A 288,358-nucleotide genomic window follows, 5' to 3' on the forward strand; every position below is an offset into this window, starting at 1 on the left:
AGAGGCAAACAGGCAACAGCATGGGCACCTGAATATACAAGCCTATTTCCCTTGGCCTGAAACGAATCTGATATCCTTTACAAAACATAACAGAAACCTCACTAGGTCCATGGACAACTTGCAATAACTGTAGAATTTCCCCTGCATATTTAATGGGAGTTTATTTATTTATTTATATGTTTGTGCTGTCAAAAATTCCCTTCCTTTCCATGTAGCCCCATGAGCATGCAAAAAATGAAAGGAGGACAAAAATGCTCTGACCTTGGTAGGGAGTTAGAACCTCCATTGGTTGACCTAGGGTGAGCTTAGAGGCTTCCTCAATTAGAAGAACTATGGTAGCCACTGCTCTAAGGGAATAAAGTCACCCCAAAGACACCAAGTTTCTTTGAGAAACCTACAAATTCCAGCCATACTCAGGAAAGCATGCAGTTGTTTCTTTGAGGCAGGTTCAGGGAGTGATAAGATTGTCTGCTGGAGGTGGGACTTAGACAATGAGACTATCACCCCAGGAGGTCAGAAAATTAAAGAGTTTTTATGGCTGCAGCTAGAGTTGGTCTGCAGATCAAGATGTCATCTACATACTAGATAGTCAGTACCTGTCCAAATATGTAGGGATTGTCAATGAAGCCCTGAGCTACCTCCATGCTATGAAATGATTATCCATGTTAGTTGATTGGGGTTACGTTCTCCTGAATTTACCCCTTCAAAGGCAAAAACAAATTATGAGTCTTTATGTAATGACATGCAAAAGAAAGTAGTTTTAAGATCTATAATGGAAAACATTATGTTTGCTCTGATTATAGAAATTTGCTATAAAAGGAAAAAGCAGGGAAATCATGATTATAGCGTCAAAACAGGTTCTTCAGGCTGAGAGCACATACATCCATGAGAAGCTAAAGCACAACTCTGTAATGTTCTTCTCTTGGGGGGCTTCTGGGGACAACCTTAGTTTCACTTCAGTTCAATAATCCCAAATGCAGCCCAGAGCTAAATGTTCAAATCCTTTAATTCCTCCTTTAGTCTTGAATCTTTTCCTGGGGCTTTCTTAGAGGCCTACTCTTGCCACTAACCCTTTGTCTCTGCCAGCTTCAGCCTCTTGTCTTCCCAGTGTCTCCAGCCAGCACAAAGGTGGAAGTTGAAATGAATCATTATCTGCCTCCAAGAGAGGCTTGTGGGCTTCTGACTTGTGATTCTCCAAAAGTCCAAGAGTGGGCTTGTCCTTTAGTGGGTTTGTGAACTCCTCCTTATATATACTCTCTAAAGGTGTGAATGTGTGAATTAATGTGTGAACTCTTTTAAAGGTGTGAACTTCTTTAAAGGTGTGAACTAAGTACTAAGCATTAGCACTTTGTTTCACGTTCTGGCCCATAACACAGTTCTGTTTGACAAACAATCATGCAGTAACAATTCCACCTCATAGCCAGACTCAAGAATAATGAGATGGGAAACAAAGAAACAGAACTGGGAAACTGAGTCAGAAGGCTCTGACCCTGAGAGAGGCTTTTTTCCTTAAAGGGAAAAGCATAGTTTTTAGTTTATCCACTTATCAGCACAAGCCCCTTCTAAACAAACACCAATTGCACTAACAATCATCACAAATAGCAATATTAAACCCAATTGTTCAAGAAAGTTCCACAAATTAGAATATATAAAGTAATAAAAAAGAGTAAATGCGTTTCAGCTGGTGGCAAGAGGAGATCTCAACTTAACTAGGAATGAATGATGTTGCATAGAGAAGTTGAACTTTCAACAGTCTCTAGTATTGGAAGTCTTAAAGATCAAGCAACTTTTTGGAGCTAGTTCTTATATATACCTGATGCTTTAAGAGTTTCAGAATGCTATTCAAAAGTCCCTTCTTTCTCTTGAATCTCTCCTTGGAAATAATCTCTTTACTTGTGTATTTGAAGGCTCTCTAAAGTATGTATCACAAATTACTACTTAAAGAAAGCAATTTTCCTCACTTTTCTATATCTTATTCAGTACTCTGTCAATCAAGAGTCACCTCTCAGCCTAAGATGTTTATTGTTTGTTCTCAGAGGACTGATGACTTCAAGAGGCTAGTGTCTTGACTTGTAAGTGAATTGGATTTAACTGAAGAAGAGCTGTGCAAAGTCATCAGCCTCTCTCTTCCAGTCATTTAGAATTCAATGGCAAGACATAGAGCAGAAAGACTGGTAGTGGTCCAAAATGCTATCTCCTTCAAGCTAAAGTCTTTCCCAAGCCTCAGTATGAGGAAGAACTGAGACAAACAAAACAAAACAAAAACAAAAACACCTTTTCAAAAGAATCAGTCTGGAGGGGAGAATAATTACTTATTTTTACTAACCCTGAGCCATCAAAACCTAAATAATGAACCAGTGAGGGTTAGGCTAGGATCTATTATTGGCCAATCTGTGAGAGCCACAATAATTAGGATTTAAAGGATTACCTAAGAGCTCCATTTAAATCCCAATGAGCTTTATCAAAATTTGGTTTTACAGAACTATAATTTAAGAAATCATAAATGAAAACTGTATGAGATAAAAGGGTTAATTTTCCCAAGACTTTTTTTAAACAATGGCAGAATAAATAAGTAGGAAAGAAAAAAAATCTAGCCTGTAAACCCCAAGAGTAAGCATGAAATATAATCAAAATATATATTCTTTTGGATAGATACCCTTGTAAGGCTATGATTCCCCAGGTGGGAGAAGAGGGAGAAGAGTAAAAAAAGGAAGGAAGAAAGCTTTAACAAAATTTTACTGCTTTGACTGAATGGCGCCACACAAAATGGGCTTAGAGACAGGCTTTTGACATCAAGTAGCAGTTTAATTAATCACTTTCAGAGTGAGGAATATAGTTTGCAAATTGGAAGTGCTCCTAGGCAGAGGAGACACACACCCTCTCACTTGTTGAGGTAAAGACAGAGATTTTATACACAAATCATAAATAGGAAGGGAGAAGGAAAGTAGATTACAATACAATTATTTTCAGGTCCTGAATGGTTTCCTACAACAAGCCCACATGTGCAGGACAATATAGGTATGAACAATTCTGTGAATAGTTCTTAAGAGATTGTTTTAAATTTTGGGGGTCATTACTTTCTTGGGGGACAGGACCATAGTTCTGTGGCAAGAGTTCTCTTATCTTTGATTCACTTCATTTAACAGACAGAAGAGTACTGTCAAGAATTGATTGATCATTTCAACCTGGGCATTATAAGACCCTGACTTCCAAGTCAGAATTTGCTGGGAAAATGGCCTGAAAAATATAAATTATAAGTATAATCATTATACATATCATATTTTTAATTGTGAGAATAAGAATATATATATATATATATATATATATATATATATATATATATATTTTTTTTTTTTTTTTTTTTTTTTTTTCACAAATGAAATAGAAGCATTGCCAAACTGGAATTGCCCAGTTGACTCCTCAGTGGGGCAGCTCCTCTTCCTCACAGATTGTTATTTGTCCTTGGTTCTTGAAGAGGGCCGTCTTCAGAAGGATGATCTGTCTTGACTGGCAAGTGAATTGGTTTTCAGTGAACTTGAGTTATATAAAGCCATCAGCCTCACTCTCTACACTCATTTGGAATTTTTGATGTGAGTGTGTTGGCAGCACACAGTACAAAGCTGCCACTTTGAACAGTTGTTTCAGGCTCAAATCTGTGGGACACTCACCTTCACTTCTCCCCCATTTGTCCTAGGTCATAACCCCTCACCCCTAAAGTGGAATGAACTAGACTAAGTGACTTTTTTTTATCCTCCATTCTGACAATTTTATAGCTTCATTCCAAAGAAATTAAGATATTGGGCAGTGGTGATGGTATTAAGCAAAGCTTAGTCTTTAGAGGTAAAGTAATTTGTGCAGAATGGTTATGACCTTATTTAATACAGAGTGAACAAGTAGGCATTTATTGAAAGTCTGCAAGGGGCAATTTTATTGCCCCAAATAAAATGCCTCCACCCCCTACCTTCTTACTTGCCATTAGGACTGGAAGAACAGAGTCCGGAAAAACCTTGAAATATAATTGAGTCATAAAATTCCAGGTTCTTTATCTCAATCCTTGCTAGGATAATTCCCCCTCCTTTTGACTTTGTCTCTTGCCTCACTGTCTCCTGCCCTAGACCTTCTTATCTTGATCTGTCAGGATTTAATGATGATCCTTAATCCTGTCAGGATTAAGTGATAATCCTTTCCTAGAATTATGACTTGTTCTGTTTTCAAACCCTGTTTAGCTGAAACTCTATAAAAGTTTTCTGCCTTAGTTCCTCAGGGCTGAATGATTTTTGAACATAAGTTTCATTCAGTCAGCTAGCCTAAAACTCTCCACGTTAAAATTTTAAAAACCAATCTCTGTCTTGCCTCAGTTTCTCTGTAATTACAATACTTTCTATCCAGTGTTTAGAGTATATATTAAAAGACTTAAAGCTTGGGTATCTGGAAGTATGGTAGTATTCTCAACAGTAATAGGGATATAATTGGTGAGGTCCTGAGTAGTTACTGGGGTTAACCAAGAAAGCCTGAAATACTGATAAGATTACTCCCTGAGGAAAGATGGAAAAGGCACTGATGAGGACTAACACAACCTTATATCCTACCCTCTGTGGATGGAATAATTTATTATGTCCATTCAGAAAGCCAAGTTGTGATGTCAAATCCTCAAGGTTAAATTTCCCCTATAAATCTGTCCATGATGCACATCATCATTGCTAAATCCCTTTTGGGTTAGTCCACCAGGGAGTTCTGCTTCATGGTGTCTTTAATTTCTATCCTTTCCCCCATGCTTCATGATGTCTTTTTCCTTACTCTATCCCTCCCCTATGTCTAAGGGATCTTTTTCCTTCTAACTAACTCTGGATGCTAAACTCCTATATGGATTTAGCCTCTTTCTCCTGGTTAGTTGCGAGTTCTACTGGGGAATTTTTTTTTTTTTCCATCATTAATTGTTAAAACCACTTTTCTTGCTAACTATATGTCTTCCCAAATCTATTTATGTTTACCATTCCTGGTGTCTATTTTATTTTTTAATTTTGTTTGTAATCTTTTCTCTTAAAAATTTAGAAATGAGAAAGCCCTTATGAATTCTTCACATGTGAATTGCTACCAAACTCCAACATTTGGCATGCCTACATGAATACTATCATTTGGTGTCAATTACTAACCTCAATCTCATTTTAAGAGGGGAAGATTTCAGGAAAATGATGATGAGTTCAGTTTTGAACATTCTGATTTTAAGATGTTTATGAGACATCCGGCTTGAAATGTCCAATGACAGCTGGAGATGTTAAGACTGAAGGTCAGGAGAAACACTAGGATTGAAAAAGTCGATCTGAGAGTGATTTGCATGATAAATGATAAATGAAACCCCAAGGGTTGTTAATAAAATAAAATTAGATGGAGAAAAGAATAAAGTCCAGGACAAAGCTTTAGGAAACCTCCTACTATTAATGATGTGAAGAGGATGAATATTTACCAGAGAAAACAAGAGGGAGAGTCAGACAAACAAGGAAGAAAACAGGAGAGAGCAAAGTCATGAAAACATAGGGGAAAAATGAAAAGAAGTCAAGAAAGCTACTGGATGTAACAATTATAAAATCATTAGAAACTCTCGAGAACAATTTAGTTTGAATATTGAAATTAGAAGTCATGTTGAGAGACTTAAGAGAATCAGAGGAAAGGCACGTTTTATAAAAGGTTTTCTCAAGGAGCTGAGGTAATAAGTTGAAAGCAATTGAATATTAGTGAGAAAATAGGGTTGACATAGGGCAATCTGTTGTAGAGGTTATGGCAGAATGGGAGCATGAGTGTATGTAGAAGGGTTAATCTTGGCAAGGAGAAGGACTACCTCTTCAAGTGAAACACAGTTCATAAAGGAGTTGGTGATGGCAGAAGACATCTGGATGATATGAAATAAAATTGAAATTATGAAAGATTACAACTTCTGTTCTGGAAATGCCAAATTTGAGATGCCAATGTGTCATCTACTTTGAAATATTGAAAAGATAGTTAAAATTGTAGTTGGAGCTCAGGAGAGAGTCTGGGGCTATATAAGTAAGTCTTAGAGTGATCTGTGTAAAGAGGATAATCAAATCTGATTTGATCAGATCAGAGGATCTGATGAAGACAACAAAATGAAATATATAGAAAAAAAGGAAGGGTCCAGGAGAAAGCTTTTAAGTACATCCCAGCTGCAGAGCATCTATATGTGATATGAGCAAAGGAGACTGAAGACAAACAGTCACTCAGACAGGTGGGACAACAGAATAATATTAAGACTACCTAAAAATGAGAAAGTATTCAGGAAGACTGGGTCATAACGGCAAATACTACATGGTTTTAGAAGGATAAGAATTAAGAAAAGGCTATCAGATCTGGTAATTATGTCATTACTAATTTTGAAAAGAAAAGTTTCAATAGCATAATTAGATCAAAAGCCAGTCTGCAGAGTGGAGAAATAAATGAGAGGGAAATAGAAGTAACAAATATTGACATTTTCTGTAAGAGTTTGGTGGAGAAAGGAAAGTGAAATATAAGATAACACATTGTGAAGATGGGATGGTCTATTAAGATTTTTTGTTATTTAAAGGATAGGGGATACCTGAGCAGGTCTATAGGAATGAGAAGCAAAGTGCCTTCATAACTTACTCTTTTTGCTAGCAAGAATAGCCACAAAAATAAATACATTTTCTAATATGGAATTGATTTTAGTTTATCATTATTAGTGTTGTGTATCTAACAAAAAAACTTAAAAAGTAAACAAAAACAAAACCATCTTTCATATATTTTGTGTCAATTAAAATTCAATGTGTCCAGACTCAGGTATAGTAGAATTAGAATTATTTTTTCCCCTTTGTGAAGAAAATCCTAAAATAGATGAATATTAACATTTTTAACAATATCATGAAAATATGAGAATGCCATGTGAGCTTCTACATACAGAGCAAACTATTGCCTATACCATTTATGCAAAGGGTGCATGTAGGGGGCCAAAACTTTGGAGAAATAAATTTGAAATAAGGATACTTACAACAAGGAGTTAACTCAGTGGAATTGATGAGATGATGGTTCTTTAGTATACACATACTTGGTACTTAGCATGGTGATGTAATGGTTCTCTAGTTCACACATACATAATGTGCTATAATGATGAGAAGGACTGGAAATGAGACATTTCATTTTTGACCAGCCTCATGGTGGCTTCCCTGCCTTCATCACTTCTCCACTGAGACCAAGGACTTAGGCTGATCCCAGGGTCCTCTAGAAAGCTAGCCTGAACATCACAGGTGCTCATACGTACAAGTACCAAGTCCAGATAATAGGATAAAAATATATAAAGATTTAATGATTTATTTTATTAGTCTACAGGATGATGTTCAGTTTATTTTCATCTGTGTAGGGACCCAGTCTGCTCACCCACAGGATAGGAACCATTGGGTATCCCATCCTCTTGAGAGGCACAAAAATCTCTTCTTAAATCTTGAACTACCTTCATTTAACATAGGAGCTGGGTTAGTATACAAACTCCCTTCGCTCCCCAACCTCTGCCATATATCAACTACTTGGAATAGAACAGGAATGTAAAGTATTGGAATCAAAATAAAGAAGACTGAACCATTTTGCTGCTAGCTCAGGAAGAGTAGAATAAACTTCCTTCTGTTAACTCTTCCCCTTCCCAGAAGGAAGGAGTGAAAGAGAGCAGATTGTCCAGATAGTTGACAGAGGGCCAGGGATACTTCCCCATCAGAGATGGAAAAGGAGAAAAAGAATCAGAAATTAGATGTGAATAGGGACGAGATCTCAGAGATCTCATTAGTTCTCTCTGTGTGAGTCAATCCTTAGGTTCTGAACACCATTTTCCACAGCAGTTAACACATGAGAACTGGCCCACAGGGTGGGAGAAAAGTGCCAATAGTAAGAAAAGCCCTTCTAACATCCCAACCAGTCCTGTGCTTAGATAGCTTAGCTTGATGAATCCTCTTCTTTCTCATCATCCTTTCCCAAAATAAGGTTTAAAACATCATTCTTTTTATGTAATTGAGTCCCTATGGGAAAGCTTGCTACCTGGCCAGCCACGAGGCAAAGGTTATACTTTAATAATCAATATTTTCATTTAAATCTTTTCTCTCTTTCCAGTGGATAATTGTGGTTAAGTAACTTGCCCAGGAACATGCAGCTAATAAGTATCTGATGTCAATTTTGAACTCAGGTCCTGAGCTAAACTCTAGGGTCAATGTACCACCTAGCATTTCAGTGAAATATATACATATAAGAAAATTGGGGGCACTATATTATCTCCTTCAGAAAGGTTTGGAGAATCAAATAGAGATGAATTTCATACCAGAACACTAGCATTCCACTGAAAGGTTAGAAGCTGTTGATTTACATAAGTCTGGTTCGCAAGACAGTGGTAGCAATTTGAGATCCCTGTTATATATGTCATTGATAAGAATAATAGAAAATGTCTTAGTATGTTTTTATTACATTAGATTTGTTAAATCAGATGAATCAAGCATTTATTGAGGATGTATGTTACAGAGAGTATACTAGTTGAAATAAAGATTAAAAAAAAAAAAGTAAAACAACCTGCTATGCTAGCTGTGAGGTTTAATATCAAAGCCAATACTAGTAGTTCTTTCTCTTCAGAGGTTAAAAGGAGCACTTGTTGAATATATATTAGAGGTGATTCTTGTACAGTTATGATGAGAACCAGATATTATCTGAAGATTTTTCTAACTCTAGGATTTAGAGAGTCTGATAATTGATTTAGGCCATCAGTGGAAAAAGATATTAGGAATGTATTTTTAAGTTCTCTGTCAATATGTTTAAAATATTAATATGGAAAAAAATAGAAACTGAAGTCTTTAGAACACTTGGGATATTTACATATCAATAATAAATGCATGTACTAAATCAGATGTCATTAATGCATACTGGGAAAATTAATGTTATGATCCAATCCTGCTTTAGGCTATGTCATGAATCTGTCATGAGTACAGGAAAAGAAGACACTTGGTTATCCTGGAAGGTTCATTACCATAGCACACCTACCCTATCTAAAAATAGAAGAATTTTATCACCTGATAGACAAAAAGTCACACACAAAAAAAGAAACCCTGTACCAGTTTTATAATATGTATTAAAATTTTTAAAATCTGTACTGCTAGCATATTTTTTAAATATCCATTATACTATGAAAAACTTGTAAATTCTCTTATAATTAAAGCAAACATCTTTAGTTTATAATTTCTTAATATAACTTAATTTATAAATATATATATAATATATATTTATATATATTTAAAAGTTATCAATGACCTGATTTTGTCTAGCAGTCCCTTATAACTAGCTTGTAAATATTCTCCCAAGAATATTATTAAGTAGCTAGGGAATCAGAGTGTTCAGTTACAAGTAATTTAGTAAAGGGGAAAGAGCACTGCATTTAAAATAGAAGACCTTATTGCACTCTGGGGCTTTACTACCTTTGTGACTATGGATAATTCACAATTCAGATTTTTCTTGAAAGCAGACTTTTTTTTGCCTTTTTTTTTTTTTTTTTTTTTGGTATCCCCAGCATTTAGTTGGTATAACTAAAGTCATTTAGGGAAAACAAGTGATCAATACATTTTAGGGGTATTTACTTTTTCCCCCTCTCCATGAAGTACATCCAATTTCAGCACTGTGAAGAATTTAGTGAAGAAGGGATATGTTTTGAAGTGGCTATCTAGGAAAGAGTGGAAGATTCTGCTGAAGGGTAAATTTATTTTATTCCATATTAGTCTGGAGAAGTGAGCAGAAGCCTTAGATTAAATAAATTAACCATTTACCTTTACTCACAATCTTATAAGACCCACATATATTCGTTTTCAGGAAAAAAATTTAAACAGGAATTGAAATAAAATATTAGGAAAATATTCTAAAGGATCTATTATTGAGAGTCAGCATAGATAACTAACTCCTCCAGTATTTCAGATGACAAGCTTCTCTGTCTTAGTGGATAAACCATAGGTATTTGCCCAAGACACATAAATAATTAATAAACAATCTTTAATAGGTGCTAGGCTGGAATACAAATTAAAAAATAACTGGCAATGCCTTTCTGAAGTAATAGTTTAATGGCAGAGGTAGGGATACAATTGTTAACAGATAACTAAGTAAAACCTATATATAAAATAAATACACAGTGATATGAGGAGGAAAGGAAAAATTGGGGAAGTCAGGGAAGATAAAGTAAAAGAAATAATGCTTAAGTCTTGATCTGAAAGGAGGCAGGAGTTCCAAGAGGATGAGATGAGAAAGAAATTGTAGCTTTTGAGCTGAAAGAAACCCTAAAAGTCATTTAGTCCAGAGGTACAAAGAAAGTAAGTTATTTCCCCAAAACAAGTAAGCTAAAGGGTCAGAATTCAAACCTAGGCACTTTAATAATGTTTGTTCCTTTCCCCTTCCCCAGGTGAAAAGTAATGAAGGCTTAGACTAGGGGGATGAGTAGAAAGGAAAATATGTCAGAGATGCAAAAAAGGTAGAATCTACAAATTTACAACGTTTGATAAATGAAGGGTTATAAAGATGAATGTAAGTGAAGAGTCCATTTTAAATCTGAGTGAATGGAAGAATGGCTGTATGCTCAATAGGAATTGTGCAGGACGATTTAGAAATAAAGTAAGTTCTGTTTTGAGCATTTTGAGTTTGAAGTACCTATGACATCCAGATAGAGATGTATTTCAAAGACAGTGAAGGTCAGGAGCAACATGTGAGTTAAAAGTGCCTTTGGGATTTTTCTGGAAATAGATGATAGTGGAACCTGTAAGAACTAATAGAGATCTGAGAACTTACTCAAGGTCATGCTACTAATGTCATTGATGGGATTTAAATAGGACCTGGGATTTCACTAGTCTGGGGAACTCTATTAATTGGGAAGCACTTTTCAATTATCCCAATTTATAACTTTTCTGAAATTTAGTATTAGAAAACTGCTTGGCACACTGTGAGGATAAATACTTTGCTGGTGATCACATACAAAGGCTGATGTTCTACTTACCTAGTTATGTTGCCTTTGTATCAGTAATTGTGATAGATATGCTTCAAATATTACTATACATTTAAAACCATTTTAGATTAAAAGTTCTTAAAACCAATAATACTAAATTTAGAAAATAAAACTATGTGAAATATTTTATTTACATATTTTCCCTTTTAATATGTTCTTAGTATATGTTCTATAATACTGGGTCAACTAAATGAGATTTCCAGCTAATAATAGATTATGTTTATGTATTTTACTAGGCATAATTAAATATGTTTAATCTACGAGCTTCTCACTTGCTTTGTCTAGATTTTTAAGTCTATGTTTATAAGTCAATGAATATCTATTTCATGGAAAATAATAAGTCTCAGTAAGACTTTTGTGAGAAGAGGCTATACATGAAACAATTAATAATTAAGGAATGATGAAATTACAAGTATTTCAACTTAATCCTGGCTTTACTGTCTTTGATCACTTAAATCTCCTACCTCAATTGTAATATAATTCCCAAATTCAAAATACTATCTGTTGAGGTGTTATGACAATGCATTGAATATTGGTCGAGGCTAGGTGAACCACTATTTAAGCTTTATTATTTCAGGCAAGTACATTAACTTTTCTGAGTCTGTGTCTTCATCTTAAAAATGAAGTGTTTGGGCTAGATGACCTCTAAATTCTTATCCATGTCTACATCATTGATGCTGTGATGCTAACACCACAAAAGATAAAAGTGGCTTAAAATCCTATTTTCTGACTCCAATATTAGAATAGTCCACTAAATCACATTACTAATAATCCCAAGAATAGAGGATGAATGTAATCATGAATGAATGAAAATCACTTCTAAAGAGTTTCCTATATCCTATTTGTTGTGCATACAAATCAAAAAGCAAGAGAGTTCCTTCTGTCAAGGAAGGCAAAAAGAGACAGAATTAAGAGCATGAGTATGAATGGAGATAGGAGACATATACTTTAAAAATAATAAAATGCAAAATATTCTCAGAATAAAGCAAAATATGAGGTCCCTAATAAAGAATGAATCCTAAAAAGGTAAGGATACTCAAATGGATCTGTGACTTCATTGAGTTGAACGTTCCTTCATTAAGGCAAAATGCAGCTGAGTCCTATATGTCTCTCCTGGGATATTTGTGTCCACATCCTCCTCTAATTTTTCCACTCTTAGTGAGGGCCCACTCAATGAGCTGGAGGCACTACTTAATTCTAACATTGCTAAAATGCAAGCAGAACAATGAGGTCTTCTACCTGAGATTCTTTGCCCTTACTATGTGGCCAACTCCTTCCCTATCATCATATATTTTCCTGACTTTTAAAAATATTTTAAAATTATTGGCCTACCTGTACTCGATTTGAATACTAATGGACAAACCAGATTGCTCATCTAACCACAACACATTGTTTACATATTCAATCTCTCCAAAATGGATGATGTAGTCTAACCCTTTTGAATAGTTATGGATCCCTTCCAAAGGAAGAATTCTGGAGTGTAATAGAACCAGGACAATGTTATCATAAAACAGGAGATGGATCTTTGAATCTATAGTCCTTTTCAATGTGGCCTCTGTACTGGCTTTCCTGTACCACAGGAGCAAATACCTTTAACAAGAACATATCTTTGTATATCTCACCTGATGTTTATGATCTGAAAATTATTAAACCAAGTGATTTCTGATGTTTTTTTAATTTTTAAAGAATCTTGAATTATTTTGATGTGTAGACAGGAAAGGCAAATCTTAAGGCTATGCTTTGCTAGACTGCATTAAATGCTATTTTATATTTAACAAACATAAGCACAATGTAATCTTATATTCTGTTTTAGACAAACTAGACAACAAAATACTTTATGAATATCAAAAAGAGTTTATATATAATAAGCAGTCATATAGGTTATTAGATGGACAAAGTTCATTGTCAACTTTTTCCGTTACTCATGCCAGGACTTTGGCATTTTAACTTCTTTAGATACCTTTTGACCTTTGATCCCCAATACCTTTATAAATATGTTGTTGCCTCTAATATAGAAATTTTCTTTATATACTGATTCTAATCCATCTGCATTCTTGTTCTCTTTATGGCATTTTCTACCTTTACTATAAGCATATCTGAAACTGTGATGTTTAAGAATAAGCATGATAATTTTTCTGGTTTTGATTGTGAAAATAATTTATTACATAAATATTTGAAGATCTTATCCATTTTTCTTCTGCTTCTTGCCTTCCATTTTTATCCTTAACTTTCCTTCAGGACAAGTCAGCAAGTATTTACTGTCTTATTATATACATTACTTCATATTGGGGGAAGAAAACACTTAAAAGGAAGCTGAAAAGAGATGTGTGGTATCCACTTGAGGACATGGTAAATAAAAAAAAGTCCAAACAGTCAGGAGTGAGCCCAAGAAGAATGAAAAAATTATATCATCCTTAATATGACTTTGCTTAGATCTTTCCAAACTCCAAATGATAGCTTTCTTCAAATATCTGAAGGTCTGCCATTGTAATGTCTCAGTTTCCCTGAATTATTTTGCTATGCTCTGAATAAAATTATTATGGCCACCCTCACCCCCTTCCTTACTCCATTAAGCTCTGGCCATTCTCACATTCCAGTGAGTCATAAAACTCCAGGTGGTTTAAATCAAATGTCTGGGTATTGCTTACTATCTCTTGCCCTAGACTTGTTGTTTCCTGCCCCTGTCAGAACTAAATTATGATCTTCTTTTGGAATTATGGCTTGCCCACTCACTCAGTGTTCTGTCCACCCTTGCCTTGGTTTCCCTGATATCTAGAACCCTATAAAAGTCTCTGGAATTAATCACTCAAACCTGGATACTTTGAGACAAGTTCCATTTGGCTGGCTAGTGGTTGGACATTTTTGGACATGAGTCTTGTTTGGCCACTAGCCCAGATTCTCCACTAATAAAATATTAAAAACCTAATCTCTGTCTTGCCTCAATTTCTCCAGCATTACATTTTTGGAGGCCCCAACAAGATGAGATCTGAGAACAAGATTAGAGATTAGAGAACAGCAGGCCTCAGCAGGTGGCCTTGAGCCAGCTGGTCCTGGAGTCTTAGGTAAACTGTCATCTGTTTCTTCCAGAATTCCATAGAAAGAGCAGTTTCAGGCACAACAAGAACTCACTGCCGACATCTCTATTTCGGCTATAATAGAGAACCTGGTTTGAAACCCCTGTGAGGTAAGTTTTTTGTCTGGTCCGATTGTTAGCAAATCTGGGTCCCCAGAAAAAGTTGGGCTGATGAGCCATACAAGTCTGGGAAGTGCCAATGGGATACTATGTAGCACTATCTGGTCTGGGTGCCATTAAGCACAATTTGGTTCTAGGTATTTTTTACATCTGGGTACTCTCTGTGGAAGATCATCAGAAAGGAATTGGGAGGAAAGAGAGAAAGCATGTTGAAAAAGAGGTGAGGAGTTAAGTTGGAAAAACAAAGAGGCAAGTCTTTTAATGGAAGGAACTTGCCATTTGTTGGAGAAAGAAAACACACTGGATGACTAAATGCTGAGAAGGATTTGGCATCTTTAAAAAGCTAATTATAAATAGAAGTAGAGTGGGGGAAGGAGAAAAGGAAAGGGATCTTTTTGGCTCTAATGGTGAAAATTTAACTCACTTTCCTTCTCTTCTCCCTTCTCCCCCAATTGTGGCTGTTTTGGTTTTTTTTTAAGAAGTGAAGACAAATTCAGCTGGTTCTGTGCTGCAAAGAACATTTTATTGTGTAAAGGAACAGCCTACTTTTACAAGTTATTAGTGTTAATTCTTATAAGGTTCCTTTATGTGAAATTAGGATATTCTGTATCAGTTTTAATTGATTTTTATTGCATCATCTTAAAATTATTATTTTGTCCCTTTGAATATGTTTCTGTTATGGACAATAAGCAGTTTAAAATTTTTCTATGTATTAGGCATTCTAAAGCAAAATAATTTGTGTAATGTTGAATGCAAAAGAAAAAAAAATCTACTTTGATATGAAAGATTAAGCTGTGAACTCTCTGGGATTAATCTCTTATCGTTATCAATATAAGGTCATGATAAATACCTGTTTGGGATTTATCTGGAGCTTTGGTTAATGAGATTTGTTATTGGAGGTAAAATTTTTTGGGCCTGTAGTTAATGTTATTTGGGAGTTTTAAAGCTCTGCCATCTGAAAGTTACTGGGACAATTACCTGAAGTAAAACTGAATTAAGGGTACTTCATCCTGCCTCAAGTATGTGCTGAAGTTTTGGCTGATTATAGCCATGTCCTTGGTTTTTACTCCTATAACTGATTACTATAATTTAGCTTAGTCATCTATCAGTTACTAGATATTTGTGTCTGTAAGTAAGCAGGACTTTAAAGGTTTTTAAAATAATGAAAGGACAATTGACACATTTGTCTGTGAGATTTTACTGCTATTTTGTTTATTGGGCCTACAGCTGACACATCTTTACCATTTGTGAGGCAATAACATTTCCTTACATGGGAAGGTGCTGGCCAATCTCTCCACATTTTGTAGTAGTCCTTGTGAACCCATCTTTCTAGCTCAGATTATTCTATCCTTTATTTGTTAGATTTGTTTTCTCTTCTAGATTTTGGTCAAGTTACACTATACTGACCTGCTTCTGGGACCTGGATCATCCCTTTGGCTTCCAGCACACCATACTACACACATCCCTCCCTGGAATAGGATTCAACTCTGTGCCCATTCTTAGCAGAAAGCAGTTTTAGAAGATGAGACTGTAACCCCTTGCCTCTAATGGACTTTGAGTCCTATTGATTTGGGAGGAATTATAACTGGTTCTGACTATTATAATGTATTTAGGATTTTGGATGAAAAATGTTGGGTTAAAGTTTGGCTAACTCTTGTTGAAAAGGATGCTTGTAGTATGTATCTGCATTCTCTAATTGAACATAATGCTCCCTTCAAATATGCCATTGTTTGAGGGATGTCTAGATAAGTTCCTCAGTGGAAAACCCCTACTGTACTAGTATGTTATATATAGGAATTTTAATTCACTTTCAGGGCTTGTATGTGAAGTGACTTCTTGACAGTTGGAGCTCTAATTACTCCCCCTGGATGATTCCTTCGATAAAATATAAGAAAGGGATAAGAGATAAAGAACTAGAAAAACTGGTGTATTTTGCCAAAAAAGCATTTGAAAGAATGGGGAAAATGCTTTCATTATACAACTCACCTAGGGTCACTTTGCCCCAGGCATTACTACCCCTCCTAACCCACCAGTTCAAATTGGAAGCCCTCCCAGCAGTCCTTTTTTGTCTTTACACCTTGCTTGCTTTATTATTTAAACTCCAGATGGATTGTGATTGTGGTGCTGGCTCTGCTTTAACTTTGGACCCCTTATTCTGTTGGAATTGCCCTGGCAGACTCAGTTTCTGGGACCATTTTCTAATTGCCTGTACTTGGGAAAAACTAGAAATCATCCTTGGAAATCTCCAAGATACAGGCACCTATCTTGTGACTGACAGTCTCTCTGTTCTACTTCTCTAGTCCTGTAACCCCAATTCCTTAAATTCATATTTTAGCATTCTCAAAGTATGTTTCAGACTGGAAGATGAATGGATGTACATCAATTGGAGAATGGTTGGGTAAATTATGGTATATGAAGGTTATGAAATATTATTGCTCTGTAAGAAATGACCAGCAGGAGGAATACAGAGAGGCTTGGAGAGACTTACATCAACTGATGTTGAGTGAGATGAATAGAACCAGAAGATCTCTGTACACTTCAATGTTGTATGAAGATGTATTCTGATGGAAGTGGATATCTTCAACATAAAGAAGATCCAGCTCACTTCCAGTTGATCAATGATGGACAGAAATAACTACACCCAGAGAAGGAACACTGGGAAGTGAATGTAAATTGTTAGCACTACTGTCTATCTACCCAGGTTACTTATACCTTTGGAATCTAATACTTAATGTGCAACAAGAAAATGGTATTTACACACATATATTGTATCTAGGTTATATTGTAACATATGTAAAATGTATGGGGTTGCCTGTCATCAAGGGGAGGGAGTAGAGGGAGGGAGGGGATAATTTGGAAAAATGAATACAAGGGATAATATTATTTTAAAAATTACTCATGCATATATACTGTGGAAAAAATTATAAATAAAAATTTAAATTAAAAAAAAAAAAAAAGTATGTTTCAGGTTAGTATAGGGTCCCTGAAGGTTCATAGTTTGATGATGGTCCGACTAAAATGTGAATATTTCCACACTCTGCTCAGAAATCTGGATACTTTCTGTATCCTGGTAGCAGTGTTTCCCTAACCTGTCTGTTCTTCTGGGAAGGGACAAATAAAGCCATTTCAGGTCTCATCCTTCCCACCTAGAAGTCTCTGATAGCCTAACCCTGAAAGGGTTAGAATCGATTAGCACAACTGCCTTGAGCACCGCTTCTCCCTCTACAAGCAGATGATGAGTTAAGTGCACATATGACTGCAGATCTAATTCACTTTGAACTGTCCATTTCAAAATGGATTCTCTGGCTGAGATGGTGCTCCAGAACTACAAAGGATATGACATGCTATTCTTTCAATGGGGAGGCCTCTATATTGCCCTAAATAAGGAATGCTCTTAACAACTCGGGAGATATCAGGGAGAGACTTGCCCTCACCATAGGTCCTTGTACCTTTTCTAATTTTATTTTGACTTATCTGCTCCAGGTAGAGTGATCAAAATCATGGTGCTGAAACCTCCAAGATAATTCAATGATTTGAATATCCACTAGAGAAAGTGTGGAATGTAATGCCTCACTTTCCCTGAATTATTATGCTTCAGTTTCCCTGAATAAAATTATTATGGCCACACCTACACCCCTTCCTTACCCATTAAGCTCTGGCCACTCTCACATTCCAATGAGCCATAAAACTCCAGGTGACTTATCTCAAATGCTTGGGTATTGCACACTATCTCTTGCCCTAGACTGGCTGTCTCCTGTTCCCAACCTTCTTGACATTCAACCTATCAGAACTAAATATTCCTTTCCTAGAATTATGGTTTATCTACTCATCTAGTGTTCTGCTCCCCCTCCCCCCTGCCTTGGTTTCTCTGATGGCTGGAGCCTTATAAAAGTCTCTGGAATCCATTGCTCCATGCTGGATGCTTTGAGAAAATCCCATTCAGCTGGCTAGGAGTTGGACATCTTTTGGACATGAGTCCTGTTCGACTGCTAGCCCAAATTCTCTACTAATAAAATATTAAAAACCTAATCCTTGTCTTGCCTCAGTTTCTCTGGCACTACACCATGTGAAAAACAAGTGAGATTTAGAGGATAGAAATAAAAAAATTACAAGGAGAAATATTTTAATTTAATAAAGATTATTATCATTAAGACTACATAAAGAAGAGAAATTAGGCATTGTAGAGAAAGGAGGTTTATAATAGTCTTAACATTAGTGACTATATCTTTAAAGTGGCCTCCATTTTGTTATAAAATGAAAAGTTTGTTACTTTTCTTTGTATATATATTTGCTCCATCTTGGTCTATTCTGCAGAGTTTACCAGAGTAAAAAACAAAGTTGTCCTGGTCCATGCCTTCAAGGCCAACTATAGATTAGAAAGCATTTGTTTAGTTGGAAAACAAACTGTCCTGTCCCAATTTCAGGGTCAAATGTAGACAGATTAGACTGAATTCTGAGGTGAACAAGATAGAGTCAGAAGTTTAGGCATTCTTAAATCAGTTTGTGTAGGTAAAATTCAAGTACCTACCCAGTACTAATCACTATGTTAATTACTGGCAATACAAATAAAAAGCCAGTCCCTTCCCTCAAGGGGTTTATAATCTTAATAGGAGAAGACATCAAAGAAAAAAGAAGCTGGAAAAAACTAGAGGAAGAGAAGGTATACCAAACAGGGACATGATGAAGAACTTCTGAAAAGTACAAAACCAGAATCTGAGTCTGAGTGTGGGTGTGTGTATGTGTGTGTGTATGAGTGTATGTAGCTGATGGGAAATGGGGAGAAACCATATTTGGATAAGAGCCTATGATCTTGCTCTTCTATTAAAGGTCCACTCAGAAGAGCAGGGAGCTCTCACAAGATATGAGTACAATGGAGATTAAATGCTACAGGATAATGAAATTTCCCAATGATGAAATTCCTGGTGTGGATGATGCAAAGATTCTAATTCAAATTGACTGGTCAAAGGCATGATACAAAACAGAAAGTTTATTTATTTCAATTCTCTCCAGAAGTGGGGCAGTCCCTTCACCAAGAAAGTCTAGAGCAGGGAAAGCCAATTTTACAGTAGTAAGAAACATAGTTACATAGTCAAGATTTTACAGAAACTATTCACCTACCCATCTCCTTTTAATCCTTTTAAAATCATTTGTAAATTCAACCTTTATTCCTTATTAGTCTTTGGAATACAGGTGAGCTTTCTGTGGTACCAGGCTCTTGGTTAAGCATTAAGTGTTAAGAAAAAGGGGTCTGTTTTGCTTCAAAGGTTAATAATCAATTAAGTCAGAGGGTTTAAAGGTTGGTCTATTTTATTTCAGGTAAGTAATCAATGAACAGATAGAGATAACCAATTTGGAGACTTCTGGGATAGCTCCAAGCCATTAAACAATTGGTCAGGTTTTTTTTTTTTGTTTTTTTTTTTTTTTAGGCAGTTAACTAGGGTCAAAAGGGATTACTTTAGATATTTAATGATGGAAGAGTAAATCTTTGCTCTTCTCCCTGAGCCTTAATAATTAAACAGATCTTTGATGCCAAGTCTTGAATTACCTAAGGTTATTATTCTGAGAAGTCCTCAGTTTCCTATTTCACTCACTGGGAAGAAAGATATGATGGAGAAGATTAGAGAGGTATCTCTGAACAATGTGAACTTCCAATTTAAAATTAGTAATCACTCTCTCTTGTTAACTCTGCTAGCTCAAAGTCTTGATAAAACCAATTACCAGCTCATCATTAGGGAACAACATGGCTCTGTGGGTTTAGAAAAACACATTTTGACAAAACCTTTCCATTGGTAGGGGCTAGAATTCTTTTTAATGATGTGGCTTAGCTGACACTCTGATAATGCACTTAAGAAAAAAAAAAAAAAAAAAAAAACTGAAGCCACCACTGCTTAATTAAAGAAAATTAAAGAAAAAAAAAAAAAAGGGAAGCTCTCTGGCACACACAAGCTTTCAAAAATCTACTTGACCTAGGATTCTGGTTATCTGTTTTAGATATCTGTCTGTTAAGTATCAGTGTGTGTTTGTGGATAAAGTTCTATATTATCTTTATCTGTTTATATATAACTAAACTGCATCAATGAAAATGGTAAGCAGTTTTAAATTACTATCAGAATCATCAGATTTTTAAAAATAAGTTTCATTGATAAATTTATTTACTTAATTTTATTAAATTTATATATACATCTATGAAGGTTATAGAATATTATTGCTCTGTAAGAAATGACCAGCAGGAGGAATACAGAGAGGCTTGGAGAGACTTACATCAACTGATGTTGAGTGAGATGAATAGAACCAGAAGATCTCTGTACACTTCAATGTTTTATGAAGATGTATTCTGATGGAAATGGATATCTTCAACATAAAGAAGATCCAACTCACTTCCAGTTGATCAATGATGGACAGAAATAACTACACCCAGAGAAGGAACACTGGGAAGCGAATGTAAATTGTAAGCACTACTGTCTATCTACCCAGGTTATTTATACTTTCGGAATCTAATACTTAATGTGCAACAAGAAAATAGTATTTACACACATATATTGTATCTAGGTTATAATGTAACACATGTAAAATGTATGGGATTGCCTGTCATTGGGGGGAGAGAGTAGAGGGAAGGGGGGGATAATTTGGAAAAATGAATACAAGGGATAATATTATTTAAAAAAATTACTCATGCATATATACTGTGGGAAAAAAATTCTAAATAAAATAAAAAAAAAAAAATTATACATACATCCCAGAACTAAACCACCCTTTGTAAACAATAACAACAAAGAGCTATGAAAAAAATAACTGATAATTAATGGTCTCATCACACACTACATGCAATATTCTAGTCCATCCTCCATTCAACTGCCAAAGTGATTTTCCTAAAGCCCTGGTCTGGTGGATCACTTTCATATTCAGTAAACTGTAATGGTTCCTTATTATTCCTAGGATTGAATATAAAATTCTCTCTTTGATGTTTAAATCCTTCATAACCAATCTTGATATGGGTTAAAGATTCCTTTCTAATTCACAGCCCTCATGAATCCTAATGGGAGATATCCAGGCTTTCCCAAGCCCCACTGGATCTGAGCTAACTTGGGCTGTCCCAATTCCCACTCTAATGATCTGCTCAGGTTTCCCCAACTCCTACAAACAGCTTCCTCCCTACCTAAAAACTCATTGAATTCTATTCTAATTCTAACCCTGGCTGAAGCTCAAGCTAGAAGCCAACATGGGACTCCACCCACGCTCAAGATTACCAAAAGCCCCCATTATAAAAAGGGGAACCCTGGAGCCCACTCTTTGCAGGAGCCTCAAACATGGCATCCTTATGCTGGCCATGTTTGGTTCCTGTCTTCCCGGCAGCAGCCTGACCCTGGTGTCTTTCTACCTTTATCCTTACTTCCAAACCCCAAATAAACCTCTTTTATTAATCTAGGTTTTCGGGTCTATAAATTCCTTTACAAGACAGGATGTAAGTGATGAGCAAATTTCTAAGGCTGCAATAAAAGCTTGGGGTTCACTCCCCGGACAGAAAGATCAAGGGGAGGCTTTCACTAAAATAGAGCAAGGTCCCAATGATCCTTTTGCGGATTTTGTGGGACATCTGCAAACTGCAAACTGCTGTCAAAAGAACTATTGGAGAGAATGCAGCTACAGAAATAATGACCAGACATTTGGCTATGGAAAATGCCAATGAGGTTTGCAAGAGAATTATATGGGCACTAGACAAAGATGCTTCTTTAGAGGAGATCATAAGATGCTGTGCTACAGAGGGTACAAATACTTATTACACTCAGACTATGATGAACATGGAAAGGCAGGCTCCCTCCTGGCAAGGGACTTCTAGAGAAACTCATCTATGTTTTCAATGTGGAAAAGTTGGACATCTAAGAACCCAATGTAGATATGGAGATAGAATGAGAGGACAGGCTGAGAGAAGACCTAAAACCCCATGTCCAAAATGCCACAAGGGTTTCCACTGGGTCTCAGAATGGAGATTGACCCAGAGAAATGAGAGGCAGGGCTCAGCTCCAAGATATCAATCAAAAGACAGGTGGGGCATGATGGCAGCTAAGGTTACACCCAAAGAGCTTTTAGAAGGTCAGGACTCTGAGGTGATCAATCAGCAGAAAAGCAATCATATGGTAGAAAGGGTTTAGCTGATCAGTCAGCTGAAAAGCAATCAGATAGCAGAAATGGATAGAAATTGGGGAGAATACAGATGTTTTGAACCAACAGGACAGTGTCCAGTGCAAACAGCTCCAATGTAATTGCCAGATGATGAGAAGAGATTTAGAAAATGGTAAATAGAAGGAAATTAGATAGGTTAACTGCCTGGGATAGAGGGTTTGCTTGTATTTTTTTTTTTAATTTATATTTTATTTTATAATTATAACATTTTTTTTGACAGTACATATGCATGGGTAATTTTTTACAACATTATCCCTTGCACTTCTATTCAGATTTTTTCCCTTCCTCCCCCAACCCCCTCCCCCAGATGGCAAGCAGTCTTATATATGTTAAATATATTACAGTATATTTTAGATACAATATATGTGTGTAGAACCGAATTTTTTGTTGCACAGGAAGAATTGGATTCAGAAGGTAAAAATAACAGTTTACATTCATTTCCCAGTGTTCCTTTTCTGGATGTAGCTGGTTCTGTTCATCATTAATCAATTGGAATTGGATTAGCTCTTCTCTGTATTGAAGAAATCCACTTCCATCAGCATACATCCTCGTACAGTATCATTGTTGAAGTGTATAATGATCTTCTGGTTCTGCTCGTTTCACTCAGCATCAGTTGATGTAAGTCTCTCCAAGCCTCTCTGTATTTCTCCTGTTGGTCATTTCTTATAAAACAATAATATTCCATAACATTCATATACCATAGTTTACCCAACCATTCTCCAATTGATGGACATCCATTCATCTTCCAGCTTCTAGCCACTATGAAAAGGGCTGCCACAAACATTTTGGCACATACAGGTCCCTTTCCCTTCTTTAGTAGTTCCTTGGGGTATAAGCCCAGTAGTAGTATGGCTGGGTCAAAGGGTATGCACATTTTGATAACTTTTTGGGCATAATTCCAGATTGCTCTCCAGAATGGTTGGATTCTTTCACAACTCCACCAACAATGCATCAGTGTCCCAGTTTTCCCACAGCCCCTCCAACATTCATCGTTATTTGTTCCTGTCAGCTTAGCCAATCTGACAGGTGTGTAATGATACCTCAGAGTTGTCTTAATTTGCATTTCTCTGATCAATAGTGATTTGGAACACTCTTTCATATGAGTGGAAATAGTTTTAATTTCATCATCTGAAAATTGTCTGTTCATATCCTTTGACCATTTATCAATTGGAGAATGGCTTGATTTCTTATAAATTAAAGTCAATTCTCTGTATATTTTGGAGATGAGGCCTTTATCAGAACCTTTAACTGTAAAAATTTTTTCCCAATTTGTTACTTCCCTTCTAATCTTGTTTGCATTAGTTTTGTTTGTGCAGAAACTTTTTAATTTGGTGTAATCAAAATGTTCTATTTTGTGTTCAATAATGGTCTCTAGTTCTCCCTTGGACACAAACTCCTTCCTCCTCCACAAGTCTGAGAGGTAAACCATCCCATGTTCCTCCAATTTATTTATGATTTCGTTCTTTATGCCTAAATCTTGGACCCATTTTGATCTAATCTTAGTATGTGGTGTTAAATGTGGGTCCATGCCTATTTCTGCCATACTAATTTCCAGTTTTCCCAGCAGTTTTTGTCAAATAATGAATTCTTATCCCAAAATTTGGGATCTTTGGGTTTGTCAAAGATTAGATTGCTATTTTTATTCACTATCTTGCCCTGTGAACCTAACCTATGCCACTGATCAACTAGTCTATTTCTTAGCCAATACCAAATGGTTTTGGTGACTGTTGCTTTATAATATAGCTTTAAATCAGGTACACTTAGACCACCTTCCTCTGACTTTTTTTTCATTAGTTCCCTTGCAATTCTCGACCTTTTATTCTTCCATATGAATTTTGTTGTTATTTTTTCTAGGTCATTAAAATAGTTTCTTGGGAGTCTGATTGGTATAGCACTAAATAAATAGATTAGTTTGGGGAGTATTGTCATCTTTATTATATTCGCTCGGCCTATCCAAGAACACTGAATGTCTTTCCAATTATTTAAATCTGATTTTATTTTTGTGGCAAGTGTTTTGTAATTTTGCTCATATAATTCCTGACTCTCCTTTGGTAGATATATTCCCAAATATTTGATACTATCGACTGTTATTTTGAATGGAATTTCTCTTTGTATCTCTTGCTGTTGGATTGTGTTGGTAATGTATAAGAATCCTGAGGATTTATGTGGATTTATTTTGTATCCTGCGACTTTGCTAAAATTCTGAATTATTTCTAATATCTTTTTAGCAGAGTCTTTGGGGTTCTCTAAGTATACCATCATGTCATCTGCGAAAAGTGACAATTTGATTTCTTCATTTCCTACTCTAATTCCTTGAATCTCTTTCTCGGCTCTTATTGCCAAGGCTAGAGTCTCTAGTACTATATTGAATAGTAATGGTGATAGTGGGCAACCTTGTTTCACTCCTGATCTTACAGGGAAAGGTTCTAGTTTATTACCATTACATATGATGTTTACTGAAGGTTTTAAATATATGCACCTTATTATTTTAAGGAATAGTCCATTTATTCCTATACTCTCAAGCGTTTTTAGTAGGAATGGATGTTGGATTTTATCAAATGCCTTTTCTGCATCTATTGAGATGATCATATGGTTTTTATTAATTTGATTATTAATATGGTCAATTATACTAATAGTTTTCCTAATATTAAACCAGCCCTGCATTCCTGGTATAAATCCCACTTGGTCATAGTGTATTATCCTGGGGATGATTTTCTGAAGTCTATTTGCTAATATCTTATTTAAGATTTTAGCATCAATATTCATTAAGGAAATTGGTCTATAGTTTTCTTTCTCAGTTTTCGATCTACCTGGTTTAGGTATCAGTACCATGTCTGTGTCATAGAAGGAATTTGGTAGGACTCCTTCAATCCCTATTTTTTCAAATAGTTTACATAGCATTGGAGTTAGTTGTTCTTTAAATGTTTGGTAGAATTCACCTGTAAATCCATCTGGTCCTGGGGACTTTTTCTTAGGAAGTTGGTTAATAGCTTGGTCTATTTCTTTTTCTGAGATAGGACTATTTAGACTACTTACTTCTTCCTCTGTTAATCTGGGCAAGCTATATTTTTGAAGGTATTCTTCCATTTCATTTAAGTTATCGAATTTATCGGCATAAAATTGAGCAAAGTAGCTCCTAACTATTGTTCTAATTTCCTCTTCATTAGTGGTGAGTTCACCCTTTTCATTTTCAAGACTATCAATTTGCTTTTTCTCTTTCCTTTTTTTAATCAGGTTTACTAAGGGTTTGTCTATTTTGTTGGTTTTTTCATAAAACCAACTCTTAGTTTTATTAATTAATTCAATAGTTTTTTTACTTTCAATTTTATTAATCTCACCTTTTATTTTTTGAATTTCAAGTTTTGTGTTTGTCTGGGGGTTTTTAATTTGTTCCTTTTCTAGCAATTTTAGTTGTAAGCCCAATTCGTTGGCCCTCTCTTTCTCTATTTTATGCAAGTAGGCCTGTAGAGATACAAAACTTCCCCTTATTACTGCTTTGGCTGTATCCCACACATTTTGGTATGATGTCTCATTATTATCATTTTCTTGGGTGAAGTTATTAATTATGTCTATGATTTGCTGTTTTACCCAATCATTCTTTAGTATAAGATTATTTAGTTTCCAATTATTTTTTGATCTATTTTCCCCTGGCTTTTTATTAAATGTTATTTTGATTGCATTATGGTCTGAAAAGGATGCATTTACTATTTCTGCCTTACTGCATTTGATTTTGAGGTTTTTATGCCCTAGTATATGATCAATTTTTGTATAGGTTCCATGAACTGCTGAGAAGAAAGTATATTCCTTTCTGTCTCCATTTAGCTTTCGCCAAAGATCTATCATATCAAACTTTTCTAGTATTCTATTTACCTCTTTGACTTCTTTCTTATTTATTTTGTGGTTTGATTTATCTAATTCTGAGAGTGCAAGGTTGAGATCTCCCGCTATTATAGTTTTGCTATCTATTTCCTCTTGCAGCTCTCTTAATTTCTCTTTTAAGAATTTAGATGCTGCACCACTTGGTGCATACATGTTTAATATTGATACTGCTTCACTATTGATGCTGCCCTTTAGCAGGATATAATGCCTTTCCTTATCTCTTTTAATTAGATCAATTTTTGTTTTTGCTTGATCTGAGATGAGGATGGCTACTCCTGCTTTTTTGGTTTTGCCTGAAGCATAGTAGATTCTGCTCCACCCTTTTACTTTTAGTTTGAATGTCTCACCCTGTTTCAGGTGTGTTTCCTGTAAACAACATATAGTAGGATTCTGACTTTTAATCCAGTCTGCTAACTGCTTCCTCTTTATGAGGCAGTTTGCCCCATTCACATTTATGGTTAGAAGGACTAATTCTATATTGCTTGCCATCCTATTAACCCCTGCTTATGCTTTTCCCCTTTCTTTCCCTTTTACCCTCCTACCCAGTATTAAACTGGTGAACACCACTTGCTTTTCACAGCCCTCCCTTTTTAGGATCCTTCCCCCACCTTAAAGATCCTCCCCTTATTTTACCCCTTTTCCTCGAAATTACTGTATTCCCTTCCCCTTAGCTTACTCCTTCCCTTTCACTTTTCAATGAAGTGGAAGAAGTTTCACCATAAATCGAATATGTCTATTGATACACGCTATGTTCATCTCCCTCCTTTCTTTTTCTCAGATATAATAGGTTACCTTTGCCTCTTCATGAGATGTAGTACCACCACTTTACACTTTTTTATGATATAATCTCCTTTCCACCTCTAGTTTCTAAGACAAATTGTACATATGTTCTTTACATATTTTTTGACAGAAGTATAGTTCTCAAGATTTCTTTTTACCTTTTTAGAAATCTCTTGAGTTCTGTATTTGAAGATCAAACCTTTTATGTAGGTCTGGTTTTTTCATCAAAAATAGATGGAATTCATTTATTTCGTTAAATGTCCATCTTCTTCCCTGGAAAACGATGCTCATTCTTGCTAGGTAAGTTATTCTTGGCTGCATACCAAGTTCCTTAGCCTTTCGGAATATCATGTTCCAGGCCCTGCGTTCTTTTAATGTGGATGCTGCTAGATCCTGGGTTATCCTTATTGTGGATCCTCCATATCTGAATTGTTTTTTTCTAGCAGCTTCCAATATCTTTTCCTTTGTCTGATGGTTCTTGAACTTGGCCACTATATTTCTTGGTGTTTTGATTTTAGGGTCCCTTTCAGTAGGTGATCAATGAATTTTTTCAATGTCTATTTTTACCCTCTGTTTCCAGAATGTCTGGGCAGTTCTCTTTGATAATTTCCTCGAAAATGGTGTCCAAGCTCTTTTTTTCCTCCCATTTTTCAGGGAGTCCGATTATTCTCAAATTGTCTCTCCTGGATCTGTTTTCCAGGTCTGTTGTCTTTCTGGTAAGGTACTTGACAGTCTTTTCAATTGTTTCATTTCTCTGGTTTTGCTTGACTCCCTCTTGGTTTCTCCTTGAGTCATTCATTTCTACTTGTTCCAGTCTAATTTTCAATGATGTATTTTCTTCACTCACTTTTTTTATATCTCTTTGTAATTGTCCAATTGAGTTTTTATCTTCTATGGAATTTTTTTCCATTTTATCCATTTTATTTTTTAGAGAACTGATTTCTTTTTCCAGCTCACTAATCCTGTTTTCCTTGGAGTTGTTTACCTTTTCCAGCTCACTAATCCTGTTTTCCTTGGAGTTGTTTACCTTTTCCAGCTCACTAATCTTGTTTCTCAATGATTTGATTTCTTTATCTACTCTGTCTTTGAATGCATGGGATGACTTCTCCAGGCTCTCTTGCCAAGCTTCCCTTTCCTTTTCCCATTTCTCTTCCAGCTCTCTTGTGAGAGCCTTTTTGATTTCCTCTATGAGGTTCTTTTGTATTGAGGAGCAGCTTATATCCCTCCCAGGGGATTCATCTGGGGACAGTCTGTTCCCAGTCTCCTCAGCATTTGAAGTCTGCTCCCTCTCCACACAGAAGCTGTCAATGGTTAGAGCCCTTTTGAATTTTTTGTTCATTTTGTCAGAGTAGGAATCAAAGAAAACAAACTTACAAGAGAAACAATTGGTCTGTTTTGCGGGGGATGGGGCTGGATGGTATTAATGGGCTTCCTCTACAGACTGGGGATAGGGCAGCAGAGAGCCACTAACAGAACAGCAATGACTGTACTGAGTCTGCACTCTGAGGCTCCGAGAAGGCACTGAGTCAGTCCAGGTGGGGGTTGGGGGTGGTCGGGCTCTGAGAGACGCTGGCTTTCTGCGGTTTTAATCTTCACCTCTGGTGTTTACACCCTCTCCGCTGCTCCTGGCTTGCTGCCAAGACGGAGCATCCACACTGGGGCAAAATCCCTTTCACAGAAACGGCAGAGATCACACCCCTCCCCCTCTGGTCTGAGCTGTGTGAGCTGCCTGTCTCGCTCTGGCTTGCCTGCCCTCAGTCTGCACCCAGTCTGATTGACCCTCCCCCGAGCAAACACAGACCTTTTCTGGCGACTTTCAAGGATGTCTTCTCTTGGTGATATTTTGTGGATTTCTTTCTGGGTCAAGCATTAAGTCAGAGGCTTGTCATGAAGTAAGTTCTGAGAGAAAACGAGGAGCTCAAGCAGCTGTCTGCCTCCACGCCGCCATCTTGGCCGGAAGTCCGGGTTTGCTTGTATTTTTACAAACAGAGAAGGAAACAGATGGAGAAGGAAACAGATGGGTGGCAACAAACACCTGGAAAGAGACAGAAAAAGAGAAAAACCTCAAAACAAAGGAGAAGATCTAAGAAACATCTGACACTGAAAGAGCATGGCTGATAAGGAGACTGTTAAAGATTCCCTAACACAGATGAGACTATTGTAGGACTTTAAAAACTTGCAGGAATTATTGGATTTCTGGCACATGAACTAATGGACAATGGACTTATGGATATGTATAAATTATCAATTTATGATTATTTGTTATTTGTTACATCACTTCTAGCATGTATTATGTTATTATGTGTTTATGTAATTTATATAATTATGTGTAATATCTCCTAAATTGATGGATTTATGTTTCAAGGTCATGACCATCCTATGTTCTAAATCAAAAGAAAGGGGGAAATGTTAGGTTCTTACTAGGTGCTAAGTTGGCACTTAACAATTCTCTATCTCAGAATTCATACCTTTAAAAGCAGCAAGTTCATTGGTTGTAAGTAAAGCCCCTGGGAGTACCCATAAGCCCATTCTCTGGGAGGATAAAAAGAGGCAACATTGAGTCTGGAGCAGCAGTCAGGATTGGGGAAGGACAAAACTTCCCAAGAGAACTTCAGGAAAGCTGGAGGAGATTCAGAGCCAGGATTCAGGAAGAAGAGGATTCGAGATTCTACCTTCACTCTGGCTGGAGGCTCCAGAAGCCTCCCAAGAAACCTGCTCACAGAGAAAAATATTTTTCCGAAAAGAAACCGTCTCCCAGAGAACGATTACAATTGAGAGACAATCAGGACATTATATTTTGGCGCCCAACGTGGGGCAACAAGGACTTTTGCTTATCCTGACTCTGGCTGATTCTGAGTCCTTCAGAGGAGCTAGTTCGGACTTGACAATGAATCATCATCATTTTTATACATCACTAAAAAAATCCAACAGCAAGAGATACAAAGAGAAATTACATTTAAAATAATTGTCAATAGTATAAAATATTTGGGAATCTATCTGCCATGAGAAAGTCGGGAACTATATGAGCAAAACTACAAAACACTTTCCACACAAATATAGTCAGATCTAACCAATTAGAAAAATATTATGTGCTCTTGGATAGGTTGAGCAAATATAATTAAGATGACAATACTACCTAAACTAATCTATTTATTTAATGCTATACCAAATAGACTCCCAAGAAACTATTTTACTGACCTAGAAAAAAATAACAATAGAATTCATCTGGAAGAACAAAAGGTCAAGAATTTCAAGGGAAAAAATGAAAAAAAAAATCAAATGAAGATGGCCTAGCTGTACCTGACTTAAAACTCTATTATAAAGCAGTAGTCACCAAAACCATTTGATACTTGTTAAGAAATAGGCTAGTTGATCAGTGGAATAGATTAGGTTCACAGGACAAAAAAGTCAATAACTATAGCAAACTTACTTAAAAAATTACTTTGGTATAAAGCATCTAATATTTCTGAGTTCTATTCATTCCTCACTAGAATATATAGATGAACTTAAAAAAAAAAATTTCTTAAAATTTTTCTTGAGCACAAGTTCTTAAATTCTGTTTTATGGATTCCATTGGAAGTGTATATATTACTGCCTACATCCAAAATAAATTATAAATAATGTTTCCCCTAAACAATTAGCAATACAAAAATAGGAAATTGAACTTTTATTATGCTCTGAGGACAAGTTTTACTGAATACTTTCCAATCAGTCAATAAGCCCTGAGTATCACTTTTAGCAATCATACTTAATGTGAATACACAGGCATCATGGATACATCAGAGAGCAGAAAAAAGAATTTTAAGGGTTTACAAATCAGGAAACAGGTCACTGAAGTGGGGAGGATAAGGATATCTGTATCCAAAATACAAGTTGTAAAAAAATGGCCCTATAGTTTATGTCTCAAGCTTGATTTCTGCACACTTTAGCAACATAAGTGTCTCCACTCTTCAAGCAAGCAATATGAAGAAGTTCAAAATAAGGCAATGATTTTCTTAACACGGTGGGGAATATAAAACCTGAGCCAAAATTCTCATAGTTCGCTTGAAAGCCCATTTGGTTATAGATCATATCCATGTATTTCAAATAATGTTCTTTAAATCCTATCATTTTTTTCTTCAGATATCTTTAAATAAGTTTTATGGCATATATTTCCACATATAAATACAAGTATTAGGAAGTATTTAACACAATAAGGCAAAATCAGTACAATTTCAACTATTAGTACCATAAAAAACAGGGGTTTTGTATTTGACTTGATCTAGACTGCTCCTAGCAACTAATTTCAAATGTCCCGCTGAGATAGTCCATGATATTTAATTGCCTCCAGATTTTTCCCTAACTCCCCAGTGTAATTCAGGTGCTAATATTAACAGTTTAGTCAAACACATGTAGGTAACATTCAGTTAATGTTTATTTAAATATCAAGTTACAAATTCTGACATCTTGGATGTAACTGTCTATTTCATTGTCATCTGCTTCCTGGAAACATTTTTCATTGGAAATTCTGTATCAAAGGAGTTTGTCCTTGATTATTATATGTAATTTGAGTTTGGTTCATTCAACTCAGAAACATATTTCACTGAATCAGCATCTCATTGTCTTTCAGTGAAATATCGACTAAAAATGGGCTTTGTTTCTAGGGCAGATTTGCAGACACATTTCTTCCAGTATATCTATTATAGCTACTTTAATACTGCTTACACCTGCTGGTCATTTAACAGTTCCTTTTAAAACATGATTGCTTCGGCCTTCCAATAATTAGTTCATGTGGTAAAAGCCATTAAGTTTTATGAAATTAATCTTATGAATGTCAGATTGTAGGCAGTACACCAAATTAGGCTATTAGTAACATAGCTGAACATTTGGAGAATTTCAGTTTTCAGATACTATTTGTTCTTAAAATATATTTAACTGATGTTATGCCACCATTCTCTTTTATTATCCTGACTCAGTTTCCCTAATTATCTTAACTCAGTTTCTCTAAATTATCTTGCCTCGGTTTCCCTGAATTGTTCTGCCTCAGTTCCTAATTGTTCTGGTCAATCCTGCAACACCACCCCTCCCTCTTAATCATCAGAACATTTTATAAGGATAAAAGACCTCTATCTTAGACATCATGACCCCAGCTCTTCCCTACTTATCAGAATGCCTCTCCCAATCCCAGAATGTCCTGTGCCTCCCCACACCCTGTCAGAGTCCCAATCCCCACTGCCTCTGCCCTTGCCTCTGTCTAGCCCTTGTATTTGAGTCACGTATATATATGTCATTGAGAACTCACTCCTGGACCAAACCATAGATCCATTGGTCCTAGTAAATCTCTCCTTTTCAAATAAAATATTAAAAACTCTCTAATCTCTATCTTGCCTCAGTTTCTCTGGCATTACACTGAACTGGGCATATTACATAGATAATGCTGTCTTTATAATTGAGAAACAATCCTTAAAGACCTGACTCTATAAAAATAAGTCTCTCTCTCTCTTTTTCTCTTGAAATCATTAGAGACCTCTAACAGAAAAATAATTCATGATTTTAAAGTTTCTTTACAACCAAAGTATTTCTATATATGAAAGCCTCAATTTCTCTTAATATCTTATTTGGAAATACGAAAATGTTCATACAATTGTTAAGACAAATACAAAATGTATGTGTATATATATATATATATATATATATATATATATATATATATATATATATATATATATATATACAAATATGTATATTTTTAGGCATAAATCACCATTTTTGCATAGATTGACATCTGTGGCTATTCAAATGCACTTTAAGTTAAGGATAAAATTTTAAAAATACATCTTTTAGTATCATCATCTTTACTTGGCTTTATTCATATTTTTTCATGAAAGTAATAGCAAAAAGTATACCCACAACTAAATCATGTCCTGTAAGTAGAAACCTTTGTCCAATGGAAAATATTTGAAAGTCAATCACATATATGCCAGTTCTTAAGAAGCAAACTTATCTTGTTGCTTCAAAATGAAGTTTGCTAATTCATTAAAAATGAAAATTTTTAGATTTTATTCACATCTTTCATTTGAGATTCATATCATTCAGAAAAAAAATGTGACATTTTACAGGCTTAATTTTAATGAAACTATTAATGAACAAGAAGATGCCACGTCTGGAACAGATTTGTCTTAGTTGCTTAGGGCAGGAGTTGGAAACAAGTAATGATCATAAATTCAGAACAGTAAAAGCAAAACAAGAAGGTCCTTATTTCATGCCATTATGGTAGTTCAGATACTTAAAAATTGTAACAACAAAGCTATTATAAACTATTTTCAGTTCTCTTGCCATGGTTAAGAGAAATATGCTATGAAAAAAGAAAGGATGCAATTGTAACAATTTCAGAATTACTTCTTAAGATCTAAGCCTAAAGCCACAGACTGACCTAATATAATTACATCAGGAAAACATTCCCCTCATTCTGTTTGATTTCAAGTAAAATCATAGGTACCTTTTGGATTTGATAATATGCAACAATGTTCAACATTATCCACTGGGTATCACAGTCAGGCTCAATCAACCAGGTAGAATATATTCCTATTCATAAAAGAAATAGCACTGGGAACACTGAGTTATGAAGTTTCTTCTATTCATTTCATAAGAATATCTTTTTATTCCTTTTTTATTATTAAGGCTTTTTATTTTCAAAATATACACATAAATAATTTTCAACATTCACCATTGCAAAATGTTGTGTTCTAATCCCCCACCCCCTGCCCTAGATGGCAAGTAATCCAATATATTGGATCCAATATATTCAGGCTTGAAGTCTGAAATATGTACAATATTTCTATACATATTTCCACAATTATCATGCTGTACAAGAAAAATCAGATCAAAAAGGATAAGAAAAGAGAAAGAAAACAAAATGCAAGCAAACAACAACCAAAAAGTGAAAATACTATGTTGTGATCCACACTCAATCCTTTCTTTGGGTGTAGATGGCTCTCTTCATCACAAGACCTTGGACTGATCTGGATTACCTCACTGTTGAAAAGAGCCATATCCATCGGAATTGATCATAGCATAATCTTGCTGCTGCTGTGTACAATAGTCTCCTACTTCTACTCACTTCACTTCACTTAGCATCAGTTCATGTAAGTCTCTCTCTCCAAGCTTCTCTGAAATCATCCTGCTGGTCATTTCTTATAGAATTATAATATTCTATAACATTCATATACCACAACTTAGTTAGCCATTCTCCAATTGATGGGCATACACTCAGTTTTTAGTTCCTTGCTACAAAAATTTTTGCATATGTAGGTTCTTTTTCTTTCTTTCTTTCTTTCTTTTTTTAAATCTCTCTTTGGCATACATACAGGTCTAGTAGAAACATTGCTGGGTCAAAGGGTATGAACAGTTTGATGGTCCTTTGAGAATAGTTCTAAATTGCTCTCCAGAATGATTAGATCAGTTCACAACTCCACCAATAAGGTATTAGTGTCCCAGTTTTCCCACATGTCCTCCAACATTCATAATTAATTTTTTTTTCTGTCATTTTAGCCAATTTGAGAGGTGTGGAGTGTCTAATTTTGCATTTCTTTGATCAGTAGTGATTTATAGAATTTTTTTCCATGTAACTAGAAATGGTTTTAATTTATTTGTTCATCTGAAAATTGTATGTTCATATCGTTGACCATTTACTAATTGGAAAATGGATTGAATTCTTCTAAGTTTGAGAAATGAGGCCCATAAGAATATCTTTTCAACCATCCCTAGTGATATTTTTCCCAGAAGGCATTCTCTTTGAGTAACACTTGGCATTCCTCTTGAATGGTAGCAATAATCAAAAAGTTATAGCAGAATTCAAACTGAAATCAAGTCAAATTACAGTTCCATCTCATACAATACATTTTATTATTTCCAATTCAGAGCTTGGTACAATTATTTATCAAGTTTAAATCATGGTTAGCAATTAAGAAAAACATTTACCTTCCGTATTTATTTAAATATAAACAAGGTTTGTTTTTTTTTTCCCCAAAAAAGCTTCCATTTATAATTTTTACTTAATATTTCTAGTTATAATGTATGTTTATTTAAAAATCATTGGAAATTAAGAAATAACCATCCTTTGGAGTATCATGTATACACTGACAGTCCACTTATAATTCAGAAAAACACTAGCTTCTAACTGTAAGCCTGGATATCTTGGCATTCTGCATATTAACTTTTAGTGTATAAAATAAATATCCTGAGATTTAGTAAACTTTGGTGGAGTTAAAGATATAATTTCAATACATAGTATTCCAGGTATAGTTTCATAAATTTTGTGATTTGTATAATGATTTGTCTGACTACTGATTACAAAATTTATTTATTTGTAAGTTATCCCCAGCTTTTGTGTAAGAGGAAAGGATCTCTCTTCTACAGTAAATCAATTTACTATTCTAAAATACATAATCTTTCACTCTTATTTCTCAGAACCAATGGAATTTTATGATCTTGCCAAGTCTGAAGTTCCAGAAAACCCTTCAAGTCCACATAGAAACTTCACAGAAAATGAGAATTTGCTAAATCTTTTGAATTTTTAACAAAAGTTATCATCATTTGCATTCACTTTAAAGCAAAGTAAACCCAAATAAATACTTAATGCATTTTAAAACATATAATAACAAAGTCCCTAGTGATGTGATGACTTAAATTCATAATTTTACAACATTCATTTCAAAAGAGTTATCTTCTAATGCTACAAGTATGTCATCTTCTAGGTATCATTTTTCAAATTAACAACATCTTTTATACCATATTTCCCCCCAAATCACCATGTAAGAAATTAGACGCATTTATACAATATAGTGGACTAAAAGTCATACACTACAATTATTGCCAATCTAATACAACTAATCCAATAGATGCCCTTTTGAAGTATCTTGCATAGAAAAATCAGTTTATTCTTCTGTCAATTCAGATATTCTATACTAGTTGCATTAATAAATAGAGTAATTCTGATTCAAGTACACATATAGTTCTAATGGCCAAAAGCATTGTAATAATTTTTCCAATTAATTTATCAAAACCCAGCATAAAATTTCTTTTTTGTTCTTTTTAATATAGCTTTTTATTTACAAGATATATGCATGAGTAATTTTTTCAGCATTGATGATTGCCAAACCTTTTGTTCCATTTTTTCTCCTCCTTCTCCACTCCCACTCCCCCAGATGGCAGGTAGACCAATACATGTTAAATATGTTAAAGTATATGTTAAATACAATATATATATATACATATCTATACAGTTATTTTGCTGCACAAGAAGAATCAGACTTTGAAATAATGTACAATTAACCTGTGAAGGAAATAAAAAATGCAAGCAGACAAAAACAGAGGGATTGGAAATGCTATGTAGTGGTTCACACTCATTTCCCAGAGTTTTTTTGATGGGTATAGCTGGTTCTATTCATTATTGAACAAATGTAACTGATTTGGTTTATCTTATTGTTGAAGAGAGCCAAGTCCATCAGAATTGACATATAGTATTGTTGTTGAAGTATATAATGATAAAATTTCTTTTTGTTTTTTAAAAAAGTAAGGTATTATGTTAGCCATATTGATATGAATTATCATATCATATTTGACAGAAAGAATATATTTATAATTCTTATTTTGTAGGTTATAAATATTTTACCTTAATGCCAAATTTTAAGTGTGTTTTCCATCAAAATCTACTTTAATTTTAAATGGTTAAATATCACATTGATATTAATAGAAAAACATATCTCATTTTAAATAAAACTGTATTATAATTTTGTTCAGGATAAAATCAAATTAAATCTGGTTTTACAGCTATAAATGGTATCACATAGAATGTCTAGTTTCCCAAAGGCCATTCAGTGTCAGGAGTTTAAATTTTGGATTCCACTACCTTCAATAAGTCTACTGGTAAAGATTAATATGGCAATATTGTATTTTCAATTCTTCCAAAATATAGGAATAGCAAAAATGACCTTTTTACATGATAATGAAATCATGTATGTATATGCCTATTGTAATCATTATTAGACTATACCATTCAGCCAGTCTTTCAAGGAGAGAATTATAATATGTTATGTTCAATTCCATGCTAAAAATTTACTTGATCAGTGTTACTTATGTGTTTACCTGATTCTGACACAGTTATATTAAAAAATTAGTGATTTCATTTTGCCTTTATACATCATTTTGTGAAGCTAAGTTTTAGATACTTATAAATCATCTGGTTTTGGATAAGTCACAAGATTTTTCCCCCTTCCAAAAGTCATTCAATTTAAGGAATGTCACAAACTACTCTGTCTTCCAATCTCTGTACCAATAAGAAATGTTACCTCAATTTCTGATTCTGTTTTTTTTTTTTATTCTCTCAAATTGCATATTAACTGTGTAGAAACAGAGGTTTTTGGGTCCTTGGATACTGAGAGCCTTGATCTCTATTTGTTTCAGAAACTGCATGTATTGCTAGATAAATTGTTGACTGGATATAACTATTGTTTCTTTATTTTGTTGTAACAAAACAGAAGGAAAGAATTATATCCAAATAGGTACCTACCATGGATCAGACAAATCAGAAAAAGACAATAAGAAATAATGTTATCATTTTGAATTAGAAAGATGATCAGGTTTTATTAATAAGCATCAACATGTCTTAGAAATACCAGAGTACAGGAAAAGTATCAGAACTATTAACTTGCATGTCCCTTACATGCCAGAGGAAGAAAAAGGAGTGAACCTGGAAATCAATGTGGCTTAACAAGACAGTATTGATAGTATGAATTTACTTGACTTGAAATGCATAGTGATAGGAGTGTTATATGAACAGTTCAGATCTATCTCAGGAGGAGAATAAAAGAATAAGGAATAAGAAACATGGTTTCATCTAGACGCTAAAGGATGACTATGATTGGCAGAACACTAGAGAAAATTATCATTGTTACAGAATAGGACATTCATATAGCTCAGATGCATCAGAGGAAGATGCTAAACCTGTTAGAGATCTGGTTTAGAGAAGACAATATTTCTGAACTGAATTTCATATGATTTAGATATACCAGAGAAAGACACTAAGAAATATAGCACATCATGGTTCAATATGATAAAGAGAACTGGTAAGAAAATTATCACAGTAAGTGACAATTTCTTTGGAAATGGTTGTTAACATAGGCCAAACATTAATGAAGAGAGAGACAAATGATGGTGGTGAGAGTCAGAAAAAAATTCAATAAGAAATGGGATCAATAGGATTCAGAACTAAGAAACTTCCATATAAGACTACTGCTACTTCAGAAGTAGAGGTACACATAGCTTAGGTACATCAGAGAAAGATATTAAGATAAATGGTTTCATTTTGGCTAAAAAAAATAAGAAAAACAGTAGTAATAAATATCAACATGACTAACAGTGCTAGAGAAAGTGCTTATTACTTATGAACTGGATGTTCTCATGGCTCAGTCATGTCTGAGCAAGAGGTAAAAGAGTCTAGTTTCATTAAAATTATTCCAACATGTCAAATTGATAATTATTTCCAAAAGCATGTTAGCATGACTGAGACATTATTAAGAGGACATAAATAGTGGGAGCTAAGAAAAATAATTAGTATTAGAAATGAGTATTAACTGAATTGAGACTTAACAGTGTTTCAAAGGAGAGGATATCCCTGGATCAAGTATTTGAGAGGAAGACAGAAAATAACGAAATATTAAATCTTCATGGATCAAATAGAAATTATAGTATTAGATGTACATGTTAACATGAATCATAGTTACCATTCAAGACTCTTAATTTTATCAGACCTGGTAGTCTGCATGGCTCAGAAAACAAACAAGAGTGAATCTGAAAGTCAATAGTTTGACTACAAAGAAAGGGCTGAAAATGTGCCCACTTGGCTTTAATAAATATGTGAAAAAATGTAGAGTGAGAGGACTGATCAATAATCTGATTCAGAACAGAAGGAAAACAGAGGATAACTCAATTTGCAAAGGATGACCAAATGGTTCAATAAGGCTTAGTGATACTAGAGAAAATGATGACTACTGCATCTTCAGAGGAAGAGATTAAGAAATATGTTCTTTCTGGATCAAAGCAATAAAGATAATAATTAGTTTCAATATGACTTAATGATAAGAAGATCATCAGAGTAAATGATACTATTTCTGAATTGGATGTTTACATGGCTCAGACATATCAAATAAGAGACCATCATAGTCATCAAATTAATTCAGACAAATCACAGTAAATAACTACTCTTGAAATACTTGACATCAGTCTCAGACAAAAAAATGGGGAGACAAATGGTTGAGAATTAAAAAATATATTTCTGATATGGGACTGAAAATTGATAGAGTGTTTATAATTATTAGTGAGCTGCTTGAGTCTTAAGATTTTTACCACTCTATTTCACTGTTTGATAAATCGATTTTGTATTAGTTAGCCCGTTTAAGCTCCTGCAGCTTTAGTTGCCTACTCCACCCTTGTAGCTTGCCACCCACATCCTGCAAGCTACCTGATAATATTGGCAACAAAGGAAAACAAATGTAGGTTCCTCGCTCTCCTTTTCTCAATGTTTTTCAACCACAAAGATTTTAAACCCATTCTTAAGTGTTATTATTCAATCATTTTCCAGTCATATCCAACTTTTTGTGACCCCATTTAGGGTTTTCATAGCAAATATAATTTCACTATTTCCTTCTGTAGCCAATTTGACTTATTACACAGTAAGTTTCTGAGACCAGATCTGAATTCACAAAGATGAGCCTTCCTGATTTCACAAACAGCACTCTATCCACCATGCCACCTAGTTGTCCCCAAGTAACCCAATGTTGTAACCCAATCCTCCTATCCCCCTCCCCTACCTCAGAAATACCAACCATGGGACTTTTCAAAGGATAAAAGCCAACCTAGTGATAGGATGTTTGCCCAGCATAGAACTTTCCAGAAGATGCTAATCATAGAATGGCCCACCTGATGAGGAATGACTATAGAAGAGTAATCAATTAGAAATGAGATAATCCAAAGAGTAACTGTGTAAATGCCATAAAAAGAGCTGCTCTGTCTCTCAGTTTTGCCATTGACTAATGGGGAACCTTGCATCCTATTTATTGGTAATTGCTAATAAATTGATCAAGTTTGGAATTCTTTGCCTCATTTTTTTTATTACAACAATGAGAAAAGGTGTCAATGGGATTTTTATGTGAATTCCATATTAGGTATCCTGGCATTGAATTACATGATAATTTGTTGTTTTATCATGGCAAGAAATTAAGAAAATTTTATTTTGATCTAGAAGGATAAATAGGATTGGTTATCAGTATCAACCAATCCTTTATTATTAATTAATAATTATGTGATCAGTATCAACATAATTAAAATATAGCAGAGTACCAAAGAAATTGAATAGTGCTTCTGATGTTGATATGACACAGACATTTCAGAAGAGGAGAGACTAAGAAATGTGGTTCCATTCTGGCTTGAAATGATAAAGAAGATTGATTAACAGCACCAGTATGACTTGGAGATACTGAAGTAGTTGACAAAGTGATATTTACTTTTGAATTAAGTAAATTGGTAATATTTGACCATGACTTAGAGATCCTCGGATAACAGAGAAAGTGAATAAACTTTCTGAACTGGATATTCATCTAGTTCAAAATAGGAGATGAAAATGGGCTCCATAATTAATGACAGATCTCAAATATGCCACAGATAAATACTCCTGAAATGGACATGTCAACATGGCTTGGAAAAATAAAAATAAGAAATGGTGAATGATCATAAAAATAAATAATATTAAAAATGGGTTTCAATTGGATTTAGAATTAACAGGATTCTAAAGAACATAATTGCTGGTGCTAAAATGGATATGCACATGGTTCGGGAATTTTAGAGAAATATAACAGAAAATAGTGAAAATAGTGAATCTGGTTTAGATATAAATATAGTATGAGGTAAGAAAGACAATTTCATTGTGCCTCAAATAACAAAACTGTGATGTGAAAGCATCAACTTGACTTGGCAGGAATATCTATAATATACTATATTATACTATACTATACTGTAATATACTAGTCATAACTGGTGGCTCAAAGGTCTCAGACATATTACAGGAAACTAGTTCAATAATGCTTAACAATCAAGATAATTTTGATAGTATGTGCCTACTTGACTCAGTAATATCAAATGAGGAAATATATAGGGACAGAAATATCAGAAGAAGAAACTAAGAAAAACTGATTTATCTTGACAAAGACTGATAAAGAGGCTTGATTAGGGGCATCAGTATGACTTTGAGAAATAAAAGTGCTGGAAGGGAAAACTAAAGAAAACAGTTGTGTTTAAGCTCAGAATATGAAACTTGGTAAATAAAAGAACACAACTTAAGAGATGCCAATGTAGATAGATCAATTTTTGTTTTTGAAATATGGTTTCATTCAGGCTTGAAATAAAACAGAAAATAGTAATCAGCATAAACATGACTTAGAGGTATTAGAATACTTGACAAAGTGACTGTTACTTCTGATTTTGATGCTTGTGTGGCTCAGAGATCCTAGAAGAGGAAACTAAGAAACATGATTTCATCCTGTATTTATTTAGTAAAAATGGTTGTTAATGAGTTTGCAGTGCCTAAGAACCCCCAGAACACCAGAAAAAGTGAATGATATTCTTAAACTAGATGTCTGCATGGCTTAGATATACTCAAGAAGAAGATTAAGAAGTATTGTTTCATCCTCACTCAGAATGATAAAGTAGATCAGTCATCAGTATGAACAAGATATAGAGATGCCACAGTACCAAAGTGATTTCTACTTTTAAATTGGATGTTCATTTATATCAGAAATACAGACATAGACTGAGAAAAGTAGTTTTATTCTAACTCAGAATGAAAATATAGTTCATTGTAGATTTCAACCTGATTAAATGATCTCACAGTACCAGAGAAAGTGATTCTTGAAGTTACATGGCTCAAATAAATCAAATGAGAAAACTAAGAGAAAGAAAGGTTTTTTCCAGACTCAGAATGAAAAAAATTATATCAGTAAACAAGATGAACATTACAGAGAATCAGAGTAAGTATTTACTATATTTGTTCACATGGCTGATACATACCAAAAGAGGGGCTAAAAATATAGATTTCCTTCTGGTTAGTAGTGTAAAGAGAATTTCAATTGGTATCAACATTATCTGATATATCTGAGTACCCAAAAATAAATTGATACTTTTGAATTGGATATTCAGATTACTTAGATATGATAGTGAAAGACTAAGAAAGATGGCTTCATGTTCACTCAAAAGGATAAATAAACTATATTTGATTTTCTAATAAAAAAAGTCATTTGTTTCATTAATCCTTCATTTTTTCTTCTGTTTATGTAAATTTTAAGGATGTGACTTCCATCAGCAATAATTTTAGCAACATCTTAGAAATTTTGCTATGCTGTTGAACATTATATAATTTTCTATTAAGTAGTCATTGTTTTTGTGTTTTGTCCTTTGACCCACTCATTATTTAAAACTTACTGTTAAGGCTCCATTTGGATGTGATTTTGTGTGTGTGTGTGTGTGTGTGTGTGTGTGTGTGTGTGGTCTCTGAACCAGTTTCTTTTTTATTCATAATGATTATAAAAGGTATATTTTCTCCCTTTTTATTTGCCTTTTACATGATAGACTTGTTTACAGGTTCCATAAAGTTCAGAGAAATATGTATATTTTTTCTCTGTCCCATTAAGAAGTTGCTATAAGTCTTTTAACTCTACTTTCTCCAAGAATTTGTTCAGGGCCATATTTTCCTTTATCTTTGTTAAAGTTTACTAAAACTAAAAGAGAGCTACTGAAATCTCCTTTTACTATTATATTGCTTTTTATATTTTCTTAACATTCATTTATCTTCTTTTTTTTATTATTATATATATGTATATTTATAATATTATCCCTTGTATTCATTTTTCCATTTCATTTATCTTCTTTATGCATTTGGATATTTCCTTGTTTATCTCTTAATTTTTTGAATGTTTGTTTTTCCTTTATCTTATAGTATGATGGTAATTTCTTAATTTTTTATTCATCTGATGTATTTTTTACACCCCTTCAGTTTTGTTTTGTTAATGTATTTTGTTTTTGTTTTTTTTTTTTTGTTTGTTTTTAAATGCATTTCTTGTAACATAGTAGGGTTTTCTTATCTAATTTGTTCTTTTTAATTTCGCTGGATTTTATAATCCATTCACATTTAAATTTATAGGACTTAGGTTTATATTTTCCTATGTCTCTAAATTTTTTTTTAGGCTAACTTTTTCCCCTATTTTGATTTAAATCCAGTATTATGTTGCTTCAGTTACTTTTCTTTATTTCCCCTAGCTCTCTTCTCACCTCTGATTTCTCTTCTCAGTAATCTTTTTTTTTTTTTTTTTTTTAGAATTTTATCAATTCCTTTTTCTTTTTTTCTCCATGTCTTTTACTTGGTTCTACACACACACACACACACACACACACACACACACACACACACACACATACACACACACACACAAACACACACACACACATCCTCCTTCTTTTTCTACTTAATCAAATAGATGCCCCCCTTGTCTCTCCTTCAACTAGTGCTATTAGGTTTTTTCCCCTTTACAAAAATAATTTCTCTCATTCTCATTATCTATATTTTCTTTTTTTCCAAACTCTGCAATCCTCATTCTCTGATTCATGACTACTTTAATCATCTATTCTTTTCTTTGTATTCTTCCTACATTCTAAGCTTCTCTTGGTGCTTTGTTTTACTGACTTGTAAGGTTTACTCCATGAAACTGAGTGGATGCTTATCAGTTGGAGAATAACTGAAAAAGTTGTGGTATATGAATGATATGGGATATTATTGTTCTATAAGAAATGACCAGCAGGATGATTTTAGAGAGGCCTGGAGAGACTGATATGAACTGATGCTAAGTGAAATGAGCAGAATCAAAAGATCATTACACATGGCATCAACAAGATTATATAATGATCAATTTTGATGGATGTGACTCTTTCCAACAATGAGATGATTGAGGCCAGTTTCAATGATCTTGTGATGAAGAGAGACAACTACATTCAGAGAGAGGACTGTGGGAACTGAGTATAGATCCCAACATAGCATTTTCACTTCTTTTGTTGTTTGCTTGCACTTTGTTTTCTTTCTCTTTTTTTTTCTTTTTGATTTGATTTTTCTTGTGTAGCAAGATTATTGTATAAATATGTATACCTATATTAGATTTAACATATATTTTAACATGTTTAACATATATTGGATTACTTGCCATCTGGGGGAGAGGATGGGAGGAAGCAGGGGGAAATTTGGAACACAAGGTTTTGTAAGGGTCATTGTTTAAAAATTATCCATGCATATGGTTTGAAAATAAAAAGCTTTCATAAAAAATTTAAAAAGGGTTTACTCCATGGATTCCCCTTTGCAATTGTGCCTCCTTCTTCAAATGCCAATTATTGCAGGGATCAGGAAAAACAATGTCTTATAACAGGGACCATTTCCCAACTATGAGCCTATACTTTCTCCTTGGACTTATTTTTGTATATTTGCCTGAAAATCTCCCAAGTGTCCATACTTCCATACTCCTTTAGGGACTAGTTGCTTCTAGAGGTTCCAACCACACCTCCCACAATAAATGGAATTTTTAAGAATCAATTTCCCCAGGTTTCATCCTGTTTAGGGTTCTTATCTTCTTCAAAAACCATCTTTCTGTGGATAAAGCGCTGGCCCTGATGTCAGGAGGACCTGAGTTCAAACCTGGCCTCAGACACTTAAAAATACCTTCTAGCTGTGTGACCTTGGGCAAGTCACTTAACCCCAATTGCCTCAGCAAAAACAAATAAAAACAATCTTTCCTCACCCATTCATAAATGGAACCCCTCTCTTCTCCAAAGTAAGGTTTCCTTTTTTTTTTTTTTTTTTTTCTCTATTTTCAGTACCCTTCTTCCTTACCTACTCCTTTATAGGCTCTTTTCAAAAACTAGAAAGGTAACCTTCTTACTGCTATCCTTCAAAGACTCTGGCATGTCACACACTCCTCTCTCTTTTCTATGTACTCTCCTATGTTGTAATATAGGTTCACAAAGAAAGTATTCATTTGTAGGCAAGGTATCACCAGATTCTGTGAATAATGCTCCCTTATCTACATTTTCATTTTTGTCTCTACTAGGTATGTATCCTCAAAAATTTTTTTAAATGGGAAAATGACTTATTTATAAAAAAATATAACAGCATGAATTTTCCTAAAATTAGAAATCAAAGGGATGCTCATCAATTGGAGAATGGCTAAATAAGCTGTGGTATATGATTATAATGCAATATTATTGTGCTATAAAAAATGACAAACAGCATGATTTCAGAAAGACCTGGAAAGACTTACATGAAATGATGCAAAGTGAAGTGAACATAATGAGGAATGTGTTACACAATGAAACAGTGCTATTGTTTGACAAAGAATTGTTAATGATTTAGCTATTCTCAGCAATACAATAATTCAAGACAATTCAAAAAGACTAATGAAGCATATTATCTGCCTCCAGAAAAGATCTGATACTCATTGAATACAGATTGGAGAATGTAGTTTTTCTTTTTTCTTTTATCTGGGAATTATTTAAAATATGGAAATATTTTATATAATCGTACATATATATTACATTTGAGCTTACCATCTCAGAAACAGGCAAAGGGATAGAATTTAGAACTCAAAATTTTATAATAGCTATTTTTTTCCAAATGCATGTAAAGATAATTTTCAACACTCACTTTTGCAAAACCCTGTTTTTCAAAATTTTCTCCCTCCTTCCTCCTTCCCTTAGATAGTAAGCAATCCAATATAGATTAAGAATGTGCATTTCTTGCAAATTAAGACAACTCTGAGATACCACTACACATCTCTCAGATTGGCTAAGATGACAGAAAAAGATAGTGATGAATGTTGGAGGAGATGTGGGAAAACTGGGACACTGATACATTGTTGGTGGAGTTGTGAACTGATCCAACCATTCTGGAGATCAATTTGGAACTATACCCAAAAAGTACTCAAACTATGCATACCCTTTGATTCAGCAGTGTTACTACTGGGCTCATATCCCAAAGAGATATTAAAGAAGGGAAAGGAACTTGTATGTGCCAAAATGTTTGTGGCAGCCCTTTTTATAGTGGCTGGAAACTGGAAATTGAATGGATGCCCATCAAGGGGAGAATAGCTGGATAAATTGTGGTATATGGATGTTATGGAATATTATTGATCTGTAAGAAATGACCAGCAGGAGGAATATAGAGAGGCTTGGAGAGACTTACATGAACTAATGCTAAGCGAAATGAGCAGAACCAGGAGATCATTACACACTTCAACAACAATATTATATGAAGATCATTTCTGATGGAAGTGGCCATCTTTAACAATGAGAGTATCCAAATCAGTTCCAATTGATCAATAATGAACAGAACCAGCTATACCCAGTGAAAGAACACTGGAAAATGAGTGTGCACCACAACATAGCATTTGCACTCTTTCTGGTATTGTTTATTTGTATTTTTTGTTTTTCTTCCCAGGTTGTTTTTACCTTTTTTCTAAATCAGATTTTTCTTATGTAACAAAATAAATATGTATACATATACTTTAACATATTTAACATGTATGGAACTATCTGTCATCTAGGGAGGAGATGGAGAGGAGGAGAAAAGTTGGAACAGAAGTTTTTACAAGGGTCAATGTTAAAAAATTACCCATGCATATGTTTTGTCAATAAAAAGCTATAAAAACAAAACAAAACAAAGAAAAGAATGTGCATTTCTTCTAAACAGATTGCCATATTCTTTATGCTGCACAAGAAAAATCAGATCAAAGGGGGGGGGAAACATGAGAAATGAAAAAAATAAACAAACAAGCAAAAAACAAAAATAAAATATGCTTTGATCTACATTCAGTCTCCATAGTTCTCTCTTTGGATGCAAATGGCTCTTTCCATCAAAAGACTATTGGGATTTCCTTGAACATCCTCATTCTTGAAAAGAGTCAAGTTCATCATAGTTGGATCATCACATAATCTTGTTGATGCTGTGTACAATGTTCTCTTAGTTATACTCACTTTACTTAGTATCCGTTCATGTAAGATCTGTTCATCCGTTCTTTCCAGGCTTTTCTGAAATCAGCCTGCTTGTCATTTCTTATAGAGCAATAGTTCATATACCGTAACAACTTGTTCAGCCATTCCCCAACTGATGGGCATTCACTAGATTTCCAGTTCCTTGCCACTACAAAAGGGGCTACTACAAACATTTTGCCCATGTGGATCCTTTTCCCTTTTTAATGATCTCTTTGGGATATATACCCAGTAGAGACATTACTAGATCAAGAGTATGCAGAGTTTGATAGTTCTTTGGGCATAGTTGCAAATTTTTCTCCAGAATGGTTTTATCACGAACTCAACAATTGAAATAAAAATATTAAAAAATTGGGGGAAGGAGGAAGAAAGTATCTTACTGGCCTTTCTGTTGTTCCTTTGTTGCTATTACTGACTTTGCCTGTTCAATTTATTCACTCCTCCTGCATTTCTGGTGTTTAAGATATTCAAAAAGCAAATAATTTCTTCACTTCCAGTATACATTACAAAATTGTTACAAACTTCTTTATTATTGAACTTCCATTTTTTTTTTTTTTTAATTCTGTACTTGCAGAATAGGTCTTGCTGGGTATCATCTTGTTCATCCTTGCTCTTTAGAATACATTTTTCCATTCTCTCCTTTTTCTACTGGGTGAGGAATACTCTTGAATTATTTGAATGTCCTTTCCTTTGTATTTGAACATTTTTCTCCTGATGACTTTCAGAATTTGTTTCTTAACTGAATTGTTAATCTTAAGTACTTGGTATCTTGAAGCTTTCAGCTTTGAGTTTTGTTCTGAAAGTGATCTGTGAAAATTTTCAATTGGACTTTCATTTTCTATGTTTAAATGTTCTAGGAAGTTGCCTTGTATTATTTCCCCTGTGATGTTAGTTGGTTTTTTGTGTGTGTCCTTTCATGTTCTCCTATAGGTCTATTATTCTTAACTCTTCACATCCTGTTTTTGAAATCAGTGTGTTCTGCTTACATAATGAGCGCATTTTCTTTGATAGTTCTTGTTTTTTGCTTCTCTTCTGGTTGTACTTCATTTTCATGTATTTACCTTACCAATCCATTGTTTTCTTTTTTTTCCTTTGGTGAGGCTTGTCATTGCAGGTTGAAGTTTTTAGTTTCATTTTTTTTTGCTATGCAGGACATAAATTCTGTCATAATTATCACTTCATTTTAAAACTATACAGAAAGAGTGTGTTATGTTCCATGTTCTCATAATCCATAGGTCCTCCATTTTATATTACTTATTTAGATGCTTCAGCTTGGTTGCTAAACCTGAGGTTCATAATTCCTTTTCTTGTCAACTATTTTTCCTATTGATGTCCAAAGCCTAAAATTTATTTTTTTCTGAAATCTTTGACTCTTTCAATCTTTTTCCCCTAGTTATCTTATTACTTATCTCCTAAGTATCTCCATTATAAATGTGATTTTCTTGGGGGCTGGATCTCAAAGCATCTCAGACTTCTCCCTTATCAAAACAATTCAAAAGTTCAGTATCCTAGGTCTCTGCCCTTCCTAATTTTTTTTTGGGGGGGTCAGCTCTAGCTCCAGCTGAACATTGTTATTATTCTCTTTTTCTCTGCTTGGGTAGAATACTACACAGATCACCCCCTATTGCTTCTGACCCCACATCCACTCCACACATGAGGGGGTGTCTTGTCCTGGTAATGTGAAATCTTCCCTGTTTCAGTTCAATGAGTCAGCAACACTGATAATTAAGAGTTTTATAATGCTGTTACTTCCAGGTTTCAACCCCAGGCAGGCTTTTGCTCCTGAAGGCATGTAATCAAGTTGACTGTTGATTCTTAAAGAAAGTTTCACAGTCTGGAATCAGTTTTCTAAGACACTGAAATGATGAAGAGGGGCCTGAGGTGAAAGAGTACATTTTGGGTAGAGAAGTAGGTTTTTATGTAATCTTGTATTATATCCTTGGATCAGCTTGTATAGCCTCACTACCTATAGCATAGCAATTGGGTAAGGGAAGCCTAGTGAGCTCAGGGTTAGTGAGTGACAGTTCCTGAGTTTGTTTGTTTTTTAACCTTTTTTTGGATTCTGAGTTCTGTACTATGTATATAGCTGAAGTTGCTTTATCTTTGGCACATAATTTCTTTTGGAGAATCCTGAGAAGTTGTGGGAATTAAAGAAAATATTGCTCACAAGAATGGGTAAAGAGAATTTATAATCTATATCCCAAGACAGAGATATTAGAAGATGAGACAAAGAATGGAATCTATGATTATGAATATGACCCAGACATGCTATCCAGTGATAATTATTCCTGAAGTTGATGTCAACTTGACTCATATATAATCAAAACTGGACAGAAATACTAAGAGCTCAGAAAGAATAAAAGAAATGGGTATCAAATGGATTCAGACCTCTTAGAGTTCTAGAAGATAAGTTTCTGATCATGAATTAGATGTTCATGTGACTTAGGAATTTGAGAGGAATACATAGAAAAACAGCAAAACATAAATTCCTCTTGGTTCAGATAGAAATAGGTGAATATTTCAATAGGATTCAAAGATTTCATCTGAGACTTTTAAGGTTTTCAGATCTGGTGGTTTCCATGGTTCAACCATATAGCTTATGAATCTATGAATCTGTCCCTCATTATGACTTGAAAACAGAGTACTGATAGACTCAAACATAGCACCTGAGGAAAGGCTATCAAACTGGTAAATATTATGGCTATGTCTTATTTGAGGAGGAGATTAAAAAGTTTGCTTTTATTTTGGCTCTATGGGATGAATATAAATACTTAGAGATACGAGGCAAAGTGATCACTAATGCAAAATTTCATTCTATATAGCACAAATATATTGAAATTGAGCACAAAAGGGTCATTAAAATGACTCAAATGTTCCAATAGAATTGTTTCCTACTGCTGAAAAAGATGCAAATTAGTGACATTCCTGGGATAAAAAATTAAGGGCAAATTGGTCAGGCATAAAAAAGATACACAGAACACCAAATTGTTTATAGTAAAGCACTAGATAGCACTCTGAGCAAGCAAAAAATTGTATTGATAAGAGAACAAGTTAAATTTAAAATATCAAAGGTATATGTTATGTGTTTTAGTAGAGGGCTTTAACATGCCAGACATACCAAAGGAGGGAACAGTTGTAAAAGAGAAATTAATATTGGCTCAGAGAAAAAAAATACAATAAATATAAATATTCTAGATGGTATTTGAAGACAATAGTAATTTCCAAACTGATGGATGGCAAGAGGACTCATAGGTTTCAACATGACTTAGTGCTATCAGAGAAAGTGTTTGATTCTTTTAAAGTATGGTTTGAATGGCTCAGACATAGCAAAGGAAGAAACTTTTAAAAAAAAAAAAGTAGTGTTTTGTTGTTTTTCAGGGTTTTTTTTTTTTTGCTTTTTGGGGGGTTGTTTTGGTTTCCTAGAATGATAAAGAGAATTAAGTCATTATCAAAATGGGTTAGAGATACCAGAGAAGGACAGAAATTGATTTCTATTTTGAATTGGATGTTCACCTGGCTAAGACACAATAAAGGAGGGAATTAAAATATGTTTTTCTAGGCTCTGAATAATATAGGATAGTGGTAATAAAATCAAAATGCTATAGAATAATAATAAAAGTTAGTATGATGCCAGAGGAACTGTTTATTCATTTTTGAACTACACATTTACATGGTTTAGACTATAGTAGAAAAAAGAGAAATATATTTTCATTCTACCTTATAATGAAAAAGAAAAGTGGAAATTACTATGAACAACTTATAGAGTGGCCAGAAATCAAAGAAAGCATTTATTGCTTTTGAACTGGATGAACATATTTCAGATATATCAGAGGACTAAGATATGTGATTTTATCCAAAATTAGAATTAATAAAGGGATTGTTAATCCATCTGACATGATAAAGAATTGCCAAAAAACTAGAGAAGGTGATTTCTGCTGTCAAACTAGATGTTTATATGGTTTAGACATATTAGAAGAACACACTATACAACAGACTCAAAAAGATAAAGATAGTTGATCCTGGATTTCAACATATGTAATTATATTATAATATTTGAGAAAGAAATAGAAATGATAGTCAAAAGTCCCAGACTTACCAGAGAAGATTAAGAATGATAGAATGATTTTATTCTGTTCAGAAAAATTGAAGTATATTGACCTGCATACAAACATGACTCAGAAAACCCACAATACCAGAGAAAGTGATTTTTACTTTTGAAATGGATGTTCACATGACTCAGACATCCTCATTGAAAACCTAAAAAAATAGATTTCATTCTACTTCAGAATGAAAAAGATGGTTGTTTTTGGCTTTTACCATTACTTATTGATTTATCAGAATATAAGAGAAAGTGACTGACATTCAAACTGAATGTTCACATAACTCAGACATAACAGAGAAGCAGACTAAGAATATAGTTTCATCCTGACTTAGAATGAAAAAGAAAACAAACAGTTTAGAACAACATGACATAGATATACCAGTGTACAAGAGAAAATGTTTGCTATTTTAGTTCTGGATTTTTGCATGATTCAGACACATCAGCAGAAGAGATCAAAAAATATGCTTTCTTCTTTTCACAGAATGATGAAGTGAATCAATCATCAGCATGAATAAGATGTAGAGATGTCACAGTACCAGAGTAAGCAATTTGTGCCTTTGAAATCAATGATCACATAGCCCAGACATTCCAAAGGAAGGGGATAAGAAATATGATTTTATTTTGTCTTGGAATGAAAAAGCATATTGGTCATCATATGACCATGACATAGTAATGGTAAGGAACCCGAGAAATTGATTTTAAATTTTCAATTAGATGTTTACATGGCTCAGATGTACCATAGGAATAAGTTACAAAGTATGGTTTCATCCTAGATTAGAATTAATTTATTTCATGTTTTGCTTTTGTTTTGTTTTGGTTTTTTTGCAAGGCATTTGACTTTAAGTAACTTGCTCAGGATCATACAGCTAGGAAGTATTTAGTGTCTGAGGCTGGATTTGAACTCAGGTTGTCCTGACTCCAGATCTGGTACTCTATCCACTATGTCATATAGGTGCCCCACGATTATTAATTTGAGGACAGAGAGACCGAGTATCAAAGAAAGTATTTTCTCCTTTTGAATTGGAGGACTGAATGTATCAGACATATCAAAAGAGAAGACTAAAAAATATGGTTATGTCTTTGCTCAGAATGAGAAAGTGGTTGGTCATCATATGATGATGATATAGAGATTCCAATTACCAAACAAAATGATTTCTACTTTGGAAATTAATGTTCACATGGCTAGGCACACAAATGAAGAGAATAAGAAACATGATTTCAACCTAGCTCAGAAAGAGAAAGATGAATGTTTTGTAGCTGTCAATATTAATTATTGATTTCCTGATTACTAAAGATCCAAATAAAATCAGATGACCATGTGACACAGACATAACAGAAAAACAGACCTAGTGATATTGTTTTCTATTGATTTAAGAATTATAAAAAAAGATTTACAATCTAAAACAACATGACATGGAGGTACCAACTAGAGTAAAAAGTTTATTGCCTTGGAATTAGATGTTTGTATGGCTGACATATCAGAGAAGGAGACAGAAAAAAATAAAAATATCACATACTGTCTAGAATAATAAAGAGAATTGGCAATCAAATCAAGTAAGACATAGAGAGACCAGAGTACCAAAGAAAGTATTTGCTTCTTTCCAAATATGTCCTTGTATGGCTCAGAAATATCAGAGGAAAATACTAAAAATATGATTTCATCATAGCTTTTAACATTTCTGGTGATTATTAGAACACCAGAATAAATGCTTGAAACTCAAACTGATTAATCATATGACTGAACATATTGGAAAATCAGAATAAAGTAATATGGTTTTGTTCTGATGTAGGATAAGAAAAATATTTGAAATCTTGATAAAATAATGTTGATAAACAATGATAGTAGCAGAGAAAACTTTTACTGCTTGTGAACTAAATGTTTATAAGACTCAGACATATCAGAAAAAATAAACTAAGAAATGTGGTTTCTTCTTTGCTTACAAAGTTAGTGGATTTATCATCCTCATGAATGTGAGAGAGAGATACCAGAGTTCTAGAAACAGTGATTTCTATTTTTGAACTGGATGTTTGACCCTTTCTCTAGAGAAGACCTTTGGGAAAAAAGTTAACAACAATATTTAAAGATATTAGAACAGTAAGGAAAGTGGTACTTTTGAGATGGATGTTACCAAAGGAGACTGAGATATATGATTTCATTATCACAGATTTAAAAAAAAAAGGTGGGTGATCCTGGGTTTCCAGATTTCTTTATGAAAAGAAATAGAAAAGGTGATAAGCACTTAAATTGGATATTCATATGACTCAGTCATCCCAGCCAAGAAGACTGAGAAATAAGTTTTTCATTTTGGCTCAGAATGAAAAAGTAGATTGGTTGGTCATCAAATGTTAGAATTATTTAGAGATGCTAGGTAACAAGAGAAATTTATTTCTACTTTGAAACTAGATATTCACATAGTTCAGACATACCAGACAAAGGGACAAAAAATATGATATCATCCTGGCTCAGAAATTTTGAAGACATAAATATACCAGAGTATCAGAAAAAAAAAAAAATCAACACCTTTTTAGCTTTGAACAAGATATTTGCTAGATTGAGACATATCAAAGAAAAAATTTTAAAATTCTTGCTTTCTTGTTCAGAATGATAAAATAGATTGGTTTTTATATGAACATGACATAGAGATATGCCAAGTGCCAGAGAAAGTGATTTCAACTTTTGCAATACATGTTCATATGGCTCAAGTGTGCCAAAATAAAAGACTAAGAAATGTGATTTCATCCTACCTCAAAAAGAGAAGATGGCTGATTATAGCTTTTAATATTACTAAGTGATTATCAGAATACCAAAGAAAATGCTTGACCAGTTAAATTAGATGTTTATATGACTTAAATATACAAATGGGATTGCATTAAATTACAGGGTTTTGTCCCAATTTATAATAATAAAGATTTATAATCTTGATCAAAATTATGTAGGAAAAAAGAAGTAAATGTGAATGTAAATTATTAGCACTACTGTCTATCTACCCAGGTTGTAATACTTAATGTGCAACAAGAAAATTGGATTTACACACATATATTGTATCTAGGTTATACTGTAACACATGTAAAATGTAAGGGATTGCCTGTCATCTAGGGGAGGGAGTAGAGGAAGGGAGGGGATAATTTGGAAAAATGATTACAAGGGATAATGTTATAAAAAAAAATTACTCATGCATATATACTGTCAAAAAATTTTATAATAAAATAACATTGTTTTCAATAAAAAAATAAATAAAATTAGAAAAGAAATATAAAAAAAAATTATGTAGGAAAAACCAGAAGACCAGAGAAAATATCTGTTGCTTTAGAACTAGATGTCTGTATGATTCAGGTAATCAAGGGAGGAGACAAAGGAATATAGATTCTTTCTTGTTCAAAATGTTAAGATGAATTTATCATCTTTATGAATATGAAATGCCATAGTTTTAGAAAAAAAAGTGATTTCTATTTTTAAACTCAGTCATATAATAGCAAGAAACTAAGAAGTATAATTTGATCTTCATTTCAAATGAGCAAGAATTTTGGGGAAATCAAACATTCTTAAGGGATAGTAGAATAGCAGACAAAGTATTTTAACTTGTAAAGTGGACATTTCTATTGCTCAGACTTATCATAGAAGGAGAACAAGAAATATGATTTACTTTGGACTCAAACTGAGAAAAATGGTTTATCCAGGGTAGCAAGATTTCTTAGTGATATCAGATAATAGAGAAAGGGAAAGACATTCAAACTGTATATTCACATAACTCAGAAGTAGCAGCAGATGAGATTAAGTACTAAAGTTTCATTCTCACTTAGAACAGTAAAGAAGATTTGAAATTTTGCTCAATATGACATTGAGATAATAATCAGAAGTTTTCCTTCTTTTAAAGTGGATGGCATTAATATGACTCATATACTAGAGGAAAGAACCAAAAATATGTTCCTTTCTCCAAATATTAAAGACAATTGGTTATTAATGTGAACACAGTGATATCAAAATCCCAGAGAAAATGTTGGTTGCTTTAGAACTGGATGACTGCATGACTCAGACATATCAACAAAGGGTACCAAAAAATATTTTTTCCCCCTTACTGAGAATGGGAAAGGAAATGTCATCATATGAAAATGTTATAGAGATGCCAGATTATCATAAAAAATGTTCACTACTTATAAAATAGATGTTCACATAGTTGAAAAATTTGTAAAATGTCTGGGGAGGATGATTTCCTGTTGCCCTGATGTATATCTGTTCACTGGACCCAGATAGCTCTGGAAGAAAAAGTGAGGCAGAAGACCTTGCATAGTCCTCCCTCAGTTAAATCTACACTTGTATGCTATTGCATCATCTCCCTGAAGTCATGGTCCTCTTTTAGAATGAAAGGCAAACAATAACATGTTCAGGACTAAGAAATATGCTACTATCCTATATCATGCTAAAATGGCAGATCTTTTTGATCTGCAACATTTCTGAATAATTACTAGAATCAGAAAATATGCTTGACGTTAAAACTGCATATTCACATTACTCAAAAAAAATTATATATATATATATATGAGAATAAAAGATGAGGTAATGCTTCCTTCGTAGAATGAAAAAAAAAGAATAAAAAAATATATAAAAATACTAGAGTATGACATAAAGCATTTTCCATTTTTAAATTGGATGTTTACAGGGTTCAGATTTATCAAATGAGGACACCAAGAAGTATATTTTTTTCCTTCTTTAAAATGAGAAAGTAGACTGATCATTATATGACCATGATAATGACATTCCAGGGAACCAGATAACCAGAGAACCAGATTTCTACTTTTGAAGTGATTGCTCAACATACCAGAGGAAAAAAAATGTATAATATGATTTGTAAAAAAATTGATATGACGTATAAGTCTAACTAGAGTCTGAGAGAAATTATTTATTACTGTTGAACTGGATGTTTGCATGGCTCAAGATATATTGGAGGAGGAGATTAAGAAATATGGTTTCTTCCTCAATCAAACTGTTAAAATAAATTAATCTTCATGGAAACATGACATAGAAATGCCAGAGGATCAGAGAAAGTGTTTTATACTTTTGAAATTGATATTTGCATGACATTGGCCTACCACATGAAAAAGTTAGGAAATATCCTCTTACCTTAATTCAGAATGGGGAAAAAAAAATGGTTTATTATGGCAATTAGCATTAGAGAGTGATTACCAGAGTACAAAAGAAAAATTATTAGCATTCAGATTGAATATTCATATTCTTGACTCAGACTTACAAGAGGAACAATAACATAGTCCCAATCTAACTTAAAATGATAAAAATTTGTAATCGAGATAAGTAAATTAGTGGCTATTGATACCAATCAGAATATCCAAGAAACTGTTGTTTTTGAATTGGATTTTACATTCTCAGATATTCTAGAGAAGGGGAAAAAATAATGTGGTATTATCCTGCACTAAAATGGTAAAAGAAAATTAGTGTTTATTTTGAAGAAGACCAAGAATATTTGAGAAAATATTGACTACTCTGTAATTAGATGGTTGCTTTCCTCAGATATACTGGAGAAGATTATTAAAAACATGGTTTCAGAGAGCATTCTGGGAAAAGTCAGAAAATTCTAAACTCTCCAGATTACCCACACAAAGACAAAACTATGCCCTAGGGCAAACAGACTGATTAAAAACTAATAGGAGTTGGGGAAGTAGAGAAGATCTAAAAAAGATACAAAGACAAAGGTTTGCCCCCAGTGAAATGTAAACACCTTGAGGCTAGTTCCACAGAAACAAGAAGCAGCAAACTCTAGGGTTAGCTGAGTTGTAAACTAGCTATGGCACCAGTCACTGGAACTTTAATGTCTCAGACAATGTAGAGGGTTGGGTGTCTGAATCTAGAAAGACTGAGGCAACCTCCATTGATGAGGAATGACAGACACAGGCCCAGCTATGTTGCCAAGATGCTGCCCTGGGAAAGAAGGAATTAGTCCACACCCATTGAGTTCAGAAGCAGTGGGGCAGGGATATTGCCCACTGTGGGCATTGAAAGGAAGGTGGAGGGCTTAGTTTCAGACTCCAGGCCAGAGGGGAGAACTGAAGGAGGACTTAGGGCCAGAAGCATCTTCCCTCCCACCATAAAACCATAAGTGATTATACTAACAAGCTCTTATTTAAAAGAGAGAGAGAGAGAGAGAGAGAGAGAGAGAGAGAGAGAGAGAGAGAGAGAGAGAGAGCCCTCCTATCCCAAAGAGTAATATTGAATGGCTACCTGTTGTTAAGGACCACATCAAAGTGTGGAGACCCAAAACTCTGTACTATTAAGGGGTATTGAAAACCCCCACAGTTGTGAATCATAACACACTTGAAGAACTGCATATCAGCCTTTACTGATGCAGATGTTGCTTGTAGATTGGGAATTGTACAGGATGCAAAAGACCTCTACCCAAATTGACTACTCAGAGAACACTCAAAAGTAGAAACTAGAAAACTTGTTTATTATAGCATATCATGAGAGCAGTCAGTTGAGCCATGAGAGATAAAAGGAAGTGAAAGTACTCACACCAGGAGAGCCGAAGAATCAGTGAATATACACAGCTTTTATAGATTTTGTTACAAGAGATTACATCACAAGTGATGAGATCTAGATATGGGGTAACTAAATAAAATTAGGGTTAATTGAGGTCTAGTGGCAGGTTCTGGGTACAGGAAGTCAAATGGAGCTCCCCTGCAACCCCTTTGGATTCCGTGCAAGGATACAGAGTTAAATGAGGTCTAGTGGTGGTGCATAGTCCCCTGTAAAGGAATTTACAGGCCCAAAAACCTAGATTGATAAAAGAGGTTTATTATGGGGTTTGGAAGTAAAGTTAGTCTAGTTAGTAAAAGGTAAAGGTAGAGATTAAAAAGGGCACTGGAAATAGGATTCCAATGGGCAGACAGTCCTTGGGGTGCCAGGCATGGTGCTAGCATGTTTGGAACCTCTACAAAGAGAGGACTTCAGATTGTCTCTTTATAAAAGAGATTTATAAAAGGAGAGATTTAACTAAAGGGTTGGTTCCTCACGGGGTTTCATTGAGGGCTAGAATTTGCTAGGTGGGGGCTGAGAAACCTGAGTAGATCATTAGAATGGGGACTGGGACAGCCCAAGTTGGCTCAGATCCAATGGAGTTGTGAGAGTTCAGATATCAACTATTGGAATTCAAAAGGGTGCTTTTGACCAGGATTTGTGAATCAAAAGTCCTAGCTTCTTCAGCTATTAAGGGTTGGGAATCAGAAAGGAATAAATCAATCTGAAAGGACTAGTCTTAAAGGGACCACAACCCACATCAACAAGTAAGAGAGCATTGAGGGTGGGGGGGAGCACATCTAATTGATTGTCGCTATTGGGAAAGATTGGAATGATTTCTAGGAAACTGAAACTTAGGCCTTCAGGCTTTTGATAATGAAGCCAACAGTGGTCAAGCTAATAGACTATATATCAATAAATGTCAAATACTGATAACTGTCACTGACTACTGTTAAGTAAATATGTCTGCATATGCAGGATACAGGGAAATAACAAAAGGGGGGGGGCAATTCATATAATACTTATCTTGTAAGTTCTTCATTTTTCCATCTCACACAGAATGAAATAAGTAGGAGACTAAAGGGAAGAGGAGAGAAGCCAGAGAATTCACCTGCCTCTCTCCTTGTATTGTTATCATCCTCTCACATGAAGGTATCTAATCTGCTGGTCAGAATTAGATCCCCTGCAGCTACTGGCAAGTGGCTCCTGTTACACCCAGTAGCCACTATCAGTTTGCTCCCATAATAATTTTCCCTAAAAGAATTCCTAGAACTCAAAAAATATTTTAAAAATCTCAGGGATTCTTTTTTCCCCCTGCGGCAATGGGGTTAAGTGACTCACCCAGGGTCATATAGCCATAAGTGTTAAGTGTCTAAGGCCAGATTTGAACTCAGGTCTTCCTGATTTCAGGGCTAAGGTGCTCTATCCACTACACCAACTAGCTGTCCCTAAAGACTTTAAAAATCAAATGAGAGAGATTGAGAAAAAAATAAAAAAATTATAAAAAAACTTAAAAAAAAACCAAACCAAGAAAAACAAAAAGTTTATGAAAAGAAAGTTAACTAACTAGAAAAGGGAATCCAGAACCTTAAGAAAGAAGATGGCTCCAAAAATTATAACTGAGCAAAAAGAAGCCAGTGAAGTTATAAGAAACCAAGAAATAAAATGAAATATAAAGAATGAAAAAATAGAAAAGAATATGAGATGCCTCATAAGAAAGAAAACAGATCTGGAAAACAAATCAGTTAGAAAAAACAAGAATAATTGGACTACCTGAAAACTATGACTAAAATAAAAGAATCTGGATACAATAATACAATAAATAATTAAAGAAAAATGTCCTGAAGTGAGGAAAAAGTAGAAATCGAAAAAAAAAAAATCTGCCAATTGCTACCTGAAAAAGATGATTATTTCTAAATTTTGAAATCCCCAGATTAAAGATAAAATTTTACAAACAATAAGAAGAAACAATTCAAATATGCTGGAACTACAAGTAAGAGTCACAGACAACCTAGCAGCAGCTATAAAAAAAAGACCACAGATCTTAGAATACTATATATTAAAGATCAAAAGAACTCGGGTTGTGATTGAAAATATTATATGCAGTAAAATTAAGCATAATCCTAAATGAAAAAAATGATATTCAATGAATTGCCAGACTTTCAAAATTTTGTTGCAAAACACCTTAATAGAAAAGTTGATATATAAGAGTAAAGTGAAGTATAAGGTTTATGTTAAATACTAATTTCAAAGGATTTAATAAAAAATTATTTATATTTTCAATATATCATATATCTACAAGTGTCATTAATAATTGGTTAGTTCAAAAGAAAGATAAGAGTAAGGTTGAGTATGATATGATTTTTAAAAGCAAAACTGTGTAAGAAAAGATCAAAACAGTAATTAAGTTATAATGAAATACAAAGGCAAGATGTCACAGAGGAATTAGATGGGGGAGCAGGTTGGAAATCCTACTCATCAGTAATGGGTTAAAGTATGTATTTATATGAATATAAATCTCTAAAAGTTTTTTTTTTAAAAAAAAGGGAAGGGCAGCATTGGATAAGGCATAGAATGGTGTGTAGATTAACAGGAGTAAAAGAAGGTGTGTAGATTGGTGGAAATGAGATAAAGAGGGAGGAAAAGGAGAGGAGGAAGAGATAAATGAGGGATCCTAGGGGAGGAAAAGGGTTAAATAATATCAAGACAACTAGCTGGTAGAAGTAAAGTAGAAGAGTTAGTAGGTATAGAAAACAAGAGATATAGTCAAATAATAATCATCACAAATAGAATTTATTAGAAAAAAAGTAGAGGTAGAAATCATTGATCTCAAAGTCAAGGTTTAAAAAGATTCAATCAAAGACAGAACTATATAATATGTTAGTCAAATTAATAAAACTTTAGATATTCAAAACAACTAAATAATATCAGGTTAAAATATTACTTGTGGCATAGGAAATGATAAAATGGTGGAAGCAAAGATGGACAATTCAGAAAGTTTTCTGTTATACATATTTTCTTGAAATGGACATTTGTCACATATTTTGAATCTTTTCATGTTCTGGTGTGCACATGATATTATTTTTCTATTTTGTATTTAAGTTAGATAAATAAATATTTAAAAATAAGTTTTCTTTTTTGTTGAGAATAAAAAAGTGGATTAGTCTGGATATGAACCTGACATAGAAATAGCAGCATGTCAGAAAAAATGATTGCTACTTACAAAATAGATGATCACATACATGGCTGAGGCTGAGACATTCCAAATTAAGATACTTAGAAATATGGCTACATTATAGTTTAAAATGAAAAAGATGGCTGGTTATTGTTTTGAATATTATTGATTGATTAATGAATGCCAGAGAAAATATTTGACCCTCAAATTGGATGTTCTTATGGTTTATACTTATCAGAGAATTAAAATAAAAAATATGTTGTTTTTTTAAATTTTAAAATGATGAAGATAAACAATGAAAATGAATATAATTTTGAGATCAACCTAAATAACAGAGAAAGGGCTTCCTTTTTTTTAATTGAATATTTGAACGATTCAATGATATCAGACTTGGAAACTAAGAAATATGGTTTGATCCTCTCTGAGAATAAGAAATGTTTTAATATTCAACAATTAGATATAGCAGAGATGTAGAGGAAGTGTTTATTTTTCGTGAATGAAATTTTTCCCTGGCTCAGACTTACTAGAGTAGAAAACTGAGAAATATGATTTCATCTTGACTCAAAATGAGAAAGATAGTTAATTCTGAGACTTAAGATTTTTTGGTGATACCAGAGTATCCAAGATGGATAACAGCATGTCTTGGATAAATGAATGATTAAATTTTATGTATGTCTATAATAGAAGGTTTTATTTAATTGTTTTTTTTTTAGAAACAAATGGAATTCATCTGTTTCATTAAATGTCCATCTTCTTCCCCAGAAGAAAATGCTCAGCTTAGCTTATTCTTGGCTGCATTCCAAGTTCTTTTGCCTTTTGGAATATCAGATTCCAGGTCCTTTGATCTTTTAATGTGGAAGCAGCTAAATCTTGAGTGATCCTTATTATGGCTCCTTAGTATTTGAATTGTTTTTTTCTGGCTGCTTGTAATATTTTTTTTCTTAGTCTGATAGTTCTGAAATGTAGCCACAATATTCTTTGGAGTTTTTATTTTAGGATCTTTTTCAGAAGATGTTCAATGAATTTTTTCAATGCCTATTTTACCTTCTGATTCTATTATATCTGGGCAGTTATCTTTGATGATTTCCTGTAAAATAGTATCTTAGGCTCTTTTTTTCATCATAATTTTCAGGAAGTCCAATAATCCTCAGATCATCTCTCTTAGATCTATTTTCCAGGTTTGTTGTTTTTCCAAGTGATATTTTACATTTTTTTTCCTATTTTTTCATTTTTTTTTTTGGTTTTGCTTGATTGAATCTTGATGTCTCAACGAATCATTCATTTCTATTTGTTCAGTTCTGATTTTTAATGTGTTATTTTCTTCATTAGCTTTTTTTTTTACTTCTTTTTGTATATGTCCAATTTAGTTTTTAAATTAGTTGTTTTGCTCTTTGGAATTTTTTTTCCATTTCAGTATTTTTTTTTTAACTGAGTTATTTTCTTTTTCCAATTCACAAATCCTACTTTCTTGGGAGTTCTTTATCTTTTCTAATTCACAAATGCTATTTTCTTGAGAGTTCTTTATATTTTCCAATTTACAAATCCTACTTTCCTGGGAGTTCTTTAATTCACATTTCAGGAAGTTTTCTGTAAAGGGCTACAACTGAGCAATGCACTTGGATAATGAAGCACGTGAGACTAATTGCTAATTGGATGGTTCCCTATTAACTTGTTTGAAGGTTGACCCTCCCCAGCTGTTCTGTGCTGACTTGATTGGTGGGACAAAGAGGGGGAAGTGACTTGTGTGGGAGGAGTAAGAGAAACTTGGGTGGTGGAACTCACACTCACTTGCACTCGTGACCTGGCGTTGGAGGCGATGGTAAAGATCTAGAATAAAGACATTTAGTGATCCTGACTCCTGCTGATTTCTGTGAAGATAGAGTTCCAGCAGTTTTCTTTTTCTACTTTATCAAATTTTCCTTTAAGTGAGTTATAAGCCTTTTCTGTACTCTCTTGCATAGCTTCTGTTTCCTTTCCTTTTAACTCTAGTTTTTAAGATTTCTTTTTTATAATTTTTTCTAGGAGAGCCTTGTGTGATGGGGATTACTTCTCCCTATGGGGTTTTGCCTGGAGACTGTCTGCTATTAGTCTCCTTGGGGTTGAAAACCTGCTCTATGTATGGAAGCTATTGATGGTCAGTTTGGCTTTTTTTTTTAACTTATTTTTACTTATTTTTTTTAAAGCCCTTATGGTCTGCCTTCAGGGCAAGGAGGTTACCAGCTTCCTCTGGAAAGCAAGGACAGATATATGGACAGCTGAGCTGCAGAGATTCTGTGAGAAAAGCTCCACACCAGGAGCGACTCAGGCCTGGGTAGCACTGGCCAAGCTGGGGAAGTGCCCTGCTAAGAGCCCTGCACTGTGGAGTAGTGACTACCCTGTGACTAGAGGCTGAGCAGGTAAAGTTACTGCCCCAGGCAGAACCCCGCTGTGGGGATTAGCAGTTGCCCTGGGAAGATCCCTCACACCAGACCCAGAATTGTCTCTGCCCTGGGGAATGCAGTTGCACTGAGGGAAGTTCTATTGCCCCAAGACAAACCCCTCTTCCACCATGCATATTAGAGGCTGAACCAGGCTATGCCTCCCTGCTGTGCAGATTTGTGACTGCCTTGGGCAAAAGCCCCATGTTACAGAGTGGGCTGCACAGTTGTGCTGTGGTCTGTGCTGAATCACTCACTTCTGGTGCTGTGTGGGTGTAGCCAGATTCTGTTAGATTCTGGCATTTTTTGGAGTACACTCTACCTTTGGCTTTAATTTCTCTGCTGGTCTACTGCTTTGCAACCAAAGCAGAGCAGCCAACCTGTGGTAGAATCCTCCCTGTAAATATTCCAGCACTGGAGACCACTCTCACCCTGGTCCACTCAGTATGCTAGCCTCTCCTTCTATCTCCCTGCTTGCACTGGCCTGTTCCTGCTGCTCAGGACAAACTTTTTCTGGTGATCTTCCAGATTATCTTTGGCTGGTAAGTTGTTGTACTTTCAATCTTCATGAATTTACCAGTCAAGCACTATTTTTGAGGCTGAATTTGGTAATTAGTTGTGAGGGTATAAGAGGAATTTACAATGTCAAGTGTATCTTCTCCACCATCTTGGCTCACCCCCTGCTCCCCAAGTGAACTTGTAAATTTACTGGGATGAGTTCTGTCATGCAAGCTGGGAACAACCATTTTTTTTTTTTTAGTTTTTATTTATTATTTTTTATTTTAATAGTTTTTATTTACCAGATATATGCATGGATAATTTTACAACATTGACAATTGCCAAACCTTTTGTTCTAATTTTTCTCCTCCTTCTCCCCCCAAGATGGCAAGTTGACCAATACATGTTAAATATGTTAGAGTATAAATTAAATACAATATATTGCATACATGTCCAAACAGTTGTTTTGCTGTAAAAAAGAATTGGACTTTAAAATAGTATACAATTAGCCTGTGAAGGAAATCCAAAATGCAGGCAGACAAAATTAGAGGGATTGGGAATTCTATGTAGTGGAGGAACAACCATATTCTTGATATTCAAGGGAGTTTATGTGGATCTTTTTAAAGACCAGGTTACTTAATTATTTGCCATTCTGGAAGCAATGAACAGCCTACAGAAAAAGAATATTGGACACATTTCAAACTTAAAAAAATTTACTGTCAAATCATGGGCTAAATAATGAAACAGTTGTTGGACTGGAACTTATTTTAAAATATCAAGACAGTACTCCATGGTCAAATATAAAGCAATATTATCATTAAAGACCAAATTGACAGAATAAAACCTGTCACAGAAGGAAAAAGTATAGAAATTATAGTCAAATGGTCTTCTCCTTCCAACATTCCAATATTTACATTTAAGAAAATAGGAAAAATTTGATTCTCAAAGTCAACCTGTATATCCATTTGTATGAGATTTGTATGCTATTAAAAAGTTTGCTCCTTTAACTGCTGTGGTCCCTAACATCAATACAATATCCAATTCTGCTGTTTAGCTTTCTGTGCTTGATTTATGTTCTTTTCTCTTCCCCTGATAAGGAATTCAAGTTTTTTGTTTGCTTTTACTTATAACTAAGAACAATATTTGTGACAAAAAATTCTCTAAGGATTTTTAGAATCTTTTTCCAGAATAACTTTTACAACATAACTTAAGACTTATTCATACCATCATATGAGTCAATTATTATACAGTTGATATTTTTAATGTATCAGAGACCCAGGAAATTAACAAGGAAGCTACTATGTCCCTTTTAATTTTTTTTTTTTTTTTTTAGCAGATCACAGAAACTATCATTTAAAAAGTTATATATTTTTTTTCAGTTTTTTAGTTAGTTGTTTGCCAGCAAGAAATCCAATATGTAGGTCATTTACCAGCCCAATTACAAGCTTTAAGACACAACACAGAAGCTAAGGCAAGTGTTGGAATTTCTAGATTATGTAGATTGTAGATCTCCCTCTCAATCACTGATCACCTTGTCATGACAATAATATTTTTGTTCTCAGTATCACTAGAATTATATTGTTTTCAGTATCAACAAGACACTACATAGTGTTGAGAGCTCTTGTTGATACTGGAAACAATATACTTCCAGTGATACTGAGAACCACCAATCTGGTTCCATTTAATACGGAGACTGTAATAAATAATAATGTTGATATTAATATTCTTTTAATTTCAGTATTTGCAGTATACACCAATCTCAACAGCAACTAATTACAGAAAGGCTGGCACCTTTCTTTTCCAAATAAAAAACACTACCAGAACCACAAACTCCAGAAACACTTGAAAATATCCATAATGACAGAAACATAATATGTAATCAGCTGTTGTTCACTGAAACACTGAGGGCAGCAAATCAAGCTGATCAACTTCAAATCCTCAATTGATGGAATCAGGATCAAGGATCATAGACAACTAATGTTAGTCTGGTTTCAAAATTAAGAGTTTTTAGACCTGATTGTGTATTATCTGTCTGATCACACACATCATACATATAAAAAGTCTTCAATATTAATTTTAAAGACTTTTATGTTCCAAAATTTTCTCTGTTCCTTCTTATCTCTCCAAGACAACGAGCAATGTGAAATAGGTTAAATATGTACAATTGTTTTAAATATATTTCCATATTTGTCAAGTTGTAAAAGTCAGACCAAAAGGGAAAAAAAATGAGAAAAAAAAAAGCAAATTTTAAAAAAGTGAACATACTATGCTTCAATCTACATTGTCTCCATAGTTCTCTCTATAGATATGGGTGGCATTTTCTATTCCAAGAATATTGGAAATGCCTTTAATCACCTCAATGTTGAGAAGGTCCAAGCCATCACAGTTGATAATCACAAAATTTTATTACTATGTACAATGTTCTCTTGTTTTTGCTAACTTCACTCAGCGTGAGCTCATGTAAGTTTTTCCATGCTTTTCTGAAATCAGGCTACTCATCATTTCTTATAGAACAGTAATATTCCATTATGCTCATATACCATAACTTACTTATTTAGCCATTCTCCAACTGATGGGTATCCATTCAATTTCCAGAAAGCATAGGCAATTATACCCCATTTTTCTTTTATTTGCATTTTTTCTTATACTATCTCAGGCCAAGTTAACACATCTTTAGCAGGATTCGATACCAAATGTTGTTCAGTAACTTTCAGATATAGACATACCACTCCTTTCAAGTAATTTTGATCATTTGGCTGACAATCATCATATGCCTCAATGATACTCAGTTGGTGGGAACACACAGAAGTGCTAGGATTATAATTAAGAGCTATAGGTAATCAAGCTATATGGATTCACTAGCTGAATAGCCTAATTCTTCACATTCGTGACAAAGAAAGTACCCTTAAGACTGGAAAATGCAGTGATGTATTGTGAGATATAATCTATACTATGGGCATTGTTGTGATTTGTCACATGTTTGTTCTATCCAGTATCCAGTTTAAAAGTCTATCATGAACATGTGGGGATCTTCTGATAGAGAATGGGGACAAGAAATTTTCTTGAGAGTTCTCCAAATAGTTGAAACAATTCTGAAACTTTGTAAACTAAAGCATGTATTTGTAAAATGTGAAACCACTATAATGAACAGGCTTTATTAAATAATATACAATCAATAAGTGAAAAGATGCAACATCCTCAATCCAACCAATATGTTGTCATGCAAATGGAATAGAACTAGAACACTATTATTTACAAGTTATAGATGCTGTTACTAAACTTAGAACTGGCCTCCAAGATGCATCATTTAAAAGTTCTGATATGACTTTATATGTGGAAGGGTTCTGCCAGAAAAGTTCTTAAAGCTATATAGACTTTTTTAAAGCTATATAGACTTTATATGTGGAAGGGTTCTGCCAGAAAGTTCTTAAAGCTATATAGACTTTTTTGAGATGACAGAAATTAGAGCTAAAGCACAAAAATTAGCTCAGGCAAACTGATCTTATGGCCTTAATTAGGGCAACAGAAATAGCAGTGAGTTAATATTTATGCTGACTTTGGGGATATGTCATGCCACTCAACAATTGTAGAAAAACAAAACAAAACAAAACAAAAAAAATAGGCCACAAATGAGACACCAAGGGTTCAAGGGCAGCTGATTACCAGCTTCCTAGAAGCTATTTAGTTTCCTCAAAAGATGATCCCATTTTAAAGGGAAATGAGAGGCAAATTTAGCAGCAACAGAAAGAGAGACCTCATATAGGCCCTGAAAAATGAGTGATGTGGTCCTGATGATTTATAACTTTTTTAAGATCAGATGAGATTCAAAAAGGAAAAAATAGGGAAGGCAGAGAAAATCAAGGAATATGGTTCTTCCCTACCGAATAATGTTGCTCCCTAGGTCACTAGGTGCATAGATGACATCACAGAATTAGATGAATCACTTGTGAAGGAGAAGAGTAATAAATATTAAGTTTTCTTTTATTCTAAAATGGGAAGACATAATCATGTTACAGAGTATTGTGAAATCTGTCATTTATTTTGAATGACAGGGATTTTTCAAATCCCTTAATTTATGAAGTATATAAAACAAAGTGAAGGGAAGGATAGTTGGCAGTTTTTGTCGAAAATTTCCCTTTTCTACCAGATGCGAGAGGCCCAAGGAAGAGTCTATTTCAAAGCCTTCAGTTAGGGCGCAGGATGCAGGTGGAGTAATAACATTGCTGGGATGGGAGCAGCTCTATAGAGGCATCAGGAGAAATGAAAGCTAAAAAAGGTCCCAAAGAACAAGAACATGATATTCGGATATCATTCCCCCTGACCTCAGGAATAAGTTACATCCTAAGCATTTCTACTCATTGTGCTAGAACTTATTCTGAATGGGAAAAAAAATATTGCTAGAAAAAACATTAACCATACCACATTTAATAATTTTCATATTGTATTCCTTAATGATGACTATCATTTGCCTTAGTAGCTATTGGGATCTGGTTTAATAATTTGCTTGACAGTTGTAAAGACTCATAGACGAACTAGTTCAAAAGAGTGGGGATGGTTTTTCCAAGGTCTTTGATAAAATAAGGCTACCTCACTAATCATTTTTCTAACACAGCAGATTTCCATACCAATTCTAATACCACTAGCCATTACTAAGTTGGACATATTAGCTAATCTCTCAGACTAATATTTGCAGACATATTAGATGTGGCCTTGGGTACTTCTTTTATGGAATATGTACATGAAAGGTTCTATGTGGCACCAAGGAAGAAAAAGACTTGACTTAATAAATAAAATATTGGAAAGCATACAAAAGCAAGAATTACTCCTTCAATTTGAAACTATTACTAATAAGTCCAGTACCCTGGGGCAACTCCAAAACTATGTGATACAATTTCAAAAAGGTTAATATCATGACATAGAGACATGGCAGTTTCTGATAAAAATACACTATAATTGAGAAAATATGGGATTAGATCTTATGAAATCTTGAGGCTTCCTTGTAAATCAGGGACAAAGAGTCTTGCTCTGATCTGTGGAGTACAATAGCAGATTGCCACCAGACATTTGCAAGTCCTCCATGATAGCTCAAAGCTTACTGATCCCTTTTATTATAAGGTTTAGGCTTTAATGAGCTTCCAAGGTGGAACCAATAGATCTCTCACTCCCAAACCAGTCTGGTGACATCTGGACCATTAAGATGAAGACTGATGACGAAAATTACTAACTCTATACATCTCTTAATTTTTTTCCTTTTTCTAAACATGTAAAACATTGTCCAAGGGTCCTAGTTGGTGATCTAGTTAATTCTTATTCTGTTGATACTTAAGACATGAAAAATGACCAAAGGATGGATTTGTCCTAGGGACTTGATTTATCTAGAAATCCGTGTCTTGACTGTAGACCATGGTGTTTTTGTCTTACAGAACATTCCTTATATTCATGGATGATGGTAGAAGGGAAGAGTATGATCCTTCAACATCATTTGGGAAAGATGATACAATCTCAACTCCTTTGAAACTTCTACTATCTGTAGAACTACTATTATTTAATAGATGATTAATATGAAGAAATATACTGGATGCTGGTGGCCAGAAAAAAACAAAACAAAACAAAACTTTGATTCATTGACACAATGATAATTATTCTGTGGATTTGGGTATTTATTGTAACAAAAATAAAAATAATAAAAAATAAAATAAAAAAATGAATGCTATCAAAACTGTACTACGATCCTATATACAACTACAATAATTATATACAATAAAATATATATTATGATAATTAAAATTGCTTATGGCAGCTTATAAACAGTTTATAAATCATCAATTTATAAAAATGTTACATGGATGAAGGCAGATTCATCTATCTGATTAAACAAGAATCTGACCTTTTATCTTTTTTTTTTTTTTTTTTTTTAATTCATTTTTCCAAATTATCCCCTCCCTCCCTCCACTCCCTCCCCCCCCCGATGGCAGGTAATCCCATACATTTTACATGTGTTACAATATAACCTAGATACAATATATGTGTGTAAATACCATTTTCTTGTTGCACATTAATTATTAGCTTCCGAAGGTATAAGTAACCTGGGTAAATAGACAGTAGTGCTAACAATTTACATTCGCTTCCCAGTGTTCCTTCTCTGGGTATGGTTATTTCTGTCCATCATTGATCAACTGGAAGTGAGTTGGATCTTCTTTATGTTGAAGATTTCCACTTCCATCAGAATACATCCTCATACAGTATTGTTGTTGAAGTGTATAGTGATCTTCTGGTTCTGCTCATTTCACTCAGCAACAGTTGATTTAAGTCTCTCCAAGCCTCTCTGTATTCCTCCTGCTGGTCATTTCTTACAGAGCAATAATATTCCATAACCTTCATATACCACAATTTACCCAACCATTCTCCAATTGATGGACATCCATTCAACTTCCAGTTTCTAGCTACAACAAAAAGAGCTGCCACAAACATTTTGGCACATACAGGTCCCTTTCCACTCTTTAGTATTTCTTTGGGATATAATCCCAATAACAGCAATGCTGGGTCAAAGGGTATGCACAGTTTGACAACTTTTTGGGCATAGTTCTAAATTGCTCTCCAGAATGGCTGGATTTTTTCACAACTCCACCAACAATGTATCAGTGTCCCAGTTTTCCCACATCCCCTCCAACATTCATCATTATTTGTTCCTGTCATCTCAGCCAATCTGACAGGTGTGTAGTGGTATCTCAGAGTTGTCTTAATTTGCATTTCTCTGATCAGTAGTGATTTGGAACACTCTTTCATATGAGTGGAAATAGTTTCAATTTCATCATCTGAGAATTGTCTGTTCATATCCCTTGACCATTTATCAATTGGAGAATGGTTTGGTTTCCTATAAATCAGGGTCAGTTCTCTATATATTTTGGAAATGAGACCTTTCTGACCTTTTATCTTAGGCATGTTTCTTTTTTGAATATATTAAAGATTATATTCCTAAAGTCATAACTATATTGAATTTCCTCATGCACTCTATTATAATTTTGCTTCTCTTATTAATTCTGTGTATTGTGGACTTGTTATCTTTTCCATAAGCTATGTATCATTTCTGCTTTACTTTGGGAATTAGAAAATTATGAGACTATAAATGGTCGGGGAAGGAGTACAATTCATGCTAAGGCACTAAATAGTAGAATTGGGAAAAGAGGCAATAGTTAAGGATAAACTGCAGGACAGCAGAAGATATCTGGATAGTCTTAAAAGGCTCAACTGGGGAAAGATGTTAGACAAAGAGAAATCAGAATTGTTTGTTCAAGGATATAAAAATTATGGACACTAGGGAAATTTCATTGTCTCTTGTAGGACCAACTACATGTACACAAGGTACTACATGCAACAATCAACACATTAATCATTAACCTGAGTTTCTGCCTCCTGATTTTGTAATCAACATATACTAGAGATGAAGGCTCTAAAAGATGGTCTTATCTGTGCTCAGAATAAATAGCACTGATAATGTGATCATGGCTTAGTAATATTAGAAAAGCAGAGAAAGTTGCCATTAATTTGAAGGTCCACATGGCTCACACATCAGAAGAGACAAAGCAATATAGTCTTATTCTAGCTCAGAATGGTAAAGAAATTGGTAATAATTTTGAAACAGACATAGGAAAACCAGAGTATCACATAAAGCATTTGCCTCTTTGGAGCTGGATGTTACCTGGTTCAGACATATCAGAGGAGGAGGCTAAAATTTTTTTTATCATGGATCAGAATGATAAAATGGCATCCTTATAAATATAACAGAAGTATGATTTCCAGAGAAAAGTAATTTCTATTATTGTATTGGAGACACACCAACACTGAAAACAAAGAAATATCACTTCATATTCTCCAAATAGGAAAGATCTTTGGAAATAACTATCAACATTCTTTAGAAATATCAGAGTACCACACAAACAGCTTGCTATTATTGAACTAGGGTTATACGTTGGCACTCATCAGCTTCGAAACTCTTCAAATATATTTTATGTATTTTGACAAGGAAATAAAAATGCTTTTGCACTGTTTAAATTTTTATGAGTCAAGACTCCAATCTATATTCCTATCTCTCCCAACAAAACAAAGACCAATGTGTTATTAATCTCACAGTAGCTCATAGTCAGTGCAGAATTCCACATATTTTGTGATATATTTTCTTATGCTTTTATTTCCATGTTTTTCATTTTTACAAATAATCTTGAGTTCAAAGAATGTTAGTGATGCCATTCAGCAGAAAATAAAATTTGTTAGAACCATGCAACAACAGAAAAAAAGAGATAATATCTAAGTAGCCATGGTAGCCACATGTCTGATCTTGCTACCAAGAACAGTGATCTCAAGTGAAAAATAAGGAGTGTTACTAGAGATGTGAAGGCTGTGACTAAATCAATGTCACAGATATTGGAAGTAGTACATTTGGATTAATGAAAAAAAGTTAGATGATAGTATTTCCAAGGCAAAATTTGCAAGAAAGCAAAAAAATTTCATACTGATCTGTTAAAAACCTGGAACAAGTAGTAAGCACAGTGAAGTGTTTAAAGTTTAAAATCAAAGGCTTGATAAATTTAAAAACATAACATTCCCAGTATAACGAGTCATGGAAAGGTAGCCAGTGCCAATTAAAAAAAAAAAAACAACTGCCAAAACCTTTGTTTAGAGACTGTGTAGATGCTGTTTTATTCCCCAACAAGTCTTAAATTGTGGTGAGATTGTTTTATTTTGGTAGAAAATGCTTAAACCTACATCATTCAAGAAGAGAATCCATTTCTAGGGCACAAGGAGGACAAGCTAGCTCTCTTATTGTATGGGTATGCTAGTAGGGATTTAAAACTTTAAAGTTGTATTAGTGAAAAATAAGTTTTCAAGAGAGAAAATGTAATAGAAAGTAAGTTGTGTAATGTGGAGGGCTAACAGCAAAGTCTGGATTACCAAACAGTTCACTGAATGGAATGAACAAAATATTTGGTCCCTGTGTAAAAAACAATAATAATAATTGCAGGAAAAAGAACTTACTCTGAGGGCTCTGTGAATAATGGAGAATGTTCCTACTCATCTTCCAGGCTTGGAGAATGACTTCTAAAAGGAGTTTATAATTGTGAAGTTCTTAACTCCCAACACATCTCTTCTGCTTCAACCCACAGACCAGCAGGTCATTTCAAACTTTAAAAAATTGTGTATTTTCCAGAGGTGCTTTAATTTGATCTCAGATACTAAGTTGACAGTGATAGAGTTCTGGAATGACAATATCAATACACTCCATTGTGTCATTCTGTTAGGAAAACCTGGCATGCAGTCTCTTACAAGGCCATGTGTGCTTGGAGGAAATTATGGACAAAAGCTGTAACTCCACAGAACTTTGAAGGCTTTGAGGCCAAACTTAGCCCATTAGTGAGGACATTGTGTAGCTCTGGGCAAGTCCTAGAAGAAGCCTAGAAGTCAGTGATGAAGGCATTGAAGTGTTAGTAGAGAAACAAAGTCAAGAGCTCTACACTAAGATGATGTTGGAACTTCAAAGGAAGCAGCAATAGATAGTGGCTGAAACTTCAGGGAAGAAAAAGGAAGCCTCTACTGCATTATTAAAAGAAATGTGTTCTAAGTGGGCTGAATTACAAAATTTTGTTGATATGTATCACCCTGACAAAGCTCTAGCAAGTTGAAATATGGTCTTGTTTAATGATCAAACAATATCTCACTTCAGAAACATTTTGAAACAAAGGCAGAAGCAAATTTCTCTTGATTGATTTTTAGGGAAATTCCCTAAATTTGAGTCTCCAGCAGGGTTCCGTGAGAGAAAGAACCCATGTCAAGTGCCTGATGTTTGATTAGAATGGGATTTCCCTTCCAAACAATAATCTCTGTCTTCTTCTCCCCCATTAGGTTATCAATTCCTCTCAGTGGAGGTGAAGTTAAATTTATTTTATCTAATTATTTTTATTTATGTCTGTTTAAAGGTTTTGTATCAAAAAACAACTCCAATCTATAAAGTGCCAACTAAAATGTGGAATTTCTGAGTTCCGAAATGGATTATTTCAATTTATATTATTTCTTATGAGAAAAATTTGTTTGGTTTTCATCACTTTCACCATTTATCATGCCTTTTGGAACCAATTAATGAGTACTGCGGTATCACTGTATGTTTTCGTGTCTCAGGCAAATAAAGGAAAGTGACTTAAATATTTCATCCTGGTTCTTACTGATAAAGCATATTAGTTATCAAATATTACCTTTGCCACCATAATAGAAAAAGTGATTTCCATCTTTGAACTTAATATTTATATGATTCAGACATACCAGGTAAAGAGTCTTAAAAAACAAGGGGGGATTTCAACTTAGCATGGATAGATTGGAAAGATAGTTGATTCTGGGTTTCAACATAAATATTTATTTCAAATAAATAAATATGAGAATATGGGAGAGAATGATTTAATATTCAAAATGCTCCTTCATAGTTCAGATATGTCAGAAGTAAAGACAGAAAATCAAGGCATCATCTGACTAAGAATGATAAAATAAATAGGTTTTCATATGAACATGGCAAAAATGTGACATAAAGAGTACCATATTGATTTTTACTTTTAAAGTGGATGTTCACAAGGCTTAGATATACCAGAAGATGAGACTAAGGAAGATATTTTCGTCATCTCTCATAATAGAAAAGAATTTTGACAACAAATAGCAATAATTTAGTCAAACAAGAGTTAAAAGAAAATTTCATTGCCAGTACCAGAGAGATTTCTACTTTTGAAATGGGTGTTTTTATGGCTCAGTCTTAGAAGAGACCTTGAAATAATTATCCACATGAGTTAAGAGACACCAGAGAAAGTGATTAACACTTTTAAACCAGATGTTCACATGGCTTAGACATGCCAGAAGAGAAGACCAAGGAATGGTTTTCTCTTGACTTGCAATGATAAAGATTTACAATCTAGCTCAAAATGACTTAAATATACCAACCAGAATACCAGAGAAAGTGTGTTACTTTTGAGCTGGATATTCCCATGGCTCAGAGATACCAGAGATACCAATGACTTGGGATGATAAAATTGATAATATCCAAACAAATAAACAAAAACTCTGAGATATCTTACCAGATACTAGAAAAAATGTTTCTCCTTTTGGAGTTCATGTTCACATAATCAGACATATTAGAGAAGGTGACTAAAGAATATGGTTTCATCTTGCCTTAGAATATAAATGACTTAAAAGAATGTTGCTTACTTTTGAACTGGATGTTCATATTGCTCAGAAACCTCAGGGGAGGAGACAGAAATATGATTTTATCCTGGCTCAGAATGAAAAAAAATGGGTTGGTTATCCATATAACATGACAAATGTCAGAGAACCAGAAAAATTGATTCCTTCTTTTGTACTTGATGTTCATATAGATCAAACTATAGTAAGAGATATTTGTATCTTAGCCCATAATGAGAAAAATGGTTGGTTGTTGGTTTAAACCTGCTTTAACAATACCAGAGTACTGGACAAGGTAATCAACATTCTTGAACTGATGGAACAGAGGTGGTAACTAAGAAAAATGGATTCAAAGTGACTTAGCATGAGAAAGATTTGTAATCCACATTACCATGACTTACATAAAGATGAGATAAATAATGGGGTCATGGTCACTAATCTCATCCAGACATTCCATAGTAAGTGATAATGACTCTTGAAATTGAAGTCAATCTGGCTCAAGACAAACCTAAAACAGGATAAACTAGTGGCGTTGATAGTGGGGGAATGGGATTAGAAAAACTAATAGTATTGAATTCAGATCTCATAGGATCCTAGTAGACAGAACTAAATGTCCACATAGCTTAGGCATTTTAGGAAACAAAGACTTACATCTAAATCTCAACAATGATAATGTCAGATCTGGCTTGCTTATGTTGCTCAGAAAAAACAACTAAGGAAACTGCAGCAAATGTGTGCATCATTATGACTTGAAAGAGTATACATACATTTGACGTAACACTTGGAAAAAAAAAAGTGGCAGACTAGTGATTAACATAGCTTAGACCTATGCTTGTAGGCAACTAAGAAATATATTTTCATTTTGGCTCCAAAGGATGAATATGGATGGTAATAGTTATCAATATTACTTATGGATGCTAGAGTAGCAGAAAAACTGATCAACTACAGAAACAGATGTCTCTTTTGAAGAGAAAAAGTATGTGCCTTGTCACTAACATGAGTTGGATATTATGCAATTGTTTCCTACTGCTCAAAAAGATCACAGTATTCAATGCTATTTATCTCAGTGCTATTCCTGGGAGAAAATATTAGTAGTAGAATTGACATATGATGCACAGAATTAATTTGTACTGAAGTATTAGATTTTGCCATGGCTGAGAGGACTAAGAGCAGAGTTTCAGAGAAAGTGATTACTACTTTTAAACTTAATGTTCACATGGCCAATGTGCCAGAGAAGGAAACTAGAAAATATTTTGATTCCCATACAGAATGATAAGAAAATTGGTAGTCAATATCAACATGTGCTGATAATTAATATCTGTGTACCAGATCTGGAAAATGACACTTTTGAACTAGATATTCCCATAGCTTTCTTTTTTCCCCTTGAGATTAAGTGGCTTGCCCAGGGGAATCCAGGTAGCAGATGTTAAGTGTCTGAGCTTACATTTGAACTCAGCTCCTTTTGATTAGAGCCAATGCTCTATCTACTGGGCCATCTAGCTGTCCTCTGTTCTCATAGTTTGGACATACCAAAGGAGACTTGTAATATTCTCCTCTAAAATGTAATCTTCTTTTGTTGGGATTTCCTTGGAGTCTCTGGAGACAGCCTTAGTTTCAGTTCAGTTCAGTAATCACCCCAAATGTAGCTAGGTATTTAAGTCCAAATCCTTTATTGTTTCTTTCCAAGTCTTGTGTCCTTTCCTGTGGCCTGGTTAGCCTCCACTGATTTCTGCAAACTTTGTTCTTAGATCTTCTCCTTTGTTTCAAGGTTTTTCTCTTTTTCTGTCTCTCTCCAGGTGCTCATTACCACCCATCTGTTTCCTTCTCTATCTGTCCTTTCTCTAGTATAATTCACTATACTCCAAAAGCCACAATAAGTTTTGTCCAAATTCTAAACATGTCCTTACTATGGATTTCCAATCACTGGGGATTAAAGTTTCATAAGCCAAATTTTCTAGTAACTTTTTTTTTTTCCCCTGAAGCTGGGGTTAAGTGACTTGCCCAGGGTCACACAGCTAGAAAGTGTTAAGTGTCCTTGAACTCAGGTCCTCCTGAATTCAAGGCTGGTGCTCTATCCATTGCACCACTGCCTCTCTAGTAACATCTTAACATAAAATGATGTAGCCCCATAAAGAGTGCAACCCTTTTTCAAATCCTTAATTTTTTTCCAGATCAAAAGGAGTATATCTTCTCCTTTTTTGACCTGAAGAGTCAAGCTCTTCAATGACAGTGTATGCATTTTAAAATCAGATATATCCTGTCCTTCTCTCTTAGTCTTAACCAATGCCTTTTATAATCTTGTCAATGGCTGCTTCATAGGAAGTGCTGATTGTGTTACTGCCTCTCCCCCTCCTCCTTCTCCCACCACCCATGAAGGGTTAATTGAGGGGGAAAGGTCATGAGATGGGGAATGCTCCTGCTGTGAAGTGTCACACTCAGAATTGTACAATTAACTCCATTCTTATCTGATTCTTCATCCTTTTTATCTAGTTTATTTGAATCTTATTTGAATCTTCCCCCTCCTGCTGTTTTGTCTTTTTCCTTATTCTATAACTTATATAATTTCCTAAAGACAGTTCTATTAAATCGTATGTATAAAGTGTATCTTTGGAAATTGAGTCAGGTCCATTTTCATTGTAGAATTGACATAGTTGCTCTCCTACTAATTTCCACTTCTCTAGATCTAATTCTTTTTCCATAGAGAACCAAGGAGATGTGTACTGTACAGTTTCTAAAAGTTCAATGATCTGCTCCCAAATTATAATCAAACCTTGGCTTTTCAGAATCTGACAATGCTCTCTACACATTTTCCTTGGACTGGAAAAGACTGTTTTCTAAACATCTGTCCCATTTTAGCTGAAGTACTACTTTATCCCTTTAACAAAGTTTTCTTGTCTATTTTTGTACTCACCCTAATTTCTGGATCGAGGAGACTTTTCCACTGAAATCAGGATCAGAGACTTTTCCACTGAAATCAGAATCAGCGACTTTCCCACTGAAATCAGGATTATGTCTGCCCCACATTGGACCCTAAAATGTAATCTTCTTTTGTTGGGGTTGTCTTGAGGTCTCTGGAGGCAGCTTTAGTTTCAGTTCAATAATCACCCCAAATGCAGCCAGGTACTAAAGTCCAAATCCTTTATTGTCTCTTTCCAAATCTTGTCTCCTTTCCTGTGACCCAGTTCACTTTCTTAGAGGCCTTGGTTCTGAGAACTTGAGCTCTGGCTTCTGAATCTCCCCGACTGAATCTTGGTTGGGGCTCCTAGCTTATATATGTTCTCTTGAAGGTGTGAATTTTGTGGAACTATAGTAAGTACTAAATACATATACTGAACTAGAGATATGTTAAGCACCTTGCTAAACAACCATTGTCTCTTCAATTCCACTGACTTAGCACCTTGTTTCAAATTCTGGCACATTACAGAGACTAAAAAACAGATTGTTTCATATTAACTTAGAATGATAAACAACATTTGTAATCTTTGTTACCATGACTTTCAAATAATAGAGTTCCAGAAAAAGCAAATGACACTCTCCAAATTCACACAAGGTTCAGACAAATTAAAAGAGACAACTAAAAACCTTTTAACCCTAGTTAAGTATGAAAAAGATAGCTGGTCATTGATTCCAACATGACAATGATTCCAAGAGTTCCAGAGGAATTAAGATTCTTTAACAGGATGGTCACCTGATTTATACATACCAGAGGAGAGAACTATGAAAGATAGCTTTTATCTGGAAGCAGAGAAAGTGTTTGCTACTTTTGACCATTACATTATTAATAACTTAATGTGGCTCACTCATACCAGAAAAGGAAATGGATAGATCTGGTTTCATTGTCTCAGAATAAGAGGATTTTAACTCCATACCTGAGGAAACACTATAAATCCATTCAAATAGATAGATGTTCTCAACACCTGCTCAGAAAAAAATAAATAATGGTAGTAAGAGTCCATTTGATTAAGCAATAGCATGTGAGGAAAAGTGAAAGATTGTTAAACAATATGGTTCAGACCTATTATAGGAGGTTGCTAAGAAATGTTTCATTTTGATTCCCAGGATGAGTATAAATGTCTATATGTAGTAATTTAACTTTGAAATACCAGAATAGCAGATAAAAATATGACTGGACATTCACATAGTGCAAACATATTAGGATAAGAGAAAAAGAGAGCATAACGAAGTCATTAAGTTGATTTTCATGTTCATTAAGACTGCTGAAAAATTTAATAATTTCAATGATATTCCATAGGAAAAAATATTAGTGTCATACTAATCAGGCAAATGAATGATACAAAGTACATTGAATTATTTGCATCACAAAGCTAGATTTCACCGTGGCTTTTGAGATAAATGAGATCAGGAAAAAATGGTTTTAAGCAAAGGACAGGTTAAATTTGAAATTACAGTGGTATACATTATGAATTTTGTCACGTGTTAGCAATATACTAGAGGGAGACACATCATTCTGTCTCAGACAGAAATATTTACATTTTTGACACAAATGACTCACAGATAGCATGTGAAGAAACTAGTGTTATCAGGACTTATGGCTTGGTTATATATTCAATGACTTACAGATACATGTACCAGATAATAATATCAACATCTGTAATGAATAATAATGAGAGTGACATATACCAGAGAAAGAAACTAAGAAATATGGTTTTATCCTTTCTCAGAAAGAGCAAGAGATAGTCAATATGAAGATGACTTAAATGCCCAAACACTAGAGGAAAGTTAAGACAAATCAATGGATGAGAAAAATGGTGCAGAACATAGCCACTGACTGAGATATTACAAGAGAATTGTTTACTAGTGCTGCAAAGAATCGTGGTATGGCTCAGCAATATCATTAGGACAAAGCAATGGTGGCAGAAGTTGACAGGCATATAAATGACCCATTGTACAAAATTATACTAAAGAACCAATTTTCACCATTGTTTGATATAATGAAAATTATATGACGAACAAAAGAATAGTTAATCTCAAAAAAGATAAGGGATTACACTAAATTTTAGAACATCTAACATGGGGAAACCATATCAGAGGAGGAATCATTGTAATCCTGGCTCAGAAAACAATAGTTATTAGATGTATATCAATTATCTTCTAAGAAAATTAACAGCGTTAGAACTAGAAACTTACATGGTTTGTACATATTAGAAAATGAAACTATTAGCAGTCATCTTGGAATTCCAATGAGTTAGTGTACATAGCATGTGTCTACTTGATCTGTAGATTAACCAAGAAATTTCTTATTGACATGAATGATTGCTAATGTAGCTCAGTTCTACCAGAGGAAGAGACTAAGAAAAATAAGATTCATCTTGACAAAGGTCAATAAATTATAGGCTTCAATAATAGAGATATTAGAGAATCAATCTAAGTAAGACACTTAGGAAGACAAATATGGAATCCATGGTCATCATGTATGACACAGGTATGATTCAGTAAATGGTAACTACTCTTGAAATGGAATCAAACTGACTCAAACATTAAAAAGAATAAGGAGACAAATTATCAGATGTAAAAAAAAAAAAAAAAAATTGGTAAGAAATGTTAGCATCAATATTTAGAACCATCTCAGCTCCAGAAAATGTAATTACAAGTGCTGAAAGACCTTCATTAGATTAGGCCCTTTACTTGGGCCTATTAAAGCAAAAACTAAGAAAAAAGGTTTCATTTTGGCTTACAAGGATGAATAGATTGATACTCAGTATTAACATGACTCTATTCCCAGAATATGAGAAAACAATCAAAACTGATCTAAATTCACATAACTTAGATATGAGACAGAGTCAAAGAATTGAGACAATTGTCATGAACATGGAGCAAGATTGTTGGATGTACACATCAGTATGACTCACATATACCATCTAGGGATACTTACAGACTCAGAATTAGAGGCTTGCAAGGCTCTGACATACCAGTGGAAGAAACAGTATAAAACTGGAATTCAACATGGCTTACATGGAAAAATAGTTAACACTGTATCCACTTGACTCAGACATATTAATATACAAAAGGAATCATGTCAGAACCAGTGGTATTATTGCTTAGATACATCTATGAATACTACTAAGGATATGATTTCATCTTAACTCAGAATGGCAAATGATTAGTAATGGATGTCAACAAGATAAAGAGGTTGAGTACCAGAGAAAGTGATTACTATTTTTAAACTGGATACTCATGTATCTTAAGACATATCAGAGAAGACAAAGATTGAGGTCCATGGCTCCTAACATAAATCAGGCATGTCAGTGAATGAAAAGTATTCCTGATATGGATTTCTCTGTTCTTCAGACATAATAACCCAGGATTATCCATCCCCTGGAGGGAAAAAGTGTTAGAAATGGTTCCAATAGGTTTCAGTTCAGGATTCTATACTAAGGGATCACTAGGCTGAATTGTATGTCCACATGACTCAGGCATGTCAACAGAGAAAATTCATTAATATAATTTCATTTTTGGCTCAGAAGGTTAAGTAAAATAATCATTATCTACATTCCTTAGATGTTAGATGGTACTTACCAGAGTACCAGAGAAAGTGGTGATTACTACTGCTATATTAAATGTTCAAATGGCAACAGACAAATCACAATATGGGATTTATAAATATAGTTTAATTTTGGCTCAAGATGATAAAAAAAAATTATAATGGATTTCAATTTGATTTAAGAGATTCTAGTCAGCTAGTCAGTCCACAAACATTAAGTATTAAAAAAAAAAAATCTCTACCCTCAAAGAGCCTATCATCTGATGTGGAAAACAAGTAAACAAATATATACAGACTACTTTCAGAAAAATTGTGGGATAATTAATAAAAGGAAAACTCTAGAATCAAACACTGATGGGGAGAAATTACAATTAAAGAGAATTTTAAATGGGATTTGAAAGTTGGAGAAGCTAGAAAGTAGATATAAGGAGGGACCAATATGGGGCACAGAGAAACTACCAAAGTTGAAAGATGAGAATGACTTGTTTGTGCAACAAGAAAAGCAGATTCGATGACCAAAGAGAATATGGAAGGTGAGGAATATGGTCATAAATTCCTTGAGGGCTAGAACTTTTGTTATTTTTTATTCCCAGTGCTTAGTACAAAGCCTGACATGTAGTAAGTACTTAATGTTTACTGACTTAAGATGATTAGAAATATGGACAGGGAAGTATTTGAACAAAACAAAACAAAACAAAAAACGAACTTAGTATTTGATCTTGGACTTAGAGAGAGCCACTGGAGTTTATTGAAAGGGGTGATGGGGTTGAGTCTGTACTTAGATAATATCACTTTAGCAACTAAATGTAAAATGATTGTAATGGGCAAATGTCTTGGAAAAGATACACACTCTACCTTCACTCCACCCCAATTAGCTATCTGCAGTAGTCCAAATGTGAGATGATGAAGACTTTCATCATGGATATTGAAATAGCAGCAAAAAGGGAATACATTTGAGAGATATTGTAAAATTCAAGCTGATAGGCCTTCACAACAGATTGAATATAAGGATTAGAGAGTGAGAAGTCAAGGATGTCACATAGCTTTAGGAGACTGAGATAATGCTCCTCTTGAAAGTAATAGGGAAGTTTGAGGTGGAGGAGGGTTGGGAGGGGGGAAAAGAGTTCAATTTTAGATATATGGAGTTTAAGATGTCTAATGGACATTCAGTCTGAAATGTTTGAATGGCAATTGGAAATGCAAGATGAAGCCAGCAGAGTAGTTAGGGCAGGATAAGCAGAAGTGAGGAATTATTTATATATAGATGATAACTAAATCCATGAGAACTAATGAGATCACCAAGTGAAGTAATTTATTGAGAGATGAGAATACAATCCAATCCAATGACCTGTGAGATACCTATAGTCAGAGGATGTAATTTAGAAGATGATCCAGTAAAAGACTAGAAAGCTCTTTTGAAATTTATGAAATCTATAATTACTAGACAATTAAACTTTAGTAATTTATCTCCAGACTTTCAGGTCACTCTTCTTTTATCAATGTGTGTAGTACATGGTTTACTAATATGCCTTTCTCCTCAAATCCTGAACTCATACTAGGTGACTTCAGCATCATTGTCCCTCAAGCATCCCTACTCACTGATTTCTTCACATTTCTCAATCCCCATTTCAGCCACCTAAAAGATAGTCATATTGTTATCTTCTATCATTCACAAATGCACTATCTATATTTAAGAATATTGAAATGTCCCTTGTCTTACTTATCATAATCTGGAAATATATGTCAACAGGATTCATACAAAACAGACTTCCTGAAAAGGTGTTTACTACTGTTGAAGTGGATGAAAATATTTCTCAGACATATCAGAAAGGAAATTAATAATATTGGGGAATCACATGGTTCAAATATATGAAAAAATGAGACTAGCGATAGTAAAATTGAATATCCACAAGGCTAACATTTAAAAGCAAATGAATAGTCCTATAAACTTGATGTGACTATGGTTCAGATGTGTAAAAGTAGTGGTAAATTAGCTACCAATATCCCATAGACATTTCAAACAAATTGATAAGTCCTGCTAAACTAGATTATAAATGGTTCACAAATGCAAAGTAGAAAATTAATTGTGTAAGAATTGCACTGCAACTTGAATGAGAAATGACAAGTATATCTGAAGAGACTATTTTTTTTTTTTTAACAATAGAAGCTAACATTACCCTTAGCACAGGAGTCTTATAGTACAGGCATATTGTCAAAACAAACTTCAAAACATAGAGGCTCAGGAGACTTCAGTATTAAAAACTGAAGTTAACACAATTTAAAGAGGAACAGACTAAGAAACATAGTTGCAACATAGTTTAGAAAGAAAAATAGTATTGCAAATAGATATTAACATGACTCAGTGGCACAGCAAGTGATGACTCAATCCTGCTGAACTAGATGTGTCAACAAAGTATAGATGTATCACAAAAGACAAATGGTACCAATTGCACTAAGCAATCTCTAACACAAACTGATGAACTAGATGCTCACCCACCCTCAGAGTTTACCTAGGATACTACTACTGATATAAGCAACAATGTGACAGGTCTAACAGAATGTCTACCAACTGTACAGAATATCATTGTGGCTCATGCTTACCAGAAGATGAAACTAATTGTAATGGATTTGGTCAATGACAGGATTGACACATAGCATAAAAATTAACTAGATTTGTTAACAGGGCTTGAGGAGTTTCACTATTAGAAACTGGTGCCTAATATTACTCAAATATATACATAAAAAGACTGATAGTGATACAATGGAACTTAACATATCAGATCAAGAAACATGATTGCAACACACTTCGGATACAAAAAGGTTAGAAGTATAACTTGACTTGACTCAGACATGTCTGTTCAGGAATCTACCAGTGTCAGAAATAGGAATTAACTTGTCTCTCATTATACGAGGCTATGCATAGCCTATAACAAAGCCATTATTAGCCAGATAGGAATACAAAGACTACCTTGGCCTAGTTTATGGGAAATAACTGAAAATGGCTAAGGAAATTCTAGAAGATGTTAAAGGAGATTATAGTTATGCATAGCTGACCAGTTATCAACTTTGAAATATATAGGTTTCACCCATCAAGTTTTCCAATGTAGTCAGGACAACCAATTGCTAAAAAGACAGATATGGCAAATAAAATAAAAATTGAAAATGAAATAGGGCAGATATTCAAAGAGGGTTGGATGAAAGAGAATACAGAATGGAGTCTCTTTCTATGCTTAGAATGAGCAAAATGCCATTCTACTAGCAATGAACAAGAAGGGAGGATTAACTAATTAGCTGATGAGCAAGACAAAATAAATGAAAAGAATCACTGGGAAGACAGTAAGCAGGCAAAAGTAGCTAAGGGAAAAAAGCAGTAATCCAAGTCATCCCTTGCCCAACTTCACTCCAATTAGTTAATCAACTATCATTTATTGACCTTCTATTATATGCCAGGCAAATGAATCTCCATACCTTCCTAAATTCAGCAGGCAGATTACTACCAGATGTAGACTTTTCTATACCAAGCTCTCTCTCCTGAATTCCAATCCAATTTTTGTTTTGATTTTCAGTAATGCTTCTAAGTTATATTGCCAACAATGAAATATAATTAGATCAGGTCAAATGGTATAATTATTTTTGGAATTATTATGTAATGCCAGATTGCCCTCTAAAAAGTTTCTACAAGTTTATGATTCTACTGGCAGTAGATGAGTATTTTTTCTTTTGCAACTTCATCAGTTTTACTTCAATGAAGACCTTTAAAGGCTAGTATACCATTACCAGAATGGATTATTTTTTTATAGATTGCATTAGGTAGTGCCTTATATTATTTAAATTCTATGATTCATTTCTTTAAAGTACTTGTGACCATTTGCTGGGTATGAAGCAGTATTTTAAAATTGTTTTACTTATCTTTGTTAGTGATGATGTATTTCAAATATCAGTTTTCTTTTAATGGTTATACCCTTTAAAATTGTTTCTTGCAATATCCTATACATAACCCCTACTAACATTACCAATTCTTCATTTTGTCAAATTTTAAATTTTATTTGCAGTATTTTTTCATTTTACTTCCAAAGATCTTACAGAAATTAAAAAAAAAACTCAGTCAAGTATGTCAGTATATTCCCTAATAATTTTCTTTTTGTTGAATAAAACTATTGTTTTCACTGAATACCAGAAAAGTGTTACTCCATTTCAATGTTTAAGAATCTCATGTAGCTAGAAGTACATTGTATAAGACACAGGTCTAAACCCTTTTCCTACCTGTTAATTTCCCCAAGTATGCTTGTTAAATGAATTTTTTCCCTAGATTTTTAAGACTTTCTACAGATTTATCAAATACTAACCTTTCATGAACATTTTGTTGTCTATTTGGTGTTTGTTGTTCTAATTTTCCAGTTTGTTTCTGGAACCAGAGAGCTTTAAAAATGACTTTATATTTTAAAAATCTAGGAATATAAGGTTATTTTATTCTCTTAAGTGTCCTAATTTATGGTTTTCTACTATTTCTCCATATATATATTTTATATGATTTTAATCTCATAAAGATCACTAACATTTTAATTTAATATTATAATTTAATTAAGGGTATTTTGCTATCTTTATCTTATTAACCAGACTCATTCACTATTGATGGATGCCCCTGTAGTCAAGACTACACTATTAATTATCCTCTAGTGAAAAATTCTATCCCTATGCCTTTGCATAAAAACTCTGCTTCCTTACTTTTACTTCTCATATTAGCTTCCATTAAGGGTCAGCTCAATTGCACTTTTATACAAATACCTTCCTATTCCCCCATTTTTAACTGCTCTCCTCAGAAATGACTAAAGGCAAATTTGTGAAGATGTAAAATCCTCATATTAAGATATGAAGGAACCATTTTTACTTTTGTATTCCTAATCTCTGACCCAATGGCCTTACACAGAACATTTTTTTTGGGGGGGAGAAATTCAGTACTTTTTATTTTTAAATTTTATCATAGCTTTTTATATACAAAACTTATGCATGGGTAATTTTTCTACATTGACCCTTGCAAACCTTCTGTTCCTACTTTTCCCCTCCTTTCCTCCACCTCCCCCCAGATGGTAGGTAGTCCCATACATGTTAAATATGTTAAAGTATATGTTAAATACAATATATGTATACATATTTATACAGTGATCTTGTTGCACAGGAAAGCTCAGATTTAGGAAGACAGTAAAAATAACCTGAGAAGAAAAAAATAAAAATGCAAGCAAACATTAACAGAAAAAGTGGAAATGTTATATTGTGTGTCATACTAATTTCCCAGCGTTCTTTCTCTGAGTGTAGCTGATTCTGTTCATTACAGATCAATTGGAACTGATTTGGATCCTCTCATTGTTGAAGAGAGCCACATTGATCAGAATTGATCATCATGTATTATTGTTGTTGAAGTGTATAATCTCATTTCACTTAGCATCATTCATGTATGTCTCTCCAAGCCTCTCTGTATTCATCCTGGTCATTTCTTATAGAACAATAATATTCTATAACATTCATATAACATAATTTAACCAGCCATTTTCCAATTGGTGAACATCCCTTCAATTTCCAGTTTCTAGCCACTACAAAAAGGGCTGCCACAAACATTTTTGCACATATTTTCCCTCCTTTGGGATCTCTTTGGGATATAAGCCCAGTAGTAACACTGCTGGATCAAAGGATATGCACAGTTTGATAACTTTTTGACATAGTTCCAAATTGCTCTCCTGAATGGTTGCACAGAACACTTTAAATGCTGAATTGTACAGAAAGGACAGTAAGAGAAGACCTAACTGGCTTCAAATGTCTGAAAAGAAAACTTGGGGAAGACAGGGTAGATTGTTTAGAGGACAGAACTAAAGTGGAAGTTACATGGAAGCAAATCTATCAAGGCTTTAAAATTAAGTTAATAGATCATTGTCTCAAATAGAGAACATCTTTTTCAAATCTGGCTATATTCAAGCAGAGAATGGTTCAGATTAATATTATAAAAGGGATTCCAAGAAAGGTCAGTCAGCTATACTAAATAATCTCAGAAGTCCTCTTACATCTTTTACAATCTGTTTTCACTGAATGATTTTTAGATTCCCGAAATGCCTTAGTTACTGAAAGTCCTATTTACAGACACTAATTTCTAACTCCTACTTTGACTGTAGAATCCATTAACTTCTCTTTGCACCACTGAGGCAACCAGATTAGAATCCCAATTCTGATATTTATCAGTTATATAATGAAGTCATTTGATCTCTTTCAATTCTTCTCTCCATCTGTAAAATGGTGATAATGCTACGAGCAAAAATCTAGTACCATGTCAGGTGAGGTAGATTATCTAGTTAAGTACCCCATATATTCTTAATGCAATATATATGTTAAGTCCACGAATAAAAGTATCATATCAAAGATCAGTCTATTTAGCTCTTAATACAATTGCATTTCTTTTAAAATAACATCTCATCTTTTTTCATTGACAGCACTTTTCTTAGTCCTTCTGAATCGGTAGCCAGATTTTTAAAATATTAAATAAACTATTTTCATTTTCCCTCTAGCAACTAATGCCCACAATTTCTCTTAAAGCAACATGAAAATCTATCACAGGTAGCTGTTTTTGCTTGCCAGTTCTGTCTCTAAGGTTGGTAGGGAGCAATTTTTTAATTGCATGTCTTTTCCTTTTCTCTCCTAAGGGCTGAAACAAAAAATCCCCACACCATTCCTGCTCTGCGGTGCCACTTTAGAAGCTTCCCTTTTAATAAAAGCACGTTGGCTCATAGGTTTATTTTCGGCTGTGGCAACCAGGAAAAGGAGGGGAGGAAAGGGCGCTCGTTGCCACGGCAACCACCCCCAAGCCCAGAAGCAAGTGAAAAAGGAAAAGGCGAGGAAAGACCTCAAGGCTGAGAGGATAGAGACTAGGGGCTAGAGAGAGGGGGATGGCAGGGGCTTTCCTGACTTTCCTTCAGGTTTTATCTGCCCAAAGACCTGGGAGGACCCTACACTCAGGTTAAGAGTCTGAGGAATTGGGGAATCTCTCCAGACCACCTTAAAAAAGAAACAGAGAAAAAGGTGGGGGCCTGAGATGGTGAGCGGGGGGAGGGAAAAAAAACCCCGAGCCCGCCCCCCTCCCCGCCGCAGAGCCAGCCTCTGCTTCACTTCCTGACTTTCAAAGCTTGTCTTCCCTCCTGCCTTTCAACATGGCCGGCCCAAGCGCCAAGGAAGCCCGGAGGCCTGGAGCCCCAAGCTTCTTGGTCGCTGCAATGGCCGTGGCGATGGCGATGATTGGGCCCCCTTCGGCAGCGGCGGCAGGGCAGGAGGAGCAGAGCCGGGTACGAGCCATGACCTCCTCCAACTGGACCCTAGTGCTGGAGGGGGAGTGGATGCTGAAATTGTAAGTCACCCCCCCATCCTCACCCCCCCCCCCCGCCTTTTCTCCTATCCAGGCTGCGGCTGCTCTTTAGCTGCTGAGCGGGCGGGGCCGCCTTCCCGGCCCTCTAAAATCCCCGCCCTACACTAAAGAATCCCCCCTCCTTCCTGTAGGTCGCTTCCCCCAAACCCGCAATGCGCTCTACTTGCGGCTCTCACGCTTTGCCTCTGAGCCCCGAGTGGGGGCGCATGCGCCTTTTGAGAGCTCTCCTCGGACGAGCCCCCCACATCCTCCTCTCTCTGGAGAAAACGTGTAGTCCCCTCTGCTGAGCTCCCTTTTGGAGGGAAAAAGAGAAAGTGTTCCCTGAACAAAAAGGGAGAATGAAGGCTTCTGGGAAAAGAGATTGTCTAGCGACTGTGGAACAGGGATTTCTGTGTGTTTCAGAATGGGTTTAGGGGAAGATAGGATTTATAGGGAAGCTTAAGGTTTTGGCAAACTGGAGAGAGCAAATAAGCCAAAAAGATTTTGGGGGTGGGGGAATGGGTTTTCTTGGAGGACATGAAAAAAAGAGTTCATTTAAATTGTCTTTCAAAATTTTTTTTTTTGTTTTTTTGTTTTTACATTTTAGGGCTAGGAAGAAGGGGATGGGGCACCAGTGTTAGGGTTTGTTGCACAGATAGGCCTAGCATTTCCTCCAGTGTTAAGGCTAAGTCTCTCCCAAAAGGTGCACATTTTCCTGTAGAATCTTTAGAGTAGCATGGAAAGAGCCCTGGATTAGGAGTCAGAGAAGATTGTTGAGTCGTGATCTCTCTGGAGTTCAATTTTTCTTTTTCATTTAGAATTGAACTTTATTGCTTCTTGTGTCTCTTCCAGCACTGAGGCTGTGATCTTTCATTTTTATGGGAAGGAATTCAAAAAGGGGAATGAGAGGCAGTTGAGGAAGGGTTTTTGTAGCAACATGTGTGCTTTGTGTTAGGTGCCCTTGGTGCAATTGATAAAACATTGATATGGGGGTGAGAAGACATTAGTTTCTTCAGCTGTAAAAAGAGAAATTTCTATTAATTATCTCATAAATTTCTTGTTATGAAAATGCTTTTTAACCTTACAGAATCATTATTAAGGTGATCTTTGTAGCATTCTCACTTACTACCTTGTAGGATTTGCTCCTTTGTAAAATGGAGGTAGGTGATTTTAAGGGCCATGCTAGACCTTGATCCTAAGTATGAACATATGTTGAAAAAAAGACTAAACCTTGGTATTAGAAGAACTTTTCTTAGGTAATGGAAAGAGAAAAACATACATCAAATTGTAACATAAACATGTAAACATGTTACATTGAATAATATTTGTTATCAGATGTTTCTAATATAGATTTACCTGGATAATATGATATTAAGCAAAGCATTATAGTGCTTAAGATTTCTGATACTATTATACATATTTCTAGTAATACTATTCAAATACATATATACATAGTAGGGACCTAATAAATATTATTGACTGTACCACATGGAAAAGAGGACCTTGGTGAGTCTTTGAAATGTTGATAGCTGGTGGTGGTGGTGGTTTGTTTGTTTGTTTCCCAATGAGAATATTTCCTTAAGAAGATATAATTTGATAAATTTTTCTGGGGGGATCTTGAGGAAGGTTGGTAATTTAGAAAATGTGAACTAAAAGACTTTTTCTATTTGAAGTAATGAATGACCTGGAAGAAGGCAAAGTTGAGTGTTCATAGATATATCAAAGGCTTTGTGAATCTCTATTGGCCAAAGGGGACAAAAGCATCATCCAGGAAGGAATGAGAAATGTCAGATGAGGAAGACTAATGAAAGGTTGAATGTAACATGTCCTATTCATAACTTGGTAATTGATTTGAAGATGAAGATGACTTTTAAAAAAAATTTCTGATTGGAATAGCATTCCATAATAGCAGTTGGTCTTCAGTTTTGTAATAGTTCTAATAGCTCCATTTAGTCTTGTTTAGTGAAAACTATTGATGCTACCATATATGCTAATGCCACTTTTTAAATACTTATCCTTTTAAATCTTTATTTTACTTTATCTTTTTAAATCTTTATTTAAGAATTAATTCTTCCTGATTTGATTTTAGCTATATGTTTCTTAAAATGCCTTTGAATCATAATTACAGATCTTCATAGTCCTGAAACAAAGGAAAAAGAATTTGGAAAATATGAGTTAGGGTAAAATCTATAATAAAACCCCTTTTTGGTATACTTAATAATGTATAGTAACCAAAGCACTAACAACTTCAACATTTGACCCTACAAGATTTTAATGCCTATAGATATTTATCCATGTTATCACTGTGTGTATCCACCAGCCCAACTATCTATTCTTTCTCTGTATTACTTTAATATATTTTTCTCATAAATCCTTTGGGCCCCTCCTTACCCACTGGACTAAACTTTTTCTATTTTCAGTAATTTTTGGATGTCAAAAATAAAAATAAGTCATGTTCATCATTTTCTTCCACTCACATGCCATCCTGATTTCAAGTACCAGCAAGAATCACTCTGAGAAGTTAAAAAAAAAACTAAGAAAAGACCATCTAGTTTAGCAAATAAATAATTGTTAATACTATCAGAAAATTTAATTTCAATTGATTAATAAGGACCATGGGGTTTAAATCTAGAATGGAGCAATCATATGTGAGCTAGAGGAAAACAAATGAGATGAATATTCATTTATTTTTTCTTTCTTTTTCTTTTACTTTTTTTCCCTAGGAGCTTGACTCTGAAAAAAAGGACAAATATGACAGTAGCCTAGGCTTACTTAGTAAAGGCAAATGAAGTTGTTTTGTTGTGTTTGCTTGTTAATGAGAGAGATTTGAATATGTTTATGTAATGTGAGGCCAGAGCCAGTAGATTGGCAGAATAAATATAAATAGGAATGCTGAAAAGCATGATGGTTAGACTTCAGGATTATAGACCTTCATATCAGTTATCTTGTCATTCAAGAATCAATGCTCAATCACTGTCATCATTTCTGCTTATCAATAGAGGAAAAAATACATATGCATACATATTTATGAAATCTGAAAAAAGTTCAGATTATGTTTGAGTCCCCAGTATTCCCATCATTTTAAATCCTTAGAATTAATTATGAAGCTACTGTCAAGGTGTTCACAATGAAATTGGTGGCAAAACTTTCTAGAACAAGCACACATCCCTATTATAGACACTGATAAAAATAATATAGTCACTGTTAGAGGTACCTAAGTTTGAAAAGTATAGTAATCCAAGAATTGCTATTTTGTAAAGCATACATTAAATGTCACAGTTCTTTATCTTTTGGTGGTATTGATGATAGGTTTTCAAAGACCAATCCAGACTTTGGTGGGGCCTGTGAAGCCAAAAAGCTTTCATGTACCGGTACAATAACACATTGTATTGGATCTCAGACCTATATCTGAAATTAATTTCAGAGAGGCATATCCCTAGTGGGATGACCACCAGAGTCTGGAAAGGTGGTGAGATCTGTGCTCATCTAAAGGGTAACTACTCTGATAGAATCATAGTTCTTTTGAAATATTGAAGCGCATAGCTGTGTTATAAGTGAATCAGTTAAATATTTTTTTTGAATCTTAGCTGGCTTTCAGCATGGGTTTAAGTTTTATCATAAATATGTACAAGTTGCCAAAGTGCTCTAGTTATAATCACCTTCTACCAATGCAATTAGTCCTAATAATGATGAGGAACTTGCATTCGAGTGCAGTTTATTTAGGACCTAGGTTTTGGGCTTTTGCTTTGGAATTTAAGTATGTGGATTGACAGGAAAAAACATAAAATTTATTTTGTGTAAAATAGCAGAATAGGCCAATATTATGTCCTTGGAGAGATAATGTGTCCCATTTTAGACGTGCCTTTATTTTTTTGCCTATAAAAGAGGAGATAATTTGTTCTGAATATTTTTGAGGTTCATGGAATATTCAGTAGACCATAGCTGTAGAGTTCACATCCCACTTAGGAAAATTAGAGATATAAAACTACATTAAGTTAAGTGAAGCCTCATGACTGTAACTGACATAAACTTTAACAATAATAATTTTATAGATGTTAAGCATTCTATCAAGTACAAGTTGAGAAACAATTTTTATTCGATGCTTATACACTAAAGTCATTCTGGAATTTTATTTTGTATTCTTCACTTGTATATGCTTAATGAAAGAAAAGGCGGTAAAGGAATCATTATTCTCTATTGTATCAATATCTTTATGTTTCCTGGGAAAATATTCTTTAATGCTGAAAATAATGCCATTAAATATTTGGAATAATTAGCTCTAAATATGATTTTAATCATGACAAATAAGTTCAAAATTTTAATTATATTTGAAACTTGAATGTAGTTTTTCTTTGAAGTGTAATTCAGAGCCACTGCATTTTGATAAATAATTATTAGAAAACTTCTTTAGTGTTCCATCTCACATGCCTTGACTTGATTAGAGATGAACCTGATGTTTTTTGGTTACTTTGCTTTAATCTATGTTTCTCCTTTATGAAAGACAGCTATAGGTAATAAAAATAGGATTGTCAGTGGGCTGTAAAACAATATTATTGTGTGTGTTTACATTTGGGGTTTATGAAGTAATTTTAGTAAAAATGTTTATGAATACTAAGAAAAAAAAATGTCCCCTACCTCCTCCTCAAATATTCTTTTTCATTAAAAAAAAAAAAAAAAAAAATATATATATATATATATATATATATATATATATATATATATATATATATATATATATATCAAATGTAATAAGTCAGTGTCACCACAAGTAAGTTAATTGAGTCTTAGGAAATTCAGTATAATTAAGAGTTCTTGATATGATGTAATAAGAATAGTTTCTGAAAAACAAATCTTATATTTTTCCTATATTTTTCTAACTAATTATCAGTCAATATTATTGGCCATATTTTTTGAATTTCCTAAAGAGAAATGTCTTTTAAAAAATTATTAAAGAGAAAAGTCAATAAAAGAGCAATACATTCACAATATGTTAATATCATTTTCTATTATATTCTGCAGCTTCTCTTTTCTTTTTTGTTTTATTGCAATTTCTTACTATTTTTATTCATGTACAGGATTTTCCAAAAGTCTTATTATAACTTGAAAGTTTTTAAAATAGCATTTTATTTCATTCTCCTTAAATCCAGGTCTTTCTTTTTTAAATCTAACAACTCATCATTTACTATAACACAGAAATATTTTAATCTTACCCTATGTAGTTGTTGTTAATGTTGTTAATCTAATGCTGTTAATACTGCTAATAAAACAATAATAATTAATATGACTGGCAAATAGTGTAGTTTCCCTATTTTTTCTCTTTTGATTGACCCTATTTTAATTTTAATTCTGAGATCAATTATTATTCTCCCTGTGTTTTTTTTTTCTAATAAATTTTTCTCCTGATTATTATTATTATTATGTTTCCATGTATCTTGTTTTCTGTCCCTGCTAATTCCTCTACTTTACTTCTGCTTCCTACTTTTTTTTGCTATGACTTAAATTCCCCTTTCCTCCTACTATTCCCCAAATTCCTTTCTTAATCTTGCCCCCCTTTTCCTTTTATCCTTTCCTTCACTCTGTTCCATTCCTGTTAATCTATATATTTTATCTCATTCCTATTAATCCTTTAATATAATCTATTATCCTATTCCCTCCCCTTCTTATTTCTTAATAAATTTAGAAGACTTTTATATTTGTGTGTGTATATCTATATCTAGCTATCCTTCTATCTATTTCTGTCTTTAATCCATTTCCATTGTGAATAGGGTTTCAGAACTACCAACCCTTCTTCCCTATCTTAATTCCTGTGTCATAATCTTCTCTTCCTATAATCTGATTATTCTTTTTACCTTTTCCTTTGTGGTTTTGCTTTTTTTGAATCACATTATATTCAGCGCTACTCTAGGCTTTCTTTCCAATGAACCACATATTAATTTACATTTCCATGTATAAAGCATAATCACTTTTGTCTGAGTTCCTTGAAATTATTTTTTGGAGTTTACCTGATATTTCTCTTGAATCTAATTTTTCAAATTTTCTATTAAGTTCAGATCTTTATGCTACAAAATCCTGAAAGTCTGATGATCCATTGTGTCTTTTTTTTTTTTTTAAATCCATTCAAGATAATGCTTCATTTTTCAGTGTGTGATATTTTTAGTTTCAATTCTAGTTCGTTTGTTGTTCAATTTATAGTGTCTTTTTTATGTGGTCTTTTAATGTAGTCACTGCTAGGCCTTGTGTAATTATAATTATGGCACCATTATATTTGATTTTTTTTTCTTTTTTCTTGTAATATTTTATCTTTCATCTGGGGGTTTCAGAATTTAGCTATAATATTATAGTAGAATCTGATTTCCCCATATAGGATATTTTTCAGCTGGTGATTGGTGTATTTTTTTTTTTTTTTTTTTTTTTTAAATTTCTACTTTCTTCTCCTTCCACTTTGGGACACTTTTCTTTAATTATTTCTTATATTGTTATATAAATATTCTTTTTTTTTTTTTTTTTTTTTTTTTTTTTTTGGTTGTAGTTTTCAGATAGTCCAGCTATTTTTATATTTTATTGATTTGTTCTGTAGAAAAACTACAAAAACTCATAAGAAAAACTTATGAGATGTCTTACATTCTATCCTATTTTTTTCATTTTTAATATTTTGTTTTATTATTTCTTGGTCTCTTTTAACTTCACTGGGTTGCCATTGTTCAATTCTAGTTTTCAAGGATTCATTTTTCTTTCTTAAGTTTATGGATCTCCTTTTCTAGTTAGTTGGTTTTCTTTATATAATCTTGTTTTTCTTCTTCTTTCTCCTTTTTATTCTTTTTTTCCTCCTTCTCCTCTTTCTCCTTTCTTCTCTTCCTCCTTTTCCTCCTATTCTTCCTCCTCCTTTGTTTTTCCTTAGTCTCTCCCATTACTTTTTGGAGTAGAAAAGTTTATTTATTTAAAAAAAAATTTTTTTATTTTTAAATTTCAGTTTCTTCCTCTGAAGATGAACAACTTTTATTTTCTTATTGAGAAAAGTTTCTGTACATGTGTTTTCACCATTATTTCTTACTTTTTTTGGCACTATATTTTGTTTCAATTTTGTTTTCTTTTTTTTTTCTTGGATCTTTTGATGCCCTTCTATTCATTAATTTTCTTCTAGTTCTCCCATTCCAGTATTTGTAGACCTCATTTCAGTCATCTTTTACTATGAAATATTGCTATTATGTTATTCTGTCTCCTCTCAGTGGAAAATGTATATTCTCAAAAAAAAAAAATTTACTGCTTTTTTTTGTTTTAGTGGTAGTGGTTGGGGAGTGTCTCTGTGTGCATCATCCTCAGTGTTTCCCATCATCCTCATATAATTGTTTTCTAACTTTGGATTGTTTTAAAAACTTGCATTTTAAAAAATTTACAAATGATATCAGTAGTTAATAGAAGCCCTGGGAAGACAACTTCTGAATCAGAAAAATGTGCAATAGGATGTGGAATTTGTATACTTTTTTTTTTTTTTTTTTTCTGGGAGGAGAGGGGGAATCCAATATGTGAGTAAACTTAATGTGTTTATATCTGTATTTTCTCAAAAAGGAATCAAAATAATCAGGTTATCTATTAAGGTTAAATTATACAAACTACTTTGCAGAACAGACAGATTTTTTAAAATTAAAGCTTTTTATTTTCAAAATATATACATGGATAATTTTCAGTATTCACCCTTACAAAATCTTGTTTTCTAAATTTTTCCTCTCTTCCCCCCACCGTCTCCCCTTGATAGCAATTAAACCAATACATTGTAAACATGTATAATTCCTCTATACATATTTCCACAAATATGCAGCACAAGAAAAATCAGATCAAAAAGGAAAAAAAAAGAGAGAAAGAAAAAAATGCAAGCAAAGAACAACAAAAAGAATGACAATACTATGTTGTATTCCACATCAGTTCCCACTATCCTCTCTCTGGGTACAGATAGCTTTCTTCATCACAAGACAATTGGAACTGGCTTGAATCATCTCATTGTTGACAAAAGCCATGTCCATCAGAATTGATCATCATATAATCTTGCTGTTGCCATGTACAATGATGTCCTGGTTCTGCTCATTTCACTCAGCATCAGTTCATGTAAGTCTCTCCAAGCCTCTTTGAAATCATCCTGCTGATCATTTCTTATAGAACAATAATATTCCATCACATTCTTATACTATAACTTAATCAGCCAATCTCCAAATGATGGGCATCCACTCAGTTTCCAGTTTCTTGACACTACAAAAAGGGCTGCCACAAGCACCCCTGCACATGTGGGTCCCTTTCCTTCCTTTAATATCTCTTTGGGATATCAGCCCACTAGAAACACTTCTGGATCTAAGGGTTTGCACAGGTTGATAGGCCTTTGGGCATAATTCCAAATTGTGCCCCAGAATGGTTGAATCAGTTCACAACTCCACCAACAATGTATTAGTGTCCCAGTTTTCTCACATTCCCTTTAACATCCGTCATTATCTTTTCCTCTTAGCCAAACTGAGAGGTATGTAGTGGTACCACAAAGTTGTCTTAATTTGCATTTCTCTGATCAATAGTGATTTAGAGCACTTTTTCATATGCCTAGAAATGGTTTTAATTTCTTCTTCTGAAAATTGATTGTTCATGTACTTTGGTCATTTATCAAATGGAGAATAGAATAGCCAGATCTTAAAGAATCATCCCTTTAGCCCATATTGTTATTAGTAACTAATGTAAAAATGAGATGGTGGGATGAAACTTATTTCCTTTTCTCATTCTTCATTTTCTTTCATTGTTATTCTTTTGAATATCTTATAACTAACAATATCTTGACAATACCTGTTTAGTCTCATTGCTTTAAGTCATCATAGGATGATGTCATTTGTTGTCTATATTTAAGGACACTGGATTGATTCACTGTCCTTGCCTTAGGGCAGTGGGCCTCTAACTTTATAAATAGGAGGCCAGTTCACTGTCCCTCAAACTGTTGGAGGGCCTGGCTATAGTAAAAACAAAAATTCACACTCTGTCTCCTTCCCTCAGCCCATTTGCCATAACCCTGCGGCCTCATAAATGTCCTCAGGGCCGTAGTTTGAGAACCCGTGTCTTAGGGACTTATACAGCTCCAATAACTTGACATAAAGCTATTATTTGCTATTAATAGGTATTGGTGGACAGTAGATAAAAAATGGAATACAATGTTTGTTTAGATATAGCTTGGGTGCTTGAAAGGAGTGAGATGAATTCTCTCTGCTCATTTATAAGTAGATATTGGCAGTGAAAACCTATCAATGACAGTCTAAGTATAGCTGAAGAATGAACTGTAGTCTCAATATTCAAATGACCTGATCAGTTGAAAATGAAAAAATGTAGGCTGTTGAAACTGTGTAATCTCAGCATTAGTGCTAAGGAAATTGTTTAGAAAAAAGTAAATGTGCCCCTTCCAATTAGGAAAGCTATGGAGTCTGGTTCTCTTGGCAGTGAAAATGAAAAGGAATATTCAGTTCTTATGTGTGTTGAAAAGGAAATATATATTGTAGAATCCATCTGATTCTCTCCTGCATTTTATCTCATGTGATAAAGTTTCTTACAAAGAAATATCATTAAAGTCTACTCCCTTTGTTGACAGAGGTATATGTAACCATACCATTATTACCCTGTGCATGTCTCAAGAACACCCTTGTGTTTTATAAAGTGGCTCAGAATCATCACTTTCTATCCTTCAAACATTCCATTTCAAAAGCTGAATCTTTTTTTAGCCTTGCCACCATTTTTATCATGAGTTTTCAGCATTGCCAGTTATGATTCTCCCTTGGCATTTTACAGATAACCTTGTACTGTTATAAAATAACAGATTCTATCTCAAAGTTTACAACCTTTTTTTTTTTTTGATACAAATGTTCTCTCAGAAGCCATGTGTAGAAAAAGGAGGAATTGCTCTGCAGCTTCAGCAGAGCTGGTTTAGTGACTATGGGTTTTGTTTTGTTTGTTTCATCATAGAAAAATAGAGCAGTTCTCAAAATTATTGCAGTAATGACTCTAAATGATATGATCAAACTAAATTCTAAGGGAAAATTGGTTGCCTTAGACGTCTTTCATCAGCTTTTTAAAGGATGAGAAAGAGGAGGAGAAAAATGTATTTGAAAAGATCAGTCAAGTTGCTACTAAGATAGAAAAAGAAAAATCTATTATGGAATAAAAGCATTTGGTTTGTACTTTCTTGGGGAAATATACTAATCTAGATTTAAATAACTTATTTCTTCCATTTCTTCAAAAGTTGTCTAATTAAAATAAAAGTATTTCATGAGCTACATAAATGTTACATTTCAGTCAAAATTTTAAATATCTCTATATTTAAATCTGTCAATAAGTTTTAGACTGAATATAATTATTTTCAAACACTAAGGTTAAACAGAAACAGGTTGAAAGTGTGATTATAGAATTTTCTTTAATGGTAAAAATTAGGCTAAAAACAGAATCCAACTGACTAAAAAAAAGCATTTTGAATTTCAGTACAAATTCAGTCCATCCTCCTATATCTTTTAATCATCAGCAAGTACTATATATAAAAATAAATTATCTTTCTAAAGATATTGATTATTGAGCACTGGTTATTCATGTGAGTTTTGTAAAAAAAAAAAAAAAAAAGGATTACTTTAAAAGACATAGACACAAATATGTCCAAAAGATGAATAGATTATTGGCATATCCTGTGAACATAAGTCCTAGAGTTGTCTCTGAGTGAAACATTTCCCAAGTCTCCCATTTACAAATGATGCCTCCCACTCATCTAAATTATATTGTATTTTTAAATATCATTTTGCATTCTGACCTTAAACACTAAAAAGGAACTTTCCACATATACAGTAGAACACAGAAAAGGAGTCTTTTTGAAACCATGAATCTTCATTTCATACTGCTTTAAGAAAAAAAAAAGTACGTAAAATTTGGTCTTTGCTTTGAAAATTGTCCTTCTTGTCGATCCTCTCTATCTTGACTTTCTTCTGTTCTCTTTTATGTATTTTTTAAAATGTTACAATGGCCCTCCCTATTGTATTACAATTATATACCATAATTTGTTTAGACTTTTCCCAAATGTCTAAGAATTACTTTAATTCACTTAACCTTGTAGATGCTAGTTCCTTAGTTTTTTTTTTTTTTTTTTTCCTTTTCAGTTACCATTTTTCAGGAACAAGAAGTTTGTTTTGCTTGTGGCTGTTCCTTTCATAGCATTATTCTTTCTGTTAACCACCCTCAGAGCAGCTACATCTGTTTCTCTGTTGTTTTTTTTTTAAATGAGGGTGTATATGTATTCATTTTAAGTCCATTTTAAGTAAGAGTAAAGTTTATCTGATGATAGCATGCCACACACCCTATATGCCCCCATCGCTTTATATTTGTATTTTCTCCACACTAATCATGAGAACTAGAAAGTTGCTCTAATTCCTTCTTCCTCCCTTTTATACTAATGATATTTCTTTTTATCTTCCTTTCTTGTTCTCTTTTAAACCCTGAAAAATACAACCAATTTTCCTGCCTTTCCCAAAGTGTCTCCTGCTTTTCTTTTTTTATTTTAAAGCATTTTAATTTCAAAGCATATGCATACTTTTCAACATTTATCCTTGCAAAACCTTGTGTTCCAATTTTTTTTTTTTTTCTCTCTCCTTCCCCTTATTCCCTTCCCTATATGGCAAGTAATACAGTATATGTTAAATACGGGTAATTCTTTTATACATATTTCCACAAGTATTATGCTGCACAAGAAAAAAAACATCAAAAAGAAAAAAAAATAGAAAAAAAAACAAAATGAAAGCAAACAACAAAAAATGAAAATCCACATTCAGTCCCCACAAACCTTTCTCTGGATGCAGATGACTCTTTCCCTTGCAAGAACATTGGAACTTGCCTGAATCACTTCACTGTTGAAAAGAGCCATATCCATTAGAATTGATCATTGTATAATCTTGTTGCTGTATACAATGTTCTCTTGGTTCTACTCATTTCACTTAGTATAATTTCACATAAGTCTCTCCAGACCTTTCGGATATCATCCTGCTGAGTGTTTCTTATAGAACAATAATATCCCATAATTTTCATAAACTATAACTTATTCAGCCATTCTCCAATTGATTCACATCCACTCAGTTTCCATTTTCTTGCCACTAAAAAAGGGCTATTACAAACATTTTTGCATATGGGAGTCCTTTTCCCTTTTTTATAGTCTCTCTGGCTTACAGATCAAAAAATATGCACAATTTGATAGCCCTTTGGGCATAGTTACATTTTTTTATGTGACTAGAAATGGTTTTAATTTCTTCATCTGAAAATTGTTCATATCTTTTGACTATCAATTGGAGAGCAGCTTATATTCTTATAAATTTGATTCAATTCTTTATATATTTTAGAAATGAGGGCTTTATCAGGACCCTTGGATGTAATTTTTTTCTCTTGGTTTTCTGTTTTACTTCTAGTCTTGTTGGTATTGGTTTTCTTTGTATAAAACCTTTTTAACTTAATATAATCAAAATTATTCATTTTGCAATCCAGAGTGTACTCTAGTTTTCCTTTGCCCATAAATTCCTTCCTTCTCCACAGATCTGAAAGGTTGACTATTCTTTGTTTTTCTGATTTGCTTACAGTATCACTCTTTATGTTTAAATTAAGAACACATTTCATTCTTATTTTGGTTTAGAGTATTAGGTGTGGATCAATGCCTAGTTTTTGCCATATTAATTTCCAATTTTCCTAGCACTTTTTGTCAAATAATGAGTTCTTATCCCAGAAGCTGGGGTCTTTGGGTTTATCAAACACTAGATTATTATAGTCATTGATTATTGTATTTTGTGAACCTCACCTATTTCACTGATGAACTACTCTATTTCTTAACCAGTACCAAATGGTTTTGATGATTGCTACTTTATTATATAGTATTATGTCTGGTACAGATAGGCCACCTTCCTTTAAAGTTTTTTCATTAATTCCTTTGAAATTCTTGAACTTTTGTTCTTCTAGATGAACTTTGTTATTATTTTTTCTAGCTCTGTAAAATAATTTCTTGGGAATTTGATTGGTATGGCATTGAATGAACAGATTAATTTAGGTAGAATTTTCATTTTTATTATATTAGCTCAACCTACCCATGAGCACTTGATATTCTTCTAATTTATTAGATCTGAATTTATTTGTGTGGAAAGTCTTTTATAATTGTGTTCATATAGTTCCTGACTTTGTCTTGGCAAGTCAACTCCCAAATTGTTGTGATCAGCACAACTGAAATGGGCTAAGTTGAAAATAAGGAGACAGGGTTGCTGATAATTCAACTGAGCCATTTATCGAGAGAGATCATGTTGCTTATATATCTTAAAACAATATGTTGCCATGAAAAACATTGTTCTGTAACTAATCCTGGTTTCTGTTTTTTATGATCTAACTCTCTAAGCATGTTGTTAGTTTATAAACACTCAGTCTTATTTAAAATTCACAGTGCCCCAGTAATTGTGCAAGGATCTTTTGTTTTCTCATGATTTCAAGCTTAAATGCACTCTTGATTAATTTTAGGAGGAGGGAAACATCCCAGTTAACTGAAGTTTCTAGTTTCTTGGGAGTTCTCTATATCTTCCTCTTTTTTTTTTTTTTGTTTATTGAGGTGCTCTCAAGTCTTAAAGTCTGAGATCTTGCCCTGTGGACATTCTCTGCAATTCTTTTAATTGTGGTCAGAAAATAACTTACCAGAGTAGATCCACAGACACAGAAACATATAAGCAAAATTACAGCAAATGCTATGAGAATAATTTCATGTCCAATGGCATTGAATATTCCTTGTTCTCTCGATCTAAACAGCAATTGTTTGGACGGTCTGGTCAGGTTCTAGATTTGAAGATCTTACAATGGATATTGTAACACATGAATTTCCCCATAATCCATTAAAGTGATTTCTAATTGTATCCTATTCTCACTCTGATTCATTGTATTGCTTATTAACCATATAGAAACTAGTGAATCTGTAGTACAAACAAACCTTTGTCTAATCCTCAATATTTCCACTTCTTGTCCTATTTCAAGGACATAATCCCTTACTTGATTTTTAGCTTCATAAAACTCTTTATTAATTTTATTCTGTATAGGACACCTTTTAGAGATGTTTACAGTAAGTTCATGCAAATAATTAGCTTGAACTACTTGATTTTGAACAGTGGTTACAGACATAGCAATCAAGGCACTGGAAGCTAAAAATAGAAATTAATGCAATTATACCAGAAACAACACATGAAATACATCTTTTCTTTCTACTTTTGCTGAGTGAATTTTCAGTGTTCTCCAAGAATAGTTTGCTCAGGTGTGATACCAATTATCATTCTATATAGGTAACATACTAAATGAAGGCTACATGATAACAAACACAGTACTTATATTAACCTTATTTCCTATGCATTCAGAAACCTCGCATTCCTTGCAAGTAACATTATGAACCCCTACCTTTTTTATTGTCACTTGGCCAATTTCTTCTCACATGAAAGCATAATCAATCCCCAGACGTGCCTGAACAGTAGCATTATATGATATATTCTAATTTCTATTCTGAAAATATCCCTGTATAGTAGTGAAGGGTAATGCGATTTTCCAAACCTGATCATTCCCCTTTTGATTATTTCCCCACCAATTCATTTTGGGATATCCTCCATGCATATGGCAATTACAAGAGTCATTAGGCCAGGACATATAAGTCTGATTCCAAATTGTGTGACAAAGTCTTTGCTCTATTCTGCAGTCCAGAAAAAGAGGATCAGCTTCTTCAGAGTCCCAATCCAAACAAAGTGATATATGGATTTACCAATTAGGAGTTGTTTCACAGTTCTCTCCCAATATACCAATAACAGCAGTTGTTAGACTGTGAAAATGTATGGTTGGTGGCATTATGGACTTAAAGCTTTTTTTTTTTTTTTTTTACAAGATTGGAGGGTTGCAACATTCCTACTAGTTAAAAGCCTGTGAAAAGGATCATAGCTATAACAAAAATGAATAAATGACAGACTACAGCTGTCAAAGCTAGCATTTGTAGTAACATAAGGGGAGGATCTTTTAGTAAGTGCAGTAAAATTAAACTTAGTGATTGAACTATTTGACTCCTGTCCATGCTTATTAATACCAAATTCCTTAACTAAATATTGAGATCCATTACCAAACAATTGAATTTCAGGAATATATTGTACCCATCCAAGTACTTTCATCCAAAATTTGCTTTGTCTAATGCCCCAGAAGGTTTTGGGTTTTTCCTTCTCTCAATTTATGTTATGCCAGCACTAGGACCATTGCAGGAGCCATGCTGCTTGATTCCCCTTGCAGCGTAGTTGGCCTCTGCGAATCTTCTTGTCTTTTATCTTCATGCTCTGAATCAATTTGGACAATGCAGCTACATCTTTCAGGGATCCACATTGTCTTCTTCATTTGTGGAAGTGCAAAGAAAACTTCAATCTTGGATTAATACCTTAGCAGGGCCCTTCCATGTCCTGTTGACATCCTTCCACATCAAATACTGTGATGGGAGGGCCGAGTGGCAGAGCTAGCCCTTAACCTTTTCTGTTCCTCTTTGTTTCAGGAAAAATGATATAGTGAAGGAAAAAATAAAGCAGCTGGGGTGTGGTATGTTATTCAATGTGAGATAATTAATGGTATATAGTGCCTTAGCATGTTTGCTCTTGAAGGACTTCTCCCCCTCTTTTTGCTTATCAAGAATAACTTTCAAAATGACTTTCAAAGTTCTGTTCTTAACTTCTGGTTTTGATAAGCAAAGTTTTATAATGTTATACAAAAAGAGAGTATCAGAAGGGTCTCTCTCTTTGCATACTTTATATAAAAATTTTCCAAGCACTTCCTATTCACTGATAGTGATTTAGAGAACCACTGAGGAATCAGATTGCTTTTTGATATGATCAGTGCCTGATTGGATCAGGAGCCCACATTGGAGCCATTTGTTGTGACCTGCACAACACAAATGGGTTAGTGGCGATTGAAAAATAAGGCAATAGAGTTGCTGATAATTCAACAGAGCCATTTATTGAGAGAAATCATGTTGCTTATATATCTTAAAATAATATGTTACTATGAAATATATTGTTCTGTAACCAATTCTAGTTACTGTTTTCTGTGATCTAACTCCCTGAAGCATGTTTATTTCTAGGGACTTAATTTTAAAGTTTACAATGCCCCAGTAATTGTTCCAGGACTTTGTTTTCTCATGGTTTCAAGCTTAAATGTATTCTTGATTAATCTTAGGATAAGGGGAACATCCCAGTTACTGAAGTTTCCAGCTTCCTGGAAGTCTCTATACCAAATATTTTATATTATCTACAGTTATTTTAAATGGAATTTCTCTTCTTATCACTTGCTGCTGAACTTTGTAAGTAACATAGAAATGCTGATGATTTTTTGTGGATTTATTTTGTATCCTACAACTTTGCTAGAGCTGTGAATTATTTGTAGTAAGTTTTTAGTTAATTCTCTAGGATTCTCTAAGTATACCATCATATCATCTGAAAAGAGTAATAATTTGGTTTCCTCATTACCTACTCTAATTCCATTAATTTCTTTTTCTTCTATTATTGCTAATCTAATATTTCTAATACATTATTGAATAGTAATGGTGATTTGTTTCACCCCTGAGCTTACTGGGGAGGGCTCTAATTTATCCTCATTACATATGATGCTTGCTGATGGTATTAAATAGATGCTACTGATCATTTTAAGGAAACTTCATTTACTCCTCTATTCTCTAGTGTTTTTAAAAGGAATGAGTGTTGGGTTTTATTAAATGCTTTTTTTGCATCTATTGAAATAATCATATGATTTCTGTTAGGTTGGTTGTTGATATAGTCAATTATGCTAATAGTTTTCCTAATATTGAACCAGCCCTGTATTCCTGATTTAAATCCTACTTAATCATGTGTATTATCTTGATGCTAACTTGCTGTAATCTCTTTGCTAATATTTTATTTAAGATTTTTGCATCAATATTCATTAGGGAAATTGATCATAATTTTCTTTCTCTGTTTTGTGCTTTAGGTATCAGCACCATTATCAGTATTGGCATACATATAGTTGAGCAATATAGCTCCTAATTATTGTTTTAATTTATTTTTCATTGGTGGAAAGCTCACTTTTCATTTTTGATATTGGCCATTTTAATTTCTTCTTAACTTTTTATAATCAAATTAATTAAAAATTTATTTTGTTGTTCCCCCCCCAATTTGTTTATTAGTTCATTAGTTTTCTTTCAATTTTATTAAACTCCCCTTTTATTTTCAGAATTTCAAATTTTGTATTTAATTGGGGGTTTAAAATTTTTTTTAATTTTTTTTTTTAGCTTATTTAGTTGCAAGCCCAATTAATTGATCTTTTTCTTTCTCTGTTTTATTCAAGTAAGCATCTAGAAATATAAAATTTCCCCTAAGCATTGCTTTGGGTGCATCCCATACATTTTGCTATGTTGTCTCATTATTGTCATTCTCTTGGATGAAATTATAGATTGTTTCTATGATTTGGTGTTTTTTACCTACTCATTCTTTAGGATTACATTATTTAGTTTCTAATTAATTTTTGGTCTGTTTTTCCATGGCCCTTTATTACATGTAAATTTATTGCATCATGATCTGAAAAAAAAATTTACCATTTCTGCTTTTCTGCATTTGATTTTGAGGTTTCTGAGCCCTCATACATGGTCACTTTTTTGTGTAGGTTCCATGTACTGCCCAGGAAAAATCATATTCCTGTCTCCATTCAGTTTTTTTTCAAAGGTCTATCATACATAACTTTTCTAAAATTCTTTTTATCTTCTTAACTTCTTTCTTGTTTATTTGTGGTTCAATTTATCTAATTCTGATAGAGGAATGTTGAGATTCCTCACTGGTATAGTTTTGCTAGCTATTTCTTCTTGTAGTTGTCTTAACTTCTCCTTGAATAACCTGGATGCTATACCACTTGGTGCATATGTGTTTCCTATTGATATTACATCATTATCTATGGTACCTTTTAGCAAGATATAGTTTACCTTCATAATCTCTTTTAATTAGTTCTGTTTTTTGCTTTTGCTTGATCTGAGATCAGGATCACTACTCCTGTTTTTTTAACTTTAGCTGAAGCATAATAGATTCTGCTCCAGCCTTTTACTTTTACTCTATTTTTATCATTGCTTTACATGTGTTTCTTGCAAACCTCATATTGTAGGATTCTGGCTTTTAATCCAGTCTGCTATTTGGTTCACTTTTATAAAAAAGTTCATCCCATACACATTTCATAGTTAAAATTACTTACTTTGCATTTTCCTCCATCTTATTTTTCCTAAGTTAGACTTTTCTCTTTCCTTTCCCCCTTTCTCTCCTTACTAGTGTTTTGCTTTTGATCACTGTCTCTTTCAATCTGCCCTCCCCTTTTACAGCTCCACCCTCTTTCTTATCACTTTTCTCTACCACTTAAATTCTTCCTTTTATTCCTCCCCCTTTCTTTCTTTCTCATCCTACTTCCCTATAAGATGAGACAAGTTTCCATATTAAACTCACTATGTTTGATATTCTTTCTTTGAGCCAAGTATAATGAGATTAAGGTTTACACAATGTTCATTCCCCTACCTTCTTTCCCTTAACTGTAATAAGTCCTTTTTTTTTTTTTTTTTGATCTTCATGTGATGAAATTTACCTCATTTTATCTCTCCTTCCCTTTTATCCCAGTACAATCCCTTTTCCATCCCTAGTTTCTCTTTTATATTATTACTGTACATCAAATTATATCTACACCCTCTAAGTGTAACAAAGAAATAGTTCTCAAGAGTTAAACATATCATCTTTCCATATAAGGATACAAACATTTTAACATTTCAAAAACATAGTCTCCCCCCCCTTTTTTTTTTTACCTCTTAGACATTTGTTGAGTTCTATATTTAAAGATCAGATTTTCTGTTCAACTATGGTCTTAATGGAAAATTCCTTATTTCATTGTTATGTCCATCTTTTCCCTACTGAAAGATAATGCTTAGTTTTGTTGGATAGTTGATTCTTGGCTTCAGTCCAAACTCCTTTGCCCTTTGGAAAATCATATTTCAGGCCCTTCAGTCCTTTCAAATGGAAGCTGATAAGAATTGGGTAATCCTGATTGTGGCTTCTCTATATTTTAATTGTTTCTTTCTGGCTGCTTACATTTTCTCCTTGATCTGATAATTCTGGAGTTTAGCTATAATATTCTTTGAAGTCTTTATTTTAGGATCTTTTCTAGGGGTTGATTAGTGGACTCATTCAATGGCTATTTTATCCTTTAGTTTGAAGATATCAGGGTAGTCCTTGATGATTTCTTGAAAGATGTTGTCTAGGCTTTTTTAAAAAATCATGGTTTTCAGGAAGTCCAATTCTTAGATTGTCTCTCCTGGATCTATTTTCCATGTCAGTTGTTTTTCTGATGAGTTGTTTTTCTTTTTACTTTTTTTGTTTGTTTGTTTGAATCTTGATGTCTCATTGAGTCATTTGCTTGCATTTATTGAATTCTAATTTTTGGTACATTATTTTCTTCAGTTAGTTTTTTTTAAATCTCATTTTGAATTTGGTCAATTGAACTTTTAAATAAGTTGTTTTGTTCATTGAATTTTTTTTTCCTTTAACAAAATCTGTTTTTCAAGGAGTTGTTTCCTTTTTCCATTTTTCCAAAACTATTTTTTAAGGAATGATTTTCTTCAGACAATTTCTATATTTCCTTTTCCAGGCTTCTCATTTCCTTTCCTCATTTTCTTCTAACTCTAAAATCCTTTTTGAATTCTTCCAAGAGAGCCTTGTGAGATGGAAACCAAATTATATCACCTTTGAGGCTTCATTGGGAGATATTTTGCCTTTAGTGACCTCACGGTTTGAGGTCTGTTCTTCCCTGTCCCCATAAATGCTATCTATGGTCAGAGTTCCTTTTACTTTTTCGTTCCTTTTTAAAGGTTGAAGGCTGCTCTTAGGAAAAAGAGAAAATTGTCCCAAGTTTCCTCTACAGGTGACAGCAGCTTCTGGCAGCTTCCTTCTTATGCTGGGTGGGCATGGCTAAGTCCTGCTTGTTATGCTGGGGTTCAGGGGCTCACTATTTGCCTTTTGTATTTGTGATGAAGATCCTACAACAACTAGCTTGCTGACCCACTGGCTTGTGAAGTAGGATAGAGTAGAAAATGCTGCTGTATTTTGACTAAAAGCCAGTAGATTTCCTCCAGCACAGGGAAGATTCTTACCTTGAGTCTTCTTGCACTGCATTGTGCCTGGCCTGAGCTTCTCTCCCTTCCAGCCTGATTGAGACAGGTCTTTTCTGAAAGACCTTTTCTTTGAAAATATCTTCTTCTGGAAAATTTGTTTCACTCCAAGTATTTGTGGGCTATGTTACTCTAAAACCCATTCAGAGGATTAATCTGGTGTTGATCTGAGGGAAGCTAGGAAGAGCTCACAGACTTCTTTCTCTTTTCATAGGAAGAATGAAAATCCTTTCAAATTAAAATACTTTGAGTTAGCCTGTTGAGAGGTAGTTTGTATAGTCAAATAATACAAAGTATTTTACTTTGACATTTGAATGGTACTTATGTACTAGACTGCACAGATCACAAATTTTAATAGTATTTGTAGAAAATGACCTGACAGCAGTGTTTGACTATAAATACTGTTACAGATTTTGATCAGCTGTCTTTTTGTCTTTCATTTCTTGTCATTAGTCATGGTAGATTTCCTCCCCTCTGTTCTGTTCTTTGTTCTTTGCTTGATTTTCCTTCTAATTGCTTTTTTCTTCTTTTATTTAAATAATTATGTTCACTCTCCCCTCATTTTTCTTGACATTCCTTAACCTTTTAAAAGTCCCTTTGTTTTTTTATTATTTCTTTCAAGGAACTAAGCTATTCAGAATTTAGAGGAATCTTTTTTATACCTAATTTACTGGTTTTTTTTTTTTTTGTTTGTTTGTTTTGTTTTTTTTGTTATTGGGATTATTTTGGCAAAATCTGTGGTTTTCTCTTTGAAGAAATATTGTTCCAATATCATTATTCATTTAATGTTAGTCCTTTTTAATATGGTTAATATGGCAAACAGTTTAACACACACACACATGTATGTTATATATCAACTCTTAAACAGGTCTCATACTTAAACTATTGCTTAATAAATACACAATTTTTTTTTATATTGAGGCTTCTCTTTTCCAATTACCTAAGACATACTAAGAAATAATTCTAGTCACATATTCTTCTGGTTTTAATAAATAGCATCAGATTCTTTTTGATTTAGTATAGTAAACACTGAAACATCATATAAAAAAGGGAATTTCCATATGCTACAGAAATAGAGTAGTTATTGTTTTAACCAAATGCTATGTTTAAATATTTAATGACATTGGCTTAGACATTTAAAGAACATTTATTGCAGAAAAAGCATTTGATAAAATCCAACATCCATTCCTACTAAAAATGCTTGAGAGTATAGGAATAAATGGACTATTCCTTAAAATAATAAGGAGCATATATTTAAAACCTTCAGTTAAACATCATATGTAATGGCGATAAACTAGAACCTTTCCCTATAAGAAACAAGGTTGCCCACTATCACCATTACTTTTCAATATAATACTAGAAACTCTAGCCTCGGCAATAAGAGCTGAGAAAGAGATTCAAGGAATTAGAGTAGGAAACGAGGAAATCAAACTACCACTTTTTGCAGATGGCATGATGGTATACTTAGAGAACCCCAAAGACTCTGCTAAAAAGCTATTAGAAATAATTCAGAATTTTAGCAAAGTTGCAGGATACAAAATAAATCCACATAAATCCTCAGCATTTTTATACATTACCAACACAATCCAACAGCAAGAGATACAAAGAGAAATTCCATTCAAAATAACAGTCGATAGTATAAAATATTTGGGAATATATCTACCAAAGGAGAGTCAGGAATTATATGAGCAAAATTTCAAAACACTTGCCACAAAAATAAAGTCAGATTTAAATAATTGGAAAAACATTCAGTGCTCTTGGATAGGCCGAGCGAATATAATTAAGATGACAATACTCCCTAAACTAATCTATGTATTTAGTGCTATACCAATCAGACTTCCAAGAAACTATTTTAATAACCTAGAAAAAAATAACAACAGAATTCATATGGAACAACAAAAGGTTGAGAATTTCAAGGGAAGTAATGAAAAAAAAAAATTAAGTGAAGGTGGTCTAGCTATACCTGATCTAGAACTGTATTATAAAGCAACAGTCACCAAAACCATTTGGTATTGGCTAAGAAATAGACTAGTTGATCAGTGGCATAGGTTAGGTTCACAGGGCAAGATAGTGAATAAAAATAGCAATCTAGTGTTTGACAAACCCAAAGATCCCAACTTTTGGGATAAGAATTCATTATTTGACAAAAACTGCTGGTAAAACTGGAAATTAGTATGGCAGAAACTAGGCATGGACCCACATTTAACACCACATACTAAGATTAGATCAAAATGAGTCCAAGATTTAGGCATAAGGAACGAAATCATAAATAAATTGGAGGAACATGGGATGGTTTACCTCTCAGACTTGTGGAGGAGGAAGGAGTTTGTGTCCAAGGGAGAACTAGAGACCATTATTGATCACAAAATAGAACATTTTGATTACACCAAATTAAAAAGTTTCAGCACAAACAAAACTAATGCAAACAAGATTAAAAGGGAAGTAACAAATTGGGAAAAAATTTTTACAGGTAAAGGTTCTGATAAAGGCCTCATCTCCAAAATATACAGAGAATTGACTTTAATTTATAAGAAATCAAGCCATTCTCCAATTGATAAATGGTCAAAGGATATGAACAGACAATTTTCAGATGATGAAATTAAAACTATTTCCACTCATATGAAAGAGTGTTCCAAATCACTATTGATCAGAGAAATGCAAATTAAGACAACTCTGAGATATCATTACACACCTGTCAGATTGGCTAAGATGACAGGAACAAATAATGATGAATGTTGGAGGGGATGTGGGAAAACTGGGACACTGGGTGGAGTTGTGAAAATCCAACCATTCTGGAGAGTAATCTGGAATTATGCCCAAAAAGTTATCAAAATGTGCATACCCTTTGACCCAGCCATACTACTACTGGGCTTATATCCCAAGGAAATACTAAAGAGGGGAAAGGGACCTGTATGTGCCAAAATGTTTGTGGCAGCCCTTTTCATAATGGCTAGAAGCTGGAAGATGAATGGATGTCCATCAATTGGAGAATGGTTGGGTAAATTATGGTATATGAATGTTATGGAATATTATTGTTCTGTAAGAAATGACCAACAGGAGAAGTACAGAGAGGCTTGGAGAGACTTACATCAACTGATTCTGAACTAGGGGGTCATTATACACTTCAACAATGATACTGTATGAGGATGTATTCTGATGGAAGTGGATATCTTCAACATAGAGAAGAGCTAATCCAATTCCAATTGATCAATGATGGACAGAATCAGCTACATCCAGAAAAGGAACACTGGGAAATGAGTGTAAACTGTTATTTTTACCTTCTGAATCCAATTCTTCCTGTGCAACAAGAAATTCGGTTCTACACACATACATTGTATCCAGAATATATTGTAATATATTTAACATGTATAAGACTGCCTGCCATCTGGGGGGGGGGGGTTGGGGGAGGAAGGGAAAAAATCTGAACAGAAGTAAGTGCAAGGGATAATGTTGTAAAAAATTATCCATGCATATGTACTGTCAAAAAAAAAGTTATAATTATAAAATAAAATAAAAATTAAATAAACAATTATAAAAAAAATAGTCATAGTAATGAAAAAAAATAAAGAACATTTATTCTAAGTTATAAGTAAATGTCATGCTTCAGGAGAAATTAACAGACTTTTTTTTTCTTTTTCTTTTTTCTTTTTTTCTTTCTTTTTATTATTATAGCTTTTTATTTACAAAAAAACACATATACTTGGGTAATTTTTCAACATTGACTCTTGCAAAACCTTCTGTTCCAACTTTTCCCTTCCTTTCCTCCACCTTCTCCCCTAAGTGGTAGGTAGTCCAATACATGTTGAATATGTTAAAGTATATGTTAAATACAATACATGCATACATATTTATACAGTTATCTTGTTGCACAAGAAAAATCGAATCTAGAAAGAAAGTGAAAAAAACCTGAGAAGAAAAACAAAAATGCAAGCAAACAATAACAGAAAAGTGGAAATGCTATGTTGTGGTCCATACTCATTTCCCATAGTTCTCTCTCAGGTGTAGCTGATTTTCTTTATTACTGAACAATTGGAGCTGGTTTGAATCATCTCATTAATTAACAGACATTTTAAAGAAAAACACTTTAATGGAGCAGATTTTGTGGAATAATTTTTTAAAAAATTAAATTGATATAAAAAAGGATAAGTTTTTTCTCTCTGGAAGATTTGCTTATGTATAATAAATCCTTCCCTGATGTTGGGTAAAACTTACTCTGATGTGATAAGATTATATTCAGAAATAGATTTTGAGGAGCAAGGCAAGATGACCAACAATGTAAACTTCTCACCATATGCTAGGTTAGTTACATAAAGCAACTTTGGAATTATTTGTGACACTCTAGTGTTTATCACTATGAATGAACAAGAAAATGTTTAAAGTGTGTCTTAGGGGAAATTTTTAGCTTCCATTCATGGTTTAGTTTATGTGCAAGTTAGGGAAAGCAACTCAGTGTCTCTAATTTTTAGTGTAACTTCCTTTATCAACTATTTATATATGTGTATATGTAATTACTTATACATATATATATATATATATATATATGCATATATATATATATATATATATATATATATATATATATATATATATATATATATATATACACACACACACATACACACTCATATATATCTATGTATTGTGTCCTTCATTAGCAAGTAAGCTTCTCAAAGAGAGAACTTTTTTTCTTTTTGATGTTGCATCCCCAGAATGGGGCAGTGTAGAGGGCCACAGATAGTGGGGGGAACTCTGGGTGAGGTATAAGACCCTTCAGCCCAGAGGGAATCTGCTGACAGTGTCTGGTTCAACTCCCCATCTCCCCTAAGGGATCTTGGCCTTCCCGAGGAGTCAGGGGGCGGTGACAACCTGTGTTGTGATTGAAGCAGAGTGATACCAAATGGCAGAGATCTACATACAATAGCAAGTTATTTATATGGTTCCACGTGCACAGTATATACTTAGCACCTGCGCAGTGTCATTTTGGTTATATAATGGTATTAGAGTATATAAAGCTGAGAGAATTTGGAATAAACAGATTCCTTCTTTGACTATTGTCATGGGTCTTCTGCCTCATCACTCCTCCACTAAGACCAAGGACTTGGGCTGGCCCTGAGATCCTCCAGAGAGCTAGTCCAGATGGTATATTTTGGCACCCCAACTTGGGGGCTCTAGAAAGCACACAACAGGGCAGTGCTTTCAACATGTTATCAAGCATTTATTAAGCTTTTACAGTGTGCCTGGCACAGAGATAGAAACTATGAAGACAGTGATAAGAATGAAAGATTCTATGCTCCCAAGGAATTTACATTATAAGAAAAGGCTGAAAAGAAAGACTGCATTCTCAGGTAAACCAATGCAACATATATACAAGTAGATATAAATACATTTTGGGTAGAAGCAGGCACTAATAACTAAGATTTATCATGTAAAATTCTCTAAAGTAGATGGCATTTTCATTGAGTAATGAAGGGAGCTACAGGTTTCAAGAAGCAGAGGCAAAAAGAGCATTGAAAGTATGGAGAAAACCTAGGTAAAAATATAGAGGCAGGAGATGGAACATTGTGCACAGGGAGCATCAGGTATGTTAGCTTGAGTGGAAAGGAGAATGTTTAAGAAGTAATATGAAATTAATATAAAAAGAAAGGTCAGGGGGAGGATTCTGGGAAGATGACAGAGTTGGTTGGTAAATTTTAAGCTCTCCTGATTTCCCTCACAAATGGAGCAAATTACGCCTCAGGGTGAACAAAGACTGGTGAGAAACTAATAAGATTTAGGGCAGATACTATATCTTCCAGATACTATAGTACAAGATCTAAAGAAAGACCCAGTCAGGGATTAACCTGAGTGAAATGCAAATACTTCTGGGCTAGTTCCATAGAAATATCATGTGGGGATCCTTAGGGGCTAGATGGTTGTGGTTGTAGCTTTTGCAGGAGCCATAGAGACTTTTACCTTCTTGGCTGTTTGTGGAATTGCAATTTGAATACAGGAACATGTAGTGTACTTCAGCTGATTGGGAATGCCAACCCAAGCTGTGCTGTTGAGTTGGGTCCTAGGTGAGTAGGAACTAGTACTTAGTGAGCATAGAAACATGGAGCAGAACATTGTTGGCTGTAGGCACTTGCAGGATGAGGGTGGAGCTCTTGGTTTGGGATTCCTGGTCATAATGGAGAGCTGAAGGGAAGCTTGAGGCACCATTCCCCCAACCCATGATTAGAGGTGCTTACACTGATACCTCTTATTTAAAAAAAAAAAAAAAAAATGAGCCAGCAAAGAAGAAAGAATCCCACCATTGAAATATCTTATGGGGACAGGGAAGACCGGGATTCATCTTCAAAGCTGGATACTTTAGTGTAAAAAAAAAAAAAAAAAAAAAAAAAAGCTTCTATCCCAAAGAGTAATGTGAAATGGTTCCCTTCCTAGAGAGAATTTATAAAAGAATTCAAAAATCAAATGAGATACATTGAGGAAAAAACTAAATAAAAAATTAAAATCATCCAAGAAAAACAAGAAGATTATGAATAAAAAAGTTAACCAATTAGACAAGGAAGTATAGTCTCAATGATTAAAATAACTCTTTGAAATTAGAATTGAGCAAGAAGCCAATGAAGCTAGGAGACACCAAGAAATAACAAAACGTATTATAAAGAATGAGAAAATAGAACAGAAACAACTCATAAGAAAAACAACTGATTTAGAGAACAGATCAAGAAGAGAAAATATAAGAATAATTGTACTGCAGAAAGTTGTGACCAAAAACAGAACCTTGACACAACAACGCAGGAAAAAATTCTAGAAAATTGGCCTGGAATGATGGAATTTCAGTAGAAATAGAAAAAAAGTCCACTGTTTACAACCTCAAAGAGATCTTTTTTTGGAAAACATATCAGAATATTATTGCCAAATTTTGAAACACTCAGATCAAAGAGAAAATTTTGCAAAAAATAAGAAAAAAAAAGTCAAATATACTTGAGCTACAATTAGAATTGTATAAATCTTAGCAGCAGCCACAATAAAAGACCACAGGTCTTGGAATTACACTTACAGACAAGCAAAAGAACTGGCCTGCAGCCAAAAATATCATATCAAGCAAAATTATCTATGCTTTTCAATGAGAAAAAATGGCCATTTAATGAGCTTGCAGATTTTCAAGACTTTTTATCGACTAAACCCTAATTTAACAGAAAATTTAACAAATAAGAGCCAATATCAAAGAGCAATTTTAAGGAACTCAACATGGACAAACTGTTTAAATATGGACAAATTGTATTTTTTTTTAACATGAAAAATGTATTATTTTTAAGCTTTACATCAATAATAGGTTAAACTCAAAAGAAAGGCTGGGAGAGTAAAGGTAAAAATAATAATCATGTTATACAAATTAGGTGCAGAAGAATAGTCATAAAGGCATTAGAGATAGGAGAAGGGCTCTTAGTTCTGAAAACCTACTCACATTGAGAATGGGTTCAAAAGGCAACACTACATATGCCATGAAGGGTTTAGCATCCTCCAAAATTTACAAAGAAATAGTGGGGAGGGATGGGCAGATGGGAATGCAAAAGGTGAGGGAAGAAGACAAAGGAGAGATCTTGGTGGGGAGAGATTAAGTAATAGTAATGCAAGTTAGGAAATTGAATTTAATTAAAGAGTCAGCAAAGATAAGGAAGACACCTGGATATATGTATATATCTATAAGTATATTTATTTTTGCTGAGGCAATTGGGGTTAAGTGACTTGCCCAGGATCACACATAGCTAGGAAGTATTTAGTGTCTGAGGCCAGATTTGAACGCAGGTTCTCTTGACTACAAGGCTGGTGCTCTATCCACTGCACCACGTAGCTGTTCCATAGATATATATATTCTTAACTGTAGCTTGCTTGGGAGTGGTGGGAGGATGAAAGGGAGATATGCGTGTTTCTGTCTGTGTATGTATATTTCTTCATATGTAATATATAAATATATCCTCTCTTACCTATAGCATATATGGGGGGATGGGGGGTGAGGGTAGAATTGAAAGGGGGGAAAAAGAATAAAGTAAATAAGGTGCACAGCAGAGAACAAAAGAACAATTTAAAAGGGAAGTAAAGAAAGATAGGCACTCATTAATACAATTTCTTCTAATATATATGCTTTCTTAAATTGGTATTTGTTGAATCCCCCTGATGTCCTGCTGGATACATAATAATATTCTTTTTTGTTTTATTTCATTTTGGTTTTGTTTTTCTTTTCTTTTCTTTTTGCTTATTCTATTTCTTCAAATAAAATAATTTTTTGGGGGAAAAAAAAATCAGAATTGTATAGAGACTAGATTTAATGCCAAACACGTGTTTGTAGTTTATAGAAGAGGTAGGAAACCACCTAAGCTTCTTGATTAGAGAAATCACAAGATCAGACCAGTGTACTAGCATTTTATTTACTATATCAGGACAGACTGGAGAAAAGACTAGAGGTAGGGAATTAAATAAGGAGACTATTGAAATAGTATAGGTGAGAGGTTATCAGAATCTGAACTTTTATAGTTGTCATTTCAGTCTATGGAGTCACATATGAGAAATCTTGTGGAGGTCAAGTTTAGAGGATGTGATAATTGATTGGATATAGGGAGAGTAAAGGAGAAGGAGAATGACTGTTGAGGTTATGATCTGACTAATGGAAAGGACTCCAGTCACATTGGCAGAATTAAGGAAGAAAGTTATAATTCTGGGAAGAGCTGAGTTCAATTTGGATATATTGAATTTGGTAAATATTCATGGGCCATTTTAAGTATAATGACAATCTACCTTATGAAATTCTACCTAGAAAAAAAAAAAAAATCCCCTGATCTTCCTTTGAGGCTATGCTGGAAAACACTTAAGATACACTCTTATCACACAGTAAATATAGCTTCTCTTGCCCTATCACAGGCCACTCTCCTTGTTGATTGGACAGGACCTCAGCTCTGATTTATTTGATTTCTTGTCATAAACAGGATTGGAGAATATTTGCTACAGTTTTCTTTATAGACCTTAGAATAGGAGTTTTAGCAAAAGGCCAACAAGCAGATTCTCATGTTCATGTCTAATTCTTGGTGGTTCTTGAAGCCATACATATTTCAAGGTTTGTTTCTGCTTAGTTTGATTAGTGCCTTCTCTCTTAGATTATTTCTAATTTATCTTTCAAAAATCTTGTTTGTACATGATTGTTTTTTAACTTCCTGTTGTGTCCTTCTGGAAATCCCTGACAAAAAGTAGTGTCGAGACTAGCTCTCTGGAGGATCTCTGGACCAGCCTTGGTCTTAGTGGAGAAGTGAAGAAGGCAGGAGAGCCACCAGGATGGTCAAAGATGGAGAGTTTCATTTCCAGTTCTCTCAGCTCTTAAATGCTTCAAGATGATTACATCATTACACTAAGTAATTACATTATTACACTAAGTATGTGTGAACTAGAGAACCATTATTTCATCAGTCATACTCCCTGCTATATAAAATACCTCTTGTTGTAAGTATCCATTGCTTCAAATAAAACACAAGTGGTTACACCCTCCTAGACTTCTCAGGAAAGGTGAGAACACCAAAGGGAAGTGGGGAGCCAAACCAGACATTATCAACAGGTTCCCTCTGGGTTGAAGGGTCTTATACCTTACCCAGAGTTCCCCCACTATCTGCGGCCTAGAGTCAGCAAATATCTGTTTAAATGAAGTTCTTTATCACTTCAATTTCATGTCTTCTTGCTAGGAATTTGATGTTTCCTAAACTGTTTCCTCTTTTGATCTATCTAGGTGATATGGTATGCACTAACAACAATAATGCTTCTCTTTCTGAGTCCATTTATCTTTACTCAAATGCTCTTCATTCTGCTTATCTTACCTTTATTTCCTCACATAAATATATGTTTAAAATACAGTGTTTAACCTCATCTCTATCCTTTTCCAATCCTTTGGAATATTCCATCCTTTTGGAATAAGTCATACCCTTCCATATCATATTCTGTCATAGGTCTTATTCTGTAAGAAACAAAATATCTTACCAAGAACTCTACAGATTCACTGATGAATACAAGAAAGATTTATTTTATATTTTTACAAGAAAGAGTGCCTAGATGAGTAGACATACTTTTGAAACTCCAAAGGCAGCATTTTATTTCCTATTCTGAAGCACAAGACCTTCTCTTGATTCCTCTTTAATTGAATGTGACAGAAATTATATTTCATGAATCTTTACCCTTCATTACATAGCTAGTCCTTGTCTCAAAGGAGCTTCCATTCTAGAGCTGTGAAGGGTAATTAAAGAGGATTAAAGGCAAAGAACAAAAGATTCTTTTCAAATGTCAGGCCACCACCCCAGATTACAAAAGTCAGTTCCTGCCCCCAAGAAGTTTACATTCTTTTGAGAGAAGATAAACTCTACCCTTGATTATTCCTCGATGTCCTTGTGGGTTTCATTTCTCCAATTTAATTCTTATAACTGTAGAAAACAATGCTCATCCATTTCTCACATTCCATAAAGTCTTAGATCAAACTTTCCTCCTTGTATTAAAGTCTTTATTTCTTCCTACTTGTTACCCATCCTATATGCATTTGTGTATCTGCATCTGAGGCCATGGATTTTATTGCTGTCTATTTACTTTGGCTTGTTCTCATGTGAATTTCTGTTCTTATATACTTTATGGCTATTCTCTATAGCAGTGGTCCTCAAACTTTTAAAATAGGGGGCCAGTTCACTGTTCCTCAGACTGTTGGAGGGCCAGACTATAGTAAAAACAAAAACTCATACTCTGTCTCCGCCCCCAGCCCATTTGCCATAATGCAGCTAGCTGCATAAACGTCCTCAGTGGGTCACATCTGGCCGGTAGGCCGTAGTTTGAGAACCCCTGCCTATAGAGTCTAGCTGATTGTTATACAATAGGGATTTTTCTCCCTCTCCAATTTTTAGTTTAAAACTTTTTTTGATTAGATTCACAAGATGCTAAGCAAGTACATTTAAAAAACTAGGTTTATTGGCTATATACTTGACTAGAGTCCTATCATGGTCCAGAAATCCAAGTACTATTCTCAGGAAAATCTAGGCAAGATAGAGATTAGAAGGTATTTAATAATTTATTTGAAAGGGAGAGCTTTCCTGGAACCAAATGGATCCATGGTTTGGTCCCAGGGCCGAATGAGACTATTGTCTCCTAAAATCCAGCAAATAATGTGAGTTCTCAATGACCTATATACACATGGCTCAGACTCAGGGGATAGACTGAGGCAGGGGTGCAGTCAGAGTGATGAGAGCAGAAAAGGGACTTTGGGTGGGACGAGCCATGGGAGATGGGATGACATAAGGGGGTAGGCACCTGGAGATGGAGAGAGGCATCTTGATAAGACAGTATCTGACACTTTGGTAGCTTGGGATGGGGAGAGGCATTCAGATATTCTAAAACATAAGATCTTTTATCCTTATCAAATATTCTGATAAAGAGGGAGGGGTGGTTTTGCAGGATTAAGCAGAACAATTATAAACCAAGGGGAAAAAATTAGGGAAACAATCAGGACAATAAGAGAACTGTGGCATAACAGTGTCTCTTTGATTTACCCTGGTCTAGATTTGTAGGAACAATTATTTTGCTAACTGAACTAACCTCCCTAGTTTAGGTTATAATTACCAGACTCTTTTATCTTCTCTTATGTAGTGACTGAAATAATAATAACCATTTGGTACTTATAGGATCATAAAACTAGGAGAGATATCAGAGTCTTTCTGGGCTAGGTTCCTCTTTTTTTTTTTTTTTTTTTTTTTAAAGTAAATAGTTATTTTTTTCCAATTCCATAAAAATAGTTTTCAGCATTTCCCCCCCCCCCCCAGGCTGGGGTTAAGTGACTTGCCCAGGGTCACACAGCTAGGAAGTGTTAAGTGTCTGAGATCAGATTTGAACTCGGGTCCTCCTGAATTCAAGGCTGGTGCTCTATCCACTGTACCACCTAGCTGCCCCCCCTTTTTTTAAAATAAGATGTTGAGTTCCAAATTTTTCTCCCCTCATCCTATTCTCTGTTCCCAAGATGGCAAGCACTATTGATGAGGTGAAGTCTACTTTACCAAAAATATGATGAGGTTTAGGTTTTGGGGTTCCCTTTCATAGGGAGCCAAATGATAAGGTCTAGATTCAAGGAACCAAAATGAGATTAGGGTTTCTGGTGGTCAGGGAGTTAAATGATATGGTGTAGTGGCAGATTTGGGGTTCAGAGAACCAAATGGAGAGTTTTGGTTCCCCTGCACCCCCTGGGGATTTGATGCAAGGATAGGGAGTTTTGGGGAACCTGGCAGTTTAGGGATTTACTCTAAAGGAATTTACAAACCCAAAAACTTAGATTGATTGGGAAGTAAGGTTAGAAATCCTGACAGAGAGGCATAAAGTCTTGTTAGTGAAATAGATGAGGGTAAAGAGAGGGTAGCCCTGAAAAAATATTATTCCAGTGGGCAGAGATTTCTTTGGCATGGCCTGGCAGGTTTAGAAACTCTGCAAAAAGAGGATTTTATATTGGCTCTTTTATAATAGTTTTGGCTATAAGCTGAAGGGGGCTCATGGGTGGAGTCCCAAGTTGGCTCATCTACAAGCTGGATTTCAGCTTGAGCTAGAATTTGAATAGAATTGAATGAGTTTCTTTAATTCAATAGAGTTGAATTTTTTTTTTTTTGCTCAGGACTGTATCAACCCCATCTAGATAACAGAATGAAACTATTTGTCTTGTTTCCCTTGGATGGGTTCCTCACTGAGGCAGAATTGAGGATTTTCTCCTTCAAGGAGTTTAGAGTTTTGAGTTCCCTTCTTCAATATGATTTGGATTATGTATGTTCAATCATATTAAGCATTTTCACATTAGACATATTATAAAAGAAGAACCAGAACAAAAGGGAAAAGCCATGAAAAACAAACAAGCAAAAATAAGGTAAAAATGTATGTTTGGTTTGCATTCAGACCGATAGCATTTTCCTTATGAGTCTTTTGGAATTGCCTTAGATTATTGCATTGCTGAGAAGAGTTAAGTCAATCATACTTAATCATCATATGTCACTGTTTTTATATAGAATATTCTCTTGGTTCTCTTCATTTCACTTGGCATCAGGTCATGTAAGTCTTTCCAGATTTTTCTGAAATTCACCCACTCATCATTTCTTATAGAACAAGAGCATTCCATTCATATAGTACAATTTATTCATATATTTTCCAATTGGTGAATATTCCCTCAATTTCCATTTCTTTGCCACTGCTTTAAATAGTTTTTTACATGAAGGTCATTTTCCCTTTTTTATGATCTCTTTGAGATCACAAATCTAGTTGAGTTACTGCTGGATCAAAAGATATGAACAATTTGATTGTTATTTGGGCATAGATCCAAATTGTTCTCCAGAATGGCTGGATCCATTTACAATTTCACCAACAAGATATCAGTGTCCCAATTTTCCCACTTCTTTGCCAACATTTATCATTTTCCTTTTCTGTCATATTAGCCAATCTAACAGGTATAAGTTAGTATGTCAGAGCTGTTTTAATTTGCATTTCTCTAATCAATAGTTATCTAAAAATATTTTTCATATGAATATAAATAGTTTTGACTTCTTTGTCTGAAAACTGCCTATATAAATTTGACTTAGTTTTCTATATATTTGAGAAATGAGGCCTTTGCTAGAAATACTTGTTATAAAAATTGTTTCCCATCTTTCTGTTTTCCTTCTAATGGTAGTTATATTGGGTTTATTTGTGCAAAAGCTTATTCATTTAATGTAATCAAAATTACCCATTTTGCATTCATAATGTTCTCTCTCTCCTTTGGTCATGTATTCTTCCCTTCTCCATAGATCTGACAGGTAAACATTCCTTTTTCTTCTAATTTGCTTCTAGTATCACTCTTTATGTCCAAATCATGTATTTTTTCAAGGTGTGAGATGTTGATCTATGCATATTTTCTGCTACACTGTTTTCCAATAGTTTTTGGCAGATAGTGAGTTCTTGTCCCAGAAATGGGAATCTTTGGATTTATAAAACAGTAGATTACTATAGTCATTTGGTACTCTGTCTTTTCTACCTAACTTATCTCACCACTCTATTTCTTAGCCAGTACTAACTAGTTTTGATGATTGCTGCTTTATAATATAATTTTAGATCTAATACAGCTAGGCTACCTTCCTTTACATTTTTTCCCATTAATTCACTTAATATTCTTGACCTTTTATTCTTTCAGATGAATTTTATTATTATTTTTTCTAGCTCTATAAAATAATTTTTGGCACTTTGGTTGGTATGGGACTGAATAAGTAAATTATTTTAGGTAGAATTGTTATTTTTATTCTATTAGCTTGGCATACTCATGAACAATTGATATTTTTCTGTTTGTATAGATCTGACTTTTATTTCTATGAAAAGTGTTTTGTGATTGTGTTCATACATTTGTGTCCCAAATATTTTATGATGTCTACAGTTATTTTAAATGAAATTTCTTTTTTCTATTTCTTGCTGTTGGGGCTTCAGGCTCCTCATATTAAAGATGAGAAAGGATATGCCTTACATCACAAAGGTAGTAAATATCAATTAGGATTTGAAAACAGTTCCTCCAACCATGGAGTCATATGATATAAATATAGATTTGAAAGTTTTCACTTTCACAAAATCTGAATAGACCAAAGAAAACATGGTAAAGTCCTTCTTTTCCCATAAATCTTTTCATAAGAAAATATTCTGTTTGAATATACTGGGATATAGATTGACAAACTCCGTGTTCCAATTTTTTCCATCTCTAAAAGATTTGCTTTTTTAAAAAAAATATTTTTCTTTTCTGTATATTATAAAAATAAACAAAAATTGCTTTATATGTCTTTATTTTTTTAATATGTATTGATGAAATATTCTTTCCTCTGTAGTTATGCCCCATGGTGTCCAGCTTGCCTGCAGACTGAATCAGAATGGGAGACTTTTGCCCAAAATGGTGAAATACTTGATGTCAGTGTGGGAAAGGTGGATGTCACTCAAGAACCAGGTACTATAGATGATGAACTTGGAATGACATTTTTAAAAAGAGAACTCTCAATTAGTATGGTTTTAAATGTGGGCAAGATGCCCAAAGTTAATTATTTACTTAGTATATAAGAATAATATATAATTTCAGAAATAAAGGTATATTTTTCTGTAATTCACATTGACTCTAAAAGTTACTTTCAAATTCTCCAAAGGAGAATTATATGTGTGTGTGTGTGTGTGTGTGTGTGTGTGTGTGTGTGTGTGTGTGTGTGTGTGTATTTTACTTATTTCATTTCTAAGTTCTGATTTGACCTATTAGGATCTTTTGAAAAAAAGAAAATACAGATATGGATTTCCTATTGGAACACGAATAAGCTAAAGAATCAGAGCTGAATCATGAATTCAGTTGGCAATTTTAAAGGTACTACAATTTAGATGTGAAATATGTAATTGCTTTGAAGAAGAAAATTTTCATTAAAAACCATGCCTCCGTTATATAAAGGCTTTTAAGTTGTAATTGTTTCTGCTGTTTTGCTTTTTAAAAGGAGGGGAAAATTAAGGTTGCTTTTGAATATGTGGGAGAGTCATTGATTATGCATGATTTGGGTATTAAAGATACAGAGTAGCATTAGGTTTTGATGAGCATCTCAGTTTGGAAGTAATGTTTTTACAATTATAATTTGAGAAGTTGTACTTAACATCATTTTCAGTCTAATTTCAGTGAAACTAGGAGTAAAAGTTATTATTTAATGGGCAGCCAGAACACATTAATATTATAAAATACTTGGAATTTTAGCTGCTTTATTTACATTTTAGTCATTGAAAAAATACTCATCATAAATTCATAGGATAATAGGTGAACTAAATTAAAGAATGCATAATGAAAACCTTCATAATGTTAAAATATATTGAATCCACTGTTTTCATCCAAAATTTAAATCACAGCCAAAATCTATAGTGTGCTTAGTGAATGACTTTTATTAATAAACTGAAGAAATAATGAAAATACTAAATATGCAGATATATGTATATTTGTATTCAGTACTACCAAATTGATGTAATTATGCTAATTGAAAAAGATGATCATCAAAAAATATTTGAAAAAATATTAAATAAAAGAATTGATAAAAAAATAACCTCATTTTTATAGTATATTACCTGAACTAAAAATAGCAAACAATGAAATATTTAGAACAAAACAAATTGAATTTGCCCTTCAGAATAGATTGCTGTTTGTGGCAACTTTAAAAAGTAAGAAGTATTAAATTTCTCATTGTTTTGAAATAGTTAAAACTTAAACTTGAATTAACAAATTAACATTTTAAGAATGTCAGAATGTTTGGATAGCCTGTTAGAATTTTCCACTTCTAATTAATTATTAATTATGTTATTGTTGTTGTTTTTCTAAATGGCTCTTATATTACCTTTAAATAGAAATATATTGCTATAAACAAACCTGAATTAAGAATTAGAAAATAAGTTGTGTTTACAATAAGATGGCTGGATCAGAAAGATTCTTTAAGCACTTAAATGATTTCCTGATTTGTTCTGTTCTGTTTTAGCTTGATCACATTAAGAGGCTAACTTACTTATATATTAATAATCATCTTAATAGCTTTTAAAATCTTTATTCCAATTTTAAACTTTTAGTTATGAGTTTAAAACAGCCAATTGAACGGGCCTTTAATGCAACTAATAGCTTCACTGGGAACATACTTGAGTTTTCAAAACCCCTGGAGATTTCTTAGTGATTGAACTGTGCTCCTTGCTTTAACTCTAGTAATTCCAAATTGATTATTGAACTTTACCCATCTTTTGCCTGAAGGAGAAAATCTATTACCTTGTTCATATTTTTGATTCAGCAGAAAGGCAATACAAGAACACTCATTCTAGAAAAATCTAATATTGATATGATTTTACTTAGATAAATCTTATCTGCTTATATGTATGATGTGTATTATTAAATACCTATAGGTGTCTGAAGCAGATTTGAACTCAAGAAGATGAGTCATCCTATCTTTAAGTCCACAATGTTATCTATTAACTGTGTTACCTGACTGCCCTTATTTTATGTCTATATATATATGCACATTGAATACATGTGCTTATATGAATGTATTTGTGTATATACATTGTATATATATCTTCATATGTATAAATAACATCAAAGACCCCATACCTAGAAAGAGAGATCATGAAATAAGAATGGCTAGTTGATTGACAGCTCTCATGTTCCACAATTCCTTTTGTATGCACACAATGTCACAATATTTAAAGGAAGGCATCTTGTTTATCTCTCCAGAATTTTTAGGAGGGTATACTGCATAAGAATTATATGGGGTAAGAAAATAGTTATTGGTACCACTGGCATTAAGAGATCTGTGTTTTGTCTATGATGTTTAACATTTTTGTTAGTGAATTGGATAAAGGCATAGGTTATATTTTTATCAGATAGGCAACAAAAAGGTAAGTGAGATTAGCTAACATGCTAGATTTTAGTGTTAGGATTAATTTTTTTTTTTCCCCTGAGGCTGGGGTTAAGTGACTTGCCCAGGGTCACACAGCTAGGAAGTGTTAAGTGTCTGAGATCAAATTTGAACTCGGGTCCTCCTGAATTCAGGGCTGGTGCTCTATCCACTGCACCACCTAGCTGCCCCCCATGTGTTGGGATTAATTAAAATTTTGTTAAATCAGGAGAGTAATTTGAGTTTAATGAGATGGACTTTTGTAGGAATATATTTTAAGTCTTATATGTAGATTCAAGAAATCAATATAAGAATAAGAAGACTGGAAGCATAATTAATCAGTTTTTCTAAAAAAAAAAAAAAAAAGATCTGGGGATTTAAGTGTACTGCAAAAATCATTGTGAAGCAGCATTATGATATGGTAACCCAAACTGTTTGAATGTTAGGCTACTTTAAGAGAGATCTAGCTTCCAGGAATTGTTTTACTATATTCTTGGCTCTGATTACACTATATTTGGAGTGCAACATTTAGTTCTGGAAGTATATTTTAAAAGGGACATTAACAAGGGGGAGAGCATGTTGAAAATGTCAGTCAGAATGGTTGCTATCTAATTCATGCCATGTGAAGATTAGTTGAAGGAACTAGGCATCTTTTAGTCCAGAGAAAGGATTAGAAAAGATTTGATTGCCATCTTCAAGGACTTAGAAGACTTTTTTGTATAAGAAAAATTAGACATGTTTTATTTGGGTAAAAAGGAATATTGAAAATAGTTCATTATAAATAATAGTTCATTATAAATTGAACCAGCTATACCCAGTGAAAGAACTCTGGGAGATGACTATGAACCACTACATAGAATTCCCAATCCCTCTATTTTTGTCTACCTGCATTTTTTATTTCCTTCACAGGTTAATTATGCTATTTCAAAGTCCAATTCTTTTTGTACAGCAAAATAACTGTATGGATATATATATACTTATATTTGACTTATACTTTGACATATTTAACATATATTGGTCAACCTGCCATCTGGGGGAGGGGATGGAGGAAGGGAGGGGAAGAATTGGAAAAAAAAGGTTTTGCAATTGTCAATGCTGAAAAATTGCCCATGCATATATCATGTAAATAAAAACTATAATAAAAAAAAGAATTAAAAAAAATAAACCAAAAAAATAGTTCATTATATAAAGGTTGATAAATCTATTCTATTCACATTATTCATGTAATTTCACTCTTTAGTACTTTTGGAAATGTTCTGGCTTAATTAAGCCTTAAGTTTCTGAAAATTTATTTTTTTCTTCAATTTTTTTGTTTTTGTTTTTTTGTTTTTTACTGTTTTATGAGGTAAAAAAGCTAATTGTCAAGGAGAGCAAATGATTATGGGTTGAAGCAATATTTACACATCCTCATTATGGTTATTAATTTACCTTGGTTAAGATAAATGGTGATATTCTACATTGGTGTCTATTTTTAATCCCTTTCCTATTTTCCCACATTAATAGCTTGTTTAAATAGATTAGAGTTGCTTTGACCATATGTTTTATCTTGCTTTCACTTTGTCCTTCAATTTGGCATTGATTTTGATCTTTGCTGTAACAGATCTGAATATATATTCAGTGTAGATTTGACTCCCTCACCATTCAATCACTTTCAGACCAAAATGTGATCAATTTTAAATCTTGTGATATTCATTATTCACCATGTTCCTAACTCTTTTCTTGAAGAAAGTAAGCTGGGGTTTCTCTTTCTAAGCTTCTATTCTCTCATTTATTTCTCTTGAATCTTGTTCTCCAGCATAGTTTTTGTTATACTCATCATATCATCTCTTCATTTAAATCTTAAAGTATTAAAATATTAATTTAGTTTGCATAACCTTGCTGAGGGTAGCTTGGTGACACAGTGTATAAAAGCTGGCCTCAGATACTTTTTTTTTTTTTTTAATTTTATAATTATAACTTTTTTTTTGACAGTACATATGCATGGATAATTTTTTACAACATTATCCCTTGCACTTACTTCTGTTCAGATTTTTTCCCTTCCTCCCTCAACCCCCTCCCCCAGATGGCAGGCAGTCTTATACATGTTAAATATATTACAATATATTCTAGATACAATATATGTGTGTAGAACCGAATTTCTTGTTGCACAGGAAGAATTGGATTCAGAAGGTAAAAATAACAGTTTACACTCATTTCCCAGTGTTCCTTTTCTGGATGTAGCTGATTCTGTCCATCATTGATCAATTGGAATTGGATTAGCTCTTCTCTATGTTGAAGATATCCACTTCCATCAGAATACATCCTCATACAGTATCACTGTGGAAGTGTATAATGATCTCCTAGTTCTACTCGTTTCACTCAGCATCAGTTGATGTAAGTCTCTCCAAGCCTCTCTGTATTTCTCCTGTTGGTCATTTCTTACAGAACAATAATATTCCATAACATTCATATACCATAATTTACCCAACCATTCTCCAATTGATGGACATCCATTCATCTTCCAGCTTCTAGACACTATGAAAAGGGCTGCCACAAACATTTTAGCACATACAGGTCCCTTTCCCTTCTTTAGTAGTTCCTTGGGATATAAGCCCAGTAGTAGTATGGCTGGGTCAAAGGGTATGCACATTTTGATAACTTTTTGGGCATAATTCCAGATTGCTCTCCAGAATGGTTGGATTCTTTCACAACTCCACCAACAATGCATCAGTGTCCCAGTTTTCCCACAGCCCCTCCAACATTCATCTTTATTTGTTCCTGTCATCTTAGCCAATCTGACAGGTGTGTAATGATATCTCAGAGTTGTCTTAATTTGCATTTCTCTGATCAATAGTGATTTGGAACACTCTTTCATATGAGTGGAAATAGTTTTAATTTCATCATCTGAAAATTGTCTGTTCATATCCTTTGATGGCCTCAGACACTTACTAGTTGTGTGATCCTGGCCAAGTCACTTAACCCTGTTTGCCTCAGTTTCCTCATCTGTAAAAGGAGCCAGAGAAGGAAATATCAAACAATTCTTGCCAAGCAAACCCGAAATATCATAAAATGTTTGATATGACTGAAAAAAGTCTTGCTGAATTATTTATAGAATTTATCTACCCATTTTAGAATAGTATTCCTATGTATGTATATGTCCATAGATGAGAATACCATATCATAAGTAATATCTAGTATGATATGTAGTATATATATACTCCAATAATGTCAAGCTACAATAAAGATGGGGATCATTAAACCATACATAAGGATTTCTGCAGGCTATATATTGATTTAGAAAACTACATCTTAACATCTGTGTTCTATTGTTTTTCTATTTATTTTGTGAAAATGTTTTCCAGTTACATTTTAATCTAGTTTGTGCAGCACTGGGTAGTGTTGTAGGACACATATTTGACATCTCTGTTATATACTATAGTATATAAATACTTTAAATTTGAATTTACATTTAAATGCAGAGCTAATTATTCTGTATTAGGAATATAGATCATGTACTATATGAATGCATATAGGAATATAGGAATAAATATATTCATTATATTATATTTACATGTAGCATAAATATATGCATTATATTATATTTAAATGTAGCATAATATATGTAAATATATATTGTGTATAAGAATTGGTGCATGTTTATTCTTATGCTATTGTTCAGTTATTTAGTCATATAGATCAAGACATGTCGATTCTGTAGTAATTAAGACAAATATAGGTTAAGTGACTTGTCCAGAGTGGCAAAGCTTGTGTCTGAGGCCAGATGTGAACTCAGGTCTTCCTGACTTCAGGCACAGTGGTTTATCTACTCTAAGTGGGTATCAGCCTCTAAATGCTAAGCTATGTACTAGAAACAAAAGACCAATAATTAAATAATCCTGCTCTCAAGAAGTTTGCATGGAAAGAACATGCAGACATATGAGTAAGAAGCAGTATGAAAAATGAATAGAGAGCTGTCCTGTGAGTCTAGAAGATCTGAGTTCCACTCTCATCTCTTATATATGTTATCTAGGTCACCCTGGCAAGTTTTTCAGCCTCTTAGTCCTCTAGAAAGTTTTTTTAAGATTATAAATTGTAAGGAAAGCATTAATCTGTATTGGTAGAAGGAGTTTCCTCCCCCATGAGTACCCTAAATAAATGAAATTATAGATGTTTCAATTCCTTATGTATAAGTAAATACAGAATAAATATAAGGCCACTTGGGAGAAGGAATTAGAAATTAGGGGAGCAGGAAAGGCTTCATGTAGAAAGTTGTCCTTTAGCTGTGTCTTGAAGGAAATGAAAAATTCTATGAGGTTAAGGCGAGAAGACAGTGCTTTGCTGCATAGAGGAAAGCCAGAATAAAAACCCTATAAAGGAAATGAAAGATAGAGTGATGTGTGTGAGGAACAGAGAACACCCAGTATGACTGAACACTAGGATGTAAAAAGGACAGTAATATAGAATGAGGGCATAAAATAGGAACCAGGTTGAGAAAGAGGAATTTATATTGAATCTTCCGCAGAAGCTTTTGAGTAGGAATGAAATGGTTAGACTTGAGGAAATGACTTAGGCAGATTTGTGGAGGTTGGATTGAAATATGGAGAGACTTGTGGTAAAGAGCCTCCTCAGAAGCACATTGTTGTAGTATAAAGCAAGAAGAGAGAAGTGACTGTTTCAAGGGTAGATTGTTTGGGGTCCTATGTGAAAGATGTTATGGTGCTAGAGGTAGCAGTTTTTGTCAGCTGTTTGGTTATGTGAGTGAATGAGGATGAGTATTCAAAGTGGGTGCCAATTTTATAAACCTGAAGTTAGAAAAAATTCTATTGCTTCTTAATTTTAGCTATTCATTATCCATTTTTTAAACTGGTTATTTTAAATGTCTATCCACCTTTTGCCAGCTACTCAGACTGTTCCCTTTTTTCTGGCATGCAGGCTTTACCTCTTCCCTGTTCTTTCCTTACCTCCAATCATTTGGGAAAGAACTGATTTTAATATTGGCTAAAAATACAAAAATATGCTTAAAGAATTTGTAATTGCATCCATATTGGTACCCTCCTTGGTTGAATTTTGCATCTTTTTTATGGTGATTTCATAATAGTTTAATAACTAGCATTTATAATAATAATACTTAACATTAACATAGTGCCTACTCTGTAACCAGGCAGTATATTAAACATTTTAAAATATTATTCATTCCAAAAAACTTGGAAGGTAGTTGCTATTATTATCCCAATTTTACAGATGAAGAAACTAAAGCAAACAGGTGAAGTGACTTGATCCCCAGCTTTTAAATATCTAAAGTTGAATTTATCTTCCTGACTCCAGGCCTAGTACTTTATCTATTGTACCACCTAATTGCCTCTAGCTCTATAAGATTTAATGCTTTGCAAAGCTACACTGGCATATGTTTATATATACATAATCTCATTTGACCCTGTGAGTTAGGGGATATAATTATGCTTATTTTTCAGATAAAAAAACAGAACTACGGTACAACTATAGCAATCTAGTGTTTGATAAACCCAAAGATACCAACATTAAGGATAAAAATGCATTATTTGAAAAAAACTGTTGGGAAAACTGGAAATTAGTATGCCAGAAAATAGATATGGACCCACACTTAACACCATATACCAAGATAAGATCAAAATGGGTCCATGATTTAGGCATAAAGAATGAGATAATAAATAGATTAGAGGTACAGAGAATAGTCTACCTCTCAGACCTGTGGAGGAGGAAGGAATTTATAACTAGAGAAGAACTAGAGATCATTATTGATCACAAAATAGAAGATTTTCATTGCATCAAACTGAAAAGTTTCTGTACAAACAATACTAATTCAAACAAGATTAGAAGAGAAGTAACAAATTGGGAAAATATTTTTATAGTTAAAGGTTCTGATAAAGGTCTCATTTCCAAAATATATAGAGAATTGATCCTAATTTATAAGAAATCAAACCATTCTCCAATTGATAAATGGTCAAAGGATATGAACAGACAATTCTCAGATAATGAAATTGAAACTATATCCACTCATATGAAAGAGTGTTCCAAATCACTACTGATCAGAAAAATGCAAATTAAGACAACTCTGAGATACGACTACACACCTGTCAGATTGGCTAAGATGACAGGAACAAATAATGATGAATGTTGGAGGGAATGTGGGAAAACTGGGACACTAATACATTGTTGGTGGAGTTGTGAAAGAATCCAACCATTTTGGAGAGCAATCTGGAACTATGCCCAAAAAGTTATCAAACTGTGCATACCCTTTGATCCAGCCATACTACTACTGGGCTTATATCCCAAAGAAATACTAAAGAGGGGAAAGGGACCTGTGTGTGCCAAAATGTTTGTAGCAGCTCTTTTCATAGTGGCTAGAAACTGGAAGATGAATGGATGTCCATCAGTTGGAGAATGGTTGGGTAAATTATGGCATATGAAGGCTATGGAATATTATTGCTCTGTAAGAAATGACCAGCAGGATGAATTCAGAAAGGCTTGGAGAGACTTGCATGAACTGATGCTGAGTGAAATGAGCAGAACCAGAAGATCACTATACACTTCAACAACAGTGCTGTATGAAGATATATTCTGATGGAAGTGGATATCTTCAACATAAAGAAGATCCAACTCACTTCCAGCTGATCAATGATGGACAGAAACAACTACACCCAGAGAAGGAACACTGGGAAGTGAATGTAAATTGTTAGCACTACTGTCTATCTACCCAGGTTACTTATACCTTCGGAATCCAGTACTTAACGTGCAACAAGAAAATTGGACTTACACACATATATTATATCTAGGTTATACTGTATAACACATGTAAAATGTATGAGATTGCCTGTCATCTAGGAGAGGGAGGGAGGGAGTAGAGGGAGGGAGGGGAAAATCTGGAAAAATGAATATTTTGTATTAAATTGAAAACTTATGACAAATAAAAAATTGTTCCTACTTTTCTGTTTCTCTTCTAATCTTGTCTACATTGTTTTTGTTTGTATGAAATCTTTTTAACTTGATATCAAAATTATTCATTTTGCATTCCAGATGCATTCTAGTTTTTCTTTGGCCATAAATTTCTTTCTTCTCCACAGATCTGAGAGGTAGACTATCCTTTGTTCTCCTAATTTGCTTATAGTATCACCCTTTATGTCTAAATCATGAACCCATTTTGATCTTATCTTGCTTGGTATAGGGTATTAGGTATGGGTACCTAGTTTGTGCCATACTATTTTCTAATTTTCCCAGCAATTTTAGTGAAATAGTGAGTTCTTATCCCAGAAGCTGAGGTCTTTGGATTTATGAAACACTAGATTTCTATAATCATTGACTTTGTTTCTTGTGAACCCAACCTAATTCACTGATAGCCTACTTTGTTTCTTAGCCAGTACCAAATTGTTTTATTGATTGCTGCTTTCTTATGTAGTTTTAGGTCTGGTACACCTAGGCTACCTTCATTTGCATTTACAAAAAGGATTCTACCAAAAAAATGTATACATTGTAATATAGAATCTCTCCTAGTATATAATCTCAGGATAAGAACAAGATTCCATGACAATACAATTCAGCCATAAAAAAATTGGTTATATTCTACTGAATTGTAGTCTGGGTACATTTCCTTTTTTTTTTTTTTTTTTTTTTTAATTTTATAATTATAAATTTTTTTTGACAGTATATATGAATGAGTAATTTTTTTTATAACATTATCCCTTATATTCATTTTTCCAAATTTTCCCCTCCCTCCCTCTACTCCCTCCCCTAGATGACAGGCAATCCCATACATTTTACATGTGTTACAGTATAACCTAGATACAATATATGTGTGTAAATCCAATTAAAAATCTGTTGCTGAGCCTTGTATTCCAAGCTATATCAACTTAGAATGTCTCAGAGTTGGTCCTTTAATGCCATAGATTTTAAGCTTTTAGTGTTACTTCCACATTAGATTTTGGTGTACAAATACATATGTTAGAAGTTAAATGTGCTGTCATCACAGTGAATTTAAAAAAAAAAAGAAACAAAAATAGTTGAATGAATGAGAACACTTACCTTCCCCTAGTATGGAAGCTATTGAGTTGATACTAAATGATCATCATAAAATGATAGCTAATAGACAAAAGTGTTGGTAAGGACAATGAACCAATTGAAAGTGTTTTAATTAAATTTCAATGCTGAATTTTCAAATCAAATGTCAGACTTAGGTTGTTTGTTATTAAAATTCAAGAAGTCATTTGATATTTAAGTGAATCTAGAACCCAAAATAAGCAATGGAAAAGTATTAAAATAAGAATAAATTCTTATATTTGAAAGCTTTCCAGGACAGTGCCTTATGAAAAATTTCCACTTAGTTAACTATCTCCATTAATTTTTTGCTTTATTATGACTGTATATAGCTATAGCAATGCTTTTATTACTTTTAAGGAAGAATCATACTTTTTCCTGAAAATGAAGTTTACAAAGAGAGATGATGGTTATAAATGAATTGGGTCTACAATAATACATTTTAGATATTTAGAAATTAATGGAATTTGAAAATTTATAAATGGATGCTTTTTAAAAATAATAGACTTTTATTTTCAGAATATATGGAAAGAGTTTTCAACATCCTTGCAAAACATTGTGTAACAGATTCTTTCTCCCTCCATTTCCTTCGCCCTCTTCTCTAGACAGCAAGTAATCAAATATATGATAAACATGTGCAATTCTTCTATACATATTTCCACAATCATCATACTGCACAAGAAAAATCAGATCAAAAAGGAAAAAAAAAAAAGAGAAAGAAAACAATAAGCAAGCAATCAACAACAAAAAAGATGTAGATTTTTAATTTCTGAGGAAAAACTCAGCAAATTCAGATAGGTTCATCACCACTGAACTAGTAATCAACTGGCAATAGTTTTGGGCCACAACCACATGAATAGGGTACCTAAGTGGTGTACTGAATATTCTATCAGATAAGCTTGAAGACCAGGTTTGAATCGTGACTCAGATACTTAATATCCATGGTTCCTGGGAATTACTGAAACTATCTGGTTCTGGTTTTTTTTTTTTTTTTTTTTTTTTTTTGTTTTGTTTTGTTTTGTTTGTTTGTTTGTTTGTTTTTAGTCTAGGACTTCTTTTTTTATATAATTATACAATTTTTTTGACAGTATATATGCATGAGTAATTTTTTTAATAACATTATCCCTTGTATTCATTTTTCCAGATTTTCCCCTCCCTCCCTCTACTCCCTCCCCCTCCCCTAGATGACAGGAAATCTCATACATTTTACATGTGTTATACAGTATAACCTAGATATAATATATGTGTGTAAGTCCAATTTTCTTGTTGCACGTTAAGTACTAGATTCCAAAGGTATAAGTAACCTGAGTAGATAGACAGTAGTACTAACAATTTACATTCACTTCCCAGTGTTCCTTCTCTGGGTGTAGTTGTTTCTTTCCATCATTGATCAGTTGGAAGTGAGTTGGATCTTCTTTATGTTGAAGATATCCACTTCCATCAGAATATATCTTCATACAGTATTGTATAGTGTATAGTGATCTTCTGGTTCTGCTCATTTCACTCAGCATCAGTTCATGCAAGTCTCTCTAAGCCTTTCTGAATTCATCCTGCTGGTCATTTCTTACAGAACAATAATATTCCATAGCATTCATATACCATAATTTACCCAACCATTCTCCAATTGATGGACAGTAGTAGCACTGCTGGATCAAAGGGTATGCACAATTTGATAACTTTTTGGGCATAGTTCCAAATTGCTCTCCAGAATGGTTGGATTCTTTCACAGCTCAACCAACAATGTATTAGTGTCCCAGTTTTCCCACATTCCCTCCAACAATTATCATTATTTGTTCCTGTCATCTTAGCCAATCTGACCAGGTGTGTAGTGGTATCTCAGAGTTGTCTTAATTTGCATTTCTCTGATCAGTAGTGATTTGGAACACTCTTTCATATGAATGGATATAATTTCAATTTCATCATCTGAGAATTGTCTGTTCATATCCTTTGACCATTTATCAATTGGAGAATGGTTTGGTTTCTTATAAATTAGGGTAAAGTTCTCTATATATTTTGGAAATGAGACCTTTATCAGAACCTTTAACTGTAAAAATATTTTCTCAATTTGTTACTTCCCTTCTAATCTTGTTTGCATTAGTATTGTTTGCTGGGTACATTTCCTTTATGTGGAAAATATTGTGTATAACAGAGAATGGACTTCTTGCAATTAATTTTAATGAGACTAGACTTGGATTTTCTGTTTTATGCATGTGAACTTGGCTCCCAAAGACAAAGAAGACCAGTTGTTTCTATAATGGTAGCATACATTTCCTAACTCATTTTAGAATTTAGAAGTTAAATCAAAATCTTGCTAAGGTCAAGGTTAAGCATTGTGTTTAACAACCATCTCAGGAAGGAGAATTTAGTCTTTTACACTAAAATTTTCAGGCCATTCCTTAAAATCCTTTCTCAGCAAAATCTTTAGGCTGGCAAGACTTGTGGTAATGTGACATGATGAATGTAATATGAACATAGAACTGAAGGGTAGGTGTTATGAGACTGAATACCCACCATGTACCCTGTCATTAGCTAGCGAATGCTTTTGAGAAGTTTCTTAATTTCTTTACTTCAATTTCTTCATACATTAGATGGGAATTTTAATAATACATCCTTTTGCAAACTCACAATGCCATTGTGAAAACCAAATGAAATAATTTACATATTAAAATATTTTTAAAAAAGTTTTCAGTGAGGTAGCAGCACTTTTCAGATGTAAGTTGGTATTATTGTTATCAGAACTCCTTTCAATGTCACAGATTGTAATATTCTCTCTAAAATGTAATATTCTCTTGTTGAGGTTTTCTTGGGGTCTCTGGGGGCAGCTTTCATTTCAGTTCAGTAATCACCACAGAAGTCGCCAAGGGTTAAAGTCCAAAGTCCAAATTCTTTATTGTCTTCTTCAAAGTCCTATCTCTTTCACTCTGGGCTTAGCTAGTTTTCTGGAGGTCTTCCTCTCTCCTTGATTCTGAGCTCCCACCTGTCTTCTTTGGCTTCTGATTCTCCCTGAATTCAAAGGTTGGTGCTTCAACCTTCAGCCACAACAAGGATGGAAGATGGAATGAATCTGTCTCAGCCTCCTAGAGCTTCTAGTGCACTTGTCCCTTTGGCCCTGACAACTTCTTGCTTATATGCTGTACATTGAGTACAAGCCACTAGGAAACCATTATTTGTTGTAGGATTTAATCAGTGATAAACTAGATTTAACCATTGTCTCCTCAATTAGTACCTTGTTTCAAGTTCTGGCCAAATAACATCTCTTTATAGGATTAAATCAATCATACCGAACCATGCTAAATTAGATAACTATTGTATCTATCAATTCCACTGACTTAGTACCTTGTAAGAATCCTTTGTTTCAAGTTCAGAGTTCTGGCCCATAACAACAGATGACAACTCAACTATAACTTAATAGTCTCAAAGAGTTGCCCACAATTTAGAAAAGACAAGTGATTTTATATATAATTACAAAACTAAGTATTGCAAGAAGAAAGAATAGTAACTACTTGTCAGGTATTGAAATTATGAAAAAGGCCAAGTTTGAATATTGAAAGGTAATGACTTCTAAAGAATTTGAAGGAGGAGAAAGGAGAAAGACTCAAACTGGAGGAAGAAAAGGTCAGGACTCAAAGGAGCAGATGGACTAGGGCTCAAGAAAGATCAAGAAGAAGCAAGAGATGGGACTTCTCAGTGAGATTACCTCGATAATAAAAAATCTGGAAATCTGTGACCTCTTAAGATCCCTTCCAACTTTAAATCTATGACCTTATGATACTGTGATTGAAGCAAAACCAAAAGAAAGCAAAACAAAATCTGAAGAGAAAAATATTGTTTTTGTTTATCCTTTGATTTTGAAGTGAATCAATGACATCACAGGGTGATATTTTGACTTGTTCATGAATTGAATTTAAATGAGGTAGAATTTATTCAAAGCATTTAGCCTCACTCTTTCAGAATTATCAAAGTACATTGGCAAGAAAAACATCAGAAACACAGTGGTGACCTAGAATGTAGTGGATGACATTAGAGTACCCTTTGTTTGACTAAGCTCTGAGTACTCCACAGCCACTTTCATGGTTATTGGAACAAATTGTTCTCATTTGCCTATATTGCCAGAGAAAGTTTTCATATATTTGGGATAGACATCCCCCTAAACCAGTGATGGATTCAAGGCCTATTAGTTATTTTCACCCTGCCTTAGCCTCTTCCAAGATGGTTTTATTGGATAGTGGATGCTTTTCCAGCTATAGCTTCTTGGAACCCTACGTGAGAGTTGGGGGAAGAGTGGATATTAAAGATGGATGAGTAGCCCTGAAAAGGGCTCAATAAGCCCTAAACACCAGAGGTGTTAGTCCTTCCTGAACAGAAAATTAGGAAAAAACATATACCAATGGGATTAAAATAACTATAGTAAGACCTCATTAAGAGATCTTTCATTTTGTTTTCTCGATATTATTTTTTGTCCAAATACATGAAAAGATAGTGAACTCCACTAACAAAAATGAATATCCCAGTTTTCCCACATCCCCTCCAAACATTCATCATTATATTTTCCTGACATCTTAGCCAATCTTAGAGTTGTGAAGTGGTACCTCATTTGTCTTAAATTGTAGTTTCTCTAGTAAATAATGATTTAAAGCATTTTTTCATATGATTATATATGACTTTAATTTTTTCATGTAAAATTGTTCATATCCTTTGACCATTTATCATTTGGGGAATGATTTGTATTCTTATAAAATTAATTGAATTAAGAGATCTTTTTCTAAAAGGATACAGAGGATAAAATAAAACAGAGCTTAAATAAGAGAAATGGCAGTTGGAAAAAGAGGCCTGAAACACTGTTGAGTAAACTTCCTCTGTCCCTCAAATAAAAGAGCTTATATTCTGAAAGGGGAGAAAACATATACATCTAGATTATGTACAGAAGACAGTCAAAACAGACAAGATAGCTCTTAATGACAGAGTACTAGCAGCTGAGGGTAATTTGTTACTGTTTTGTTTTTTCTCAAAGGAAGGTAAAAGAGATATATATGTCTGTTTTACTGGCAGAAAAAATTGCTTTTCATAGGACTTTCTTTTGTGATAAAACAAGTCACTTGATACATTGACTTTGCAAATGACTACAAATACTTCTCTTCTACTTTGCTTTTCAACTCTACTTTCCTCATATTGCTTTTCATTTTTTTCTTTCCTGCTCTCCTGTTCCCCCACGATCCCATTCTCCTTCTTGTCACTCCTTATCCCTCTTGTTTCTTTGCTTCCTAACTCATTAGGAAATAAAGGAGAGAAGATTTTCCTTTAAAATTTCTGAGTAGGCTTCTTTCTAAATCTTAGATTGACCTAAGTGCATGTATATATGTAAGCTTTCTGTATCAAAACACAAATAAGGCTTTTTTTGTTATTGAAGTTAACTAATTGTCTTTACTCATACCTCAAATTCATTTTAAAAACTTAAAACTAGGGGTTACTAGTTGGCACAGTAGATGGAGCACTAGCCCTGATGTCAGGAGGATCTGAGTTTAAATTTGGCCTCAGACACTTAATACTTCCTACTTGTGTGACCTGGGCAAGTCACTTAACCCCAATTGTCTCTGGGGGGAAAACCAAACAAACAAGCCTAAAACTACAATTTCAAATAGTACTCTCTCTTTTTTTAGAGTGGTTGACACTTTAAATGCTTAAGGAAAGTAATTGCTCCCTTTACATTTTGAGGGGCTAAATATTAAGGGCATAGAATATAATTTTAGAAATGACCTGAGAAATACAATATGCCTGACATTACCTTTCATTCTCCCAGAGTTGACATTTATCCTGACTTAAATTTTCCAATATTAGTTTTTAAATGGGCTTACTAGTATGTAATAGTCCTATTTACTTAATACCAGTTGTATGTTTCAGCATGATTCTGAGCTCTTATCTGGTAATGAGATGATTTAAAAAATATATTATTTTTACTAAGAATGTTACCATTACTTTGAAATTCTGAAGACCCAGTGTTAGTATTTTATATGCTTTGACTATTTAAGAATTGTTGACTTATATTTTTCTCCTTGTTCTTAAAAATATCTAAAACAGGCAAATTCCTCCACTTGCACAATGATTCCATCCTATCTTGTCTCCAGCAGCAGATTGTCTCCTCTATCATCCCCACTCTGTCAAAGTCTATCTCTTCCTGTTGACTACCTGATTTTCTACTATTTACAAACATACTCCACCCGCAAACCCCCCTAACTTGATTCTTCCATCCCCACTATTATCCTGTATCTTTTCTGCCTTTTAGGACTAAATTTCTTGAGGAGGCCATCACTTTCTTCCTCATTTTTCTCCTTTCTTAACTTTCCTCTCATTTTCTTAATTCTCTATAATCAGGCTTAACTGATTCATTTAACTGATCTCTCCAACAATGATCTCTTAAGTACCAAATTCAAGGGAAGTCCTTTTTCTTTTTTAACTCTGCAGTCTTTTCACTCTCTTCTCCTTTACTCTCTTATCTTAGGTTTTGAGAATACCAGTCTCTCTTGATTCTCCTTATTCTACTTATATGACCACTCCTCAATGTTTTGTTGCATCTTCATCCAGATCACACCTTTTAGCCAAAGGTATTCCACAGGGCTCTGTCATGAGGCCTTCTTGTCTTTGTCTATACTACTTCACTTGATAACTTCATCAACTCTCATTAATTCCATTATCAACTTTATATTTACAAAAACTGAACTCATCTTTTTCTCCTAAAACTTCCCTCCTTCCATATTTCCCTCTTATTGTCAAGAGTACCATCATTTTTGCAGTCTCCCAGGGCTTGCAGTCCCCCAAAGCTTATCCTGAATTACTAACTCACACTCGGCACCCATTCTGCTTCCAAGGCTTGTTAATTTTACTTCTCAAATGAGCCTTCATCTCTCCTGTGATAACCACCACCATCCTGGTACAGTAGCTTGGTGGTTGGTTTATCTGCCCCAAGGCTAGTCCCACTCCAGTTCCTCTTCCACTCAGCCACCAAAGTGGTTTTCCTAAAATCGAGGTCCTACCATGTTACCATTTTACTCAGTGATTCCTTCTAACCCTCAGGATTAAATGTAAAATCTGCTGTTTATGCTAAAACATTTATAATCTCTCAGTTTTTACTTTTTTGCATTTATTTTTTTTACAATTACATATAAATAGAAAAAAAATTTTTTTTAACACTTTCTAGTCTTCTTATACATTTTCTTTACAGGCTTTTCATGCTTTTAAATTCAGAGACACTGGCTTCTTTGCTATTCCATACATAAGAGACTCTATCTCCTAACTCCTGGCATTTTAACTGTCTATCCTCTGTGTCTGGAATGTTATCTCCTCTTCCTTTCTCCTTCCCCTATGTCCCCCCACTACCCTATGGCTGCTCTGTTTCTTTTAAATTCTAGTGAAAACCCTACCTTCTACAATAACTTTTTCCTGACCCCTCTTAATTCTTAATTTTTTTGAGATATGGTCACCACTTATAAGGAGCTTATACTCTTGGTGGGTTGAGGAGACCACATAGATATAGATAAGACAGAGGTAAGGTAGATATTGCAACTGTTACTTCATTGGTATGGAGATGGAGAGGTGTCTTCTAGACCAAGAATATTTGGGTCTAAGTCCTGCTCCTGATACCTATAAACAAACAAATAGAAAATATACAGAAAGCAATCAGGAAAGGCTTAATGTACCAGATGATACTTGGGCTAAGCTTTGAAAGAAGACAGAGATTTTGAAAATCAAAGATGAGAAGGGAGTGCATTCCAGACTTAGAAAGTAGTTTACTATCTTGGTTATAATGTCAAATGTCATAAAGGGAGGAAAGTGTAATGTGTCTGCAAAAGATAAAACTAGAATATAATGTGAATGGTTTTGAACCTTTGAAGTATATTCAATCAGTTGAAATCCTGGTTAGTTGTTACTTACCAACTTCCCAGGACATTCTTCTTTCCTCAAGAAGTTCTGTGACTTTTGGGCTCATATTTTCTTTCTCCTTTTAAAGTCCTGCCCTCATATTGAGGTATTTCATCATACATCCTGATACTCTCTCAGGCACTCTATCTTCCTAATTCCTAAATTTATTCATTTCCTGGAACCTATACTTCTACCCTCCTACATATGTATATAGAGATAATCTTACCATCCTTCACAAGTATTCCACTTTCAAATTCCTAAACTTTAAAATTCCTTAATCCAATCATAATCTTTTATCATTCCATTTTCCCCTTTTCTTTATAATCCCTAACCCTGTTCTTTGTCAGGGTCATTACCCATAGTCCCTTAACCCCTTAATCCCTTCCCAGTCCATCTCCCTGCTCTGACTGATGTCTTCTCTTCCCTATCTTGACCCTGTTGTGAACCAGATCATGCCCTCCCAAATCTAGTCTTCCGATTAATTCCATTCCTAATTTTCATCTTATTTACATGCCAAATGAAATTGGAGAAAATGATGAAACTGTACCATTGTAATCTATACAGATTGCTGTTATGTATTCTGAAGTAGCCCTTATATAAGACAATTTTTTTATACATTCTTAATCAATTGATTCTCCACAACCATTTTTCCAAACATTTTTATCCCTCCTGAAACTTTCACTCTACCTCAACCCTCTTATCTGAGAATATAGCCTTATGATTCATTGAAAAATTTGAGTTAATTTGCAGAAAACTCCTTTTTCCTTCTTCCTTATCTCATAACCTTCACATAGATTCTCCCCTTGTCTCCTCAATCACTCATTCCTCATATGAAGAATTGGCCTGTGGGACAGCTAGATAGCACAGTGGATAGGGCACCAGCCCTGAAGTCAGGAAGATCAGAGTTCAAATCTGGTTTCAGACACTTAACACTAGCTGTGTGACCCTGGGCAAGTCACTTAACTCCAATTGCCTTAGGGGGAAAAAATTGGCCTGGCTCCTTGCCAAGATAGATCTCTCTGCATACACATGGATTCCATTAGATCTCATCTTCCTCATCAGATAGCCCTCTATCATCTCTACTCTCTCTTTAATTTTCAGTGACTTACTACTGGGTGTTTCTTTGCTACCCTAAATTGTAAACATGTTTCTCCTATTGTTAAGCAACTCTCATTTAATCTAATTATCTTTTATATTATATTTTTCCTTTAGCTATGTGCCTAAGCTCCTTGAGAAAACCATCCCAAATTAAAACTTCCACTTCCATTCTTTTCACTCTTTATGTAAACTAGCTTTTAACCTCATCGATTCAACTGAACCTACTATCTCCAAAGTTACTAATGATCTCTATTCCCAACATAGTGGCTTTTTCTCAGTCTTCATTCTCTACCTCTCTACCTATAGCTTTAGACACTGTTGAACATACTCTTCTTCTTGATACTCTCCTTTCTCTACTAGGTTTTTGTGACCTTGCACTCTCAGTACTTCTACATATTTGATTATTCCTCCTCATTTTCCTTCACTAGATCTTTATATAAGCAGTGCCTGTGTTGATTGCCTAGATCTATGAAAATCTTGGAAAAATGTTAAAAAGGCAAGTTAACTTTTTTTTTTTTTTCCCTTAGGCATTTGGGGTTAAGTGACTTGTCCAGGGTCACACAATTAGGAAGTATTAAGTGTCTGAGTTCAGGTTTGAACTCAGGTCTTCCTGACTTCAGGGCTGGTGCTCTCTTCATTGTACTACTTAGCTGCCCCTTCACCTTACTTTTGATGACAGTTTTTATTTTTTTCAAAAATTAGGGGAAGTGATTAAAAAACATTATTTTGAATTTCATCTTGTTTAAAAAGGAAGATTCATTAAAATCTATTTGAAATGAAATTTTTTTTAGTTGTCATCTTAAAATATGTTGTTAATAATAAATGGAAAGCCATTGATAGCATAAAGTATGTTCTGTATAAAATGTGCTTTAAATTTTGGGTACAACAGATTTTAAATTATTCAAAGAGAATAATTAGTACAAAATAAGAGCCTTTTAAAATTTAGTGGGAGATCTTAATTTAAGAAGAATGGAATAATCTCTAAAAAGAAATTATGATGCCACAAAATATAAATGGACTATGTGAAAAGATTAATGTTCATACTTATGGAACTTATCAATCAACTTTTATTTAAGGAAGACATATTAAAATGGAAGCAAGAGCAAGAAATGGAAAATTAATATGGAAGATGGGTGGGGTCTTATGCAATTAGTGTCTGGAAAGCTAAAATCTAGAATGATCTTAATTAGGTAGTGATGAATACTAAAGACATGAAAGGATTTTTATTTTTATTTTTTTTGCTGAGGCAGTTGGGGTTAAGTGATTTATCCAGGGTCACACAGCCAGGAAATGTTGAGTCTCTGAGGCCAGATGTGGACTCAGGCCCTCCTGAAGTCAGGGCTGATGCTCTATCCATGACGCCACCTAGCTGCCATGATGTAGGGATTTTTAAAAAAGCTACATTGAAAACAAGCAAAAGAAAGGAACTGAAGTATTCCTTGGAGGTGAATAAGTAGGTAATAATGGATGACAAAGACATGGAACTACTTGACATTTTGTTTTTTCTCTTTCAAGGATAATGATTTTAGAATTTTGGAATGTAGAACAAAAATATTTAATCGAGAATTGAAACCTGATGTGTATAGAGTATGATAAAAACCAATCAATTGAAAATACCAGATCCAAATGAAATACTTACTAGGGTCCTGAAAGAATTGACAATTATGATTACTAAGTCAGTGTCAGTGATCTTTGAAAGACTGTGAAGAATAAGAGAGATGCTGCTAGAGGGTATATGATCAGTGTTTTCTTCATTTTTAAAGAAGAAAAGGAGAATTCTGCAACCTATAAACTATTGAATTGGCCATGATTCAAGGCAAAATTGTGGAACACATTAGTTGATTTGTGATTTCTAAGTGCTTAAAATACAGAGTATCACAGTGAGCTATCATGTCTTGGGAACAAAAGTGTGCTAGACTAATCTAATTTCCTATATTTTTAAAAATAAGGTTCCTAGATTGGTAGAGCAAAAGTATATTATATAGTATACATGAATTTTGGCATAAGAATGGGCAAACCTGAACACATTTGATTAGCCAGTCAACAAAAATTTATTAAAAGTTAGTTACTGGGAATACAAATGATAGCAGAACACAATTATTCCCTGTCCTCAAGGAGCCTATATTCTAATAGAGAAGATAATACATAAAAGGAAAATGAAAGGGAATAAGAAGGAGTGCAGGAGGATTATCCCAATTTTGGACATTAAAGTCCTGTGGAAATGAGTCAGTAATGCAATCTGGAAAGAAATGAAGACATGGTTGCCTTGGACCTTCTCCTTAAATTTGAGGTATTAAGGAGACTTAGAAAGTCAGAAGTTGATGTCTCAGAGACATAGGGTACTTCTAATGTAAAAAATCATCTAAGGTAGAATGAGCTTATAGGCAGAAGAGGTTTCAGTGGCATGGTTGATAAAGTCCTGTGGAGATGAGTCATGATTGTTGATGGACAAGATGCAAAGACTGATATAGTCTTGATGATGATAGGTACATTTAGGAATATTTAGAAATTATTAAATGACTAGGCTCAAATAATAGCAATTAGTGAATCTTTATCAACCTAGAAGAAGATTCCTGTAAAATCTCAGTAATCTCTCTGCTTTCAGCACTATTTTCATTAAGTGATTTCATTAAAGACATAGAGTGTGCATCTATTGACACAAAGCTGAAAAGGATAGCTAATGTACTGAATAGGGATAATTGAATTATCTCATGTCTTAAAAAGTAAAATTCTCAAATATAGGAAGGTATGGCTAAATAAAAACTCATGTGAAAAAGATATGGGCATTTCAGTGATCCCCAAGCACAATATGAATTACTCGTACAAAATAACAATCAAAAGTCACTATAATCCTAGAAAAGCATTGTGTTCATGATAGGAGAGGTTGTAAGTTCCCTACATTGTATTCTGGTGTTCTGACAATATCTGATAATTGTGTTTCTTATGAGACACCTTTTTGTTAAGAAGGATACTGACAAAGTTGAGCATACCCAGAGAAGTGCTATCAGGTTAATGAGGAGACGCAAAATCATGGAATGGTTAAATGAACTAAGACTTTAATTTGGAAAAGAAAAGATGAGAGATTTGACAACTACCTTCAAACACTTGAAGAGATGCAGTGTAGTATAATCAGATTGTTCTATTCTCCTTAAGTTCAAAGGGCAGAGAGGCAGATTTTAGGACTAGGAGAGGGACATATGGGGAGGAGAGAGTTTCCTAACAATGAAAGCTATCCCAAACTGAAATGGTTAGACAGCTTCATTAGGTAATGGGTGACATCTTCCCTCCCATCATAGGTCTTCATAGGGCAAAGACTATAATGGGCCAGAACTCTGTACTTGAAACAAGGATTCTTACAAGGTGTTAACTTAGTGGAATTGATAAGATAATGAATGGTTATCTAGTTTAACATGGTGATTAATAGTTCTCTAGTTCAGTATGATTGAATTAATCTTACAACAAATAATGGTTCCCTAGTGATATAATGATTTGCTTATATTCAGTATGATGAATGGATTTAATTGTAATAGAATATTTAAGAGGTCAGAGTCAGACCTAGAGAAGGGATCTGACAGATTTGGAGACAGACTTGGAGAAGACAGAGGACTGGTGGAGCTGGTTGGCCTGTCCTCCTGCTTACCCCACTAAAACCAAGGCCTGTCTAAAGGCCCTCCCGAAAGCTAGCCCAGGCCCCAGGCAAGGAGACAGACTGTGAAGGAGACAATAAAGAATTTGGATTTTATCCCTGGCTATTCTCATGGTGACTACTCTGCTGAAACAAAGGCTGGTCCAAAAACCTCCGGAGAGCTAACCAGAACATTACATTTTGGCACCCAAACATGGGACTAAGGATTTACACTCAGCAGTCCAGACTGACGTGATCCTGAGTTCAGTGGAAAAGTCTCTGTGACCCAGAAATTAGGGTGAGTACAAAAATAGATAAGAAGGAAACTTTGTAAAGGGCTAAACTAGTGTTTCAGCTGAAATGGGATAAATTATTAGAAACGAGCCTTCTTCACCCAAGGAAAGTGAGTAGAAAGCATAGTTAGACTAATAAAAAAACAAGGTTTGATTGTAACTTGGAAGCAGATCATTGAATTCTTTGATACATTAAAATATACATCTCCTTGGTTCTCTAAGGAAGAAGAATTAGAGCCAGACAAGTGGAAACTAGTAGGAGAGCAATTAATTGAATATTACAATGATAATGGTCCTAATTCAATTCCTAAAGAAACAGTCTGTCTGTCTGTCTGTCTGTCTCTCTCTCTCTCTCTAACGTAATACAATTGGCTTTAAGGAATTACATAAATGTTAGAATAAGGAAAAAGAAGACAGAACAGGAGGAAGAGGGTACTGAAAATAATTAAAAAGCATGAAGAATTAGACAAGAAATGAGTTAAATACGATGCTGATGAAATTAAGGAATGAGGTGCTTCACAGCAGGACCCATTCGGGCATTCCCCATCCTCTGACCTACCCCCCTCACCCTTCATGGATGGAAGGAAGAGGAGGGAAGGGGCAGTGACACCATCAGCATCATCTGTGCTAGAGGTTTGTCCACACCCTATGACACGATTACAAAAGGCACTAATTAAAGCTAAAAAAGAAGGGCAGCATATATCTGATATAAAAATAAAAGCATACTCTGTTATTCAAGAGTTTGACTCTTCAGGTCAAGAAAGGAGAAGACACACTCCTTTTGATCTGGAAATTACTAAAGATATGAAAAAGAGTTGCACTCTTTATGGGGCTATATCATCTTATGTTAAAATGATATTAGAGAATTTAATTTATTAAATTTTAACCCCTAGTGATTGGAAATGTATAGCAAGGACATATTTAGAACCTGGACAAAACATGTTGTGGCTTTTGGAGTACAGTGAACTATGCAGAATATAAGACAACAGGCAAACTGGAGTTAATATACAAATCACCTTTGACCAACTCACAGATGTAGGTAGTATGTAGATTTAGCACAGATTAATTACCCTTTGATAGCATATGAGCAAATTGCTGCAGCTGGTGCCGCTGCTATCAAAGCATGGAGCACTCTCCCAGGAAGGCAAGATAGAGGGGAAGGCTTTACGGAAATAGAGCAAGGTCCAAATGAACCCTTTACTGATTTTGTGGGACGTCTTCAGACAGCTGTCACACAAACAATTGGAGAAAATGAAGCTAGCAACTTGCTAGAGAAAATGCTAATGAGCTTTGTAGAAGAATTATACTAGGTCTACACAAGGATGCTCCTTTAGAAGAGATCATAAGATGCCGTGCCACAGTGGGCACAAATGCCTTTTATGCCCAGGCAATGATGCATAACATGGGAAGACAGGGTCCCTCTTGGCGGTGGACTCCCAGAGAGACTCGTCGACGCTTTCAATGTAGTAAAGTAGGGCATCTGAAAGCTCAATGTAGGCATAGAGATAGAGTGAGAGGACAGGGTGGGAGAACAAGATCCAAAACCCCATGTCTAAAATGCAACAAAGGCTTCTACTGGGCCTTAGAATGTAGATTGACCCAGGGAAATGAGAGGCCAAGACATACAACCAAAAACAGGTGTGGCATGATGGCAGTCAAGGTTACACCCAGAAATCTTTAGAACTTCAGTACTCTGATATGATCAATCAACAGAAAAGCAATCAGATGGGAGAAAGAGATTACAATTTTGGAGAATGCAGGTTTTATAACCCAACAGAAGAACAGTATCCAGTATTAGCAGCTCCAATGTAATTGCCAAGTGATGAAGAGAGTTCTATAAAGTGGTAAATAGAAGGGACCAGATAGGTTAAATGCTTGGGAGAAAGGGTTGGCTTGTATCTCTATAGATGGAGAAGGAATTGGATGGATGCCAACAAGCCATATTCGCCTTATCCATTGGAGAGAGATAGAAAGAGAGAAAAAACCTTGAAATATCTGACACTGAAAGAGCATGTCTGATAAACACTGTTATAGAACTTCAAAAGCTGCAGAAATCATTGAATTCCCTAAGATGAAAAATTGCTGATAAGATTGTTGCAGAACTTCAAAATCAGCAGGAATCATTGGATTCCCTGACACATGAAGTAATGTATAATAGATTGGTTTTGGAATATTTCTAGGACTTGTGGATTTGTATAATTCCTTAAGTTGATTCATGTTGTTTGTTATCACTACTAGCATGTATTACTATATGCTCGTGTAATACTTTCCAGGTTGATGGATTTCTGTATACCTGTTTTAAGTGAGACCCTTCAATAACTCGCTACTCTGGTTTGACTCCCCATTTCCCTTTGGTGTTTTTATCTCCCTTCCTGAAACATCAGGGAGGGCATGATCACCTCCTTTTTTTGGTATTTTCACACCCTTTTCTGAGAAGTCAGGGAGGGCATGATCATTTCCTTTTTTGGGATTCTCATTTTCCTGAGAAGTCAAGGAGGGTGTGACCACCTATGTTATAAAACAAAAGAAAGTGGGAGATGTAATGGGTTACAACTCTGGAGAAACAAGGATTCTTACTTCAAGGTGTTAACAATGGAATTGATAAGACAATGGTGATCTAGTTTAGCATGGTGATTAATAGTTCTTTAGTTCAGTATGATTGATTTAACCTTACAACAAATAATGGTTCTAGTGATATAATGATTGGCTCATATACTGAGTATACTCAGTATGATGAATGGATTTAATTGTAAGAGAGTGATTAAGAGGTCAGTCAGATCTAGAGACAGACTCAGAGTGGGATTGAATAGACTCAGAGAAGACAGAGAGGACTGGAGGCTGGAGCTGGCTGGCCTGTCCTCCTTCATTTCTCCACTGAAACTAAGTTCCGTCTGGAGGCCCTCCAGAGAGCTAACTGAGCCCCAAGAGAAGGAGACAGATTGTGAAGGAGATAATAAAGAATTTGGACTTTATTCCTGTCTATTCTCATGGTGATTACTCAGTTGAAATGAAGGCTGGTCCAAAGACCTCCAGAAAGCAAACCAGAACCTTACAAGGGACTGTTTTTATTTTTGACTTTGTATCCTCAGAGCCTTGCACAGTGTTTTATAAAACTTATTGAATGAATGAATGAATGAATGAATGAATGAATGAATGAATAATGCTTTGGAGCTTCTCTTGAAGTCCTCAAGTTTACTTTTGGGAAATATCTTCAGAATTAAATGAACCAAAACTATATGATTTTAAAAATCATGTTTTTTAAAAACACAGAAAGTATATGATGATCTAAGTAGGAATAATAAAGGAGGAAGATGTCACAAAGTTTGTATTTCTGTACTGGAGAGCATTGTTGAGTATTTTTCCCCCCCAAAGGACCTATTTATATTGTGAAAAGAGTTAAAAATATTATTTATTTTTTGTTTCCATGGTATCCAAACTTTTAAAATGTCACACTGGTATGGGAGTATTTTCCATATGCTCAGGACAGGCATAAATATGTAACAATAAGAAACGTATATTGTGTGTGATGTCAAATATTTATGGTAGAGAACTGATGATAAAACATACCTCATTTCTGTCAATTGAGAAGTGGGCTACATAGCCATTGGTACAGATAGTCCTTTGCTTTGTTAGCAAGATGATACATATTTAGAGATTCTGAGCAGTTAGGTGGTACAATGGATAGAGCAATGAACCTGGGGTCAGGAAGAACTAGGTTCAAATGTGGTCTGGGATACTTACTATCTGTATGGCTCTGGGCAAATTACTTAACCCTGTTTGCCTCACTTCCTCATCTGTAAAACAAGTTGGAGAAGGAAATGACAAACCATTCCAGATTCTTTACTTCGAAAATCCCAAATGGGATCATGAAGAGTCTGACATGATTGAACAACAATATTGAAAAATAGGTATTGTTAAAACATTTTATGTTTTGTGATCAAATTCCAGATGTCTTTCTTTTCCATTTTTGGAGTGTATTCTATAAAGTTACAAGTTGCATATACCATCCACAGGATAAAAAAAAAAATCAAAGTCTATACCATTAAAAACATTGGACACAAAGTGAGGGAAAATAGCCAAATATAAAGTTAAAAGAGTGCTTTTTAACCTCAAAAACTTAACTATACAGATTCTTTTTGTACGTAAAATAACGGTATGGACATGCATACATATATTGTATTTAACTTATACTTTAACATATTTAACATGTATTGGTCAACCTGCCATCTGGGGGAGGGGGTGGGGGGAAGGAGGGGAAAAATTGGAATGAAAGGTTTTGCAGTTGTCAATGCTGAAAAATTACCCATGCATATATCTTGTAAATAAAAAGGTATAATTTTAAAAAAAGAATAAAAATCTTATCTTTATTTGAAATATTATATTTTATAATATATGTATAAATAAAAAATAGTAAACACTATCATTATAAAGTAATGAATATATTTTTAATTTAATAATTTTACCAGTATTAACTGGCATTTCATTTCCTCCCCAATGTAAACTAATTACATGCAAATCACCTTTATTTCAGAAAGTTTTGAGTATTAAGAAATACCAATAAGACAATGTGGTTATTAGTTTTTTTTTTTTTTTTTTTAATTTCTTCAGGTTATTATGTTAGAAAATTCATTGTTTCCAGCTAGGATGTGTTCAGGGAATTTTTTAAAGAGAAGGACTTTTATAATGATTAGTTTCATATATTACCTTTTGTGATTTCTTATTAGATATTTGTGTTTTCATTACTTCCACTAAAATATTTGGATTTTATTTAAAACTTTTGAAAAATATCTCTTTTTTTCCAGTTGTATTTTTAAAAATCCAAATGGACACAAAAAGTCTTTTTGTCTTAATATTAATATAGATATATCTATATCTTTATATATAGATATAGAACCAAAATTATTTCTATATAAAGAAGAATATATGTATGTAAATATATACATGTATATTTATACACATACACACATTTATACATTCTTTTAAATTCACTAAAGCCATTTAAGAGTAAAAGTTTTCGGGTATATAAAGTTTTTTTTTAATATACATTATTTTTTCAGTTTTTAATCTTGGCTTTTCTTCTTTTTGAAGGCAATTACAGATAATTGCCTTGAGTAATAATTCACTTTTTAAAATGAATGGGAACAGCTGTTATCTCCTTGTTAGAAAGCAAAACCTATTTTCAAGATGCAGTTGTCCAGAAAGTCATCAATCCTGAAGTAAATGGTTTTAAATAGCCTGATTTCAGGTGCATGTTATTAGAGGACCTAATTATTAAATAATAAACAATAGATGATAAGATAAGAGGAATTTAAATGTTTATTTACCCTCTTATCTACATTAGTAACTGGAATAATCTTTTGTAATGTTCTTCTTGGTTTGGTTTCTTTGGGTCTCTGGGAGCAGCCTTCTTTTCAGTTCAGTAATCACCACAAGTGCAGTCAGGTATTAAAGTCCAAATACTTTATTGTCTCCTTCAAAGTATTATCTCCTCCACTTAGGTCCGGATACTTTTCTGGAGGCCTTCCTGAGTTTTGGTTTCAGTGGAGAAGCTAAGGAGGAGAGCCTGCCACCAAGGTGGTGTGAGATGAAGTGAATGAATAATAGTCCAAGGGCTTATGCTTCACTCTCCAGCCTTCTGTCTTTTCTGGCCTCTGAATGAATCTAGCTGAGTTTGTCCCAGCTTATATGCTCTTATCATAGGTGAGAATCTTGTAGAACTATAATAAGTACTAAGTACATTACTGCTGGACTAGAGAGCTTATTAAGTACCATGCTAAACAACCATTGTCTTTATCAATTCCACTGAGTTAGCACCTTGTAAGAATTTTTGTTTCAAATTCAGAGTTCTGGCCCATAACAATCTTTATTACTAAGCAAAGAAAACTCATGGGTTGTAGTTGTTTAAGAAACATAGTTGTGCCAGTAGCCACAGAAAGTGATTCTATGAAGAGAAAAAAGAAAAAAGGTTTGCTATATGTTTGTTAATTAAATCTAGCAAACATATATTAAGAAACTACCATATGCCAAACACCTATCTAGATGTGGGATATACAAATTAAAACAACAATTACAGCAAGAAAAATGATCAGATCCTTGAAGCAATGTCTATTTTATCCATTTGGAATAAATCCAAGGATACAAATAAGTATATTAAAAAGGAAATTTAGGTTGAAGTATTAGTAACTGGAAGATTAGGAAAGGCATCCATTAAAGTTTAGGAAACGCCTGAACTGAACCTTGTAGAATTCTCAGAGACACGGATGAGGAAGGAATGCAATCTAGACTGGGGGGACAAGTTTATACAAATGGGTGGAACTGGAAAGGTAGACTATTCAGTAAGTAGGACCATTGGGTTACAGGATAAAATTCATGAGGAAGAGTTGCATTAAAAAAGCTAGATGATAGAGCTTGCTTATGGAAACCCTAAAGTACTAGGAAAGCCCTTGAAGATTTTTGAGGTGGTTTTGAAATGGTCATACTTAGGATAATTATTTAGGGAGATATGTGAAAGGGGATGAGAGAGACCGAAAAGAGGGAGATCAATTTGGAGTCTATTGTATAATACACAGGCAAGAGCTAAAAAGGGCTTTATATCTGTATTAGTGGAGAGAAGGTATTGAATTCAGGAAAATATAGAGATTTGGAAAAAAGTTGCATAGAATTAACAAGAAATTCAGTAACTGGTAGGTTGTAGGGATCCAAGAAAGGGAAGAAACTAAGGATCACTGGGTTTGTGAGATTTAAGAAATCACTAGTAATTTGAAAGAAAGCCATTTGAAGGGAGGTGAGATCTAAATCTTTGAGATTAGGTACTTTTGTCAAATTCTATTGTAAATTTAAAAGTTTTAGCTCACAGTTACCAGTATTAGCACCAAATACCATGTATACTAGATACTAGTTTTGCTTTGAAGGAGTAACTAAGTTTATATTTTATAATTATTTATAAAATCAAAGCTCTAGTTTTAAAGCTAGAGAAATTCATTTGGGGAAAGAACATCTTGGAATGGGGCAAGGGAAGACAAAGATGCCATGATATTGTTAGGCTGCTGACAAAGTTTATCACTGATGGGATATAAAAATGCTACCAAATGAGATGCTCTTATTTAAATGAATCATTCTTGCCAAATGCTAAATTCAGTTATTTCCAAACTGAAGAAAGAGTATAAGTACTATCAGTGATTTAGAAATTTAGGCTCAATGGAACAAATTTGGGTTTCCCCATCCTAGTGATAGCTCTTATTTGAATTTTTTTGTTTAAATATTAGAGGTTGAGGGTACCTCATATACCTTGTAATCCAGCCCCCTTATTTATAGATGAAGAAAGAGCTCCATAAAGTTTGTATGATTTGCCAAGGTTAGTTACATTGAAAGTTTTGAAAAGCCTCTGAGATATAGGTAGAAATAAAGACTGTACATGGATACAAAGCTCTTTTGGAAGGTAATTGGTGCATTGAATAAATATAGTGGAATTCAGCAATAGAAGTATTTATTTGCTGTTAAGAGGGATTGGAGTAGGATAGGACAAATGAATTCTGGATATAAGATTATACATATTAGCAAGTATCTTGCATCCTTTTTAAATTCTCAGGTTTTTCAGGAGCACTGAACATAAGACTGCCAGGAACTATTTGGAAAAAATTACCTTAGATCACAATATGTTGTGGCAAACTTAGGTAGATAAGAGTTAGAATAATCAATATTGCTACTCAACCTACCATACAGACTTATTTTCTCTCCTCTCTCCCCATATATTTTTGCTCATATTTTGTAATGTTAATTTCCTTTCCTAAGATTTTCTTTTCCTTGCCAAAACTAATTTTTGTGGTGGTGGTAATTACTGGATTAGTTACCCAGACTAGAAATATCTAAGATTAGAATTGTCAGAGAGGTGTAGTTTAACATTGGTAGAGGACATTTCTTTACCTGTGAATACCCTATATCAAAAAGATCATAGTTCTAGTCTCTTATTCATATGTTTTATTACTAATGCAATAGAACTGTGCTTTAAAAAAAAAACCTGAAGATTATTTAACAACATTATGGGGTTAGACTTTTTAAGCCCAAGATATTGATTCTATAGGGAAATGTGTTTTGAATTTGAAAAAAATTGACACAGTGACTTTCAGAACATAACTTGTTCATAAGTTAGACATTGCTCATGATCAGTTAGAGACAGTTAATACATAATTTTGCCTTCCTGTTCCAGGGATATAATTGGCAAATAAGAGTAAAACTTTTGAAACCGCTTCCTTTTTGGTCTGACATTAAGAACAATTGAACCATTTTAGCCTTTTATTAATAATGCACCAAAGAGATATTATTCTATTAGCATTAAAAGTAGAAGCAGTATAAAAATTCATCTAAGAGACATTTGCTAAGATTTTTCTATGTATGATGTTAAATTTGGGAAAAATTGGAATGATAAATATAATAGAGTATCTTTCCTTAGTGAATAGTTTAGTAGAGATAGGGATCTTTAATCTGGGGTCTGTGAACTTTTTTTTTTTTTTAAATAATCATGTTAATATAATTAGTTTCACTTTTAGTCTTTCATATATTTTAGTCTTTCATATTTCACTTATAGTCTTTTCATATATTCAGTTAGAAACATAATTCTAGAAGGGGTCTATGAGCTTCACCATACTAGCCTTTGTATGGTTGGACTTTGTTCAGCAGTCAGTAAAGTACTGCTGAAGGGTTTGGGACAGTATAATGACATGCAATTACAAAACCTTAGATTTTTGGATTCTCCCTCTATCAAATGTGTTAGTCTTTCTTCTCATGTTTATGCTATTTACAAGTTTAATGAGGCCTTTGTCTTCAAAAAATTAACCCCAACCTTACCCTGTCAACATTGTTCAGGTTGGGTGATATGACTTCATGATCTCATGCTAGATGATAGTAGTAGTTCATTCTTTAAATAGCCTTCCAACCTTCCTTCTGACTTGCCAGACAGTATTCTCCTCAATATCAGTTTATCTTTTTTTGGTGGTACCTAATTAATCTTACACTGCCTTTACCTTGTCATTCTTTTGTTCAAAAACAATGATACACCATCACATTTATCACATACTTACTGACTTGTATTGTCATCCCTGTCTCCCATATCTAAGCACTTGCCTGTTTTATCCTCACTATTAGAATGTAATTTTCTTGAAGTTAGACATTGAATTTTATACAACTACATATATATTCTATATAGCAGTTTATAATTCATCACAGATTCTCAATAAATCTATGTTGAATGAATGGATAGTTAAATTAAAATTCCTCATTTACTAAGTTCATTGTTATTAACAATATATATCAGAGATTTTTAATGGTACCACTATTTTCTTCATTCAATATTCCCTATGTTTTTGTGTGTCTATATTTGTGCTCTACATTTATTGTAAAGGAGACATGATCAATTAGCTAGATTTTGTATTTCTTTATGTAGGAGATATGGATCAGTGGGAGAGTGAATCAGAATAGACAATAATAATGATAACTTTCACTGGAGCAGTTATAACATTTTACCTTGACAGATGCCCTTCTTTAGTCTCCATAGACCTATTTGATCTATAACATTACCTAAATCATAAAGTTGTTGTAAAGTTCAAATGAGATAACTTAAAAGTACTTTGTAAAGCATACATACCAACTATTAGTATAAGAATACTGAATCAATAGTATCGTTGGCATAGTTTCTTTCTAGTCCTGGGATCACTAATGATCAGGAGTTAAATATATGTCAAATTATGAACATAAGAAGTTTTGATAGTAGTGTGTAATAGTAATAGAAAAAAAGTTGTATATAAATATCAATATGTAGAATTAAATCATGTTTTAACACTATCATGTTAATGGACCCTAAAAGTGTATCATCTGTGGCTTTTTTCAACAATGAAGTGATTCGGGCCAATTCCAATAGACTTGTGATGAAGAAAGCCATCTGCATCCAGAAAAAAGACTGTGGGGACTGAATATAGCTCACAACTTAGTATTTTCACCTTTTTTTTTTTTTTTTGGTTGTTTGCTTTTTTTCTTTCCCATTTTTTACTTTTTGATCTGATTTTTATTATGCAGCATAATAATTGTGAAAATATGTATAGAAGAATTGCACAGTTAATATAGATTATTTGTTTAGGGGAGGGAAGAAAGGGGAAAGGGAAGGAAAAATTTTAGAACACAGTTTTGCAAAGGTGCATGTTGAAAACTATCTTTGCATGTATTTTGAAAATAAAAAGCTATTGTTAAAAAAAAAGATCATGATTAGATACAGTTTTGAAAAATTGCTTAATTCTTGGTTTTGTTTTTAGAATTGAAGATTAAGTGATTAAGATGGTGTCCTACTAAATATGATTTTTCATGTAGTTTCTTTTATTTTCCATAGGTTTGAGTGGCCGATTCTTTGTCACTACACTTCCAACTATTTTCCAGTAAGTTTATATGTCAAATAAGGAATAAAAATGTTCACTTCTCATATAAACAGATCACTCAATAAAAATGTCAACAACAAATCCCAGCATATCTCATACAAATACCTTTTGTTGAGTTATGCTATCTTACTCTGGATTTTATAAAATTTGACAATTTCTTCATTGTTTTAATCTGTTTGGAGGTTAATTCAAGCTTTTTGATTTCTATTTTAGATTACATATTTTAACTTTTAGTTTCATTTTTCAGGACTTGATATGATATCCTTAACCAGTATCCCTTATTGAAAAATAATAAGAATTCCTTATGCTTAAGGCAGCAAATCATAAACATATAGGCTATAGAAATCCTCTAATTTATTCTTGGGCCATCATGTTAAATATATTGAAAAGTCTAGAAACATTAGATTCTTCCAATTCCCTATTCTTCCTTAAGAAAAGAATTTGTAGAAGTGTATTAGCTCATTCTAGTGATCATTGCTTGACAGATTCAGAAGTAACAATTCATTATTCCATTTAATAATGACAGGTGGTGCAGAATTTGTTACGTGGATTTTAAAAAACCCTTGAAATTAGCATAGCTTACAAGTTTTGTTTTGTTTTTCATTTTCAGTTGTATTATTTAGATGAGAATACTACCTTTTGGCAGTAATTCTCAAATATGGGCCAGTTAGTTGGCAAAATATATAATTTTGGAAATGTGAAAATTTAGGATATAAATAGTTAATCAACATATTTAAATATATTTATGTATATATATTATAATATACTTATGAGTATAAACCTCTTTTAACAATTTTATATAATTGGCAATATACCTAATTAGATAAAAATGATGATTGACTAATAAAAATTCTTGTAGAAGCTTTCCTTATTTCAAAATCAGGAAGCTTTGATTTTTACCAGATAAAATGATAAGTACTTTTAAATTTATAATTTTGAGTGTGATAATTCTTTCTTTGAACTTTTTTATTATTATACTTCACAGTACATTGTAATAATGTACTTATTATTATACTACTAAACTATAAATTATTTTAGCATCAGAACTGTGTATATATATACATAGAAGTATACATATATACATAGTTAAGGATGTTGTATCTGAAAATATGTTGTAAATCTTTGAATCTCTAAGTTCAATTTGGTGTTTCATGTACTGTAAAGACTAAATAAAATTATATTTAATAGAACTGAAATTAAAGAAGAATTCATTTTTGTTTTATGATATCCATTGTACTATATACTTGTGCTATTAATGGATGCTTATTTTCTGTTATTTTCTTTGCACTTGTAGTGCAAAGGATGGAATATTTCGCCGATACCGTGGTCCAGGGATCTTCAAAGACCTTCAGGATTACATCTTAGAGAAGAAATGGAAAGCAGTTGAGCCTGTGGCTGGATGGAAATCCCCATCTTCTATAACGTAAACTCTGTCTTTCTTTTACTGAAAGAGATGATTATTAAATTCACATAAGAAATATATTGGGAATCAAATTAACTTTTTATGCTCCGCCAAATCAGAATTTCTTGTTTATACAAGCACAAGCAGAGCATAGACAGCAAACAATGCTCCATGCTGTTTCTGAAAGTAGTGTATGTATAGTGCAGCAACCTTTCAAATTCCTATTTGGCCTCCCTGTAGAGACACTTTGAAGAGTAACAAAATGTTTAGACACTGACTATGTTGATTTAATATAACCTGGAATTTATAAATCTTGTAGTAAGTTGAGCTAATTACAAAATATGGATTTGTGCCATTTTCAGTTTCTTTTACTTTTCAATTAATTGGACATATGAAATAAATTAAAACATATAATGTTATGTTTCTTGTACTACAGATATTCTTTGAAAGAGTTGATAGGAATTTAAGACATCTATGAGACAGTAAATAGAATGCCAGATTTGGAATCAGGAAGACCTCAGTTCAAATCTTGCTTTAGAGCCTTACTAACTGTGTGAATCTGGGCAAACTACTTAACCTTTCTTAATCTCAGTTTGTTCATACATAAAATGGGTATAGTCATGAGATTCTATATGTAAAATGCTTTGCAAACTAAGTGCCATATAAATTCTTATTATCTTACTATCCTCCTCATTTTATTATGATTGTAATCACACTTATAACCATTTCTACTACCACTACTACTACAAGTACATGTAATAATTAGTGAGGTTGGTATATTTGTGTCTAAGAGTTAGAAAAGAGCTTCATAATTAATTTTAGTTATCTATAGCTATTCTGGAGTCCTCTGATCCCTTTCCATGATATGGAAGTAACCTTGTTTTTTCAAGAAGTTTGTAATGGAGCATAAACTTTTATAAGCTCTTAGAGAATGGAAAAGTCTTCAAAAATGGTCCCATTCTCTCTGTTGTACATGAACCAACCTATGTCTTTAAACCTCATTACCAAATTGGACAAAGAGTGATAAAGTGTTCAATCATAGCAACTCCATCTATTAAGTTTGTAATTCTTAAATTTTAGTGTTAGAAAGGATCTGAAAGGTATTCTAGTTTATTTAATGCATTTTAAAATTGAAGTAATTGAGACCCAGAGAAGTCATTACTTGGCTAATATTACAAGGGAAGGAAATGGAACATTTGGAATTCAAATTCATATTCTTTGACTTTTAAGTCTTCTATCACGAAAGAATATTCAAGCTATATAGAATATTAAAGTATTAAGAATCAATTTTGTTGTGATAGGATATGCCAATATTGAATATATCTTTACTAAAATTGAAATAAACCCTGAATAAATTACTGAGTATATAACTTTAGATATTTTATGTACACAATACATTTTTTATTTCTTTGAATAGAGCTAATCTTTATTAATCACTGGGGTAATGAAGAGTTGGATGTGACTGAACAGTATGTTAATCATAGTGTAGGAAAAATCCAGGTTTATATTTTTCTTTAGTATAATATAAACTTTCTTCTCTGTGACTAGAGGAACATTATATAAAGAATTTTGTAACTCACTTCACTATGATATGCAATATAAGTAATAGCAATATCTTTTATATATTTAGCAATTTTATTTATAAAAAATTTGGCTTTATTAGTCTTATTTGTTCTTTAGTGTATTTGTCAAGCATTTTGCCTAAGGTTAGAACAGATGTGAAAGCTCAGACAATAGAAATGACTAGATCAAGATTACACAGTTAGACTATACTAGTTTTGTGGGACAAGGGAAGGAGAAAGTAAAAATCACTTCAAAATTGAATCCCAGTTATGTTTTGTTATTTTTTTTTTTTTTTTTTGTCCTGACGTGTGACCTTATTGGTTTGAGAACTCTTTGTCTTGACACCAGATTAGCAACTCATATATAATAGTTGGACTTAGAGAGTTAACTAAGGAATTCATTCTCCTTTCTCCTGGTCATTTAAGTAGAATAGTTAGGCTAGAATAGATCAGTAACAAGACTCAAATCTAAACCTTCATGCTTCCCAGTATAGCTTTTTATCCACTTCCAGCTTTCTTTCTGATAATCATTTTATAGACTATTTTATGGTAAGGGTTATAAACATATGACATACTTTGGCTCATGGGCTAATTAAATTCATTAAATATAGAAGTAGTTTATAATGGACTTTTGATGTTTGATCTAACTAGGGTTTTGTTTTTCAACTTCATGGTATATTTTTGTTAAAATAATCCTTGCCAAGAACCTAGGTATCATATAAATGCTTATTCCACTCCAACTTCCTGCTAAATTAAAACATTATTTGCAGAAAAAATATAAATAACAGTTTGGATTGGAAATTGACTTAGGTTTGAAAATTGAAATGGGTTTACATATCTAAGACTAAGTTGGGGAATACCGTTTCAAGTTGATCTCACCATTGTAAAGTTGGCAGTGATGTGGCATCGGGATTTAAACTCTTTTGAGTTGAGAAAATTTGGATTTGAGTCCTATCTTGGATACTTACTAGCCATGTGATTAGGCAAGTTAGTTCATCTCTCATGGTCTCAATTTCTTTATCTGTAAAATGACAATAATAATATCATTTACCTCACAGAATTATTGTAAATTCTAAATGAAATAACATATTTGAAAAAGTTAGTTGCTGTTATCATTATAATTATAGCTTTCATTCAAGCTGTGTCTTTTCTAGCCCTTCCTAATGAGATAAAAAATAAGTGGTGAGAGTGTAGGCAAGTAATTTTTTACTTGATATTTAAAATATCATGAGTGTAAGTGGAAGATAACCAAGTATTAGGATCCAGCCAATAATGTTTGGATTCTGCCACTGTACAAAATCACCTTATTTAGAGGACAGCCAAAGAGAAAAGGATATTAGAATAATTTGTTTATTTTTGCTGACTATAGTGTTCATCAATTTTTTGTGGGTTTTAAAATCATATTTCATATAATTACTAATTTTTCTCCTTTAATTTTAATTTTTAGAATGTCTGGAATGGCTGGACTTTTCAGCTTATCAGGTTGGATACGGGTAAGTAGCCTTTAATAATTCCATTGCAAAAGTGGAAAATAGGATGAGAGTTACAAACATATGACATATTTTGACTCATGGGCTAATTAAATTCATTAAATATAAAAGTACTTTATAATGGACCTTTGATATTTGATCTAACTAGGGTTTTATTTTTCAAATTCATGGTATATTTTTGCTTAAATAATCCTTGCCAAGAACCTAGGTATCAATGGGGAAAAGGTTCCTACAAAGATTTTTCTCTGTTTAAATGATCAGCTTTCTTATAGAATGATATGGATAATAATTAGTCATAGTAATCTTAGCCCTTATTTATTTTCAAATACCTGTCCTCTTTTTTATGCTTTCTATATTTCCTATATGTAATTAAGGAAATATAGCATGCAGTGCTCATAGCAAAACTTGATAAAGCCAGATTATTGTTTCTAATATCTTCTGTGGATCAAGGATTATAGTATTCTATGGCTCATCTATAAGTAATTTTTGGACAATTTACAGTTCTACTCTAACTATTTAAATCTCCATCCTTTTAGTTTTTTTTTTTCCCCTGAGGCAATTGGGGTTAATGACTTGTCCAAGGTCACACAGCTAGGAAGTGTTAAGTGTCTGAGGTCACATTTGAACTCAGGTACTCCTGACTTCAGGGCTGATACTCTATCCATAGTACCATCTAACTGCTTTTAGCATTTTGATTTTTTTCTTTTAATAGTAGTTTATTTTTCCAAATACATGCAAAGATAGTTTTTAACATTCATTTTTAAAAATTTATTTATTTAATTTTTGACAATTGCAAAACCTTTTATTCCAATTTTCTCTCCTCCTTTTCCCTCTCTCTCCCGCATGGCAGGTAGACCAATACATGTTAAATATATTAAAGTATATGTTAAATACGATATATGTATGCATATCCATACAGTTATTTTGCTGCACAAGAAGAATCGGACTTTGAAATAATGTACACTAAACCTATGAAGGAAATAAAAAAATGAAGGCGGACAAAAATAGAGGGATTGGAAATGCTACAACATTCACTTTTTAAAAGCTTTTTATTTTCAAAACATATGTATGGATAATTTTCAACTTTCACCCTTGCAAAACCTTGTGTTTTAAATATTTTCCTCCCTCGCTTCCCCAACCCCTCCCCTATATGGCATGTTAAAACATGTACAATTCTTTTATGTATATTTCCATAATTATCATGCTGCACAAGAAAAATCAGATCAAAAGGGAAAAAATATGAAAAAACCCCAAAATGCAAGCAAACAATAACAAAAAAAAGTGAAAATACTATCTTGTGACCCAACTTAGTCCCCATAGTCCTCTCTCTAGGTGCAGATGACTCTTCATCACAAGACCATTGGAACTGGCATCAATCACCTTGCTATTGAAAATAGCCATGTCCATCAGGATTGACCATTGTATAATTTTAGCATTTTGATTTTTAAACATTTAAAAATATATTTGTGTTTGCTTATGAATCTGCATAATATAGGAATCCCTTTTCCTCCCTGACAAGTTAATTTCTTTCCCCCCTCCTTTTTTTTTTTTTTTTTTTTTTTTTTTTTTTTTTCTTTTCTGCTTTTCATTTACTACCACAGTTTGCTCTGTACATTTTGTGAATAATTGACAAGGTAGGTTTTTTGTTTTTTTAAGGTAGCTAATTGGCACTATTTAATTATCTTTGCTTTTTTATATTGGAAAGCTCTGGGATGACTGATCAAGATGCCCTGGAAAATCTCAAATGTAAAAAAATAATTCTTTAAGAAAAGGTAATCTTGTTATATTATAATCCCAGGAAATTTTCCCTTTTTCCTTTCGGACTCTGAATTCTCCTCACCCAAGGAGCTCTATTGGTTATTTTACCTCATCTCTACTTAAAATAGACCTCTGATGGCAAGAACCTCAAATGAAGGATTTGAATTGCGAGTCCCCAGCATTGAGAGCTGAAAAACTCCTTGACTCTCAAGTATATAGATCCTCAGGTAGAACCATTAGTCTAGTGAGGGGGAATATCATCCTGATTTCAAAATGGTAGACTCTTGATCTGATGAAGTTAGATTTCTGCTTCAAAGAGAACAACTCATCTCTTAATAGATTGAAGCCTTTTTAGAAACCTGAAAATTCTAGCTTTAGCATCTGCCTGCCTGACAATATAGAACTTGGAAAGCATCTCAGCCACAGTAACACTTATTTGATACAATGAGTAGATAGGATTGAGCCTGGAGGCAGAAGATTTGATTACATATTTACTAACTGTGTGACCCTAGACAAATCACTTAAGCTCCCTATTCCTATTTCCCCAGATATAAAATGAGAGTAATAATAGCACTTACCTTATAAGGTTGTGAGCATCAAATGAGATAATGTGTCCAGTGTTTTTCAAGTCTTAATGTGCTATAGAAATATTACTGTTATTTCAAACAGCCTCAAACACTTAACCCTGTTTATTTCAGTGTCCTCACTTTTTTTTTATTTTAATAGTTTTTATTTACCAGATATATGATATAATTTTACAACATTGACAATTACCAAACCTTTTGTTCTAATTTTTCCCTGGGAGGTTGACCACTACATGTTAAATATGTTAAAGTATAAGCTAAATGCAATATATGTATACATGTCCAAACAGTTATTTTACTGTACAAAAAGAATCAGACTTTGAAATAGTGTACAATTAACCTGTGAAGGAAATCCAAAATGCAGGCAAATTAGACAAAATTAGAAGGATTGGAAATTCCATGCAGTGATTCATAGTCATCTCCCAAGAGTTCTCCCACTGGGTGTAGCTGGTTTAGTTCATTACTGCTCTATTGGAACTGATCTGGTTCATCTCATTGTTGAAAATGGCCACATCCATCAGAATTGATCATCATATAGTACTGTTGTTGAAGTATACAACGATCTCCTGGTCCTTCTCCTTTCACTCAGCATCGGTTCATGTTAGTCTCTCCAGGCTTTTCTGAAATCATCCTGTTGGTCATTTCTTACAGAACAATAATATTCCATATACCACAATTTATTCAGTCATTCTCCAATTGATGGGCATCCATGTAGTTTCCAGTTTCTGGCCACTACAAAGAGGGCTACTGCAAACATTCTTACACATATAGGTCCCTTTCCCTTCTTTAAGATCTCTTTGGGATATAAGCCCAGTAGTATAGTGTCCTCATTTGTGATTAGACCTTTTGACGTCAGATCTTTTGATATAACTTGAGAACTTGATACAACCAAAATGCTGCCAGATTATATAAGCCTTCACTCCCTACCCTTTTTTCAAACCAATAGTCAACTTGCCATAGATCATAATTTTCTTATCTGGATTATATCATGGAAAAAAATTCCTTAGACTATAGGAAATAGGAGATCTGGGTACTAGTGCCTATACTGTCACTAGCTAGTATGGACAAGATATTTAACCTATTTGGATCTGAGTTTCCTCATTTGTAAAACAGGTTGTACTGGATTATTTCTTAAGAGTTTTTTCATCTCTGCAATGGTACTTTTCTATCTGAAATCTGCCACATTCTTATCCATACATGCTCACAAAATTCAGAAAGAATCTGTATTTACATCAGTATAAGAAAAATCTAAGGTGGAACTTCTTTCACCAATAAAGAAACTACCCATGATTACCCACTAAATCTTAGGAAGTTGCTTGAGGCTCTTAGAAGTCATGGTCATATATGCAGAAGTAGAATTGGAGCCAAAGTTTTCCTTTTTCTAATTTTAATATTCTGCCATGATGACTACATCCATATGTGTACTGATCTTTAATATTAATTAATTTGTGTATCTATTGTTACAAATATTTTCCTTTTATATAAATAGAGATTGAAGCTTCAGGAAATTATTTGCCCAGAATTATTTGCCTTGAATTTCATTCTGTACTTATGTAGTGACTTACCCTTTTTTTTCCCCCCTATTACTATCTTCTTTCCTAGGTATTCTATAGTTTTGTAGGTAGACATTTTCTTTTGTTAGATACTTGTTAAAACTTTTGTGATCTTTTTCTGTTAAACAATGTGGAATGTTTTCTCTTAAAGGTTTTTTTTTTTTTAATTAAAGATAGAGCTAGAGTTGGCTAGCAGTTGGGAAACATCTGCTTTGTTGACTCAGATTGGTATTTTTTAAGAGAATAATTGCATTATGTTGTGGGTATGTATATTCTTGATGACTCAGTAGAGTGACTGTCTCACTTTTAGCTTTACAGATGTATCATATCCATGGAAAAACATGCTTTATGGTTACTAATTTCCTTTTTGACCAAAACAAAGGAAGATTTGCTGCCTTAAAATTTTTTCATGATAAAAATTAAAGTTCTTATTTGTATAGGCTGTAGAAAAATACATCATCAAAGTGTGTGTGAGTGTGTGTGTGTGTGTGTGTGTGTGTGTGTGTGTGTGTATTTAATGGGGGGGTACCCAAACTTCCACTTTTATCCTACATTATAGACCATAAAATCACAATAAGGATTTTTTTCCATTGCTGATTCATATTCCGAGAAGTTCATAAATAGATTGAGTGTCATTGGGACTTCCATTCTGTTTTTGATAGAAATAAGGGCAATAATTCAGACTGAATTGCCCTATAAGTCCACAAAGTTCAGCAGAATCCCAAGGTAAGCTTTAAAACAAGCACTTCTCTAAATATAATTGGTGCCCTGTAGATTATCTAGTCTAGCTTTATTAGTGTACAGCTGTAGATCCATTGGCTCACACTGAGAAATTTTTACTATTTTGATTAAAGTTTCTACTTTTAAGAGTTTCTACTCTTAGAAAAGCTGTGAAGTAGAATTAGATTCTTCCAAACCTGATGAAGTTTGCACTCATTGTGACTACTGAGTCTGTAAGGATGAAAGGCAAGTACTACAATCCCATTTTCTGCTTCCTTGATATGTCTCTTCCTCCCTTGCTAGGGCCTTACCCTACTATGACTGCTGTCTATGTATCTTAAATGTCCATAGTTGTTTGTATGTTGCCTCCTTCATTAGAATAAGTTACTAGAAGGAAGGGACCATGTTTTTATTTTTCTTCATATCACCTATTACTTAGGACAGTGCTTGTTGCCACATAGGAATCACTTAATAAATACTTGTTGATCCTTTAATTACCTGCTTTTGTGGAAAGAGTAGTGAACTTAGAACTAGAAGACCTGGAATTGAATCCCAGATTTTATTCTGGCTGTGTAACCTTAGAGAAATCATCTAAATTCTTTGTTCCCTCAATACCATCTCTGTAAAATATAGATAATATTTTTTGGTCTATCTTTATGGGAAGGTTGTTGTGAAGAAATCAGTTAACTGCTGTGTAAATATCAAATATTAATGCTAATGTATTGTGGCCATCTTTTAAGAACTGAGCCCTTTGATCACAAAGGCGAGATGAATAAGGCAGGAGACTCAGAGTGTGAAAAGAGACCCACTTTATTATGCCTTACAGCCCTGTAGATAAACATTTTTGCAAGAGTGATCAGCATGTGAACAATCACCATTCAGAGAAGGAGATGTGGGCTTTGCGTGTGCCTGGTATCTACCAATGGGAGGAGAGGCAATCCAACATTTCAGCAGCTCACTTACAAGAGAGGCCTTGTTAAGGCATCCCTACTCTTGAGCAACTAGCTGTGACCCTCAACTTAGATCTGTTCCCACGATCAGAAATCATTGCAACTTGCTCAACAAGGACATTTCTGCAATGTGGCAGAAAACTTATTGTGCATCAAAGGTCAAGGTGGCCTCGATACTCACTCTTGGCAGGACCATACCCTTGCACTAATGTTCTCTAAATGTGAATTACTCTTGATTATATACAGTATGTTGAGTTTATACAATTATTAAGTGCTTATTATGTGTCAGGCCCTGGCTATGTATGGAAGGAGATACAAAGAAAAGCAAAAACATCGAGCTCATTTTCTAATGGGGAAGACAAAATGTAAACAACTATATTCATATAAGATATATAGGGAGGCAATCTTAGAAGAAAGGCTAGGAATTGGGTTTGAACTGAGTCTGAAAGGAAGTTAGAGATGCCATTATAATAGGTTGTGCAGTTGAGAGAGCACCAGATCGGATCTGGCATTAGGAAGACCCAACTTTAGATCTGTCGTCTTTTTGTGTTTCAAATAGAGTTCTAATATCTAAACCAGGAAGGAATAAAGCAATGAACCAGAATTTTAGAATCATAGTACAAATTAAAATTGATACCAACATTTTAAAGAAGACCTTAATTTTAAAAAGTCTATAATAATACATGCAAAAAATTATACAAAGAACTTGAATTTATAATATGAATACGGGCATAGTTTCATCTGTAAAATGTGAATAATAATACCACTTACCTCTCAGGGTTGTTGTAGGGACTAAGAAAATAATGATTGAAAGCACTTAGCACAGTGCCTGACAAACTAACCACTATATAAATGTTAGTTGATTTCATTAGAGCAGAGGTAGACATTGCATCATGGGGGACAGCTACTAATGCAGCATGGATATATGGAATGGAGTTTCTTTTGCAGGGAACAGCGAGAAAATCCATTTCACTAGATCATAGCATAGTTAGAGAGGAGTAAATTGTAAATAAACTGAAAAGATATGAAGGAGTCAATGTATATGTCTTTAAAAGCAAAATAGGATTTCCTATTTGATCCTGGAGGTAGAGATATTATGGAATCACTGGAGTTTATTGAACTTAACTTTGAAATAAGAAAAAAGATTCACTTAAATTGATCTCATATTTATTCATTTCGGTCAAACTAAAATAATGCAATACTCAATAAGATTGGAGAGAGTAGGCAAGATAAAGGATAGAAAAGGAAAGACTTCCTAAGGCAAATGTTGTAGAATGTCCATTGGACATGGAGTCAGAGAATTTTGGGTTTAAATCCAGCTTTTGATATTTACTAGCTGTTTGACCCTATGCAAATCATTTACCATTTCTTAACTTCAGTTTTCTCATTTATAAAATAGAGAAAATAGTATCTAAATATGTTTTTCACAGGTTTTTGTGGGTATCCTTGTTTACATCTGATCTTACTTGAAAGGCTTGTAGCTTATTCCCATTGCAAATGATGCTTGCTGATGGTTTTGCATAAATACTTTTTTATCAATTTAAAGAAAAATTCATTATGTAAATTTTCAGCTAACTAGAAGGTCCTATGAAGGAGTATACTATCTTCATCCAGAGAAAGAACTAAAAAATACAAATATATGTAGAATGGTTTTACATATATATGGGTGTGTATATATATATATATATATATATATATATATTTGTTTATTTGTGTCTAATAGTAGTCATTTCTTAGATGGGGAGGGGAGGATGAAAAGTTTTTTAAAAATTACAAAATAACTTTCATATATATTTAAAAGGAGTAGCATATTGTAAATATGCACTCATCTTTTTTTCCCTATTATATTGCAGAAACATTTGATTTAGTTCTTAAGTTCAGAATAAAATAAATACAGCTAAGAAAAAAAGAAAATGTACAACATTCATTTATGATAAAAATCTTAATGTGATTAAGTATAGGAGAGCCATTTTAATATGTTTTTTGAAAACCATACTAACAGAATTTGCAGTAAGGAAACTCTAGATAGAAGCTTTCCTACTAAATACAATGATAAAGCAAAGACAATATGACTTGATATTATTCAAGAAATACTAGTGATAGTAAATAAAAAGAAAAATGAAGGGAATAGACATTGTCAAAGAAATAAAATTATGCATATTTGCAGACCACAAAATGATTTATTTAGAAAATTCCAGAAAATCAACAAAAGCAATATATAACTTAATGGAGGCAATGATCCAAGCCAATATGATTAAAATAATAATACTAATTAAAATAATTAACTGACATAAGTAAATTACACACCAGTTCAAAATATCAAGGGAGTACTCTATAGAGTTAGACACATTAATAACAATATTAATTTAGAGGAACAAAAGGTCCAGATTCCCAAAGGACATAATAAAAACAAGTAGAAATTATGGGGTAAAGGGCAAAGGAGAAAATAAAAGCATTTCTAGACTTGAAATTTTGTATTTAAATAGTAATGATCAAAACTTTGGTATTGACTACAAAATAGAAATGTGTGTAAGTAGAACAAACTATTGAAGAATTTAAAATAAATGACTTCATCTAGGGACTCCCCAGAAAAGGAGTAAAAAAATACACTCAATGTACAATATGAATCAAGCATGGTATAACTAATTTATTCCTGTAACACATTTGGCTTAAAAGCCAAAATTAAGACTCACAAAGTTTCATGAACCAAACAGGTTTCAAAAACTTTCACATATAACTGCTATTAAAATTTGTTGGGAGGTTGGTACTTAATGTCAATAGAACATAAAGCTTTATGCAAACTACTGATTAAACATTTACTTTTTACATTGGCCCTGTATTACCCAAATAATTCATGCTTTGTATTTGCTAGCATATTAGCCAGGCTTTCACTAATCCTTTTGTTGTCTTCATATGCAATGTAGAAGAATTCTACATTCTACTGAAGGAAACACACACACACACATACACACACACACTCTCTCTCTCTCTCTCTCTCTCTCACTCACTCACTCACTCACTAAAAACAGTCAGTAAGATCCTAGGCCAAAGTTTTTCTTGTTAAGTCCTTTGTGGGGGTACTAACGAAAGGAAAGACCACTAACTCTCTTTGATATCTTTTCTCTACAAGGGAGAATCAAGCAAAGATTACATTACTTCCTGCAAATACTATCCTAAGTATTTGACATTCCTTTTAGCTTTTGGCCACTGTATGGTTGGAAGCTGGCCCTAAAACAATTGACTATGCTTCATTGTGGGAGATGGGTGGAGATATGACCCCACTAAACTATAATAGGCCATTTTCCAATGGGTAAGTTGTTGGAGGTTATAAACAAATAGTTCTTGTGACAGAAGCAAGAGAATATTGTATACAGCAACAACAAGATTATGTATCAACTATGATGGACTTGGTTCTTTTCAACAATGAGGTGATTCAAGGCAATTATAATAAACTTGTGAGGCAAAGAACCATTCACATCCAGAAATAGAACTATGAAGACTGAATATGGATCAAAGCAATAATATTTTTACCGTTTTTGTTGTTTGCTTGTTTTTTTTTTTTTTCTGTCCCATACATTTTTTTTCCATTTTGATTTTCTTGTGCAGCATGACAAATATGGGAATATGTTTAGAATTGCACATGTTTAACCTATATTGGATTACTTCCTGTCTAAGGGAGGGGAGTCTAGAGAGAAGAAAGGGAAAAAATTTTGGAAGACAAGGTTTTGTAAAGGTGAATATTGAAAACTGTCTTTGCTTGTATTTGGAAAAATAAAGAGCTATAAATACAGCAGCAAATAAATGTCAACTATATTCAAAAAGCAAAATTCCTCCCCAAACCAAATAGTTCTTAAGTTGATAACTGTTAACAAATATTTTAAAGTTTGCTTCCGTTCTCTTATAAGACCAATGAAAGTCAAAAATAACTATGAAGTTTTACCTTACATCTAGCAAGTTGGCAAAGATGTTAAAAAAGCAATAGTAAGCAAGTGGAGGGATTGATGGGAAGATAGATACACCACTGTTGATGTAAAATAGGTGCCCATTGTTTGAAGGCAACTAAACAAATTGAATGAATTTGAATAGGCATATGAATATAATGAAACTTTGCTGTACTTCAAGAAATAATGAATATGAAGAATTAAGAAACTTTTGAGAAGACTTAATTGAACTGGTACAAAATGAAGTAAGCAGAACTGAGAAATCAAAACAAGCAGTGACTACTACAATATATATTGGAAATTGTTCAAACAAGTAAGCATTTATTAGGTATTTACTCTATAAAAAGAACAATAAAATGAAAAAAAATGAGACAGGAAATGAAGTGCTTTACAAATTGTAGAAGTTCTATATGCATACATCAGTATTGGTTTTCATTTGTCACTACCAAAAAATAAATATCAGGTCTATTTCATTGTAATGTTGATCAACTCCTTTTAAATCTATAGTGTTTGTAAATTAAATTATAGTTTAACTCATAGAGAGGCCTTGAGATAAATACAGTAAAATCATGTTGCCTTTGTTTTTAAAGAATATGCAACATATTAATCTTTTTGTCATTCTCCCAAAAATTTTGTCAAAGGAATTTTGGCAGTTGTTCTTAGCTTTATCAAAGCCAAATATCACTCTGACATAATAGCTATTTGTATGTTTTGTTATATATGCCTTCCTGATTTTCCCAAATACCTACATTGTACAAATGAATAGGAAAAAAAATTGTTTATTTGGTTAATTTGATATAACCTGAAAAAAGGGAGTTAGAAATGAGATACTTGCAGTAACTACTGTTGTTTTCAAATTTCAGCCAAAAGCAAACAGAAGCAAATGATTGCAAACTAAGATAGCTAAACATGTAGGGAAAGGTTGCCATCTTGTGGACTTCTAGGGTAATAGAAGTGAATTGATATGAAAAACTACAAGTAAACTTGTTAAATAAAAAAAAAAAAAAAAAAAAAAAAAGTGATTGAGACATAATGAGGCCCAGAGAAACATTTAACTTTTTTTATATGATAACTTTATTATATATTTTAAAGGAATAGTAATTTATACATAATAGATTAACAATTTCATGTGCATTTTTTTTTTTTTTTTATTATTCTATGTTTCAGGAAACCTTGTTTTATTCTATGAATTAAAAAAGAAAGAAAACATAGAATCAAGGTTTTTCCTCATGTTTCTTATCCTTCTGAGCATACCCTTCAGTTTACCAATGCCTATTCCATACTGTGGGAGCTAGTCCTGAATAAAGGCACTCCTATTTGCTTCAGTTCCCTCAGTTGTAAAATAGGGATACATAATAGTATTTACTTTAAAGGATTGTTGTGAGAATTAACAATAAAAACTTATACTTATGAAATTGACTTCTTTTTCCCCTCTTTTTTTTTTTTTATTATAGCTTTTTATTTACAAGATATATGCATGGGTAAATTTTCTGCATTGACAGTTGCAAAACCTTTTGTTCCCATTTTTCCCCTCCTTCCTCCCACCCCCTCCCCAGATGGCAGGTAGACCAATACATGTTAACATATTTAACTTTTTGGGGGGAATTTTTATATGAAAAAATATAGTGTCCTCTTAGACTTGAGTTCTTTGAAAGTAGCGACTCCTTTTTCACCTTTCTTTGTATTAGCGGCATTTAGCTCAGTGCCTGTCATATATTAGAAACTTATAATTCCAATCAGGCTCAATTTCTAGAAGTGTATGCACACATCTATATACTGCTTTATGTGCTTTAAAACATGAGTACTAAGCACTCAGAAATCTCTTTTAAATAATCTGACACCATTATAAAATTTTGAGTAAATAAAAGGGGTGGGATTAATGACAATCTACAATTTTATGTAGAAGAATTTTTATTGGTTAGGAAAAGGATCTCTTAATTATCAGAAATTAGAGTAAAAGGGGAGAAAATGGAGAATAAATTAATAAATTAAGGAGTTTGTAGATAAAAAGATAGGAAGAAAATGGAATTCATGGCCAATGTACCTGCCATTGAAGAAAACCAAAACATACTTAACTAAGAAAAGTTAAGTATGAGGGTAGGTTATTAAAAGAGGTATAGAGATGGGAATTTTGAGGGCAGAAAAATTTGAAATACCCCTTATGGGGAGTGGAACAGGGAACTGATTAGAGACAAATGCTTCAGCAAGACCCCAGTAGTTCTTATAAATTTGTAATACATTCAGTCTGCTTGGTTGAATAATTCTTCCAGCTAGCAGCATAAGAGTGTTGAAAGGTGATGATGGGAGTAAGCTAGTGTTGAGATTTGATAAAGCAAGAGAAACAGTAAAATAGAAGGACAAGAGATTCAAGAGTAGTGGGCAGTGTGGAGTTGAGCTGTTTAACTATAGCATCAAAATTAAGGAGAAAAGGGAAATAAAATAGAATAAAAGGTTCAGCTTGAGAAAGTACTGAGTATTGGATAGATGAGAAGTTACAGAAAAAGTAAAAGGCGGTTTCCACATGGCACTTCAGAATTTCCCTCCAAGAGAGGCTCTTTCACAGTTGGTTAGAAATGGAGGGGTTTGTCATTGTTGTGGTGACTTACCTCAGACAAAAAGTAGCCCCCGAGCAGTTCCAGGGTTACAAAGGGCTCTAGACCTGTTCATTACTGTTAAAACTTGAGGCCTACTCTTCAGGATCCATTGATGGAGAGGCTAAGGAGAAACAGTTACTAGTGTTGAGCTATCAGGTATGTGTTCTGGTGTTGCCCTGGAAAGAATTCGGACTTACACAGCCTCCAACCAAGCAAAGAAATTTTAATGAGATTTATGTACTCAGTGTGGGCTAAGCTCCTTGAAGGAATCAGCAGCACAGCAAAAGAAGAGAAGGATTTTTATAGAGTAAATAGTGCTGAATACATCACAAGCTATGTAAATTTTGAGATTATAGGAGGAGTTTACTAACCTGGGAAGGTCCTAAAACTTTGGTGGAACTGTACATCTGGTTATTCAGAATGCATATAGAAAAGCCTATTTGGGAGTATTAATTTGTGGTGATTATATTATAACATATAGGCTCATCCTAGGACAGCAGAAAAAGGGAACTATGCAGGTGCCATGTGTGTGTGGAGAAAATTTATTGAGATTTACAATCTAATGTCCTGTTCTGTAGTTGGTGCTAATTTCTTATTGGCTCGTTTCTGTGTTATGTTTTGTGGTAACCTTCATGTGTTAAACTGGTGATGTGATTGTAGAATATGCTGGCCTGCTCATTGTTCTAGTGAGACCCATGATTAATGATTTCTCTGGAGTTCAGGAGTTGGGGCTAAGCTTGGGCTGGGGTAACAATCAGAATTCTATTAATAGGACTGGATCATTATTAGTAGCACCCCATCATTACTTAGCCCCACATGCGTGGGTGCTAGTAAGAAGGGAGTATTATTGTAGAGATTCAAGGAAGAATACCGATAGAGTTCAGGCTAGTAAGTTTTAATGAGAGGAGAAAGGGCCTCTAGTACCCTAGATAGCTGGAGTATCCCTTTTCATTAAACAGTGGCAATTCTACTTTTGTTTCTGGTTTACTGGTCATAAAAGGTTGTGATTTTCTTATAGTTAGTCAAAAAATTAGCAGTAGATTTCAGGATAAAAGGTTAAACAGAAAGGGGATGGAAGGGGGGAGGAAGAGATCTTAGAACTCAGTCCCTGATTGGCCCAGAACTGTAGCATTATTCTCTACCATTCAAGGGACAAAGGTTACAAATGTTCAGCTTTTTCATGAGGGCAGAGGCCAGATTCAGCCATATATTCAAGCTGCTTTTTTGCACATATATTATTAGTACCAAGTCATGACTAAAAACTTAACACTAATAATTTTTACTTGGGAAGAACTGGTGGAAATGTTAAAAAATGTTTTTAATTCTATTTTGAAATATAGTAAAACTGTGACTCAGAATCACAACAAATAGAAAATTGGTCAGGCCTATCTATCTGTCTTTCTGTAGATGGCGGGCAAGTAGACAGAATCTCAGATTATTCTGGTGGCAATTGAAGTTTTTTTAAAAAAAATTAAGATGTATTAATCTAGTTACTATTAAGCCAGGGTTTCTTACTAGATTTTAGAACAGATTTGAAACTGTTATTTATTTGCATGTATATATTTAAATAGTAAGTAGTGTATAACATTTTTATAATTTATGTTTGGAGAAAATTAAGACTTAAAACTTTTACCATTATTACATTGGATATAGGAACCCATTTTCCTAGGTTTTAAACTCCTTTAGAAAATGTATATGTTTCATATAGTTTGCAGAATCAGAGAACCTAGTACAGTGCCCTAGACAAATGTTTAATGAATGATTGAATGAACAAATATAATATTTATTGAATATAAATTTTTAATATAAATTGAATATAAAGTTTTCAAAGCAAGTGACACATAGTGAAGGAACCAGAGCTCCTGACTATCATTATCTCAGTATCTTTTACTTAGGATAACATTATCTAGAAATTCAAGGGATGTCAAAGGCCATCTAATCTTTATACCATATTACAAATATAAAAACTGAGATTATGAAAGTAGTGACTTTTCCCAGGTACTATATATAGATTTCTTTCTGATTAAGATTTTAAAATTCCTATGTGTTTTATGTTCCCATGTGATACTATCAGAATCAGAATATTTGTGTAGATATAATAACCACCAAAAAGATATTTGTTTTTTTGAATGACTAATTCATTATAGGTAGTTATTGTTTAAAAAAAGGATCAAATCTCTAATCTTAATAGTTTCTTTAATAGTTACTGCATGAGACCTGAAATAACTTAATGCAGATAGTGTGTTTTAAGGAAAACATTGAATTAGTTTAGTTCTTCACATTTCTTCAAGCTTATGGGTAGTTTGGGACAACTAAATATTGAGGAAGAAGTAAGGAGAGATAATTTATTTTTTAAAACAGTTTACCTTGAAATAAAAGATTTCAATGTAATTAAAATGATAAGAAAAGATACACAAATATATGGGATTTATAGATGCTAGGTTTTTTGGAGCATTTCAGCAGGACAAGATAAAACCTAGAACAGAACTTCACAAAGGAAATATGAAAGAACTCCAGTGTGATGGATGAATGGACCAAGGAATGCTATGAATGCCTCCACAAATCAGGCTATTGACTTCAGGCAGCTTTTAAACCTTATTATATTTAAATGTATTCCTTTATTCATGATTTATAATTTTACTAAAAATAGGATTGTTAGGGAGAATCATTCTGGTGCTGAAATATATTGATGATTGATTATAATTCACATAAAAAAGTTAGTTCATAGATTTGAGTGAATATGGAATAGAGATAATCATACTCTTGTCCTCAGTAAAAATTAATTTATTCTTTTTTTCTTTCCATTTCAGCAACTTCACATCTATTTCACAGGGACTCTTGGAATTCCAGTTTGGGGGTCATATTTCATTTTTGTTGTAGCCACACTGATGATTGGCCTTATTCTTGGTCTGGTAAGAAACTATTTTTTTCTTATTTTTCTCACTATATTGTAGGGGTTCTTAACTGGGGCTCTGCAAACCCCTTTCAGTCCCTGTATATATTTAATGAGGACTTTGAACTTGGGTGGGAAAAAAATTACATGTCTATTTCCATTAATGTATAAGCAATTTAGCATTTCCTTTAATTACTTAAAAGCAGACACTATTTTGAGTGGTCCATTGACTTCACCAGACTATCAGGGTAGTCAATGACTCACTCAGAAAAGTAAAGCATCACTTCTTTAAAGCAAATAGTTAATTTTCTGTGCAATTTTTCTTAAGTATTTTTAAACATAACGGGATTTCTTGTTAAATTTTCGTATAAGATACCACTCATTCTTAACTGTTCTTAGTAATACAGATTAATTAAACTGTTGTGCCATCAAAAATCTCATATTAGCTATTTTTTCAAATTCCTCCTTAATTATATCTTTAACAGTCTCCAGAATAAGTTGTCTGGAAAACCATCTGCTTTTTCCGACACTCCTCTGATGAAGGTGCATATTGTCCCAGAAGTGGCCAAATGACAACAGCTGAAAAAAGAAAAGGGACTGGTTAGCAGTCAAATTGTAGGATCATTCCATTGACAGATGTGTCAGCTGTTTATGCAAATATCACTCATCTGGTTAGAGCACTGTGCTAATGAGAACATTGCGTGGATTTGGCATCTAGACTCATTGTCATAGATCAGAGGAGCTAAAGCTGGAAAGAATTTTTAGAGGGCAGCCAATCCAACTCATACGCAGAAAAGCATCCTACAACAACATACCTGAGAAAAGTTCGTTCAGGCTTTACTGCAATAATTATGATATATGATATGTATTTTATACTATAATAGAGAATATGATAACAATATAATCAACTATCATAATTGTTATGATTATTTCTTTTTTTTAATTTTAATATTTTTTATTTACCAGATATATGCATGAGTAACTTTACAACATTGACAATTGCCAAACGTTTTGTTTTAATTTTTCTCCTCCTCCTTCCCCCATCACCCCAGATGGCAGGTTGACCAATGCATGTTAAATATGTTAGAGTATAAATTAAATACAATATATGTATATATGTCCAAACAGTTGCTTTGAAATAGTGTACAATTAGCCTGTGAAGGAAATCCAAAATACAGGCAGACAAAAATAGAGGGATTAGGAATTCTATGTAGTAGTTCATAATCATCTCCTAGAGTTCTTTTTCTGGGTGTAGATGGTTCAGTTCATTACTGCTCTATTGGAACTGATTTGGTTCATCTCATTGTTGAAAGTGGCCACATCCATCAGAATTGGTCATCATATAGTATTGTTGTTGAAGTATACAACAATTTCCTGGTCCTGCTCATTTCACTCAGCATCAATTCATGTAAGTCACTCCAGGCCTTTCTAAAATCATCCTGCTGATCATATCTTTCAGAACAATAATATTCCATAATATTCATATATTACAATTTATTCAGCCATTCTCCAATTGATTCACATCCACGTAGTTTCCACTTTCTGGCCACCACAAAGAGGGCTGCCACAAACATTTTTGCACGTTATGATTATTTCTTAAGGCTGCCTCTTCCATTTTTGGGTAGTTGTAAATGTTAGGAAGTTTTCCCTAAATACAAGCCTAAATTTTTCCCTTTCAACTTCTACCCATTGTTCCTAGTACTGAGTATGAACCATTAAATTTTACTCAATTTTATGACCAAAGATTATCCTCTTTATCCTGTTTATTTGTCTCATAAATGTACATACATTGTTCAAAAGGGGAGCAATTCCAAAACTTATATTACTTGAAAAAGCAAGCAGCTCTCCATTTTCCACATGCTATATGTTTGGTTTACCTTCCAGGAACAATAATTCTCCCCATTTCACCCCACAGCTTGAGGAACTGGATGATCTATGCTTACCCTTTTTTAGAGGCCCTTTCTATATTTGATTTCCCCCTGTTAGATTTCAAGCTTCTTGAGGTCTTTCCTTTTCTTATTTGTATTCCTAGTACTCAGAATTGTGTTTGGCACCTAATAGGCATTTAATAAATGTTTATTGATTGTTGACAAACAACAATTTACAGCATATGCCCTGTTGATGATGGTTCAAAAGTATCTTTTTATTTATGAAAGACATTATTACAAGTATATGTAAAATTTTTCCAACTATATTTTCAGGAAAAATTTAAATAGCAAATATGCTAATATACTTGCTTATGAATGTAGTAAAAATTCTATTAGTTAATTACAGGTGCATTTAGCTAATTTGGTCTAAAAATAGTCATTAAAATACTCCTCTTTACTTAGGCAATTGCAAGTTGTCTATTGTGCTTTCAACTCCTGCTTAATTCTGTGGGATTTCACAAATTATAATAAAGTTGTATGCTAATTGCAGAATTTCTGATTATAACATAATGAAAAGATCTGATGACTTAGAAATGGAGAAAAAACAAAATTATTTCTCATCACAAAATTTTTAGAGTTAGAAGAGATGTAAGGCACACCTCTCAGATTGGCTAAGATGACAGAAAAAGATAATGATGAATGTTGGAGGGGATGTGGGAAAAATGGGACACTGATACATTGTTAGTGAAACTGTCAACAAATCCAACCATTCTGGAGAGCAGTTTGGAACTATGCTCAAAAAGTTATCAAACTGTGCATACTCTTTGACCCAGCAGTGTTTCTACTGGGCTTATCTCCCAAAGAGATCTTAAAGAAGGGAAAGGGACCTGTATGTGCAAGAATGTTTGTGGCAGCCCTCTTTGTGGTGGCCAGAAACTGGAAACTGAATGGATGCTCATCGATTGGAGATGGCTGAATAAATTGTGGTATATGAATGTTATGGAATATTATTGTTCTACAAGAAATGACAAATAGGTTGATGTCAGAGAGGCCTGGAGAGACTTACATGAACTGATGCTAAGTGAAACAAACAGAACCAAGAGATCGTTATATACAGCAACGACAAGACTATAATCAATTCTGACGGACGTGACTCTCTTCAACAATGAGATGATTCAAACCAGTTTCAATTGCTCAGTAATAAAGAAAGCCATTTGCACTTAGACAGAGGATTGTGGAAACTGAGTGGGGAGCACAACATAGCATTTTCACTATTTCTGTTATTGTTTGCTTACATTTTTATTTTTATTTTTCTTCTCAGGTTTTTTTTCTTTCTAAATCCAATTTTTCTTGTGCAGCAAGATAACTGTATAAATATGTATACATATATTGGATTTAACATATTTAACATGTACCAGACTCCCTGTCATCTGGGGGAGGGTGTGGGGGGGAAGGAGGGGAAAATTTGGAACAGAAGGTTTTACAGGAGTCAATGTTGAAATATTACCCATGCATATGTTTTGTAAATAAAAAGGTATAAAAAAAAAAAAAAAAAAAAAGAGATGTAAGGAACCATCTAGTCCATATACAAAAACAGATCCCAAAGGTGGTACTAGCCTTTGCTTGAAGATTTGTTGAAAAGTGACACTCACTTCCTTTGAAGGTACCCTCTCTGATTTCAGATTATAAGAAAATTGTCCCTGACATCTAGAATAAATTTTCTTCTGGCAAACTTCCATGTGTGGTTTCTGGATTCTGCCTTCTGGGACAAACAAAAAGTTCAGTCCATCTTTGAGATGAGAATTAAGGAGGATTAAGAAAGCCTTCCTTTTAGAAAGGTGGGTTTTTTAGCTGGAACTTGAAGGAAGCCAGGGAGACCAGGTATTAGAGAAGAGGAAGAAGAGAATTTCAGGTATGAGGGAAATCCATTGAAAACTGACCAGAACCAAGAAATAGAAAGTCTTGTTCAAGGAACATCAAGGTGAGTGTAAATGGATGATAGTAGGGGAAGTAAGGGAGAGAGGTTCTGTAAGATAAGAAGCCTGGAAAGTTAGGTTGCCCTAGATTGTGGAGGATTTTGAATGACAAACAGAAGATTTCATATTTGATTTGAAAGGGAAGAGGAGTCCTTAAAGTTAAAGTTAATAAATTTAAGTAAGACTAGCAAATAAATAAATTGAGGTCAATGATTTGTCTCAGTCCTCAAAGAAAACTTTAGAGGCCTCTGAATGCTTAAAAACCCTTGGAGAAGTGGACTGTGACTCTTATTTGTCTTGGTATTAAATACTTTTATTTTTACATTTAACACTTTTTGTTGTTGTTGATTGGGATGTCTGGCTGTTTTTGTATATGTATGTGTTTTAATAAAAATCTTTGAAGTGCCCTTAAAACAAATCTAGGGATCCAAAGTATAATCCAAAACAATACATAATTCAAGGGAACCAGATTATTTTTGAGATAAACATACCCCTTTTAAAGCATTCTACTGTTTATCTTTTAAAGTTAGTTATTTTTATTTTTATATATATTTTTTTTCTATTTGCCTAAAGGAACTTTTTTATTAAGCAGATCCTGGATTATTTTTTGTTGCTAATTAGCATGTATCCTGTGTTAAATTCTAAAGGAAATTAACATACCTAAAAGAAATAAAATGTACTCTTTATCTTCTTTGTTTTATTTATTTTTGTTAGGTTTTCATAGGAATTTACTCCATTATTGCAGGACCATGACTGAATTTGCTGAAATTGTATTTCTGTGCTTATTATCTTGGGGAATTAGTATAACCCAACTGATCTAAAGATCAGGACATTATTAAATATAAGTGAAGTGAGTAGTTTACTTGATGAAGCAAAGAAAATTATCCTCATAGCATGAACTTTGTCTTTTATGCAATTTAATGAATGTTTATTAACTGACTGAAATTGACCTTTTCTGAGAACTCATTCTTAAAAATTTAAGTAAGCCTTCCCCCAGGTATTTTCTATGTAGCCCTATCTATAATACATATTATTTCCCAATTAGAATGCAGACACTTTGGAGGTAGAGACTATTTTGCTTTTGTCTTTGTATCTCCAGCAGGTTCCGCAGTGCCCAGCAATGATAAGCACTTAGTTAATAAATCTTTCTTGTTTTTTAAATAAACTTGTATTAAAAGTTCTATAGATATGGCCCAGTCCCCCCCCCCCCTTCATCATTTATAGAGTGCTTCAGTTTTGCAAAGTGCTTTATAAATATTATTTTACAACAGTCTTGGAAAGTAGATAGTCTTATTATACTCAATTGACAAATAAGGAAACTGAGGAAGACAGAAATTAAAGGTTTATATAGTTATATCAAAGATAGGCTTGGTGGCGCAGTGGATAGAGCACCAGCCCTGAATTCAGGAGGACCCGAGTTCAAATGTGGTCTCAGACACTTAACACTTCCTAGCTGTGTGACCCTGGGCAAGTCACTTAACCTCAGCCTCAGGGAAAAAAAAGAAAAAAAGATAGGCTTGAACTCAGGACTTCCCTGATTCCAAGTCCATTATTCTTTCCACTGCATCACCTATTTGCCTTAAAAAAAAAAGGAGAGACAACTTATTTGTTGTCCAGAGGTAAAAGCCATAGGACATTATAAGCTTTGGAGAAAGTTATAAAAGGAAAAATAAATTGATCCTCTTGTTTAATCAATAATCAAATGTAATTGCAAAGAAATAATAAACATTTACTTAGCTCTTACTATTTAGAGGACATTGTGTTGAATATTGTGGTAGATAAATAAGACAGTTTCTTCTTTCAACTTATCAGGCAAATAAGGAAATAAGATATTTCAAATTTAGGGAACAGACTGAATAAAACTATGAAAGAAAAAGAGCATAAACCATTTTGGGGGATATTCATTCTGTTTGTTTAGAGTATAACGATTGTGAAGGGATATACTAAGTGATAAGGCTAGAAGATAAAGCAGTGCCAGATTATGTAGTTCCTTGAAGGCCAAAGGGTTTAGGTTTGTTTTTTTTTTTTGTTTAGTTTTTTTGTTTTGTTTTGTTTTGTTTTGTTTTTAATTTAGTAAGCACTAGGAAACAATATAATGAAATTGTTTTGACTATATTATGAAGGATAAATTGGAGAGAAAGGAGAAAAAAAAATCAACCTAATTTTGCAAATCAAAAAGGTGTGCCAGATTCTGTAGTGTGCTTACAAATATTAACTCATTCAAGCCTCGCAATACCCCTGCAATTATTATTATATTGTTGTTATGTTATTATCATTCCCATTATTGCAGTTGAAGAATAAGGGTGAGACTCACTTATGCAGTGTAATACAGCTAGGAAGTACCTGAAGCTCAATTTGAAATTGGGTTTTTCCTAACTCTAGGCCAAGCACTCAATACATTGTGCCACCTAATTGCTAGTAATGTGAGTTCAGGTGAATGATGAATTTATCAATGTTAATACTAAAGGCAGAAGAAGCAGGTTTTGGGAAAAGATAGTAAACCTAGTTTAGGATCTTTGGAGTTTAAAATTCCAGTGGGATATTCAGGAGAAGTTCTGTAAATAATTGAAATGTAGGTCTGGAGCTTCAAAGAGAAATTGGAACTGACCGTGTAGATTTGGTAGTAATCTTCATAGTTATAATAATAGAAGCCACAGGCTACCTACTGTGGAGTCAGAAAACATAGGTTCAAACATACCTCTGTATCTTCGGGCAAGTCACTTAGAGTTGTGTTTCCTCCTCTATAAAAGGAGAGGGTTGGAGTTGATGGCTTTTAAGGTCCTTTCAGCAGTAAGTCTGTGATTCTGGGATTATGGGAATGAATGTGATTGTCAAGGGAACCTATAGAGAAGAGATTGCAGGAAAAGTCAACTCCATTTTAGAATTTCTTCTGAAACAACAAGCTAATTCTCCAGCTCAGGAGAGGGAGTTGGGTGATACAGTGAATAAAGCATTAGACCTGTACTCAAGAAAGACCTGAATGCAGATGTGGGCTTAAATGTGTATTTGCTGTCACCCTGGACAAAGTCTCTTAATCTGTTCTGCCTCAGTTTCTCACATGCAAAATAATATATACATTCAAGAATTATTTGGGTAAAATGAAGTGGTTGTAACACATTTTACAAATCCTAAAGGGATGTATAAATGGTATCTATTCTTATCATCATCAAATAGCAGAAGAGGAATCAGTTGCTATGAGTTAACTAGGCATGAGAATCTCCAGGATGGGAATTCTGAGTGTTTAAAGGACAAAAATAGTAACTAGTAAAAAAGATTAAAGTGGAAACCATGTGGCAAGTAAAGCCATAGTAGATAGAGCAGGTCAACTGGTGACAATAAGGGGAGGCCAAAGTTCATAAGAAAGTCATTTGAAAAATTTACAGTGTGAGTAAATGAATAAGAAAGTTAATTTGAGAAGATTGAAGAGTTTCAAGAGAATATAGACCTCTAATTATTCTTCTTGTTCTCTGTTACACTTTTGAAATATTATGACATACAAATAGTACAGTGCATATTTAATACTGTACTTCAGTGCCTGTGATGTGCCATGTATATACATGCTTTACCTCTCTAAAGCTGGAATTGTATGTTCAGCAAGCACTGGTTGTTTCTGTCTTGTCAGCTATTAGATTATAAAAACAATTATAGAACTGTGAACCCTCATGGTTTTAGTGACCATTTTCATTCCCAATTTATCAGTCATTCCATAATGACATTTTTATTAGCTTCAGAAATTATTATTGTAGGGGGACTTGAAATCCTCTGGTTTCGTGAAATTATAGCAGCAAGAGGGGGGCCTCAAGAATCAGCATAAGTCCTTAGTCTGATGAGAAAAGTGAGATCCAGAAAAATATTATGATTTGCCTATCATGATAGTAATATCTTCAGGTATTCAGGTATTATTTTCTAATTGATTTATGCTCATTCAGAAGTTAAATAAATAAGTTTGACAAATAAGTATTGAATTCCTGCCTACTATGTGCGAGATCAGTGGTAGCATGGCATAATGAAGGAATGATCATTTTTGGAGTCAATGAAACCTGGGTTCACATGTTACCTCAGAAACATATTAGCTGTTTTACCATGAAGAAATCAGTTAGCCCCTCATTACTCAGCCAGTCCTCTAATAGCAGCCCTTTGACATTCTGGTAAACTCATTGGACTCCTCAGAATGTTTTTCAAATGCATAAAACAAAATACATAGAATTACATAGAAAATGAATTACATTAAAACACAGGTTTCATCTTTTGGGGAATAAATATAAACTATGAAAGGATATTATAATTATATATGAATTTTGCATATCATTTTCATCAATACTTTAGATATCCATTTTAATTGTTAATTTTATTCTTCTGTGTATGTGTTCCGCCCTCATTTAAATCCACTTAATGATAACAGAGTCAATCATCTGTGACAATGCCATCTGTTAGCACTAAATGGAACCGACATACCAGTATGTGGAGATGTCCCTAGATAGTCACAGGAACGTTGGTTTCCAGAGGGGGGAAACACACTTCAAAAAATTTGCTAATTTTCCTTAACCCATGAATATTTCTGAACCACTTGTGCTTGGAAGGTTAAATAAATGTAGATTATAGCCATTTAAGACTTTACTATATACATTTAATAGTATATAACATCATATGGGTTCCTAAATAAAACTCCTTTTCTTTCTTCTCTTTGTTTTGTAATATTCTGTAATGTTTAATGCATACTTGAGGCTTAGTAAATCCTTGATTATTGGCTAAAATACTGGGAACATAGCAATACAGAGAACCAAATTATGAATAGATTAGAAAAAGAATGCTACATTGCCTGTATAGCTTTTCAATGAAAGGCCTAAAGGTTAGCTACTGTGGAAGATACAAAAATAACCTAAGAAATACATAGTCCTGGCTCTCAGAAAGCAATCTCAATGAGCTTATATTGTACAAGAACATATATATACACGAATACACTACAAGATAAACTGAGGGAAAGCTTGCTAAATGGCAGGGAGGGATGGGAAAAACTCAGTGAAGTTTTTCTAGAGAAATTAGCACCTGATTAAACTTTGCAGGAAGACAGTGATTTTTTTTAAAAGCTCAGAGAACAAAGTTAGTTTATGATTTGAGATGAGTTGAAATGGAAATTCCAAAAATTTTCATGGAAGAAGAGGCCTTTTTGTTTGAGTGAATAAAGACACAATTGTAGAAAAATGTAGGAAAGTACAGAGTATGGTGAACATAAGGTGTATATGGGGGGAATTTAGGAAATGAAAATTGGTATCATACTGTAGGGGTTCTTAGATATCAAAGTAAGGAATTTGAACTTTGGCAAATAATTGAGAACAATTGCAGAATTTCTCTCTCTCTCTCTCTCTCTCTCTCTCTCTCTCTCTCTCTCTCTCTCTTTTAAACTAAAGCTTTTTATTTACAAAGCATATGCATGGGTAATTTTTCCAACATTGACCTTGCATAGCCTTTAGTTCCAAATTTTCCCCTCCTTCCCCCTCCCCCCTCCCCTAGCTGGCAGGTAGCCCAGTACATGTTAAATATGTTGAAATACATATTAGATCCAGTATATGTATACATATTTATACAGTTATCTTATTTCACAAGAAAAATCAGATCAAGAAGGAAGAAAAATAAAAACTGAGAAAGAAAACAAAATGCAAGCAAATAACAACAGAAAGAGTGAGAATTCTATGTTGTGTTCTACACTCTGTTCCCATGATTCTCTCTCTGGGTGTAGATGGCTTTCTTCATTATTGCACAAGTGGAACTGATTTGAATCATCTCAATGTAAAAGAGAATCATGCCCACTGGAATTGATCATTGTATAGTTGTTGTTTTTTTTTTTTTTTTTTTTTTTTGCAGTGTATAATAATCTTCTGGTTCTGCTCATGTCACTCGGCATCAGTTCGTGTAGGTCTCTCTAAGTCTCTCTTAAATTATGCTGCTGGTCGTTTCTTATAGAACAATAGTATTCCATAGCATTCACATAACATAGCAATAGGAGATTTTTGAGAAGGTATGATGATCACATCAGAATTTTTAAATATTTGCATAATCAAATGAAAGTATTTTCATCAGAAAAAATACTGATGCTAACATATTTAGATTTCTAGTCAACTGTTGTTCAGTTGCTATTGTAACATTCTGTTTTCTGTGACTAATTAATTTCCTGGGAATACTATTCTCTATTTTGAAAAGAAAACTATGTTTTCATGCTTTTCCTTTTTAGTAAATACTATAAGAAAAATTCTGAAATTGTCATGGAGATGGAAGAAATAACAAACATTTCAGTTATCGAAAACATTGGCATTCAATGCAGAGCTTATAAGAGAATAAATCCTTATGTGGGATATGGGATTGTGCATACATGAGTGTGCATAATTATCTAGATATAAATATATACATATATATATTTATCTATAGAGAGGGCATGGATTAAGGGAAAGAACCAAAACAACTTGATTTCTAATAGTGGCTCGGACACTAACTGTCTTCATATGACCCTGGACAATTCCCTGAAATTCTATGGGTTCCATAAAATGAGATTGCACAACATGATTTGTATTCATTCAATCAGCAAGTTTTCATTAAGCCCTATCATATTCTAGGCACTACACTGGGGATTGAAACATTGAACATTGAAACATTCCTTGACCTTGAAGATTTTATATTCTATAAAAGAAACAATATATATACATATACATAAATGCAAAATATATAAAGAGTAAATAAAAGGTAAATGGTGAGGAGGTAACTTTAGAAGTTGAGGGGATTAGGGGATTATTAAGAGATGGGTGATTGAGTCAAATTTTAAAAGAACCCGAGATTCTTAAGATATAACTCTAGGATAAATCCTCTCTAATTCTAAAATTTTATAGAGATGAGGGAGGACCAGCAACTTGATTTGTAATTTCATTGGCATAAGACATTCCTGGTGAGAAAACTCATTCTGCTAATGCAAGTCAACACCTTCTCTCCAATTTATAAGAGAACTACTTAAAGGAATAATAGATTTAAGTGATTTGCCTAGTATTTCATAGCTAGTATGTGTGCCAAGTAGGACTTCCTGGCTTAAGACTGGCCCTGTATCTATATCAGATATTCAAGTGTTTGTTCTCAGTATCTTTATATTATTAAAAATATTGAGGCTTTGTCCAAAACATTTTTGTTTATGTGGTTTATATTTATAGATATTTACTATCTTAGAAATAAAAACTAATTTTGAAGTTGTAGACCCCATGAAAGGGTTTCAGAAATCTCTAGGGTTCTCTGGCCCACACTTTGAGAACCACTATACTATATCATGCTGCCTTATTTTATGTTTCTGTAATAAAGAGGCAATCTGATGCAATGAAAAAATCTTGGATTTGGAATCAGAGGACTTGAGTTTAAATCCCTGCTCTGTAACTTGATACTTCTATATTCTTAGAAAGAACTCCAATTATCTCTACCCTCTAGTTTCCTTGGAATTCTTTTCAGATATAATGGGTGATTATTAATTCTAGTTCTTTATATCAGTAATTCCCCACCACCACCTTCCCCTATTTTGAAAAACAACAATTTAGCAAAGTTGCAGGATACAAAATAAATCCACATAAATCCTCAGCATTTTTATACATTACCAACACAATCTAACAGCAAGAGATACAAAGAGAAATTCCATTCAAAATAACTGTTGATAGTATAAAATATTTGGGAATCCATCTACCAAAGAAAAGTCAAGAATTATATGAGCAAAATTACAAAACACCTGCCAAAAAAATAAAGTCAGATTTAAAAAATTGGAAAGACATTAAGTGCTCTTGGATAGGCTGAACGAATATAATCAAGATGACAATACTCCCTATACTAATCTATTTATTTAGTGCTATACCAATCAGACTCCCAAGAAACTATTTTAATGACCTAGAAAAAATAACAACAAAATTCATATGGAAGAACAAAAGGTTGAGAATTTCAAGGGAAGTAATGAAAAAAAAAAAAATCAAATGAAGGTGGCCTAGATGTACTTGATCTAGAACTATATCATAAAGCAGCAGTCACCAAAACCATTTGGTATTGGCTAAGAAATAGACTAGTTGATCAGCGGAATAGGTTAGGTTTACAGGACAAGATAGTGAATAAAAATAGCAATCTAATGTTTGACAAACCCAAAGATCCCAACTTTTGGGATAAGAATTCATTATTTGACAAAAGCTGCTGGGAAAACTGGAAATTAGTATGGCAGAAATGAGGCATGGACCCACACTTAATACCACATACTAAGATAAGATCAAAATGGGTCCATGATTTAGACATAAAGAACGAGATCATAAATAAATTAGAGGAACATAGGATAGTTTACCTCTCAGACTTGAGGAGGAAGGAATTTGTGACCAAAGGAGAACTAGAGATCATTATTGATCACAAAATAGAAAATTTTGATTACATAAAATTAAAAAGCTTTTGTACAAACAAAACTAATGCAAACAAGATTAGAAGGGGAGTAACAAATTGGGAAAACATTTTTACAGTTAAAGGTTCTGATAAAGGCCTCATCTTCAAAATATACAGAGAATTGACTTTAATTTATAAGAAATCAAACCATTCTCCAATTGATAAATGGTCAAAGGATATGAACAATTTTCAGATGATGAAATTGAAACTATTTTCACTATATGAAAGTGTTCCAAATCACTATTTGTTAGGTTCTTACTAAGAGCTAATGAGATAATGAGATATTAGGTTCTTACTAAGTGCTTTTGGTACTTAACAATTCTCTAGTTCCAGCCTTTACTGGGAGTTTTACTTGTGAACTCCTGGGGAAGAGCTTACATGCTTAGGAGGAACAAGTTCATTGGTTGAAGTAATTTTTCCCAGAAGTCCTTGCATTATCCGCAAGAAAAATGCAAATTAAGACAACTCTGAGATACCACTACAGACCTCTCAGATTGGCTAAGATGACAGGAACAAATAATGAAGAATGTTGGAGGGGATGTGGGAAAACTGGGACACTGATGCATTGTTGGTGGAGTTGTGAAAGAATCCAACCATTCTGGAGAGCAATCTGGAATTATGCCCAAAAAGTTATCAAACTGTGCATACCCTTTGATCCAGCAGTGCTACTACTAGGCTTATATCCCAAGGAAATACTAAATAAGGGAAAGGGACCTGTTTGTGCCAAAATGTTTGTGGCAGCCCTTTTGGTAGTGGCTAGAAACTGGAAAATGAATGGATGCCCATTAATTGGAGAATGGTTGGGTAAATTATGGTATATGAATGTTATGGAATATTATTGTTCTGTAAGAAATGACCAGCAGGAGGAATACAGAGAGGCTTGGAGAGAGTTATATCAACTGATGCTGAGTGAAATGAGCAGAACTAGGAGATCTTTATACACTTCAACAACTTCAACACTTCAACAACAATACTATATGAGGATGAGGATGTATTCTGATGGAAATGGATATTCAACATAGAGAAGATCTAATCCAATTCCAATTGATCAGTGATGGACAGAATCAGCTACAACCAGAGAAGGAACACTGGGAAATGAGTGTAAACTGTTTGCATTTTTTGTTTTTCTTCCCAGGTTATTTTTACCTTCTGAATCCAATTCTTCCTTTGCAACAACCACAAAATTGGGTTCTGCACATATATATTGTATCTAGGATATATTATAACATATTTAATATGTATAAGAAAGCCTGCCATCTAGGAGAGGGGGGTGGAGAGAAGGAAGGGAAAATTCGGAACAGAAGGAAGTACAAGGGATAATGTAAAAAAATTACCTATGCATATGTATTGTCAAAAAATGTTATAATTATAAAATAAAAAAAAAGAAAAACAACAAACCACAAGCTTGTTTAGATTTACATATCAATTCATTAAACTTTATTGTTCTCAATTTTGTTAATCTTTTTTTTTTCTTTTTGTTCCACTTTAATTTCTTTTATTTTTTAAAGGAATATTTTATTTATTTAATTTTTTTTGCTAGATATTTGGGATTAACTGATTTGCCCAGAGTCATATAGCTAGTAAATATTAAGTCCCTGAAACCAGATTTGAATTTAAGTCCTCCTGACTTCAGGGCTGATGCTCTAGCACCTGTACCTTCTAACTGCCTTTGCATTTTAATTTCTAAACTGTCTTCTTTCTCCCTTTCTGCCCTGTATTAGCAAAGTTCATCATTTGATATATATTTATAAATTTATGTAAAACCATACAATGTGTGCTTCTGTTTATAAGTTCTTTCCCGAAGGTGGATAATATCTTCTTTCATTGGTCCTTATAATTGATTTGAGTATTTATACTACTCAAAATAACTTGATTGTTCATAATAATTCTCATAGACAAAGTTCTCTCAGTTTTGCTCATTTCACTTATTATGTCGTTCAGGTCTTTCCATGTTTTTCTAGAAACAATCAGCTCATCATTTCTTACAGTACAATAGTATTCCATCACATACCACAATTTGTTTTACTATTTCTGAATTAATAGACCTCTCCTCAATTTCTTGTTCTTTATCCAAAGGGAGAACTGCTATAAATATTTTAGAATGTATAGGTTATTTTTCTTTTTTTCCTTATCACCTTGTGAAACAGACCTAATGGTCTGAGCTAACTAACTCCAACTCTCTGAGCATAATAATTCCAGATTCCTCTCCAAAATGTTTAATCATCATATGCTGGAACTCTGTCTTCCCAGAAATCAGCCAGAGTCAGGATCACCAAAAATCTTTATTCTTGGTCTTTTGGGGTCACCATCAGGAGAGTAGATCTAGCAATCTCCATACCACCTTCCTCTCTCTCCACCACCAGGAGAATACCTCAGTTTCCTCCTCCTACTCCACCCATACAAGTCACTTCCCCTTCTTTGCCCCGCCAATCAAGCCAGCACAGAATAGTTGGGGAGGGTCATCCTTCAAACATGTTATTAGAGAATTATCTAATTGGCAATTAGTCTCACGTGTTCCATTATCCAAGTGCATTTGCTCAGTTGTAGCCCTTTACAATCATAGTTCTACCAATAGTATATTAATGTCCCAATTTTTCTATAGTCCTTCTAACATTTGCTATTTCCCCCTTCTATCATTTTAGCCAATCTGATAGGGATGAGATGCTATGTCAAAGCAATTTTAATTTGAAGTGGTCTAATCAATGATTTAGAGCATTTTTATATGACTATATATTTTTGATGTCTTCATCACAAAAGTGCTTGTTAATCCTTTGACAATTTATCAGTTGGAGAATGGCTCATATTTTTAATAAATTTGACAAAATTATATATTTGAGATATAAGACCTTTATTTGAGTCACTATCTATAAATTTATTTTTCACAATTTTCTGCTTTCTTTCTAATCTTGGCTATATTTATTTTATTTGTACAGAAACTTTAACATGATATGATCACAATTACACATTTTATTCCTCACAATACTTTCTATCTTTTATTTCTTCATAAATTCTTCTCCTATCCGTAACTCTGATAGGTAATAAATTCTGTGTTCTAATTTTCTTATGATAACTCCCTTTTTATCTAGGTCATGAATCTGTTTTGATTGTATTTTGGTAGATGATATAAGATATTGATCTATGCTCAATTTTTGCCAGACCTCTTTCCAGTCTTCCAAACAATTTTTTTTTTAATCTAATAACAAATTCTTAACCCAAAAGCTTAAATCTTTATTTTTCAAGCAGGTTACTATAATCATTTTCTATTGTGTGGTGCATATCTACTCTCTTCTTTTGATCTACCTTTCTATTTCATAGTCCCTATCAGATGGCTTTGACAATTACTGTCTTATAATATAGTTCAAGATCTGGTATTGCTAATCCTCTTTTCTTTACATGTATACATACACACACACACACACACAAACACACAGGTATATACACATATATATTTTGTTAATTCTTTTGATATCTTTGACCTTCTGTTTTCCCAAAAGAGTTCTATTAATTTTTCTAGCTTGATACAGTAATCTTTTGATAATTTAATTAGATGGCATGGAATCAGTAGATTATTTTAGGTAGAATTGTCATTTTTATTATCTTGATTCTGCTCATCCATGAACAATTACTATTTCTCTAATTATTTAAATCTGACTTTATTTGATTGCCAACTATTTTATAATTACGTTAATGTAGTTCCTGGTAGGAACTTTTGGTTACATTCTATTTGGTGTTCTGACCACAAAGTAAGACTTCTGCCTACTACAGTAAGGTTCCCAGGTATTTTATACAGTCTATAGTTATTTTAAATATGATGTCTTTTATTATCTCTTCTTGAAAGGGATTTTGTTGGCAGTATGTAAAAATGTTGGTGATTTATGTGGCCTTATTTATATCCTGATATTTTGTTGAAATTATTGTTTCAGTGAATATCCTATGCATTAACAAAACTGGTTTATAATTTTCTTTCTCTGTTTTTACTCTTACTAGTTTAAATCTAAGTTTCATATTTGTTAGGAGTTTGGTAGTATCCCTTCATTGCCTATTATTCCAAATGATTTATTTAAAATTGGAATTATTTAGTCTTGAATTCACTTGTGAATGTCTGGTTCTAGTGATTTTTTTCTTTAAAAGCTCATTTATAGTCAGTTTGTTTGTTTGTTTGTTTGTTTTTGCTGAGGCAATTGGGGTTAAGTGACTTGCCTAGGGTCACACAGCTAGGAAGTGTTAAATGTCTGAGGTCAGATTTGAACTCAGGTCCTCCTGACTTCAGGATTGGTGCTTTATCCACTGCCCCACTTAGCTGCCCAAGTTTTTTTTTTTTTTTTTTTTTTAAATAGAAATACCTGTTTCAATGTTTTATTTCTATTTCTGCTATCTAAGCAATTTACATTCACTTTCTCAGAGTCATATATTTAGTCTTTGGGATTTAGGGAATTCTAGTACCTCTGGTGTGAAGTCTGTTGAGCTCTTTTCAGGACAGTTTTCCACATTTGGTGTTCACCTGATTTGCCCAAATTGCCTTTTCAAGAGGTTACATTCTGGTAAATAGTCTTATTAGATGGGCTTAACCATATATGTAAGGTAACTGAGTGACCTTAAATTTGTCAGTGAGCTGGGGGGGAGGAGGGAAGGAATGGAGTCTACTTCAAGCATGTGAAAACTTCTTCTGTTTCAGTGAATCTATGAGAACAATTTGTTCCAGTACTCAAAAAGATAACTGAAGCAGGAGCTTAATTAGATATTGAAGATGCCAAGGTCATTCATTGCTTCCTGGGCCATCATCAGTCATCTTGACTTTGTCTTGCCAGTGGATTCTGATAACTCTGGAGGAAATGTGATGCTAAAGACTAAGTACAACTCTGCCTCACTTAATTTAAATGTATGCACCATTCAAAAACATCATCTATACCATTTTGCTATTTTTACCTATCTATCTCAGAATCTGCTGGCCACAGTTAATCATGTAGTAGACATGGAAATACCCTGGAGGCAGGGGTTACAACTCTACATGCAAATGGCCTAGTTCATAGGATCATGAACAGAAGCAGCAGTAGTATTTGGTAACCTCCTTAGACTGATCAATCAGCCTTTTTTAAGAACTGCACTGCTCACTTCTTGGCATGAAGAAAGGGCTAGAAAAGATGCTCTTAAAATTGTCTGCTTTACCCAATCCTTACCTTACTGTAGTAGGCAGAAATCTTACTCTGTGGTCAGAACACCTTCCCCCCCCAAAAAAAAGTACAAAAGCTTTTGCAAAGGTTATTCTACTCACCATTGGTATATAGAATCTGTGCACATTAATGGACAACATGAAACCCAGTAGACTTGAAAGACAAACCATTTTTGTTATGAGAAAACTCAGAAGATATCACATCCAAATAACAATCCTGAGTGAACAAGTCTTATAAATTATGACTAGCTTACGTAAGTCAGAACTGCATGCATATTTTCCTAGAATAGCCACAGTAATGGGGACTGCTGTGAAGCTGACATAGAGCTTTTAAATCAAAGCTAATCTAGTCAACAAGCTTGTATACCCACCAAAATGAACAGGATGACTGACTCATGACTATGATTGCCACTTTCAAAAAAAGCTCCATAGCATCATCTTTGTGCCTATGCTTCCACTAAACCCTGATATGGTTAAAGAAAAATTTTAGGAAGACATGGAGACCCAAGAGGACAAGCTCATAATTCTGGGTAATTTTAATGTAAGAATAGGCACTTCATTTATTAGTATTATTATACTTCATATATATTATTATATTATACTTTATGGCAAGGAGTCCTTGGGAGGAATGGAGTTGGAAACAGCAACAGTAATGGTTGTTTACTATTGAAGATCTGTGCATCTCATGACCTCATCATCAGTAACATTTTCCATTTATCTAAATGCAATAAAATTTTGTAGAAGCACCCTCACAGCAAATATTAGCATTTAGTAGACTATGCCATATAAAGGAAAAGAAAAAGACAAGATGTCAAAGTAATGAAGGCCATGTGTGGCACAGAATGTTGGACTGATAATAGACTTATCTTCTAGTTAAATATTTGCTTTCAATAAATGTGGTAGCCCTAAGGCAAGACAATTACTAGAAAACTTAATGTCTACAGATTAGAATGCTTATGTGAACACTATGTTGCTAATGGTAAATTATTTAACTTGAAGAGGCTATAAGCCAACACTAAAGTGGATGGGAGAGTTGGTTTATGACTTTTTGTTCACAAATGATTCTGCACTCAGTGCAGCCACTGATGGTGAAATATAATAGAGCATGACTTGATTCTCTACTATTTGTGCAAATTTTGACTTCACAATTAATTAACACAAAGAAAAGAGGTTCTTTACCAGATAGCACAGTACCATTTATATGCAGAGCCATTGCTTATAGCAAATGAAGAAATTTTGAAAGCTGTGGATAAATTCACTTACCTTGACAGTATACTTTTCCAGGGATATACACATAGATGCACATACACATAGATATATGCATAATGTGTTGCAGAGTAACCTCAGCATTTGAGAGGTTCCAAAGGAAAGTGTGGGAGAGAAAAGGTATTAGGCTGCTTACCAAACTGAAGATCTGGAGCTATTGTGCTATCCTCATTGTTGTATGTCTATGAAATCTGGACCTTATGACAAGGGCTATGCCAGAAAATTGAACCACTTCCGTTTGAATTGCCTCAGGAAGATTCTGAAGATCAACTGGCAATTTAAAGTGCTAGATACTGAAGTTCTTTCTTGAGCTGAACTGCCAAGCATTCAAACTTAATTGCAGAGGGTAAGTCTGATGGGCTAGCGATGTTGTTCAAATGTCAAATGTATGTTTGTCTAGAAGACTGTTTTGTGGAAAACTCACAAAAAGAACTCTCCATAACACAGAGTACTCACAAAAAGCAAGCTCTCACATGGAGATCAGAATAAGCAATACAAGAACTCTCTCAAGATCTCCTGAAGAACCTTGGAATCAGTTGTGAGATAGGAAAGATATTGACACAAGACTGACCAGCATGGGGCATTTATATCAAAGAAAGCACTGTGCCCTGTGAGCAAATCAGAAATGTAATAGCTCAAAAGACATGAGATGCATAGATTTAGAGATACCTCCACTCCAAATGTTCATATGATCTGTTTGTATGATGTTTGTGCCTGACCTTTGGGTAAGCCTTCCAAACTCATATTGAGCTTATCAGACACAATTAAACACAATGTTCCTTGACCAAAATATAGTGATATCATTTCTATCCTCTCTGAGCTTGAATGACAAATTCAAATCAAAACCAAATGTTTCTGTACAAGAGCTTCTATTGTATTTTAGAGCAATATTATCTGTGAATGGAATATTTAAAGGATTTTATCATCTTTAGGGAATCCCTTTCAAACCATTTAGATTCTGTAAAAGGCATCCTTCATTTCAGTGGCAAACATTGTTAGAGAACATGTCTCCTGTTTAATGCCTGCTTGACATTAAATAATTAAAGAATCATGAAACGATTATTTCTGTTGTTACATCTTTAAAAATGAATCTTATATGGTCTAAACATAGTGGAAATACTTATTTGCTTTACCTTTTAGTACACTGGGTAAGTGTAAAGTATGCTATAAAGTATTCATTAAACTTGCCTATCCCCTTCACTTACCTTCTCCAAGGATGCTATCCATTTATCTAGATTATTCTCATTTTTTAAGAGGTAGGGAAGTAGGTATATTAATTATAGCTGTTTATCTTAATCTCATTATTTTTCTTTAATAATAAGATCTAGTTTTTTCCCCAAGAATTTTTGTATTCTGTCTTCCAGAAATCTTGAAAATCCAATACATAATTGTCCTAAAAACTTTGTACCCTGCCATGGACTCTTGCCATGTATATATTTGGATTAATCTACAATACTTGCTTTTTCCTTAGCACCATATCAACACCCTCAACAAAAGTGTGATATTAGAGTCCAAATAGTTCTACTCTCATTGATTGGGGGGGTGGTTATAGAAATCTTTATGAATCTTGATTTTTTGTCTCCTTTCAGTTTAATTCAGTTTAGTTTTTTTTGTGGTGTTCTCCCAGTTTTACCCATAAATGCCTTCAAGATCATCTGGCTTCTTTGAGCCTCTATAACTGTTTTTTATCCTTCCACTATTTCTCGCTGTTTTATAAATTTAAAATTTTAAGTCTTCCACCATTGTATAAAATAATTTGTGTTGCTCTGTGTTGTCATGTTTATCCTTTTGGCCAGGAGTTCAAGAGTTTGTTGGTTGTGACAGATTCTAATTAATTTTTTTCCCCTCTTTGGAACAGTCAATTTATATTCCATAATTTTCCCACAGGGAATAATGATAGCTTGTGACTTTTTTCCTTACTATTTTAAATTTATTACTCTACACATATCATTTGAATAGGCCATTTTGAAAAATGTATAGGTTGCATTCTATAGTCTCTCATTTTTATTCTTTGTTCTAGTTTTTTAATTGATTTTATCTCCTCTGATACTAAGCTGATTTTATATATAGCTGATTGAGAAAGTAATTTCAGATCACTAATCCATCATTTCCTATTCATATAGTATATTCATGTAATCAATTTTGTTTTATGTGACATTATTCCATGTCCACCACATTCAGCCCTCAACTGGAACTAAATCATTGCAAAAGGGGAGGAGGATGAGAACTGAGGTCTATGATTAAGTTTTTTTTTTTTTTATTTTGTTCCCCCCCCCCCACACACACACAATTTGTGTGACCAGAGAATTTATCGTGCTGTGAAGAACTTTCTTCAAAGTGCTTAGTATGTTAGCTTTAAAAAAGAAGAAATGATCTCTGACTGAAACTTTATTTGAAACTTAGCCAATGTAGTATAATTGTCCAATGCTCATGCTCCATTGACATAACCTGCGAGAATCCAGGTTCATCTCCATGTCCTTATTTTACAGATAAAGTCCCAGAGAAAGCTAAGGGTCTTGCCTAGACCCCACTTTCAGTGTCATATTCCTAGCTTTGGGCTCCTGTACTAAAGTTGCTATCTAGTGAACAAAGGATTAAAAAGAAATGGATTTACTATTTGGGAAGAATTGTGGTTAAGATGAAATAACAAAAGAGTACACAGAACCCCAAATAACAAGTTACAATTAAAAACAACAACAACTGGAACCAACAATTAAAAGTGTATTTGCAATGTTATTATCATAGATACTATCACAGAATAAAAGAGACAATTTATTAAGGCTATTCAGTTTGCAACATTAGCTATCTTTCCCCATTTGTTTCAAATTATATTTTAATTCTTAAAAGATTTCTGGGGAAACGTATCATTTGGAAATTTGGATGTTTATATATTTTGAGAATTTTGAAATTCTTAAATCATTTCACTTGGGAAATTCAGGAATACTTTTCAGAAAAAAGGATATGGAAGTTGGGCTCTGAAAGAGAAATAACAAACTGAAAGATGGAGAGATTGTTATAAACATAGAGGACTACATGATAAAAGGAACAGATTCAGAAAAGTGAATGAAGGCAAGAAAAGAGATCGCAAATATTCCAGTTTGAATAGTGTATAGAACATGGAGAGAGATAAAGTATTATATAAGGATAAAGATTTACTCTTTAAGGCCAACAAAACATTTTACAAATATTAATTCATTTAATCCTCAAAATAAATCCCGGAAAGCAAGTTCTATTATTATTCTTATTTTACAGATAAGGAAATTGAAGTAGAAACTTACCTACGCCATAGCTAGTAAATATCTCAAGTCATTTTTGAACTCAGGTCTTCCTGACTCCTGGTCCAGAATTCTGTACCATCAGCTGAATTAACTAAATTGACTGATACTAGATGGAAGCTCTTGAATAGCAGATAAGGGAGTGTGAAGCTTTTCTGGTGGGCAATAGGAAACCCTGTGGAGATTAGACTTGTAATTGCCTAATTAAAACATGAAGTCAAATTTGCTTAATGCAAAGGAGAGATCTAAACCAAATGCTTTAAGAAATTTGAGTAGGCATAGGTCATTTCCCAGTAAAGAGGATTAAGAAATTATTCCAACAAGAGATTGTGGTTGAATTATACCTTGAAGAAAGAGAAGTTCAATAATTAAAAACACAGAAGAGTTTATTTTAAAATTCATGGTGACAGAGTCACAAATGACAAGAAAGCAGGACAAGAAAGGGGGGAATTTAGAGTAGCTAGGACATAGAACAAGTGAAGATAATGCATGTGAAATATGCATAAGAAGATACATTGGAACTAGGTTGAGAGCCTTCCATGTTAGAATAAGGAATTCATACTTTATTTTATAGATGATGAGGGAGCCATTGAAAAACTTTAAGCAGGAGAATTAATGATCTGAGAAGTATCTTAGAAAGATTACTTACTGGAGCAGTCATGCATAGGATGTATTTATTGGAGAAGGTAGAGACTGGAGATTGGGAAGTTAAAGGACTATTAAATTTTTCTTTTATCATTACTCACTATTGATCATTTATTTAGAAACACATACCTGTGTTTTGGAACAACATATAACTTGAATATTAAATATTGTGTTTTTTATACCTTGAATCACATCTTTTCCTTTTTTTCCCTATCAGATACTGGTTTTACTTGCAGATTGCTTTTGTCCACCTAAACCAAGAGATGGAATAGATCAATCTGGTAAGCATTATGAGCTAATACCATGTCTTTGGAATGATGGGGGTGGGGGAGTCCATTGTATTATTGTGAAAGCTCTTGTTTGGTTTCTTAAATGTAATTAAGCCTTTTTACCAATCTGTTTACTGGTACACTGGGGATATCTCTAAAAAGAAAAAAAAATACTAAGGACAAAAAATATCTTTATATATTTTTTTCTAATTTAAGATTTAATTATATAGGAAACCAATTTTTTTAGTTTTCAGAATTTAAAAAGTCATCCCATTCTAAATTTTCCATTCTTATCATAACAATAGACAAAAGTTGAGCAAATTTTATGTTCTGTTTGCATATTCCTGTGTTTGTGAGGCCAGAGAACAAAACCTAATAATTAGAATGAAACTGACTTCTCAAATTTTGGAAACTAGAAGAAAAGAAAATCTCTGTCTCTCTCATTCCCCACCCCCCTTTTTTTTCTAGACTTATAATTATTCATGTCATAAACTAGCAATGTAAAAACTTCCTCCACTGATGATAATTAAGAGTTTTTTTGTAATTTACATTTTTTGCCCAGCACCCAAAAAGATTAAATTACTTGCTCATGGTCACATAATTTTTATGCTCTGAGGCAGGACTTATACCCAGATCTTCCTGATTCTTTCTAATGCTAATTAAATCATATTCTTAACACTTCAGATAAAGCTTGATGTATGAATCTGAGAGTGTCTACACTAGTTGTTTCTTTTATAATTATGAAGACCCAGAAACTTTCATTGCTCCCTTGCTGCTAGCTGAATAAAATTTAACTCCTTAGCCTAGCTTTGAAGGCCTCCTAAAAACTAGTTGCAAACTATCTTTCTAGTTTTATGCCAAGCTATTATGCTTCCATTCTACTTTTCAAAATGGAATTTCTGTCCCTTGTTTTCATTCTGTGCTCTCCTCTTTGTTCATTTCACCACCATTCCCCAATCATGGAATAGATCTTCCTGCCTAATATCCATTGATTGAAATCTCTTCTTTTTTTCAAAGCTCAGCTCAAGTGCCAAGTCTTCTAGAAAGCTGTTTGTTTTTTTAATCTTCTTTTCTTCAGCTCCCATCCTTGATTCTTATATCTAATATCACTAATATCTAAAAGCATTTATATCTGTCACTCATGACTAATATCAGATCTTCCTTTAAATTGTAATGTTCCTGTTAGCCTCTACCTCTTCTTTCTTAACAAATAACCTCACCTCTAACTTTTTTGAAAAGATTGAAAACATCCTTTTGTGATCTCCATTCAATTCTTGACACTTCAAAATATTTCTTGCTTCACTCATATTCTTCTCCTTGTACTCCAGTGTCAAAGAAGAGAATTTTTTTTGTCAAGACTGACACTCTCACTTGCCTCTTGATCACTTCTATTCTGATCTTTTTTAGGAGCTTGCCTCATTGAGAATTAATTCCCTCTATCACTATGATTTTCATTCTCCCCTTATTCACTACTTCTTCCCTCTCTGCCTATAAGTGTACTTAAGTTTATCCCATCTACTAAAAGGAAAAAAATTCTTTGACCTTGCCCAACCCTGGAGCTATTATCCAATATCCCTCTTCCTTTTCCCTGCTAAATGTCCAATAAGAGTATGCCTTATCACCTATCATCATCATTCATTCTTTCTTTTAACATTTACATTCCAACTTGTGACTCTATGAGTCTAATGAAATTGGCCTTTCAGAAATTACCAATGACCTTTTAATTGCTAAATCTAAAGACTTTTTTCTCAATCTTCATCATCCTTAACTTTGAAGCATATTTTAAAACATTCCCAACCCCTGTATACTTTCTTTTCCTTTAGCTTCTTTGACACTATTTGAGATCCTAGTTCTGTTTCTGCCCATACCTTTAATGCAACCTTCTTTTGCCTTCTAAATATGGGTGTCAATCAAGGTAAATATCCTGGGACCCCTTATGTTTTCTCATGACACTCTTTTCCTTAATGGTTTTCCTTGTTCTTTTGGGTTTAGTTATCACCTCCATATAGATAATACTTATTTAATAATAGTTAACATTATGGCACATAATCTATTATATTCCAAACACTGTACTAAGCACTTTATAAATAATATTTCATTTGAGTTTGTAACAACCTTGGAAGATAGGTGCTATTATCCCAGTTTTACAGAGGGGAAAAAAGGGAAGCAGAAGTTAAGTGATTTGCCTAGGTCACACAGCTAGTAAATATCTGAGGTCAGATTTGAACTGAGGTCATCCTGATTCCAGGTTCAGCACTCTATCCACTGTCCTTCTAGCTATCCCAAATGATACTTTTTTCAAGTCTAATGTTATTTATTAAATCATTACATGTATTTATTTTGTCCTAAGTTTAAGAAATAAAACAAATATTTCCATAACATAATAGAATAGGGAAAAGATGATTGCATGTGAAACAAAACTGCAAATCTATTATGTTCAACTCGTTTTTCCTTTTAAAAATATATTTAAATTTATCATATAACTTTTTTTCCCTTTTATTCTTCCTTCTATATATAGTTACTATTAGATACAAATATGTCATTTTATATATACTTTTATTTATTAGTTCTTTTTCTGAATGCAGATAGCATCTTTCTTCATAGGTCCTTTGAAGTCCAATCATTCACCCCCAATTAACTCTCAGAAATCTTTACCCACTTGTCTTACCAGCACCTCAAACTAATATATTCAAAACTCTTCTCAATATCTTCTCCTGCCTCCTCCTCTCAATTTCCCTCTGTCTTTTAAAAACACTACCATTATCTTAGTTACCCAAGCTTGAAACTTGAGAGTCATCTTTGAATCTTCTTGACAACATCTCACACCTTCTGCCATTTTCACTTCAGTGATTTTGTACAAGTCACTTAAGGTCTCAGGTGATCAGTTTCCAAATTTGTAAAATGAAAGGGTTGGAATAAATTACTTTGGAGATGCTTTGCAGCTCTGAGTCTATGCTTCTGTGTTGCTTCTTAAATATTTTCTTCATAGCAGAATATCTCCTGTAGAATTTAAAATATGTTAGGAAGAGAATAGAAATATGCTCTTTGTAATATTTAAGATTAACATAGAACTGAGTAATGCCATAGGAGGAAATATATTAAGTGTCCATCAATGATTAGAAGTCTTTGAAATAAATAGAATTCAGGTAAGATTAAGGACAAGGACAAAAAAAGCTACTGGTTAATGTATAAACTGAGGTATCTATCCAGAATTGTAGAAACTAGCTTAATAATTATCATTTTAATTTTTTAAAAATTATTGAACATTTGTGATTTGGTTGCTTACTGGATGCAAGTTATTTTTACATCTTTTTTTTTTTTTTAATAGAGTTATTTGAAAAGGAAAAGGAAGCTCTGATAGTTGAAGATCTAGGAATTTCAGAGGGAAAAAAAGACCTTTCAGATGAAGAGGAAGAGAAAGATGACCTCTCAGAGGGAGAAGAAGACAAAGATGATATTTCAGAACGAGAAGGGGAAAGAAGCAATTCAAATGATGAAACTTCTGAAGATGACTCTGCAGTGGATGAAGGATCAGCAACTGAAGATGCAGGGAATATCCCAGACCAACAGTTGACTGATATGGAGGCTGAAAGCTCAGTGAGGCAGCGCAAAAGTCATGTTGCTGATGGAGAACAGTAATTTTTTGTAAGGTTGTCTCCAGCAAACTGGACCAAAGAAATGTGTCAGTTTCCCTTCTGGTCTACAATGGAAGCCAAATTCTTAATCTCTCCTGCATGAGCCAGCTTCTCTCTTAAAAGCTTATACTTAATAAACATCTAGTCCTAAAAGGTAGTAATCTTTATATAGTAATGAGAATCTTTTAGGCATGACAATCAAAATCAAAAATAAGATCCATTATTCTGCTTGGAGATTTGGTTTAAGATTATAGGGTTTGAAAGTTCTTATTGTAATAGGTGGCCATTACTCTACTTTTTAATATCCTCTATAGTCATTGCTCCAAGCCACATGAGATGAAAGCATATTTGACTTCATACATCAGCAATAACAAAACGTGTCCTAATAACTGTAGTAGAAGTTTCCCTTCCTTATTTGGTCTTCAGTGTTTTTGTCAAACCTTATGGAAAACATCAGACAATGTACTCAGTCAATAGGTATTTATTGAATAGAAACTGAGAGGCCTTAAATGTTATCCTAGTACAGGAACTGTGGCTATGGTGGTTTAGCTCTCATCACTGCTCACTGAAGTACCTTCATTATACTCTATTTTTTGCTTCTCATTTTTCCTTCTTAATGTTTCTTTTGAAAATATACTGAGTGCACTGTGACAGCAGGGACTGGTCTTAGACTGGGCTTCCTACATATAACACCAGCACTCTTCAGTTCCCAAGTATTCAGAGGAATAGCATACAAGTTAATGTGACATCAGCCAAGCTTATTATGACTTCAGGGGCTTAGATCATTGGAAACCATGGGCAATGAATTATTGACAAGCAAATGCTGGAAACGACGTGTAACCTTCAGAGGTTCAGAAGGAAGTGGTCATTTAGCAGGAGGAGAATTTTTTTTTTTGACCAAAAGGCAGTCATCCCCCCTTCTTCCACCTCCTTTCAACTATTTCATTGAGAAGTCTTTTTTTTTGAAGCCAAAAAATCTTCTTAGTCTTGCCAATACAAGCAAGTCATGTGCAGAGAGCTGCAGTATGATGTGGTACTATTTTCCTCTCTAGAGTAGCTCTCTGGCTCCATATGAGCTACTTTAGTAATCATAACAACTAAAAAGCCACTTATGGTTTCCTTTTTAGTGAACTGACCTACTGGTGAAAGAATGAGTGAAAATCTAGAGCAGGAAATGAGAGAAATGGTTTCTTCTCTTCCCACATACCCTCCAACCTCAACTTTCTTTAATGCTGCAAAGAAATGCATCTTTGTAAATCTCTCAATACTTGACTTATTAAAAGTGCCCAGGGATTTCTTTTTTTTAATTTCCTTTTTTATTTGTCTTATATTTAAGAAATAAGTTGAGAAAATAAGGAACCAAGTTGTGCATGGATTCTCAAGGTAGGACCTATTACCTCCTCCCACACCACCACCCTTTTAGGGGGATGCACTAGGGTGCATAATAAGGAAAAGATCAGAATTTAATAAGGTCTAGAAATTATTTTGTCACCTTTTAAAATAAATTAGGTATTCATTTGGTTATTCCAAATGTGTTCTCTTTGGGTGAGTTGAAAATAAAGAAATTAGGGTGGGATTCTGAGAATCTCTGCCTTCTTGTGGTTGAATAAAGTATTATAGGACTTACTTTATTATTGTTTTTTAAATAAATAAAATCTGATCCTGGGATTAGTTTACATCTTTAAAAGTTATTCAGGTGGGGCAGCTAGGTGGTACAGTGGATAGAGCACCAGCCTTGATGTCAGGAGGATCTGAGTTCTAATCTGGCCTCAGACTCTTAACACTTCCTGGTTGTGTGACTCTGAGCAAGTCACTTAACCCCAATTGCCTTGGGGGGGGAGTTAGTTAGGTTTTGTTGTTTTTAGTTTTCCTTTCCCCTCCCCTTGGATGTGAGGAGGGGAGTGTAAAAATAATGATTAAAAAGAAAGGATTTATTCCAAGGAGTTGTAGGGTTTCTTTTAAGCCCCTGCAGTCTCATGAATTAGAGTGTTTATTTCATAGTTTTACTGCTGCAGAATAGATACAGGAACAAACTCTTTCAAAAGAATAGGAAACACATTTTAGTGGCTTCCATACATTTTAAAGAGGTTTTAATCAGTTAACTATATGTCACAGTTTTTTTTTTGGTTTTTTTTTTAAATGGAGATCATATATTCCTTCAAACCACTTCAGTGATTCAGACAGTACCATGCACCCAATAGGCATATTGTATTCATATTTAAGTGTTCTTGATTATCTAATAAATATCAATGTTATAATAGGTACTTAATATATTCCATAAAAAGAGACTTGATCCTTTCTCATTAGTTATTTAAAATCTAGGGAAAGTTACACTTTGATGCTTTGGTACTTTTATTCTTGAGATAGCTATACAGCCTTAAGAGTTTTAAGAAATCTCAAAGTAGTTGGGCGTTAACTCCATTCCCTGTTTTTTTGTTTTTGTTTTCCTGGAAAGATTATTCATTTCTCCTTCAAAGAGATAATAGTTTCACAATTACAATGTGTACCTGATACTAGTAGCCTTTCAAATTATTTGAAATCAGTTTGGCCCATAGAAATAGCCCTGGATTTGAGTTTGAATTCTGGATTTTCCACATGCTATCCTTGTGTCCATTGGTATGTTACATCGCCTTGGAGTCTTTGTCTATAAAATGAAAGGCCAGAGTTGATAATTTACAGATCTGGACCCTAAAATTTCTACAGTACTGTCTTATAGTTATTGTTCAGATAATTTGGTTATATTACATCTGACTGTGATTATGTAGAATGAATTTTGTTATTATAAGTGATAGAGTTAGTCATGTTTTTGAAGTGGGGAATGTAGACCTTTAAACTGGTAACAGGATAAAATACATAGTTCTTGGAAGAACTTTTTTTTTTTTACAAGAACATCTTTCTACTGTAGTATTTCAGTTTTCATAGTTTGAACTTAGATTTATGGTCAAACCACTCCTTCTTTTATTTCTTTATTTGATAGTGAAATAAGCCTTTTTTCCCCTGCCCTCACTTCAAGCTTTAAAGAAAGATGAGAGGGTAGGTATCATTCAAGTATGAAAGCTTTACAGTGCAATCTTTGTTTATATCCAGTTCATTTGATCACTATTTTATTTATAGGTAACTTAAATTATGTAAAGAAATGAAAGATAAATGTTATATTATCTAGAAGTTTTAGCTTCATCAAGTTTGGCTTTCAAAAAAACAATTTTGAATTATTTACTAGCAAAGGAATCTTGTTGATTTCTATGGGATTTCTGTGTGTGTTCTGCAAAATTGCATATACTCTAATCCACCACTTAATTGTAAGGAATGGCATAGGTGGGCATTATTTTATGTTTTGAAATCAGTGTTAACCATCTGAAATTTATGACTCAGTCTTTGAGTGGTAGAAAAAGCATACTGTTTTAAGTTATGGGGAAGGGATTATTAAAGGGGTAAAGATGGGCAAGATAAGCTAAATGTATGATTTGTTTGATAAATGAATGATTACATCATATGAATGCAAATCAGAATAGAAAAGAAAAGATGTAGGTTGGTGATTTATTCTAAAATGAATATTTCGTTTCTCTTTGGCACCATTCATCTTAGTACAATATTGAAGTGTTATTTCTGCCAGTATTATAAATGAGTAGTTTATTCAATCTGCCACATTGCCAAGGTTTTCAAAAATATTTGCTTCTCTCTTCTGTGTCAACAGTAAAATTATTTTATTGTTACATTCTGTTTACCTCATTCATGTGTTTTGATTCACTTGAAAAAACACAACTTATTTTGAAAAGTTGAAATGTATAATTAACTTATTCAATATAGTATGTGTTAATTACATGATTGATTGAGACTAAGCAATAGGAGATGTTTGGGAAAAGCACATTTCTGTCAACATCATCAAGCTAATTACCAGCATGTAAAATACATAAACCAAGCTTTCTCCTAATTGACTTACTTAGTATAAAGAAAGTTTGTGGTAGAAGGCAACTAATGTATGTGAATCATGCAGCTTTGACATTTTGTATTGGCTATAAATGTTGAATGATATTTATGTTACACAGCTTTTTTCATGGAAATGCAATCTTTTTATATAAAAGTTCAGCAGACATGCTATTGCATATTTGTATTGCAATACCTTATAAATTTAGTATTTAAACTCTTTGTGTCTACTCTTGATTCTTTTAATGCAGATACTTAAAGTTTGATTTTCCTTATGGTGCTTTGTGTAAATCTTATTTATAATATCATTCTTCTTTTACAGTTTCAAATGATATGTAAAAAGCTGAAATAAGAAATTGACAGTTTTGAAACATCATTACATCAATACTTAATAGTTATCTCAAAGATTGTAGTAAAAATATCTTACTTTTGAATGAAAGATTCTACAAGACATTCACCCTTTTGGATTTTGTAGAATATTGGCTTAATTAAAATTGGCTTTTACCATTTAACTGATTTATCTTGTAATGCCGAAGAAACTGAGCAAGATAGAGATTAGAGAGTATCCAATACAGAATTTACTAGATGGAGAAATTTACTGGGACCAAATGGTTTGGTCCCAGGACTGATTCTTAAAGGGTTACAAGAACAATGGCATAATGGGGGAGGTACCTGGATGGGGATTACTTAATGGGGGGGGGGAGGAATTTAGGATTAGAATGACATAATGGTGGCAGGGTTAATGGAAGGAGGTACTGGACAGTCTCCAGATAGTCTAACCAAGTCTAAAACGGATAAAGACCTTAATCCTATCAAGCATTAAGAGGGAATGGTTATAACCTGAGGCATAGTAACTAAAGAGAACAATTAGGGAAACTGGGTCAGGACATTAAAAGAGAACTGTAGCACTACAATCTCCCCCACATCATTTCTTCTTCCTCCTTCCTCCCTCTTCCTCCTATTGCTTCTTCATGTCTTCCTCCTTTCCTATATTCTCCTCACTCCTCCCTTACAATTTCTACAAAATTGTCTTTCTTTCTTTCTCTCTCCCTCTTCATGTTTCCCTCTCTTCTCCTCACTTTTCCCTCTCCCAAACATTTTTTCTATTGTGACTCAGAATAGCCTAAGTTTGGCCAGAGATATCTAAAATTCTAGCAAAATGTAAGGATATAGCTTGTGTCACCTCGTTACTCAAGGCTTCTGATTAGCTTATACCCAGACTGTTTACCAACATTTTGAGATTAATTGGAATTGAGACTTAAGAATGATGATACTTCCTCTATTAAGGGAGCTATGTCAAATTTGGAGGAAACATTTAGGATTCTTCAAAGCTTTTTAAGTTTGTATAGACAGCTCAGTTATGGTATAATCCTGACTCAATTGTAATAGGTGCTAATGAGCTAGAGGAAGACAACTACCCTTTCCTACTTTCTTATAGTCTAATGGTATATCACCTGACCACCCTAATCAGTGTGGCATTCAAAAAGCACAAAAGAAAGTCAACATCCCTGACAAAGAGTACGATGCTACAAAGATGCATAGTATTTGATCCCTTGCTTTGCTTGAAAAACTAGGTGGGGGAGAACCAGAGTGAAATCACCAAATAAACATATAACAGTGTTTTATTGATGTGGAAAAATGAAAACACTATAGGTTGAAAATTAGAATACCAACTAATGAAGTTAGATCTAAGTGAACAAAACACTTTTCATGATTTATTCTGGTTTTGGGATAAATATTGATTCTCTATAAGCCTTTGTTTTCCCATCTATAAAATATGGTTGCTCTCTGTGAACACTCTTTATGGATTATGGTCTCTGGAATGCCCCATGAATAATTTAGAAATTTACTTTCATATTAAGCTTTTTCCTTTTTCCTTTAGGTTTTTTTTTTTTTTTTAGTAGTTTCTTATAAATACATAGGATACTTCAGAATATCAAAGACTTGAGGTTTAATCAATCTGAGAATTCTTTCCATCAATCTAACTCATAACTCTTCCAACATATGATTTAAAAGAACTGCTCTAGACCCCAAATTAAATTCTTCCGAAACTACTCTTTCAATTGGCTTCTGAAATTTGATTCAGATTAGATTTCAGATGACAAACTTATTTCTACATCAGGCTTGTATCCTTCAAAGCTCAATAAAGCCTACCAACTTGCCAAAGCTTGGGCTTCAGCTTTCAAGAATCCTGGATACAGTAAGAATCTAGTGGAAAATTGTGTGGATCTCTTTAAAAGAATGGTACTATTATTTGCCTTCCAATCTTCTTTGTATTCTATGGTCTTTCTAGCATTTTGAGTTACTCTCAACACTGACTTCTCTACATGGCCTTCCTATCATTACTTTCTAATTCAAGACTGTATTCAATATTCATCTGCCAAAAGATTAGATTTCTAGAAAGGAATTTAAATAGCCAAATCACCTGTCTCATTTAAAAAAACAAAAACAAAAACAAAAAAACAACAACCAATATTTTTACATCACTTAGTTTTATATAAAACACAATATCCCCATGATATTTATGTCAAAAGAAGTGTATAATTATTTACACGTTTATTTATTTGTTTGTTTGTTTGTTTGTTTGTTTGTTTGTTTTTTACTGAGACAATTGGGGTAAGGTACCTCGACCAGGGTCACACAGCTGGGAAATGTTAAGTGTCTGAGGCCATATTTTGAAGTCTTCCTGACTTAAAGGCTGGTGCTGTATCCACTGTGCCACCTAGCTGCTCTTTTTTTCTTTTTCTTTTTTAAAGGAAGTTAGGTAAAACCAATGAAACATTTAAAACTTTTCATCGAAAGAATATAAAGAATTAATCTGGCATTTTTTTCTGTATATCATTCTTTTCTAATGAAAGAAAAATTTGGAAAACATGAATTTTCTCTACATATTTGGACTAATGCCCAAAGACCACGATGTTCTTGTTGCTGTTTCTAAGATCTTCTTTGAAATCTCTTAAATCAGAAGAGAGAACATTTAAAGATGCATTTTCCAATCTATATTACCAGTTATGAAATATTAAATTTTTTAAAATTCTTCAAAACATTAAAGTTTGTGTTTTTATGTGCATATTTTAGATGACTATGAAAAGCAGAATAAACATTTCTTAATAATTTATTGATTTATGAATTTGTAATTAACAAAAAATTAAGAGATGTATTATGCATCTCTTAGGAAAAAAGGCATCTTAAAAATTATCAAAACTATTTCAAAAGTCCTTACTGATGGAACTGAAAGTAATTCTTTTTTCAGGATTGAAAATTCATACTTTAGAGGTGTTCTAAGAAGCAGACAGCTGGTACGGTGGCTAAAGTGTTAGACATGGAAGCAGTAAGCCCTAAGCAGAGATCCAGCCTCTCTTAATAGCTTTGAAACTCTAAAACAAGTCATTTAACTTGTTTGCTTCAGTTTTCTCATTTATCAAATAAATGTTGTTATCACCTACTTCCAAAAGTTATTTAAGGAATTTCATAGTTTATAACAATATTTGTAAAGTTCTTTGCAAACCACAAAGAAATATAAATTTTATATTTATTTATTATATTTATATACATTATTAAATTTATTAATATATATTAAATTATATATATTATTAAATGCTGATTATTCTTTTGGTATTCACAAAATGAGACCTGCTATATGCTGGGTTTTATTAGCAATGAATGTGATAGTGGAGGAATTTAGATAAGGATGAGCATAATGATAAAATTCAAAGACTTCATTTTTACCTGTCTTGACCAAATGAAGTTATTTAAACAAAGGTTGAATAACATTTGATGTTGAAAAAAAAGGAATTGCGTTGCCAAATAATACTCAATAAATTTGTTCAGTTTGGGCATTCTTTTTCTTGCTTGTTTATATGTCTTGGTCTTTGGAAAATATAGTTGTTCATCTGTGGTATGTATTTATTGTCCCAGGATGAACTTCAAAATCTTGGAACCAAAACATATCAAAAAGTAAACTTAGGCTGAATTTGTAGGGCCCTTTGCTATCACCAAAAATTGCATATTTGATTCTCCCAGAATAAGCTTAATCACCTGGGAATATGCCCTATTTGGGGGCATTTATGTGGCAAATTTCCCAATTCTGTATTAGTAGCAGAAGACAAAATAAATTGAAAGACAATAGTGCAATTTCAGAGTTAGAAAGAATTTCAGAAGATCATTATACTTTAGCTGAAATCTCCCTCTGGAAGAGCCAAGGTGGCAGAGAGTAGACAGGACTTTGAGCTCTTTCTGGCTTCCCTCAAAATCAAACCTCTGAATGGATTTTGGAGTGACAAAACCTACAAATATTTGGAGTGTAACAAATTTACAGCAGAAGATATCTTGGACAAACTTCAGGAAAGGTCTATCTCAATTGGGCAGGGGAGGATGTGGCCCAGTGCAGGAGTGGAGAGGGGAGGTTCTATGAGCATGGGCAATACTGTGGGACATTCTTAGCCAAAATACAGCAGTTTTGGTTACTCTGTTCTAATTCAGAAGGCCAGGAAATCAGTATACTAGTTATGAAACCTCTAACACAATTTCCTAAACACAAATGTGAGCCCCTGAACTCCAGCATAAAAACCAGTACTTGGCCCAGCCCATCCAGTACAAGGGGGCAGCTTGTAGCACCACTGGCCCCAGTGCAGGCAGCTTGAAGTCTCTGTTGCCCTGTAGAGGATGCTCAGGACAATCTCCCTTGAGGAGCAGACCTCAATCTCTAAAAACAAGCAAAAAAGCAAAAAGAGCTTTGACCATAGATAACAATTATAGAGACAGGGAAGAACACAACCCAAACCTTGAGGATACTAAAAGCAAAATGCCTCTAGATGAAGGCTCAAGGGGAAATAACTGCTATTCAACTCAAAAATCTCTCTTGGAATAATTTAAAATGAGACTAAAAAACAGCATTAGAAGAAAAATGGGGAAAGCAAATGAGCTTTGAAAAAGGGAGTTTGGAAAATGAAACAGAAATTGACTGAAGAAAACAACTCCTTAAAAAATAGATTTGGTGATATAGGGGGAAAAAAAAAATAAACTTCTTGGAAAAGAGATTTGGTGCAAAAGTTTTCAAACTGTGCATACCCTTTGATCCAGCAGTGCTACTATTGGGCTTGTATCCCAAGGGAATACTAAAGAAGGGAAAGGGACCTGTATATGCCAAAATGTTTGTGGCAGCCCTTTTTGTAGTGGCTAGAAACTGGAAAATGAATGGATACCCATCAATTGGAGAATGGTTGGGTAAATTGTGGTATATGAATGTTATGGAATATTATTGTTCTGTAAGAAATGACCAGCAGGATGAATACAGAGAAGGTTGGAGAGACATCAACTGATGCTGAGTGAAATGAGCAGAACTAGGAGATCATTCATTATACACTTCGACAACAATACTATATGAGGATATATTCTGATGGAAGTGGATATCTTCAACATAGAGAAGATCAATGAGCTACACCCAGAGAAGGAACACTGGGAAATGAGGTTAAACTGTTAGCATTTTTTGTTTTTCTCCCCAGGTTATTTTTACCAATTCTTCCTTTGCAACAACAACAACAAAATTCGGTTCTGCACATGTATATTGTGTCTAGGATATACTATAACATATTTAATATGTATAAGAAAGCCTGCCATCTAAGGGAGGGGATGGAGGGAAGGAGGGGAAAATTCGGAACAGAAGGAAGTACAAGGGATAATGTAAAAAATTACCTATGCATATGTATTTGTCAAAAAATGTTATAATTATAAAATTAATAAAAAATTTAGAAAAAAGAAAATAGAATTGGTGAAATGGAAAAAAAGAACTTAAAAATAGGTGAAATGGAAAAAGAAATTCAATAAACAATACAAGTCTTTTAAAAGTACAATTGGCCAAATGCAAAAGGAGGTTTAAAAAAAAGCTAACTCAAGAAAATAATTCACTAAAAATTAGAATTGGACAAATGGAAGTGAAAAACTCAATGAGACATCAAGAATCAGTCCAGCAAACCACCCCCCCCCCCACCACCAAAAAAAAAAAAAAAAAAAGAAAGAAAAAATAGAAGAAAGTGTAAAATATCTTATCAGAAAAATGCCTGGAAATTAGATCCAGAAGAGACAATTTAAGAATTGTTAGACTATCTGAAAACCAAAATTAAAAAAAGATCCTGGACAACATCTTTCAGGAAATCATCAAGGAAAACTACCCTGATATTCTAGAACCAGAGAACAAAATGGCCATTGAAAGAATCCACCACTCACTTCCAAAAAAGACCCTGAAATGAAAGCTTCAAGGAATATTGTAGCTAAATTCCAGAATTACCAGATCAAGGAGAAAATACAATTCAAACATCGAGAAGCCACAATCAGGGTTAGTCAGGACCTATCAGCTTCCACTTTAAAAGATTGAAGGGCCTGAATTACGATGTCCCAGATGGTAAAGGAGCTTGGACTCATCTACTCAGCAAAGAATCTTCTACTCAGAAAACAACAACAACAACAACAACAACAACAAAACAAAACAAACAAACAAAAACACCTTTTAGTGGGGAAAAGATGGACATTCAAAAAAAAGAGAATTTTCCATTATTTTTTAATGAAAAGAACAAAGCTAAGCTAAACAGAACATTTGAATTTCAAATACAGAATTTAATAGAAGAATAAGAATGTAAAAAGAGGAGAAAAAAACCCTTGTTTCTTTAAAGGTTAAATGTTACATATGGGAAGATGATATATGTAACTCTTGAGAAGTGTATCTTTGTTAGTGATATACTTAGAGGATGTACATATGAGATAATTTTAATGTGATTTTATATGTATATATATATATATATATATATATATATAAATAAACTAGGAATGGAAAAGTAATTGTACAGGAAGAAGAGAAAAAGGAAAGTGAAATGGGATAAATTTTATCACATTAAGAGGCAAAAAAGGACCTATTACACTTGATGGAAAGAAGGGAGGGGAATGAGCATTGAACCTTAATCTCATTGGATTTGGCTCAAAGAGGGAATATCATACATATTTAGTTTGATATAGAAACTTGTTTCACCTTATAGAAAAGTAGGAGAGGAAAGGAGAAAGGAAAAGGGGAGGCGAATAGAAGGGAGGGAGGAAATAGAAGGGGAAAGGGATGAAAAAGGAGGAGGAGCTGAAAAAAGGAAGTGCAGCTTGAGGGAGGTGATGGTCAAAAGCAAAATGCTGGTGAGGAGGAGAGAGGGAAAAGGAGAAAGAAAAGCATAACTTGGGGAAAATATGATGGCGGGAAATGAAGTGTGACTATTATTATTTTTTTTTTTTAACTGTGACCATGAATGAAATGAACTCTCCATAAAATGGGAACAGCAGACTGTATTAAAAGCCAGAATCCTACAATATGTTTACAAAAACACATTTGAAGCAGAGAGATACATACAGAGAAAAAAAAGGTAAAAGGCTAGAGCAGAAACTATTATGCTTAAATTGAAGCAAAAAAAAAAAAAAAGGCAAAACTAGGGAACCTGATCTCAGATAAATCAAAAGCAAAAATAGATATAATTAAAAGAAATAAGAAAGGAAACTACATCTTGCTAAGGGATACCAGAGAATGAAGTAATAGCCATACTAAACATATATGCATCAAGTGGTATAGCACCCAAATTCCTAGAGAAGCTAAGAAAGTTGTAAGATTAAATAGGCAGCAAAACTATAATAGCAGAGGATCTCACCCTTCTATTAAAACAAGATAAATTGAATCACAAAACAAACAAGAAAGAAGGTAAGTAGGTAAACAGGATTTTTTAAAAGTTAGGTATGACAGTTCTTTGGAGAAAATTGTAATACTCTTTTTTAATAATTTATTTTATATATTATATTATATAAAATTATATTTTATAATTATAATTTTTTTGATAGTACATATGCATGGGTAAATTTTTTTTACAACATTATCACTTGTATTCACTTCCCTCTACTCCCTCCTCTAGATGACAGGCAATTCCATATATATTAAATGTGTTACAGTATAACCTAGATACAATATATGTGTGTAAAACCAAATTTCTTGTTGCACAGTAAGAATTGGATTCCGAAAGTATAAGTAACCTGGGTAGAAAGACAATAGTACAAATATTTTACACTCCTTTCCCAGTGTTCCTTCTCTGGATGTAGCTGTTTCTGTCCATCGTTGATCAACTGGAACTGAATTAGATCTTCTTTATGTTGAAGATATCCACTTCAATCAGAATATATCTTCATACAGTATTGTTGTTGAAGTGTATAGTGATCTCCTGGTTCTGCTCATTTCACTCAGCATCAGTTCATGCAAGTCTCTCCAAGCCTCTCTGTATTCATCCTGCTGGTCATTTCTTACAGCAATAATATTCCATAGCCTTCATATGCCATAATTTACCCAACTATTCTCCAATTGATGGGCATCCATTCATTTTCCAGTTTCTAGCATTACAAAAAGAGCTGCCACAAACATTTTGGCATATATAGGTCCCTGTCCCATCTTTAGTATTTCTTTGGGATATAAGCCCAGTAGTAGCACTGCTGGATCAAAGAGTATGCACAGTTTGATAACTTTTTGGGCATAGTTCCAAATTGCTCTCCAGAATGGCTGGATCCTTTCACAATTCCACCAACAATGCATCAGTATCCCAGTTTTCCCACATCCCCTCCAACATTCATCATCATTATTTTCTGTCATCTTAGCCAATTTGACAGGTGTGTAGTGGTATCTCAGATTTGCCTTAATTTGCATTTCTCTGATCAGTAGTTATTTGGAACACTCTTTCACATGAGTGGATATAGTTTAAATTTCATCATTTGAAAATTGTCTGTTCATATACTTTGACCATTTATCAATTGGAGAATGGTTTGATTTCTTATAAATTAGAGTCAGTTCTCTATATATTTTGAAAATGAGGCCTTTATCAGAACCTTTAACTGTAAAAAATATTTCCAGTTTGTTACTTCCCTTCTAATCTTGTTTGCATTAATTTTGTTTGTGCAAAAGCTTTTTAATTTGATGTAATCAAAATCTTCTATTTTGTGATCAATAATGATCTCTAGTTCTCCTTTGGTCACAAATTCCTTCCTCCTCCACAGGTCTGAGAGGTAGACTATCCTCTGCTCCTCTAATCTATTTATGAACTCATTCTTTATGCCTAAATCATGGAGCCATTTTGATCTTATCTTGGTATATGGTATTAAATGTGGTTCCATATCTAATTCCTGCCATATGAATTTCCACTTTTCCCAACAGTTTTTTTCAAATAATGAATTCTTGTCCCAAAAGTTGGTATCTTTGGGTTTATCAAACACTAGATTGCTATAGTTGTACCCTATTTTGTCCTGTGTACCTAATCTGTTCCATTGATCAACTAGTCTATTTCTTAGCCAATACCAAATGGTTTTGGTGACTGCTGCTTTATAATATAGTTCTAGATCAGGTACAGCTAGACCACCTTCATCTGACTTTTTTTTCATTAATTCCCTTGAAATTCTCAACCTTTTGTTCTTCGATATGAATTTTGTTGTTATTTTTTCTAGGCCATTAAAATAGTTTCTTGGGAATCTGATTGGTATAGCACTAAATAGATTAGTTTGGGGAGTATTGTCATCTTTATTATATTCATTCAGCCTATCCAAGAGCACTCAATGTCTTTCCAATTATTTAAATCTGATTTTATTTTTGTGGCAAGTGTTTTGTAATTTTGCTCATATAATTCTTGACTTTTCTTTGGTAGATGGATTCCCAAATATTTTATACTCTCAACAGTTGTTTTGAATGGAATTTCCCTTTGTATTTCTTGTTGTTGCATTTTGTTGGTGATGTATAAAAATGCTGAGGATTTATATGGATTTATTTTGTATCCAGCAACTTTGCTAAAGTTGTGAATTATTTTTAATAACTTTTTATTAGAATCTCTGGGTTTTTCTAAGTATACCATTATATCATCTGCAAAAAGAGTGATAGTTTGATTTCCTCATTTCCTACACTTATTCCTTTAATCTCTTTCTCGACTCTTATTGCTGAGGCTAGCATTTCTAATACAATATTGAATAGCAATGGTGATAGTGAGCAACCTTGTTTCACTCCTGATCTTACTGGGAAAGGTTCCAGTTTATCTCCATTACATATTATGCTTACTGACGGTCTTAAATATATGCTCCTGACTATTTTAAGGAATAATCCATTTATTCCTATACTCTCAAGTGTTTTTAGTAGGAATGGATGTTGTATTTTATCAAATGCTTTTTCTGCATCTATTAAGATAATCATATGGTTTTTATTAATTTGATTATTAATATGGTCAATTATACTAATAGTTTTCCTAATATTAAACCAGCCCTGCATTCCTGATATAAATACTACTTGATCATGGTGAATTATCCTGGGGATGATTTTTTTGTAGTCTTTTTGCTATTATCTTATTTAAGATTTTAGCATCAATATTCATTAAGGAGATTTTCTATAGTTTTCTTTCTCAGTTTTCAACCTACCTGGTTTAGGTATTGGTACCATGTCTGTGTCATAAAAGGAGTTTGGTAGGACTCCTTCATTCCCTATTTTTGGAAATAGTTTATATAACATTGGGGCTAATTGTTCTTTAAATGTTTGGTACAATTCACATGTAAATCCATTTTTTCCTGGGGATTTTTTCCTGGGGAGTTGATTAATAGCTTGTTCTATTTCTTTTTCTGAAATGGGACTATTTAAGCAATTTATCTCCTCCTCTGTTAATCTAGGGAGCCTATATTTTTGGAGATAGTCATCCATTTCACTTAAGTTATCAAATTTATTGGCATAAAGTTGGGCAAAGTAATTCCTTATTATTGCTCTAATTTCCTCTTCATTGGTGGAAAGATCCCCCTTTTCATTTTTAAGACTAACAATTTGATTTTCCTCTTTCCTTTTTCTGATCAGATTTACCAAGGTTTATCTATTTTATTGGCTTTTTCATAAAACCAGCTCTTAGTTTTACTTATTAATTCAATAGTGTTTTTACTTTCAATGTTATTGATTTCTCCTTTTTAGAATTTAAAGTTTAGTTTTTGGTTGGGGGAGTTTAAAAGCTTTTTCTAGCTTTTTAATTTGCAGGCCCAATTCATTTATCTTCTCTTTCTCTATTTTATTCAAGTAGGCCTCTAAAGATATAAAATTTCCCCTTATTACTGTTTTAGCTGCATCCCACAAATTTTGATATGATGTCTCATCGTTGTCATTATTTTGGATGAAATTATTCATTTTTTCTATAATTTGCTGTTTCACCCAGCCATTCTTTAAGATGAGATTATTTAGTTTCCAATTACTTTTTGGTCTATTTACCCCTAATTTCTTGTTGAATGTAGTTTTTATTGCATTGTTATCTGAGAAGAAAGCATTTATTATTTCTGCCTTCCTACGTTTAATTTTGAGATCTTTATGTCCCAATATATGGTCAATTTTTATATAGGTTCCATGAACTGCTGAGAAGAAAGTATACTTCTTTCTATCATCATTCAGTTTTCTCCAAAGATCTAGTTTTTCTAATGTTCTATTTACCTCTTTAATTTCTTTCTCATTTGTTTTGTGGTTTGATTTATCTAATTCTGAGAGTGCAAGGTTGAGATCCCACTATTACAGTTTTGCTGTCTATTTCTTTTTCCAACTCTCTTAAATTTTCCTTTAGGAAGTTAGATGCTATACCACTTGGTGCATATATGTTTAGTATTGATATGGCTTCATTGTTTATGCTACCTTTTAGCAGCATAGAATTTCCTTCCTTATCTCTTTTAATTAGATCAGTTTCTTCTTTTGCTTTATCTTAGATAAGGATGGCTACCCTTGCTTTTTTGGCTTCACCTGAGGCATAATAAAATCTGCTCCAACCTTTTATCTGTACTCTGTATGTATCTCCCTGCTTTAAGTGTGTTTCCTGTAAACAACATATTGTAGGTTTCTGATTTTTTGATCCAGTCTGCTATCCATCTCTGCTTAATGGGAGAGTTCATCCCATTCACATTTACAGTTAAAATTACTAATTCTGTATTTCCTGCCATCATCTTTTCCCCTGATTATGCTTTTTTCCCTTGTCCCCCCTGAACCCCTTCCCCAGTATTTAATTTATGAACCCCACTTGTTACATGCAGCCCTCCCTTTTTAGTATCTCTCCCCCCTCCTTTTAAGTCCCTTCCCCTTTTCTTGTACCCTTCCCTTATTCCTCTTTTCCTTTTCCCTTTTCCTTTCCCCCCTTTTAACTCTGAAAAACAAATATGTCAATTATTTACTCTTTGAGACTACTCTGATGAGAGTAAGATTCACACAATGTTTCTCTCCCTCTCTAAATTCCCTCAGATGTAGTAAATTTTCTTTGCCTCTTCCTGGGATGTAGTTTCCCTCTTTTTACCTCTCCTTTCCCTTTATCTGATACTATCACTTTCCCTTTACTACTTCCCTTTTTTATGTTATATCAGTAAAATCAAAATATCCATGTGGACTTTCTGTATATCCACAACAGAGATACAGTTCTCAAGAGTTCTTTTTACCTTTTTCTGCTTTTCTTCAGTCTTGTGGATATAGATCAATTTTTTTGTTTAAGTCAGGTTTTTTTCTTAGAAGCAAATGAAATTTCTCTGTTTCATTAAATGTCCATCTTCTTTCATGGAAGAAAACGCTAAACTTAGCTGGGTAGTTTATTCTTGGTTGCAATCCTTGTTCTTTTGCCTTTCGGAATATTAGGTTCTCAGGCCCTTCGATCTTTTAATGTGGAGGCAGCCAGATCTTGTGTGACCCTTATTGTGGCACCTTAATATTTGAATTGTTTTTTTCCTAGCTGCTTGCAATATTTTTTCCTTAGTTTGGTAATTCTGCAGTGTAGCCACAATGTTCCGTGGAGTTCTTTTCTTAGGGTCTTTTTCAGAAGGTGTGATGAATTCTTTCAACGCCTATTTTCCCTTCTGTTTCTATTATCCCTGGACAGTTCTTTTTGATGATTTCCTGTAAAATAGAATCTAGGCTCTTTTTTTCATCATAATTTTTGGGAAGTCCAATGATCCTCAGATTATCTCTCCTAGATCTATTTTCCCAATAAATATTTAACATTATTCTCTAGCTTTTCATTTTTTTTGTTTTGTTTTGTTTGACTGATTCTTGGGCTCTCAATGAATTATTCATTTCTGTTTGTTCACTCCTGATTTTTAATGAGTTATTTTCTTCATTCACATTTTTTAGTTCTTTTTGTATATGTCCAATTGAGTTTTTAAATGAATTGTTTTGCTCTGTTGAATTTTTTTCCATTTCACTAATTTTTTTTTAGTGAGTTATTTTCTTTTCCCAAATCACAAATCCTATTTTCTTGAGAATTTTTTATCTTTTCCAGTTCAGAAATCCTACTTTCCTGAGATTTGTTAACCTTTTCCAATTCACAAATTTTGTTTCCGTGCACCTCCTGTGAATTCTTTATTTTTTCCAACTCAAATTTCAGGACGTCATTATTCTCTATCATAGATTCTCTTTCCTTTCCCCATTTTTCTTCAAACTCTCTTAACTTTTTAATAGTCTCTTCTAGGAGAGAGTTATGTGATGGGGGGTAGGTATTATTCTCCTTTAGGGTGTTATCTGGAAACTCTGCTGTTAGCTTCCTCAGGTTGGATACCCACTCTTTCTCTGTATAGAAGGTGTCAATCATTCTTACTCGTTGTTAACACTCTGTGTGGGGTCTGCCCTTTGGGTAACAAATTTATCAGCTTCCTCCCAGACCGGGGATAGAATGCAACAACCCTGTGCCTGGGCTAAGAGAGAACTCTGGGAAAGAGTTCCCCTTCTCTCTCCCCGGAAATGCCTCAGAGGTGGTTAGTACTGCTGTGCTGCAAGGAATGCCCAGTAAGGAACCCTGCTGTGTGGCCAAGCAACTGCCCTGAGGTTTGAGGGTTTTGAGATTTGAGTGAAAGCGTCACAACCCTGCCACAGCACCACCTCCCCTCCCCCCCAGGGCTGTGGATATTAGCAGCTGACCAGTGAAAAGCCCCTGCGCTAGAACTGGAAGTCTCTGCCCTGGAAGCACAGTTGCTGCTGAGGGAGTTTCGCTGCTGGGGGAGTTCCACTGCCTCAGGCTGAGCCCTGCACTATGTGGATTAGAGGCTGTCCCAGGACATGTCCCCAGCTGTTCAGGTTCTTAATTGCCCCAAGGAAAAGCCCTGGACAGCAGAAGACGGCTACATAGCCGTGCCTGGATCAGTGTTAGGTCACTTCCGGATTGGGGTAGTTATAGGATCTGGCATTTTTTTTTTTTTTAAGTGGCTTTGATTTCTCTTCTGATCTGCTGTTTTACAAGCAAAGTAGAGCTATCAGCCTATGCCAGATTTCTCTATCTCAGTAGCTTCTCTGATCCCAGAGTTCTCCCTAGCCTGTTTGGCACAATGTGCTAGCCCTAGTCCAACCCTGTCTGTGTTGGTCTTTTTTTCCTCTCCTTGGAACCGACCTTTTCTGATGAAATTCCAGATTCTCTTTGGCTGGTAAGTTGTGCTTCTATCCTTGTGGTTTTTATCAGTCCAGCATTATTTTTGAGGCTGATTTAACTAATTGGTATTGAGGATAGAAGGGAGCTTAGAAATTCACATGTATCTTCTCTGCCATCTTGGCTCTGCCCCCAAATTGTAATACACCTGAAAAGAACATACTTTTTTCTCAGCAGTCATGAAAGCTACAAAAAATTGACCATGTATTAGGGCATAAAAGCCTCAAAATTAAATGTAGAAAAGTAGAAATAGTAATGCATCTTTTTCAGATGATGATGATGCAATAAAAATTACATGTAGCAAAGGGCCATGGAAAAATAGACAAAAAATTAATTGGAAACTAATCCTAAAAAATGAATGGGTGAAACAACAAACTATAGAGATAATTGATAACTTCATCCAAGAGAATGGCAATAATGAGATGACATATCAGAATTTATGGGATGCAGCCAAAGCACTTCTTAGGGGAAATTTTATATCTCTAGATACTTACATGAAAAAAAAAATACAGGGGTCAGTGAATTGGGCATGCAACTAAAAAAAGCTAGAAAAAGAACCAATTAAAAATCCCAAATACTAAGGAAATTAAATATTAATGAAACTAAGAATTGGTTTTCTGAAAAAAAAAAAACAACAAAATAGTTAAATTTAAAAAAAATTATTAGAAAAAGGAAAGAATAAAATCAAATTTCCAGTATCAAAAATGAGAAGGGTAAACTTGCCACCAATGAAGAAGAAATTAAAGCAATAATTAGGAGTTGTTTTTTCCTACTATATGCTAATAAATCTGATTTTCAGAATAAAATAAATACTTACAAAAATATAGATTGCTCAGATTAACAGAGGAAATAAATTATTTAAATAGTCCCATTTTAGAAAAAAGAAATTGAACAAGTTGTTAATCAACTCCCTAAGAAAAAATCTCCAGCACCAGATAGATTTATAAGTGAATTCTACAAATCATCTAAAGAATAATTAATTCCAATACTATATAAACTATTTGGAAAATTGGGAAAGGAGTACTACCAAATTCTTTTTATAACACAGATATGGTGCTGATAGCTAAATCAGGAAGGGTCAAAACAGAAAAAACTTTAGACTAATTTCCCTAATGAATATTGATATAAAAATCTTAAAGAAAATGTTAGCAAAGAAATTGCAGCAACTTATCATAAGGATGATATACCACGATCAAGCGGGGATTTTTATCAAGAATGCAAGAGCTGATTCAATATCAGGAAAACTATCAGCATGATTGACCATATCAATAGCAAAATTGAAAAAAAATGATATCATTAACTCAATAGATACATAAAAAGTATTTCACAAAATCTAATATCCATTCCTATTAAAAAAAAAAAAAAACACTAGACAGTATAGGAATAAATGAAGTTTTTCTTAAAGGGATAAGTAGCAGCTGTCTAAAATCATCACAAAGCATTGTACATACAAAGGGGATAAACTAGAAATATTCCTAATGCATTTGAGAATGAAACAAAGTTTCCCATCATGACCACTATTATTCAGTATTGTATTAGAAACATTACATTTTAGCAAGGAGAAGCAAAAGAAATTGAAGGAATTAGAGTAGATAATAAGGAAGCAAAATTATCATACTTTGCAGATCATATGATGGTATATTTAGAGAATCAATTAAAAAAACTACTATAAGCAATGAACAATAAGGTGATTCAAGCCAATTTCAACACACTTGTGATGGAGAGAGCCATCTGCATCCAGAGAGCAAACTATGGCTACTGACTGTGGATCACAATATAGCATTGTCATCTTTTTTTGCTGTTGTTGTTGTTTTTGTTTGCTTGCTTATTTTTTTCTGATTTTTTTTCCTTTTTGATCGGACTTTTCTTGTGCAGCATGATGAATATGGAAATGTGTTTAGAAGAATTGTATATGTTTAACCTATATTGGATTACCTGCAGTCTAAGGGAGGTGGGGAAGAAAGGTAGAAAATTTTGGAACATAAAGTTTTGCAGGGGTGAATGTTGAAAACTATTTTTGCATGTATTTTTCAAAATAAAAAGTTATTAGTATTTTTTAAAAATTAAAAAAAAACCACTTCTTCTACATATGTAACAAATAGTCATCCATCTTCTATCTTATATCCTCTTGTGATGAGGGAACTTAAAAAAACACATTACTTTTAAAAAACTAATTTGTTAGGCAACTTTTTTTTCTTATATTGAACAAAAGTCTGCCTCTGATAAAATATGAATTTGGTAAAATATACCATCTTTTTTGTAAGTCACCGATAAAATTGTTGAAGTAAATAGGACACCATGATTTATCTTCTCAATTGACTTCCTATATAAGAGGCAACTTCTACTTTAAATGAGAGGATATCTTAGAATACAGTATTCCAAATGGTAAAACAGGCAGGCTTGCAACCAAGAATAAATTACCCTCTAATTCTAGAGGAACTAGGTGATAACAATAGATAGGAGGAAAAGTGAACCTTTTAGTAGAATAGAATGTGAGCTCCTTCAGAGCAGGGATAGTTTTACTTTTCTATTTATATTCTCAATGCTTTTTTAAAACACTATTTTAAAATTTAATCAATAGTGTAAAGGGCTAGAACTGAGCAAATGCATTTGGATAATGGAGCACGTGAGACTAATTGCCAATTGGAAGGTTCCCTATTAACTTGTTTGAAGGTTGACCCTCCCCAGCTATTCTGTGCTGACTTGATTGGTGGGACAAAGAGGGGTAAGTGACGTGTGTGTGGGAGGAGTAGGAGGTGGAAGAGGAAATTGAGACACTGACACTTAGTCAGTCTCTCAGGCGTTTGAGGGAGGAAGATGTGTGAGATTGCTAGACCTAATCCCCTGACCTTGACCATAAAAGATCAAGAATAAAGACGTTTAGTGATCCTAACTCCGGCTGATTTCTGGGAAGACAAGAGTTCCAGCAAATAGTATGTGCTTCATTCATTCATACTATCAAGATTCATATTCTGATTTTAAATATGGATATTATCTAATTGGTGAAAAAAAAATTATTGTTAAGGAAGTAGAAGATTTTCCAGTTTGTGAAGAAAATGTCTGCACTAAGAACTTTGAATTTCAGAGTTCTAATATAAGGGTTCAGATAAATCAGGAAGAAAATATTTGTATGATGATGCAGTGATAACATTCTGAGGGAATTAAAAATATGTATCTCTTTAGAATGTTATCTTCAAAGGATTTTGAAGGAGTTTAATTAGAAAAAAGTTTGGTGGATTGGTTATGTTATTAGGATTTTGAGAGGGGAAAAAAGTGGGAAAATGAATTTTTTATGATTTTAGTATCTGTGAAGAATATACAAACATGGAGAAAGGATTGAGGTGAGGGCATCAATGAACATCACTCTGGGAAACATCAAAGGGAATTGAGATGAGGAAAGAGAAATGGAAACTCAGTGAATTGCCTTAGTTTTGTTGTGTGTTTATGTGTGTGTGTAATATGAGGCAGGGTATTCATCAGAAAATGTTAGGGATTCACGAAGTGCATGAGACTTGAGGAAAGAAGAGAATATTGGAGCAGTTATTGTGATAAGTGGAAAAGAGAATTAGTTAAGGGTATGTGGTAGGATTGTCACACTGTTATAATGGATCAATTTAGATTAGTATAAATTTCTAGAAATTTCTACTTTTTTTTTTTTGGCAGTACTAAAAGTGAGAATAATGCAGAATTGGCAGGATGTGATCACTGATAGGATAAGGAAATCCAAATATATAGTATGGTATAGAATTGAACTGTACCAAACAAGTCACAATTGTGAAAGTGAAAAATGGAGACAAGTAAGCATGGTCATTTAGGATAATACAGGGATAAGAACATTTCCTCTTACTGTCTGTCCCCCATGTCTGGAATGCTCTCTTTCCTCTTACTGTCCCCCATACTTGGAATACTCTCCTTCTTCCCCTCTTGACTACTGACCTCCCTGACTTTCTCTAAGTCCCAATAAGCATTTCACCTTCTATAGGATCTTTTCCCTAACCAATCTTTACTTCGGAATTTTACCTCTTCATTATTTCCTTTTTATTTTATATGTAGCTTTATTTTTCTATATTGTTTTACATATTGTGTCCCCCCTTTGATTGTAAGACAGGGATTGTCTTTTATCTCTTTTTGTATAGTACTTAACATAGTATCTGGCAACATAAAATATTTACTGAATTGAATGAAAGTGGAACTGGTCCAGAATGATGGCAAAGCCACTGATATGACCATTTTTGGGGTAGCTGAGGTAGAATAGAGGAGTAAAAAATAAGTATTTAATAGATTTGAGTAACTGAAAAGTTAAGATATTTGAGGGAAAGGGTTTAGGGTAAAGAGGAAGACTATGAGCCAGGCACTATAGCCTTTGAGAATTATAGCAGCAGTATATAACAGATAGCATAATCTGTGTTGGGAAACAAATTTGGATTTAATGAAATTACTGATTAGTGGTGGTAAAGGGAGAACACAGAACTGGCAATGAGAAACAAGAAGAGATCAGATATTCTCATAGTGCCTGCAATAAGTGGTATGAATGAATGAAAGTGCATACAGCACTAGAAAGGGTAGCCAAGGACACAATTTGGGGTGGGGGGGAGAGGAGGGCTAGATTTCAGTGAATATCAGAGAATAGAATAAGCCAAAAAGAAAATGGTAGAAGAGGAATTTTGTTAGTTATAAAATGAACATTCAAAAGGGCACAGTGGAAAGGGTGACAGATATAGAGTAGGATATTGGCTAGGCTATGATTGGGATGGGGATTAGGACAAGGGCCTGGAAAAAGTAGTGGGAGTATACTAATCAGACATAAAAACAGTGAAGTTCTGAAGAAGGAAAGTTCAAGATTGATTTTATAATCTCCCATTGTCCTGGATCTTTCATCAATTGAGAGCAGACCCTAGTTATATCAAAACCTGGAACAATCTGAAAGCAAAAAGTGGTTAATCCTGGGACTTCAAGTCAAGAGCAGCGTATACATTCCCAAATGATTTTCAATTCAAGCATTCAAGTGATTTGGTCACTAAATCAAGAATTCAGCAACTTTGGATATGGGTTTTTGTTTGTTTTTTTAGGATGGGACATGGAATATGAGGTGAACTGGAATAGAAGGAAATTAATGCTTTTCCCAGTCTCTGGTTTCCTGACTCATTATTATAGTAGCTAGACTATCTTAAAATAGGGCAGTAAACTCAGCAATTGGGCCCAGAAAGTAAAAACTCTGACATTGAACTATACCTTTCATTAATAAAATTAAATTCGGCTTTTTTTTTCTGCACCCTGAAATCCATATGACTTGCAGTTGAAAACTTCCATATGTATTGTCTAACCCATTAGAATGAGCTATTTGAGAGCAAAGACTAAGTTGCTTCTCTATGTGTCTTATTTTTCTATACCTCAAAGATCCAAGGCAGGATTTGAACTTAGACTACAGCCTAGCACTTTATTCCCTCTATCACTTAACTGCCTAAATTAGGAGGTGATCTGATCACAGCTAGTTAATTGAGTACAGGTTTGAATGCTGCATAATATTAATAAGCTGCAGACATTTAGAAAAAAAGTGACCAGGATAGTAAAAGAACTCTAAAATGCCATGTGGTGATCTATTGAAGGAACTAGATATATTATTCTGAAGAAGACAGAACTACCAGGCACATACCAAAGTTGAAAAGAAGAAACTTTTAAATTTCATATAAGGGAAAAATTTCTTAGTAGTTAGAGTAATAGATTTCATTGGGAGGTCTTAGGTTATTCTTCAGTGAAGGTCTTCAAACCAAAGGCTAAATCATTCCATTTCAGGTATATTTTAGAAAAGATTCTTGTTCAAATATAGATTGGACTAGATGGCTTCTGGGTTTTTTTTCTTTTGCCATTCTAAGATTCTAATTGTCTTATTTTAACTTTCTGTTTGGATAATACTTATTTTTGAGGCTTCTTAAGAAAGAATATACACACACAAATGTATATAGCATGTATATGTACACCTATAGATATGTATAAAGACATACATATACATATATAATACATGTAGTTGTAGCATGGAAGAGTACATGTGCATATCAAAAACAATACTTTTTACTTATATATAACTAAAAATATGGGCTAAGAATAAATAACTCACTGGTAAGTAGGATATGTAATATAACTATAATTATATCATTTTAGTTTATCCCAAATGATTTTGGGAAAAATTTTGTTATTTACTGCCTGCCTTCTCACTTTGCCTGTAGATAAATGCTTTGCTGTAAAAAAAGAGTAACTGGGTCTAATTTTTGGAAAACTTTGTTGCCCATCAACAATGAAATCTCATTAGCATATTATTTCCTGTTGTTGAGAGCTGAGGAGGCAGAGAAATTTTTGTGTTCCATGTCCAGATAAGTTTCAGAAATCCTACTAAAAATAAAAGGACTGACTGAGAATTGTTGGATTGACCTTGTTCCCAGTGTTTTCTGCATAAACTAAGGGATGTCGATATGAACATGAAGGGGAGACAAAGAAGAACTGGGACCACACATCCATAGAGCTTCTACTATGTCTCCAGGAAGTAATAATAATAATAATAATAATAATAATAATAACTTTAAATGTTATTTGTAATGCAAAATTTAGCTTTGGGGCTTCTTAAATCTGAATCTGGGCAGAAAAAGAGAAGGAGCATTAACAGATTGGTGGAAAAACATTAGAGAAAATAAGAAAAGCTAAAGAAAAATAGATAAATGTAGGACATGCTAAAGTTTCTACGAGAGAAATATATGCAACTAAGTTGGATAATGCTCTTTTGGTTTGGTTTCCTTCAAACCAGTATTTTTTAAACTGGATGTCAGGCCAATAGGCAAGAAGTTCCAGAGGAATTGTGAAAACTAGAGCTGCATAATTCCAAAGAATTGTTTGGCATTGGCCAAAGAAAAGGATGGAATATAGTATACTGATAATCTCTTGGGCTTTTTCTCTGCATTCTGTTCTGATTGGTAAGATCTGGAAACTGATTAGGAAAGCAAACCTACAATGCTCTGGTTAGCCACTGCACTGGTTGCATTTATTTAGAATTATTAGTGATAGTTTCAGAGTTGCTTATATTTTTGTTTCAAGAACTGACATGGATCTGCTTAACAATAATAATAATAATAATTCTATAATTAACTAATAATACTATTAGGCATTGTTTACTTTTTCTTATTTTCAATTGAAACTTTCTCATAATTATTTCTCTCTAATTATATAAGCAACTTAACATTATTTTTTATATGTTATCTATCATATTTCTGTAAGTTCTCTCAGATTCAAAATAGAATATAATGCTTAAACTTGTGTGTATGTTTGATTCTTGGGATTTATTCAGCTAGTATTGAAGGTTTTGGAAGGGAATAATGATAGTGTACATGTGTCTTCTTTAGGACATCCAGGATTGTTTATGGCCCCCAGTAATGATGTGGTAGAAAAAAATGCTAGTCCCAACTATACAATTTATAATCTGTATCATTTTAAAAAGTCACTTAGCATCTCTAGGTCTCAGTTTTCTTATTTTGTAAAACATAAGAGTTGGATTATATAACTTCTGTAGTCTCTTCTCACTTTATACCTAAAAATCCTTTGACCTTTAAGATAAAAATACTCTATAAGTCATAATCTCATTCAAAAAATGTCTGGACCTGCTCACCAGAGGATTTTGGTACCAACCCTAATTCTGATCATGGGTGAGTGTTGTGACACAGGAGCCACCTGACAGTGGCTGCTGGAGATCCAATTCAGACCTGTAGAATATATCTCCTCATGTGAGAGGATGATGCAAGGAGACTGAGAGGCAGTTGCTGTTCTCTGACCTCTCTGCCAGAGAGGCCATTGCATTGTCTGACCTCTCTCATCTTCCCTCTGCCTCCAATTTATTTAATTCCCAGTTCACAACACCTCTGTCAGCAAAGGCTACCCTGCAACTCCTTCAGATGTTATGATCCACAGCTGTGAAAGCTTTCTGAGAATTGACCTGCCCCATAACAAGTGAGGAATGAAGGGGCAGAACTCACAAAGATGTTCAAACAGGAGTCCATATTCAAAATTTTCTCGGCCTTCTATATCCTAATACACTTACATAACTATAGCACATTGCACATGTTCTAACTATAGGATACTGTGCATGTGGGACCACATAAACAACTTGCTATTGTGTGCAGATATTTCCTTGCCACTTTAGTATTTCTCTGCTTTAATTACAACACAGGTTGTCATGCCTCTTGACTCCTCAGGAAAGTCAAGATGCCCCTGGGGCAATGGGGAGCCAAATCAGACAATTAGCAGAGTTCCATTGGACTAGAGTCTTATACCTTGCCTAGGGTTCCCCACTATCTGTGATCCTCTACAAAAAAACATAGCTCACAAGATTCCATTGACATGTTTGATTTTACCAGTCAGACAGAAAATACATCATTAATTCAAGCAAAAAAAATAGTCAAAAAGTGTAGCAAAAAAAAAGTAATAAGGAGGTTTCCTCCCATCTATGCACATGGAATACTCTCTGCCACAGATGAGTGAAGGCATATTTCTAGAAAGGGATGTTCTAACTAGGCCCATACATGGATGAGACATGTATAGCAGATGTGGCCAGGGAACAAAGCATATGTGGCCAAGGGACATATAAGAGGAGATACATATATGAACCCTTGTGATTCAAATGCAAGAACACTTATGGTAATGACACATTATAGAAGTTCATAACTTTTATTCTATAGGGCTGAAAAAATTTTGCTTTCCACACCAAAAGAACACAATGTCATGATAAAACCATATATAAAAAGAGGTGATATCATCACCTTGATCTTTGATAATCAAGTTGCTCAATTGGTTTGGATCAATTCTGGACCTCATTCTCTGCTTTGAACTTCTGGGATTCATAACTTTAGGGTCACTTGCTGACCATTTTGCTATTGCCTGCCGTAAAACCATGACTAACTATCTTCATGATAAATGTAAGCTAATAACTCTTTTATCATAGGCAGAGCCTTTGAACCCACTAGTTAAGGGCTGCTGAATTTAATCCAGGGAGGGTAATCCAAGTTTAAATTCGTCTTTTACTTTACTGTGTCTGAGGTTGTGCTAAGTCCACTGATCAAGAATATGATCTGATTTGAGGTTAGAAATTCTTGTCATTCTTATTTAATTCCTTATTTGCCATCAATAAACCTATTTCAAGGAGTTATGCCAAAAAAACCCACAAAAGCTGTGGGGGAGCTCAGTTACAAAAGCCCATTTCTATTCTCAAATCACTTAACTGGGCAAGCAAATGAATAAAATCAAGCACAGATACCAAGCAAAAGAACTGTGGGTATTGTCTTCTACCTGATTTATGTTCTTGCCTTTATTATTTGTATATCAACAGAAATAATACAAAACAACCTCAATACACAATAAAGTTGCCCTGGTGTCTATCTTGATGCTCTGATGCCCATCAATGCCCTCAGTGTCTCTTTATATATGGTTTTATCATGACATTGTGTCCTTTTGGTGTGGAAAGCAAATTGGTCTTGGAAAACATGCTTATTTTTGTGCCCATGCAGCATCTTACAATTGGTGTCCATTCTCCAAAGACAGCAAGCAGAACAAGGAGAAATATTGGTCACTAAAGAATTTCCTTTATGAAACATGGGCTGACAGATTTTGCTCAGGTGTTGCAGAGAATCTGGAAAGCAACTATTGTTTTAGGGATTATAATGAGCTTGCTGCCATCAAATAAATTGTAAGAATAACCTATAGAGATTTGGAAACGTATTCTGCCATTTTCATTGTCAGTTGTTAAGGTTAAAGCTGAGATGGCTAAAGTCTCATTAAGTAGATTTAAAGAGTCTTTCATCCCCCTGGACAACTGCTGGATAGCTTCATTAGAAAAAAGGCCAATTACTCAGGACAGAATTACATTAGAGCTACTCCACATTTAATAGGCTGATTTCAAAGATAGGAGTTAATGGTAAGTCTGATACATTAGAAGTTAGGGTCAGAATACCACATCTGAATCTCACTTCCTCTGTACAAAGATGAAAAGGTTCCCATGGGATTATAAGAGGGTAAGTGATCTGACCTACAGAATGATTAGATATTTCAAGTGTTTCTATTGTAAGAAACTCCACAGTCCTCTAGTTCTTTGACATACATGTAACTGTTAAGCAATGTCTTACAAGAAACATTGAGATAAACTTTTGGGACCCCAGACCGTTCTAATGTAAGACATTACATTTTTGGCCCATATTTAGTAGTTTAATATCATTTTTCCTGGTTGCCATTTGTTTGTGCCATACATTTTTTGAAATATGGAAGCTAGGATGCACAATATATGGATCCTTAAACCTGGAATCAGGAAAATTGAGTTCAAATCTAAACTCAGACATTTAGTAGATATGTGATTTCAAGGAAATCACAACCTTAGTCTGCTTCAATTTCTTCATCCAAAAAGAGAAACTATAACAGCCCCTACCTTTCAGAGTTATTATGCATAGCAAATGAGGTCATTTTTGTAAAATGTTTTTCAAACCTTAAAATGCTAAGTAGACGCTGGGCAGTCATAGCAGTAATAATAGTATCAATAGTAGGGGCAATAACAGTAGTAGTAGAAGGAGTAGTAGTAGGAGCATCAGCAGCATGGCCTTTCATGTATAAAAATATGACAATTAAAAAAAAAAAAACAGTTTTAACATTTATTCAAGGACTTTCCACTCAATCAGACTGGGATCCTTATATTTCTTCTCAGTCTATATCATCATGTGAAATTTACACAGGAAATAAACTCAATGCAGTAGACCAAGGTGGACCAAATCTGATTTACTCCCTGTTTTCTAATTTCTTCAGAAGAATTTACAGTTAACCAGATTTGGCATGAGCCAGCAGTTTGCAGATCCTTGTGCTAGGGACTTTGTTTCAATTCTTTTAACATTGTGTGGATTACAAAGGAGCACACAGGTTGCATATTACTTACTACTCCCTACAATGCAACCATTTTCTTTTCAGAACAGGTATTTCTCTGGTCATGAACTTTATGGCACTTTTCTTGTTTAGTTGTTTGTTAGTAATGTGTTGTAGCATATTCACTCATCTCTACTGACTGACTGATCTTCAGCCATGACAATCAATTTAGTTTGTACTATAAACTGTGATTATTCAGTAATCAAGTAATGGGAGCACTTATATCATTAATTTTTTAAGCATTAGACTTTTAAAACACAAAGGAAAAATTATACATAGAAAAAATGTAGATTTTATTTAAAAACTAAGCATCTGTGTCTTATTGTCATAAATCATATGTTTAAACAAGTAGTCACCATTTTCTACTTCTATTATTCAGTACAATAAACAAAGATGATTTGATTAAGTTTCATTTGATCAGACAAAAGTTGGAAATTCAACATTTATTAAAATTTATATTATGGGCACAACACTGAACATTCTCTCCTACATGGAAAGAAACTGAGATTTAACTCTTTTTTTTTTTTTTTTTTTTTTTTTAAACAACAATCCACAAAGAGAAAATCAGTAGGCATAGTGGTCTTCTTTTTGTGGATTTGTAGGAGAAAGCAGATTCAGGCCTTCTCCTTCTCCCAGCTAATCAAATAAAGCCTGAGAAGCCACAGTGGACCAAGTCCTGATCAGGAAATCTAAGGAAAAATCATATGCTGTCATTTTTCAGGCCCAAATAAGTATAGGGGGATAAACAAAGGTTTATGTATTATACTATGGTCCAAAGATCTAACCAGGAAGGAGGGCTCCAGGAAAAGCCTTCCAGTACAGGGATTAAACTAGAGTATGGGTTTATCTATTAAGAAAAGAAGATATAGCCTCCTACATACCCCACATCTTCAATCAAACATGACTAATCCTGGCGCTATGTAGGAATCAGTAATAAATGCCAATTGGCAGCTCTCTTGATCATGCCTCAGAGCTGGAATATAAAATCAGTATGGACTGATTAAAAGCCTGGGGATGGGAATAACCAAGGAGATGTATGTATTAGGCATAGGACAGAAAAAGAAACAGACAACATCCCAAGAGTTAGACAGAATTTTAAATGTAGCCCTTAATCCAAACTGAAGCCTGCATCTGTATAACAGAGAGCTAAGGCCATGTGGAGTCTGCCATTCTATTACTACGACTTGCAGACCCTTCCAGCTAGTAATGGTGGCTTTGTACCCAGCAGGATGTTGGACCTCCAACTAGGGGCAAACCCACAGTTGTGTTGCTCAGATCCAAATCCAGCTCATGAGTTTGAGAAGATTAAATTTAGGAGTGAGAAATTACAGTTTACTCTGCATCAGACCACACTGGGTGGTTCTGAAAACGTGTAAGTCTCAGCAGAACATTCAATACTTGAAGAAATCAATGAGAAGACACTAGAGAATACAAAATAGGAGTAAGACCCAGTCATTTTGGATATTTTCTCCAGAACTATGAAGAATCTGGTTCTAATGAAAAATTTAGGGGTAATAATTTAGGGGTAGTAATAGTGGAAAAATAAGTATAAACAAGAAAATTCCACCATACAGAGCTATTATGGTAAAGGTAATGTCTAAAGCAAAAAATCCAGAAGAAGAGAATTTCAAAACATCTAAAGCAAAGCCTCAAAACAATCAGCACACTGAACAGGTATGCACACACACACACACACAGACACACACACATACATGCACACCTATCTTGATCACAAAATCAACTAGAATTTCTGGAAGAATTGAAGCAAGGTTTTTTTTTTAAGTTTTAAAAATGATTTTATAAATCAAATGAGAATATTAAAAAGAGAATTTAAAGGAAAAAGAGGATTTTATGAAGAGAATTAACAATTTCAATAGGAGAATTAACAACTTCAATACTGAAGTAACAAATTGGGTGAAAATTAGAATGAGGCAAATAGAAAACAATGGTTGTATAAGATAGCAAGAAATAAGACAAAATCAGATGACTTAAAATATATGAAAAAAAGTAAGATTTTGTATATCAAAGTCAACTGATCTAAAAAACAGAACACAGAGAAATAACTTAAGAATCACTGGACTTCCTAAAAGTTATCACTCAAACCAAAAATGCCTAGTTATTACATTTCAGGTAATAATGAAAGAAAACTGCCCAATTCCTCTGGAATCTGAAGTTAATGTGAAAATAGAAAGAATTTACTGATATCTCATGAAAGAAATACCAAAATGAAAACTCTAAGGAATATCACAGCAAAAATCCAATACTTTTTTTCTCTAAAAAAAGAGGTTGCATGATATGGTAGGCAAAGTACTAAACTTGGAGTTGGAAAAAACATGAGTGTAAATTCTATCTTTGACATTTTACTAGTTGTGTGACCCAAGTTGCAAGCATCCAGAAAGGGAGATTCCAAGTTCTGGAGAGCCACCCCAATAATCACATAAGACTTAGCAGCCACCACTTATAAGAATTTGAAAGCTTAGAATATTATATTATAAAATGCAAAGATATAGATTTACAAATAAGAATAACTTTCCCAGAAAAACAGTATAATCTCACAGGGGAAAAATAGACCTCTAATAAAATAGAGTACTTAAACATTTCTGAGGGACTAGAAATTATTAGAAACTTCGAGTCCAGTGAAACTTTTTTTTTTTTTAAAATATGACCTTTGTACTAGAAAATAATAAAACAAATATGGCTAATGGACTTTTAACCCAAATTAGGAACTAGTAAGAAAGCACTTAGTTATCATGTAAATGCCAGCTATATGCATTAAATTGTTCTCCAAATATGCCTCAATATATCAAGGATTACATCTTAATCTAAAGGGGATCACCCTCCACTAAAATTTGTAATTATATGAAATTGCCTAAATCTCAGTGAATTTAAGTAATTTTCCTAGGGTCACACAGCTAGTAAAATGTCAAAGATAGAATTTAAACTCATGTTTTTTCTAACTCCAAGTTTAGTACTTTGCCTACCATATCATGCAACCTCTTTGTTTAGAGAAAAAAAGGGGATATTATTTCTGGATGTCATTTAATTCCTCTTAATTTTCTTCTCTAAAATGAAGGTAATACTTGCATTCCTCTCTCACATGTTTTTTTTTTTTAAAGATTAAAAGACATAATTATAATTAGCTCTAGAGCTAAAAATTGAGAAGCCATCTAGTCTAGCCCCCTCATTTTACAGACAAAGAAATTGAAGTCAAGGGATGGTAATGTGATACAACATGACTAAAAACACACAAGTAATAAACAACAGAAGCAGGATTTGAACACAAGGATTCTGATTCCAGAGTGCCCTTTCTGTACAATATAATGCATATTAACCACAAAATTCTCAAGAAATGGATATCAATATTCTTTTCTCCTTCATCTGAAATTTTAAGGATTCAGATTCTTCTGAATTTTAAGGAGTGAATAGATAACATCACTGTAAAGATAGCAGGTAATTGGCAGGAGATGGAGAAGGAAATGAAACTCTTCCAGTACCTTTGCCAAGAAAACTTTCAATTGGGGTCATAAAGAGTTGGACACTACTGAAAAACAACTGAACCAAATCAAATAGAAGATGAAGAAAAGCTAAGCAACCATAAAACAAGAGTGGAAATCTCACCAGAGAGTTCAGCTGATGGTATCATATGTGAAGATTAAGAGGGAAAATAAAGCAAGAAGTAACAAGATATATAAATGACTAAAAAATGATTTTTAAAAAGGAAGGGAAAGAGAATTTAGGCATTTGCTCTCACAGCATTTTGCAATTCTATGTTAACTTATTACCATTTCATCCCCATACTTTTCCAGGATATTTCTAGATTGCCAATAGGAAATGAAACAGTTGGGAGGAGGAAAAGAATAACTGGAATAATTATCTATAGAGAAATATCTATGTTCTAATGGCTCCAAAGCATTTGAAGGAATCACCTTCACTGCAAGTAAAGTTTTCCACAATTGCAAATGACTGACTATGAAATACTGTGACATTCCCTTTAGTGTCTTGACTGTCAGTCAGAGATTGAGTAAAGTTGAAGCAGAAGTGGTAGAATGAGCTACTACATCAACCTACACTCTCTGGAGGAGCATTATTTTTGAAAATAGAATTAAAGAATAAAAATAACTATTTTTTTCTTCTGCCCAGTACACTAAGTATGAGCAAAATTTTTGGTGGTCTATTGCCAAAGAGAACCATTAGAAAATGAGTAAATAACTATGCAAGTTCTTTGTCTATTTTCCATGTTAATGTGATTATTGGCAGTAACATGAAAAGAACAGAGTTGCAAACATTACCTCAATTTAGGGTTGTTTTGTTTCTTTTCCAAGTCTATTTGCTTATATGTTTCTAAGAAATTTGTATGCTTTCTGAATCTGTGACACATTCAGACACTGTTATGCATTAGAAATTTCAAAAAAATGTGGGCTTGATAGATATTGAAAAATTATCTTTATGTCCAAATATACTGAAACAATTTTAACTCAACATGAACAAGAATATGCAGTCTTCTACATTTAGCAACCAAGCCTAAATTAAAGAAATAATATATCTTTTGAGATTCGTTACTTCTGTGAAGATGTGTAATTGCATACCTACATGAAAAGTAAACTCTGACTTCTCAAAATAAGTCAGTCTTCAGATGTAAAAGCAATTAGAAAATATGTATTGTTGAGTGCTGTGCTTTTTGTTTAAACATTTACACATCTACATTTTTTTTTTTTTACTTAGAGCTAGCTATTCTTTCTGTTCTGATTTAAGAGATATCTACTTAAAGACTTTTTTTTTTTTTTTTAAATCAAACCTTAGAGACTCTTATTTCTGATAGGGTTTTAGATCCCTAAAGAAAATACTTTGCATACTTTCTCCAGGAAGCTTCTAGGTGGTTCAGTAGATAGAGTGCTGTTGCTGGAGTAAGGCAGACCTAAGTTCAAGTCCAGTCTAGACATTCATTAGCTGTGTGATCCTGGCAAATCATTTAACTTTTGTTTGTCTTAATCTGCTGGAGAAGGAAATAACAAACCAGTGTGTTTGTCAAGATAATTCCATGGACAGTATGATCCATGGAATCACAAAGAGACACAGCTAAATGAATGAACAACAAGTATTTTCTCCAGTACCCATCCTCACATCTGACATACTGGAAATAATGACATTTGAACATCAACTTAAAGGCATAGCCATTATTTAAAGCTGTAAATTTGTTTAAAGCAAGTTTTCTTCCTTTTGTATACTCCCTTAAATACTGTATGGGTGTTAAAAGAAACTGATAGGTTTCCTTTAAGTAACTTCCTATGCCAATAAAAAATGATCATTGTGGTATATTGCAAAGATTAATAGACTAGATGGCAGAGGAAACCTGAATTTGAGATCTACCACCTATACCTATTCACCATGTGACTGACAATGGCCAAATCCTAACTTTTCTGAGACTTGGTTTCCTCATGTGTATAACATGAATGTTAATAACTGCAGTATTTTCCTCACAGTATTGAGATTATGTACTTAAAGTTTTTTTTTTTTTCCTCTGTTAAGGAGGCAGCTTATTTAATGTAATTTTTTTTTTACTTTTAATTTTTATTTATTATAATTTTTTATTTACAAAACATAAACATGGGTAATTTTTCAACATTGACCCTTGCAAAACCTTCTGTTCCAACTTTTCCCCTCCTTCCCTCCACCTCCTCCCTAGAAGGCAAGTAGTTCAATACATGTTAAATATGTTAAAATATATGTTAAATCCAATATATGTATACATATTTATACAGTTATCTTTCTGCACAAGAAAAATTGAATCTAGAAGGAAATAAAAAACTTGAGAAGGTGCCAATAAATTCGATAACTTAAACGAAATGGAAGAATACCTTCAAAAATATAGCTTGCCCAGATTAACAGAGGAAGAAGTAAATAGTCTAAATAATTCCATTTCAGAAAAAGAAATAGAACAAGCTATTAACTAACTCCCTAAGAAAAAATCCCCAGGACCAGATGGATTTACATGTGAATTCTACCAAACATTTAAAGAACAACTAACTCCAATGCTATATAAACTATTTGAAAAAATAGGGATTAAAGGAGTCCTACCAAATTCATTTTATGACACAGACATGGTACTGATACCTAAACCAAGTAGGCTGAAAACTGAGAAAGAAAATTATAAATCAATCTCCCTAATGAATATTGATGCTAAAATCTTAAATAAAATATTAGCAAAAAGACTACAGTAAATCATCCTCAGGATAATACATTATGACCAAGTGGGATTTATACCAGGAATGCAGGGCTGGTTCAATATTAGGAAAACTATTAGCATAATCTACTATATCAATAACCAAATTAACAAAAACCATATGATCATCTCAATAGATGCAGAAAAAGCATTTGATAAACATGATAACATGCATTGCTTTATGGATCATGTTGGGAGAGAAAAATCAGAGCAAAAGAGAAAAAACATGGGAGAAATTTAAAAAAAAAAAAACCAGAAAAGTAAAGAAAGCATGTGTTGATTTACATTCAGTTTCATTAGTTCCTTTTCTATATGCAGATGACATTTTCTGTCCAAAGTCTATTGAGATTGTTTTGGATCATGGGACCAGTGAGAAGAACCATGTTTTTCATAGTTGATCATCATACATTCTTGCTTTTATGGTGTACAATGTATTCCTGGTTCTGTTTGTTTTATTCAGCATCAGTTCATGTAAATCTTTTCAGGCTTTTCTAAAATCAACTTGTTCATAATTTTTTATAGAACAATAATATTCCATAGTCTTTATATACCACAACTTGTTCAGCCATTCCCCAATTGATGGGCATCTACTCATTCTTCCAATTCTTTGCTATCACAAAAAGAGTTGCTGCAAATATTTTTGCACATGTGGGTCCTTTTCGTTCCTTTATGATTTCCTTAGGATGCAGACTCAGTAATATTACTGCTGCGTCAAAGGATTTGCACAGTTTTATAGTTCCATTTTGCTCTCCATCATGGCTGTATCATTTCACAACTCCACCAACAATGTGTTAAGTGTTCCAGTTTTCCCATATCCTCTCCAACATTTATCACTATCTTTTCCTGATATCTTAGCTAATCTGAAGTAAGGTGATACCTCAGAGTTGTTTTAATGTATATTTCTCCAATCAATAGTGATTTAGAGCATTTTTTATATGACTATAGGTGGCTTTAATGTCATCCTGTGAAAATTATCTGTTGATATCCTTTGACTATTTATCTATTGGGGAATGACTTGGATTCTTATAAATATGACAGAGTTCTTTATATATTTTATGGTATTCAAGGCCCTCCAATCCTTTATTGTAGAAACTGCCAGGTCCTGGGTAATCTTGATTGTTGCTCTTTGATATTTGAATTGTTTTTGTCCAGCAGTTTACAGTATTTTTTCCTTGAGATTGTAGTTTTGGAGTTTCAGAACAATGTTCCTTGGGGTTTTCCTTATGGGACCTCTTTTGGAAGGTGAGCAATAGATTCTTTTAATTAGTATTTCCCTTTCTGCTTTTAGAATATTGGGACAATTTTCTTTAATGATCTCTCATAGAATGCTACCCAGGCTCTTTTTTGGTCATGGTCTTTAGGTAGATCAATCATTTTCTTTTCTGGATCTATTTACCAGGTCGGTTGTTTTTCCAATGAGATTTTTCATATTTTCTTCCATTTTTTTCATTCTTTTTGGTTAGTTTGATTGATTCTTTCTGTCTCACAAAGTCATTAGCTTTCATTTGCCCTGTTTTAGTTTTTAATGTGTGATTTTCTTCAGTTAGCTTTTATATATCTTTTTCCATTTGGTTAATTTTACTGCTTAAGGAATTTTTTTTTCAGACAATTTTTTTCTTTCCTTTTCCAAGCTATTGACTTTCTCATGCATACCTCTCATTTCCTTTCTCATTTTTTCTTCTACCTCTCTTATTTAACTTTTAAAATCTTTTCTGAGCACTTCCAAGATGTCATTTTGAGATTGAGACCAATTCATATAATTCTTTGTGATTTCTTCTATGGACATTCTGTTCTTGTCTAAATTTGTATTTTGGTCTGCCTTGTCACCATAGTAGCTTTCTATGGTCAAGGTTCTTTTCTGTTTCTTGCTCATTTTCTTTCCTTTTCTTTTGGTATTTCCTCTTTTTTATTTTTATGGTTGACCTCTGCTCCTGGGGTAAAAGGAATGCTTTCCCAAGCTTTCTGTGCAGCTCTGTGCCTTGGCTTTGAGCTCAGGACCTCCTTGTGTTTGCAGGGAGTAGCTTTGCCTGATCTTCATAGGAAACATCCTGGTTTTCCAGAGTTTGTCTTCTTATGTGGGACTGGAAGCTGTCTCACTGATTTGCTCCTCTACTGAGACAGGACTGAGGGTCTCAGTTGCTGATTTGCTATGAATAAGAACCTCACTAATTTTCCCAAAATCTATTTGAGCTGAGCTGAACATAAAGGTCAGTGAAACTGACCTTTCTTGACATTTTTTTGGTCTATCTTGAGCTGGAGAGTGGTTCAGATTCTGTTCAGATGTTTGGTTTTATATGTTTTTAAGGGAAACTGGAAGAACTTGAGCAGCTTCCTGACTTCACTCTGCTATCTTGGCTCAATCTCTGGAATCCACATTTAATTAAGTGTGAATATATGATAACTATTTCTCATTGTATTAAAACAAAATTACTTTCTACTATTATTCTTTATACTGTTATTACTGTGGAAGACTTTAATCAACATGGTCTAATAGCATATTGTAGTTTAGTTAAAAAATATTCTGCTTTTCATGTAGAAGTGATGTTATTAAACTACCATTTATTGTTTTTCCATTAGTAGAAATGGATTTTACTGATCCACCCACACTCTTCTTGTTGGACCCCTTTATGACCAGCTACATGATGCATTGAACAGATGGTTGGCAAATTAGGGATGTAGTCTGTCTTCATGGCTAAGAATCAAGCCTCAAAGTATTCTTACTTCTTTCTCTGAATTTCAGTTTTTCCCTTCTCTGCACTGAATTTGAGAGGCAAGCTGTGCATTATGCTGTGTTTAAAGTCAGAAAGAACTGAGTTATGATATTTGCCTATGGCAGATACTACTAGATGTGTGACCATGAACAATTCACTTAACATTTTAGTATATATAAGCAATTTTCTGATCCTGGAAACTGCAGTTGGATTAAATATACTTGTCTGAATATACTTTGTGTGCTTTAGAGTGGGAATCAAACTCCTCTATGACAAAAAAGATTACCCACTGTCTTATCAATTTTTAAGATTTAATGTTTCTATTAATTTAGACTCAACAATTAAAAATAACCTCTTCTTTATTATGAACTTAACATCCATAAATATAAACATTTCAGTCTATAAAGGGAAAAATAAGATTGGGTATGAAATAATCTACTTTTGTTATGTAATGTTTTAAGTGTATATTAAATTTAGCATTATAGTAACACATTTTCCCTTTTTTGAACATTATTATTTTCTTTGAGGTATGTTTCTAATGTTTTAGGATCCTTCCTTCCTTCCTTCCTTCCTTCCTTCCTTCCTTCCTTCCTTCCTTCCTTCCTTCCTTCCTTCCTTCTTTCCTTCCTTTCTGTCTTTCTTTTTTTCCTCTATTTTCATCTCTGTATCTCTATTTCTCAACTTTATCAATATCAACTTAATCACATCTTTTTCTCTCTATTAAATAGGAGCTCTCTTTCATAACAAATACATGTAATCACTTAAAACAGATGAATGCATTGGCCATATCTGAAAATGTACATGATATTAGCTATCTCTGTTCAATTGTACAGGGAATATCAAGTTACAATAATGATTTTGGGGTAGAAATAGCACGTCTTATAATCTATATAATTATATGTCTGTATAATATATAACTTTATAATCTAGCTGTCATAATTTTGCAATGTGGATGTTGTTAGAGAACAATATAGAATTGTGTACTAAAATCTGCATAACATGGAGCCATGTTAGATTAAGTTTATATTTTGAAATGACTATCAAAATGACTCAGATTTCTTTTTCTAATTAGATGACTTAATTTTAAGATATATAGGTAACAATTATTATCAGTCCTAATGAAGATATAATTAAATAAGACATAAATAGTTTAATGGGAAAGAAATATAGCTCATAGAAATTTGCTGGAACTCACCTTCTCTCAGCAATTCCCAAACTGATAGTGATTATCTGATTTTACTACTTCACAAAGTCATTTTGGGAATAAACCATCTCTGTTACCAGATAACAGAAAGGAAAAAAAAATATTGACCACAGCAATATTTTTGTATTATATATGGATGATATCTTTCAATTATATTCTTACCAGCCTTTATGCCAATAAATGAGAATAATCTGTATTTTAGTTTGGTAGAAAACTTTTTTTTTTTTTTTTTTTTTTTACTACATTTCACCATTCTTTTGAATTATAAATAATCATTTTTACAAAACATACACATGATCAAAACAAGAGAAACATATGAAACATGGAGAGGAACATAGGCTTAGACAGTACTATGGAATAGATAAGCTTTGTTTTCAACTCTTCTTTCTCTGAACTCCTTCAGAATTTCAGATTTTGAGAAATGAAAGCTCCCTTCTACCCTCATCCTCTTTCTCCTCCATAGGAACCCTTCAAACACTTGGAGATAATTAGCAGGTCCTCTTTAAGGACCTTCTCTTCAACTGATTGTTATGTGGAATGGTCACTCAGTTTTGGATTTTCTCCATCTTACAAAAATCTTTTATAAATATGAAATCCATTATGCACTAAAAGGATAAAAAACAAAGTAAAAGAATAAATTTGTACAAAATTATTTATAGCACATTTTTTATCATAACACGAAGATAATAACAGTCTTTTGGGGAAATAAATTGTAGTGTATGAATGTAATAGAATATCATTGTGTCATTAATAATGACAAAATAGAAGATTTCAGAAGATATAAAAAAGGGCTCTGTGAAATAATTCAAGTTGTATTAGGGGAACCTATACAATGAAAATAATATACATTATTAAGAAAAAAAAATAGCTTAAAAAGATTTAGAACTCTGACCAATGAACTGAAAATGAAACTTGCTTCATACCTCCTGCCAAAGAAGTCATGGACTTAAAATGCAGAACAAGAAATACATTTATAAACATGACCAATGTGGGAATTTGTTTTGTTGGACAATACATATTTACTATGTAGTTTTTTTGTTATCTGTTTTTATTGTTCAATTGTGGGGAACAGTGGGAGATAAAGATAATAAATATTTGTAAAATAAATAAAAAAAATTTAAGGAAAAATTAAAAAAAAATAAATGTGGCAATTAGAGTAACCAATAGCTCAAATATTATTAGACTAAGGATACAAGAGGATTATTCCTTCCTCCATTCTGGTTATTATACTATTGTGAAAAAAATATTTAATATATTCCCCAATGATTTATAAAAATAATTTTAAACAATTATTTTTGAAAACTTTGAGTTTATTGGATCAGTCATCCCCAAGGTCTATTCCTGGTTTCCTGTGGCTGGTCTGTACTGGTGCATCCAGTGCTCCACTTTCACTCCAGTGCAACAAACCTTTTTTTCCAAGTTGTCTTGGGGTAGAAAATTGTTTTACTCCATTGTTGTGGAGGTTCTGTCACTTGAGAATTCGTACTGTAATGTTCCTGAAAGTTGTTTGGGAAAATCTAGGCAAGCCCTAGTCTTTTCTCTTTGTTGTTCCTTTTCACATTATTGACTCAAAATGGGCTTTTTTTTTTTTTCATCCAGATCTTTGATTCGGTTGATGTAGGAAATGCAGATAAGTAGTAACTGTCTAATTTATAATCTCAGAGTATTGTCTCATGATACTTAGAGATTAAGTGACTGTTTCAAGTGATAACAGCCAATGTGATAAAGAGGCACTGGTCTTCCTGGATCTAATCCCTATTCTTTAGCCATGATTCTACCTTGTTTCCTTAATGGGCATATAGTCTATTAAATACCTTAGTTTCTTGGAAATTTTTCACACATGCTCTCCTCATTTGTACATGTGAAGGTTTTTTTTTTTTTTTAATTTTATTAAATACAATTGTAGGACTTTATATACGTACATGCCATTACATTTCTTTATATTTGCCTCAATGTTCTAGCCAAGTGAGGTTTTTGTCGTCATCTAAAAATTCTATAAGCATTCAGCAGTCATGCTTTCATCTAAATAATTGATGAAAATACTGAATGAACATCAGTGGGCCAAAAAAAGAACTATTGGACACTCAACTAGACAGTTTTCTTCAAGTCAACATCATTCTATGACAAATTTTTGATTCTAGTTCTTTGAACAGTTCCAAATCCAACTAATTGTAATAACATTAAATTCTATTTTAATAATTTCACTCACAAAATTCATTTCCCTTTCATTTTACCGTAGGACACTAGGATCCAGAGAAGTTTAGTGAGTTTCTCACTGACACTCAGTGAGAGTGATTGCAGTAATTCAAAACCAGTTTTTTATCACTCTATAAAGCATAAAACAAAAAAATATCTTAAATCTATCTACAGAGGACCAGCAGAGGCAGAAGTACAGAAGTATATACAGAAGTATAGGGCCCCAGACCAAAGCCTCTCTGGTAACCCTGAAGTCCTAGTCTTGGTTTTGGTGGTAGTGATCTCTGGGGTCTCTTCACACAGGCTCTCTATTAGTCCTTCTTTCATTGTCCCACTCACTCTCATGTTGACTGTAGCATTCCTTCTTTATGTTTATTCAGTTGTAACTTCAGTTGAAGTTAAAAAAAATTAGTGTTTCCCCTAAATTTTCCTATTTTCAAAACAGGCCTTATTAGTAAGGCTCTCTCTAATTAAATGTAAATATCTACTTCCTTTTTCCTCTGCATCTCTTCCTATTGAAGTACAGATGTCTCCCCAGGCTACCTTTCCTTTTTAAGTCATTCTTCCAATTTGGGGACAACTTCCTAACCCTTTGCAATCTTGGATCGGTGTTAGCTGCCTCAGAAATCATACTTCATTGTCCACATGGACCTATTCTCTTTGTTTAGATTTATAGTCATGATAATTATAATGACGATTGGCCTATATAAAGTATGGGCTGACTGATCCAGCAACCTGATTCCATACTTAATTCAAATATAAGACATTTATTGCTTTACCATTTACAAAGTTTAATGGCAAAGACCTATAAATTGAGTTGATGCCTTTCAGTTGGGGAATGGCTAAATAAGTTATGACATGTAAATGTAATGGACTATTATCATTCTAAAAGAAATAGAAAATCCTGGAAAGACTTGCATGAACTAATTCTAAGTGAAGTGAACAGAACCAAGAAAACATTGCACATAGTACCAATAAGATTATGTGATGATCAACTGTGAGTCCCTCTGACTCTTTCCAATAATAAGGTGATTTAAGGCAGTTCCGATAGACTTGGGATAGAAAAATGCCATCCCCATCCAAAGAGAAAACTATGAAGATTGAACATAGATTAAAGCATAATATTTTCACCTTTGTTGTTTTTTTCCTCTCCTTATATATTTTTTTTTTGTTTGTTTGTTTTTTGATTTTTGCTCAGCAAGATGAATGTAGAAATATGTTTAGGAGATTTGCACACATTTAACCTATATCAGATTCTTGTTGTCTTGGGGATGCAGGGAGAGAAAGAAAGAGAGAAAAATCTGGAACACAAGACTTTGTGAAGATGGATGTTGAAAACTATCTTTCCATGTATTTGGGAAAATAAAATATCATTAAACAATTTACAAAGTTCTTTACATGTATGATCTTTTATTTGAACCTCATAACAGCAGCATTAGGTATATTTTATATGTATTATTATCTCCATTTTAAAAAATAAAGAAATTTAGGTGCAAAAAGAGCAGCTAGGTGGCACAGTAATAGAGTGCTGAGCCTGGAATCAGGAAGATCTCAGTTCAAATCTGGCCTCAGATATTAGCTATATACTAATTACTAAACCCTTTTTGCCTTAGTTTCCTCCTCTGTAAAATGAGCAGAAGGAAATGAAAAACACTCTTGTATCTTTGCAAAGAAAACCTTGAAAAGTCTGACAAAGTCAGACATGACTGAAAACAACTAAACAGCAGCAACAAAAAAGATGCAATGAGGTTCAATAAATTGTCCATATTCACAAAATAAACTATAGGGTTAGGATTTGAATTCAATTTTTTATGACTCCAATGCTCCAATCTATAAACTAAACAAAATGAAAGTACTCTTCTAGATCATCTATTTTAGTTCAACAAATTAAGAAATTGGGGCTCCAATATGGTATGATCTTTAATCCTTTAAGGTGCTTCTTTCCACAACTACCTCCTACCTTCTTACCTTAGCTTATTTTATTAAGGTTGAACTTCTTCTTTTTAAGGTCCTGCTTACTATTATGCAAATAAATGATAGGTCAAGTGGATGACACTCTAGAATTGAAAAGGACCTTTATAGGCTGATTTCTAGATGACTGGACCTAGAACAGGGAAAACCTGAATGAAATTCAGCTTCAACATTTAGTAGCTGTGGTACTGACCACTCCTACTTCAAGTTTCTTAATTGTAAATTCAAGGTTGTTGTGGGGATTAAATGAATACCATTTTCAAAACATTTTGCATAGTGCCTGGAAAATAGTAGCATTTAATAAAGACCATTTTTTCCCACCCTCACCATTCTTTCATCAGAAACTGAGAATATAAAAGAAAAATGAGGCCAGCATAGTTAAAAGACTTGCTTAGGTTACATTGATAATATGTATTAGAAATGAGATCTAAGCTTCTTTTATAACACATGAATATTTTACCTCCATAGCAATAATATCCAAAGACATGACTTCAATGGCAGACATATCATCTGAAGTGGCATGTAGATAGTGGCAGCCAAGATATAGATAGAATGAGAGATACACACATATGTGTGTGTGTGTGTGTGTGTGTGTGTGTGTGTGTGTGTGTGTGTGTGTGTGTGTTTTGGCTGACTACAAGGAACAAGTCCCTCGCTTTTTATGATAGATTCATGCAAAATGTATATAATTTGGGCATAGATATTCTTTTGGAGACTGGGATATCAAAGTCTAGGTGGCCTATTGGTTACTTGTTTGTGCACTTTTGTGAATAACATATTCCTGAAGTGAACTTTGGAAATGTGTCATATTAATGATTTACAAATAAAGGGATCATCAGTGTATAAAAAGCAAAGCAGAAAGGCTATGAACACCAAGAACCTGCAAAATGTTCCCCAGGCCAGTTTGTATTGATGATTTTGAAAAATATGCAAAATCAGTTCTTCAAAAGTCCATTTATGATTATTATCGATCTGGTGCTAATGATCAAGAAACTTTAGCTGATAATATTGCTGCATTTTCAAGGTAAGGCAATTCAAAAAAATATATTCTTTTGTTATGAGGTTAATAGTTTCTAAATATACTTTCTGATTATGTGCATGTGTGTTGATACATGTCTGTGTGTTTTTTGTCAGGAGATTTAGGTGTATATAAAATTTGTGTGAAGTGGACCTTAAAAATACTACTTCAATGAATCTATTATCTTGTTAATATGGGTGGCCTCTGGAGGAATGTATCCTAAAACCCATCCATGTTGTCCTTTCTATAGGCCTCTTGTTAAATGTTTAAAAATATTGAGTTTATAAATAATTTCATACTATATATTTTTAATTCTACAGAATCAAGTGATTTAAACTACTATATCTCCAGAATCTTTCTGTGTTGCTTAATGTGCCTGTTGCCTATCGAGGTGGTAGTATTTGCCTCACATGGAAGAGTCAAAACTTTATATTTGACTTTATGTGAACATAGCAACAAATTCAGATAAGCACTTGTGATAGTGCTTTTCTCCCTTACCCATGCTTTTTGGGAAGCCTCTAGAGATCACATCCTCATTCTACTGGCATTCATTTTGCTTGCTGCCTAGGCATATCTAACACTTCAGATTTTAATTTATGTAAGTAGGCTTAATCTTTAATCTTTGAAACATTTCAACTTTCCTCCAAAAATGTTTCCTTTTTATTTCTAAAAATGCTGATTCCCTTGATATTTTTTTTTTCTTTTTCAAAGATAAGTTGGCAGGATGACTTGTATCTTTTCATCATAAAGATAAATATTGAAGAACAGGGAAATGACTCCTCATAATCTGTGCAATTACATGGGATTGATACTTTTCCTCTAGCCATTCAATCACTGTCATTCAATTTTAGAAATAAGGGAATAGAGAATTAAATGTTCTACACTATTTATGTTACCATCAGCAATGGTATTGTCCTATGTAGGGAAATAGTATGTTCATTATATCTACAATTGTTACATTGTCACTGTCACAATATCTCACTATATCCTTGATGATAACAAATTAATGAATAAACAAATAAGTGCTTATTGATTATTATGTGCCTGGTTGGATGTTCAGTAATTTTTCAGTCATGTCCAACTTTTTGTGACACCATTTGGAGTTTTCTTGGCAAAGATACTAATGTGATTTGCTATTTCCTTCTTCAGCTCATTTTATTGATGAGAAACTGAGGCAAACAGGATTAAATGGCCTGCCCATCTAGAAAAGTATCAGAGACAAAATTTGACTTCCCCAAGGGCAGTCATTTTTTAAAAAATTCAATAGTATTTTATTTTTCCAATTACATATAAAGATAGTTTTCAACATTAATTTTTGTAAGATTTTGAGTTCCAATGTTTTTTTTTCCCTTATTTCCTCCTTTTAAGTTTCCCCTGATCCCTAAGGCATCAATCAATCTGATACAGGTTATACATATACAATCATTTTAAGCATGTTTCTATATTATTCATGTTGCAAAAGTAAAATCAGAACAAAAGGGGAAAACAACAAGAAATAAAAACAAGAAAACAAAATTAAAAAAAAAAGGTGAGAGTAGTATGCTTCAATTTGCATTCAGTCTCTGCAGATCTGTTTGGATACAGATAGCATTTTCTATCCCAAATCTATTGTCCTAAATCACCATATTGCTAAGAAGAGCTAAGCTTTTCATAGTTGATCATCACATTTTTATTTTCTTTAAATTTTCTATAGTATTTTATTTTCCAAATACATGTAAAGATAGTTTTCAGCATTTATTTTTGTTAGACTTTGTGTTCCAGATTTTTCTCCCTCCCTTCTCTCCCCTTTCCACAAGACATCAAGTAATTCAATATAGATTAAAGATGTGCAATTATTTTTTTGTTTATTTATTTTAATACACATTGTATTATGAATATATTGGGAGAGAAAATCAGAATAAAAGGGAAAAGCCATGGGAAAGATAAAAAAAAAAAATAGAAACAGAAAAAAGAAGTGAACACAGCTTGTGTTGATTTACATTCAATTTTCACAGTTTTTTTCTGGATACTGATGGCATTTTTTATCCAAAGTCTATTGGGATTGCTTTGGATCACTGAATCACCAAGAAGAACCAAGTCTTTCATAATTGCATATTTTTGCTGTCATTGTGTAAAATTCCTGGTTCTGCACTCAGCATCATCAGTTCATGTAAATCTTTCCAAGCCTTTCTAAACTCAACTTGTTTATCATTTTTTACAGAACAATAATATTCAATTACCTTCATATACCACAACTTGTTCAGCCATTCCCCCAATTGATGGGCATCTACTCATTTTCCAATTCTTTGCTACCACAAAAATTGTGCTACAAATGTTTTTGCACATGTGGGTCCTTCTCCCTTCCTTATAATTTCCTTGAGATACAGATCCAGTGAGATATAGGTCTATGCCAAGTTTCTGACATATTATTTTACAGTTTTCCTTTAAAAGCTAAGCTAAAGCTGTTAATTATTTGCAATAGATTTTTTGGCTGATTTTCTAGGATTCTTTATATCATCATATCATCTGTGAAGAAAGAAGCTTTGTTTCCTCATTGCCTATTCAAATTCCTTTAATTTCTTTTCCTTTTTTTATCGCCAAAGTCGACATGTCTAGCACAATGTTGAATATTAGTGGTGATAATGGGCATCCTTGTTTCACCCCTGATCTTATCAGTAATGCATCCAGTTTCTCTCCATTACAAATAATGCTTGCTGTAGATTTTAGATAGATAGTGCTTATTATTTTAAGGAAAACTCCTTTTATCTCTATGCTCTCTAGTATTTTTAACAGGAATGGGTGCTATATTTGTCAAAACATTTTTCTGTATCTAATGAGATTATCATATGATTTCTGTTGTTTTTGTTCTTGATATGGTTGATTGTGGTATTATTTTCCTGATATTGAAGCAGACCTTTATTCCTGGTATATATTCCACTTGGTTCTGGTGTATTATCCTGTTGATAAATTGCTATAATCTCTTTACTAATATTTTATTTAAAAAGTTTGCATTGGTATTCATTAGAGAGATTCATCTGTAGTTTTTTTCTCTATTTTGACTTTTCCTGGTTTAGGTATCAGTATCACATTTGTTTTATAGAAGGAAATTGGCAGTACTCCTCCTATACCTATTTTTAAAAATAGTTTACCTCATATTGGAATTGTTCTTTAAATGTTTGGTAGGATTCACTTTTGAATTCATATGGCCCTGGAGATTCTTTCTTAAGGAGTTCATTAATGACTTGTTCAATTTCTTTTTCCAAAATGGGACTATTAAATAGTTTATTTCTTCTGTTAGTCTGAGCAATTTGTAGTTTTGTAAATATTTCAGTTAGATTGTCAGATATGATGCCATACAGTTAGGCAAAATAGCTCCTATTTATTGCTTTAATTTATTTTTCACTTGTGGTAAGTTCACCCTTTTCATTTTTGGTGCTGGTGATTTTTTTCCTTTCCTTTTTCTAATCAAATTAACCAAAAGTTTATCTATTTTGATGTTATTTTTTCATAAAACCAATTCTTAGTTTTATTAATTAGTTTAATAGTTTTCCTAGTTTCAATTTCTAATTTATTGTTTAATGGGGCTTTTTATTTATTTTTTCTTTTTTTTTTTAGCTTTTTTAGTTGCATGCCCAATTTCTCTATTTTATTCGTGTAGCTATTTAGAGATATAAAATTTTCCCTAACAACTTCTTTGACTGCATTTTATAGGTTTTGGTATGTTGTATCATTATTGTCATTCTCTTGGATATAATTATGGATTGTTTTTGTGATTTATTGTTTGACCCACTCATTCTTTAGAATTAAATTATTTAATTTCCAATTGGCTCTTTCCCTGGCCAATTTAAATTTCTCTGGCCCTTTATTGAATGTAATTTTTATTGAGTTGTGGTTTGAAAAGGAAACATTTACTATTTATGCTTTTCTGCATTTGATTGTGAGGTTTTTAGGTCCTAATACATGGTTAATTTTTGTGTAAGTGCCATGTGCTACCAAAAAATTGTATTCCTGTCTGTCTTTATTCAAATTTCTCCAGAGGTCTATCATATCTAGCTTTTCTTTGATCCTATTAACCTCTCTAGTTTCTTTCTTGTTTATTTTGTGGTTAGATTTTTCTGATTCTGAGAGAGGAAGGTTGAAGTTTCCCAGTAAAATAATTTTGTTGTCTACTTCTTCCTGTAACTAGCTTAATATCTTCTCTTGGAATCTGTATGCTCTACTACTTGTTACATATACATTTAATATCATTAATACTTCATTGTTTATGATGCCCTTTATCAAGATGTACTTTCCTTCCTTATTTCTTTTAATTAGATCTATTTTTAGTTTTGCTTTATCTGAGATCAGAATTGCTACCTCTGCTTTTTATACTTTAGCTAAAGCATAGTAAATTCTGTTCTATCTTTTTACTTTTATTCTGTATATGTCTCTCTGTGTCAAATGTGTTTCTTGTAAACAACATATTGTAAGATTGTGTTTTTTAATCCACTCTGCTATTTGCTTCCATTTTATGAGAGAGTTTGTAATGCCCCCATTAGCTTTCTGGAGGGCCTTTGGACCAGCCTTGGTTTCAGCAGAATAATCACCATGACAACAGTCAAGGATAAAGTCCAAAGTCTTTATTCTTTCCTTCACAGTCTGTTTCCTTCACCTGGGGCCCCAGGCTAGCTTTTTAGAGGCCCTCTGGAATGGGTCTTGGTTTCAGTGCAGGAGGCAGGAGAGCTGCCAGGACTGTCTCTATCTTGAAGTCTGTCTTCCTTCCCAGATTTCTTAGCTCTTATATACTCTATTATAAGTACATCATTGTAGGTGTCAATCTTTTAGAATAGGTGTCAACTTGTAGAACTATACTAAGTACTAGAGAATCATTATCTTAATTCTACTGAGTTGTTTTAAGATTAAATCAATTATTAGAGACCATTATTGATCACAAAATAGAACATTTTGATTACACCAAATTAAAAAGTTGCACAAACAAAACTAATGCAAACAAGATTAGAAGGGAAGTAACAAATTGGGAAAACATTTTTACAGTTAAAGGTTCTGATAAAGGCCTCATCTCTAAAATATACAGAGAATTGACTTTAATTTATAAGAAATCAAGCCATTCTCCAATTGATAAATGGTCAAAGTATATGAACAGACAATTTTCAGATGATGAAATTAAAACTATTTCCGCTCATATGAAAGAGTGTTCCAAATCATTATTGATCAGAGAAATGCAAATTAAGACAACTCTGAGATATCACTATACACCTGTCAGATTGGCTAAGATGACAGGAACAAATAATGATGAATGTTGGAGGGGCTGTGGGAAAACTGGGACACTGATGCATTGTTGGTGGAGTTGTGAAAGAATCCAACCATTCTGGAGAGCAATCTGGAATTATGCCCAAAAAGTTATCAAAATGTGCATACCTTTTGATCCAGCAGTGCTACTACTGGGTTTATATCCCAAGGAAATACTAAAGAAGGGAAAGGGACCTGTATGTGCCAAAATGTTTGTGGCAGCCCTTTTCATAGTGGCTAGAAGCTGGAAGATGAATGGATGTCCATCAATTGGAGAATGGTTGGGTAAATTATGGATATGAATGTTATGGAATATTATTGTTCTGTAAGAAATGACCAACAGGAGGAATACAGAGAGGCTTGGAGAGACTTACATCAACTGATGCTGAGTGAAACGAGCAGAACTAGGGGATCATTATACACTTCAAAAATGATACTGTATGAGGATGTATTCTGATGGAAGTGGATATCTTCAACATAGAGAAGAGCTAATCCAATTCCAGTTGATTAATGATGGACAGAATCAGCTACATCCAGAAAAGGAACACTTGGAAATGAGTGTAAACTGTTATTTTTACCTTCTGAATCCAATTCTTCCTGTGCAACAAGAAATTCGGTTCTACACACATATATTGTATCTAGAATATATTGTAATATATTTAACATGTATAAGACTGCCTGCCATCCGGGGGAGGGGGTTGGGGGAGGAAGGGAAAAATTCTGAACAGAAGTAAGTGCAAGGGATAATGTTGTAAAAAATTACCCATGCGTATGTACTGTCAAAAAAAAAAAAGTTATAATTATAAAATAAAATTAAAATTAAAAAAAAAGATTAAATCAATTAAGTCAATCATACTGAACTAGAGAACTCACATGCTAAACTAGATAACCACTGTCTTATCAATTCCACTGAGTTAACACCTTGTAGTAGGATTAAAACAATCTCCTGCTCTTTACAAGAGTTCATCCCATTCACATTCACAGTTATGATTACTAGTTCTGTATTTCCCTCTATCCTATTTTCTCCCCTGTATATACTTTTATTCTCTCTTTGATTTCTTTAGTAGTGTTTTGGATTTTTTTTTTTTTTTTGGATCCACCCTACCCACTATCTTATCTTTTTATACCCCTCTTCTTACCATTTTTTTCCCTAGTGCTTCTGCCCTTCCTCCTATTCAGCCCCTCCATTTTCTTCCCTTTGTCTTGTCCTATTTTTTACAGGGTTAGATAAATTTTTATACCCAACTGAATGACTTATTCCATCTTCGAGCCAAAATTGATGAGATCAAGCTTCAGACAATGCTCAGCTTGCTCCTTTCTTTTATTCCATTTCAACAGGCCGTTTCTCCCTCTTTATGTGATCTAATTGTTCCCATTAAAATTCCCCTTTCTTCTTCTTCCTGTATAGTCCTTTTTCCACCCCTTAATGACTTTTTCTTTGATATCATCACCAGTCCATTTTCAACCACACCCTGTGTCCATGTGATACCCCGCTTCATTTGCCCCACTACCAGATACATTTCTCAAGATTTACAGATATAATTTTACCATCTAGGGATAAAAACAATTTAACTTTGAATAATTTGTTTTTCACCTGTTTATCTTTCTATGCTTTTTAGTCCTATGTTTGAAGATTGAAGTTCTGGGTTTTTGTTTTTGTTTTTGTTTTTTTAAATAGAAATGAATGAAAGTCTCTTACTTTATTGAAGATCCATTGCCTTCCCGGAAATTTGATGCTCACTGGGTAGTCAATTCTTGGTTTTGACTGCAGATCCTTTGTCTTCTGGATTATGGTATTCTAAGCCCTTTATTGTAGAAGGCACCAAGTCTGGGTAATCCCAACTATTGCTCCTTGATATTTGAATTGTTTTTGTCTGGCAGTTTGGAGTATATTTTCTTTGAAATTGTAGTTCTGGAATTTTGCAATAATATTCCTTGGGGCTTTCCTTGTGGAATCTCTTTCCAAAGGTGATCAATGGATTCTTTCAATCAGTATTCCCTCCTCTCATTCTAGAATATCAAGGTATTTTTCTTTGATTATCTCTTGAAGAATACTATCCAATCTCTTTTTTTGATCATGGCCTTCAGGGAGGCCAATAATTTTTAAATTGTCTCTCCTGGATTTTAAAGAAGGGAAAGAGACCTGTATGTGCAAGGATGTTTGTGGCAGCCCTCTTTGTAGTGGCCAGAAACTGGAAACTGAATGGATGCCCATCAATTGGAGAATGGCTGAATAAACTGTGGTACATAAATATTATGGAATATTATTGTTCTGTAAGAAATGACCACAGGGTGATTTCAAAAAGGCCTGGAGGGACTTACATGAGTGAAATGAGCAGGACCAGGAGATCATTATACACTTCAACAACAATACTATATAATGATCAATTTTGATGGATCTGGCCCTCTTCAACAATGAGATGAACCAAATCAGCTCCAATAAAGCAGTAATGAATTGAACCAGCTACACCCAGAGAAAGAACTCTGGGAGATGACTGAACCACTAAACAGAAGTCCCAATCCCTCTACCTTTGTCCGCCTGAATTTTTGATTTCCCTCACAGGCTAATGGTACACTATTTCAAAGTCTGATTCTTTTTGAACAAAATAACTGTTTGGACATGTATACTAATATTATATTTAATTTATACTTTAACATATTTAACATGTATTGGTCAATCTGCCATCTGGGGGAGGGAGTAGAGGGAAGGAGGGAAAAGTTGGAACAAAAGGTTTGGCAATTGTCAATGCTGTAAAATTGCCCATGCATATAACTTGTAAATAAAAAGCTATAATAAAAAGAAAGAAAGAAAGAAAAGCAAGAAAAAAAAAAAAAAAAAAAAAGGTCTCTCCTGGGTCTATTGTCCAGGTCAGCTGTTTTTCCAATTAATTATTTTACATTTTCTTCATTTTTTTTTTTAAAGTTTAATTGATTATTGATGTCTCGTAGAGTTATTAGTTTCTACTTTCTTCATTTTAGTTTATAATGTGTGATTTTCTTCGGCAAGCTTTTGTATCTCTTTTTCTATTTGGTTAATTCTAATTCTACTTTTGAAGATATTATTTTCTTCAGTGGATTTTTTTTTCTTTGCATTTGGCGATTTGTATTTTTTAAGGAATTGCCTTCCTTTTGCAAGCTGTTGACTCTCTTGCTTATCTCTCATTTCTTCTCTCATTTTTTCCTTCTATCTCTCTTATTTGCCTTTTAAAGTCTTTTATGACCACTTTTGAGAAGCCTCTTTGGGCCTGAGACAAATTCATATTACTCTTTGAGATTTCCTCTGTGGACATTTGTCCTCATCTGAGTGGGTGTTTTGCTCTTCCTTAGTAGCTTTCTATGGTCAAGGTTCTTTTCTGTTCTTGTCCATTTTCTTTCCTTTACTTCTGATATTTCCTATTTTTTATGCTTTTAAGGTTGAACTCTGCTCCTGGAGTAAAGGGGGAGCTGTCCCAAACTTCCTGTGCAGCTTTGAGCTTTGGCTTTGGGCACAGGGTTTCCTTGTGTTTGCAGGGGTTTGCTGTATCTGTTCTTTCCAGGAAACAGACTAGTTTCCCAGAATTTGTCTTGTGAGCTGGGGGACTGAGGACAATTCTAATGTTTTGCTCTGCTTCTGAGCCAAGATTGAGGGTCTCAGTTGCTGATGTCCTATGATTAAAAGCCTCTCATAGGCTTTTCCAGACTCTGTCTGAGGTGTTCTGAAAGCTCCTTTCACATCAGTGAGAATGACCTTGCTTGAAGTTTTTCCAATCTATCTTGAGCTGGAGAGTGATTTCATTCTGTCACTCTGTCCAGAGGCTTGGTTTCATGTAGTTTCTGAGTGAAATTGGGAGCTTTAGCTGCTTCCTGGCTTCCCTCCACCATCTTGGCTCTATCCCTAAAGTCAAGTTAATCATTTCTTATCCAGTGGCTTCTTAATTTTTCAAAGCTGATAAGGTCTTCCTCTTGTTAAGGGGAAGGAGATATGGTTAATCTAAAACCTGAGACTTTTCCTTTTCCCATTCCCCCATATAATTCTTCCTCAAGTATATACGGATAAGATAAATACCATATTATCTGGAATTTTTTATGTGCATTTGTCATGTTGTGCAAGAAAAATCAAATCAAAAGGAAAACAACCATGAGAAAGAAAATACAAGTAGAGAAAGAAACAAAAATGATGATGATGACCATACTATGTTTTAATCCACATTCAGTCTTTATAGTTCTCTCTCTAGATGGGGATGGCATTTTCCATCCTAAATCTATTAGAAGTGCCTTGAATCAGCACTTGTTGAGAAGAGCCAAGTCCATCAAACTTGATTATTGTATAATTTTGCTGTTACTATGTATAATGCTCTCTTGGTTCTATTTCACTCAGCATGAATTCATTTAAGTCTTTCTAGGCTTTTATGAAATGAACCTGCTTATCATTTCTTATAGAGCAATAATAGTCCATTACATTCATAAAACATAACTTATTCATCCATTCACCATTTACTAAGCTTCCACAGTTTTCAGTTCCTTGCCACTATGAAAACGAGTTGCTACAAACTCATGTGGATCCTTTCCCCTATTTTCTTTGAGATACAGATCCAATAGTGCTACTATGGATCAAAGGACATGCAGTTTTATAACCTTCTGGAAAAAGTTCAAAATTGTTCTCCAGAATGGTTGGACCAGTTCACAACTCCAATTATAATGCATTAGTGTTCCAGTTTTCCATATCTCCTCCAACATTTATTCTTATCTTTTCAGGTCATCCTAGCCAACCTGATAGGTGTGAGATGATACTTCAGAGTTGTTTTAATTTACATTTGTCTAATAAATAGTGATTTGGAGCATTTTTATATGACTATAGATTTCTTCTTTAATTTCTTCATCTGAAAATTGTCTGTCCATATATTTGACCATTTGCCAATTGGGGAATTATTTTTTATTCTTATAAATTTGACTCAATTTGAAGAAAAGTCTTCCTAACTTCAAGTTTGGTACTCCATTCCCTCACTGTGTCATCTAGCTGCCCCTATGTGCTAGGTCCTTGGAAAGTAAAAGGAGAAATAATATCATTAAAAAATAAGAACTTTCTTGTTGGTTTATTTTAAAAACCTGGGACAGAATTTTCCATTTGTAAAATAATAAGAATTTTATTCTTACCCTAAGCATCCTTTTTTTAGTGGAATAATAATAAAGTGTTTTGGTGAACTTCAAAAATATCATCATCATTATCATAATTTACTATTTAAGTTTTTATTATTAGGTAAATTTACATTTTCATTTTTATTTCATTCATCAAAATTAATTTCATTACAAATGGACATTATTTATAAGGTGAAATTATCAAAACTATTTATATGTATAGAGTGTTTTTTTAGGAATTGAATCAGGACCATTATCACTATAATATTCACTTAGTTGCTCTTCTACTAATTTCCACTCATCTGGATCTAATTCTTTTTCCTTAGATATGTATTGTAATGTTTCTAAAAGTAGAAATATCTGCTCCCAAGTTACAAGTGAACCTTTGTTTTTTATGAGTTTAACTAAGCTTTTGACACATTTTCCTTGAGGTGAAAAAGAAGGCTGTTTTCTAAACATTTGTCCTGTATCGGCTGAAACACTACTTTAGCCCTTAACAAAATTTCCTTCTTGTCTATTTTTTGTACTTACCCTAATTTCTGGGTCCACTAAACTCAGGATTGGAGACTTTTCCACTGAAATCAGGATCGGAAGCTTTTCCATTGAACTCAAGATGTGTCAGTCTGGACTGATGACTGTAAATCCTTAGTCACTGTTTGGGTGCCAAAATGTATTGTTCTCTGTTGGTTTTCTAGAGGTCTTGGAGCAGCCTTCGTTTCAGTAGAGTAATCACCACAAGAATAGCCAGGTATTAAAATCCAAATCTTTTATTATCTCCTTCACAATCTAGTTTCCTTGCCTGGGACCCAGCTAGCTTTCTTGAGAACCTTTCAGACAGGCCTTGGACTCAGTGGGGAAGTGCAGGAGGCCACTCATGGTGATGTGAGATGAAGATGAATGAATCTGTCTCTTAGTCCCTGCTGGCAGTTATATACTTTATTATAATTACATTATCATAGGTATGAATCTTGTGGAACTATATTAAGTACTAAGTATATGTACTGAAGTAGAGAACTATTAATCACCATGCTACATTAGAGAACCATTGTCTTATTAATTCTATTTAGCATCTTGTAATAATCCTTGTTTTAAGTACAAGAGTTCTGGCCCATAACGTTTTCTCACTCCTGCAACAGAACTTTTCCCATTATATTAGTATATTATGTCACTTGGGGCTAATCCTATCTGTTCCTTAAGCTCAGTGTAGTTTTAAGTAATTAATTTAGGTTCCCTGAACCTCTGCTTTCTCTTCTGTAAAGTAGATGAATTGTATCAAATAGCTTTGAAATCCCTTGTAGTTCTGGGTCTATGATCCTGTGTCCCTATGGTGTACAACTTCTTGCTCATCTCAGTTATAATCCTATATGAAAGAACAATGAGGTTGACTTTTCTATTACACTAAAAAAAAAAAAAAGCTTGTAAGCATGCAGGCAGGATACTGTGGATTTTTCCCAAGATCCTGCCCCAAATCAAACTCAGATTCATTTTCTCGGATTGTTCAGGATCTGGTTTTCTTCTAAATAACATGTAGATTTATTGATGGCAGTGAGTATTAAAAAGCTGATACTTTTTAACTTTTAGGTAACATTTACATTGGAAACAATTCCCTAACTTGAATAAGAAATTATAAAAATGGGACTTTCTGGTATTATGGATTTCAAAAGGATTTGAGAGAGTACAAAAAATTAGATTGAATTAAGGAGTAAGCTAATTATTCTGAATGTGCAGTCTTACCAGGAGTTGTAACATGTTGTCTCAAAAGTATCACAGATTCCTTTAATCACTACAAAGGTGACATAAGAAAATTAATTTGATGGATAGGGTAGATAAAGGTATTTAAATTGGTTATAGTCAAACCAGTGAAGTAGCTTATTCTGCATAGTAGCATTCTCTCCCTTTCTCCCACCCTCTAAACAAGTAACTCTTTTTGAGGCTTCAGAGAATTAGATATTGTTGTTGGTGGTGACTCATGATTTTTCAAGTGAAACATTTCAGAATTCTTGTCTTTGGGCCAGTCTACTAGAGTGTACTTAGTGGAATTGTTTTGCCTCTACTCATCTCTATGAATGCTGGGAAAATTTTTAGAATGTGTCTCAAGGATTAGATAGAAGTAAACAGTGTTGAAGATCCTGCTTTTTGATTGTACTATTCACTCTGATAACTAAAGAGCCTTTCCTTTTGACTTACAGCTCTTATTAGAATGTGAGATGTTTGAGAAGTTTAAAAATTCCAATTCCATGTACCTTTATTAGTCCTATTATCTACCCTTTAAATTCCTTTGGTTGTCTTGGGTTACTTTGCAATGTTGGCATGTAATTCTTGAGAGGACCATCAGTTTATATGCCCAGTACTTTTCCTGGTATGATATACAAAATAAATACTTAATATGTTATTTTTTCATTAATTCATATACGTGTTCTCTAGTTTTAGATGAATTTTTGTTTATTAAGCAAAAAAAAAATAAACAAAACAAAACAAATTCTCTACACTGAAGTTTTTTCAGATAGAGATTTTTCTTTCTCCTTTAGCTTTAAGCAATGTTGGTGATCAGAGAATACAGTCTGACATCTAAGACTTTTTTTAGGTCCTTATAAACCTTATAAAATATGTATGACCTTTGTTTTTCTTAACATATATTTAAAAATAACTGACCATGAATCATTAAGAATGAATTTTCTATCAGCATTAGATCTATTTAAAGTCATGGTTTCTATAAAATCAATATGCAATTTCCTCATTTTAAATTTCAAATTAAAATTAGAAAAAAAAATCTTAGCCAAAAGTGAGAATCTCCACCATGAATACTGCAAAGGCATTCAAAAAGAGGGGAATGTCTCTTAGTGGCCCAGAGGGGTCTCCAACTGTCATAGCTTTTACTTATACATTCAGAAAGAAACATCTAGGTCACTCTCATGGCTCTCCAGCCATAGGTCATTCCCTCTTACTGATTGGGACACCCTCCTAGTCTAGTTTCAGTCCAGACACCAAAGCCAATATGGATAAGGGTTTTGTTTTTTAATCTGCAAACTCATAGGAACATGGTCTTACTTAAAGTCAGAGACCCACAGAGGGCAAATATCAGGTTTTAGCATTTGCATTCCCTTCTTTGTGCTACACTTAGGACTAATGGTAATTTATTGCTCTGGCACATTAATGCAGACAAAGTGCTCTTTTCAATCATCACTCTCCTGAGTCTTTTCGTGGCTTTCTCAGAACTGAAGTATCCTTGATGGAAGGTAATTCTAGAGGGTAGACATTTAAGAATATAGCCTATGGTTATAAAGAATTATGAAAGTCTCTTTCCTACCACATGACCTAGTGTCTTTTGCAGTGAATATGGTTTTCTCATTCTAAATAACAGGTGAGTAAGAGAAAAAACTCTCTTAAGTTATTACTCACAAAGTGATTTGAACTTATGCTGTGATATTTTCTGTATTTTTCTCACTTAGATACCATACAAATGTGACTAGATGATCCCCAAAGTTGAGCCCCTTGCTTTCTAGCTTTGTGCCAGCAAACAAAGTGACCTGTCTACTATTTAAAAACAAATTTAAATGGAAAAATGTTTCACAATCTCTATCTATGTATTCTTTCCAAAGTTAAGATATAACTAGGTTCTATAAAGGTGCTGCCAGTGCATTTAGAAAGCTCTTCTAGAACAATTGCCGATGCAATATAAGCGTTCTTTACTCAGGTTTAAAAATATTCAATTCCATACACCTTTACTTTTATGTCTTATTGTCTATGATTTAAATTCCTTTATTGTCATTGGTTGCTTTGTAATGTTGCCATATTATTTTTGAAACATCATTCTCTAAAACCGAGCTTCTAACATTTTTTCCACTTGTGATACTTTTTTGCCAAGAAACTATTACGTGATCCTAGTTATATGGGTTTATAAAATATATATACAAATCAAACATTTTCTGAGAACAAATCATAATTTTGTAATTTCCACAAGTAGATATGAGATTCCATATCAGGTTGTGAACCACAGTTTAAGAAGCTGGGACTTAAAAGACCACTGGACATTGATTCTAATTTTCACTTGATTAGTTTAGTAATGTTGAACAAGTTATTTAACCTTTCTGGGATTTAGTTTTCTGATCTGAAAATGTTTGATTTAAATACTTTCTAATGTTCCATTCATCTTAATTTATTTCATGAAACTAAACAAAGTAATCCAAAATGAAGTCAGAAAATTAAAAGTAGTTTCATCTGCATTTTCCATCTGATTATCTCTGGATGAAAAGATCAGGACCAAAGTGTGTGTTGAGATGCCTGACTGGAAACCCTGACTCTATACTACATGGAGAAATTATGGAAAGAATACATCCATCTCAGGATATGAGGAAAATGAGTAGTTGACAAGAGTACCAGAAAGCTAATGCCAGGAATTATATGATATAGTACATGACTCTCTATATAAAAAATCCCCCCAGATAAGCCATTATCATAAGGGACAAGAGAATAATAAGTTTTGTCACTCAGCTGAGTATTCAGTTAGAGTCATACAAGAAGGACTCTAAGTAGGATCAGATCAGAAATAATCGATAAACAAGAAAGTCATAGGAGCATAGATTTAAAGGGGAAGGAACATTCAAGGCTATTCTGTCCAACTTTTGTCCCATTTTTTTGGCTGAGGAAATTAAGCAATGAGAAGTCAAGTGACTTCCCTAGAATCAAAGAATTAGTAAGTATTTGAGGGTGATTTAAACCTAGGTCATTCTGACTGAATGTATCCAGTGGCCAAAGGCATAAGGTCCATGAGGCACAGGGATATATGCAACTATTTTATGGATTATGTATTTATATACACATACTTTATATATAGTTTAATAATTGAAAACTACTCCAAAACTATTGGAACAATGGGTATCTATCACCCACACACAGTGGGGGGAAGAGAAAAGAGAAACAGAGACAGAGACATACAGAGAGAGAGAGAGGGAAGAGAAAGAAACTAAGAGGGGGGGAGAAGGAGGGAGAAGAGAGAGAGAGAGAGAGAGAGAGAGAGAGAGAGAGAGAGAGAGAGAGAGAGAGAGAGAGAGAATTACAAAGTAAGAAATTATATTTCAGTCCTCTGAGTATCTGTGCTAGAAAATGGTGTATAAAATAGAGCTAGTATTAATTATGCTTCCCTATTTTACTCAAAGAGAGGGAGCCTTAATTATTTTAGACAGTATTGGACTACATCTCCAAATATAAAACAACTCATCCTTTGCTTCGTTTGTAAGATTAAACAAATCCCACAACTGAGTCAAGAAGAAGCATTTATCATGTGCCATATAGTTATTTATTGCATGTCTGAATATCTACAGTTATCATTTTGGCTCAATACTCAAAATATTGTGAAGACTTTTAACAGTCATTAAAGTATATATATATATATATATATATATATATATATATATATATATATATATATATATGCGTGTGGTCTTTAAAAGTTTTACTGAACATTGACAGATTAAACAACTTGTCCAAATTTATATGGACAACATGTACCAGAGTAGGGAATAGACTCATACCAGTCTTTACTTTTTAGACCATTGATCTTAGCACCCTTTAAAAGACTATGTGTTGGGCAGCTAGGTGGCGCAGTGAATAGAGCACCAGTCTTGAATTCAGGAGGACCTGAATTCAAATTTGATCTCAGACACTTAACACTTCCTAGCTGTGTGACCCTGGGCAAGTCACTTAACCCTAGCCTCAAAAAAAAAAAAAAAAAAAAAAAAAAGACTATGTGTTGCAGAGCAGGTAGCTGATCTGAACTGATAGAGGGGAATTTCCTCACTGGGAACTTTTTACACTATTAAAATTCGAGAGACAGTACAAAAAATGAAATAAACTTTTTTTCCTATCCTGTGACATTTATTTTTCTTAATCTGTGTTTTAATTCATTTATCTGAAACCATTCTGTCCATTCATTGATTGAATCATGTTCCATCATGTTCAGGAAGGGAAATGAAGTGTTTGTGAAGAGTAGGTGCTCACATGTTTATTAGTGGAACAGTCCCACCCAGTGGCCAAGGGCTTCATTAAATCCAATGTAAAAAGACATTACTGTATCTAAGAATTGTGGAATGTTAGGACTGGCAGGGACTAGAGAATGTCGAGTTCAGTCACCTCATTTTATAGAAGAGAAAACTAGGGATCAGAGAAATGAAGAAGTGATTTGTATGAGATCACTCAGCTATTTTGGGCAGAGCTGCAAATAGAACTCAAATTTACTGACCTCTAGTTCAGTACACTTTCCACTAAACTATACTCTCCTTGAAATGGAGTTACATTTCTCCTCCCCCCCTTCCAAAAATTTAATCTTCAACATACACATTCAGGTATCCTCACACCAACAAACATATACAGCACCTTTTATCCAGATTCATATAAAGGCCTTCATTTTTTCATAGTTCCAAATGCAAATAGTAAGTACATTTGAGAACTTGGTATGTCTCATCTTCTATGATGCTTTTTCTTCATTATTCTGATGATAAAGTCACAGATGATTTGCCTTAAAATATGTATTTCTCTCTGACTCTCTAAAATAAATACCAAATAATTTTGTTGTGGAGAACACTTAAGGGGAAAAACTCCCATAGATAGAACATTCAAGGTGACAAAAAAATGAAATTACAATACTCTAAAATATGCAAAAGAAAAATAGAAAAAATTATATGTGAGGAAGAATTAGATTATGATAGGGTCTTTATCCTGAATTTAAGATCATGTTAGCATCAATTCTCTTCCTATTCTTTCTCATTTCATCACACCTTCCCCTTCTATCTTCCCTGGAGAAGGGACCACATTCCCCTGAACAGCAATAGATTGTTGTCTATTGGAAGAAGAGTGGTCCATTTTTAAGAGGATGGAAGTCAATGGAGATGATTTAAAAATGCTTCTATGAAGAACAACTTCATAAAATTTGAAGCTGTCAAAAATGGACTATACTGTTTCAAAGGGGTGAGCTTCCCATCTTTGATGAACAAATGGAGACTTGACCCCTTGTTGGGGATAATTTAGGGGAGATTAATGAGCCTGAATTAGATTACCTGTGAGGTTCAACTCAAACATTTTATGATTCTATCCATAACTATTCTAGGATGGAATGCATTTGGGATTTTTCTGAATGTTGTCCTTTATAAAAAGCTGTCAAGATTAAAAAAAAATTGACATTAAGTATCTTGATCTTTTGTAGTGTGGTATAGTTGAAAGAGCACTGAACTCAGGGTCAGAAGACATGGACTTTAGTTTTTAAGCTCAGTCATTTACTGGTTTTGGGACTTTGGACAAGTTAAAAAAACTATAAATCTATTTATTGTAAAATGGGAATATGAATACTGTAATGATTATGTTAAAGGATTGTTTTGAGGATAAAATCAATCAATAAACAATGAATAAACATTTGTTAAGCACCTATTATATGTCCGGTATTGTAGATGGAAGTTATTTGACCCGGGTTCAAATTCTATTTAACTTTTTCTGTATTATCCTGGGCAAGTCAGTTGGCATCAGCTTCCTTATCTGTAAAATGGATATACTATTAAGATGGGGTTAATATGAAGATCACATGAAAGATCATATCTAAAGTGCTTTACAAATCTTTTTTTTTTTTTTTTTTTTTGCTTTACAAATCTTAAAGCACTTTGGAAGTGCTCATTATTGTTTATTATCTGTCAATAGCAGCTTAGTTCCTTATAACACTTGAGTTTTCAAAGTGCTTTCCTCAAAACAACTTCACTAGGTATGTCATGAGTACTTTATTGATAGCACTTCATAAATGAAGAACAGAAGCAGTTCATAGTCATGTAGCTTGTAAATTTTGGAAATCTGGATCAAACTTAGGCTTCCAAATTTTGACTCCAAACCCCATATTCTTTATAGTACAGTCTGTTACTTTTCAAAAACAAAGAAAAATCATCAAATTCAAAATCAATCTATTAATTTCCTACTAAGTGCTAGGCACTTGACTAGATACTTGGTTATACTATTAGAAAGAATGAAACAATCTTTCCCTATAAGGAACTTACTTTCAAATAAGAAGGACATATGAATGTCCACATCATAAATGTAAAGTTAATACAAAATATAAGGTAGTGAATAACAGATCATTTGGAAAGGAAGGCACCAGCAGTTGGGGGGGGGGAATAAGAAAGGACTTCATCCAGAAGATAGTATTTAGGTGGCATTTTAAAGGAATTGGTTGACTCTGTGAAAAGATGGGAGAAAGAAACACATTCCTAGCTTAAAAGACTTATAAAGCAAAAGTACTGAAATGGAAGAAATGGAAGAGTCTTGGTGAAAAACAGAGAACAGTTTAGCTAGATAATTTTCTTTTCTTTTCTTTTTGATGATTGATTAACTTTTTTTAAAATTATAGCTTTTTATTTACAAAACATATGCATGGATAAGTTTGCAACATTGCCCTATGCAAAACCTTCTGTTCTAAAATTTCCCATTCTTCCCCCTACCTACTCCCCTAGATGGCAGGTAGTCTAATACATGTTAAATATGTTAAAATACATGTTAAATCCAATATATGCATATATATTTATACAGATATCTTGTTGCACAAGAAAAATTGGATCAAGAAGAAAAAAAGAGGTAATTTTCAAAGAGGCTAAAAAGGTATATTGGGACCAACTTGTTTAAGGCTTTATAAGTCAAAGAGTTTATATTTTATCATAGGGATGCTAGAACACCATTGTAGTTGGTTAAGTAGGGGAATTGTCCTATCTGTAATAAGGAAAATTACTTTAACAGTAGTATATAGGATATGTTGGATTTGTGGGAGACTTGGCACAGGGAGACTATTATCATTTGTTCTTATTATTGAGTTGTGTCATTCTTTATGACTCTATCTTTTTGGATTTCATGGCAAAGACATGGGAGTGGTTTGCCATTTCCTTCTTTGGTTCATTTTACAACTGAGGAAACTGAGACAAACAGGATTAACAGAGGTCCAGGATCAACACAGCTAGTAAATATCTGTGGCTAGATTTAAACTCAAATCTTCCTGACTTAGGCCTGGTGCTCTATCTACTGTACCACTTAATGACTAATAGAGAGATTGTTGTAATAATCTAGGCAAGAGGTGATGAAAGCCTGAGATATGTGGTAGTTGTGTGAGTATTAAGAAAGGTCAAATATAAGACATGTTGTGAAGGTAGAAACAAGAAGATCTGGGAACTGATTGGATATTCAGAATGAGAGAGAAGGAGATGAGAATTATACCTCAGTTATAAAACTATGAGACTGGAAAGGTGGGTAGAAATGAGTAAATTGGAAGAGGGGAGGAGGATTTGGGGCAAAGATGTTAAACTCCTTCTATGTGTAAGGCACCAAAAAAGTACCCAAGAGAGCAAACCTTAAGGGTCAATAAATCTAGGTTCTTGCTCCTGTTTCAAAATCATTCTAGATGTGTGAGCAAGAAGTCATTCAGACAACTCTTGAATTCTCTACGTTAACAAATGAGTTGTTAATACTTTGATGGAGGAAGATTAAAAGGGAGGCCTGCATATTGATGAAATTGTGGATCTGGAGTCTTCTTGAACTTTTCCCTCCTAATTAAAAATATACAAGATACATGCTGAAAAATAGCAATATACAAATACAAATGTTCTGATTACTATTGTTATTCCAGAAATGTGAAAAGGGAATAAGCATTTACATAGCACCTACTGTGTTCCAGGCATTGTGCTAAATGCTTTTACAAATATTATCTCATTTTAACTTCACAAAAATCTTGCAAGGTAGGTGCACTTCTTATCCCCGTTTTACAGTTAAGGAAATTGAGATAGAGTGACATGTTCAGGATCCACAAATAGTATCTGAGGCTGGATTTAGATTCAGTTCCTCCCAGTTCTAGGATCAGTGTTCTCTCTACATGCTTCACCTCCAACTACTTCTTTATGCTTAAGCTTTAGTAGTGAAGATGAACTTGTAGATAAATATATATATATATAAATATATTCTTTAATTGAATTCCAAGTCCTCAAATGATGGACACAGATATAAGTTTGAAGGTCTTCTTACAAAACCTTTTTATTTTCATTTCCTCTGCCATGGAAAACCACAGAAAAGACAATATCTGGCTTGTTTTGTCCTTTTCTCTCTCTTTCTCTCTTTTTTAGCTAGTATTTTATTTTTTTCCAAATAATGAAAAGACAGTTTTTAACATTCACCTTTGCAAAATCTTGTGTTCCAGGTTTTTCTCCCTTTCTCTCCTTTCCCCAATACAGAAAGCAATCTGATATAGGTTAACATATGCAATTCTCTTGTTTTCTTAAAAAGGACTCACTTTGGTTACTTATGATAAAAAATAAGAAACATAGGACAAAACCTCCCACAATCATACAACAGGATCATTCCTGAGCCCCTAAATTCCCACTTCCTATTACATAGGACCCTATTTAGTCATTCTGACTTCAAGTACCACATAATATAATTCAAGATTGCTGCCATCCTCAGTTTACACAGTTTTTATATTTAGCAGTAATATACTAGTAAATTCATAGGTCTGGATTGTTTCTTGGTGCATGTGGCTTCCTGCTGTGTTAATCTGTTTAGTACTAAAAAGGATGTGTTCCATAGGTTTGCTATTGTCCCCATCAAGTTTCTGTCACCATTTTATTGTCTCCATCTGGTGTTGACTCTTTGGTGTTTGTAGTTCCCTAAACAGTCTCATGTGTATCTTATCGTCTCTGACTCTTCTTCTCTGAGTCTGTGCTTTTTCTTTAGTCCAGAAAATTCCTTTTTTTTTTTTTTTTTTTTTTTTTTTTGTTATACACATCTTAACAATCATCTCTGAATGAAGATGGAAAGGTTTAACAAATGATTTCCTTGCATACCCTTGCATACTAGTTTCCATACATACATATTTAAACTCATATACATCTATATATTCATATCATATGAATGTGTTTATCAAATCATTTTTTGCCTTCTTTTCCCCTATTTTACTTAGTTTTTGCTTCTGACCCTAATACTTCCTTAAAAAAACAAAAACTGGGTTTTTTCTTGTGTTTTGTTTTTATATTGGTTACACTCCCTTCCACATTCATCATTTTTCCCTTCTAAAGCACCATCCTAATTAACAAGGAAACTATTAAAAAAAAAAAAAACTAAAAGAAAAAATGAGACAAAGAGTAAGTAGAGGAGAAAATTGGTTAAAAAAAAAAAGATCAATAAATTGAAGAACCTGAAAATGTATATACTTTCCTATACAAATTTTAAAGGAAAAAAAAGGATGTTATAATTAAAAAAAAAAAAAGAATCAAGAACAGATAATGTAGAACACAAAAATCTCATTCAAATTAATGTGATAAACCAAAGGTCCGTTGGGAAAAAAAAATGATGAAAATATGTAGGAAATAGCATGGAACCAATAATGACTTGCATAGAGGTGAGGAATAATACAAAAAATAGGTTTGAGAATCTATAACCAAATTAGCACATTGGGGAAGCCAAGAAGGAAGAGTTCATCTGGGAAATGCTTGAGCTTTCCCAGTTTTCCTCAGTAACTACATGAAACCAATCTCTGATTAGAATCTGATGGAATTAAACCACTCTCCAACTCAAGATAAATTAGAAGGACTTCAAGAAAAGTCAGTGTCACTGAAGTGAAAAGAATTTTCATCCCAGCTCAGAGTCAGGAGAAAGTGAGTGAGAAGATCTTAATCACTGCAGAGCTACAACTGCCAGTCCAGGAGACCAGGATGTTGCCTGGAGAGACCAGGTAGAGCTACCTCCTGTTGTAAGCTTGACACTAAACAAAAGGGTCCCTTGTACTCAAAGCCAAGGCTCAAAAATGATACAAGAAGCTGGAACAGTACCCCCTGTACCCTAGGAGCAAGCTCATCCTTAAAAGTTACAAAATAGGAAAAAAGAATGGAAGAAAATGAGCACAAAACTTAAAAGAATCTTAACTATAGAAAGCTATTGTGGTAATAAGGAAGACAAAAACACCAACTCAGAAGAGAACAAAATGTCTACATAGGGAATTTCAAATGATATGAAGTGGTCTCAAGCCCAAAGAGATTTCTTGAAAGACTCAAAAAAGATTTTAAAAAGCAAATGAGAGAGGTAGGAGAATGTATATCCAAACAAATCCAATTTATATTTATTAAGTGGCAGTTACCTATTGTTGCTATGTGCAATGGTCTGTACTAAGTTCTGGAGATACAATTAACAGAAAGAATACTCCTGCTCTCAAGAAACTTACACTCTGATGGGGGGGAGATAACATATAAGAGGAGGTAAGAAAGTAATGATGAGATTTGGGGGACACTAGTAAGAATATAGCTGAAGGCATCTCATTCCATGTAGTTAAAACCAGGAAGAGCATCAGATTCAGAATGGGGGGACCTGTATCTAGTTTCTTCCCTCTAAAGGAAGGTATTGGGAGAAGTTTGATGTTCTACTTTCTAGCCCTCTGAGCAGAAGGGAGAGGAGCCTTATAGGTGATGATATCTATCAAGGCTTGAATTAGCAGCATGGAATGAACTTAATCTGGGAAGGTATCATGTTCTGTGAAGCTGAAACTAGTCAAAGGAGCACATACACAGAGAAGATTTTACATATATATATATATATATATATACACACTTATAGGTACATATTAGGCTCATGCAAAGTCTTTTTCATTCCTCACTATATACTGCAGAGCATCAATTCACAGTGGTTTGAAGAAAGTCAGTTAATCAAGGAGAATTATATTAACCCCTTGCTATTGAATGAGGCATTATGCTGAGTGTTAGGGATGCAAAGAAAGGGAAAATTATGATCCTTATCCTTAAGGTGCTCATATTTTAAAGGGGAAGACAACATAAAAATCAGATTGTACATCCATGATACATAGATATAGATGGATATTGATATATGCATATCTATCTTCTATCTATCTATCTATCTATCTATCTATCTATCTATCTATCTATCTATCTATCTATCTTCTATATGTGGAAATTAGTCCCTGAGGGAAGAAACATTATTGGGAAAGATAAAAATCTAAAAAAAATAAGATTTGATCTGAGTTTTGAAGAATACTAAAAGGCTCAGGATCAGAGTAAGGAAGGAGAGCATTCCAGTTATATATGGACTGGGCCAGTGTAACTGGATCTTAAAATTTGTGGAGGAAAATAAAATGTAATATTAGAAGGGTAGGAATAACTCAGTTATGAAGACTTTAAATATTAATTCCAAGATTATATATTTGATCCTGGAGGCAATGATGAATCACCGGAGTTATTAATTCATTGTCAGATTTCCTATCCTTACAAACATCACTAGTAGCTTTCCTTCAATGCAGCAGTGGAATAATCATAATCATAATAATGATAATAATACCATCTTTATTATTAACTTTAAAGTCACTTAAAATCCTCTTCCCTCCACAAATCCACTCTTGTTTTGTATTTTATTTCTTTCAGATTGAAACTTTATCCCCGGATGCTTCGGAATGTTGCTAAAGTTGACCTGACCACTTCTGTTTTGGGACAAAGGATTAGTATGCCCATATGTGTTGCATCCACAGCCATGCAACGCATGGCTCATGTGGCTGGGGAAATTGCTACTGTAAGAGGTAAACAGGACTTCTTGCAGGGGAAAAGGAGACAAATATCATGATTTTAATTAAGGGATTCATGAATGTTTGTGATAGTTTCTACCCATGATTCCTCTTTATGTGCAGATAGCTTTTACTCACATCAGAACTGTTCACTTGTGTAGTACTGGTGAGAAATTCAATCCATTTTATAAAGCATTTCTTATTAAGGACTGATATAATAATTTCTCTGGTTGTGCTTCCTATAACTATACTAACTATATTTATGGTGTAAGGCTGGGAGACATGTACTCAACAGAAAAGTTTTACAGACTTCTTTAGAAACCAATGTTAACTATTAACAACTGAAGACCTATGAGGAATCTGAAGAGAAGGGACCAGTGTTGATGCACAAGTAACTCTCTCATCTAGCCTAGATATTTTTTTAAAAAGTAATAAAAAAAGTGGAACATGGAAGGAAACACATGACTGTTGATTTATATAAAAGGAATATAAAAATATGACATAGTCCTCTAAAAATAATACCAGGAATCTGACAGCTAAAAACAAGAAAAAGTTGCATATACAATAAAATAATATTCATTCATAATTGCTTTATATTTATTCATATAGTGCTTTAAGCACTATAGTGCTTTCATATAATGCTTTAAGTTTTCCAAAGTGCTTTACAAATATCTCATTTTATTCTTACAACAATCATAGGAGTTATGCTATTATTATAGCACCCATTTCATATGAGGAATCTGAGATAGAAATTAAGTGACTTGCTTAAAAGTCTCACAGCTAGTCAGTTTTCAAAGTAGAATTTTAACTCAACTCTTCCTGACTCCAAGGCCAACACTGTATCTACTACTCCACAATGTATTTTGTTTATTTTTCCTTTTCCAATTACTCAAATGATTTCCTGAAAGATAATGTTTAGGCTCTTTTTTATCATGATTTTTAAAAAGCCTAAGTCTCTCTTAGATCTATTTTCCAGGTCAATTGTTTTTCCAATGAGGTATTTCACATATCTTCTATTTTTTTTTTTCTTTTTTCTTTTGTTTTACTGATTCTTGAAGTCTCATTGAGCTATTCACTTCCATTTGTTCAATTATAATTTTTAGTGTATTTTTTCTTCAGTTACCTTTTTTAGCTCCTTTTGTATTTGGCCAAATGAATTTTAAAATGAATTGTTTTATTCATTGAATTTTTTTCATTTTTCATTTCACAATTTCTGTTTTTTCAATGAGTTGATTTCTTTTTCATATCTATTTTGTATGGAGTTTTATGCTTTTTCCATTTTGTCAAATCTATTGTATAAGAAGTTTTCTTCAAATAATTTCTGTTTTTTTCCATATCCTCTTGCAAAGATCTCTAGCTCTCTTTTAAGAGACTTTTAGAATTCTTCCAAGAGAGACTTGTGAAATGAAGATCAGCTTATAACACCCTTCTGTAGTTGATTTGCCTATAGGAACTTCAGAGTTTGAAGTCTGTTCTTTCTCTCCATAAAAACTGTCTATGATCAGAGTTTTTTTTTTTTTTGTTTTTTTCCTCATTTTTTAAGGGTTGAGGTCTGCTCTTAAGGCAAATAGGTGACAGCTGCTTTAGTCTGCCCTGGAGCAATTCTGCTGATTGACTTCTGATGCTGGTTAACTGAAGCCAGGTCCCTCATTCTTCTGGAACTCAGTGGCTTACAATTTGCCTTTTGTACTGGCTTTTGGGTGTCTTGCAGTGAATTTGCTAAACCACAAGCTTGCAACCATGATAGAGCAACCTTAGAGCCTCACAGTAGATTCTCCTGTCTGTGGATGTCATATGCTGAAATGCCCTGGCTCTCCACACTGGCTTCCTGCTCTGGGATCCCTGTGCTGTGGTCTGGGCTTGGCAGCCTCTCTCCTTGCCAGATTAAAAGAAATCTTTCCTGACATTCTTCCAAAGTATCTTCTTCTGGCAATTTGTTATACTCCAAATATTTGTGGGTTCTGTCATTCCAAAACCAGTTTGAAGGATTAATCTGCTGTTGATCCCAGGAGAAGCTTGTAGGAGATCTCATACAGTTGTGTCTACTCTCTGCCATCTTGGCTCTGCTCCTCTACTTACTCAGTAAACATTTATTAAGTGTCTAATATGTGCCAGGTGCTGAGCTAAGAAATGGGGATACAAAAAGAGGCCTGCTGTAGAGGGCTGGTACTCTGAAAAGGTGTACTTGAATCTAAGACAGCAGGGAACTTAGGGTTAATTTCCTACTCAATACGAGATAACATTTGTATAATAGGTTTTATAACAGGTTCTATAAACATATACTTAGATGATATGGTGATGTGATGTCTCTCCTCATGATTGGCGCTTGTTGAATTGCCTAATTGTAGGCAAGGATTGGAGGGCTGAGGGAGAGAGATCAGAGTCTCTCTGCCATGCACACTGAGGAGAGAAGACTTCAGGCTCCAAACTCCAGAGTCCAGGATTCATCTTTAATGAGCCCAGTGGCAGCTTGCCTTTCTCCTTCACTTCTCTTCCTAAAGACCAAGGACTTTGGTTGATCCTGACTCTGACTTTTCCTGAGGCCCTCCAGAGAGCTAGCCCAGACATCATACCTGCCCTCCAGGAGGTTACAATTTAATGGGGAAGACAACATGGTAAATAAACATAAACTAAGCAAACTATAAACAGGACAAACTGGAACTAATCAATAGAAGGAAAGTACTGAGATTAAGAAGAATCAGAGGAGATTTTCTGTAGAAGATAGGATTTTAGTTGGAATTTAAGTGGAAATAACAGAACAAAAATGGTTAAAGAGAGGTTGATATGCAAGATAAGAAAATAGTATAGGAGCACATGGTGTTTCTTGGTTAATTCAAGTCCCCTAGCTTCAGATGAGCTACATCATAGGACAATGAAAAAATTAACAAATGCCCCCTTTTTGGGCCAATATGAGTGAGCAAGGTCAAGGTTTATATTAAATAAGACAGAACCATATTAATGAATGGTAATACACAGGTAAACCTAGGCAATACACAGCTGGAGCAAATGCATTGGTCTATGATCTTTAACATTTCCCTTATCCTCTCATATGCAAACTTGGCCACTCTAGTGGCCACATATAGTAACTACCTCAAGTAGATTTGGACACTTAATCAAGAGTCCCTGGATCAACCTCTTAACTGTACTAGTTCCTCAATTTAATATCTTTGTCCCCAACAGCTCAACTATTTTGATTATGTTTATTATTGATTATTTTATTTTTATTTTTATTATTGATTATGTTTATTTTTGATTATGTTTATTAACATATTTGATTTTTTTTCTCTCTGGTGACTTGAAGAAGTTCAAGCATTAACCAGTTAAATACCTCTATCCTCCCTCTTACAAATGATATAAGCAAAATTCACAAATTTTAGAAAATGTTTATACCAATCGTCTTTTGTGAGAGTCTGGACTAGGAGTCCTTCATTAGACTCAGCACATACCATGGGATCTGTGAATAGATTTCAGGGCATCCATTAAGTTGAATGGAAAAATCACCTTTTTTCAACTATTTAAACTTTATTTAACTACTTAAACTTTATTTAAACTATTATGCTGAAAGGGACCATAGATTTCATAGGAATTCCAAATTTTGTTCATATGTGTATGTGTATATATATATTTGTGTGTGTATGTATATTTGTATATGTGTGTGTGGGTGTGTGTGTATATACACACACACCCACACACACATATATAGCCATTGAAGGTATTTGTTGGGTGAGTTAAAACTATTTGTGATAAAATTTTTTTTCTTTCTTTTTTCCTAATGGAAAGGAAGACAAGAGAGAGAAAAAATAGATTTCTGTCCATTTAAAAAAGCTGCTATGGATGTAAAATGTTGCATATATTTTCCAAAGAGTTCCTCTAATGAAATGACTAATTTGTAAATATATAAAATGTAATCACAAAACACATCAGTAAAACTTTAAAAAATATATGAATTTACAGTATTGTGGGATCGCCAATGAAAGCTAATTTAATTTTAAATTTTGTAGAGAGGCATATCTTCTTGGAATAATGAAATGATAATCCCTCTATACTCTAAAATATTACATTTGGATTATTGCATTCAATTCAGAGCTTATAAGTTTGAGAATACCCAGGGTAGGACAACTGGAACAAAATACAGGCATGAATCAATGTGATTTCAGGATTAGTTGAAGGAATTGAGTGTTTAGCCTGGAGAAGAGAAGGCTGAGGCAGAGAGGTAGTGGTGGTAGGGCCTTGATGCATTGCCTTCAAGTTTTTTAATATATGCCATATGTAGGATGAATTAGAAGCATTTTGTTTGACCATGGGGGATAATTAGAAGTAGGAGAAATTTCAGAGTTAAATCTTGACAGGACACACATAAACTAGAATTTTGCCTAGAGAGTTGGTCACTTCTTTTGTTCTCTCTGGGATCCTATAAGCAGGCCCAGATTAATCACTTGAGCATTTCATAGTAGTTGATTGATTCCCTTCACATATAGGTTGTATTAGAAGACTATTGAGGTTTCTGCTTATTTTGAAATTAGGATTTTGTGAACTTGCATTTTGTACTTTTGACATATATTGATGCCAAAGGGCAGGAAATAAAGGCCAAAGGAGCAGGAACCAGACTCTAATTTAAAATGCCTTAATTCTGAGAATCAAAACGGGTGGGGACTTTCCTTCCCATTCTTTCTAGGGTAGGTTGATTTGCTGACATCATCAAAATTCATGCCAAAGGAGCTCAGAGATAACAACAACAAAAATAATAATAATTAACATTTATATGCTATTTTGTGGTTTACAAAGCACTTTTTATACATTTTCTCATTTGATACTCATAATTACCCTTTGAGGTAGGTTAAAATATAAGTGGTACTTCAATCCCATTTTATAGAAAAGAATATTGAAACTCAGAAAGATTAAATGAAATTAAATAATTTCTCCAATATTGCTTCCTTCTCCTTTAACAGATTTTCCTCTCTATTTTATCCCCATCTTTCACTTATTTTTAATTTCCCCCTATCTATTGGCTCATTCTCTATTGCCTACAAATATGCGTATGGTTTCCTCAACCTGAAAAATCTCTTCCTTGATTCCTCCATGCCTGCTATCATTATATATTTTTTCTGCCCATTGTGGGCAAAATTCTTTGAAAAGAACATCAATAATAGCATCTATAAAGGATCAACAACTTCCTTTCCTCTCAGTCTTTCTTTAACCCCTTAAAATAAATCTCTATTTTGTTCTCATCATTCCACCAAAACTCCAAATATGCTAATGATCTCTTAATTGTTAAACCCAATGACTTTTCCTTCATTTTCATTCTCCGTGTCTGAGGTCAGATTTGAACTCAGGTGCTCCTGACTTTAGAACTGGTGCTCTATCCACTGCACCAATTAGCTGCCAGCCTTTATACTTTCTTCACCACTTTACCACTTCACTTTTTCCTCATAGTTCTTTCTTAAAAGTTCCTTCTTATTCTCCTTCGATAGATGGTTATCCAGATCATGCCCTCCAACCTTTGTCCCATAGAGTTATGTCCTGGGCCTTTTTCTCTTTTCCCTCTATATGACTTCACTAAATTATCTCATCAATTCAAATAGATTTAATGGACGACTATACTGATGATCTAAAATATGACCCCCAAGTTTTGCATATCCATTTGTCTTTTAAATATTTCAAGCTGGATGTCCCCTAGACATCTTAAATTTAATACATCCAAAACTAAAGTAATTATCTTTCCTCTTAAATCCTATCCTACTCCTAACTTTTCTGTTACTTAAAAGGACAAGAACCTTTTATTCCCTCAGTTTCACAACTCAGGAGTTATTCTTGATTTTTTACCGTCTCTTATCCCCCATATCTGATCTGTTTCCAGTTGTATCCTTTCAACATTTCTCCAATATACTCTCTTCTTTCTGATACTGCCATCACTGTGGTATGGACCCTCATTACTCCACACTTTGATTACTACAATTGCAATAATTGTTGCAATTACTGCCAAATGGATTACAAACTTTCTGATGGGTCTGCTTGCCTCAAGTCTCTCTCCACTAGAAGCCACCCTCCATTCAGTCACTAAAGAGAATTTTTTTTAAAGTGCTGGTCTGACCATTTCATCTCCAATATTCAACAAATTCTAGTGAATCCTTATTACCTTCTGGATCAAATGAAAACAATCTTCTATTTGTTATTCAAAGCCTTTTATAACTTAGACCCTTCCTATCTTTCTAGTTTTCTTTTAACTTCCTCCTCCACATCTTCAATAAAGTGACACTGATCTCTTGGTTGTTCCACAAAAATGGCATTCTATCTCTTGGCCCCAGGAATTTTCTTTGGCTGTCTCCCACACCCAGAATCCTCTTCCTCCTCATCTGTTGGCTCCCTTTAAATTCCAAATAAAATTCCATTTTTTATTGAAAGTCAAACTTCTTATTAATTCTAGTATCTTCCCTCTTTTAATTATTTCCTGCTTATTCTGTATGTAACTTGTTTGCTTGTTTCCATTATTAGACTGTGAACTATTGAGGACAGGAACTGTCTTTTGACTCTTATTAATGAAACTGTTTATCCCAGTGTTTGGCACATAGTAGTCACTTCACAAATATTTACCGTTTGATCCTATATATAGAATTTGGTTATTAGATACCCTTAAGGGCCAATGTACATGAATTTCATGCCATAAATTTAGAAAGGAGAGATGGGGAAAAAACAAAAAAGAGCAAAAGAAAAAAAAATGACATTCAGGAAATCAGGGAAAGAGAAAGCAAGAAGAAAAGAGGTTAATAGAGAACAGAAAAAGCTGATAAAAAAAAAGTCATTAAGTTGGACTGAATAGAGTGCCACCAATAATGGAGAAAGGCAAAACTAACAGAGAAGAAAGTTGAGGGATCCCAAAAAGTCTTCCTTGGACCCAAAACATTATTTGTAAGATCTGCTCCGGTGTCTGCAATTTCTGCTGTTGGAAGGAGATCCTTCTTTCCATTTAAGGAGTTAGTGCCAAAAAACTTTATATTCTAAGAGGGAAAAAACCATTAAGCCCAATAATCATCAACATCTTGAGAGAATTAATTTTTCAGATTAGTTAGAGCATAAGAACCCTGAAGGAAAAAAATAGAACAGAGCAAGGCAGGGCAGAAGTTTTGAAAGGGCTAAGGAAGATCTGTAGTGTGGGGCCATGCATAAATGCCTGTATAACTGAGAATACTGAATACCTAGGAGTGTGTTGGGAGGGTGACGCTTAGAGAACATTGAAAAGGGAGCCCAAAGCACCCATGGAACAAACTTTGCATCCATCCTATGTTTCTTCTAGATCAGAACCACTTAATGGTATCTTTCATTAGTACTTATATTAGAGGTATTACACTCCTGACTATGGCATAAGAAAGGGTATATAGCCAGATCAACAACACATTTAGACACAAACCAAAAATATTTATTTGGGAGGAAAGTTGGAAAGGAATAGGTAGCACAGAGTTAGGTAGCTTATATTTGGTTCTTTTCATTGAGTTCAAAAGACAGCCCACTACCCTCCTGACCAGGAGACTGGTTTGAAAAATTAGTTTTTCTGAGATGTTAATGATTATTTGACTTAATGTTTTTCCACTCCTTGCATGAGAATTTTATGGAACTAATGCTTGAAAATCAAAGGAGTAATTTCAACAGTAAAAACTGCAGACTCTGGGGCAGACCAGACGAGTGATATTTTTGGGACAAGGAAGACTTTCTGGTATTCTTGTGTTTCACCCTGCAAAGGCTCTAGAAAATATTTTAAAAGTGTTTTCATTGCCCCCAGCCTCCCATTTCTGTGCTTGTTTCCCCGTCATGCTTCCTGTGACCAGGAATGAATACCATAACTCCTATGAATACTTATCTGAGGTATCTATTTCCCTTAGCCAATTTTGTTCTGTCACTTCCAGTGCAAAGGTCAGATTTCCTGTGACCAAACCCTGTGTCTGTTATTGTCAACAACTATGGAGGAGATTGGAATAGAGGAAAAATACCATTTAGCCTTCTGCTTCCCCACTTCTATTCACTCCTCCTATGAATTAAGGAATATACCTCGAACTGTCTCCTAGTATCTGGATGTAGTGTTCATTTTATAGTTTTAAACCCTTTGTGATCTGTACTAAGAATCTTGTGACTGTTTCAATTGCCATCATCAACAATTTGAATTACTTTTTATCAAACATCTATTATGGATCAGCTATATGTACTATGCTAAGTGCTGGGGGCACAACAACAAAGTATGAAGCTATTTCTGGTCTTAAAGAGCTTATAGTCAGTCTCTCAGGGGAAACAACTCATCATCAGCATTATCATCATCATCATTATCATCATAACTAGCATTCATAGATGATTTAAGCTTTCTAAAATGCTTTATACATATTATTTATTTTAAAAATTATTTTTATCATCTCATTTTATTTACAACAAAACTAGGAGGCAAGTATTATTATTCTCATTTTACAAATGAGGAAACTGAGGCAGAGAGGAATTAAATGATTTTCCCAGCTAGTAAGAGCTTGAGAATTAATTTGAATTCAAGGCTTCTAGATGGCTAGCACTCTACCTACTGTATTACCTAGCTGTATCTCAATTATGTGTATGTATATATATATATGTGTGTGTGTGTGCGTGTGTGTGTGTGTGTATACACATCTATTTATGTGTTTATCTATATATGTATGTATATATGACTATCTAGGATAAACATATGAAGAATGAATACAAAACAAAAATAAGGTTATTAGGAAGAGATGTTATTAAAAGTTAGGATCACAAAACATGTACAAGATTGTTCCTGAGTTATTGAAGGAAGCACTTGAAGGAAGTGATGGATTCTATGAGATGAGTATGAGAATAAAATGCTTTTCACCCATAAGACATCATTGCAAAGTCATTATGATGAAGTGTCATGTTCCAGAAATGGAAAGGCTAGTTTGACTGGAATGCAGCATGTGGGAAGATCATGTACATATATGCAAATAACTATATATATATGTATATATGTATGCATATATACACATAGAGAGACACATTATATATATGTACATATGGTCATATCTACATTTAAGAAAAATCAGTTTATCATATGTATGGAGAATGGAGTGGGGAGAGACTGCAATTAGGGCCACTCCATTGCAGAGTCCTGAGCACCCAGATTAAGTTGGAGTCTGTGTAGGCAGTTAAGAAGGGAATGAATATGAGAGTTGTCATAAAGTAGAACCAGCAGTATTTGATACCTGATTGTTTATTTGTGGTAAAGCAGAGTAAGGAATTAGCTATAGTCCTGAAGTTACAAACCATGGAGCCTGAAAGATTGGTGATGCTCTCAAAAAAATAGGTAATTTTGATAGAGGGTAAGTTATTGAGGAAAGAAAAAGAATTCAGTTTGGGACATGTTGAATTTGAAATGTCTATGGACCATCTAGTTTGAAATGTCCAATAGTCAGCTAGTGAAATAGGAGCAGCTCTTCAGAGAGAGATCAGGGCTGGACAGGTAGACCTGTAAATCATTAGTGTAAACATAGTGATTAAATGAATAAGGTATGATGAATTTACTGAAAATACAGAGAGAAGATATGAAGGTCAGGGTCAATGGCTTAGATTATCACCATAGGTAAAAGGCATTGTATAGATAATGACCCAGCAAAGGAAACTCAAAATAGCATAGAGTTAGAAAAATCCAGGAAAAGAGAATATCCAAGAAACTATAAATCAGAAATGATGAATGTTAAAGATGTCAAAAATGATGGGGCCTGAGAAAATAGAGCTAGTTTAAGATATAGTACTTGAACCCATTTTTTCATGACTTGAAGGCAAGCCTTCTATCATTATATTACTATCTTAATTTGATATTCAAATATACTAATTTATGCACTAAATATATATTTGATATAAAAATTTTTAAATTTGTATTGGAAGCTTCAGGAAGGAACACAAAATCATTTTAATAGTCAAAATATAAAAAAAAATAACAGCAGTAAAAATCTATGCTGGTATATGTAAAACAACAGGTTTTTTTTGTGCTATTCCACTTGGTTAGTTCAATTTTCATTTCTTCCTAAAGGTAGAGTACATAGGAACTTCAGGATCATAAAATGTAAATGTATTTTGAGCAATATGAAGTCTTTTTGAATTTATTTGAAAGGAGGCATTTATGAAAACTTGTTAGTTGAGAGAAAACTGATTTACCAGTTTAGAGCCAGAGGCAAATTTGATTAAAACAGAAAATATATAGAGGGGGAAGGAGGTAAGGGGAGGAAGGGATAGAAAGCTTAAAAATCAAGGGTAGCCTCATTTGTCTTGCACTTTTGAGCTGTTCCATAGAAATGTCCCACATGAGGGAGCTCTGGGACTTCAAATAGAAAATGGGAATTCTACATAATGCATTCCAGCAGTCCTCAGGACATTAGCAAATTCTTATTAAACTGTCAAATTTTTAAAGAAATTCTTGCCCCTGGATGCAATTAGAGATTACCACACAGGATTGAATGGACCATAAAATGATTAAATCCAAACACTTTCTTTTTAAACCTAAAAGGCCAGGACATTCCAAAGTGAAAGCTCTAGACACAGCTATTCAGTGGGCCACCTATTAAGGCACAGGTGGGAGGGTATGTAAAGCAATACAAAGAACCATACAGATACTGAAGTGCTGAGTTAAGGTGAAGGTGAGACCCTTTAGCTGTCGAATTTTCTGGATTTTCCATGATTAAATGCTCAACCTTAACATCAAGTGAAAGACTGCTAAAAATGAAGGGGGGGAAAAGTCATTTCCTTTGCTTCAGACCAGGGGGGGAAATTTCAAATGCTACATACACACATATATATGTGTGTTTATATATGACTATATTTATACATATATATATATATATATATATACATACATATCTTCATTAATTGCACTATATGGCCAATTACATATACATTTTAGTACTCTTACTGTATAAATTTTCAGGGAAAATACCCAATGAGCTTCAAGTTTCCTTAAACTTCAGGTTATTTGGATTATTATTCTCTTTTCTTTAGTATAAAGGTTTGAGGTTTTTAAGATTAAAAACAAGCCAGTGGGAGATCAAAAGAGGCTTTTGCTCAGAATTGCTCTGCCTTTAGCTTTAAGATAATAATAAGGAGGTATAATTCATTGCAGGCAGAAGAGGGAATTAGTTTTGCAGATCCTATTTTTGTGTTTAAATATTTATTCTTTTTCACATTTGGAAAAGATGAGAGCTTACTAAATGGCTGTTAATGTCAAATATCCTCTTAAAACTATTATAAGATATAGTCTTCCTTGTTGCTTATCTCTCAGTATTCTCCAGAGAATGGATGATAAATTGAGATTAAACTACTTGATAAATAGATATACTTAAATATCAAAAGAATTGTGAATGGCCATCTTTAAAGAACAAGTTTTCTAGTATTTTTTTTAAGCCCTTATTAAAGCTTCCCTTGTCATGAAACTGTTTTACTCCTGCACAAACATTGTGCTTAATTACATAGCATGATGCTGCAAATTCTGAAGTTCCCATCAGAATTCAGACATTAAAGGTTTTGGACTATGGGAGGTTGGTTGTGGTTGTCATGTATAAACCCGATGCTGTGTAAAAGGTGTAATTAAAAGGTATTTCACTGTGGTGTGATTCCCATGTGATCCTACAAGTTATGTAAGTCTCTTACAACTTCACAATTATAAATTGTAAAGATAATTCTGTAGCATATCAACCCACTTAGTACTCTCTTGACCTGATATCACATTGTATTACAATGATTACCAGAAAGAATATGTTGATAAATATGTAAAGAGTGTGTTGATTTACATTATCTTGGCCTAATTTTATTTTTGCTGATTTATTAAGCCTGTATCTAGACCAATACTCTTTCCCCCCTCTCACTCCAACATATACAACCAAAAGGAAAGGATTTGGGTCATGATTTAGGGGCCCTAAACACAGAAAGAAAGAATAAGGGCCAAAGAAATATTCCTGTTGTTGATTTATTTCAGGGCATGTTTCATTTCAGCTCTTCCAATGATCTGGGCATAATGAAGTCTATACAGTTAATGATGTGCCATATAAAGGTAAAGAAGGGAGGAGCAATTTATTCTTGGGTGTGCTCTTCCATGACGATATTTACTAAGTGGAAGAAATCAAGCCTAGAGCCTTACTGGCAGCTCCAGATTATACTGTTATACCCGTAGACAATGGACCATCAGAAAACTACTGGAAAGATTATGTCGGGCTTCCTGGCCATTCTTGGCAGTGTTTAAATTGATTAAGTTCCCCAAATTTCAAACTGGGATTTGTCTGACCATTTCTCAGTATTTCAAGCATGATTGTAGCTGGAAGTTTTGTTCTTCCCATTAGGTCACTGACTCCAGAACTTTATTTCTGGGCAATCTCAAGCACAATTTTATTCATTTAGTACACAATGTTAATTGTGTTTTTAGCTACTCCTCATAATCACAGTTCCTGCAGGGGAAAAAAAAAAAAGCCTGACACACTCAATGGACTTTAAGGTGCACATTTATACAAACACGCCAGAATGACAGACCCTTAGTTTAGATCAACACAACCATTTTGTACTTTGTCATTACATATTTTTCCCATTACATAATGACTTCCTGCACAGATGACAAAATGCATTTTCTCAACAAAATTATTTTCGGCACAGCTGTTTTGGTGAGTAAGTCATTGCAGGAGTTTTTTGATCAAATGCATTTCATCAAGAAAATAACTTTAGGCACTTCAAACATGTTTGTTTTTCTCCCCCTTTAGAAAACACAACTTTGGAAATGAGGCTCCCTTTTCCCATAAATGTTGGCTCCTTCCAGAGAAACCATGTGAACTCAAAATACAGTATTGCCTCATTTACCTGGCATCACTATGAGGTGTTGTTTCACAGAAGTGAATTTTCCACATCATAGAAGCTCATACTTCTAAGCACTACGACTCAAAAAATTGTAATTTATTTTTGAAAGGAACCTTTTTCAAATACAGGGTGTCACCAAAGTATTGGTGCAGTTTTAACCTATTAAAGCTTAAAACTATACTAAGTCTTTTGGGACATCCTGTATATTACATACTATCTTGCCTACTTAAAGTACACCTCAATCTTTAAATAGCTCTACTATCTTCTCATTTTGGGCAGTTACTCCAAAGGAACAAATTATAGCTTATTCACTTCTCAAAAAGCTTACATGGAGGACTTATATAATACCCTGGAGCCTTTCCTCAAAGTTTTCTGACTTTCTCTGGGTACCAGTGTATCTCTATAACCTGCGTTTTAATTCCCCCTCTAAGGACTTTGAGAATGAGGATTGTTTCATTCTTCCTATTTGTATCCCCAATATAAAGAACATTGTCTGGCATTTAAGTGGATGGTTAATAAATACTTGGTGATTAATTGATTGTTGAATGACTACTTCCCCACCCCTTTTCCTATCACACATAATTTGTCCTCTCTTTGTAAACTTGGGGTCCATAGAAGTGTGGAGGACTGTTTGTTCCCTACACTAAATAGCCCCTGGCATTTTTTAGTAGGTTTTCTGTTGCTTCCTCCTTTGTAGTCAATCCTTCATATGTCAGCTTTGATCAACTCCTCTCTCCTCTCTTCCAATTTAGGGCTTCTGTTCAATTATCCAGTAAATCACAAGAAAAGCTAAAGGAGAAACCCAAGGTCTTGGCATGGATCCTGCTTTTATATTTTCCATGCTCCCTAAATGAATGCTTCTTTACTCATCAGGCCTAATCAGTACCCCTCTGCTTCTTGGATAAGAAAATTCCTTCTTTTGCAGGCATCCTCTGCATTTCAGATTGTTTGTGCTTATTGACATAATTATATTTTTTTTCTTGAAATTCTCCATCTTCCAACTTGTGGTAGTTATATACCTCATTATTACCTAGTCATATTGCTCAGTTGGTATAAGACAATTTTTAATTACTCACCATAGAGAGCTCCCCTATGTTGAAGTTTCTTTTCTTGCCTTGTGGTTCTATCCAAATCCAAGTTCCCTTCCTTTGTATAAATATGTGATTATTCCATGGAACTCATAAGGAGTTTCTTCATTTTTTGGTTATTTCATTTTTCTACATAGAACAAGGTCCTTCTCAGACTTAACTATTCTTCCAGGTCTAAACTTGTGTCCTTTGATGTTCCCTTAACTAGATTTCAATTTCTGCACTACATTATATTCAAATCATTGGCAGGACAGCAATAATGAATATACCCCGGTCTGAATCAAAAATAGACATCTTTCTTTTACTCTCATTCTTGTTCTATGTATTTAGATTCCTAAGTTATTCTCAGATTCCCTTTTCTTTGGTGTATGCTAATAGAGTCAGGGGAGGCATTGGTTTAGATACTAATATCTTAGATACTAGATTAAAAAAAATATTTAAGTCAAATATACAAACTATCAGCATATTCTCTTTCCCCTTTATGTAATAATCAGAGCACTGTTGTATCATCATGTGAAGTTGGGTTTACTGAGTACTAGCCTGGAAATCATTTGTGACCCACCCACACAAAGGCATAATTCAGATCCCAGGAAGGAAGCAGTGTTAACCACAGCCAAGTTCAATTTAATATGTCTCCAATACTGGGTGCAAGGCACTGTGCTAAGCATGGAATCTACAAAGAAGAGCCTGAGATATAGTTCCTACCTTCAATAAGTATAAAATCTAATAGGGAAATGAGGCACATATACTAATAACTGTAATAAAAAAATAAAACTATTAGTTTTATTGATGTCTTTTATTTTTATATCACTTCATTTGTCTCCTATATACTTCTATTTTATTTATAAAATAAATTGAATATGATAAGTGCTTAAGAGAAGTCAAAGAGTAAAGGATGAGAAATTTGAGGGCAGAGAATTGTTTCTACTTGGAGAAATCTGGGAACTCTTCCTGTGGTAACCTAATTTGGTACTTGAAAGAAAGAAGGAATTTTAGCAGGAGATATAGGGGAATCCATTCCACTCATAGTGTATGATATTCATACAGACACATGCACAAGCACATATTTATACACACAAACACACATTACATAAAGAGTTTTTATATAATCTACTATAGATCACACATATGTTTATCTGTATATCTGTATGCATGCCAAAATATAGTCCCTGCTCTCAAGGAATTTACATTCTAATAGAGAAAACAGTAAGAAAACAATATATATCCATATACATATATGTATTTAGAAAGCACCAGTGGGTGGGGGCAAAATGATATGATTAGACTAGTGCATTAAAAAAAGATAAAGTTGACAGGAGTATGAAGGAAAAAATTGAGATGTTGAATGAAAAGGAACCAGGCTGCTCAGTGACTAGAATGAAAACCTGAGTTCATATACTTCCTCAGATACAGCTATGACTTTAGGCAAGTGATTTATCCTCTCTGTCTCAGTTCCTGCATGTGTAAAATGAGGATAGTAATAGTACTTTCCTCATGGAGTTGTTGTGAGGATCAAAAGAGGTGATATATGTAAATGCTATAAAATTATTATTAATTATGTATATGTGCCCAAACCTCAAAATAACACCTATTTGTGCTAACAAATGGGGAAAGAAATTATCTTTGCCAGGAAAGCCCAAACAGACTCCAGAATCAGACACAATGAAAAATGAGTGAGCAATCACAAGATGCTAATAAAAATATTAAATCCCATTAAAAATGACACAATTACTTCTTTAGTAATAAAAACACCTCAAAAACAGAAGATAGAAGACTTTTCTTC

At 33.7% G+C, this 288,358-nt stretch overlaps 2 protein-coding genes across 3 annotated transcripts in view; both read left to right on the plus strand.

Annotated features, from left to right (window-relative positions):
* The first annotated feature begins 88,456 nt into the window (after nucleotides 1–88,456).
* TMX4 (thioredoxin related transmembrane protein 4) lies at nucleotides 88,457–204,203 on the plus strand. The gene is made up of 8 exons (XM_074287891.1): nucleotides 88,457–88,995; nucleotides 124,105–124,220; nucleotides 158,018–158,063; nucleotides 159,358–159,486; nucleotides 162,475–162,520; nucleotides 177,428–177,529; nucleotides 200,364–200,427; nucleotides 203,744–204,203. The coding sequence occupies exons 1-8, from the start codon at nucleotides 88,802–88,804 to the stop codon at nucleotides 204,052–204,054; spliced, it is 1,008 nt and encodes a 335-aa protein (XP_074143992.1). The 5' UTR covers nucleotides 88,457–88,801; the 3' UTR covers nucleotides 204,055–204,203.
* Nucleotides 204,204–225,236: 21,033 nt separating this feature from the next.
* The window catches only part of HAO1 (hydroxyacid oxidase 1), a 94,362-nt gene continuing 31,240 nt past the window's right edge, over nucleotides 225,237–288,358 (plus strand). Inside the window, exons 1-2 of one of the 2 annotated variants that reach the window (XM_074287893.1) lie at nucleotides 225,237–225,360; nucleotides 272,499–272,650. In XM_074287893.1, the coding sequence (XP_074143994.1) occupies nucleotides 272,518–272,650 (133 nt within the window). In that variant the 5' untranslated portion in view covers nucleotides 225,237–225,360; nucleotides 272,499–272,517. Of the gene's footprint in view, nucleotides 225,361–248,497; nucleotides 248,692–272,498; nucleotides 272,651–288,358 lie in introns of those variants that run through there. The other variant, XM_074287892.1, reaches the window with a different exon arrangement.

The sequence above is a fragment of the Sminthopsis crassicaudata genome, chromosome 2 (assembly GCF_048593235.1).
Source record: "Sminthopsis crassicaudata isolate SCR6 chromosome 2, ASM4859323v1, whole genome shotgun sequence".
Classification (NCBI taxonomy): Eukaryota; Metazoa; Chordata; class Mammalia; order Dasyuromorphia; family Dasyuridae; genus Sminthopsis; species Sminthopsis crassicaudata.

What these genes read in the sequence shown, in the direction of transcription:
- TMX4 (XM_074287891.1), top strand. Translation starts at nt 88,802, where the DNA reads ATGGCCGGCCCAAGCGCCAAGGAAGCCCGGAGGCCTGGAGCCCCAAGC. An exon ending in GGATGTCACTCAAGAACCAG is followed by an intron (nt 124,221 to 158,017) that starts GTACTATAGATG and finishes TATTTTCCATAG; the next exon opens with GTTTGAGTGGCCGATTCTTT. An exon ending in AGATGGAATAGATCAATCTG is followed by an intron (nt 200,428 to 203,743) that starts GTAAGCATTATG and finishes TTTTTTTAATAG; the next exon opens with AGTTATTTGAAAAGGAAAAG.